This window comes from Notothenia rossii (genome assembly GCF_949606895.1).
Source record: "Notothenia rossii genome assembly, chromosome: 2".
NCBI lineage: Eukaryota > Metazoa > Chordata > Actinopteri > Perciformes > Nototheniidae > Notothenia > Notothenia rossii.
Window position 1 is genome coordinate 36,819,488 of NC_136904.1, and position 265,331 is coordinate 37,084,818.

General features: G+C 41.9%; 1 protein-coding gene and 1 long non-coding RNA gene across 5 annotated transcripts; one reads left to right on the forward strand and one right to left on the reverse strand.

The window, feature by feature from the left end:
* Positions 1-5,356: 5,356 nt before the first annotated feature.
* adamts18 (ADAM metallopeptidase with thrombospondin type 1 motif, 18) lies at positions 5,357-175,721 on the forward strand. 4 transcript variants are annotated; one of them, XM_079664757.1, is made up of 24 exons: positions 5,357-6,325; positions 73,566-73,647; positions 74,696-75,009; positions 90,978-91,260; positions 92,072-92,286; positions 96,210-96,293; positions 96,400-96,559; positions 98,319-98,424; positions 112,234-112,371; positions 112,480-112,633; positions 113,971-114,066; positions 115,686-115,834; positions 129,305-129,477; positions 130,797-130,927; positions 132,082-132,205; positions 133,143-133,387; positions 149,102-149,222; positions 150,152-150,278; positions 158,897-159,101; positions 166,916-167,110; positions 167,954-168,024; positions 170,266-170,425; positions 173,138-173,333; positions 174,769-175,721. In XM_079664757.1, the coding sequence occupies exons 1-24, from the start codon at positions 5,414-5,416 to the stop codon at positions 174,882-174,884; spliced, it is 4,557 nt and encodes a 1,518-aa protein (XP_079520883.1). In that variant the 5' UTR covers positions 5,357-5,413; the 3' UTR covers positions 174,885-175,721. The 4 variants fall into 4 exon arrangements, with proteins under 4 accessions (XP_079520883.1, XP_079520886.1, XP_079520885.1 ...); XM_079664759.1 differs by lacking the exon at positions 5,357-6,325 and adding an exon at positions 44,468-44,746; XM_079664758.1 differs by lacking the exon at positions 5,357-6,325 and adding an exon at positions 72,906-73,312.
* A 23,846-nt stretch (positions 175,722-199,567) lies between these two features.
* Positions 199,568-202,361, reverse strand: LOC307029254. Its single transcript, XR_013805276.1, has 3 exons — positions 201,837-202,361; positions 201,088-201,135; positions 199,568-200,896 (listed from the first exon to the last, which is right to left on the reverse strand). It is a non-coding gene; the product is annotated as an uncharacterized lncRNA (long non-coding RNA).
* Between the last annotated feature and the right edge of the window lie 62,970 nt (positions 202,362-265,331).

Below are 265,331 nucleotides of genomic sequence, written 5' to 3' on the forward strand. Positions count from 1 at the left end.
AAATATAAGTTATTATATATACAAAAGTATGTGAGGGATGGGATATTAAATTGAATATAAATGTAAAATGTACATGTGATTTTACGTCCAAGAGAAGCTATGGAGCAGAGAATTCTCTGCCAGCCAGAGGTGATTTGTTATTAGTTCAATATGTCAAACAGATTTCCCTGACTACAATCTTTAGTTACATGGTGAAACGTTATGCTGCTTGTACTAATAAGACTTATCATATAAGCCACACAGGTTTTAATAGGATGTATTCATTATCTTTACTTATGTTGCGATCTTTTCAGCAGCGCCATCTCTAAAACGGCGATACAGTCACTACCCATTATTTACATTTCACCGTGACATGGACAAAAATGTAACGTCAGCTTACCTCATGGCACGAATCCAGACTCTCCTTTGGAAAACATTGGCCGGGAAACGATAGAACAAGCACGTTTCATGCGAAGACCTGTGGCTGCAACCCGGAACAAAGCAATAAACCATTGCGTAGCTAACTAGAAGCGCTAGCTTTAGCTAACGTTAGCCAACGAAACGAACTGCCAAGTAAAATTGGAAAACACTGGTAATTAATTATTCTATAATTTGTAAAACTACGGTGTTAAAAACTGAAATTTCAAAAATACAGATTCTAATGGTCAGATATAGATATACAGATACTAAAGATAGGCAGGTACTTGCTTTCAAGCACAACACAGGGGAAAACAAACTTAGCGGGAGTGTTTACGTGTTCGGCGTAATGACGTACAACGGCCTCGACAATTTCTGTAGTCCTATTCAGCCATTCGGTAACAACCATCGTTTTTCAGACACGTAAACTCTTCAAAAATCCCCAGTGAGGTCACTGCTGATGTATTTAATGTCGTAGAACAAAACGTCAATAACCTCTTAAATTTGTGTCAACCACAGACCTTATTTCGAGCTATTTTCCAAAACCCTATGGAAAAAATGCATTGCTTTTTGAGGTAGGAACCGGAAGTGCTAAAAATGCTAACTTACTTCCGGGTTTTAAGACGCGTCACTGCGGTTCTCTATGAGCAGCTATCATAGGAAATAATGAGACCCCGCCTCCAACGCTGTATCCAGTTCTTATTATACATCAATGGATCTACCCCGGTAAGAAGTGAACCAGCATCGTAGGACCGGAAACCCATAGTTAACCCTTAAATTACCTCGCTAACCGCAAATCCTGCTTCGTAGTACAGGCCACGGGACATACTGTAGAAGACGCCAAACAAAAATGGATGGAATGCTTACACTTACATATAAAATGACTACAAAGGAAAATATATGTTTAATTCAATACAAACTAATGAGAATAATGTATAGGGATAAAATACATACATTAGATAGTAGCTCTTCCGATAAATGTCTAAAATGTTTTACTGAGTGTGACTCCCTCATACATGCCTTTTGGAATTGTTCTAACAATAACAAATTGGCTGTCTTAAACGTGCAATAGTCTATCTTTTCCAAAATACCCAGAAAATATGGTCAATGTTTGTTTGTTTTGAAAAAAATAGTTAGAGTGAAGTATTATTTGGTATCTCATTTCATTAAAATGTTGTTGCCAATTAATTTCTTGGTGTTATGAAATCTTGAATTTAATGTAATTCTACCCTCACTCATCCCGTAAAAAAAACAAACATTGTAAATAAATAAATAAAGAGAATACCCCTAGAAATAAATGTTCTAAATACAGCAAGCCAACGTGCCTTCCCCCCGTCGCGCCCTGGTGAGCCTGCTGGTTTTTATTCTCCTGGCCACTTGTATGTGTATTTTTACAAGAAATGTTTATCCTCAAAATATCGGTTGAGCTGTAATTTTGGGTCATCCATCCGCCTCTGCGTCTGTCTGCTGCTCTCTTGGGGAGGAAAGAGGTTGTGGCTGTTGACCACTGGCACAGACAGAGGCCCAGCAGCAAACTCACACAGCTTCCCCTTTGTCCCATACAGCAACACTCATGCATCATGCATCACCTCTGACGTGGTTAAGACATGACTTTTGTTCGAATAGTACTCCTGCTTGGAACTGTTCCATTTTATTGTGCACTTTGAAGGATGCAATTTAAAAAATATGTATTTTAGTCCAATATAATACAGTTTTCCTATGACGAACATGACTCTCCTGCAGTTCAAGTCAAGCAGGATACATCCATTGACAACTAAAGTTGTTACAGTCACCACATACAAAATAATTACACTTTTAAATTAATTTCCAGATAAATGTATCCTTTGAAGTGCTAAATATGAAAGTTTTTTAACTATTATCCATGCAAGTAAAATGGCAAATCAATTCTCAAAGTAAAGATGGAGCCAAATTAATTGTCAACATCTGCTGTTACCGTAACTGGATGCAAGCTTTTTACATAACTAAAAGTCAATGCTTCCACCAAGGCCATATCCATAAATGAAAAATATTCCGCTTCAAATTTGAGAAGTGTCCACGTTGGCCAATGCTAAAACCTTTCACCAATTTTCATGAAAACCAGGCCTATAGTATTTCCATAATGCTGCTGAGAAACTAACCAGAAAACAGTAGAAAGTATAACCTCCTTGGTGGCAGTAATAAAGCATACTGAGATAAAGATGGTGCAATGTTCCAGTGTATGTCTCCATCGCTCCTTTTTGACAATCCCTTTCTTTTGGAGGCAACTGTTTTGTGTTGTCACGGTTTTGCCGTTATATAGAGATTTTAGTTTCTGATAGTAAATATACAGTGAACGGATGAACAGCAAAAAACACGCGGGTTTGCTATCCTGGCTCCAAAATGGTGGAATGAGCTCCCCATTGACATCAGTACAACAGAAAGCTTACACATCTTCCGGCGCAGACTGAAAACTCATCTTCTTCGACTCCACTTTGAGTGATATAACTATTAACAAAGCACTTATATACTAATAAAGGACTGGCTTATCTAAAGCCAGTTGAATAGCACTTGAAATGTTTTAGCTCTATGAAACCTGATGTACTTATATGATTCTATTTTCTTCAAGTTTGTATTTTGTTGGTTGAACGCACTTATTGTAAGTCGCTTTGGATAAAAGCGTCAGCTAAATGCAATGTAATGTAATGTCTGATTGATCTCCTTCAGAATTGACAGAAAGATGGCTTACATGGGATTTCCAATTGAGTTCATTAGTATCAGTGTCGATCCATCAAGTCATTTTCTAAACCACTTATCTATTTATCCCAGTTTGGGCTTGGCCTAAGGTGGAGTTCACCCTGAATACCATGTACCAAACCAGATATGTCTATAATGGTGCTAACACACACTGCAGTACAGATAAACACATTGACACTCATTTACAATTTCAGAGATTCTCATTCATCCAAAATCCTTTGGGTGACCCATTAGTCGGCGCTATTGCGTGGAGTTTGCATGTTATATCTTACACAGGCTCCGCCCTCTACTGGTCTATGGGTACTACTCTCAATGATGCTATGCGAGCAATCACCTACTGAAATACATAAACGTAGCAGGCCATTCGGGGCGAGCCTACCTGAATGCGGGCCCACGCCCACAGTATATAAGGCGGCCACGCCTCCTGACTGTCATCCTTTTCTCTTCAGCGAGCAGGACAACACCTGACAGAGAAAGTAGAACGTTTGAAAGAAGAAGAAAGAAGTTATCATACCTTCATGAAGTCGCCACTTCTAGAGACCCGGGCCTGTCCTTCGTGCCCTGGCTTAATAGCGGGCGCCGATCCCCACCACCTCTACTTCGAGTGTTTGGGGGACCAGGATATGGCCGAGGCGGTGCCATTCACGTTCGCCATTCCAGCGGGGCGGATGGCTCCGTTTGCCAGGGAGGAGGATGACGAGGACTTCTCGTTGTCAGGCACTTCCGGGTCCGGCGTCCATGGAAGTCCACCGCCCAGCTCTGTATTTCCCCCCGCTGCAGCACCCCCTAGCAGCGGGCAGGGGGTGCGAAGCTCCCCTGTCTGAATTATTATTTGACGGTTATTGCTGCTCCCGCTGTGCATAATCTGTGTAATATGTAGCCAATAAATTCCACATTGTTGGTAAAATAATATTTAATATATTAACCGTGCTTTACGTGAACCTCATCATGACACTAGAGAGGACGGCAGGACCATAATTTCCCGTGTTCAGTGAATGCAACAGAGGCAAGACACCAGACCAATCAGAGAGTTGCATGGAAATAAAAGTGTGCTTGTGTCATTGAAGCTCGGCTCTGTGTGTGTGGAAATAGAGCATTTAGTGTGTGTGTGTGTGTGTGTGTGTGTGTGTGTGTGTGTGTGTGTGTGTGTGTGTGTGTGTGTGTGTGTGTGTGTGTGTGTGTGTGTGTGTGTGTGTGTGTGTGTGTGTGTGTGTGAGTGAGTGTGAGAGAGAGAGAGAGAGCGAGAGATTTGATTTTTGAAACCACCTTTATTCACAATTTTCCACAAAAAACAAAACAAAAAAAACACAAAAAACAAACAGACACAGTATCACCAAATAATAAACGTTTTGTTTGACATGGTGCTAAACTTAAAATCAAAATCAGTAACATTGTTTAACTTTCACTCAAAAAAACCCTCACAACTGAGATCAGGAAAAACATCTCTGGAAAAGAGTCATTGTCATTTGGAGACTTTAGTCCGTTGCAGTGAGCAGCGATCAGTGCCTCTGCAGCAGGAGGCTGCTCAGACGTGAGGCCAGGCCTGCAGCGTTGTCCAGGCGGGGGCCACACACCTCCACCACCTGGACCAGCGTGAGGATCCTCTCCTCACAGACTCTCTGTTGCAGAGAAGGCCCAGCACCTTGAAGAAACCTTCATAGAAACCCGAGAGATTGTTCAATTGTAATCCTTTCAGGTCCATTAGGAACAGCGACTCAGCCAGACCCAGCCCACCAAAGCACTCCAATAAGGCCCGAGCTACAGGTCTCTGGACCAGGTCAGCAGGTCCAGTCAGGAAACTCTGGAGGAACCGGAGCCTAAAGGCAGCCCCTCTGCCTGCCAGGTGAACCAGGCCATGTCCCCCCTCCTCCTTTGGCAGGAACAGGACGCTCTGAGGGACCCAGTGCATGCAGTCCCAGAAGAAAAGCACCACAAACAAAGATGCTCTCTTAGCATCCCATCGGGAAACGTCAATCTTTAAAAAGCCCAGCTTTATGACACTCATAATGACATTATAATTGCATAAAACAAAACCCTGGTTAAAGAAAAATAAAAAGAGAATAAAATAAAATAAAAAAAATATGTACTTATTCATCATTCTTTGCAGTTTCCTCTCTAATCCTCTGAAGTATCTTCTTTAAGCGAGCCTTCTCTGGGCCGCTGAAGAAAGGTTCCCCTAAGGCAGGGGTGTCCAAAGTACGGCCCGCAGGCCAACTGCGGCCCGGGATCCATTTTTTATTGGCCCGCAGCAAATTATAAAAATAGAATAGAATGTGGCCCACACATGAAACTTGCACTTGACTGTATTGTAGTTCTTAGTTTGACCAGTAGGTGGAGCTACTCACTAGCTGCAGTCCTAATGCAGCTTCTTCACAAAAAAAAGTTTCAAATAAAAAAAATCTGCGACGACAAAATGGCAGAACCAAAGAAACGCAAGATAGCAAGTGAATGCAGAAAATTTCAAACACAGTGGGAAAATGAATATTTCTTCAAAGAAGTCAGGGGGAAATTTGTCTGTTTGATTTGCAATGAAACGGTTGCAGTGATGAAAGAGTACAATGTACGACGACACTACGAAACCAAGCATCCGACCTTCACGTCCTACACTGCTGCTGAGCAAGAGGAGAAAGTCAAGCAAATGGTAGCTAACCTGCAGGCTCAACAACAGTACTTTTACCGTGCTAACAAAACACAAGAAAATGCTACAATAGCTAGCTATGAGGTAGCTCAACTCATAGCGCGCCACGGGAAAGCTTTCTCAGACGGTGACTTCGTTAAACAGTGCCTCATTAAAGTCGCTGGAATAATGTGCCCGGAAAAGATGCAGGAATTCAACAACGTGAGCATGTCCAGAAACACAATTGTGCGGCGAATCGAAGACTTGTCAGCTAACATACAAAATCAAGTGTCACATAAAGCTTGTGCTTTTGATTTTTACTCGATTGCATGTGCTGAAAGCACAGATGCCACAGACACCGCACAACTGTTATTTTTTTTGCGGGGAGTTGACGATAACTTTTGCATTACGGAGGAGCTGCTTGATCTTCGGAGTCTAAAGGGCACAACAACGGGTAAGGACATTTTTGAAGCCGTGTCAGGTGCAATTAACAAGATGCAACTTAAATGGGACAAGCTGTGTGGAGTTGCAACGGACGGGGCTCCCGCTATGACAGGCGAGCGCAAAGGAATTGTCACGGTGCGTGAAACAAGCAGGACCCAAATGCAGATATAAACTGAACTTCCTTTATTTCAAGGCTATGATATATATGTACTATGACAAACAGAACACTCACCGCAGAACTAGTCAGGGAACAAGACGAACCGACCAAGACAGACAGACAACCCAGAACTTAAATACACACAAGACTAAATCACACAACAAGACACAGGTGAGGAGGGAGGAGAAAACACAGGGGCCCAGGTGAACATAATCAGACAATTAGACACACCAGGGAAACTAATGACAAGAGGAAAACAGAGGGAAAAGGACCAGACAATAACCCAAAGGAAAACATGACATGGAAAACAGCAAAAACACCCAAACCTACAAAACTATAAACGTGACATAACATGAGAATCGTGACATAACCCCCCCCTCAAGGGACGGATTCTAGACGTCCCAAAAAAACAAAAATCCAGCAGGGTGGTTGGAGGGGGTCTGGAGGACGGGTCTCGGGCGAACGGCCCGGGGGCAAGGCAGAGTTAAAAAAAGGGGAATTCGGGCGGACGGCCCGGGGGCAAGGCAGAGTTCAAAAAGGGGAATTCGGGCGGACGGCCCGGGGGCAAGGCAGAGTCCATGGAGGGAATCTCGGGCGGATGGCCCGGGGGCAAGGCAGAGTCCGAGGAGGGGTGAAGACCAGACAGCTCCGGAGGCCGGTCAGGAGCCGGTGTCGGCAAGATCCCCCATGGAAGAGGACACAGGACCGGCAGGACCCCCGGCAGGAGAGCAGTCGGCGGAATCCCCAACGCGACAGGACATGGAGTTGGCAGGATCCCCAGCGGAAGAGTAGTCGGCGGGACCTCCAACGTGGCAAGACATGGAGTTGGCAGGACCCCCGGCAGAAGAGCAGTCTGCGGGACCTCCAACGGCTCAGGACATGGGGTTGGCAGGACCCCCGGCAGAAGAGTAGTCTGCGGGACCTCCAACGGGACACGACATGGAGTTGGCAGGCCCCCCGGCAGAAGAGTAGTCTGCGGGACCTCCAACAGCACAGGACCTGGGGTTGGCAGGACCCCCGGCAGAAGAGCAGTCTGCGGGACCTCCAACGGCTCAGGACATGGGGTTGGCAGGACCCCCGGCAGAAGAGTAGTCTGCGGGACCTCCAACGGGACCAGACATGGAGTTGGCAGGACCCCCGGCAGAAGAGTAGTCTGCGGGATCCCCAACGCGACAGGACATGGAGTTGGCAGGACCCCCAGCGGAAGAGCAGTCGGCGGGACCTCCAACGTGACAAGACATGGAGTTGACAGGACCCCCGGCAAAAAAGCAGTCTGCGGGACCTCCAACGGGACACGACATGGAGTTGGCAGGCCCCCCGGCAGAAGAGTAGTCTGCGGGACCTCCAACGGCTCAGGACATGGGGTTGGCAGGACCCCCGGCAGAAGAGTAGTCTGCGGGACCTCCAACGTGACAAGACATGGAGTTGGCAGGACCCCCGGCAGAAGAGTAGTCTGCGGGACCTCCAATGGCACAGGACATCGGGTTGGCAGGACCCCTGGCAGAAAGGCAGTCTGCGGGACCTCCAACGACACTTCAGTGGGTTGGTTCGCCAACAGAACACGGGGAGCTGGCGTCGGACGGACAGCCAACCGGAGACGAGGTGCTGGAGTCGGCCGGTACGCCGACAGGACTCGGGGAGCTGGCGTCGGACGGACAGCCAACCGGAGACGAGGTGCTGGAGTCGGCCGGTACGCCGACAGGACTCGGGGAGCTGGCGTCGGACAGACAGCCAACCGGAGACGAGGTGCTGGAGTCGGCCGGTACGCCGACAGGACTCGAGGAGCTGGTGTCGGCCGATGAGTCAGCAGGTGACGAGGAGCCGGAGTCGGGGCCATGGTTACTGGAGCCGGCACTGAAGCCGGGACCTTGGCTGTAAGGTCCGGTTCTGGAGCCGGAAACATGGCTGTAAGGTTCGGTTCTGGAGCCGGAAACATGGCTGTAAGGTCCGGTTCTGGAGCCGGAAACATGGCTCTTGGGGCTTGAGCTGCTAGCTTGGCCTTGCGACTCCTCCTCTTAGCAGCCGCCTGAATACTCCGTGGACCTCCATAAGCCAGACGAGTTCCAGAATATGACTCCTGGACAGGAGCAGGAACTGGGGCAGAAGCACGGGTTGACTTCAGACGGAACCCACCAAGGCGTATGGTGCCAGGTTGGGAATTGGGAGACATGGAGCTAGCATGCCTGGGGCTAGCAGGCCGGGAATCACACACAGGGAGGATCTTTGAAATCCAGCCAGGTAAGAACTTCACCATACCTGGTTTCTCTCTAGCCATCTGGCGCGCCTCCGACAACACAGCCTCCCGCTGCTGAACTCCGGGTGCTCTCTTCCATCGATCCGAGCAGTTAGCCAAAAAAAAGGAAACATTTAATAATTCCGACTCGAACGGATCTGCTGGGCCCATTTTTCAGGTCGGTTCGTACTGTCACGATTTGTGAAACAAGAAGGACCCAAATGCAGATATAAACTGAACTTCCTTTATTTCAAGGCTATGAGATATATGTACAATGACAAAAACAGAACACTCACCGCAGAACTAGTCAGGGAACAAGACGAACCGACCAAGACAGACAGACAACCCAGAACTTAAATACACACAAGACTCAATCACACAACAAGACACAGGTGAGGAGGGAGGAGAAAACACAGGGGCCCAGGTGAACATAATCAGACAATTAGACACACCAGGGAAACTAATGACAAGAGGAAAACACAGGGAAAAGGACCAGACAATAACCCAAAGGAAAACATGACATGGAAAACAGCAAAAACACCCAAACCTACAAAACTATAAACGTGACATAACATGAGAATCGTGACAGGAATGGCATCTATGGTGTGCGCCAAGGTGCGAGAGAGTGGAGGCGAGGCTGTAAAATTGCACTGTATCATCCACCAAGAAGCTCTCTGTGCCAAGACAGTCCAGCTTGGCGATGTGATGACCACAGTTGTGAAAACTGTCAACATAATTCGAGCACGAGGGCTCTACCACAGAGAATTTCAAGCTTTCCTATCTGATGTCGATGCTGAATACGGGGACGTACTCTATCATTGTGATGTGCGCTGGCTTAGTCGCGGCTCCGTGCTGAAGCGGTTTTATTCCCTGAGATCAGAAATTGACCAGTTTTTGAAAGAGAAGGACCGACCTCTTCATGAACTGAGTGATCCTCTATGGTTGGCAGACCTGGCCTTTCTAGTTGATCTTACTGGTCATCTTAACTCACTGAACAAGAGCCTCACAACTACGCAACTTCAACCTTGCGCACTTCCCTACGCTGTCCGAAATCAAATGTGCTCATCCAAAGGCCGACCTCTCTGCTAAAAAGGGGAAATATGTGTCTGTGATCACAACTCTTATGACAGAATTCAATCAGCGCTTCCAAGATTTTTCTTTCATTGAGAAAGAAATCAAGCTGTTCTCAACTCCCTTCCTGATGGATGCAGAAGAAGTGGAAGAGAGTCTGCAATTAGAACTCATCGAAATGTAGTGTGATGATTCTCTGAAGAATCAACATCAGCTCCTCTCCCTACCCGACTTCTACCAGAGCTTGGAAAAGGCCAAGTTTCCTCTGATGCAACGCCACGCAAAAAGAATGACGAGTCTGTTTGGCACAACATACATATGCGAGCAAACATTTTCTCTGTTAACTCTGAACAAAAGCAGATTGAGAACCAAAATGACCGACAGCCATCTCTGTGATGTCCTTCGCATCTCAACCACCAAACTTACTCCTGACCTGCCAGCCATCCTTCAGTCCAGAGCGCAGCATCACTGCTCCTATTAAGTGCAACGCTGTTCCCATTGTAGGTGAGTTAAAATATATTACACAGTATTCATGTGTTCAAAAGCCCAATTACTTAATAAATTCAGTCAATTAAAGTTGATAACATTTTTCTAAAAAACGTTAGCTGATGTGTTAACAACCGCAATAAATTGTTTGCATAACTAGGTTAAATAAAGCCTACCCTTTCCCTTGTCCTGTTATTTTTCCCTCTTTATACAGGGCTGTGAAGGGGGTCCCCATCCTGACAAAGAAGCAATCTGAGGCTGCAGTTTTGAGAATGAGCTGCCAACCCTTTTTGTAAAAAAAATTAAAACCCATACATAGAAAGATGTGATGTATAAAGTTTTTTCTTTAAGTATAATAAATTATCAAGAATAATTTACCTACATTTGATTGATTTTATTTGAAAATAGATAAATGAATACCCATACATAGAAAGATGTGATGTATAAAGTTTTTTCTTTAAGTATAATAAATTATCAAGAATGATTTACCTACATTTGATTGATTGATTTTTATTACTGTTAATACACTAGAGGTGAGGCGATATACTTTAACTTTAGTGAGTGGCCCAACCTTTCGCATATTTTTCTGTATGTGGCCCTCAGTGAAAAAAGTTTGGACACCCCTGCCCTAAGGCTTCTTTGCGCCGCATGAGAACCATGGCAGTATTGTGAAAAATCTGCAAATCAGCAAAAAAGTTCTCTAACTTCACCCCTCTCCACCCCTTAGTTTCCGCCAGAAAGGATCTGATCCTCTGGAAAGAGTACTCCTCTCCCTTTGCTACCTCAACCATATCAAAGAATGACTCACTGTCACTGTCATCTGAGTCCTCTGAGTCCTCTGAGACTCCCTCTGGCTGAGAGGAGGAACACAGCGACTCCTTCTTTGATACCTTCCCTTTTTGTGCCACACTTCCTTTGCTCACTTGTTCGTTTTTCCTTTTAACAGGTAACCTTAATAAATCGTCATCCATTACCACATCCCCCAGAACAGACTCAGCCACTCTGGCTGCAGTGTGCTCAGTATCTGCTTCCTGCGTGACCTGAGTGTCCGTATGTGTGATACTGTGTGTACCGGCTGCCTGTGTGCTTTCTACGCGTGAAACCGTTGGCTCTGCCACGGACCGACTGACCGGCGGTTCCACCACCGGCGTTTCCCGGCGCGGGCCCGGCCTCGGACAAGGCAACCGGCAGCGGCTCCGCCGCGGACACCGTCGGTCCCGCTGCAAGCACGGACACAGCGGGCGCGTCACCCGCCCTCTCCGGCACGCGCGGATCAGGTGTCCTGCCACTCCACAACCAAAACATTTGAAGATGTCAGACGTAACTATACAGTATACACAAAATCATCAATTTTGAACGTGAGAACCAGATTCAGATCCTCTTCATCATTCTTCAGCACCATAAGCACCTGTCTCCTAAAAGACACAACGTGCTTGAGGTGCGGGGATTTACAGCCCAGGGGGATCAACTTAATGGGAGACGCAAGCTGCCCGTGTCGAGCCAGCTCTCTCTCCAACAACTCGTTTCTCAGAAACGGGGGCACATTAGAGATGATGACTTTTTTAGCTGGAGTGACAAGGGGTAGAACGGGTAACAGCATCCCTTTAATCACTAGCCCACTCTCCACCAGCTGGTTAGCTTTCTCACTGCAGTCTAAAAATATGACCACTGCACTATTCATGCGGGAGGCAGATTTGACTCTGCCATATCCCACCACAGCCCCCGGAACCAGACCACACTCCTCCACCGACACACCGACAGGTGGAGAGAGCTTGGTGGCGTGTTGGCGAGTCAGCTTCTCTAACCCAGCGCAGCTACCACGGAACGCCATGCCGGGCGGGCGGCGTGACTGCAGCTACAGCCGCTAGACAAACAATTAGGCAAACAATTCACCAGTGCAACTAAACAAAACCACCAACAAAACACAAATTCGGTGAAGTGATGCACAAAGACATCAACTATAACCCACAGAAAAGTGAATTGTTAACAATGGTTTGAAAAGTTGCAAACTTTAAACAAAAGCTCTCCGCTACACCAGTCCACTCACAACGAGAGAGAGAGAGAGAGAGAGAGAGAGAGAGAGAGAGAGAGAGAGAGAGAGAGAGAGAGAGAGAGAGAGAGAGAGAGACCGTGTTGTAAGCATCTGGTTAGCTAGCTGCACTAACGGACATAAGGAGCTGTTTGTTCCACAACAAGTTGGAGGAGAGTCCTCTCCTGACCGACTGAGAGACTCTCTGAGGGTTTAGATAGTTATCTCAGTGGGTCTTAAACGGTTTGGTCACAAATTATTCAAAAGATTATTTCCGCGGCACACCTTCATATGATCATTATCGTTATAAAAAAAACAAGAGAATAAAGGAAAAACAGTTACGAAATACTATACAGATGTAGCGATTCATTTCAGACAGTTTGAAACGCGAGGGCCGTGATTGGTACGTGATCTGCACTCGCTCAAGGGAAAACCTCCAGCTTGACTTGAGACCGCCCCCGTGATAGATAAATGTAATTATAATGAAGCCAGCTGCAATGGATCATTGATCCACCAGGAGGTGCAGTGGGGTTCCACACTGGAGCTCATGTGAAATAAAGTCAGATACAGTACGCTGGATGTACAGCGGAACTTTGTTAAGATCCATATGTCACGGATTTCATACTACTGTGCTAAATAAGAGACATGTAATCATTTACAAAACATCACCATGTTGTTATTTAACAAAATAATGTTGTTTAGTCGAAAAAAACGAACAGGAGGAAATGCAGCCCGGCTCTCGATTTTTAATCCTAATTTAATCATCATCTTCACCACGATCATTTATGTTTATGTTCACCGAATTGACATGAAATCACTGACACATATGAATATACTGTATTCAACTTCATTAAAACGTTATTAACGTGCCTAAACTCAGTAATTCACTAAAAATATGTATATTTTAAAGGAGCCTCGTCGGCAGATCAGGATCCCAAAGTGTAGCGGAGGGATCCTCATCTGCATGACGGGTGCTATTTTCCCCATAAGGAACAAGTCGCTGCAAATTATCCCGCTTATTACATGGCCACATTCTCAACAAAGTAAAACATGACTCCCAGTATTAATTTAAATGCTTTTATGGATTTAGAAAATGTTTTTATTGATTTAAAAAATAGTTGTATGTATTGATTTAAATTGACATGCATCCGCTAAGAAAAACAGTCCGTTGTCACAGTTTTTTAAACAGTCTGAATGAAACGGCAGCTCTCAGCTGTGTATTTACACAACTAATGGCCCATCAACCAAAGCTCTCTCCCCCCCCTTCCCCCCTGATCTTTCTTCTCCAGCAGCTAAATTAACTGTAGGTTACTCTGAGTGACCATAGACTGTATGTGACAAGCTTACAGTTAGTGACGTAACAACACCATAAAAGCTGGTGGGTTGAAAGCAATACGGGAGGTAAAAATAACTAGAATAATTATGATTTATTTATTGGGGACTTTTATGTTTTTAGGTATAAAATCTTATGTAATTCAGGCTTATAGTTCACCCTTCTCTAAAAGCCTTCAACAATGACAATATTCATAGTAATTTAATAAATCCTTCCAACACACATTGTAAAAAATAGCCTACTGTAAGTTAAAAAATCATTCCAATATGTACATCTTCTGATGTAACAACAATAACATTATAAATAGTAACATAGCTGAACATGGTATTGCACATTTAGCTTTGAGTGTTACTGACCTGAGATGTTTTTATTACATGAATTAAGGTGACTGAGGGTTTTTAACTTACAGGGATGCAAACTCATCAGGTATGAAAAAGGTGACAAGGATCCGAGCCCCCGGCTCCCCCACCCCACGGAATATCGGCTTTAAAATGAGGAATAACAGAGGATTTTAGCAGAACAACTAAAGCAGCAGTGTTAATAATAACAGAAACGCCAAAGAGTCACATCTAATAGAAATATATAAAAGCATTTATTTTAAATTGTGTAGCAGTCAGTTTATAATTTTGGCAGCACTGTTGAGCATTTTGAAAATGTATTTTCATGCCTCTGTGCAAGGCTTAAGTCTTTTTATCTTTATAGCCACATGGTGTAAAGTAACTAAGTTCATAAACTCAACAAGTACTATACTTGGACACAATTTTGAGATACTTGTACTTTATTTAAGTATTTCAATGTTTTGCTACTTTGTTCTTCTACCCCACTACAGTTCAGAGGTAGCCTACATGGTGTACTTCTACTCCCCTACATGTATTTCATACCTTTAGTTACTTTACAGATGTGGATGAATGATGTGAAATATAATCAAGTGTTAAATCAGACTTTAGTTCCACCTGGAGTAAATCCACAAGCTACCCTTTAGTATACAAAGTAATTCAAACTAGCTGCACCTTTACCAGCTTTGAGAACACTTTCATGATCAATCATTATAAAACATATCATATATATTATTCTTTAAAGGACCAATCTGCACAATGACTACTTTTATTGTCGCTACTTTCACTATATTTTGATGAGAATACTTTTCTACTTTTACTTGAGGAATATTTTGAATGGAGGACTTTTACTGTAACAGAGTATTCCTACACTCTGGTACTTCTACTTTTACTCAAGTACAAGATCTGAGTACTTTTACCTTTACTCAAGTACAAGACCTGAGTACTTCTACTTTTACTCTTGTACAAGATCTGTGTGCTTCTACTTTTACTCAAGTACAAGATCTGTGTGCTTCTACTTTTACTCTAGTACAAGATCTGAGTACTTCTACTTTTACTCAAGTACAAGATCTGAGTACTTCTACTTTTACTCTAGTACAAGATCTGAGTACTTCTACTTTTACTCAAGTACAAGATCTGAGTACTTCTACTTTTATTCTAGTACAAGATCTGAGTACTTCTACTTTTACTCAAGTACAATATATATATACTTATACCACCTCTGTTTATAGCCTATGAAAAAAACTATTAGAAATAGATGCTAGCTAGCTAGCTCAACGATTCCTTAAATAATATTGCCACAGAAAAACTTTTCAGTTCACATCACGCTCTGCCGCTCCGACAGGGAGCTCTGCTGCTCCGATAGGGAGCTCTGCTCTGAACACCTGAACAGCCCGTTCTAACAGCTGTTCACCAGCGGTCCAGTCTGTGCCACAGTGACTCCGGACGCACAGTTAATATTAAAGAAACGCACCCGTAGGTAATGTAGCTGCTGAATGTAGACCATCATCTGGGAGCAGCAGAGCCTTATTATACATCCATGAGTAGAGCCGACAGGCAGGAAGACTCGAGCACACAGCTCGCACTTCATTATAATATATAAAAAAAGAGCACCATGCGTGTCATGATGGCACATAACAGCTCACGGCCGCAGATTACTCCGGGTCCCAGACCCCCCCATACCCCAAAAATATTTTTATTGCAGATCTACATGAATCACACAAACTACTTATTTTGGATTCAAAACGGCGAATTTCGCCGAAAGGTGATAAGTTTGCATCACTGAACATAGACAGAGCACAACTGAAACATAACATCTGAGATGTAACAACATAATACACTTTTTGGGGATGCTTGGGATGTGAGGAGTGAGGGACACGGCTTAGAACGGGCGTGTCGCCTGGCAGGACAGGAGAGTGTGTGCACCAGTCTGCCTTGATCTATGAATTCATGTCCATGACACTCACTGCCGCCCACAGCTGTTTTATAGAAGGAAAACCTCCTTCACTTCATGAAAGTGTTTTAACCACACACACCTCTACACACACATGACGGGTGTTACTTTCCCCATAAGGAACAAGTCGCTGCAAATTATCCCGCTTATTACATGGCCACATTCTCAAAAAAGTAACGACATGACTCCCAATATTAATTTAAATGCTTTTATGGATTTAGAAAATGTTTTTATTGATTTAAAAAATAGTTGTATGTATTGATTTAAATTGACATGCATCCGCTAAGAAAAATAGTCCGTTGTAACAGTTTTTTAAACAGTCTGAATGAAACGGCAGCTCTCAGCTGTGTATTTACACAACTAATGGCCCATCAACCACAGCTCTCTCCCCCCCTCCCCCCCGGATCTTTTTTCTCCAGCAGCTAAATTAACGGTAGGTTACTCTGAGTGACAAGCTTACAATTAGACACAACACTGTCATTGCAAGTGACCCTCAGTTAGTTGACTTTTATGTTCAACTGCTAAATTCGTTACTGATAAAAAAGGGCTTCTTCTGTACCTAATTACCTTAACACTAGAACCGCCAGAGGTTTTTGTATAGGCCTACCTAAACCCGTCAAATCCCGCTATTAGAATGCAATTTTTAACAACATAGGGTGCTACATAACACACTTTCAGGAAAAGTCACGGACTGGGAGACTTTCATATTTTATTGAAAAAAAGTTACATTGCACACACACAACACACATCACACAAATTGACCCGATTGGCGGTTCTAGTGTTAAATAAACTCACTAATTAATTAAACCAGTTCAATACGCATTATTCTTATCATTCTTTATGAGCGCAGAAATAGTCTTAAAATCAGATCTGTTTTTTAAATGAAATCTGACGGCAGGCAGTTAGCTCTGATCACCTATGATAAATGCGCCGCACCTAATCGCTAGCCATTCAGCCACAGACACTGTTCGAAATGGGGGGGAGCTAGGAGGAGTTTGGCTCCCCCGAAGAGGGAGGGAGCTCCCCTGAAGGCTGACTTTGAGATAAATAGGGGGAGCCCAAAACAATCGTGCATATTTGTGTCACACAGATTAGAAATGTTGAGTTTCTGTAAATAATAGTTCTTGAAATAAATAATAGTTATTGTTCATTACAGTTTCTGAATATTTGTTTTATATTTGTGAATATGTCTGGATGTTGCCATCTGTAAGTGGCGGCGCTGCATTCTTACTTACGTTGCTATGGTTACGGCGGTGATGCCGGCGTGGTATTTGAAATGTTCATATTGATATTTTGTTAACTCTGGCTTTGTAATAAAAAATATGGCAAAACGAAAACAGCCAAGCGTCACAGCTTTTGGATTCACAAGCAAAGAAGCGAAGGAGTCTAAAAATTACAACGTGAACGGAAAACAACTTTTAGTTGGCCGGCTGTAAGCGGCGTTAGGGTCGAGCTTGACAGCTCCACACCGAGGGAGAGGCCTGCCGATGCGGAGCCTGAAGACGCTTCAACAACGGCCACAGCCGCCGGCGTAGTGACACCGTCTGTAGTAGTAGCAGAGTGATTTTATAGCAATTGATCGAATCCGCGCTGCTGTGAGTTGAGTAAAGTTATAACGATATTGGCAGATTCGGATTTCACGGATCAATAACTGATGAACAAAACGTTATTCAGACACAAATGACGTCTCCTAAGTACCGTGGTAAGGTTGACAACTACAATCACATGTTGATAAAAAAAAAGGCAATATGCGCCGTCCTCCGAGCTGGACGCCTTAAATTGGTCTCTTTCCGCAGCCGGAGAAGAAACGAGTGCTCAGGGACCGTCTGCAAAGTGCAACACCGAAAAAAGAGAATACAATCATCTTCAATCACTTCACTATTATACAGTATATTTCTACCAAACTCACTACACACATCAATAGTCTCCTGTTGGTCAGACTACAGCAGAGAGTTTGAAAGAATGTGCTTTTGAATAATTTTGGGGAAGATTTATAATGTAAAATCTTCAATAAATATGGCATCATCTTCAATAATGTTACTATTATACAGTATATTTCTACCTAACTCACTACACACATCAATAGTCTTTTGGTGGTCAGACTACAGCAGAGAGTTTGGAAGAATATGGTTTGGTTTTGATTTCTTATATTGACAAATCCAATGGCTCCATCATAGAGATCAAATGTGATCTGAAAAACCTAGGAAATATGTAAACATAAGTGTTATTTTCTATAATATACAGGTGCAAAACAATAATTTCATTTACACAGTATTCATTTTTTATTTTTCTCAACAGGAACAAGAAAAAAAGGGAAGCTTATATTCTAAATCTATTTGTTAAAAACAACACAAATGTCTCCAAAAACTGCATGATTATAATAACGCTGGAAGTTGCCTGTAGACACAGTTCAGTCTCCTTTCTCAAGCCTACAGTACTAAAGGGATGCAAATACTTTGAATAATCAGTTTCACTCACCTTTTTTAGCTCTTGCCTGGCCATCTGCTCTTGTGTGCCGTCTAGGATTACACCCATGATCCAGGAGGTATAGACGGTTATTGAAAATGATGCCATGATTTTACATTATAAATATTCACCAAAATTATTCAAAACCATATTCTTCCAAACTCTCTGCTGTAGTCTGACCACCAGGAGACTATTGATGTGTGTAGTGAGTTTTGTATAAATATACTGTAAAATAGTAACGTTATTGAAGATGATGCCATATTTATTGAAGATTTTACATTATAAATATTCACCAAAATTATTCAAAAGCACATTCTTCCAAACTCTCTGCTGTAGTCTGACCAAAAGGAGACTATTGATGTGTGTGGTGAGTTTGGTAGTAATAAGCTTTATAATAGTGATTGAATATTATTGTATTATCTTTTTTCGGAGTTGCACTTTGCAGACGGTCCCTGAGCACTCATTTCTTCTCCGGCTGCGGATAGAGACCAAACGACGTAATGTTTCCAGTTTGGAGGACAGCACGTATTGGCTTTTTTTGATAAAAATGTAGTTCGTTGTCAACCTTACCACGGTACTGAGGAGACGTCATTTGTGTCTGAATAACGTTTTGTTCATGAGTTATTGATCCGTGAAATCTGAATCTGCCAATATCGTTCCAACTTTACTCAACTGCTGCTGCGCCAGTCAACAGAGCGTGCGTGTGATATATTTAGTAGCAGGATGTGCACTGAATAATAGGGCTCCCCGAAAGCAAATGGGTAATTCGAACACTGGCCACAGAGCTCCCTCTATACAAATCAAACTGTAGACGGTGTGAAAGCACCTATTGTTTTAAATAATGGTCGGAATGTGACCTGTGAGCCTTCTGAATTACTGTGGGACAGCACATTCTAAACTAAAATGTTCAATCAATAAAGTAACATCTTATCTTATCTTAATAATATCTTCATATTAATAATAATAATAAATCATACAGTATGTGTCCGAAAGGGAGCAGGAGGAAGCAAACACAAAAATATACAAAAAATATACTGCATATTAAAGCAAACGATTGTAAAGGTAAAAGTATGAGCATAACAAATAAAGAAGTGTAATGTAAACATTTACATTATTATGATTATTTAATATATAAAGACTATATATTATTGAATTACAAGATTATATATACTTTAGTTGATCTAAAATATTGATGTGTTCAAATGCTCTTCAAAACACAACCGAAAGTCCATGAAACTTGTCTTTCTGTATTTGTGAATGAAGCGCCATCTCCTGGTTAAAACCTGAAATTGAAAATCTGGCAACGCCCTCTTGGAAAATAGTGGGAGGGCTAAACATTCCTCTATACTGGTGTTAGGCAGGTCGTAGGCAGGAAGCTGTAAGATGGAGTCTGAAATGAAGTGCTAAATCTGTATGGCGGTAAAACAAGAATACAGTTTGAAAGGGGAGTGATTTGTAAAATAATAAGAAAAAGAACATCTGATTACAGTTGTGTTTCATATAGGTGTTGAGAGATGTATCCATAGATCTCTTAATGTTGCTCTCAAAGTGCACCAGATTGATGCTTTTAACTTCAATATTTAAAAAAGATCTTCCCAGGGGAGCATCCCCCCGGACCCCCCTAGGGGAGGTGAGGTCCGCTCCCCACTCGTAAAAAATAGCTGATTATCGAGCCTTCATTGTAACAGTCGCGGGTGTACTGTGTGTTTGCGTGTGGGGAGTGTTGCAGTAGAAAATTCCACTGTAGCGCCCCTGGTGCTCGCGCTTTTGTGCATGCTCTATAGTGCCCGTAATAGTGTTCACTGGAGTCTAGCACCTCACTCAAAATACCTTCCCGCACCTCTGATTGCCGGCGTGCTGTGGTCCATTGAATGTGAAACAGAGCGTTGAATGTGAAACACAGCGTTAATACTTACGCGCACGGCCCCCGTGAGAGTGGCCGCGGTGCGTTCAAGGACCCCCGCAGAGGAACGGTGGGTTACATTGTAACCCTAGTTCTACCTAGAGTGATGTGTGTGTGAAAAATGCATTCACTAAAAACGATTGCATTTATCCCAGAGTAAGAGTCATTTCTCTCCACAATTCCACATTTCCCCATAATGTCTCGTTGAAATCGGCAAGATCCGTTTCATAAAATGTTAACTGGGCACCCATTATGAGACACAATTCCCCACTCGCCGCCCCAGTTGTAACTCCGGTAAAGGAGGCAGCCAGCGGGCGCGCGTATGTGAGTGTGATTAACCGCAGAAAGTGCTGTCAAAGCGCTAGGCGGGTGCAGGGGCATTATGGCCGGCGTGTTGTTGTCAGAAAACACACCTCGCGTAGTGTAATTGCTCTGATTGATGCATTTCACCGTCTATGTGAAGACGGCATTATGACGGGGAGAGCGTGCTACGGTGCGTTCAGGGACCTCAGTAGAAAATCGGCCCTTTCTGTGTCAGCCCCCAATGAGCCAATCTTCCTTTTATGGAAGGTTTGGCGGCGGAGTGGGCCACCAGAGAGTGCTACAGCTTCTTAGCTGCGAGTGCGACTCCACAGCTGCTTGCAGGTCCCCTAACACAGTTTATGGGGAATGGAAGCTCAGCTGTGTAATGACAGAAGGGATGGACAGGACACTAAAACTGGGGTACTCACTCAAGTTTTGAAGCCTCCCTCCTCCATTCAGGGGCATGAGAACGCATCATGTATGTTGAAAAATGAATTTGAACTTTTCGATCCGTTACGATTATAAACTGAATCAATATAAAAATGAGCCCCATTAACTGAGTTTTAAACATCACTTTAAATGGAAGATCCTACGCCGGTACGCAGTCCTAAGCCGGTACGCAGTCCTAAGCCGGTACGCAGTCCTACACCGGTACGCAGTGTTTTATGAATCGGAAAATGTCTGTGCGTATTTATTTGCTTTGTCCTACATAAGCAACCTTCCCACGTGAATCCTACGCAAGGCTTTATAAATTAGGTCCCATGTCCTCGAGGCAAAAAAAGAGTCAAGACAAAGAGAATACGTCGCTAAAGCCTAACTACAGTTATGACGCATTTCCACTAAAGTGCGGAGTGCGGTTTAAGCGTGCCATGCCGTGCCATGCCGTGCCCGGCCCTTTTTTGGTTGCGTTTCCACTAGGCGTAGTTCCGGATAGCGGGTACTTTTTCAAAGTTTTCTGGCTCTCCAAAATCGAGGTTCTTTCCGGGCCAACAACCGGGCTGAGTATGCTAAACTAGTGGGAGAATCGCTGGCAACTACAACAAAATGAACATATTTGACCGTGATTTAATTGTAATACACGTTTCAAAATGATGCCGAAGTTACAACATACTGACACCGGTTAGTAAAAACCACAAATTAATGCTTTGAAAAGTCTGCAGACAAGACTGCAGGCAAAAAACCTTTTAAAATGTGTGTTTTCTGAATGGAGATCGGCTAAGCTAACGCAGTATATGCTCCGACCGTCCACACTCACAACACCGGCATAAAGACATAAATAAACCAGCGACTGTATTCGCCATGACACAGACAGTCTGTGGTTTGTACTTGTTTAACTTTTGTCTAGTTTCTGAACAGATATGAGGAGCTGTGAGCTCTGAGGGCTAACAGCTAACGGCTGATGTTGGTTTTGTGTTTCGCAATGAAGATGACGTCACGGTTCCGCCTACACTGCGTTACTATAGTTACTACCCCCTGGAAACGCAGCATAAATGGAGTATACCGTACTAAGCCGAGCGAGGCCCTGCAGTGGAAATGCGTCATTAGAGGGCTTCAGGAGAGAGTGTCGGCCAGCGTCAGCCAGGGAGGGAATCTTTATCCTCCAGCCTTCCTTTTATACCCCTGATTAGCTGGAGTTGGGAACACCTGGGCATAGGCGGAGCCAGGGGCAGATGCGCCTGTGCAATAAGGAGAGAGAACACAAAAGCACGTAACAATGGGGAACCAATGACACATGTTGCCTTTGTTGGATATGAAATAAAAAAGGATTTAGAAATTGACACACATCAATGTCTACAGCCCCATTGTATAATTAAGCAATCATACACGACAGGCGTACGGACCTTGGCGCAAGCTCCTCGGTCCTGCCGCAGTACTGTCGTACCAATAATGACGTTCAAGAACGGCCTCAAGTGTATGATTGCGATTCTATTACACAAACTATCATTGTAATCAACAATATCGTAAAATAATTTCATAATGTGGGCTAATTTGCTCCCAAACCTACGCTTTCTGCTTGAGTTAATCTCCGTCAGAAAGTAGTTCCTAGAAAGTAGTTCCCATGGTAACGATAGCCGATCAATCACTCCTGCTACCCCGCTTACAGTTATTGATATAATTATAGTAAATAATATATTATCAACCAATTTATTGAAAACAATTTATTGAAAACAATACTTGAATTAGGCTATTTAAATATCTGAGTAATCACTGTGTGGGATTAGCGGAACAAATCAAATCAGGCTGTCCATGGTGCTGAAACCTTTTGGGTTCAGAATGAAGGTGGATGTTCATGCTGCCATTAAAAGTGCAATTCTTGAAACAGCTCTCCATGAACTCCATGCCAGACTTTTTTGCAGGTGGTGCTGTGGTGTTCACGGATAGGACCGTTTGAGACCCACTGAGATAACTTAGACTAAAGTTAACTATCTAAACACTCAGAGAGTCCTTTAGCTCACCTGAGCCTCTCAGTCTGAGAGGAGAGCTCTCCTCCAGCTTGTTGTGGAACAAACAGCTCCGTATGTCCGTTAGTGCAGCTAGCTAACCAGATGCTAACAACACGGTCCCTGCTGCTGGCACCGGTCCCTCTCTCTCTCCCTCTGTCAAACTGTCACACACACTAAATGCGCTATTTCCGCACACACACAGAGCCGAGCTTTGAATAACACAAGCACACTTTTATTTCCATGCAACTCTCTGATTGGTCTGGTGTCTTGCCTCTGTTGCATTCACTGAACACGGGAAATTACAGTCCTGCCGTCCTTTCTAGTGTCTTGATGAGGTTCACGTAAAGCACGGTTAATGTATTATATTATTGAGGTAGAATTGTCCGGGGCTACAGAAAAAACATTCGGGGCAGGCCAAAATATAATTTGACCAACAATGTGGAATTTATTGGCTACATATTACACAGATTATGCACAGCGGGAGCAGCAATAACCATCAAATAATAATTCAGACAGGGGAGCTCCGCACCCCCTGCCTGCCGCTAGGGGGTGCTGCAACGCCCTCAGCACCCCCCTTCCCGCGCCCATGGCTCCACATCTTTCTGTTGTCTAGAGATGGAGCCCAGTAGCTGCGAAGTGATGACTCGTTTTTATGTCCGCTAACGGACATGATTTCTCTGGCCTCCAACCCTTCCTCCGCCAGCCGATGTATGCAGGTGCTTCTGACGCAATGGTTTGTGTAACGCGTAGCAGTGCCAGACTCTTCACTACACAAATCAAAATTAACTTTAAAATCTGACATTTCGTAGCTACCGATTTCCAACGAGAGACAATGTATAACAGTGTAACGGCTGTGTGTCGCTAAACTTCGCTATAGAAACCACACAATGTAGGCTCATGGAAATAGTTTCGGTAGGCTAGTGGCGTGTGTAGGCCACTGGATACTTTGTGATTAGGCACGTTCTATTTGATCGTTGTTTGATCGTGGAATCAAACACGCCTATTGACCAATCAGAGTTTGCTCAAACCTATGTGTTATAGAATAGATCATGAAACATTTGGACACTACTTATCAAATCCCACAGTCCAAATGAGATCTTTTTTTGAGCCAAGGTCGTGACAGCAATCATATCAATCAGTGTCTGTGGTGTAAAAAAGAAGAAGAGCCAAGCAGCAATTAGCCCATTTTACCGGCCATGACGGCTCCGCTATGGACCTGCGCTCTGTCACGTCCCCCCAGGAAGTGAGTGGGCCTGACTTGGCCTGCAGTAAGAGGGTGAGCTAAGGGGGTATTGGGGATGAGTGGACAATGGGCCTGACCATCGGAAGTCCCAGGATACAGGGCCAAGCCATTGGTCTTGCACTGATGGAGAGCCAACAAACAGTCGGCCATGTGTCATGTGAGTTTGGGGTGGAGGTTGATTTGGGGGAGAGAGGGGGGGCAGAGAGGAGTAGGGCATTGGCAGGCAGCTCATCCCAGATGGAGAGAGATGAGTGCTGCCAGTTGTCATGTTGTGTTTGTAGCATGCTGGAAAACACAGAACCGCATTAGTCTGGGGCTCCTGGCCAGACCTCATTATCCGATCAGCCCTGAAGTGACTCACTGAGGCAGACACTTTAATCTCTGTTTTAACTGTTACATCTTCATCGGTAGTTGTTTACCAAACGGGGGAGATTCACTGAAATATTTTCAAAAGACGTCCAAAAAGAATTACCCTCATAAGCTTTCAGCTGCTCTATACAGGAAGTACATGAAATCCCTTAAAAAGGAAGGGGGGAGAGACTTCGTTGCACTTGAATTACACCAGACATGAAACGATATGTTCATGATTCACGTTGCAGTTTACATTTCCCTAATCAATGCTAAACTTTTCAGCAATGATTGTCACCGTGATGGACCAACACAACAGTATCATGAATCTGACCTATCAGATGCCCATTTGATTTACATGTTTCTTGTTGAATTTTAACACTTTTACCCGTTCGAGCTGTAAACAAACAGAGTTTTGTTTCCAGACAATGTGTCTCACAAAACTACAACATACTGTGTATGTACCCTGAGGGTTTATGAAAATTATTGTTTGAATTCATCACCCCATTCAACATTTTTGCTTCTGTGGTGGATATTTTTTAAATGCAACACAATTTTACATTGGAGAATAAATTGTAACTATAACAAGAAAGCCAGCCAATGCAGGAAATTACAAATAAACAAGTCCAGTACAGACAAGGCCAGGTATACAGTATATTGGTACAAATACCTACTTGGCCTTGTATACACAGGAGGAGCCTAACTATTATTGTGGTCTTGCTTTCTTCTTCTGCCACATCTGTGAGCCGCTCTGCCACTCTAAACTCCTGTGCAACTGAACACCTCCATCCAATCAATGGAAGATTTGTGCTTCTGCTTTCTTTACTGTCAGCCAATGCATTTCACAAACAGCCAGCTGTCAGCGGCCAGGTTACTGATCCACATTTTATCACTGAGATAATACTTACAATTCTATATTTTCTATGAGGGTGTTGTGACAGGGTTACACATTATTAGTACATAATTCACCGTGTGATTAGTGTGTATTGCAGCCCGGACCCGTTAGTAAGGGTACCGGGGTTTTATGTAATTCATGCTAGCTTGTCAAACAGAGCAGGACATGTACTTGTCTTGTCTAGATTAATGGATAATAAAGTGTGGAGTTCTATACTGAACACACCGCCTCTGACTCCCTTTCACCGGTTCTACAGTGTACTGCAGGGATCACCAACTACATTTGTCTCAGGTACTGCGGACCGCATAAAGCAGACTCTTCACGCTAACGAAGGATCACTTCTAGGCAGGGTTGGGAGGATTACTTTGTAAATGTAATCAGTTACTGAATACTGAATACATGCTCTGAAAGTAATCAGAATACAGTTACGTGTCTTAAAAAAGTAACATATTCACATTACTTTTAGTATACTTTTGGAATACTTTCTTTTTCCATAACAGATGGGTATGTTTTGGTGAACAGGAGACACTTGTTTTACTGCTTTAATGGCTTATCAAGAACTCAAACACAAAATCTTGGTGTCATTCTGGACAGCTCATCTGCACCCCACATAAAAAACATCACCCGGACTGCATTCTTTGTACTATTAAAACCTTTCCTTAGAATATGTTATGAATTGTAAGATGTCCTTGGATGCTTTGAAAGGCGCCCCTAAATAGAATGAATTATCATTAGGGCCCGAGCACAGAGCGCTAGGACCCAACGGCGTCCTAGCACGAAGTGCGAGGAACCTATTGTTCTCCGTGGTATTATTATTAGGGCCTGAGCACGGAGCGCTAGGACCCAACGGCGTCCTAGCACGAAGTGCGAGGAACCTATTGTTCTCCGTGGTATTATTATTATTGTTATAAGGAATCATATTTCCTGTTTTTGAGGGCTTTAGGATGCTGAGAAAGTTGTATAATTTTGCACGGGCGCCAGGACCGGTAAAAATTGCAACATTCTGGAGTCAATGGGTTAAAATATTACAACGTGCTCGCTAGCGCCACCTATCAAAATCCCATTTCGGAATAAATGTACAAAGTTGCACCGTAACTCCGAATGACCTGACATTTTGCACACATATCCGGGTGGACCTGCTCTACAAATAATCCTCTTGGAACCCTAAGCTCCGCCTACATCTTTTAAAATTTAAATTAGCATAATGTTCAAAACAGTTAAATATTCACTTAAATTTCTATTTTCAGTTTTTCTACACCAAACTTTGTATACAGCATCGGTGGAGGGTCAGACACATTAGCGTAGAAAATGAGCATGTTGATAAATATTGTCGCCGTCAATCAAAACGTACTCGCAAAAAGGCGGGGCTTAGAAAGAAATGCTCATAACTCATCAGCCATGTTTCCAAACATCATATATTTTGGTAAATAGGTTTAGTCTGTCTTGGGAAATAGGCACACCAAAGCATTTTCATTTTGGACTATAGGGGGCGCCAAAAACACCACCAATTTTTAACTCAAGAGCGGATGGACTAATCTTTTTTTCTTTTTCTTTATACACATACTCTCGGGGTGACTATGAACTCAGATTTAAAGTGTCGCAACAAATTCAGAATGTGGGCGTGGCCTATACATTTTTTTTTATTGCGATAGCATAAAATGAGCTTCGGACGCAAAACTTGGGACACACGTCAGAGCCCACGACCTTTTCGTGAATGTAAAAAAAAAACGTAATTTTTCAAAGAAACTGCTCACTAGCGCCCCCTATTGTGTGGTAGTCACATATAGTTTCTCAGAACTTCCCGAATTGTGGCACAGACATTCCTCATAGAATTGCAGACATATTTGTAAATAGATTCCATTAGCCCCGCCCCCCAGGAAGTCGGCCATTTTGATAAATGTGCATTTTTCATGCATTTTAAGCACATTCTTGCGAACTCCTCCTAGGGGAATGATCGGAAAAATTCCAATGCAGGACAAGTTCAGCCCAGATCCAATGTGATGCTAAATTGCGAAGGAATAGTCGATCGCTTAAACGAGGACTTCGTAAGCGAACAGAGAACTTTCTATTTTTGACGATTTACATGTCACAAATGACTCCAAACGCTGTATACACATTTCTCTTATGATTGCGGACATATTTCAAATTGGCTTTTATAAGCCCCGCCCCTGACAAAGTCGGCCATTTTCCAAAATGTTCGTTTTTCATGCATTTTAAGCACATTCTTGCCAACTCCTCCTAGGGGAATGATCGGAACAATTTCAATTGAGGACACCTTCAGCCCCTATCTAATATGATGCTAAATTGAGAAGAACATTTTTGATAGCTCAATCGTGGAGGTCGTAAGCTAACAGCGAATACACCATTTTTGACGATTTACATGTCGCAAATTACTCCAAACAACTCGCATATAGTTTTTCTCAGCGCCGTATAGATAGAAGAGTTACGACAGCGGAAGTCCAAAAACAGTTATCGTCACGTGGTTCATGCAGACGAGAATCGTTCCCCGGAAGTTCATGGCGGGCAATGTGAATGCATTGATAACAGGAGATAGAACTTCGACTTTTGGTAATTATTAGTGAATAAAGGTTTTGATTTGCAATATTTATACAACAAATCGATATGTGTATGTATTTACATCAATATGTTTTAAAAAATAAAATAGAATTTGCTAATATTAAGTGATAATATTAGGATTAGTGTGAACAACTAGTTTACATGTTAGGCTAACTTGGTTAAAGAGCCTGTTGCTGTTTATTTATGGCTTTGAATTCTTTCAAACCAATATTATCTTCTTAAACTTGTATAGTAGTCAGGAGCATCACTTTCTAATGTTTATTGATATATTTAGAGGGAAGGGATCTAAAGGAATGCTTCAAAATTCAGATTAGATTAATTTCTACCATTTTCTTAAATTCATGGTAGTTTCAGTAATCCCATGGTAATTGAGGACACAAGTTATCTAAATGACTAATGTCATCTTTATGGCTTTCAGAAAGGACAGGAGACCGACAGGTGACTATCAAAGGACTAGCAGCAGCAGCAGCAGCAGCAGCAGCAGCATGATGATGATGTTAAATGTGTTGTTTTAGGAACATCCATTGCAAATACATGGAATTCAATAAACATTGAATAGCATATCATGCAGTTTGTCTGTGCCTTTTCCTCCGTGTTGTCCTGGTTTGCTGTGCTGCCTCCTAGTCGCCACCATGGTTTGCTGTGCTGCCTGGGGATGCTCAAATCGCTCTGAGAAAGGAGTACGAATGTACGGCTTCCCCACTGACACAGAGCGGAGGAAAAAATGGCTGGCACAAGTCAGCAGGAACAATTTCATGACCAACAGCAAAAAAATATGTGAAGTTATTATATACAAACACTGCATTTGCACTTTTTCACAAAACGAAAACCACACCATTGGGAAAGCTTAATGTTTTGTTTAATACAAAAAAACAGGGAAAGGCTTGAAAAACACTGAGAGTTGAGACTCAGGGTGCAGGGTGAGGGTCTCAGTGCAGGTATTCAGGCTCCATTGAATCCCCCTCTGGTTCTTGTGCTGAAAGAGGGAGTAACAGACAGGAGACAGGGTTATACACACCTATATAGCACACCTATTGGATGGGAAATTGCCTTGGGGAGATAAGGTGTGGTCTTTGTTCCCAACTGAAGTTATGGAACTTTATTATTTGTGAGTTTAACAAAGTATGACAAATGGCATCAGTAACAGATGTGATATGAATTTCTATAAAGTTTTCTCACTTTCTTGGTCATATTTTATATACAGTATATAATGAGTATAACATGTCCAGTAAGTATAAAGTGTTTCCTAATACTGTGTATTCAACCACTATGGTATAGTGTATGGTACTATGGTATGGTATCCTAGCTTAATCTGTTATCTGTAAACGTTCCCTAAATCTACTAATTTAGGGATAATCCACTGACATCCTTTAATACACATGTTAATTTGAATCAGATGTACTGATAATATCCGCAATATAAATCTTTAAGCTTCTTCTTACCTTTAAAAGTCCGTCACGAACGGTCTATTATGCTGCAACTCTACAGCTCTGCTAGCCTTGGCGCTAACTTCCGGGGAACGATTGAAAGGCTCCACGATCCGCCATTGCTGTAAAAAAGTGGTCCATTGGAGTGAACGGAGATGACATAACTCTCAGTCTATACGGCGCTGGTTTTTCTGATATTCACGAAACGCTGTATACACATTGTTCTTATGATTGCGGACATATTTCAAATTGCTTTCCATTAGCCCCGCCCCCGAAAAAGTCAGCCATTTTGAAAAATGTGCGTTTTTCATGCATTTTAAGGACATTTCTGCGGACTCCTCCTAGGGGAATGATCGGAAAAATTCCAATCCAGGACAAATTCAACCCCTATCCGATATGATGCTAAATTGCGAAGAAAATAGTTGCTAGCTCAAACGATGAGCTCGTAAGCTAACGGAGAATGTACAATTTTTGACAATTTATATGTCAGATAACCTACTGACACCTGCAACATCAACTCACACACACACACACACACACACACACACACACACACACACACACACACACACACACACACACACACACACACACACACACACACACACACACACACACACACACACACACACACACACACACACACTTTACAGTATTTTATTCTGTTTATTTTTACAGGGACAATGCACACCAATCAACAATACAACTGTATGCTTGAATGAACAATTGATCATTCAAGCAAATGAGCCATCATTGTAAATGTGCCATGTTACAACCGTCCCGTTACAACCGTCCCAGGACCACCAGTCTTGCTTTCACCCCCTGTGAACCTGCCGGATTGCTAGCTCGACTCATATTTAGCTATTTATATTTGTAGCTTACAAAAAAATGATTCTAATAATGCTAGTTTAGATTCCTAGACATTTGACCTCAAGACAGTATCCAAAAAATACATCATGTCATTTTAGTTGATCTTTTACCTCAGAAACACACTTTTGCTGATATCTTATGCGAGAAATTCAAACGTGGCTCCTTTTTTTCTCAGCGATCTTACCATCTAACTGTGCATGTGCAGACTGAGCTTCATCACTCTAGCTCAGTGGTCGGCAACCTTTTTGATATGAAGTGCCATTTAAAAAAAAAATTGTTATCAGCGTGCCAAAACGATCGAGAATTATCAACGGGGGGGGGGGGGGGGGGGGGGGGTTGAGGAGCTTGACGCTCGTCAACTATCAGCAGGAGGGCGCGGGAACCTCGCTGCGGGGAAGAAGTGTGTGGACCTGTCAGCGCAACTTACATGATGCCGAATTAAACAAACACATTTAAATAATTGGTTTAAACGGCATAATAATAAGGACGATCGTCCGTTCTGTGATTCTCCAGAGCACACATGTTATGATATTAGGGTCATGCAGAGTGAGATGAGATCGCTGTCCCTTTAAGAGAGAGAGAGAGAGAGAGAGGGGTGTGGCTTGTGTATGTGTGTGTGTGGATGGTAGAGCGACAGTGAGGGAGTGTGTGTATGTTTCTGGAAGTGAAACGAGGCAGCAGAAAAACAGAGGTCTGTGATGTATTTTCTGAAACAGAAGAACAGCTAAATAAATGCAACGGCCTCCCAAGAAGAGCTCGCCTCTCTTCAGTCATTTAAGCTAAAGTGGGTTATTGAACCTGAAGCTTGTTGCTTCTGCCCTCCTCGACTACGGTCTGGGAGCCGACAGGAAAGTTCAACACACAAGATGGCCAGAACGCCCCTTTGTAGCATATTATTTCGATAACAGATGAACAGATCGCCACTGGGCTTTCAACTAAATACACAGCCACGCAAAAACTGCAGCATTTGTACAGCTCCTTATGGGTACTGCAATTAGTGAAGTGCTTTCCTCCGTGGTGAAACAATCAGCACTGCACCACGGAGGAAAGCGGGGCAGAAAGTCACCTGGAGATAAAGAGAGCGGGGCTGCATTGCGTGCATGGCTTCCTTCTGCAGGTAACGAGGAGACGCTCTGGCGGCGGTCTCGGTCAGGATCCAAAAATACAATTTAAATATTTTGCACACTTATTCCACTTATTCCTAGTGTGCCACTGGTTACGGTGCCGCGTGCCAGGGGTTGCCGACCCCTGCTCTAGCTTGTTTGTGATTGGAGATATTGAAGGTGTTACAACCGACCCATGTTACAACTGTCCCTGGTCTCCCCCTACACAAGGGAACTAACATAGCTAATTTAACTAACGTTAGCTAATGTAGCTGTTGTAGTGCCGATCTACGGATTAAGCAACTAGACTGCTTGTAGTGTACATGCAGAATTATTTCAATTTAAAATAGTTTTAAATGCTCACACACATACCTGACTCGTGCTGTATTTTCCTCTCGTTTCTTTTACATTTTCCGTTTCGAAGCACCTGATGAATGCTTTCTCTTTGACAGCGTCATCATCAACAGACAGAGGCGGCAGCGCGCATTTGAATCAACCAATCAGATCAATCTATTGCTGGAGAGGGGGGGGCCTCCCCAAAATCTGTGAGATTGATTGGTGATGATCACTGGCACGTAATGTGTCCAATGAGAACGTTAACACGTTTTAGCGAAGACGGAGGTCCGCCACTGTCAGCCGGAAGTGGCGCATTCGATTACTGTTTGGGTTTACTGCCGTGGATGGGCTGCATTCCACTCCAAATAGCCGGTCGGCCGTAACCAGAATCCAAACGCAAACTGTTTTATGGATTCTAATTTAATTTCCAAGAATATCTCAGTACTGGGTTATTTCCAATTTCAAAAGAAACATATATAAGAGACAAAGAGAAATAATAAGTAAGTATATTATAGTATATTCAAGGATGAAAAAATAATAATATGTACAGTGGGGCAAAAAAGTATTTAGTCAGCCACCAATTGTGCAAGTTCTCCCACTTAAAAAGATGAGAGAGGCCTGTAATTTTCATCCTAGGTAGACCTCAACTATGAGAGGCAAAATTTAGAACAGAATTTATTTGCAAATGATGGTGGAAAATAAGTATTTGGTCAATCACAAAAGTTCATCTCAATACTTTGTTATATACCCTTCTTGGCAATGACAGAGGTCAAACGTTTTCTGTAAGTCTTCACAAGGTTTTCACACACTGTTGCTGCTATTTTGGCCCATTCCTCCATGCAGATCTCCTCTAGAGCAGTGATGTTTTGGGGCTGTCGCTGGGCAACACGGACTTTCAACTCCCTCCAAAGATTTTCTATGGGGTTGAGATCTGGAGACTGGCTAGGCCACTCCAGGACCTTGAAATGCTTCTTACGAAGCTACTCCTTCGTTGCCCGGGCGGTGTGTTTGGGATAATTTTCATGCTAAAAGACCCAGCCACGTTTCATCTTCAATGCCTTTGCTGATGGAAGGAGGTTGTCACTCCAAAATCTCACGATACATGGCCCCATTCATTCTTTCCTTTACAGAGATCAGTCGTCCTGGTCCCTTTGCAGAAAAACAGCCCCAAAGCATGATTTTTCCACCCCCAGGTTTCACAGTAGGTATGGTGTTCTTTGGATGCAACTCAGCATTCTTTCTCCTCCAAACAAGTCTAGTTGAGTTTTTACCAAAAAGTTCTATTTTGGTTTCATCTGACCATATGACATTCTCCCAATCCTCTTCTGGATCATCTAAATGCTCTCTAGCAAACTTCAGACGGGCCTGGACATGTACTGGCTTAAGCAGGGGGACACGTCTGGCACTGCAGGATTTGAGTCCCTGGCGGCGTAGTGTGTTACTGATGGTAGCCTTTGTTACTTTGGTCCCAGCTCTATGGAGGTCATTTACTAGGTCCCCCGTGTGGTTCTGGGATTTTTGCTCACCGTTCTTGTGATCATTTTGACCCCACGGGCTGAGATCTTGCGTGGAGCCCCAGATCGAGGGAGATTATCAGTGGTCTTGTATGTCTTCCATTTTCTAATAATTGCTCCCACGGTTGATTTCTTCACACCAAGCTGCTTACCTATTGCAGATTCAGTCTTCCCAGCCTGGTGCAGGTCTACAATTTTGTTTCTGGTGTCTTTTGACAGCTCTTTGGTCTCGGCCATAGTGGAGTTTGGAGTGTGACTGTTTGAGGTTGTGGACAGGTGTCTTTTATACTGATAACGAGTTCAAACAGGTGCCATTAATACAGTTAACAAGTGGAGGACCGAGCAGGCTCTTAAAGAAGAAGTTAAAGGTCTGTGAGAGACAGAAATCTGGTTTGTTTGTAGGTGACCAAATACTTATTTTACCGAGGAATTTATCAACTAATTTATTACAAATCCTACAATGTGATTTCCTGGATTCTTTCCTCCCATTCTGTCTCTCATAGTTGAAGTGTACCTAGGATGAAAATTACAGGCCTCTCTCCTCTTTTTAAGTGGCGGAACTTGCACAATTGGTGGCTGACTAAATACTTTTTTGCCCCACTGTATATGCGTATATGCATATATATATATATCTATATATATATATATATATATATATATCTATATATATATATATATATGCGTGAATATATGCATATATATATATATATATATAAATATGCATATATGCACGCATATATATATGCATATATGCACGGATATATAGATATATATATATCCATATATGCATATATATATGCGTGCATGCATGTGTGTGTCTGTATATATTTATAAACTGTATATTATTTTCAATGGAGTATTTGTTCTTTTTTAATATATACCATCAAACATATGTTCATATATAAAGTGGGTAACTATACAAAACGAAGTGAGATAACTGTTTATGAATATCTGTGTTCAACTTTATGTAAACTTGTGTAACTCATGAAAGATAGATGAGTGTTTCAATAAAACTTACATATAAAAATGTATAGTGCAGTTTTTGTTTTCATTGCAATATATGTTTTTATATGTATCAATATATAGCCATGCATGGTCCATGCATATATTGCAATATATAAAAAAATATAAGGACTACTTTCCCATATATGGAAATGTATGATCCAGTATATTGTAGTATATTTACCAATATATTACAATATATTTTTGTTTCATAAGGACATGTATTTACTGTACCAGTGCTAACACACTTGCAGTGAAGATGCTAACATACCGACGTTTAGCTGGGATAAAGCATCCCGTGTTTCTCATCTTAGTTCAGTGTGTAAGCATACTAACGTTAGCCACACTAAATATAACATACATCTCTTCCAATTGTTGGCTGGTTGACTCCCCCATTATAAATGTTTCTATTATTTCCCCTTTCAAAACGTAGTGGAAACCTGAGAAATTAAGTTATTTTTAGCATACATTAGTTGTCTGTTAGAGTTTGGATGATTCCTCCTCCACAGATATCATTGACAGCATGAGACTAGAAACTGTGCAAACCTCCGACTGTTCATTTCCAGGCCCCACCACACTCCAAACCCTCTATTGGGAGAGAATATCAATGCTATGAGCCCTCACTTTTCAAAAGACACCTCATAAAGATGATTGACAAGTGTTAGAGTGAAAACGTTCCAGTTGAAATATTAATAACAAGCTTTCCTGACCTAAGGCAAAAGGTTCTATTTTCTTTCCTCTTTGGTGAATGTCAGTTTCTGTGTGCTTCACACAAGCTGAGCAATTGTTGCTCGGGCATGTATACTGCGTTGACCTGAAGGCTTCTACTGTCAGCTATACCAGTGCCATTAACAACAGGCAGATAAAAAAAAGGAAAGCAGTCTCCTGAAAAGAACTAGATATGAATGGAATAATGCTGACTGGGAGGTTTTGCCAAACATTAGCTATTTTTCCCACCTGACGCCTGCAACCCTGCCTGTGTAAAGCCATTAAGCAGGGGGCGCCAGGGCGCCGTGTGACACAAAACAAACGCCCTCTGTTATTCTTTACCTGCAACTCCTGGGGGAAATGGACGGAGGCAATGCTGCTCCGCTTACATGATACGTGCACAATCTGATAACACTGCTTTCTGTCTTTCTCCACACACACACACACACACACACACACACACACACACACACACACACACACACACACACACACACACACACACACACACACACACACACACACACACACACACACACACACACACACACACACACACACACACAGCACAGGCATCCATTACAAGACTTTAGAAAGCAAAAATCTATTTACACATGCACTGCTTTCCGGAACATCTTCGTATTGCGCCTTTTCACGAACGGATTCTGATAAATGTGCTAAGAACAGGGAAGTTCATGGTGGAAGTGCAAAACTTTTGGATGCCAACAGCCATACAAATCAACAGAAGTTTGAATTTTCATGTTTATAACCAAACCATTTCATGAAAATCACTTCAGAATTTGGTCCGCACATCCATTTTCACGAGAAAGAGTGCAATTGTGAAGGCGACTGGATGAAAAGCAAGCAAACACAGGTCATCATCCTTTATTGTCCGCTGGATAAACAGACTGGATAATGCCAACGTTTTCTTTTTAGGACAAAGTCTGTTTGCCACTGCAGCTGCTGCTTCCTCCACCAAATCTGCCTCCTCTTACCTCCAGCTCAGGCTTGCCCTCTTCTTGAGGAGCATTAAGATATCAAAAGATTACCCCTTGTAAATATTTGTTCTGGTCCAAAAAGGGTTTATTAAGGGCTTCAGATTTTCATTGGAGAGCGGATGAGGGGTGGGGTTAACAGCGGCTTGTATTTTTTTAATTGACACAGTCCGATACGTGTTTGTGTGGATTTTTAAAACTTGCACAGTAGTGTTTTGATTTCAGTGAGCCAACGGTGCCAAAACTTGTGCGTTTAACCATGGATCCTGAAAGCCTTCTGCCGAACCTTTATATATACTCTGTTCTTTTTTGACTGTTCTATCATGCATGTAGTTGTTTTGTTGCATGTTGTTAAATTGAACATTTTTTGCATGAACAAACGTTTCAGCCTTACCATCATCCTATTCATCACTGACATACTTGGCCCAATTCTCTATTGAGTCATCTATTGACAGAGTATCTACCTTTGCCAGCATTCTGTTTGAGATATTTCTGTGTTTGTGTCCCTGTGCAGTCTAGCTCAGGCAAAGCTAAAAAACATTATTTGATCTGAAAATCAGAACTTGGATTCATAGAAAAAACATGCTTTTTTAATTAAATGAATAAAGATATTGCAATATTCTTTCTGTCAGCCAAACATAGCTAACTGCAAAAATGTGACCTTGTAGAAACTGTTCATCAAATACAACCAAACTTTAAATATCAATACACATATCAATATCTTTCAAGGAAAACATTGAGTCACTCAGTGGTTTTGGGGCTGAGCAGAATATCACAAACCTTTTAAGTTTGATTTATACTTTGTGTACTGTATACTGTATTAATGACAGCAGGGTGTAACTGGAGTACAGATTAAAAACATGGAATTTCTTAAACAACAGATGTGTTTTAATCCTGGGTGGGTGGGTGCGCCTGAAACAGTTTAGCAAGAAAACCGGAGCTCAAGGAAGTGAATTGCACATGATAATTCCCACAGGGCTGTGAGCACTTACGGCCCGTCCACACTACAGCTTCGACAGCTTCAAAAACGGTTTCCAACGCGTCTGCCCATTCACTTTGTCAGCCGTTACGGCCCGTCCACACTACAGCTTCAAAAAAGCTTGCCGGTGGGCTTGTCTGAAGCTCGACCAACAACCAATCACATGAATCTCCCGCCCCTGACACACAAGCAGCTGTTTGATTGGCTAGAGCGTGTACTGGCATATGATTTGATTGGCTGACGCTTCCACCGAAAGCTTCAGAAGCTTCAAATGTTGAACATTGCTCAACTTTTGCAGCCTGAAACGCCAGGAAAGCTCCGCTCTGCTACCCACAATTCAGTTCGGCGAAAAGCGAGGCAACGTGACGTCACCCCATTCAAAGTGAATGGGCAGACGCGTTGGAAACCGTTTTTGAAGCTGTCGAAGCTGTAGTGTGGACGGGCCGTTATACATTTATGTGACGCTTTTCCACTCTTCTTCCAGTTGTGGGGTTTCCTCTGTTGAAATCCACCAGCTGTCAAGGTGGGGGCGGGGCTTTTATACGCGAGTAGTGAAAACACTTCCGCGTAGTCTGCTCGCGTGTATCCTCCCTTTCGTCTCCTCCCGCACCCCTCCTCCCTCACCCCTCCTCAACTCCTCAAAGTGCATTTCAGGTATTGGGACATCCTTGAAAATAGCGTGTCTTGATCGATTTCCGGGTCAAGTCCCGGAGGAGGGGAAGAGAGGAGTCAAGGAGGGGTATTGGGATGAGGCTACTGATGTGGAGACGGAGCTGCCGTTGGCTTGCCATTCTGGTAAGACCCGCCAAAGGAGCAGCTAAGAATTTGGTTGTTCATAATTTCTCCTATTTTGCAGGTCAGTTTTGTGTACATATTGTCACAAGTGTTATAAATAATTACGGTAATGTTGTGTCACGATGTCCGGGGCCCTTTCTCATTTCATCAAATCCCCCTCCTCGACTCCTCGGTCCTCCGGTAGTGACCCGGAAATTAATTTCATCGCGCCATGTTGAAGGACATCTCATTTCTCTAAATGCACTTCGAGGACCGAGGATCGAGCGTGGAGGAGGCTCTCTAGAGGAGCTATAACCGAGCATACACTGGGTCCTCCACGTGGTCCTCCACGGCTCCTTCGTGGATGCATTTCCGGGAACAGAGATGTTTCAAAGAGTCGGTCGTGACGCACGGCTGGACTTATCTCAGCCAATGACAGCTCTGCATGCATCCCCTGGATATTATTTTATTAACTGCTTTCATTGTGTGTGTGTTTTGTATTATCTGTGGGCTATGTGTTCTATGGTCAGAGTTAATACATAAATGCTTGTTGGATGCTAATGCTAGCACATATTAGATTATGATGCTTTACCTGGGAAGGTATTTAAAAGGGTTTGATTACAAAATCAATATCTGAATAGAGAAATTCTTATTTTACAGGACTGTCTCAGAAAATTAGAATATTGTGATAAAGTTCTTTATTTTCTGTAATGCAATTAAAAAAACAAAAATGTCATACATTCTGGATTCATTACAAATCAACTGAAATATTGCAAGCCTTTTATTATTTTAATATTGCTGATTATGGCATACAGCTTAAGAAAACTCAAATATCCTATCTCTAAATATTAGAATATCATGAAAAAGTATACTAGTAGGGTGTTCAACGAATCACTTGAATCGTCTAATTAACTCGAAACACCTGCAAGGGTTTCCTGAGCCTTGAAAAACACTCAGCTTGGTTCAGTAAACTAAATCACAAGTATGGGGAAGACTGCTGATCTGACTGCTGTCCAGAGGACCGTCATTGACACCCTCCATCAGGAGGGTAAGACACAAAAAGAAATTTCTCAAAGAGCAAGCTGTTCACAGAGTGCAGTTTCAAAGCACATCCACAAAAAGTCTGTTGGAAGGGGGAAATGTGGCAGGAAACGCTGCACAACCAAGAGAGATGACCGCAGCCTTAACAGCATTGTGAAGAAGAGTCGCTTCCAGAATTTGGGGGAGCTTCAAAGACAGTGGACTGAAGCTGGAGTCCAGGTATCAAAAGTCACTGTTCACAGACGTGTCCGGGAAATGGGCTACAATAGCCGTATTCCCATGGTCAAGCCACTTCTGAACTCAAGACAACGGAAGAGGCGTCTGACTTGGGCTAAGGAAAAGAAGCACTGGACAGTTGCACAGTGGTCCAAAGTCCTCTTTTCAGACGAAAGCAAGTTTTGTATTTCATTTGGAAGTCAAGGCGCCAGAGTCTGGAGAAAGGCTGGAGAGGAGCAAAATCCAAGTTGCTTGAAATCCAGTGTGAAGTTCCCACAGTCAGCGATGGTTTGGGGAGCCATGTCAGCTGCTGGTGTTGGTCCACTGTGTTTCATCAAGCCCAGAGTAAATGCAGCTGTGTACCAAGAGATTTTAGAGCACTACATGCTTCCGTCTGCTGAAAAGCTCTATGGAGATGAGGAATTCATTTTCCAGCATGATCTGGCACCTGCCCACAGTGCCAAAACCACCAGTAACTGGTGTACTGACCATGGCATTACTGTCCTCGATTGGCCTGCAAATTCCCCTGACCTGAACCCCATAGAGAATATGTGGGGTATTGTGAAGAAGAAGCTGAAAGACACCAGACCCAACAATGCTAATGAGCTAAAGGCCGCTATTGAAGCATCCTGGGCATCCATAACACCTCAGCAATGCCACAGGCTGATTGCCTCCATGCCACGCCGCATTGATGCAGTAATCCGTGCAAAAGGATTCCCAACCAAGTACTGAGTGCATTAATGGACATTTTCAAATGTTTGATTGTGTTTTGCTGTTATAAATCTTTTTTTTTTACTTGGTCTGAGGAACTATTCTAATTTTTTGAGATAGGATTTTTGAGTTTTCTTAAGCTGTATGCCATAATCAGCAATATTAAAATAATAAAAGGCTTGCAATATTTCAGTTGATTTGTAATGAATCCAGAATGTATGACATTTTTGTTTTTTTAATTGCATTACAGAAAATAAAGAACTTTATCACAATATTCTAATTTTCTGAGACAGTCCTGTAAGTCATGGTGTTTATTTCAAATATATTGAAGACATGAATATATATAGACAAGTGTTTCTATTGAAGACAGAAATGGGGATTAACAATTGTGTGTGTGTTGTGTCAAATGGTTAAGGGCATTAACAATTTTGTGTGTGCCAAATGAATAATAAATTATGGCAAGACCCACCAAACGAGCAGCTAAAAATGTGGTTGTTCATAATTTCTCCTGTTTTGCAGGAATATCATCTGTCATCGCGCCCTGCATAGCGGGGCCTGTTACACATTGCATCGTAGGATTAAAGTGTCCAATAACACTGACAACTTTAGTAACTTTAGAGAGCTGTGATGGTATACAGTAAAGGATGTCTTACACTGTGAATGAAACAAGTCTTTTATCTTTGTTGTGGTGTGTTAGCTGAACTGATTTACAACTGTTTCTTCACAACAACTCTTTAAGAAGGAACCCTTTGATGCAGATCAGGGAGATTCTTCACAATAACATCAGATCTGTAGAATAAGGCAATACACAGAGTGTGTGTGTGTGCGTGTGTGTGTGTGTGTGTGTGTGTGTGTGTGTGTGTGTGTGTGTGTGTGTGTGTGTGTGTGTGTGTGTGCACGCATGTGTGTGCATGTGTGTGTGTGCATGTGTGGGAAGCCTGCCACATGCAGTGAAACCCCAGGCAGCACCAGACCGTATCTAATGGGAATTAAACAGAGTATTAAAGCATCCTCCAGTCATCTTTCTGCAAAGCCTCGTCACAACAGTTGGAAACTTCCTATGTTTGAATACTGGAGAAGCAGTACATCTAATCCAGGACTGTACATTTAGAGTGAGAAACCCCGTCTGGAGTCATATTTGGGAATTTCAGACTATTTACATGCAAAAACCCTATACAACGAACTACAGGAAATGGAAAACCCCAAAAAGCACAACAGGGCTCTTTAAAAAAGTGTAACCTCCACGTCTAATTTCAAAGGGTTTGTATATTTTTGTGGACTGATAAAAAGAGCAAATAAAAAAAAACCTGTTATGCTCAGGCTTAAATATAATAAATGCATCTACCCGATTTCAATGATAAAAAATAGTTCTGCACAACAACTTGGTCACTGATTCACTCTTCACACATGTATTACATTAACCTTTGTTTATTGAGCTTGTGTCAAACCATAGTAACAAATTGCTTTACGAGACAAATACATTGACAAAGCCAGGAGGGAGTGTCAGAAATATGGGCGCCAATTTTCCTCATTAGCTGGTTAATAAACACTGCCTGGATCAATACTTAAGCAGCAGAGCTGGAAGAGAAAATCCAGACTTTAAAGGAACATCTTTACACTTTAATCTTAGAAACCAGCAGTCAATCAAACAGAGGCTTATTTGATGAAGTTGGAGTTTGTGTAGGCGGCGTTAGTCTTTTTTCCTTTTATGTCCTTTAATTTTATTTCCTTTCTTGCTGGAGTGGTTAATTTTTTCTAACTATCCTGCTCTTTCTATGTTTGTTTCAAACAAACCACAAATATTAAATAAATCTTGTGCTTTGTGCAACCTTAGTTTTTCCTGAAAATACATCCAAGACAAAAAAAAGAAACTTGATGTAGTTTGAATCCCTCGTGTTGGTAGCATTGTTTGCTAACGGGCAGTCTCGGAACGGTATACTTAAAATTAAAATCGCTTCATTCAAATGTATTTCTTTTGAAAGAGTGGATGTTATGTTTTAAATCAAACATTGTTCAATGGCATGTATTGACATGGCTGTAAACTATTTAGTTAATTTAAAAAGACAGTTTGCAAAGGAAGTGCAACAGGTTTTTAATCCACCCAGCAACAAACGCAGGCCATTTCCTCGCTCCTCGGTCTCGGTCTCTCCGGAAGTTGATTTGTCTGCGCCATCATGAGTACCGTCCCATGGCTCTTATTTCTGCCGGAGGACCGAGGATCGAGGAGCAAGGAGCGATAATTGAGGAGCGATAACCGAGGAACAACCAGACCATCCTCCGATGAAATCCTCAGATACTCGCCCCGCCCCCTTACTGTGTATCGCTCACTGATTGGACGATGCAGCGCATGCACTGATCTGATGCTTCTTGACATGAGAGCCGTTTCCCAGCGGAGTGAAGAAAATAAATGAAACTCACGAGAGTCACTCCTCAGTTTATACTGTGTTTTGTTTCAATTCATGTATCATTTAGTTACAAATATCCATGTGATATATCTGAACAACAAAGTGGTCAAAAATAATTTTATTCATTTATTGGAAACATTTTCATGATCGCTTTTTTCGTTTTACATTTTCATTTATTGTCATTTCCATTCAGTCAGTCATTAAGTGCTATTAAAATGTTAATTTACTACATATCCACACAAACAAACAAAGTGTGCAATCCAATGAATGTTAATCTAACTGGGTTTTGATAGATAATATACTGTATCTCTTTTTCTTCTCTCAATTATTTTATTTCTATTGTGCACTCTAATCAATATTAATCCAACTAGTGTTCGTTTATACATTTTAAGAATGGCGTTTATCTTTTTTGAGAATGAGTTCTTATTTTATTTATTGGGGTCTACAACAGATGATACAAATGTTTGTGTCAGTAAATGTGTACTAACAGAGGCGGGGGTGTTTGTGAAAACAATGGGGACAGAGCTGCTGTCAGACGAACAGCTGTGCGGCGTCATCACAAACGGACGTCGTTTCAAGTGGCTCCGGAGGAAAGGACGTCCCATTGCTCTTAAAACTCATTTCCCTGCTTCTCGTGGTTTCCTTAGAGGTTTCTCAATACTCAAATTTCCCCTCCTCGACTCCTCGGTCCTCCTGTGGTGACCCGGAAATGAATTTCAGCGCGCCATTTTGAAGGACATCTCATTTCCCTAAATGCACTTCGAAGACCGAGCATCGAGCGTCGAGGAGGCTCTCTGGAGGAGCTCTAACCGAGGAGACATTGATGGGTCCTCCACGGCTCCTCCACGGATGCATTTCCGGGAACGGTGGAGGCGTGACGGACGGTTATGGCTAGAAAGGATCCGTCTTATGTAAAACTCTCGCGAGAGTTTGGCTGAATGTCACGTGGCTGAATGTTTACGTTTGGCAGGCAGCCTTTCAGTTACGATCGTTAACATCAGTGGGCCCCAGCAAATGATAATGAGAAGCTAAACTATCTATTAATTATGTCAATTACAGGGATTGTGATTGTTGAAATAGGGTGTTAGCGGTCTTGCTGGTGTTCAAAGAAGAATGACAACACTGTAGATCACCAACACTATGGTTTATTTTTTATTCATAGGCAAATCAACGTTGTCACAGTAAAAGTCCCAAGATAGTTCCTGGTGCAATAAAATGTTCCCTTGCAATGTTTTACTATTATTTCTGATTTTTCTCTATTAATATTGCTGCTGCATTAATGTGTATGTTGCATCATGTTACATCTGTAGATGTGTTTCCGAGCCGCTCCGATTACAACGAGAGTTACAACGAGAACGTGACGTCAAATTTACACTAGACGGATCCTTTCTAGCCATAACCGTGACGGACGGCCGGAATTCTCTCAGCCAATCACAGCTCTGCATGCCTCCCCTGGAAATTATTTTATTAACTGCTTTCATCGCGACGCGATGTTTACAGAGAGAACAGCTGTGAGGTCTGTGCAGAAAGCAGAGCAGTGTGTATAATATATATCACTCAGTATAACAGGCCTACTCTCTTTATTTGCTTTAGTTTAGTAGATATCTACAAACAAAGAGTCAATATTTTTCTAAGACCATTTAGTGCTTCACATAATAAAATACACAACGGCTGCAGCCTGATTATGCTTTAGGAGCTGTAGGTGTGTGTTGTACAGTGTGTAGGTGTGTGTGTGGTACAGTGTGTAGGTGTGTGTGTGGTACAGTGTGTAGGTGTGTGTGGTAGCCTACAGTGTGTAGGCTTGCAGTGTGTAGGTGTGTGTGTGGTACAGTGTGTAGGTGTGTGTGGTACAGTGTGTAGGCGTGTGTGTGGTACAGTGTGTAGGTGTGTGTTGTACAGTGCGTAGATGCGGCGGACAGACGGGTCTCAGTAAGTTTGGTGTCCTCTGCTTACTTTTAATACTTGTACAACTTTTGGCCCGTAATATCCGGTCTCTGATTGTGTTACGTTATTATGAGAGTGCTCTCATACTTGTTTGATTCTGAAATTGTATATATTTATATAAATATATGTGTGTGTGTATATGTCCGCATCTGTAGCCTGTTATTGTCTCATTATACCGCACTGTGAAGGAATTAAAAGTAAATATATAAGTGGTCATGAACACATCTGTCCATCAGACAGAGGGCTGCTGTGCCTCCTGTCATCATTAATGGACGTCTCTTTAAAATGACCGCTCAGAGGAGAGGAGTTCTAATTTCTCTAACCGCCTGCTGCTTCCACTCCTCCCTCCTCGGTTCCCCTCCTCAGTCCTCCGCTCGCATCTCCTGTGGGCGGCACCAAGTCTTGAGGAGAGGAGTCGGGGATAGGAGTCGAGGAGGGGAAATTTGAGTATTGAGAAACCTCTCTTGCGTCTCTCTATGCTTCCCTGTGGGAGGGACTAGACGCAGGGAAACGACGTAAGTGAGGGAAGCAAGGATTTAATCTAACCGACCTGAGACGGGGCCATTGAGACACATCAGAGATTCACACCGGTTAGCACCTTCACTGGCATGGGCCCATGTGATGTCATCAAAGACAGAAATCCCAGGTGCTGATGGGATAGGAAATGGTCTCTCTGGCTCTCCCCCGACTCTTGGCACCTGGCTGACAATTGATGACATCTCCCTTTTCATGGAATCATCCCCTTGACTTCAAGGTGAAAGTTGGGGACTCCCACCCATCACACACACACACACACACACACACACACACACACACACACACACACACACACACACACACACACACACACACACACACACACACACACACACACACACACACACACACACACACACACACACACACACACACACACACACACACACACACACACACACACAAACACACTTCCCAGTAATAAGATGGGAGATGATTAGGCTGTCATTTCTATTTTGTAAATATTATGTAGTTGTCAACCTCTGTTAAATATGCACTTTCTTGTCTGTCTTTTGTCATTATGATCAAATTATGGGAAACACGAGACAATAACAGCTAATTAGGGTGTAAACAAATAAATGAATGTACTCACGCAAAACTAATCTTTTAACAGTTTTAAATACGCATATGTATTTCTTACATACATTGATAGATACCGTTAAAAACATAGGCTTGAACTGCAAGTCCCAGGCAAAAGTCAGCAGCCCTTAAGCCCCAAGCCTGTTTTTCAGGTTTCAGGCTCGAAAATGACATTCCCAGAACAAATGACCATATTATTCCCTTCTAAAAGAGTTAAATTAATAATCTTTTTTCTCAAAGTAATGATAAACCTGTGAGTTGGATGTAGAAAAGTCAGAATCAAAATAGATGTTTTTTATTTAAAGAAAATTCAGAGTGAACATGGTAAAAAACTGTAAATTATAGTGTCCGTCCAAAAATATTTTGTACTTATAGTGAAAACTAACCTTGGATGATGGGTTAGTAGACTAAAAACTTTAGGAATCCAAAGTACAACATATAATAAGTACCCTGTATGAAGATTGATGCAAAACAAGTGATATTTGACCTTTTTAGACAGATTTAGCAAAAAAACCCTCTCCTGGGGCCATTTGGGTGGATTTTCCAGATCTCTGGCCCCCCTTCTTCGATTTTGACATGTGACATCTCTTTCTGAACGTTAGAGCCAATAGAATCGAAGGGAAATTGTAGTGCACACACTCATGTTAAAAAAAAAAGATGGCGTCTTTGCGCTTTCAATGAAGCTACAGAGCGTAGGAATGGCCTGCTCTACTATTTTAAAACGGAATTGCAGTTTTATTGCTTATAGATTATCAGAACATTTCAAAGGGGACACAGCCACATTGGATATTAACCTATGAATTAACTACATCATCGTTGTTATCGTTTTAATGCCATTGAAGACCAGTTTAGACCAGACAAAGACGAAGGTAAGCCATGTTAGCGTTGTGGGCTACCTAGCGCCATTTGTTTTGATGTACGTTTTTGTTGATAACGTCGCGAGTTTGTATCTTTCAGTGTTGAGGTAGGCACCATTAGATTCTGTGTCTTTACGATCATAAACGATGTGTTGGATGTGCAGCTAGGATAAGTAATAAGGGAGCTAGGAGTGATTTTCGGTGCAGTAACAGGTTAGCATTTTTCGCTCGGGGCTAATTCAGAGGCTCACTGTTAGCATTGCAGAGCTGCCAAGTCTCAACCTTTGAGAGTGAGAGTCACACAATTTAACCTCTTCACACGCCTCATGCCACACTTGCCATTTCACACGCTTTTTCCCCCCTCTCACTACTTTATAATTTTTTTTTTTATTTAATGATATATTTCCATAACTTGTTGCTTGAGGCCTGCCGTAGTACGAGTCAGGGACAGGGTGAGCCCGCCCTATTCTGCCCCCGATTGGCTGACCGAGATATGTGATAACCAATCATCAGCCCTCGAGGCTAAATCTAACCAACCCAACGAAAGGCACCACGCAGTGGCGTAGTCTACTTTTTTGTAGTGGGTATACTGTAATAATTGTATTCATCCTGTCTCGAAGCAACACCTCATGAACACCATCACACTTACTAATGCATAGACTAGTCTTGAGACTGGTTATGTGTTATCAACATGTCAATGTATTATAAGCATTTTTATGTGACTTTTAACTGCCAGAGACATTAACAATACAAAAATAAAAGAATGAACAATGATGGAAAAAGCCCACTTATCTTCTAGGGTTGAACAATTAATCGACACTTTTATCAAAATCTCAATATGGGCTACTGCAAACACTGTCTCTGACACAACTCTCACCAAATTTCCAACTAAATCCTGTCCACCCTTCTCCGTGAGCTCCTGGGCTATTTTGTGTGCTCTGGACGTCTCATGTCGTCTAATCTTGTTTCTCAAAGAGGCCAGAGATGTTGATCTGCTTGAATCTGAGGACTGGATCTTAAAGTGCACCCAATCCTCAGACATAGACACTCGTTGTTCTGTGAGGACACCTGTTGATTTTGTAGCGCTGCAAAGAGCACAACCTGGAAATAAACAAAACCATGACTAATTAGCATAATACAAGTTTTTACCAATAATATCTGCAGAAAAGAGCCAAGATTTACTCAAAAGTATTTAATAAACTGCTTACAATATTTACATCATGGCTAACAAATGCATGAAAAGCAGATAAAAGGAGAAAAATCTTCCACTTTTTCAATAGCTAATTATTTGACAACTACTGATAACTAACATATAGTAATATAATGGTGCAAATGTTTTAAATGCACTTTTAACATGACCATGAATTAACTCTCATTTGCATAGTCATTGACTTTATGAATTTCTGTTGTTTAGATCAGCTTTCCTTTGCATGTGTGCTGACATTTACCTAACTTTCTGTCCCGGTGTTACAGTATAAGTTGAGTCATGACAACTGGCGACATTCTATTATTTTCGTCATAGGAATCCGGGGCGTGTACATTGAGGACCCATTGTTGACTTACCAGGAAAGAAACATCGTTTGTTGTTTACGTTCATCTTTTGCTATATCTGCCTTCCTAAGATCACTTTGCTGCACATTCAGTACTCGTATGTGAGGTTGTGGGTGAGAGTCCGATATCGTGACGCTTACAGGGAGGTATCGAACATTACAAAGTAGGTGACTGTGTGGATGCCTGTTCAAAACATTGCAAACTTCAATAAATCATTTAAATTATATATTTGTGTCCGACTTTCATTTGTTCATCGTTCTTAATGTGATGTATAGTAGCTTTGATAGCTGTCCATACCTTCAGACAGCCTAAAAGTAAAACACAAGTTGTTTATTCACAGCCCGAACGCTCATCGAGATGACTGGATCAGTCATGAAACTTGTGATCAGCTCCGATTAAATTGTGATATAAATTCTGTAGCTAACCTCCAGGGAGCACGTTTATTTTATGAAATACCTGTATCCCTCTCATCACAACAAGACTCTACACTGTGCAGGAAAAACAATTACATACATGAAAATAACCTTGATGCATGGGAATTAAACACACAAACTATCTTCCGTGGCTATACTGATATGTCACAGTAACGGTAAACCACAGAAAAGTAAGTCCAGCGGGGCACAAGTTGAATACATATAATACGGTAGTTCTATTATGCCTTTAAGCCTATACGTTTAACGTTTATTTCATAAAATAAACGTGCTCCCTGGAGGTTAGCTACAGAATTGATATCACAATTTAATCGGAGCTGATCACAAGTTTCATGACTGATCCAGTCATCTCGATGAGCGTTCGGGCTGTGAATAAACAACTTGTGTTTTACTTTTAGGCTGTCTGAAGGTATGGACAGCTATCAAAGCTACTATACATCACATTAAGAACGATGAACAAATGAAAGTCGGACACAAATATATAATTTAAATGATTTATTGAAGTTTGCAATGTTTTGAACAGGCATCCACACAGTCACCTACTTTGTAATGTTCGATACCTCCCTGTAAGCTTCACGATATCGGACTCTCACCCACAACCTCACATACGAGTACTGAATGTGCAGCAAAGTGATCTTAGGAAGGCAGATATAGCAAAAGATGAACGTAAACGACAAACGATGTTTCTTTCCTGGTAAGTCAACAATGGGTCCTCAATGTACACGCCCCGGATTCCTATGACGAAAATAATAGAATGTCGCCAGTTGTCATGACTCAACTTATACTGTAACACCTCCACTCTAACCAAGGATGCCTGTTCTTACATTCCAGCTACTGTTACGTTAATGATAACCATGCTAATTCCACTTACCGGGTACATTTGCGGTAGCGCCGAGCTCGTTCTCTGTCACCTTTAGGACAGCCGCCTGACCTGGCTCTTCTTCTGTAGTGGTAATAGGGGAAAACTTCTGAAAACATTAAAATATTTTCGTCTGTTTTCGTTTCATGTTTGCTTCCTGTTTAGCGCTCCGCGAACTTGAATGATGGAAGGATCAAATTCTGATAACGTTAGAGGAACGTGGGGTTTGTCAGAGCCGAACAAAGTGTGTTGCTGTTGCTTAGCAACAGGCCAAAGGCAACGGAAGCCCCAGACGTCCAAAAGTATTAACACAGAAGGGGGCGAAAGCGTGAAAGCGAAGTCACAAAATGATGTTGTTACGTATCATCGCTCATTTTTAAGAGGGCATACGGAAATCACTGGCATTTTCTAGTGGGTATACGGCGTATACCAGCGTATCACGTAGACTACACCACTGGCACCACGTATACAAACCAATCAGAGGCAGCTTAGGGCGGGTCATTGCGTCTCTATCCTATGAAGACAACTCTATGAGAACAACACTTATGGCGGAGAAATCGAAAAGTAAACGTGAGATGTCTGTCAGCGCCTCAATAATGGCCCGACTGACATTTTCATCTGAAGCGGGAGATCAAGCGGTAGGTAACCACTTCATTTTTAAAAATACATTATTTTTACAAATATCTTTATTTTGATGAAGTCAACGGTGGGTCTGACTACGTGAGACATAACGTCACACAGGCTGCTGGTGAGCAGTGTGGCAGGTTGCTGCGGTGGGTTTAACAACAAACAACCGTGACTAATAGCAGTGTTAGTTAAATCATCACGTATTTGCGTGTGTGAGCTAATGGATATTTACTATGAGCTAAGGGAATTTACAGTACTGTACCTGTGCTGTTTGCATTTCTGTCTAATAAAATATTCAATCAATCAAACAGTAACATGTAGCTATCTTTTGAGACTGGATCATTCATTCCTTAACTGTATATTTCGATTTCTGTCTGATGTTTGTCTGTTAGTTTGAAAGTCTGAAAGATATCAGGTAGACTCTTGGCTCTTGTCACATTTTCTTAATAGAAAAGTAAAGTTTAATGACCACATCTGAAAAACAACCCGTTTCAGCTACATTACTTTACCAGATCAGTGCACATTGTGTTCTTTTTAGGTTTCCTAAACTTCTCCCATACAACGGACCTGACGAGCATGACAAACTGTAGTGATGGCAGTTTGACACTGAAGCTTCGAACGGAGCTTCAACCCTGGACTTCCTATTCCATAGAAGCAGTGCTTCGAAGCTTGCTTCAAATCACGTGACATATGACGTCCAAAGCAGCAACTGCTTCAAATCACGTGACATGTGACGTCCGAACCAGCAACTGCTTCATTTCCTGAATGAATCAACTCACTGGTTCGCTGTCCAATCAGGTGATTCAATGCACTGCCTCGTCTCTATTCTGACAGGTTGAAACAGTTTCAAATTTGAGCGCTTCAACACTTTATAACCGCTCTAAACAATGCGCAATGTGTGGGTTGTTGTCGTAGTTTGCGTTGTTGCTGTTGAGTTGTTGTTGGTATTGCATTTTAATTGGATCATTATAGAGCAAGCCAGGAAGAAAGATAGGTCGTTCTGGCTCGTGAAACACTTCGAAATGTGGAGAAGTTGTTAACAAAAAGACTATGAGTAATATAAAAACACTTCAATAGTTTAAGGAATAGATAGCCCAGTGGATAGAGCCGGCGGCCAGCATGAAGCAATATCTTCCGTGCAGCTGGTTCAAAGCCCGGAAGAGTTACAATTGTAATCATTGCTTTTCAACTTTAATACTTTAATAACTGATAAAAGGCCCTCTCCGCCCAAAAAAATGTCCAGCACTCTCTAGTCTCTTCTCAGTAATCCAATACACACAACTATCAATCTTTAATTGCAAACAGAACATGATATTCAGTCTTAGTGTGTGTGTGTGTGCATCGAATATTTTTCATGGCAAACATACGTTAAAACCACTGCAGCCTTGCACTTCGCCAGGAGAGGTCGCAGTAACTGAAGCTTCGAGAAATTAACCTATTTCCGACACAATTTTCCAAGTGGTTCGATGCTTCATTCAAAGCTTCATTTTGCCATCACTAACAAACTGAGTGAGGAGTTTCTGGACTACCAGTCCATGGACATTGCCATGCCCGAAGACCCAAACTCGTTCGACATTGAGAGCTTTTGGGGGAACATGGCATCAATGAAGAATAAGGTAAGAATTATTCTGCCCCCTTTGAAATACCCATTGACGTAATCAACTTAATTCTATACAAAAATACTTGAGAGTAATTAGGCTTCCTATGTACATTTTTCAAAGGTGACCGGTATGAGCAGATTTGGGAGGCTCTCTCGTATCGCCAAGTTGGTGTTGGTACTTCCACATTCAAATGCTGATGCTGAACGAGTGTTCTCTGTGTTGGGACTGAACAAAACCTAAACAGTTTGGCTCTTGATGGAACTGTATCCATCATGACTGTGAAGATGGCAAACCTTGAGCCACAGTGTTTCAAATAGGAGCCCCCTCCCTCTGTCATCAAGGCATCAAATCTGCCACAAACACCTACAACATGAGACATGTCATGTAAACCAAAACACACAAACAAAGACATGCACTTTTTTTATAATATATATTATTCTGGTTCTAATTTTGTTACACTTAAAAAAAAAATGCACTAAAGGAAAAGGTTGCTATTGCGTCTTAAAAGGCTGCTATGTTTTCTTTATATTGACATTTTATAAATAAATGTATTTTATTTGTCAAACTTTTTCTTGTTACAATTGCTTTCATTTCTACATGTGCTGGTCAATTATTAACACTATATAAGCATGAGGAGGACGACAGTGCAGGGAGAGCAGCTGGCATGGGGGTGAAGAGACATCACAACAGTCTTAATGTTAATTTAAATTGAGATATTCCTCTAAATCGACGTTAAAAAAGGCCAAAAAAGATTCGCCGCCGACCCTTGGTCGGTGGCCGAACGCATCTTCCCCCGAAAGTCTCACTCCTACTTTTTACTGAAACTTGGCAGCCCTGGCATTGTGTGTTTTTTTTAAAAAATAAAATGAAAAAGATCAGTTAAATTATTTTTTTCCCGTTATATGGATATAAAATATTCATAGTTTATTAAATATTAAGGTTCCTTAGACGTTGTTTCCTGCAAATGACGCGATTTCGGCCCCGGAACCGGGTCCGTGGGGCCTAAGAGGTTTTAATGGCTGATCACATGAAACTAAATAAAACAACAGTATTATTTTATTCTGGTTTAGATATAGTTTTTCATATTACAAGAAATGGCTTTTAGGATGACTACATCACGTGTTGTGCAAACATCCCGCTATTTTGGGTAAAGTTGTCTGGGGCAGAGTCCTGCATCGGGTCGGGTACCCGCGCGTACCCGACGGGTGACCCGCAAAAAAAGTAATTTGCGGGTGGTATTTTTATACTTTTTTCCGTGTTCGGTTTGAGTAAAACAAAGATGATGCGGGTCGGGTCGTGGGTGTTGCATAATAAATATATTAAAATAATAATAATTTAATGTTTAAATCCTCAGACCTCTCCCCCGCTGGACTGCGCATAATCCTAACCTCTGCAGCGCATCAATCTGCTGCTGAGCACGCCACATTCGAAATGGCTGAGGTGAAGCTCTCTAGCGGAGGATACAGCATTGTCAATAACTCTTCCTCAAGAGCGAAATCCAACGTCTGGGAGGCTTTTGGTTTCATCCTAGATGGAGCAAATAACCAACATCCCATGCTTTTTGAACCAAATATGCAACTGCGTGTGTTAATAATTGCACGTTTTCACTGCTCATAGGATATGCGGGTTCGGGTCGGTCTACGGATCTTGTGCCGACGGGTCGGGTCGGTTTGCGGAATTTATTGGCAATATGTGAGGGTGGCGGGGAAGGGTTCGGTATTGCACGTCGCGGGAGCGGGTCTTGAAAATCAGTCCCGTGCAGGACTCTGGTCTGGGGCTGCTTCCTTAAATACAAAGAGGAGCAAAACAGAATCATGATAGCAGTACCTGATAGAAGCCAGAATAAAAATGTTGAACTATTTTTTGCATTAAGGGACAGTTTGTTACATTTGGTGGCATCTAGTGTTCTGCTTGCAGATTGCAACCAACTGAACACCCATCTACCCAACCCTTCTTTCCTCAAATTACAATAACAAACAAAAACAAAGGTGCAGAATTGTGGTAATGCTGTTTTTTCTTATAACCTTTACCCCGCTCCAAGGCCATTCTTACGGCAAAACTACTTTCGGACAAAATTCAGGCTGCGGCTGGTGTTATTTCAGTTTTGCAGAACTATGGTTATGTAAAAATGCGCAAAGGTACAATCTAGAACCAGTATTGTCAATTTTAAACTACTGTAAAACATGGCAGTGCAACATGGTGGACTCCGATATAGGCAGGGGCATAGATATATATGCTAAACACTAGATGGCTCAAGGGGGAGTCACCAGCGTAGCTCACCGGTGGCCATATTGCCACAGTCAACAACTACTGCTACAGCTGTTGTAAGGTGAGTGATCTGCACAAAAATACTCTTAACTCGCTGAAACCTTGACTGATTTACAAACGGTTTATTATAAACGTTATTAGCATGGCTATGATACAGGAGACAACAAGACATGTTGAAAAAAAGTTCATGATTATAATGATGCAGTATCATACAGGGTTCCTGCGGGGTCTTAAAAAGTCTTACATTTGATAATCTGAATTTAAGGCCTTAAAAAGGTCTTAAATATGACCAACAAAATAAGAAAGGTCTTAAATATGATTTAGAAGGTCTTAAAAATGATCGGATTTGAAAGGTAATTCTGTGTTGCGATCGCGTCTAAATGTGTTTTGGGGGTCCGTGCTGCAAAGTAACCAGTACGGTAAGAGCCTTTCAGTTCCCCCCAACAATTTGTATTGAATTAAATCAACATGGAACCAGTAATCACTAACTTTGTTTCCCCCGGCCCCTTATTGGAGAACACCCAGCTAGTAACCTAGCAACCAAGCTTCAGCTAGAGGCAGTCAGAAATCTACTTACAAAAGTATATGGGGAAGTGTAAGTTCAACCGTATTTGGTTGGAAAACATCTGATTTAGTGCTTGGTTGAAACCAGTAGAGGGGAACGTGTTTGAAGCTCTCTGCAACTTTTGCAAAAGAAATTAGCGTTTGTTTAGCTAAAGTCGCTTAGCTAGTGGAGCGTTAGCTAGTGCAGCAGCTCCCGCAACAACACCGGGGGACCTCCGGGCGACGTTTGGGTCTACGTCAACCCTAAAAGCGGAGGTGCTGTCGACGGTAGCCATGGCAGCAGAGCTCTGAATATAGCTCTTGTGTCTCTCTCTCTGAATATAGCTCTTGTGTCTCTCTCTCTGAATATAGCTCTTGTGTCTCACTCACTCACTCACTCACTCACTCACTCACTCACTCACTCACTCACTCACTCACTCACTCACTCACTCACTCACTCACTCACTCACTCACTCACTCACTCACTCACTCACTCACACACACACACACACACACACACACACACACACACACACACACACACACACACACACACACACACACACACACACAGTATTGTATTATTGTATGAGAGAGGTTCCTGATTTAATTGAGGCGAATATTTGTAATGTTCAGAGGTTGTTGTGTTTAATATTCATGAGAATATTTGTCATTGTTCAAATGATGATAAACATTTCCATAAAGCATATTTGTCCACTCATATGTTGATAAGAGTATTAAAAACTTGAAAAATATTCCTCTAAGGTACATTTAGAACAGATAAAAAATGTGCGATTAATTTGCGATTAATCGCGATTAAATATTTTAATCGACTGACATCCCTACAAAAAACCCAAAGACATTAAGCAGCTACGTTGCCGTTTCGCTCCCTGCAAAAAATCTACGGACTTTCTGTGACTGACTGAACTGGGTGCTGGCCGAGCCGAGCAGGGCATAACCGACGGACCTATGAAGCTTTACAGGAGGCAGAGGCTCCGGACAACAGAGTTGGTCGCCGTGTGCACAGACAGGGTTAACGTCGGTATGAACAACAGAATTGTGCCAAAACTCCGCCAACTGGCTGCAGTGGGAGACTCCCCTGTGCCCCGCGCACACACTGGAGAACTGCGCAAAATCAGCTGATCACAACATTCACGCTCTGTGGTCAAGCTGCTGCAGTTGTATTTACAACAAAGTGGAGAAAAACACACAGTTGCAAACTTACTCAGGCTGTTATGGAAGAGTTTGAAATCAGACAGAGGTGGAAGAAGTACTCAGATCTTGCGCTTGATATAAGTAGAACCATGGACGTAGGAAGCATCCTCAATGTGGGTTGGACAATTTGACAGGGGGTGTGGGCAGGTGGCAAACCTCACCTCCTCCAGGGGGTTCTGGGGGCATGCTCCCCCGGGAAGACTTTTTTTTTAAATGTTGGAGTTAAATGCATCAGTCTGCTCCACTTTGAGAGCAAAATTAGGGACTAAATCTATGGATACATCTCTCAACAACACCCATGTGAAACAGAACTGTAAACAGATTTACTTTTTCTTTATGCATATTTTACAAATCATTCCCCTTTTAAACTGTATTTTTGTGTTACTGTCCTATAGTATGAGTTGGAATTATTTCATACCTGTTATTCTCTTATTTTTTATAACTATAATGATCATATAAAGGTGTGCCTTGGAAATACTTATTTACATAAATGATCACCAAACCGTTTGAGACCCACTACTTAGACTAAAGTGAACTATCTAAACCCTCAGAGAGTCCTTTACCTCACTACGCTGTAGTTATCAGCCTCTCAGTCTGACAGGAGAGGACTCTCCATCCACCTCTTTAATAACAGCGCCTTATATCTGGGTGCTAGTGGAGCACGCTCGTGAACTGTTAGCGCTGGAGCCTCGCAGCGTGGAAACTGTGGCGTGCATAATTTTACAACTAAAGACACAGCTATACAAAAATGTACGGCTCCGAGAATCTGCCTTGGTACAAAGTAGCAGTAAAAACATGGTACGGAGTTTCATTGATTTTGGTATTCTCACAATAAGCAAGTGGAATGGATTTGATAATGAACCACTGAGACAGCGCTCTACAAAGAGTGGCGAGTGCATAGACCGATTCACGGACTTTCCGCATAGTAAAAGTGGGGGGGTCTAAACTAATCATTTTAAAAGGTGGGGGGGACTTGTCCCACCCTCATATAATGGCTGCAATGCCCATGAATAGAAGTACCAGTGTTACTCTGTTACAGTAAAAGTCCTGCATTCAAAACGTTACTCAAGTAAAATTAGAAAAGTATTATCATCAAAATATAGTTAAAGTACCAAAAGTAAAAGTAGTCATTGTGCAGATTGGTCAATTTCAGAATAATATATATGATATGTTTTGTAATGATTGATCATTAAAGTGTTATCAAAGGTAAAGGTGCAGCTCATTTTACAAATTACACTGAACAAAAATATAAATGCAACACTTTTGTTTTTGCTCCCATTTTTCATGAGATGAACTCAAAGATCTAAAACATTTTCTAAATACACATACAGTAATAACCATTTCTCTCAAATATTGTTCACAAATCTGAAAAAATCTGTGATCGTGAGCACTTCTCCTTTGCCGAGATAATACATCCCACCTGATTAGACAGCATGATTATTGCACAGGTGTGCCTTAGGCTGGCAACAATAAAAGGCCACTCTGAAACGTGCAGTTTTGCTTTATTTGGGGGGTCTGAAAACCCTAGGGTTAAACCCTAACCCTAACATGTCACCCATTGAGCATGTTTGGGATGCTCTGGATTGGCGTATACGACAGCGTGTTCCAGTTCCTGCCAATATCCAGCAACTTCGCACAGCCATTGAAGAGGAGTGGACCAACATTCCACAGGCCACAATCAACAACCTGATCAAGTCTATGCGAAGGACACATTCGAAATCAGATATGACTTCAAGTCATGTGATAATTTCTTAGTATTTGATCCTTCAACTTGGCATCAGGAAATGCAAGGACTTCACAGTTTTGGCAACGAGTTTTGGAGAAAGCAAATCGTAGGCTTAAAAAGAGACAGGGAGGTGAGTCTTCATCATCTTCATCATCTATCATGCAAGAAGTGTAAATAGAGGACAGTGAAGGAGACACTGAGGAGGACCACACTTCGTGTGGGGTGAGTACCAAACGCTGTCTCCTGGTACTCATCTGAGTAACTCACTCAAAAAGTTATGTGCACCCCTGGATATAGGGACACTCACTGCCCATATATACAGTATAAAGACAGTTAATACTATGGTAAAAAAAACATTCTTAATTTCAGGTCCTTACAACCAAAGCATAGTTACGAGTATGACATTGCATTTCTGATTGTGGATCCCCATCAATACTACCCAGTGGCCATTTCATAATTTTATAGCTCAACAAATAGTTTAAATTGCAAATCTTTGGAACATAACTACAGTTGTTACCTCAATGTATATGTGAAATGTAAATAATGTGTCCCTTTTTGAGTTCATTTTGATTTACTTTAGCAGGGCATTGCAGTTTACGATAGAGCAGGTAATCACATTGTAAAATCCATTCCTTTCATGTTCGCTCTTGTGTTTTAAGTTTTAGAAATGGCTAGGTAAAAACTATACAGAACTCTTCTTAGAACTCTTAAAAACATGAAGTGTTGCTCCTATTACTGTTGCACTGCTTTAGCATTATGGAGAAATCCAAAACCAGACAGGCCCGCTGTGCATTGTTGAGCGATGATTTGTCATTATCAGATGGGGAAAGGGGGGTTAACTGACTGTCAGTTGGCATAATTTACTTATAAGAGATAATACTGTAGGGGCATTTTCATGTTCTCCTTGACAAGAGACATTGTCTTGAGCCTTTTAAGCTATAGTCAGAAACTCATTTTATAGTCACAATAGTGCAGTGTTCTCTTAAACTCTGAAGACTGATATCACAGATGCTGTTTCAGAATTATTATTGGACCATTTGTGAGCTAAACTATAGCATTTAGCCTCTTTGATGCTGGTGGGGGGTATAGAGAGATGCCAGAAGGCCTGAGTACAGAAGCGATACTAAGAAGAAGATCAGACTATCAGTGACACTGAGTCACTTCTGTTAACACACTCCCAAAGACACACAGTACCTGCATGCATACACATTAACAGTAGTGGAAATTATACAAAGTACATTAACTTAGGTTCAATTTGGAGGTGCAGTTTACTTAAGTATTTCAATTTAAGCTTTATTTATGTACTTCTACTGCATGTACATAATTTCAAAAGGTAATATTGCATTGATAATTTTACTGAAAGTAGAAGTTCTGAATCCGTTTTCACTTTCAAAATTGTGAACTAATCCTTTAATTCCATGCTATCACCTTCTTAAACATACATATATTTAGGGTTGGGTTGTAACCATAGACGGTGTATATAAACCGTTAGGCTTTACAACCGTCCCCGGTCACGGTTGTAACGGAATACAAGTAACGGCGTTACGTAATCTGAATACAGTAACTGTATTCAGCTCGCGTTACATTTGAAAAATAAAAGTAATCTGATTATAGTTACGTTCATAAACCTGAAAAATGAATACATTTGAGAGCGAGAGAGGCCCCGTCCCCACACGCAGATGAGAGAGATCTTTTTTTAAATATAATGAAAGTTAGAAACGGAGATAGTTCGATAAAATGTGCAAGATAACGTTTATGTAACATTTCTTTATTGTCAAAATGATGACATTTCATAACGGGATAAAATCAAAGTGAATAGCCTGCTGCTGCTGAATGCATGGGGCAAGTGACTGGAAACAGTTAAAAAAAGTCATTACATCGTTTCAGATTGTAATAATGATAATTCATTCTATTTAGGGGTGCCTTTCAAAGCACCCAAGGACACCTTACAATTCATAACATATTCTAAGGAAAGGTTTAAGACAGTACAAAGAATGCAGTCCAGGGGATGTTTTTGTCCAGAATGACACCAAGATGTCGTGTTTGAGTTGTGCTCTTGATAAGCCATTAAACCAGTAAAATACATGTCTTGAAATAAATAACAGTCATTGTTCATTACAGTTTCTGAATATTTGTTTTATATTTGTGAATATTTCTGGGTGTTGTCATCTGTACGTGGCGGCGCTGTACTGACATGCACCCCTTGACACGGGAACGCACATTTGAACGTATAGTCCGCTAATCTATGATGTCTTTTCATTAGTCACTTATTTTTCAGTACCTTTTTTTATTTAATATATGTTTGTATTTAATTGTGACGTCCTTTCTGTATACTTGTGCTTGTGCTTTACAATGTATCGTTTATTTTTACATCAAGTGCTTGAGGGTGGGATTAATAGAATTTTTTTTATTTTGGGGGTGTTTTTTATGAACAGCCTGGTTGCCACGATATGCATCTCTTGCTATCTCTGACAATAAACGCGTCACATGAAACTTGCTCCATTTATTGGTACTAGTAGTCCTACAACTATACCCTCCAAAGTGCTCGAGGGTGGGATTAATAGAAGCATATTTTTTCGGGGGGTGCTTTTACGGCAGACCAGGGGCTGCATTTCACGACAGGGGTGCATAATTTGACACAACACCGGCGCGGTATTTGAAATGTTCATATTGATATTCTTTTAACTCTGGCTTTGTAATAAAAAAATATGGCGAAACGAAAACAGCCAAGCCTCGCAGCTTTTGGATTCACAAGCAAAGACGCGAAGGAGTCTAAAAATGACAACGTGAACGGAACAACTTTTAGTTGGCCGGCTGTAAGCGGCGTTAGGGTCGAGTTTGACAGCTCCACACCGAGAGAGAGGCCTGCCGATGCGGAGCCTGAAGAGGCTTCAACAACGGCCACAGCCGCTGTCATCATTTCGACAATCAAGAAATGCTACATAAATGTTATCTTGCACATTTTATCGAACCATCTCCTGTTCATCGAAACATACCCATCTGTTAAGGAAAAATTAAGTGTTCTAAAAGTAATCTGAATACGTTATTTCAGAGCCATGTATTCAGTATTCAGTAACTAATTACATTTACTAAGTAACCCTCCCAACCCTGCATATACTAAATGTGGATGGTTCACACTGGATCTATTTCTATCCGCATGCAGGAAGAGATCAAGCAGAGCCGCAAAGGACGGGACGTGACTGACAGGCAAACAGATGCCTGCCGCTGTGGCAACCGCTGACCGAGCCAAAAATAATCTTGGAAGAACTCTCCGAAATTCACCCCAAAAAGTTCCACAGATAGAGCAGCAGGGAAATTATAAGGTCTAAAATGAGGACCAGATACAGGAGGAGACCGTAGCACATGAGAGAGGAGGAACGTCTGGTGCTTGAGTTTTACATTCTGGAGCCCAGGCTGGAAAAAGCAGTACAGCATGACAGGCAAAACAAACAAACAAAGAAAGAAAAAGAAGGGTGGAAGAGGGAGAAATGAAGGGAGAGAGCGGTCATATTCCTGAGGTCACAGCTTAAGGATTCAGTAAAGTATTTGACTGTTCAGTAAATTAGCTCTACGTCTGATTACAAAGATTGAATCCCCTTTTAATCCAACAGAACACCCAACCTTAAAGGAAAAGGGTCTCCCATGGATGACTCTTTGGCACAGTACTTTAGGAAAAGTGATGATGAGTCTACGAACATGTGTGGCCCAGCCCGTGCCCGAAAAAAAAGGAGTCTCGCATAGCGTTGATGGTGCCAAGCTGGAGCTCTTTGAGAGGGCTTCTTGGGTCCACATTTTTTTTGCACAGGATGAGGAATAGAGATTTTATCTTCCACATCTTACATAGAGACACTTTAAAAGTATAATTTCACAGACAGCATCGACGATCGCATAGAGTACAGTGACTCTCGTTCAACATACAAGACCTATGCATGTGAGTATTGTCTTACGATAGACAACATAACGAGGAGTTGGCAGCTTCTCTAGCATATAATGCTACACACGTTATGCTATACAGTATGTGCTTTATATATGCTATATATAGCAATGTCGGAACCTTCCGCCTATGAGGATTTGGACATAGCCAGCATGTAGTATCTGAGCCAAGACCTCTTACTGACAAAGGTCAAATGTTTATAGTCCGATTAGCTTGAGTCGCAAGACTGAAGTTGAAGTTGAGAGAGGATATCTATGACGCAATTGTTATACAACTAGCCAGTTTACAAGCAAAACAAATCATCATCACCAAAGCCCGCTCAAACATAACTGGTCAATACAACTCAGACTACAAAACTTTTTTACAAAAGGATTTTTGTATTATAACTAAACTTTCTAATACAAAAATGTTGTCCTGCTACCTCCAGAACTTAAAATTAAGTATCTGTTTGCATATATTCCATTTAAAGTAGCTCAGAATTGAACATTTTTCATAGTAGTTCAGACTTAGCTCCTGCTTTTACAGTTATATAGCATCAGGCGTGAACATGTTTACCATCATGACAAAGAACTTAAATATGTTTTTGCGCTATGTTACTTTGTGAGTTACAATATGACTGCAGGTATATTCTTGCAGTCTACCTTTTCGATATTATAAACTTGTCAACGGGTTTGCTCTGGTTCCTCTCACATCGTGTTCCCGAGACAGAAGGCTCGGGGGATTGACCTCGTCTTAGTGTGGTCTCTAAATCTTACAATCTATTTCCATCCCTGGCCAGAAAACCAAACTGCTTATACTTCCAACTGCAACCAGATATGTTGTATTGCTTTTGGGAAACAAACAACAGACTGGCCTGACAGGCCCCTGTAACTCAACAACCCATCTGGGGGTGAGACATTATGAGAAAGGGAAAGACCGCTAAGTGCTTCAGACAGTTGGGTTAGCATGCCGTAAATAAGCACATCGTCTGTCAACAGTGGCAATGTACTACGAGCTGTGGTGTGTACCGTGGTGTAAGACCTTTCAGATTTAAAAACATCTTTAGCCACCACCAACTATACAAACTACATTCAGGGGTAGAAAGAGAATTATCTATTTAGAGGGAAACATATCAACAGAGGAGAAGACATCGCAATAAAGAGAAAGTGCAGGAACCACATTACAAATAGCTTCTCAGCCCACAACTCTTTCCACTTTCTAGTCTTAAAGTCCGGTGTTTAGGTGTGGTTCTGATCTATACATGGAAACAAAAGGTGGAGCAATCAGGTATTCAGCCGCGAGTGTCAAATATGAGCAACTTATACAACAACTCAGGGACCTTCACTGAGACCGTGCGGAAACATTGTGTTTGTGTTTCCTCGCTCTGACTCCACATCACACTGTGCAGATGACAGTGCAATTACCCTCCAAAGTATAGTGCCGGAAATTTCCCAGCAACCTCAAATCACTGACACTCACACTTAGGCCAAGTACAGGGCCACCAAATTGCTTCTTACAACTTAACGACAAGTAGACGCTGTAATGAGCCAATGAGGTATAAAATCATCAAAGTACGTCTATTCCTTTGAAAAGATAACAACAGACAATAACGTGACATCTTATGTAAGATAAGGGTTAAAATATTTTGAAGTTACGGAAAGAACAATTTGAAGTTACTCAATATATACTGTATATATATCAACCCACTCTCTTTAGTCTGCGTACAAATGACACGACTTTGCACATTGGAAATGTGTGCCATAGGTACGCAGAAGTCCGATTTTGCGTGCCTATGATACGCCAACCATTCCCATTGAGTTCTGAGTCCGAGTTTTGCGTGCTTATGATACGCCACGTTTCGCCGGTCGGGTCTTGGAAGATCAGAAGCTGTGTGGTTCATAAAAACATTTTCTTACTCAATATCAAGCCACAATTATTGTTTTTATTTTCCATCCATCCATCTTCTCCCGCTTATCCGTGGTCGGGTCGCGGAGGTAGCAGTTCCAGCAGAGAGCCCCAAACTTTCTTTTCCCTGGCCACATCAACCAGCTCTGACTGGGGGATCCCAAGGCGCTCCCAGGCCAGAGAAGAGATATAATCCCTCCATCTGGTTCTAGGTCTACCCCTTGGTCTCTTCCCAGCTGGACGTGCCTGGAACACCTCCCTAGGGAGGCGCCCAGGTGGCATCCTAACTAGGTGCCCGAACCACCTCAACTGGCTCCTTTCGACGCGAAGGAGGAGCGGTTCAACTCCGAGTCCCTCCCGGATGACCGAACTTCTCACCTTATCCCTAAGGGAGACACCAGCCACCCTGCGGAGAAAACCCATCTCGGCCGCTTGTACCCGCGATCTCGTTCTTTCGGTCATGACCCATCCTTCATGACCATAGGTGAGGGTAGGAACGAAAATGGCCCGGTAGACAGAGAGCTTTGCCTTCTGGCTCAGCTCCCTTTTCGTCACAACGGTGCGGTAAAGAGACTGCAGTACCGCTCCCGCTGCTCCGATTCTCCGACCCATCTCACGCTCCATTGTTCCCTCACTCGAGAACAAGACCCCGAGATACTTGAACTCCTTCACTTGGGGTAAGGACTCATTCCCTACTTGGAGTGGACAGTCCATCGGTTTCCTGCTGAGAACCATGGCCTCAGATTTGGAGGTGCTGATCCTCATCCCAGCCGCTTCACACTCGGTTGCGAACCGATCCAGTGAGTGCTGAAGGTCGCAGACCGATGAAGCCATCAGAACCACATCATCTGCAAAAAGCAGTGGTGCAATCCTTAGTCCACCGAACTGCAGACCCCCTCCCCCACGGCTACGCCTCGAAATCCGATCCATGTATATTACAAACAGGATTGGTGACAAAGCGCAGCCCTGGCGGAGGCCAACCCTCACCTGAAATGGGTCCGACTTACTGCCGAGGACACGGACACAGCTCTCGCTTTGGGAGTACAGAGATTGGATGGCCCTGAGTAGAGACCCCCTCACCCCATACTCCCGCAGCACCTCCCACAGTGACTCCCTGGGAACCCGGTCATACGCCTTCTCCAAGTCTACAAAACACATGTAGACTGGATAAGCATACTCCCAGGCCCCCTCCAGGATCCTTGCGAGAGTAAAAAGCTGATCCGTCGTTCCACGACCAGGACGGAATCCGCATTGTTCCTCCTCAATCTGAGGTTCGACAATCGGCCTGACCCTCCTTTCGAGTACCTTAGAGTAAACTTTCCCGGGGAGGCTGAGTAGTGTGATGCCTCGGTAATTGGCACACACCCTCTGATCCCCCTTTTTGAAAAGGGGAACCACCACTCCGGTCTGCCACTCCTTCGGTACTGTTTCCGACTTCCACGCAACGTTGATGAGACGTGTCAACCATGACAGTCCCTCAACACCCAGAGCCTTCAGCATTTCTGGGCGGATCTCATCCACCCCCGGGGCTTTGCCACTGTGAAGTTGTTTGACGACCTCAGTGACCTCCCCCCGGGAGATTGGTGTCGATCCCCCGTCATACTCCAGCTCTGCCTCTAACATAGAGGGCGGAGTTGTCGGGTTCAGGAGTTCCTCAAAGTGCTCCTTCCAACGCCCTAACACTCCATCAGTTGAGGTCAACAACGTCCCATCCTTACTGTACACAGCTTGGATGGTTCCCTGCTTCCCCCTCCTGAGGTGTCGGACAGTTTTCCAGAACAACTTTGGTGCCGCCCGAAAGTCTTTTTCCATGTCTTCTCCGAACTTCTCCCACACCCGCTGCTTTGCCTCGGCCACGGCTGAGGCTGCTGCCCTTCGGGCCTGTCGGTACCTTGCAACTGCCTCGGGAGTCCCCCGAGATAACAAATCCCTGAAGGCCTCCTTCTTCAGTCGGACGGCTTCCCTGACCACCGGTGTCCACCAGGAGGTTCGAGGGTTACCGCCCCTTGAGGCACCTAGGACCTTGAGACCACAGCTCCCCGCCGCGGCTTCGGCAATAGAGGCTTTGAACACCGACCACTCTGGTTCAATGTCCCCAACCTCCACAGGAATGCCCGAAAAGCTCCGCCGGAGGTGTGAGTTGAAGGCCTCCTGAACTTGGGCCTCCTCCAGACGTTCCCAGTTCACCCGAACTACACGTTTGGGCTTACCAGGTCTATCCAGAGGCTTCCCCCGCCACTCGACCCAACTCACCACCAGATGGTGATCAGTTGACAACTCCGCCCCTCTCTTTACCCGAGTGTCCAAAACATACGGCCTCAGGTCCGATGATACGATAACCAAATCGATCATGGACCTTCTGCCTAGGGTGCTCTGGTACCACGTACACTTATGAGCATCCTTATGTTCGAACATGGTGTTTGTTATGGCCAATCCATGACTAGCACAGAAGTCCAGTAACAAACCACCACTCCGGTTCAGATCAGGGGGGCCGTTCCTCCCAATCACTCCCCTCCAAGTGTCTCCATCATTGCCCACATGTGCGTTGAAGTCTCCCAGCAAGATTAAAGAGTCCCCTTCAGGAGCCCCATACAGGACTCTTTCCAGGGTCTCCAAGAAGGCCGTATACTCTGAACTGCTGTTGGGTGCATAAGCACACACAACAGTCAGAGTTTTCCCCCCCATAACCCGCAGGCGTAGGGAGGCAACCCTCTCGTCCACTGGGGTAGACTCCAACAACGAAGCACCCAACCGGGGACTTGTGAGTATCCCCACACCCGCCCGGCGCCTCACACCTTGAGCAACTCCGGAGAAGAATAGAGTCCAACCCCTATCCAGAAGTAAGGTTCCAGAGCCGACGCTGTGCGTAGAGGTGAGCCCAACCAGATCCAACTGGTAACGCTCCACCTCCCGCACAAGCTCCGACTCCTTCCCCCCCAGAGAGGTGACGTTCCACGTCCCCAAAGCCAGCTTCTGTCGCCCGGGTCTGGTCCGTCGAGACCCTCTGCCTTCACTGCCACCCTTCTGGCAGCGCACCCGACCCCATCGCTGTTTCCCGTAGGTGGTGGGCCCGCGGGACGGAGAAGCGGAGGTGTTGCCCACGTCGCCTTTTCGGGCTGTGCCCGGCCGGGCTCCGTGGCAAGCCCGGCCACCAGACGCTCGCCGACGAGTCCTCCTTCTGGGCCTGGCTCCAGAAGGGGACCCCGGGCTTCCTCCGGGCCGGGTATCCTCACTTCGTGTGTCGTCTTTCATGAGGTCTTTTGTTTTTATTTTAAATCATATAATGTCTGACTTTTTTTGCCGTCCGCGAGGAAAAGAAATAGGCCTCAGAATACTGAAATCTGTATTTTTAAAATATTTTTTTCCTTCTAATTTGTTATTCTTTTCTAAATAACACACTGTTATTTACTCAACAATAACACACAATTATCCTTGTTTTTATTTATTTGTTTAATTCTATAATATCGGGCTTTGCTGCCATCCGCCAGGAACTGAATTTCAATATAAAGTCACCGGAAACAGACATAGGCGCAGTGGCGGCCGGCCCATAGGGGCGCTAGGGGCGCCGCCCCACCTCTTCCCACATACAAAAAAAAAAATTAAATAAAAAAAAAAAAAAAATTAAATATATATTTCAAAGATATATATATTTTATATTTTTTATTTTTAATCAACAAGGTAAATATCATACAATTGGTATCAGTAAAATGTATAATCTACAATAAAATCTTGTTTAAAATTGTGTTACGATATCTAAAGTTACTGATAAGTCACATGTTTCCTGCCTGGCCTTGCCCTTGGCATTAGTTTATCATTACGGGGCGCTGCCCCCGAGCCAAACAGCAGCAACCAGCACGTTGCAAAAGTCTCAATAGTAAACTGTACCGCTGAAACATAATTTCAGCCAATCAGCGCCGTCAAATATTTTGGTCACGAGGGCGCTCACGTTGGCGTCCACGTTGCTTACGTGCGTTGACGTAAGTTGTTTTTTAGACTTGTGAGGAACTGGGGTAGTATCTATAGTAACGCAGTGTAGGCGGAGCCGTGACGTTCAATGAGCTCCCCAGAAAAACAACACAGCTGTTAGCTCTTAGCACTCAGAGCTCACAGCTCTTCATATCTGTTCAGAAACTAGACGAAAGTTAAACAAGTACAAACCACATACTGTCTGTGTCATGGCGAATACAGTCGCTGGTTTATTTATGTCTGTATAGGCCGTTGTTGTGAGTGTGGACGGTCGGAGCATTTACAACGTTAGCTTAGCCAAATCTCCATTAGAAAACACGCATTTTAAAAGGTTTTTCTCCTGCCGTCTGTCTGCAGACATGTCAAAGCCTTAATTCATGGTTTTTACTATCCGGTATCAGTATGTTGTTACTTCGGCATCATTTTGAAACGTGTATTACAATAAAATCACGGTCAAATATGTTCATCTTGTTGTAGTTGTAGCCCCCTTGACAGCGATTCTCTCTCTAGTTTAGCATACTCAGCCCGACTCAGCCTGGTTGTTCCTGGCCCTAGAACCACGATTTTATGGGGCCATTACATCACCAGAAGTCCCAATTTAAGGGGTCATTTCTCCCCCCAAAATGTTTACTCACTATATCAACAGCCCCACCAAAAATATTTTCCACCAGCCGCCACTGCGTAGGCGATACACACCCACTGAACTGATTACCCAAGATCCTCAGCTATGCTTGAAGCTCGGTGATTGGATGTTTTAGCCGCAATGCACGTTGGGATATGGTGTTAATGCGATATGAAATAACTATCAACAGAATTGCGTTGCCAGGCAACAGCTTTGCGTGAAAACAGTATTTCCGGTCTCGAAGTTTGCATAGTAATCCGCAGTACTCATCATCTAAAAACATCAGTTTATCCTTGTTAATTACACAACCTTGATTGGTTTGAATTGTGCACAATGCTTTTGTGTTTTCTCCCTTTGATTCGGAGAAACAGTTTTTTCTGAGTTTAGGATGGCCGAAGACACTACACTACCCATAATCCTCAGCTATCGTTTGGGACTACAGTCCCTTTTCTTGACAAACCCTGTGATTAATCTTCAAGCTCTGTGATTGGATGTTGGAGTCGCAGTGTGCCAAGGTTACGCCAAGCGTCAAACAGCTCTATGAAATGGAATGAAGCCACGGCAGACTATCCAAAACTGGACTCGAACGGGACACAACATGTTCTATGGCACGTCTCTACTGGGAATTGTAGTTTTAAAAGACGTTTTCGTTTTTCCCATAAATAGAAGTTGCCAGTATTAAACTGTGTACACCCCTGGAGGTTTAGGGGATACGAAACACATTGGTGTTATCAAATTTAAAACCTATAATTAATAAATGGGTGAAAATCGCTTGTGTCCATAATGGGCAGCATTAATATACCCACATGACAGCTCATGTACTTTGTAATTATACTCCACTACAATTCAGAGGTTAACCTGGTATTTTTACTCCAATACATTTATTTTAGTTACTTTGCAGATTCTGATTAATGATGTGAAATATAAACAACCCTTAAATCAGACTTTAGTTATACCTGAGTAAAATTCAGGGAAAGGTGATTGTCAAGTGCCAACAATCAGGAGAGATATTTGATAGTTGGTGCTTGAGAAGACTAAACATTTATCTGCAGATCCCTAAAAAGCATATTCATCACTCGTTATTCTCTACTAATAGTTAATTAAAGACTGTAAAAAATAGCTATTTTGCACATCCCTTTCAAGATTTCAAGATGTTCTAAGGTGTATTGACATATCATATACACAACTACGGTCGCAGGTTCCTCAACAGTGCATTACAAGACATCTATCAATATGCGTGTATACCTCAACCATTAAACTATCATATTCTGCACATTTCTTATGCTATCTTATAAGATATCTCCCATCACCCAAAACCCCTGACTATTCTTTCAACTCAGTATTTACACTCTTTCATTCAAAGAAAATCAGTAATATCTTTACAAACTACAAGTCCCTGTCTATCATCTGTGCACCTCTACCTATCTACCAATTGGATCAAATATAAAAGTCAGCCAAATTAGTATTCATACTGCAAAGAGATGTATTGTGTGAAGAGAAATTGAAGATGTTGTTTAATTGCTGATATATTTATGATCCACGTCACGTATTCAGTATTCAGTTCTTCCAGTTTGTCCAGAAGTCTTCTATTCAGGGCTCTATAAATAGAGAACTACGGCAGATGTGTAATATTTAATGCAGCCGGACTGTGTATTATAATGCATTTATGTGATAACTTTCAAAGAGAAAAAAGCAAGCACACTCGGAATAAAGTATTATTTTCTTTTTTAAATGTTTTCTGATTTCATATTGCATACTGTAAACACCATATCCCAACGTGCATTGCGGCTAAAACATCCAAACACCGAGCTTAAACCATAGATGAGAATCTTGGTTAATCAGTTCAGTGGGTGTGTATCGCCTACGTCTGTTTCCGGTTATTTTGAAATTCAGTTCCTGACGGACGGCAAAAAAGCCCAATATTATAGAATTAAACAAATAAATAGCTGCTTTTATTTTTTTTTCATTTTTCTTGTCATTACACAGTACAGGTACTATGCAACAAAATTGTTTCTCTGCATTTGACCCATCCTAGTGTTAGGAGCAGTGGGCTGCCATTATGAACGGCGCCCGGTGAGCAGTGTAGTTAATGCAACATTTCCATTTTCTCAGCATGATTGGCAAGTATCGTTCATGCTTAAAAGTGGACTAGAGAGCCGTTTTTAAAGTGTCACTTTGCTCAGCTTTCATTCGTTTATTGTGATGTAGGAACATTGCCCATCTCTTTTGGAGCAGAATAAATTATTACAATGAAACAGTTTGAGGTTGTTGGGAGGTACCTTTGACTTCAAGTATTTGAAGTCACTAGCAATTAATAATTCATGTAATTTCCAATTAACTTGCGATTAACACTGCTGCCAAAAATGTTTTCTTTAATTATGTATATTGCATGCTTTGGCATGCTGGGAGGAATTTAAATGCTTACAGCAACTCCTAGCCTTTTACTACAATGAGCAGCATGTCCATTCAGGGGAGGAGTGGGTCTTTTTAGGGGTCTTTTTAGCTGGTAGCCAAGCATTACAAAGTGGCCCACCTCAATTTGGAAACGGTTGCTGTTTAATTGCCTTGAATGTGGTTACAGCTTAATTATGCTACCAAACTTGCTTGTTAGCTCAGGATAAAACAAGACTCCATGTTGTTAGGCAACCCTGTTTTCATTACCAGATCTTTGCATATGTTTGGTCAGGACCCCTTGGCGTCACATTTTAGCACAAACGGTACCCCTTGACAACACTTAGGTTTGGGATTAAAATGACTTGGTTAGGTAAAGGAAAAGATCAAAGTTTGGATCAAATGGAACTGTTGTTTCAGGTAGGTATGTTAGATCATTCAACTATGTTACAAAAGCTAACTTGTGAATCTAACCATTTAAGCATACGGACGCCAAATAGTGCCTGCTGTGTTGATATGTGACCAAGAAGGGTGTGAAAAATATGACTTGGTAGGTTTGTTAGCCGGTATAGGTCTGAAATTGTAGCATTTAGATTTTGCCGGTTGCTGGATTGAGATTCTAAAGTCTGGCATCCCAATGAGGCATATGTTGGGTTCTCAACTCTGTTTAATTAAGCATGCAATGGGGATACAAATCCTTCCAGGTTTAACCCTGCACTACCATGGAATTTAGCAAAGTACGAAATAATTGTCACTACCTGTTCTAATTGAAGTTCTAATATCAATATGATGTCAAAAGGCCATGTAGTATGATTTCGAAAGTATACTCTGAACACATGTTTGAGGAGCTCAGACATGCATGACTCCCATGAGTATATTACTTGTTATAAAACGTGATGTTTTAATCGGGTAGCGCTCAGTACCCTGTCAGAAAAGAGCTTTGAGAAGCCTTATTTTGCTAATGAAAATAAAAAAATGTAATATACTCGGTGGAGTGTGAATATCGGCAAAGTGAGCTGGCTTGTACTCTTCAGCTGTGTGTCTGTCGGTGCATTCCTTCCATCTGTCAAGTTGTTAGCCGGCCACCGGAATGGAAAAGGTTTCTCAAGGACCACCTTTTCACAACTATAAGATAACACACCTGTTTAACAATACGAGCCATTTAAGTGTGTGAAACCTATAACTTCAACATGACATTTTTCAACAAACACCTAACCAGTGTGCCTCCACTTGGATGTACAATTGACAAGTTGTTAATAGTGACACAGGTGGTAAGAACCACAACGCTACCTTCGAATGCTGTCAGAAAAAATAGATTTTGAGGTAATAAGGTCACACATACAGAAAACATGTCAGAATTTATTTTTGGCACTGTAGAAAACTATTTTATGTGTAGTCAATTTTAACATTTAGAACAACTTTAGTCGACTACATTTTCAACAAGCCCCAAATAAAATGTCTTTCCTTTTTTAAATTAAATCAAGGTCTGTATTTGTTTATATCCTGCACATTTGTTCAAGTTTTGGCAGATCATAGTGTTTTGGTGAATTGATACAATGGGATGAAAACACAATGGTATTTGTCACCATAAATAACAAATGTTGCTGACAGTTCCACATTTGCAGATGAAACGTCATCTAATGTGGGCTGACATCCTTCATCCTGCAAATGATCATGCTATGATAAAACAATATTGAGCCTCAAGCAGCATTTCAAAAATCTGCATCCTTTGTTGTTTGTGCATCTGAGCTGAAAGTTGTTTGTGTGCAGCCTAACCACAACAAGAAAGTCTCTGCAATACAAAGAAAAAGTAAAAGTAAAATTGTGTGGAGACCATAAAAAAGAAAGTTGCACATAGACTGAGAAATAATGTGTAGATGTGACATGCCCTGATGAAGATTTGTCTTGGAAGTGGAAATATGTTGGTATCCATCCAGGATTCAGTAAAGGCATTGATATTTTTTTGAGCCTTTGAAGTTCGTCAGACTCTTTTTTCTTTCCTTCTGTTTAGTTCTGATCAGTGATTAATCTGAAGAGCACCTCAACTTGCTTCCTGTTTTTTACACTTCTGGACTTTCGTGACCAGGTGCTAAATCTCCATGTTTGATGATAGTGATGCAATTAGTTTTTAGAGACTGATAAGTCTGATGGTGAGAGCAATTTGCATACGTATAATCTTTCTTTTGATCAGTCTGTATTTGCTCTAAGTAGCAAGAAAATAGCTCTAATATGTTTTTTTTTTAAATTCCATAAAAAGTGTCCTTTTACACCAACATCTGCATTTCACATTACACATATCAATATAATGTGTAAACTGGGTAGCTAGGTGCCAGGTAGCTACTGTTGCACCAACCTTGCCATCTCTTATACCAGTATTAAATCTTGTTTTAAAGTGCTGTTTTATTTTTCTACAAAGTTCAAAATCAAATAAACTTTGCATGTGAGAAAGGTCCCTGCTGACAACAATGTGTCTATTGTATTTGTGTTGAGCTAATGAATGTGAACTTCATAAGTTAAGATCGAAGAGGTTGTGCTGCTAAACCTCTTGGCAACAAATATTGCCTTGTTATAGCACCACCATCTGGGGAATCTGTATGTTTTTTGTGAGCCAAACATATTTGTCTAATATCAAACTTAAAGTATTTGTGGAGGAACTTAATGAACTTAAGTAAAACTACTCAAAACAACAATGAACAAATGTGGCCTTGGTGGTCCCCACTGATTTAATGTGTTGCTTATTTATTTGAAATAGGTTACAAGACAAAACACAGGAAACTCTTCCATTTAAAACGTGTTTCTTAAGCTGACATATGCTTATTTTTGTGTAAAATGCTGAAACCACAATAACATTTGTCAGATAACTGTAGTGTAGTAGGCCTATACAATTTTCCCTTTGAAATGTAGTGAAAAGTAGAAGTATCATGTAGCCTAACATAACATTTCAATATTCAAGTAAAGAGAAAGTACCGGAGACATGTCCAAAGGTTCTATTACTGCACGTTTTCACCATAAATCAAATGCAATTAAAACTAATAAAGTCTTTGATGTTTCATTATTGTTTGGATCAGGTGTAATACCGTTTTATATTTTACTGAGGTAGTCACATGCCAAATGTAAATAAAGCATCATAAAACCACAAGGAAGTTACATGTCAGCTCACAAAGTTGTCAGATAAACGAGCGGCATGTGAAGGCATCACCAGTCGTTCCGCTGCCAAGAGGAGAATCTCTTTTCTTCTTCTCTTTTATCTACGCGTGGTAAATGATGCTACGCGCTGATTGGCTGCTGGCCGCTGACTTGTGGTCCATCCTGCCGGCTGCCTCTCAGACAGAGTCGGGGCTGACTGACTACTCAGTCAGCGGCTCACTCCTCCCGGTGTTCCCCGGCCGACAACGCTGCTCCTCACACATACACACATTTGCAAACACACACGCACATACACTCATGAGTGCGCCTTGCTTCAGTGCGCACCCCCGGCTGCTGCATCCTGCCGACTTCACCTGAACGAGCAAAGAAAAACCTCTAAAACAATGCGTGCTTATTGCATTATGCGACACCGCAGGTTATTACAACTTTTGGGCTCTTTTAGGAGGTAACGGGGGAGGTGTAAGCGTGCATGTCATCACCATGGATTGCCTTTTTCTTCTGATATGGACTTTACCCATCCCGCTGGTCGGCTGCACCCCAGTCAAGCTCCTGTCCACCCTCTTGTCCTGGAATATTATCAAGGCATGTGGCATTTCAGTCAACACGAATTCACTCTTAAATAAATCAATCTAGTTTTGTAGCCAAACAAACACACATTTGTCTCTTTCAGCATGATTTATGTCTGTACAATTGATTGTGGTGAAAAGTAAGACAAGTGATTGTCATCCCAAAGAGTGCAACTCATGTTTCAACATCGTTTGGCTTTCTTTTTTTCTTCTCCCAGATCTTGCAACCTGTTGCTACCTGCTCCTTTATGATTATAATTTGTTTGCAGACGCTGCACATTTACTGCTCCCACACCTCCCATACCGTTACGGCCAGCTATTCTTCCAGCGACAACCACGGATTAAATCACGGTGAGTGTTTTTTCTTCTGACATCTCTGGATGTTTCTTCCATAAATAATCCGCATGAAGTGAAATATAAAGCAGTGACAGGCTTAGTTATTGGGCCAGTAACATATCTTTGGATTAACCTGTTAGGAATATCAATTTTTCCTTGTTACATTTGGGGCTTATTTGGTTATAAGTTTTTTGGGAACCCCTCTTAAGTCTGAAGAATGTGCTGACACTGCTGCAATAGCTGGAGTGCAGGGATTCCCCCATTGGCTGCTTTGACCCATATGATCTAAGGAAGCAAGTTGACATGACTTACTTTTTTTACTTTGATTTATCGGCAAAATAAGTAAGTTATTTCTTTGGTTGTAAATAAAGCATCCGTTTACTCTGAGCAGTACACTAGTGAAGGTTTCAGATGAAGAAAAATGCAGAAAGTCCAACCTTTTGTCAAAATTACAACAATGAAAGGACAGTGAAAAAGCCTAAGCCTTTAAAATGACTGGCACCCCATGACATCAGAAAATTACAAATTCATAACCCCTGGTTCTGAACTGTTGACCTATATGCGACATGCATGGAAGTATGATGTTGTTGGAGTTATAGCTTCTGTCAAAAGCCATCTGTGATCCATAAGTGCTCTGAGCAACAGCTGAGCGTTGAACCCTTTCACTCCACACAAGCGCTGTAATTTCAACGCCTGGCTTTGATTTCTATATTGACAGTTCTGTATAGATGTTGGTCATGCTGTCATGTTTCTGCATTTCTTGATAAAAGTGACTAAATGTGACCCCATGTGTTTAGATCGCATATTTGATGTGCTTTAAAACCACATTTATCAACTGTCAAAAGTAATTGGAAGCAACTTTCACTTTTTCCCCTGACACGTATAAGCATGCATGGCTTAATGCAAATGGTCTCTTGGCCTAATATATTCTAGGCAGAAGATTTATAAGGAGATGAATCAGGATATATGCCATTAAACACAAATGACTCCCAATTGAACCCCTGGAGCAGAATCTTATTTTACTGCTATCATGTGACTTCCTCTCCATCCCTCTTTTCCTCAGACTACGTGTTTGTAACCCCCGTTGAGGTGGACTCTGATGGAGGATACCTGACCCACGATCTGACCAGGCGAAGCCATCGCAGCAAGCGGTCCCTCTCTTCTTCTCTGCACTATCGGCTCTCAGCCTTTGGGCAGGACATGTACCTGGACCTGCAACCTTCTACTGTTGTCGGCCCGGGGTTCACAGTGCAGACCCTGGGCTCGAACGGCATTGCCACGGTGATGGATGATGTAGGGTTTCACAACTGCTTCTATCAGGGATTCATCCGTAACCTGTCGGCCTCCTCGGCAGCCATATCTACGTGCTCTGGACTGGTAAGTGACACACTATACTGATCACATTGAAACACTATCTGTCTCAAATGGGGTATGCTGAAGTTGTGGTTTTCACATAACTTGAGAGATCAGTAGCAGAATCCCAAACATTATTATCCCCAAGAGAAATTGCACTCAAGTTGTCTGCTCACCAAACTATGTTAAGTCAACCAACAAAGGAATTTACAACTTCCGTGTCCGCCACTTCATGCCATTGGGCCCAAAAAAACATTTTCCTATTGACATACTTTGGGAATGAAAAGCCAGTAAATCAGTGTTTGATTTGTTTTTTTATGTTAAAAACCTGAAAAGCCTTCTTTTGCGTCAATAGTTCCCAACAATTTATATTTTTCACATTTTTCAACATCGGCATATAGGGTATCTGTGCTGCATTCCGGTGGTATTGGAATCTTCATAAATTCATGTGAAAAACCTTTCAAGTTGGAAAAACTATATATATATAACAAATTCCCAGCTCGGGAAACAGGACCATGCAAGGAGCATGCAAATGTATTATTAGCTGTGGCGGAGGTCTGTTGCCTCTGAATGTCATTCTTTTTTTTCCTGATATTTTGAGCTCGTATTGGCTTTGTGTCATTGTTTTATCATAGCCAGTCAAACCTTTTTTTCACCCAACAGAAAGTGTCTCCTGTTCCAGATATTTAATTGACCACATATCCCTTGGGCATTTGTGAGGCAGGGGCACATCTCTCATAACAAGTCTTTTAAATTCAGACATTGCTATCAGTCAGGGATCAAATTGTGTAGTGTGAACCTGACATAACTACTTTGTCCTTGAAGCATTGTAATCATTTGTTTGGAATTGATGATATGGTTATATTCTTAACCGGATTTCATGGTTTCTACGTGGTCTGAGAAACATTTCCAAACCAGTATTTCAAACATGCATAGAGGAATGTTTTTCATTTTCTGATAGTTAAGAGAACATTTGAAAAAAATGATTTTGTGCTGCACTCCTACCTCAAGCTTCATGACTGCCATACAATACTTCTGTCCTTCAATGACCTGACTGTTTTGACATGTCAGTGTCTGCACAATGCAGACCTTGGCAATATGGATGAACTGTAACATGAAATCATTACCCATGAGTTTAAGCATCAGTTTCTTCTTGTGCTATGTGAACCACTTCTCTGAATGTTGGGAGGAGTGGAATAAAGAGAATGGAAGCATGAAGGGATGAGAGCTGGCAAGGAGAAAAATCATACACGACAGCCCAGCACATAAAAAAGGGCCATTATTCAGTTGCAGGGTTTTTTGCAGTGCCAGCACGCAATATAAATAAACCCGTAGATCACTGAGGGCAGTCTTAGGCAGACAAGAACAACTGATTCTCTCACCATATGTAATTCCTGCGGGAGCTCACTTGTCACCATGCGTTTATTGGAGGTGACAGGACAAGTGTCTTCATCCCATTTTCCATGTCAGAGCTTTTGTTTATGTATCTATACTAAGTTTTGGTCACTACTATTTCCAGTTTTCTTACTCATACATAGTGGACCAGTGGGTTTGGTGACTATTGGAAAAATAACTCAACATTTACTACAACAAAAGACCAAGCGGCAACCTGTGTGTCTGAAAGGTGAAGCCAATGTGGAATTGCCTTAAGCCTGAATTATTTCTAATAGCCAACAGGGTGTGACTAGTGGTTGCAAAGTAAGTCGAATTGTATAGAAGTCTATGAGAAAAGGATTCTACTTCTTACTTGATTATCTCACCAGACATTTTCCTAATGAGTTGATGATCACAAATGCTCGTTTAATCTCTTCTTCAATATAGTATGGTGTTCATTTAGTAAATTATGTCCCCATTCATGTGAACATCGATGGTAAACCAAGGTATGCAGTAGGGCGTGGCTACCGTATGGTTTATTGGTCACAACCACATGATGTTGTCCAGTCTGGACATATTTTTATCTTAAAACTTGCACCTAATGTTGTAGTTCGGGAAAGTTGAATGTAAAATTTGGTCGCCAAAAAAATGACTTTGTCTTCGTTTGGTTCTCTTTTGCTTCACTGTTTTGTGTCACTTCTGGTTCCTAAAAATCAGGCCGAACTCGAAACTTGAAAACAGTAGTCATTTAACCAATGGGTGAAGACATGGTGACTACTTCCACTCCTTATAGTCTATGGCACAAACACAAGATTGATGTTAGGGCTCTTTTTCTTGGACTTGAATTAATTAAAATATCCCAAAAAGTTTTACGAAGTTGACTTAAATACTCCATGTCGGCTCTATCATCATCCGACATGGAGTATCGTTCCATTGTTACGCTGATGACACCCAACTGTACCCCAGGATCAACCCTACCTCCGTTGCAGCCCTGCCTTCACCCACACTCACTGCCTGCCTGAAGGAGATACAGGAGTGGATGAAGCAAAACTTCCTGAAACTCAACAGCTCCAAGACCGAAGCCATTCTAGTCAGCACCCCACACCAGGTTCGGTCATCCACCATCACCACCATCACCTTCTCCGGCCAGGACATTACCCTCTCCTCAACAGTCACCAACCTGGGTGTGATGATGGACGCCTATCTGACCTTTGAGGCTCACATTAAACAGCTGTGCAAGAACTCCTTTTATCACCTCAGGAACATCGCCAAACTCCGCCCCACACTCACTCTGTCCAACGCCGAAAAGCTAGTACACGCCTTTGTCTCCTCCAGGCTGGACTACTGCAATGCACTCCTCATCGGGATCCCTAACAAAAGCATCCAGAGGCTCCAATACATTCAGAACAGCGCTGCTAGGATCCTGATGAAGGTGCGCAAATACGATCACATCACCCCCATCCTTAAAGCACTACACTGGCTCCCCGTGGAACTGAGGATGGAATTCGAAGTGTGTCCATGGAACTGCCCTTCCCTACCTCAAGGAACTCCTCACCCCGCATACCTCCTTGCGGACCACCCGCTCCAGCAGCTCCAACCTCCTCAAACCCCCCAGGACTAAGCTCCGTACTATGGGAGACCGGGCCTTCTGCTCGGCTGCCCCCAGTCTGTGGAACGCTCTCCCCGAGCACATGAGAGCACCATAGACAGTGGAGGCTTTTAAAAAAGGCCTCAAAACTCATCTGTTCAATAGAGCCTTTCCCTAGACCTCTTATTTATTTACTACCCCCCTTTTATTTTTATTTTATTTGTATTGTTTGTTTTTATGGCTTTTTATTAATTTTACCGTGTTGTGTAATGTTGTTATACTGTTCATGCTCACTGCTTGTAGAACTTCGGGATTTGAAGTCAAATATGAAGTGCTTTATAAATTAAAACCATTATTATTATTATTATTATTATTATTATTATTATTATTAAATTCTGAACAAATCCAAAACAGAGAATTAATGATATCACTGATGCTGCTACTGTTATGAACTTTGGTTGATTTGTGTCTTTCCACCATAAGGACTTAGTAATTACAGGATCTTCTTCTTTCATTTGTGGTTTATGAGGTGCCCGGCCCACCAGCACACATGCATTCCTTGACACATCCACCAGCCTGGACCAGATGGACACACTACGGCTCCATAAAAGCCATACCTCCATTCATCATCCAGCCTTCATCGCTCCTCTTGCCTCCTTCTGCGCTTGCCCTGCCCATTTGTCCCCTGTTTGCCCTGCCTCAACATCTCCTCTTGTTTGCAGCAATTAAAGCCAGGGTGAAGTTTGAGCCGCCTGCCTGGCACTGCTAATCTTCACATTGTCCCTTTCATTATGCTAGCTCCCATTCACAATAAAACACCATTGACCCATCCTCTTAAAAGCTCTGCAAGAACACAATGATTGGGTCGTGATTGCATTTGAATGGGCTGCAACACACACTTTGATCTGATTTTCACTCCTCGCAAGCCTTTGACTACTTTTTTTTCCTTCTCTTCCCAAGTGCAACTTTGGGGCCATCGTTGTTAGGATGTCCGCTCGGCCCGTTGTTGGGATGTCCTCTCAGCCTGTTGAATAGACTCATGCTGTTATATCTCTCTCTAGGGAACACTGTTAGAAAAATAAAACGCTTAAAGTGAGCCAACATGACAAGTGCATCGAAAGGGAACTCTAGGCCTTTCTCGCTTCTCTCTTTTGGGCATCACTGTGTCCGTTTGTTCGACTGGTGTAAGGCTTAGAACATTGAAAGCAGTTGACCCTTGCTTTTCATCTAGGCCTTCACCAAGAATATTTGGATTAAGTACACATGGCCTTCCCGATGCAACGACAGGCTCAAGAAAAAGATTAAGGTGGGATTAAAAGCAATGGTAAAGAAGAAGACGTCAGAAGAAAAAAAGGAAGATGACGGGGAAATCCAGGGAAACAAGAGAAAGACAGTGTTGTGGAAGAATAATGTGAATTCATTGTCTGGGGTTAAAGCTCCCAGGGAGGATGGATGGTCTCTTTATAGAGAGTTGGAAAGATGGACTGTTTTTATATCAAAGGGATTTGGAGGGGAAACGAAGTCCTCGTACTTCATGTCATTGTCTCCTTTCAACAGAGGAAAGAGGAGAAAGGGGAAAAGAAAGTTTTTGGAATACGATTTTTGGACTTGACCCTGCTTAATAATACCAGCAGAGGTGTCAGCACCAGCTTCACAACTTAATTTAAAATGCACCCTGGCCCAGGCCAAGCAGATGGAAGCCGGATTCATCTGTTTATATGAAGACCAGGGCGAGATGGTATTAAGAGCAGGGTCGAATGGATCACTGGTCAAAGACGGATTTATACTGTAAATCCCCATTAATTAAACGTGGTGTTATTTGTTGCTTTTTAATTACTCTCTCTGTGTCCTTATCGAGCATCACGCTCCAGTGAAATGAAGTTGTCCGACTCTTTTGCACGAGAGATGAAAGGATGTTGTTCAGATGTAATGCTCTCTGATTTGAAAGGGAAGTGGAGAGGGGGGAGGCTCCTCTCTCTTTCTTCTTTCAAGGGTTTCTCATCTGACGTCGCTTTTCTGGTTGACCCCAATCCTCTCTGCTCGTGTATATGTGGGTGGTTAAGGTGGGGGTGTCAGCCTGGACTCTAACAGGTTCTTAGTATGTAGTGAAGGCTCACCACTCGTGTGAATTCAGAGAAGAGAAGTGATTTACTGCTCCCCTCTGTCCTTCCGACCCCTTCCCAGCATAGGTTTCTTCTCTCTGGGGTGACCTGGGCATGTCCGGGTCTGGGCTGGTGCCCGTGAGAAAAAAGTCACACCATATAGCCTCAGAATAATCAGAACTTTGACACTTGTTTGTAGCTTGTGAATTAATGACTGAAAAATAAATGAAAATAAACCTTAGGATTTGCACAACTCTGAGAAATTAGTTTTTTGAATATGTCAATTATTTTTGATGAATTATATTATGATTGGGCCGCACAATATCAGCAACTAGGGACAATATTCCCATCACAAATGATTGAAATTGGATTTTTGGTATGCCCTATAGTTTTAATCGCAGATATGTTCAATTGTTAATCATTACAGCCCTGGATATACTATTGTAGGATATATTGCATGCAACATATTGAGGGAATATTGAAACCTTTGCACTTTAAACATAATCATAAATACCATAGTATTGTCTGCATTCGAATGTGTCCTTTTTATTGTGTTACAGGTTAGCTATGATGCTACTTCTAAGACTAATGGTTTATGTTAGGGTCTGTGCACTGCAGTCAAAACTGTATGCAAACTCTAAGAAATAGACTTGCTGCAGCATTTTTGAACTTGCCCTGTCTGACTCCTTTAAAAGACATCCTGACATGCCTTCATTACTGAAACATTTGAGCGTTGGATACACCCTACACCAGGGTGGATTTTCACATTGTGGCCTAGCCGACCATCACCTTCACTGTGACCTTTCCCAAGCCCCTGCAGGCCAGGTCAGATCCAGGTTAGACTTTTAGAAAACTGAGCTCCTAGTTCAAGAGTGACCATTAGCTGCAATTAAAGGGATCCCTTTTCCTCTTCCTATAGAACTTCATAAGTCCTAAGTTTGGTGCACCCTCCACGCTGTCTTTTAATTTCTTTTAAGAGTTTTCAGTGTGCTTTATCCAGTTGTGAGAAGATTAAGTAATTATTTCACTTTTAATAAACCTTATAGGCCTAGGTTACATTGATGTAACTCATAAATAAGGCTCTTATTAAAACACAATCATTCGTAAAGTACCAAAACTAATACAATAGGGTATTTAATGTTTTAACAGCAGTGTATTGCAAAAGCTTTCTTGAAGCTGTATACCGTGCAGTTTAGATTTTGTCTCTAAAGTTCTAATGCTACTGTTCATTTCCCTCTATTAACATTTCAATTGAATCCTATATTTACATTATTAGGAGCTCAGATAATTATTTTATACTCTTCGTAAATGTTGTGAAGTCATAACACTTGGTGGTGAGGATTCCTACAATGGTATGTTTTCGGATGGGCTCGGGAGACTCATAGGTTGTCGGTTTTGAGTTGGCCTAATGACCCAGCAACCCCCAGGTATTACAGTTTACAGCTTAAATGTGTGTTTGCACACCCATGTGTGAAAGAAAAAAACCCGGAGAAAGTGTCAATATACTCCTCCTCCTCCTCCTCCCCCTCCTCCTCCCCTTCCTCCTCCTCCTCCTCCTCCTCCTCCTCCTCCTCCTCCTCCTCCTCCTCCTCCTCCTCCTCCTCCTCCCCTTCATCTTTTCAGGCCGCTCAGATCAAACCTGTCTGATGGCCGTCGTTGACACGGTGCCGCATGTTGTGGCAACCACAAATTAATATTGTGAGAGTGGAGCTCAACCTACGACCTACGACTGTCTGTCTGTACCAGCCATTGGGCTCCCCGGAGTGTGAAGAATGTTGTTGCTCTTTTCCCGGGCCTTGTTATTGATGCTGCATGTACTGTAGAAGGCTTTTGGTCGTAGAACACATCACCCTGTGAATATATGAGAGGTCGAGCTCCATTACTTGTTGGGAAAATGTGACATCCAAAGCCTTCAAAGCCACAAAGTTATTTGTAACATTGAATATGTAGATTTGTCAGTAACACTCCAAAACTACAGCATGGGATTTTGAAATTTCATTCTGACAAAGTGTCGGTGCACTACATCTGGAAAATAAAACAAGTTGGCCAAAAAGGCGTATATTTATACACACACTGGTTCTGTTTGAATATTTAACATGTGTAGATGTTGTAATCCCATTAGACTCCTTGTGGAACCGAGACAATATATGATTACTCAACCTCAGGGCTGGGAACATGGACATCATATGATGTGTGTGCATTTGTCAGTGTACTCCAAATCCCTTAGGCTTTTGCAGGGTTAAAATGACACTTGAATGACCGATTTCCAGCCAGCACTTGGGCCATTTGTACCTGTCTGTTTTCTGTAAAGGCAAACAAATTGGAACGTCTCCCTGCTACAATATGCCTCTATGACTTGGCCATAACTCAGCCACTGGGCTGTTCCACGGAGGAGCTCAGAGCTTGGCGCTACAAGAGGAGAGTGGCCCGGAGCTGTTCCCTGGTGGTTTGGATGCTGACAGTGATGTAGTGCCCACTGTTAGATGCCAGCAGGAGAGATGGGGGGGGGGGGGGGGGGGGGGTCAGACTCAGCATGGGTGTGGGATATTGTGTGTGTGTGAAAGGGAGAGAAAAAACAGAAAGTCTTGGTGTATGTGTGGGTGCTTGTACGTCCTTTCTAGTCTGTGCAAGGTCTTTCTCACACAAGACTAATGGCTGGTGTTGAAGTCCTCAAGTGGATGCTGCAAGTTCAACAAACAGAGCCCATACATCAAATCTGGCCCACTATTGTCATCACTATATTACATTCGCTGGTGCTGTGGTAAACAGTCCAGACTTGCAGTAAAGCGCTGCCAGGTTGATAAGGAGTATCATATATGTTACTTGGCTTATTTTTAGTCTGTGTTGCCTTGGATGAAACATCAGCTCAGTAGGTGTTTTAAATCAAATGCAGAGCAGTTGATAGTGAAATACCAAGTCCTCAGCTGGCGTTTCACAGCCTTTAATACTGAATCACATTATAGTGAAATCCCTGTTGTCTTTATCTCAGTTTCTGGTATAGCATAAACTGGAAAATACGGAGAGGTGTTAACATGTGTCTTCTTTTTAGAAAGAGTGAAAGTATCCTCAGCCAGTTGTATAGCTAGAGGGGCAGTTGCCGTTGTCACTGGTGGTGTTGGTGTCTCAAGTCAATAATGAGTTGTTAACGTGGATGTGTCGAAAGGAGGTTGTCATTACAATTGTCTACATGGGCTACATTGTCTTTCAGAATCCCCTAACTGTTAGTGTTGCGTATATGACAAGTTAGTAAAGATAGCAGGACCTTGGGTAAATTAACACAACCGTAGTGGCTTCTGTGTGGCAGAGGGTAAACAAATGGTTGCTGTAGAAAGATGGATGTCTAGTCTTCACGAAATAGTGTTATAATGTGTCCAAAAAAGTAGTGACTAACTGTGAAGGTTCAATTTGATTTCAATCGTCCTAAACATTAGAAGTCATTGGTACACAAGGCCAATAAGCAGTAAATGTTTAATTGTGTGCAGTTCATTTCATTAAGTTGTGAGAATTTTATTTGGAAACATGGGATGGATGTGGAGGAAGAGATCGTCTATCAGCATGTTGCAACCACTGTCGAGCAATTGATCCAGATTTTTTAAATAACCTCAATCAGTGCAGACACTAAGGTAATGGGTGCGGTGAGGAAAATAACAATTAATTTGGAAAAAACTGTTTACAGAGAATGTCGGGCCTTTTATGAGATGCCTATTTTACCCAGCAGCTTAATGGGTTTTCAATCTGGGTCTGATACTCATAATTGGCTATTCTGAAAATGGGCGATGCTAATTTGGAAATTGCCACCTCTGTTGTCAAGAGTTTGTCATGTTTGAAAACAAGCAATATGGGGGCAAGCTGAACTTTTCTAACTTAACTTTTTTCAAAATGTACATTGCAAATATTTGTTCTACTGAAACACATAAATAAGCCCTCCGAAATTAAACCAAGGGTGAAGTAAAACTATGTTTCTCGTGAACCTTCGGCTGCCTTCCTGTCTTGAAGCTGCTGTATTGTGTTGGAGGCTGACTAGAAGCCCATTAACAGAATGTTCAGCCTTATAGTTGTTCTTTGTAATGGACGTTTGTAGTTAACACCTTTTTATAGAAAAGACGATCAATATCAGACCTTTGTTTTACCGAGAACCTTTTCAACTTTCAGTGCATTCTGCTCATCTGGGTATTTAGGTGTGATTCAAACAAATGACAGCCTTACTCTAAGTTCATTTAAATTACATCATTTGCATCAACAGCAGCGATGTATTTCCAATTCAATAAATGTGTTAGGGCTGCACTCTTACGTAGTTAAAGAGCAATTAAGAGCACTTTAAATGAGGACATTTCCATTTTTATGGGCTGGTGTGGGAGTAGTCCTCCAGTTCCCTGTGGTGTCTACACGGGATAGCAAGTGGGGCCGTGCCCAATGGTTCCAAATGACAAAAGACTCACGCAACACCATCAATTTCTCTCTTTGTGTGTGCCCACCTTCGCTCTGTTCCCTAGACATGCTTAGAGGGTGTCAGTAGGTTGTTCAAAGACAATTAGTGAGCCTAAACAGGGACTGCAATACTCCGGGCTATTGACACATTGTGAGACTAATCAGTCGTACAGGACGAGGGTTATCTAGACATAATACCACTAATGGGGTGGTTGTAAACGGCCTAGCTGCAGTTCACGAATCCTGATTGGCTTTCCCAGTTGCCCTTTCAGACATGAAGCAGAAAAAAAAGAATGACAGTAAAGGACGCGTTCTGAGTTTATGGTAGAACTCACAGAAGGCAGGACATAACACGAAAAACACTGCGGTCATGTTTGCGCTTTGTGAAATGGTCATGAAAACCCAATCTCCAGCTATTCCTTACATTTGACTGGCGGTTGGCACCATTAAACGACAAGTCCCCAAATCTTGTCCCCTCGCCAGATATTTTGTTTCTTTCTTCGTGTAAATGACCCTTCTTCTTCAATCTTGAATGTTGTTTTCTTTCAGTTATACAAGTAAACATCATGAACATGCTCACTCACTCACTGTGCATTCTACAGTTTAGACAATAGGGAGCTGTATTTACATATGGGTTCAATTGAATATTATACACACTTAAGTTCTAAGGCCGATGGCAGGGTAAAGTCTGTTTAATACCCGCTTCGAATCATTTGCACATTTGCTGTCTCACCTACAGCTCCTTCTGGTAATGTCAAGATACAATTCAGGGATATAGTGCATTTGTGAAAAAGGCTGTGTTGTTTTTCAATCCCAGCATGTCTGAGCTGTGAAAGGCAATTATTTGAAGTCAAAGAAGGAAAAATTAAATGGATGCAAGGAGAGGGCATTACCCTGTCATTGCTGCTTGGCGCTTCTCTACTGTACCATCTTCCTCTGATCCAAGATCCAAAATTACCATTTCTCCTCTACCCAGTCCTTAGCCCTTTTTAAAGACACATCATTCACTCAAGCAAACTGTAATTACTCAGATTGTGATTCTATTGAATAAGTTTGATGCCTGAGGGGCCTCTCTGTGTGGTGAGGGGGAAAAAAATCATACAGGAGCACCGTTCACGTGATTTTCCGCTGAACTGGAGTGCAGATGTGCTTTAGAGCTCGGTAATCACCAGCTTGGGGCTTCTCGCGGCTCAGCACTAGTCTTTAACAGCATGTAAGCACTTACTCATTTGCCTTATAATATCACGGTAAGAAACCTTAAAAGAGACTAGAGTTTATAAAGAGAGAAGCTAAAGACTCTCTTCCATGACACAAACCATTATGTTGCCAAAGAGAGAAAGCTGTTTGTTGGAGTGGCTTGGATTGACTTTTAGACGAGGAAAGAGAAACGTTCTGAAGGCGTTTTTCGCATGTATAAAAAAGTACTATTGCTGATTGAAAGTGGCCTGGTTTAACATGTAATCTGACCGTATTAATCTGTGTGTGAGAGTCAGAGAAACGAGTGAGTCTGCAAGTAAACGTGAGAGCAAAGTAAAGTGGTGTTTAGCAGAGAGCGTGCATCCCTTTAATCTAGCCAAGTCTTACAAGTGTTAATGTGGGGAGATAACTAGAGGTATCAGCGCTACAGCTGGCCTTTCTCTGGTGTCTGCGGAGGGACGCCTGTGAAACTTTATACGACTCATCATCTATCTATTTCATCTCACGTCATTACATTTATAGGCCAAAGGCACCAATTGACAGATGGAAAAATGTTGTATATGCATTATCTGCATGGAGCTTAATAGTCATAGAAGCATTGAAGCTCCATCTCAGGTAAACATATAATTGTCTAGTTGTATGTTTTTTTTTGTCTTCTGGGTTCACTAAAACGTGAAGTACACAACGCAGATGGAATACATTTTCATCAATATCGTCACAGAACTGCGAACTGCTACAAAAGAAAGGGACAATCTGGCAGATATGGTGAAGAAGCAAAATAGATAAATGAAGAGAGGTGGGGAGAGATTATGGATGTAAGCTTAAAGTTAATGAAGTAGCTTCAGACGTTTGGAGCTTTCCAAGTGTAATTGATGGAATGCAGCGGTGGATAGGCAGGTTGCCACTAATTACACCATCTTAGTATGATATATGCTGCGCACAGTCAGTAAAATGTAATATATTGAATTGGCCTCATCATGAAATACTCACTTTGTCAGCTTGTGAACATAAATGTGTCTGAATTAGCACTAAGCGAAAGAGTGCTAATGCACTTAGCAGATAACTCACGGTAGCAATCTTTTATACTTCATCAGATCTGCACAAACTAGATATCATATGAAAGCTGATATTACACAGATGCCAATGGTATACGTATCATCACTGTGTGACCAAAACTCACGGCAGGAAAGGCAAGCAAAGACAACACACAACTTTACTTCACTGGCCCAAAACGGCAAATACGTCTTATCTTTGCTGTTTTCTGATCAAAAGTTGTGTTCAAAGGCATTAAAACGCATATAAACGCTGCTGAAGGTTAATCCAATGTCTCTGTGTCACTTTGAAATGATTACTGACAATCCATCATAGCATTTATGGCATTAAACAGAGTTTTCATATAGAGTGTATGAGAGCTTCCGGTTTTGGGCATGCTGGCTGCGTATCACTCTCAATCCTCAATGGCAATGTTTAGGTGGAGTTAGGAATGCCCTCTCGATTCTATTTCGCTCTAACGGTTCAAAAGTGGTGTCAATCATCAACATCGACCGATGGGTTCCAGACATATGGCAAATACACCCAAATGACCCCAGAGGTGTTTTTGTTCTTCTAAACCTCTCTAAAAAGGTCAAATTGCACTTGTTTTGCATCAATCTTGATACAGGGTGCTTATTATATGTTATGTTTTGGATTCCTAAAGCTTTTAGTCTACTATCCCATCATTCAAGGGTGGTTTTCACTATAATTAAGGGGGTTTTTCTGGACGGAAACTATAATTTAAATTGTTTTACTATGTTCAATCTGAATTTACTTTAATATATATATATTGATTCTGACTGTTCTACATCCAACTCACAGATGTATCATGGCTTTGAGAAAAAATATTATTAATTTACCCCTTTTAGAAGTGAAGATGTCATTTTCGAGCCTGAGACCTGGAAAACAGGCTTGGGGCTTAACTGGTTAATACGCTGAGTGTATTCTTCTAAAATACGTTGTTGCCTGAATATCACACTGATATTGTTTAACAGAAGAAGCTGTTGAAAAAAAAAATGTAACTCGTGACATCCTCAAAAGAAGAATATGTGATGATGAGGTGTATGTTTTTACAGGTCAGGTCTGATGCAAAGGCCAGACAGAACGACAGATGAAAAGATGGGCAAATAAGAGGCGACAGCAGTGTGTGCTGATGGGAGACACCTCCTTTGACCTCCTTAAGCTCTGTTTTGAATTCCGATGTATTTTGGGAATCTGCAGTCACTTTTGCCAAGGACCTTTTCTTTCTTAAAATTGAGTCTTTGATTTGATATGTTTTATTCATGGCCCACAGGGACGTTTTCTTTCCAATACTTGCAGGTTGAGACTTTCAGTGGGAGCAGGTAGCTGTGAAGTATCTAGCTCAAGGCTGTTTTGGCAGGTATTGATGTGCTGGGGTTCAAACCATTGATGCTGCAGAACAAAACTGCCAAGCACTAGACCATGTGGACCTTACATGTATTCAAAATAATGACGTTTGACAGTTAACTTCCTGTAAAACTTGCCATCGCAACATGGAAGATTGATGGAAGGAGATAGGGAAGATGATTTATGAAGAGACGAAAGATGTGTTGGCAGCTGGAAGGGATGGATATAAGGATGGATGGATGGATGGATGGATGGATGGGGCAACCTGCCATGTAACCAGGCAATGTTTTGACAACAGGAGCCTCGCCATGACTTCTCTTTTGTCTTCTCTCTGTTTATTTTGCCACCTGCTACTCTGGGGTGAATGGGGTCAGCTTAACAGGAGCAAGGGGTCCTAACACACGCACGCACGCACGCACGCACACACGCACACACACACACACCAGTAATTTGCTGGTGAAGTAGATGACACATTCGCAAAAAGGTCAGAGGGCACTGGGCCAATGGGTGTATGTGTATGTTTTTGATAAAGTCAGTGAGCGTGTGACCTCAGTGAAGTTTGTGTGTGATATTTTGTGTGCATTCAGGTGCGTCACAGAGTGAATTAACTTGAATTCCGTGGTCAGACAGAATGTTTAAGGTTCAGTAGCTCAGTATCTCAGTTCAGAGGGCAGCTAAGGCAACTCGAGTTAAAGTGAGACACAAAACACCAGTCAGCTGATATGACAAAAGAAGAAGAACAGCCATTACTAGGATTGAAACCATTCTAGTTGCACACACATTTTAGATAAAAATCAATTAATGCCAATCTCTGCTCTCCAGGAAAATACTGATTTCACGCTATACTGTCTTCCAACTAAATGAGACATATCCTCCCCTTAACAGCTGTATGCTCTTGCATGTGCACATCTGCCTGATGGTAGGAGAGATAATTGATAAGCTTAGGTGGGGCTGATCTGGAAATGAAATGTGTGTGAGCTCTTGTGAGAGGAGGAATCATTGCTTCATTTAACAGCTACCTCAGCTGCACTGTAGCTCCGTCAAGGCCAGGCAGTGGAGACTTGATAGTTCCGTCCAAGCAAGTGCCATGGTGGAGGTGCTTTTTTGTACAATTTGTGAAATTGTTTATGTAGGCTGGTATGTCAATAACCAAAGATGGAATGATGTACAGCAGGTGCAATACATATTTTGAGGCACATTTCCAAATGCAGTAGGCCTGTTGGCATATGAGGACAGTCTTGCAGCTCCAAGGGTCAGAATCAAAGAAGAATCATAGATCATTGTCTTGCTTGGTGCCTGTGATATTGTACATTTACCTGTCAAATAACTATGTTATTTCTAAGGCAAGGTACAAGAGGACCAACAACCTTTGATAATTAGATACACAAGGAAGAATCCTTCGTACCAAAACTTACAAAGAAACAAATACAAGGCACAAACATTTAGCACAACCTCCAAATAGTTGGCATATTTGCACTTTGTTTGGGCTCTAAATACATTTTAAACTTGAAGAGCACTCAAGGAACCTTCAGTCCTCTGCCAAGGCCAATGTTTTATTCACATGCCCCTCGGTTGGTCCTCTTACTGCAAGTTGTGGAGTAGTACTTCTGATTTCGGTGTGTTTATGAGCTTTAATGTGGAAACAACATATACGCTAACATTTATTTATTTATTGCTCAACATGTTGATCGCTTTTTCAGAGTTGTTGTTGCTACTCTAGGGGGCCTTCACTTCATTTTTCTGCTTGTAATTAGAGATGTCCCGATCCAATCACGTGATCGGGGATCGGAAGAAAAAAATCGGGGATCGGGAATTTTCTTTTTTTTATAAAATATTTGTATTTTATTTAATGTTACAAAACAAAAATGATCATTTTCACGTCTTAAAGTCATCCTGAGGCCTTAGTTTTGGTTTAAAAATACACAACATCATGTATGTGTTGCTTGTTTTGGGCTTGTTTTCATAGACCTGGTTGCTTATTTCTCTCAAATCTGGCAACAGAGTGGGCAGGGTGCAGTGTCTAATAGTAGCAGCAAGCTAACAAGAGGCTACGTTCAACTGGTGACTCGGGAGTCGGGACAGAGAAAATGTATTATAAAATTGAAAGCGAAGGCAGTGTAACAGCCAGATGCAATGTTTACAAGGCGGAGGTTCCGCTTGGTGGAAAGAAAAGAGCTACGTTCAACACGACCAATCTAATACGCCACCTGAGAAACAAACACCAACAACAACACGACGAATACACAGCGGCCACTCAGGTAACGGCACTGAAACAACCAACACTTTCAGAGACTTTTAAAAGGAAAGAGAAACTGCCCCAGAACAGTGAAAAGGCAAAAAAGATAACAGCCAAGATAGCTGAATTCACCGCGTTGGATGACCAGCCGTTATCTGTTACCTTTTTTTTCTCTCAATGCACTGCATAAAGATCGGATCGGGAAAAATCGGTATCGGCAGATTGTCAAAATTAAATGATCGGAATCGGATCTGGAGCAACAAAAGGTGATCGGGACATCCCTATTTGTAATACATTTTTGTATATATTTCGTTGTCATTTTTGCAGCTCAAGCTCCATATATTGCCAAGTAAAATAAGTTAAACATGGTTAATATCTTCGCCAAAATGTGATTGGTTCTTCCTTCGCCCATGCTACTTCCATTGACCAAGTTGTGTGTGAAAAGGCCCAGTAATTGTTCCATAAATGTTCCAGTCAAACCAAGCAGAAAACATTTCCTCCTTGGCCGAGGTAACTATGGACTATTTGAAATAATTATGCCATAGTCAGTAGTCAAATAATGTCAAAGATAAAATCTAACAATACCTTCTTCTGGAAAATATGTGTTTTTTGTAAATATTTCCATTTTTCACTAAATGTCAACATCTCTTGTTTGTGTTTCTTCCAGTCAGGTTTGATCCGTGTGTCTCAGGAGGAGTTCTTGATCGCCCCCCTGCCCCAACATCTGGCTCAACAACACAACTACAGCACCCCCGATGGTCACCATCCGCATGTGGTCTACAAACGCTCAGCGGAACACATAGTTCACAGAAGATCAAGCGGGCCATACAACACCAGTTCTACAAAACCTGACAACCCGTATCTTAACCATCATCATCAGCAGCATGATCACCACGACTATCAGCATGGAAAGCTGCAGAGGCAACACTTCTGTGGACGCCGCAAGCAATGTATGTAAGGGCACCTAATATTCATTTTCTCCAGTTTTTTACCAGCACCATTCATGAAACCATGTGTCATAAAACTATACGATGTAATATAAATTAGAAATACTAATATAATGAATATTAAAAGTAAATCCTAAAGCTTTTTATAACATTATATTCATATTTAAAAGCCTTTAATGATTATAAAATATTCAATAAAAAAAAGGATGCTTCTGAAACCAAAAGGTTTTTGACTGGTCATTGATTTCTACTTTTGTCTCGAATCTATCCATCTTCAATTTAAAACATTTTGGCCATTCTTTTACACAAATTACAATTCAAAAAATTATATTATGAAAGGGCATAGACCATTACACGAAAAATGTGAGCCTGACCTAAAAACAGTTCTGAAACATAAAGCATTTTCGCAGCATTATCACATTATCATTACATGAAAGGGGACATTTTGTATTTTTAATAAAGCAGTGAACCCTATAACTCTGAGGTTGCTGGATATGTCCACATACATTATGAAGATTAATGTCTATATTAAATGTTTTTATGTGCGTTTTGTCCAGTGTAATACAGCTACATCAGCCTGAGGCTACTTGGCCCACAGGCCAGTTTAAAGTTGTATCTTCCATTCTTGTGGTGAGAGGTACAAAGCATCGTGAGGAGTGCATTTCCTGTCCTTTCAACACCAGAGCTTGTACTCCTATCACCCGGCACGAGCCAGGAAAAAGACAGTTCATTCATTTGACCCTCACAGCCATTTCTTTCTCTCCCACTCTCTCCATCTCTCCTCCCTTCCGTCCTTCCCTTTCTGCCCTCCTAGATGCTCCCAAGCCTCCCGCTGAGGACAGTTTCATAATGCCTGACGAGTTTGCGATACCCGAGGCGGAAGGGCCGGGAAGGGCAAAGAGATCACCCATTAACACCAACAGGGTGGGGGGTCTGAATGTGGAGACCCTGGTGGTGGCAGACAGGAAGATGCTGGAAAAACATGGGAGGGACAACGTCACCACCTACGTCCTCACTGTCATGAATATGGTGAGGGCGAGAGAAGGGAGGAGAAGGAATGAAGGAAGTGTAACATATGAGATAATGATGGCTCAAACACATGTGGGAAAAAGAAAAAACTATGCCAGATCTTTTCCATTTGTTCTAACATGGGAGAGTGAACAGACAATAACAAACTTCAAGGCTAGGGTCACCTAACCCTTGGCCATCGGTTGCAGAGCTAGTTCTAACGATAGCTAGCTTATCTGCTAGCATTTTTCGTTGGTCTGGTATGGAAATTAGCTAGTTATGGCTAATATTAGCAAATGTAAGCATGCTTTTATATATTTTGATTGTATCACACCAACCCAGTCTAACGGCGTTTTGTGTTATAGTCACAACATTTAATCTATTGATTCGTGTTCACCAATACGATTTTCCCCTTTTTTTCATGTCACAGAACGATTTTAAAAGCAATGTATTTCTATTGGTAGTATGTTTCGTGCCTGCATCACGTCTTTTTGTCCGGTCGGGTCTTGGAAGACCGGAAGCTGCGAGGTTCATAAAAACATGTTCTTACAAAATATCAATATCAACTGAATTTAAAAATAAAATAACCGGAAACAGATACACACCCACTGAACTGATTACCCAAGATCCTCAGCTATGGTTTAAGCTCGGTGATTGGATTGTTTAGCCGCAATGCACGTTGGGATATGGTGTTTATGCGATATGAAATCCGAAAAACATTAAAAGAAATTAAATAATAATACTTTAATCCGAGTGTACTTGCTTTTCTCTTTGGAAGTCATCACATAATGGCATTGTAATACACGCCTGCATTAAATATTACACATCTGCCGTAGTTCTTTATTTATAGAGCCCTGATTAGAAGACTTTTAGACAAACTGGAAGAACTGCCACCGAAACTCAATATGTGACGTGGATCATAAATATGTCAACAATTAAAAAAACATCTTCAATTTCTCTTCACACAATACGTCTCTTTGCAGTATCAACACTAATTCGGCTGACTTTTATATTTGATCCAATTGGTAGATAGGTTATATTTACCCCATAATGGTGCACAGGTGATATAAAAGGACTTTTAGGACTTACCCCTAACCCTTTTCTTTGTACATAAGAATGTAAATACTGAGTTAAGAGAATAGTCAGGGATTTTGGGTGATGGGAGACACATCTATGGAATCAGAATTTCAATAGCTTACCATTAAATGACGGATATACCTTTCTGTCTGTGATGTTTTACAAATCAGATATTAATGCGTAGAGGTAAAACATGTGAAATAATATATCTTGTACAATTATGTGAAAACATGAATAAAACTACACATCTTCAGATGTTATACATACGTGTCCTACACTAATAAAAAAAAGTTATTATGGTATTTTATACTGTGTGTACCTTGTGTGCACCGCCTAGTGGTTAAAGCATGTTATTGAATACTTTTTTAAATTATTATGTTATATTTGATGAAAAAAATATTAAGAGTACATACTTTCATAGGAGGAAAGTAGAAGGTCAATGATAGAAATATAGAATATAAAAAATCAAGAAGATACTATAAGTGATCTCTACAATAAAACAGTTTAGTGTCGGATGTACAAAGATTTTAATATGAGGATGTGCAAAACAGACTAATTAACCTTTATTAAGACATTAAAGAATACTTTAGGTTAAGGTCTTCTTTTAAATAAGAAAAAAGCTTTGGGGGTATCTACACTGAACAAAAATATAAACGCAACACTTTTGTTTTTGCTCCCATTTTTCATGAGATGAACTCAAAGATCTAAAATATTTTCTATATACACAAAAAATAACCATTTCTCTCAAATATTGTTCACAAATCTGAAAAAATCTGTGATAGTGAGCACTTCTCCTTTGCTGAGATAATCCATCCCGCCTCACAGGTGTGGCATATCAAGATGCTGATTAGACAGCATGATGATTGCACAGGTGTGCCAGGCTGGCCACAATAAAAGGCCACTCTGAAACATGCATTTTTGCTTTATTGGGGGGATCTGGGGGGTTCCGAAAACCAGTCAGTATCTGGTGTGAGGGTTAGGGTAATGTTGTGAATCGAGTGGCCTGTGTTCATCGTCCATAACATACGCCTGCCCATACCATAACCCCACCACCACGGGCCACTCGATTCACAACATTACCCTAACCCTAACCCTCACACCAGATACTGACTGGTTTTTGGACCCCCCCAGACCCCCCCAATAAAGCAAAAATGCACGTTTCAGAGTGGCCTTTTATTGTGGCCAGCCTAAGGCACACCTGTGCAATAATCATGCTGTCTAATCAGCATCTTGATATGCCACACCTGTGAGGTGGGATGGATTATCTCGGCAAAGGAGAAGTGCTCACTATCACAGATTTTTTCTGATTTGTGAACAATATTTGAGAGAAATTGTTATTTTGTGTATGTAGAAAATGTTTTAGATCTTTGAGTTCATCTCATGAAAAATGGGAGCAAAAACAAAAGTGTTGCATTTATATTTTTGTTCAGTGTATCTACAGATAAATATTAAGCCTGACAAAGTACTTAACGTCTAAGATATTGCTTTGCTGCTATGTTAACTATGTTGAAGCACTTATTTTAACTGATATTATACATATGAATTATGATTCAAATCCAGTTTTGGATAGTCTGCCGTGGTTTATTCCATTTCAAAGAGCTGTTCGACACTCGGCGTAATCTTGGCGCACTGCCACTCCAACATCCAAATCCTAGAGCTTGAAGATTAATCACAGGGTTTTTCAAGCAAAGGGACTGTAGTCCCAAACGATAGCTGAGGGTTATGTGTAGTGTAGTGTCTTCGGCCATCATAAACTCCGAAATGTTTTTCGGATTTCATATCGCATCAACACCATATCCCAACGTGCATTGCGGCTAAAACATCCAAATCACCGAGCTTAAACCATAGCTGAGGATCTTGGGCAATCAGTTCAGTGGGTGTGCATCATGGTGTGTATCGTCTGTTTCCGGTTAATTTATTTTGGAATTCAGTTTCTGACGGAAGCCTAAAAAGCCAGAGATTATAGAACTAAACAAATAAATAAAACAAGGATAATTATTTTTTCTTGTTGAGTAAATAACAGTGTGTTATTTAGAAAAGAATAACAAATGAGAAGGAAACAAATATTTAAAAAAATACAGATTTCAGTATTCTGAGGCCCATTTATTTTCCATTTAAAAAAAAAAAAAAAAAAAAAATTGTGGCTTGATATTGAGTAAGAACATGTTTTTATGAACCACACAGCTTCTGGTCTTCCAAGACCCGACCGGACAAAAAGACGTGTTGCAGGCACGAAACATACTACAAATAGAAATACATTGCTTTTAAAATCGTTCTGTGTGACACGAAAAAAAAGGGAAAATCGTGTTGGTGAACACGAATAAATAGATTAAATGTCGTGACTATAACACGAAATGCCGTGAGACTGGGTTGATCACACACATTATTGAGTCAGCTAGCTGGCTTTGTAACCCCTCTCTTCTGCTGTGCTACATTTTAGCCTGTCATATTGTAATGGCTAACTTTGCCATGTGACTGCTGGTTAGCAAAAGTTAGGCTAGCAAGCTATGCTTGGATAACATGTCACATTGAGGAGAATGTTAGCCCTTTTGTTTAAAGTTTTTTTTCATTTTAAAAATGGCATGGTTGTTATCAAAACGTTTAACTATTTTCTACCAAAGATACAAGTAAAACACCTAGCTAGGCTACTGAATTGTCTTAAAATCGATGTAGGCACATACAGAGTTTAACTCCCATTTTTTTTAGTTCAAAACATGTCTATGATCTAGGAAGGGGAACCTCTTCTGCTGTTCTACATGTAAGCTAACCCAGATAAAAGTAATATGCGTCCTACTTAAGGCTAAATAGGGGAGCGTAGAATAATTAGAAAACCAGAAATATCTGATTATTTTCCAATCTTTTTGCAGGTTTCCAGTCTTTTCAAAGATGGCACGATTGGGTCAGACATCAACATTGTGGTGGTTAGCTTGTTGCTACTTGAACAGGACCCGGTGAGTGGATCAAGACTACAATTAGTCAGAAAATGTGTTGTTTAGCACTTGGCAACTGGTGATTGACTCTTGCTCTGTGTCTCTATGTCTTTACTTTCATTTTCAGCTGGGCTTGACCATCAATCACCATGCTGACCAGTCCCTTAACAGTTTCTGTCAGTGGCAGTCAGGTCTAGTGGGGAAAGGTGGAAAACGACATGATCATGCTGTTCTCCTCACCGGACTGGACATCTGTTCCTGGAAGAATGAGCCCTGTGATACCTTGGGTAAGTATGCTAATGAACTGCTTATTTTGTTGGCAAATGGGAAGACAGTGTGGAACACTGGGAGTTATTGTCCGTGATAACTAAGAATCCCTTCGTTAACAATGAATATTGTAGTTTTGGGCATCTAATCAGGCGTTAAATTGAGACACTCTGTGGACATTACAACAAGCAATGAAGGAAGTATGACAGAGAAGACTGACACTCATTTGTCAATGTGACCGAATGCTACCTTTTATTGTAGTATTTAAACATTTTTTTTAAGATTCTAGATTGAAATGTGTCATATGCAACATAGTTACATTGTAGTTGTTCGTAATAATACATCTTAAGTCCCAGAGCATCACACAAAAAAAGAATTGAAAATATTTCTGCCATTGTACAAAAAAAGTATAGAAAAGCAAAATCAATATATGGCAAAGAATAACGCTTCACTGCATCTAACCAGCCTTGCACTTTAAGATAAGGATATTATGTACAGTTTAAATCTTAATGCTTGTATGAACAACAGGCAGCTTGAACAACATATACGAAGTCAGCTAAGCTCGACTAATACCATAATCATATTGCTTTCACACCACTAATTGTTAGTAATCTCAGGGCAGCACATTATCTCATTAGTCACATGAGGTAAAAAAGGTGAAAGGTGACCCACAATCATAACTATATAGAACTACTGTATTTCTACTTGTGTTGTTAAAGTGTAACATCTGGATTTTCATGTGCATTCATCAACTATATTGATGTTTCTACTGTGCATGTCTTAAGTTTTTGGGTCCATTGAGAGAATATACGGCCAGAAAAGACAGTGAGAAAAAACAGGGATCACAGAATATTTTAATTTGTCAGTTATAGAAAAACCCACATCAGTTATCTTTTTCCTAATGCTTTCAAGGTCCACCATCAACATAATCCCCCTTTAAAGTCATTGTCAACCAAAGTCTAGGAACAAGCTTAAACATCAAATCGAATCTACATTGTGACTGATAGCATTAGCATTTTGGAAGTTTTGACAGTAAAACATGGAATGTGTAGAGTGTAAACCAGGCCTGTGTGCATCCTTTCACAATCTCCCAAAAAAAAAAAAAATCCCACTAGACGTTGATAAAGTAGCTTGAAACTGGCAGGAGCTGACAGTAGTGTATGAAACATACAGACAATGCTAACTCCACTCACATTATTCCTATAGACTCCTCATCTGAATCACATGTGTAGGGCGAATCTCCTTATGTTTTTTTTTCCTATAGAAGAAACATCCAAGTGTTGAAAATCAATGCTCCGGATCTCCGCCATTTTGATACAATCTTTTTAACGTAGTGCGAGCAATGTTGATTGGCGTGGCACTAGGCCTGTGATATTTGCAAATTGCACAATTCATAGATCAAGAATTTCTCAAGGTAAAAATAATTGATCTGCTTCCAGCACCTTTAATACAAGGAGTTATTTGTTCTGGGAAAAACCATGTCAAGCTAAATATTAATTACAACAAGTATTTGCCTTCGTCTGTAGGGAACTTTAAGTTAAGTTGGCAAGGGCTTGTGAGTTTGCACCTGGTGTGAAATCCCCCTCTGTGCATTTACGTATGCAATATGATAGACATTTGTTGCATGCCAAAACTGTCAAAGGTTTTGACAGAAAGAATGTTCTCCGTTGCAACACAAAGAAAAAGATAATGCATTTTTATGTGACAGATTTGAGTGTAGATTTTGTAATCTTCTACTTCTATGACATTATCTCTCTTTGTCTTTGTTTTTCTATGAAGGTTTTGCACCCATCAGTGGTATGTGCAGCAAGTACAGGAGTTGTACCATCAATGAGGATACAGGACTGGGCTTGGCCTTCACCATCGCTCACGAGTCCGGACACAAGTATGTTCAACATAAATGTGCATCGAATCAATCTTAAAAACACAGCATCAGGCCACACAGACTTGAACAGAGGACCTTATGCCAGACTCTAGTGTCATTTCTGAGCAAAACAGTATACCAGTCACTATATTGGCTCTGTGCTGTGAGAATGAATCTATATTAAATGAAATAAATGTGGTCTGATTTACACACATATACGCTGAAATCAGAGCATTACGTTAGAACACTACCTCATCCATCTCTGTCACTTCATGATGGAATAATGGTAACTGCCTCAGGCCTCATGTGTCTGTGTTTGTATTTACATGTTTCCATTGAGATAGGAAACCTGTTTATTTTTTTATATTTGGGGGATTTTCATGTTGATTTTCATTTCTCTGGCATGTTTTTGACACATACTTGGAACAATAGCTTTTACTCAAACGAGTTGGTAATATGTAAGAATATCCATAACATGCAAATAACAAAAATTCCTCAAATTCAAGGACCCGACATGGCATAGTCGAGGCAAGTTATTGCTGATAACTATGGTAATGAAAAAAAAGCTGCAGCATTCTTAACAAAAGTACAAAAAAACAACTTGCATTTCTATTATTTGTCATCAACTCGAGCATTTTCAACAACACATATATTATTATTATTATTGCAGTCAAATAACTTTTACGGAGCCCCTAAAGGTTCATGGAGAAAAAAAAAAGTATCTTGTGCGCACGATATACTTTCGCGTTCGCAAAAAATACTTTCTCGTACGCACGATATACTTTCTCGTGCGCAGTCTGCGCACAATATACTTTTTTGTGCGCACAAGATAGTTTCTCGTTCGCACGAAAAAGTTACCGGTGCGTCAAGTAGGAAGTGGAGCACACAGGAGACAACCGTTTCATTGCAGACTGTTATGTTTATGTGGAGAAATGGCAGTGCATACATTATTTGAGATATATTTCAAACTCAGACTTCATTTAGGGACATTTTGCCAGGGGTGTAGAGCTATTTGTTTAAGCACCGGATTTGCAAAACAGAAGAGTAACACGTTACTGCCTCCAGTGCCCTGTACGACGAAGCCAGTTCAACAGACCCTGGATATTTTTGAGTTACACGGCTTACCTAACCCTAACAAACGCGATCTCGCTGAACGGTCCTACGAAGCTGGTTATCAGCTCAGTAAATCAACCAGGGTCCGGCTGAGAGCGCGTTCACGTGAAAGGGGCGGGGTTAGCAACATTTGACCAATCACAAACATGGCGAAACGTGCTGAAAGCGCAGAATCATACTTCATGAATAGTAAATAGCTAATCCTGCTTCGAAGTACAGGCCACTGGTGCCGCAGAGATTTCATGAAGTGAAGGAGGTTTTCATTCTATAAAAGAGCTGTGGGCAGCAGATACTGTGAGAGTCACGGACATGAATTCATAGATCAAAGCAGACTCGTTTACAGACTCTTCAATCAATCAATCGATGTTTATTTATATAGCCCAATATCACAAATGTTACATTTGTCTCAGTTGACTTCACAGTTTGTACAGAATATCAGTATGACAATACGACACCCTCTGTCCTTAGACCCTCACATCGTACAAGGAAAAACTTCCGGAGAAAACCCACAGTTTAAAAGGGAAAAATGCAAAACTAGGGGCTGCATCTAATCAGCTCTAACTATAAGCTTTATCAAAAAGGAAGGTCTTAAGCGCCCTCTTAAAAACGGATAGGGTGTCTGCCGCTCAAAAACAAACTGGAAGCTGATTCCACAAATGTGGTGCTTGATAAGAAAAGGCTCTGGCTCCCATTGTACTTTTATGGCACATTTCCACTACCCCCCCTCGCTCGGCCTCGCTCGGTATGGCTAGGCCTCGTTAGGACTGGCTCACTTTATGGCGCATTTCCATTACAGTTTAGGAACTGGGGTAGTATCTATAGTAACGCAGAGTAGGCGGAGCCGTGACGTCATCTTCAATGAGAGCCCCAGAAAAGCAACAGAGCCGTTAGCCCTCAGAGCTCACAGCTCCTCATATCTGTTCAGAAACTGGACAAAACTTAAACAAGTACAAACCACAGACTGTCTGTGTCATGGCGAATACATTCGCTGGTTTATTTATGTCTGTATAGGCCGTTGTTGTGAGTGTGGACGGTCGGAGCATTTACAACGTTAGCTTAGCCAATCTCCATTTAGACGACACGCATTTTAAAATGTTTTTCGCCCGCCGTCTGTCTGCAGACTTGTCAAAGCATTAATTCATGGTTTTTACTAACCGGTATCAGTATGTTGTTACTTCGGCATCATTTTGAAACGTGTATTACAATTAAATCACGGTCAAATATGTTCATTTTGTTGTAGCCCCCTTGCCAGCGATTCTCTCTCTAGTTTAGCATACTCAGCCCGACTCAGCCTGGTTGTTCCTGGCCCTAGAACCACGATTTTATGGGGCCAGAAAAACTTTGAATTAGGACCCGCTAGCCGGTACTAGGCCAAGTGGAAACGCAACCAAAAACGGGGCCCGCACGGCTCGGCATGCTTAAAGCGATCTCCGCGCTGCAGTGGAAACGCGCCATTAGAGACTCTAGGAACAACCCTGCATTCTTGGAACGCAATGCCCTAGTAGGACAGTAGGGTATAATGAGTTCTTTAAGGTAAAATGGCGCCTGCCCATTAAGGGCTTTTTAGGCGAGAAGAATAATTTTAAATTCTATCCTGTGTTCTATAGGGAGCCAGTGTAAGGCAGCCAGAACAGGAGTAATGTGTTCCCTTTTCCTAACTCTGGTTAGTACACAAGCTGCAGCATTTTGAATCAGCTGAAGCGACTTAACTGACTTCTTGGTACACCCTGATAATAAGGAGTTACAATAATCCAGCCTTGAAGTAACAAATGCATGGACTAGTTTCTCTGCATCGTTTTGAGGCAAGATATGCCTGATTTTCTCAATGTCACGTAGATGGAAGTAGGCAGTCCTTGAAATTGATTTTATGTGGGCGTTAAAGGATACATCCTGATCAAATATAACACCAAGATTCCTTACAGTCTCACTGGAGGCCAAATTAATGCCATCCATAGTTAGTATATCTTTAGATAGTTTGTTTCGTAGATTCTTTGGGCCGAGTACAATAACTTCAGTTTTGGTCATGTTTAATATCAAAAAGTTTAAGGTCATCCACGTTTTTAAGTCCTTGAGGCAGTCTTGAATTTTATTTAGATGATTAATTTCATCAGGCTTGATTGATAAATATAGTTGAGTATCATCCGCATAACAATGAAAATGTACAGAATGATTCCTTATAATATTGCCTAACGGAAGCATACTGTATATAATGTCAACAAAATAGGTCCGAGCACTGAGCCCTGTGGCACTACATGGCAAACTTTGGTTTGTGTGGAAGATTCATCGTTGACACGTACAAACTGAGAGCGTTCAGATAGATATGACCTAAACCAATCTAAAGCAGTTCCCTGTATACCAACTAAGTGCTCTAGTCTTTGCAATAAGATATCATGGTCGATAGTATCAAATGCAGCACTGAGATCGAGCAAAACAAGAATAGAGACAAGTCCCTTGTCTGAGGCTATTATAATGTCATTTGTGACTTTAACCAGAGCTGTCTCTGTGAGAAATAGGTCTATAGTTGGCTAAAACCTCTGGATCGAGGTTGTGCTTTTTAAGAAGCGGTTTTATCACTGCTACTTTGAATGATTGTGGAACATAGTCTGATAATAAAGACATATTCATAATATTTAATAAAGAAGTGCTAATTAATGGAAAAACTTCCTTCAACAGCTTAGTTGGAATTGGGTCTAAGATACAAGTTGATGGTTTAGAAGAGAGAATCATTGAATTTAATTGTTCAAGGTTTATGGCTGAAAAGCATTTTAGTTTACTATCTAGTGTAATATTAGAACTTACGTTTCCGGGAGCTGTTGATAAAAATATACTGGTCAAAGGCAAGATGTCATTAATTTTGTTTCCAAGAGTAACAATTTTATCGTTAAAAAAGCACATTAAATCATTACTACTGAGTGCTATGGGAATAGAAGGCTCAGTCGAGCTGTGGCTCTCTGTCAGCCTGGCTACAGTGCTGAAAAGAAATCTTGCATTATTCTTATTCTCATTTATTAATGAAGAGTAGTAGGCTGCTCTCGCTTCACGCAGTGCTTTCTTATATTCATTGAGAGTAATATGCCAAGTTAAACGAGATTCTTCAAGATTAGTGGAGCGCCATATCCTTTCAAGTTGTCTCGACTTTTGCTTTATTTTGCGGGTTTCGGCATTATGCCATGGAGCTAATCTGTTGTTTTATTTTCTTCTTCTTCAAAGGAGCAACATAGTCTAATTTTATTCGCAGCGCATCTGTAGCACTATCAACAACATGATCAATTTGGGGTGGTGTACATTTTGTATAAGTTTCCTCCCTTACATGCAGACATGCTATCGAGTTAAGTATTGGTGGAATCTCTTCTTTAAATTTGGCTATAGTTCTAACAGTAGTCTAGTAACAGTACTTCAAAAGTTACTAAGAAATGGTCGGATAAAGCAGGATTATGCGGTTCGACTAATAGTTGCTAAATTTCAATACCATAAGTCAGAACAAGGTCGAGAGTGTGATTATAGCAGTGGGTTGGTTTATTTACACTCTGACGGAAACCAATATAATCTAATATAGAGTTAAAAACCTGTTAAACCCCGAGCCTGTTTTTCAGGTTTCAGGCTCGAAAATGACATCCCCAGAACAAATGACCATATCTTCCCTTCTAAAAGGGTTAAATTAATAATCTTTTTTCTCAAAATAATTATAAACCTGTCAGTTGGATGTTGAAAAGTCAGATTCAATATAGATGTTTTTTATTTTAAAGAAAATTCAGATTGAACATGGTAAAAAACTGTAAATTATAGTGTCCGTCCAAAAGATATTTTGTACTTATAGTGAAAACTAACCTTGGATGATGGGTTAGTAGACTAAAAGTTTTAGGAATCCAAAGTACAACATATAACAAGTACCCTGTATTAAGATTGATGCAAAACAAGTGATATTTGACATTTTCAGACAGATTTAGCAAAAAAAACATCTTCTGGGGCCATTTGGGTGGATTTTTCATATCTCTGGCTCCCCCTACTGGATTTTGACATGTGACATCTCTTTCTAACCGTCAGAGCCAATGGAATCGAGGGGAACTCCCACATAGTCCTTATTTGGTCATGTGTGTGTATTATTACACTCCATAGCCAAGACCAGAAGCAGCAGCCACTCTGGTGGCTACCATTAGCAGCTAACTTTTGCTCTGCGATTTTTACATAAAAATGGAATTATGGATTATAAATAATTCCAATTATTGCCCAGAAACTTTATCAACCTATGGATTAACCGATTCAGCCGCGTTTTTTTCTCGTTTTAATGCCATTGAACACGTCTTTTGATCAGATTAACAGCTACGGTGAGACGATGTCCCTAGAAGCTACGTAAAGGTACGTGTTGTGATGTCTGTCTTTGCTTCCCCTGTCGCAAGTTCGGATCACTCAGTGAGGATACTATATACCTAAATAATCTGTGGAATCTCAGCTTTAATCGGATATGTGCAGCTACGATAAGTAATAAGGGTACTTTTATCTTGAGTTATGTGCCAATGTCAGTTAGCATTTTTCGCTAAGGGGTCATTTAGATGCTTCTTATGAGACTTGTGTTTTGTTTTGGTAAAAATGGTTTATATTGTCAGTTAGCTGAGATTATTTCCGTTAATCTGGTATAAACCCAAGCCCCAAGGTCCCCGCCGGCGGGGACCTTGGGGCTTAACAGGTTAAATGCAACAGTAAGGCTATTTTTATCATCGTCAACATGAATATTAAAATCACCTACGATAATTACTTTACCTGTTTTAAGTACCAAAGTTGATAAAAACTGATAAGAATTCTGAATAAGGACCTGGTGCACGGTACACTGTAACAAATAAGATTGGCTGCAGAGTTTTCCAGGTCGGATGCGTAAGACTAAAAACGAGACTTTCAAAGGAGGTATAATTTAATTTTCGTTTAGTATTGATAAGTAAACTTGATATTGCTGCAACCCCACCTCCTCGGCCCGTGCCTCAGGCAATATGAGTATTGATATGGCTGGGTGGAGTGGCCTCATTTATGCTGACATATTCTTCACTTCTCAACCAAGTTTCAGTGAGACAGCATATATCAACATTATAATCTGATATTAAATCATTTACCAATATTGCTTTAGATGCTAGAGATCTTATGTTTAAGAGACCACATTTAATCTTCCTGTTTTGTTGCACTGTAATAGTTGTTACATTTACTTTTATTAGGTTATTATGTATGACACCTCTATTAGGTTTTACCTTAAATTGTCCTTGGGCAGACACACACCGTTAATATTGGGTATTTTATTGGGTTCGGGATTCCTATGGATGAGAGCGCAGAGAAGCGTGTAAGACTGCGACTCCGCCTCCTGTGGGCTATACTACGAAGCAGGATTTTCGCTTAGCCGGCTAACTTCAGGGAAAACTCTGGGTTTCCGGTCCTACGAAGCTGGTTCTCTTTTTAGCAGGCTAGATCTCCATGGTAACTCATGCTGTGCGGCTAACCTGGTCGGGACCAGGGAGGTATACTACGAATCTAGTTCAAACTATCCTGGATATATTTTGAGTTATCGGGTTGATTTAATCCAAAACAAAGCCGCTCTCGCAAAACTGTCCTACAATGCTGGCTATCAACTCGTTCGCTCAAGCCAGCCGTGTCTTATCTAGTTAGGTGCGTGTTCACATAAAAGGGGTGGTATCTGGAGCATTCGACCAATCACAAACATGGAGAAGCATACTGACAGCGCAGCGTCATACTTCCTGAAAGAAAAGTCAACTATAATATTAGTCAAATATGAAGAAGTTAAACTTTAAACATCCATGACTTAAACACTTTATCCAGGATAAAAGGTGAATACAGCTGGTAAAAGAAAAAGTGTTTGAATTCGTACATTAACAGGTCTATGATATTACTGCCCCGTCTAAGACACGAGTGGATCTGACTTTAATTACATTTGACTTGAGTGTTTCGTAAACTTAATGTGTTGCTTAAAATAATACTTCTGCATACAGTACGTGACACTGTAAGCGTTGCACGGCCAGATACGGATCAATAAGCTGACTCAGATAAGGAAATATATGATAGGCTACATTATGATGTGATATGAATGATAATGGGACACATTGACGTCTGCACTCACAGTGCTGCGGACTGTAGGCTACGTAATGTTACTTTGATCCGGTTACTTATGTTGTGGCAGATATTTAAGTAAGCTTTCTTAACGCTAATGTTATAATAGTCAGATTGCTCTGAAGATGGGAGGTGATATTCTATTCATTTTCACGTTCACAGAGTTGGTGATTTGAACTGCAACGGCAGTTTAAACTGTATTTCCTTTATCCTGTAATATGACTTGTTCGCTTTAAACTCTGCACACTGTTGTTATCAGCTGTTCCACCATGGTTACTTGCTACCTCAACCTGTAATAGATTTATCCTTATTGAAACGGTCTGAGGACAAGGACTTAACATGGACATTAAATAAATCAACAGTAGGTGGCGATATATGCTGCAAGTGGAAGCGATTCGCCATTAAAGCAAAGAAGAAGAACTCAGCACAGTTACTAGGCTTGTTTGAGACAAGCGAGACCTGCGCAGACCTGCGCAATTTCGATCAACGTCTTGCTCGTGCGTTGCATGATGGTTAGTCATTTTGTCCGACTTGCTCTGGAGGCTCGCTCACATGAGACGTTGAAATATCGTGGGACAAAGACTCCCGCAGCCTTGAGAGTGAGGCGCGGCGAGGCGCCGCAGTTCCTCTCCACGGGCTGCGGAGGCGAAATGCTTGATGGGAAACGACTCGCTGGTATCTCGAGCTTAGCGCTCATTGGTGGTTTTTACCCCGTGCTGCTGATGAAGCTCTCCATTGGCTCGGCAAAAGTTTGTTGTTGTTTTGTGTCAGTTTTACGTCGCCACTTCCATTAAATTTGTCATCATTGTTCCACAATGTTTATCATCATGAAATTAATATCTATATATGTTATACTATACTTGCACTGCTTACCGTTTTCATACTTTATATATCTTTGCATATTCATACACACTGTTCATACTGCTCACAGGCTGCTGTGTATATCTAGTGTATTCATACCCCTCACTGTTTATTCCTCATTCAATTCATTCTATATTTTATTCTGTAGATTGTGTACATTACTTTTCACTTTACTGCTTGTTGCACTCCTGGTTGGAAGCTAAACTGCATTTTGTTGTCTCAGTACCTGTAATATGTGCAATAACAATAAAAGTTGAATCTAATCTTGAGCAGGAACAAATGTATTTACTTAGTACATATCTGACATTAACGATTAAACACGTTTGCATTCTTTATAATGCAAACCGAGTCAACCCGACTCCGAGAGAAGAAGAAGGCGAAGAAGTAGAAGAAGAAGAAGAAGCCGACTCGGAGCTGTCCGACTTCAGGCGAGCTTTTTGAGACCTCCCCCGGCTGCGATCGGCTATTCTCGTCTACTTTCGGGGCGAGCCGCAACGCGTCTCAAACAAGCCTGTTCTCTTATCCTGGAACCTATCCTGCTCCGGTGTCAGTACACGATCGGCTCGGGTACACGATCGGCTCGGGTGCATATCCGTCGCATCCGTCATCCGTCATATGACGTGACGTCATATCCGGCGTCATTTTCGCGGGCTTCTCTGCGTCAACCGTCACAGTATCATCATTACGTTGTATGACATTGCATGTAACGGACGCTTTTATCCAAAAAGCGACTTACAATAAGTGCATTCGACTTTTATCCAAAAGCGACTTACAATATATATTGTCTTTAACTCATTCCCCAACAATATAAATCAAATATATGATTAGTTTTTGAAAATACCCTTTGCTAGATCAAATTTAACAATGGAAGTGTCCATCGTTTTTTGTGATACAAATGTAATTTATGTTCACAAAAATACACTGTAATAAAAACTAGGTTTACATATTGCTCATGCTTTTCTAGGACAAATGTAAATGACATTTTTTTTCGTTAATGTTTATTATTTTTAATCAGTCATCTAATAATCAAAGCCCTGAATGAAATAAAGCAATTTAGCAGCAATTGAAACACAAGAACCACACATCCAAAAGTATTTCACTGTGAAATATAGAGAGAATGAAACATCCATATAAATGACATCGAACAGATATAAACACAAAGCAAATACAAATAATTACCAGTCACTATTCATGAAATACAGTATATCCGAAAAATATATTGATGAAGTAACGCTGCAGAACATCATGTGAGTCAAAGGGCAAGTCTGTTTAGGAAACACATGATATAGACAACTTCTTCGTGTGTATAGCACAGAAGTACTTGTTGCAGTTGCTACATGTAGTCTGTGTCTTGGAGTCCTTTTGAGGGTCCACAGACCTCACAGCTGGCTGTGGGGGTCTTCCAGAAGCTGACTGTGGGGGTCTTCTTGCGGCTGGCTGTGGGGGTCTTCCAGCAGCTGGCTCTGAGTCAAGTTCATCTTCCAATTTGCTGTCAAATTCTGACTTTACCTCCACATTATCCTCATCTTCAGAAATGTCTTCCTGTTCCACTTCACTGTGTTCTTCTAATGCATTCCACTCACTCTCATCCATTATTAGCTCCAAGGCTCTCTGAGCAGAATATCTTTTGGCCATTTTGTTGGTGTGTGTGTGTGTGTGTGTGTGTGTGTGTGTGTGTGTGTGTGTGTGTGTGTGTGTGTGTGTGTGTGTGTGTGTGTGTGTGTGTGTGTGTGTGTGTGTGTGTGTGTGTGTGTGTGTGTGTGTGTGTGTGTGTGTGTGTGTGTGTGTGTGTGTGTGTGTGTGTGTGTGTGTGTGTGACAAACATCCAGTATTAACCTTACTGTTTTTTACTAACAGTAACCAACTAACAATTTTCATATTGCAGAGATCAAACAAAAACAACATTTTCAGTGTGTGACTTTGAAGATAAGTTCTGATCAATAATAAAACCTAGATTTGTGTATGTAGTGACCCTTTCAATGTCATTCCTTTGAACAGTGCAAATGTTGGGGAGAAAAGAAGTTAACTTTTTGCCATTTGAGAATATCATGACTTTGGAGTTGTCTGCATTTAATACTAACTTGAGTTGAGATAAATGGGATGGAAGAACATCAAAGGCAGACTTGGCACCCTTTCAAATCAAATCAATCAACTCAAGTGTTATTTCTATAGCACATTTATAAACGATTTTTGGTTGAGCCAAAGTGCTGTACAAATAATAAAAATACCCTACAGTAAAGACATTTTACAGCTAATACAACAGCAGTTTGTTCAGAATATCAGTATGAGAAAAACGACACCCTCTATCCTTAGACCCTCACATCGTACAAGGAAAAACTTCCATAGAAAACCCACAGTTTAAAGGGAAAAACTAACCGCTAGCCGCAAAGCTAGAGCATCACAGCCACTGCTCCGTTTTCGGAGACTTTGCACCGTTACATGCAATGTCATACAACGTAATGATGATACTGTGACGGTTGACGCAGAGAAACCCGCGAAAATGACGCCGGATATGACGTCATATGACGGATGACGGATGCGACGGATATGCACCAGAGCCGATCGTGTACCCGAGCCGATCGTGTACTGACACTGGCGCAGGCTAGCCGTTCAGAATAAGTTATCTAGCCCGCTAAAAAGTGAACCAGCTTCGTAGTACCGGAAATTCCAGAAGTTATCTTGCTAAAAGAAAATCCTGCTTCGTAGTATACCCCCCTGGTTAGGTTGCAGGCTATGAGCTCAACTCAGTGAAAGCACTGCCTGCTGACCAATCAGAGCTCAGTGTGCGGAGTTTAAAGCAATCAAGTCATATTACAGGAGAAAGGAAATACAGAAAAGCTGTCGTTGCAGGAAAGACGGCCGGCAAAAATCACCGACTGTGTGAACGTGAACATTAATAGAATATCACCTCCCATCTTCAGAGCAATCTGACTATTATAACATTAGCTTTAAGAAAGCTTACTTAAATATCTGCCACAACATAACGGATCAGAGTAACATTAAGTAGGCCTACAGTCCTCGGCATATCACATCATAATGTATCATATATATCCTTATCTGAGTCAGCTGAGCCGTATCTGGCCGTGCAACACTCACAGTGTCACAGACTGTATGCAGAAGTATTATTTTAAGCAACACATTAAGTTGACGAAACACTCGAGACAAATGTAACTAAAGTCTGATCCACTCGTGTCTTAGACGGGGCAGTGATATCATAAACCTGTTAATGTACGCATTCAAACACTTTTTCTTTTACCAGCTGTATTCACCTTGCAGGTGCAGCTATGTGGCTTTTATCCTGGATAAAGTGTTTAAGTCATGGATGTTTAAAGTTTAACTTCTTCATATGTCTAATATTATAGTTGACTTTTCATTAGTAGCCTACGACGCTGCGCTGTCCGTATGCTCCTCCATGTTTGTGATTGGTCGAATGCTCCAAATAGCACCCCTTTCATGTGAACGCGCACCTAACTAGATAGGACACGGCGGGCTTGAGCGATCAACTTGATAACCCGCGTCGTAGTACAGTTTAGCGAGAGTGCGTATGTTTTGGATTAGGCCAACCGGCTAACTCAAACATATCCAGGTTAGGTTGAACCAGCTTCGTAGTACAGGCCTCTGGTCTCAACTCCAGTTTGTCATGGATTAAGTCCAAAAAGCCCTGAAATGTTTGCCGAAATGAGATTTGCACCTTCCAAAGTAGGATGAATGCCGTCTCTCTTAATCAGACCAGGTTTTCCCCAGAAGGCTGTCCAATTATTAACGAAGCCAACATTGTTTGCTGGGCACCACCAAGACAACCAGCGCTGAAATGATGACATGCGGCTATACATGTCATCATTGATCAGATTGGGGACGGGACCAGAGAAGATTACGGTGTCCGACATTGTTTTAGCATAACTACACACCGACTCCACATTAAGTTTGGTGCATTCTGATTGGCGTAAACGAACATCATTACCACCGACGTGAATAACAATCCTACTGTATTTACGTTTATTTTTAACCAGCAGTTTAAGATGCGCCTCGACGTCGCCCGCTCTGGCCCCCGGAATGCATGTGACTGTGGACGCTTCGGTCTCTAAATTCACGTGTCTCATAATAGAGCTACCAATAACCAGAGTTGGCTTCTCAGCGGGTGTCTCGTTGAGTGGGGAATATCTGTTAGATACGTGAAAGGGTTGGTGGGGACCTGCGGGTTTCGCGTTATGCCCCTTCTGAACAGTCACCCAGTATCCCTGCTGCTCGGGAGTTGCGGCTAATAGGAGCTACCTTTTGCCGGTCCGCACCGGCTAACATGGGCTTTACTGTAGCTGAGTTATTTTCTAAGATGCGGAGACGGGCTTCTATGGCTATGATTCCCGCCTCCAACCTAACAACTATACTACATTTAACACATGTATCGGTACCAGTAAAGGAGGTAGGGAAGTAACCAAACATGAGACAGGTAGAGCATGACAGGTAGAGCAGGAAATAGCACCCGAGGGTGGGGAAAGAGCCATGGCTAGCTATCAAGCTAAAGTAGCTACCGTTAGCAAACCCAAAAAGAGTGTAGGCAACTGTGGAGTTAGTCGCTAAGAGAAGGAGAGTTGTGAGTGCTTAAACTGTAGTAACGTGTGATTACAACGTCAGGCAGTTGCCGTGATCAAGAGTTTTAAAACGATCGATTAAGTTAAGATAATAAGCTATCAGCAACAGAACAGGCACACAAGATACCCGGAGGTGACAACAACAACAACAACCGGAAGTTACAACATGCTTACCGCAGTAGTGGTCCGAGTAACTCAGCAGAATCTGAGAAGAGCAGCACCAGCTGCAAAGAGCTGTGCCTTTTACTGTTTACTTCACTGTGTTTCCCTTCATTACAACAGCTAAATAGAGATCAAGGCTGCTACGTTTTAACCACACACACCTCTACACACATCGAACTGCCCGATTATTCCCCCTATTACTCGTTTTATGCAGGAGATGTCCGGTCACCAGGGCACATGATGTGTGTGTGTGTGTGTGTGTTTGCAATTTATTATTTATTTATTTTGCGTTTGTTAATTATGGGGAATGATTGTGTTAAGAGGTAGTTGAGCTGTTTATATTTGGGTCGGATTTTTATGTTCACAATGTGGTTTGGAGTTTAATTGTGTCAACTGTTGACGGTAAGCCTGGTCAGAGGGGCTATGTATTCAAAAGGGACAGGGTTTGGCCCTGGAGGTGTTCACTCGGGAGAATGTTGCAGTGAAGGCAACAGCTGGGACGTGTTCGGGAGATTGTTGCAGAGAAGGCAACAGCAGAACACGTTTACTCTCCATGAGTGATGGACGGCCTGATTTGGACTTTTATTTTGTTTGTTTAAGTTGTGCAGTTTCGCAATTTTTTTGTTGCTGTAATAATTCAGTTTTGGAGCTTAAACAACTGACTAAGCCAATGTTTCGAATGGACAAATAGAACCCCGTCACACACACACACAGGCGACCGGACATCTTCTTCAAAAACTAGTAATATGGCGTAATAATCGAGCAGTTCGATGTGTCTAACCATAAGAAAGTATCTTGTGCGAACAAGAAAGTATATCTTGTGCACGAGAAAGTATATCGTTCGCAAAAGATACTATTTATTTTCCATGAACCTTTAGGGGCTCCATAACATTTAAATAAATTCTGAATTATATTTTTGTTTAACCTTCATTTCAGCATCTAAGCCAAAGAGCAAAACATGAAAATTAAAATGACATGACATTTACATTATTTTCTCTAGTTTTGGGATGATCCATGATGGGGAGGGGAACCCTTGTCGCAAGACAGAAGGCAACATCATGTCTCCCACTCTGGCGGGAAACAACGGGGTCTTCTTCTGGTCCACCTGCAGTCGACAGTACCTCAGCCGCTTTCTTGGGTAGGCCTTTACTGCCTTGCGCCAGTGCACAAACAAATAATAAAATGTTTTAGTCGGCTGTCGTTGCTCTCTTCCTGACTGACACGGGTGATTTGTTGTTTTCACCAGAACAGCCCAGGCATCCTGTCTGGTGGACGAACCGAGGCAGATTGGTCAGTACAAATACCCAGAACAACTTCCTGGGCAGCTGTACAACGCAGACACGCAGTGCAAGTGGCAGTTTGGCTCCAAGGCCAAACTGTGTAGCCTTGATTTTGTCAAGGTAAGATATTCAGTTAATGCATTATTAGCATAATTTAAAGTTGCTATTGTCATACATTTCTACATTAACAATGGAAAAGGGTTCATTATTGACAAATCATTATATGACTCTGTACTGCCATGAAGCTATGCAGAGCTTTTCTAAAACCTTAAACCAAAACAATGCAATTAAATATGGTTAGCTGCCTACAGCTCTGTTTCGGTTCAATGTCACTGTTCTTATTGATAATATTTTGGCTGCAGCAGCTTGCAGTCCCGGTTTAACATGAACCCCAACATTCCTAAGTCAAGCATTGTTCACATGTCCCTTTACCTAAACCAAGACGCACTAGATGAGCCTGCACTAATGAGACGGAGCACCCTTTACAGCGCTAACGATGCAGTGCTAAATTGGCACTTTATTAATTAGCATGATCTTTGCACAACCACCTCCAACCCCCCTCACATTTGACCCACCATTGAAATGCATTCCATGAATTGAATGGGAATCCCAAGCCTTCTGGGTCCCCCCCCCCCCCAACAGAAGCCTTCTGGGTCTTGGTATAACCCTTTATGTTGGGTGCATTGAATGATGTTGATTCACATGTAAATGCTCTTTAAAATACTAGGGGTATACCATTCAGGGATATAATTGCTGGGAAATCGACTTTACCGAATCGTATATATTACGTATTAGCACACATGACATCACCCTGGCTATTGACGACGTCCCTAACTCCCAGCTATGTTTCCCTTAAAAGAAGATCAAATACTACATCTGCATTTCTTAGGACTGTGGGTGGTAAATTAACCTACACGCTAGTTAACAGTGGATTTAGGCTGCTTTTCACAATTGTTTTTATTGTCCACGATAGGCTCATGTAGAATGATTTTTAAAGCATGCTGGTATGGCTGTCAACCACCTGCTTTGGATCAGAGAATGGGGACAAAGACTCAAACACACACCAGAGCGGTCTCTCCTGCCTTTCCCCCTCCCTCCTTTCTAGTTTCTCTCCCGTTGCCAGTTGCTGTTGGGCGGGTTGCCAGACTATGCCGCCTGTCTTTCGACCCTGGCTCTCCCTCTGTGCTCACTCGCTCACTCTGTCTCTGTATTGTTGGGTCAGATGACACATACAATTATAGGCCATTTCATTAAAGAAGTACAGTGATTAGATTTGACACCGGGGCTTTGTGGAGAAGCTTACCAGCGTGATGGTGGTCCTGGCAGGAAGCAGGTGCTCGCGGGTCAAGGAAGGGGAGTTACACGGTGCCAAGAGGCTGTCCGACTACAGTAATAAGATACAAAATACCATATCTGATAAGACATCTCATACTGTGTGTGTTTGACTTGTTTGACAGGACATCTGCAAGTCGCTGTGGTGCCATCGCACAGGGCACCGGTGCGAGACCAAGTTCATGCCTGCTGCAGAAGGCACCAGCTGTGGCCCTGACATGGTGAGGAATTGTCTTCTTGCTCCACAGCAGCCACTCATTCTACTTCCTGCACTTTTAATCACTGTCTCATTGATTAGAGAATACAAAAGAGAATGGGGCAAAAACCTTTCAATATTTAAGAGATGCAGATGGTAGAAACAGCTGATCAGTCATGTGAGTTTATTTGCTTGGTCGTTACTCAATCGGTGAAGGAGTTTCAAGATCACATTGAGCACCTCAACCTTTTTTTGACCAAAAACAGCACCTAACAACATTTTGAAAAATACACTTAGCTATGCTTACTTTCAGAAAGTTTGAAAGAAGGTTGATGCCACCTATGACTCCTACTGTCATTCAAGGAATTAGAAATACTCAGGCCACCCATCACATTGTCTAGTTATTATACTTTTGATTGGTTGGCTTGATTCATGAACTTTAGAGGTGTTCATTAACATAAAGTTAGACAGAGCCATGATAACTGTTTACACATAGATTTGAATATTTCTGATACGCTAAGCTAGCAGACTACATATGGTAGCTTTATATTTACTGTACAGATATGAGAGTGGAATCAAAGTTATCATATACATTTTAGCAAAAAATATAATTTTCCCCTAAATTTCGTAACTTCCAGAGAAACTTGAACTTCTTCAAACTACTGCTCCATCTTAGTTCCTACATGGTCATGACCAAATACAAGGGGCCAAAATGGGTTTTCTCTGGAACGTGGCTGGCATTACCCTTAAGGTTAAGATTAGTTCAGTCATCCAGGAGGGATTCTGATTAGCGCCGCAGCTTCTTCGCGTAGAAAGCAGCCAGTTGCGGTGATTCACGGACCTGGTAAGGATGCCAGCTGGCAACCCTAGGAACGTCTTCAAGGCACGTCCAGCTGGGAGGAGACCGAGGGGCAGACCCAGGAACGGGTGGAGGAGATACACAGTATGTCCATGCTGGCCTGGGAGTACCTTGGAATCCCCCAGTCAGAGCTGGTTGTTGTGGCCAGGGAAAGGGAAGTTTGGGGCCCTCTGCTGGAGCTGTTTCCCCCCGCGGCTTGACTCGGGATAAGCAGTTGACGACGGATGGATGGACCAAACTTCCCCCTTCAGAAAAATTGAAGAGGAAATGAGGACAAAACATAAATGTACCCCTAAACTATCAGATGGAAACAATCATCACAGTTTAAAGACAGACTTCCTGATTCAACCATGATCTGATCGGTGATCGCACACACATTTCAGGTGGTTTATATAAGTCGTGCTTTGGTGTTGTGTTGACATGGTGTTCCCAGATCCCAGTGTTTAATTCAGTGACTAAAGTGTGTGTGTGTGTGTGTGTGTGTGTGTGTGTGTGTGTGTGTGTGTGTGTGTGTGTGTGTGTGTGTGTGTGTGTGTGTGTGTGTGTGTGTGTGTGTGTGTGTGTGTGTGTGTGTGTGTGTGTGTGTGTGTGTGTGTGTGTGTGTGTGTGTGTGTGTGTGTGTTGGCTGTAGCTGGAGAGTATGGGTGTCCACTTGTCCACTGTCCAGGTGTGGGGCTGGGCATTTGTCCAAACCAAGAAACTCCAATGCCTCTGATAAGAAAACTATTCCTGCACGTCTTTTCTTTCCTCTTCATTCATTTAATTCTCTCTCCGTTTCCCTCCAGTGGTGTCAGCGAGGGCAGTGTGTTAAACACGGGGAGCACGGCCCTAGGGCGGTCCACGGCCAGTGGTCGACCTGGTCTCAGTGGTCCGACTGCTCCAGGACCTGTGGGCGGGGGATCATGTACAGGGAGCGCTCCTGCAACAACCCGAGGTATACACACTCACAAAAACTCACAGAGTGGGGCAGGAATGAGTCCTAAAACACGGGAATGAGTAGGTATGTTCCCACATCCATTTATCTTGTCTCAAATTCAATGGTTGTTTAAAGCATTTTTGGTTGGATGCCTAAAATAAGGTCTTTAACGGTTTATACAAGCTTAAAATATTTTTGACAGAATACTTCAGTAAATGGAGTACTGGTGAATGTACAAAGCCGTTATGTCTCTTAAAAATGTGGATGCTAACAAATGACTCACTCACACCAAACATTGGCCACCTTTAGCTTAGCGTTGTTGACGTGAAAGCTAACATCACGTGTCATTCAACGGTGATTTTAGCCTAACGTTAGCATTTTAGTTCTGGCGATTGCTCTTAGGCTTCAGAAATCATAAAAGTGGTTTTAGTATGTGGAGATTATCCTGCTGAACAACAACATGCAAGTATCATAAACTTGTTTTTGCCACAGATTTGATTTTCTGCAACATGCCGAAATCCAATGGTAAAATCCCATTAGCTTTTTGCTCAGGGATCCCTTCGATGCTAACTTCTGGGTCTGCCTACAAAAATATGTTATCAAGACACCACTCCATTATCTCATTGTTCAACATCTCCTTTTTAAAATGCTATTCAGGGGATAATACATCCCTAAAATGACCATTTGAATGTTGGTTTCCCTGTGTCTTTCATTTGTAAATAAAATGTTATTCCTCATATAGTCTTTTTCAAATCCTATTTCTCCAGTATAATACATTTTTAAAACACTTCCTTATTAACTGTTTCACACTTTTGAAAATACTAAATGAGACTTGGACGATATTGCATTATTTGTGTGAGAACCGGATGTCTGTAGTTATACGAGTCCTCCATTTACTTGAAATTGTCAACAATTTTCTCAGTTTTTGTAATCGTTACTGGTCGTGGAGGCATGCAATAAAACAAAGTCTTCTTAAAGAATTCAAGGTAACACAAGACGAGTAATTTATATACAAATGATGAGTTTGTGAGTATATTATTCTTGGACTTGCCAAACAGATGACAAAGTGATTCATTTTGTCATGTGTCTGCTTCCACTGTGAAAACCTGAGTAGTGCTTTTGGGTCAGAAAGCATTTCCTTGAGGTCCGTTCCTTAGTGAACACACACACACACACACACACACACACACACACACACACACACACACACACACACACACACACACACACACACACACACACACACACACACACACACACACACACACACACACACACACACACACACACACACACACACACACACACACACACACACACACACACACAATAACGGCTCTCATCAGTCAGACTGACAGCCCAGACAGACAGACTATCTCTCCCCGTGCTCCAGACGAGGAAACCCTCCTAATAGCATGCTCTTTTCTCTGAAAGCTGCCAAGACGGTCAGCAAACGTCCCCTATCGCGGCTCACTCACATAAACATAACTGCATAATTCTGCAGAAGCAGATCCCACAGTGAATATCCATTTGTTGGTGAAGGGCTCTGTGCATGTCATTACAGGCGTCTGATACAGCATTAGTTTTAATGTGTCCTAGCATACGTACAACCCCTACTGTTGTTCCCTAGAACACTTCGGCTGATTTATTAGATGTTTTTAGGACTTTATTTTACTTTCTTTCAATTAGTAACTAGATTTGTTGTTATGTCACAAATCTACAATCAACCGATGTATTGTCCCGGTAAGTTAGTGTGCCCCAACACTGGCCCTTTAAATTTAATACAGGAAAAGCAGGACTTTTGCAATTGGATATTTAGAGAAAAGATTAATTTTCGGATCAATTTCAGTCCCTTCTGCATTAAATAGGTCCTATGTGTAAACCAGACGCCAACATTTTTATACAGAGATTCTTGGACAGACTGACATTAAATGGAATGCATTGTTTGAACAAGTTTTGTCGTCATTAAGGGTTTAAAGTCCTTGAGGAATGATTTTACGCTAACCATTCGCTCCATACTGTAACTCAAACAGTCCTGAAGTGGATGGTGGAACCAATTAGCTGTGCCATGGCCAATCAAAAAGAAGAAATGTCCACAGAAATTCCTAAATACTACCGCTAGAGTATTACTAATTTGTGTTTCTAGCCAGTTGTCAAGAGGATTTTAGCACTCTTGATATTTCATATTTAAAAGTGAGGTTGAATTGATGTTTTAATTAGCAAGGTGTCTATTGTAATGCATATTTCATGAAAAATGTGTCAATGGCTCGACAGCAGTATGAGGACAGCAATAGGCGCTTTCACACCAAGTACGTTGCCGTACTTAGTTCCCAGTACTTAGTTCATCTGAACTCCTTAGTTCTGATTAACTATTGCCACTTACGCAGAGCTGATATTCAAAAGAGACCTATTATGCTTTTTGGGGATTTCCCTTTTCCTGTAATGTGTTATTAAGGTTTTATTGAATCCATAAGCACACAAACAATAGGCGCGTGAAATCCTATAATTTAATCTTTTTAGTTATTTAAAAAAAAAAAGGTGCTTGGATTTTGAAGGCAGTGCTTCAAACTGCTTAAAATTGTCAAGTCCACCCATCTGAAGAAAGCAGTACGAAACATAATGTTGGTTGTTTAGCACAATAATTATTCTTCGATGGGATGAAATAATCATTATACCATATATACTGTATTAACATGTTGCAGTTTACCACAGTTGTAAATTGCTGGGTGGGAAACCTTGAGAATTCCTCATGGAATGCTTAAAAAGTGCTTTAAATGGAAAAGTTGTTAGAATATAAGCAGACTCTTATACCACACTAAAAAGGATCATGACTAATGGCTTACATCCAAGGCCACTGCACCACCTGAGGCCTGTACTATGAAGCAGGATTTTCGCTTAGCCGGCTAACTTCAGGGATAACTCGGGGTTTCCGGTCCTACGAAGCTGGTTCTCTTTTTAGCAGGCTAGATCTCCATGGTAACTTATGCTGTGCGGCTAACCTGATCGGGACCAGGTTAGGTTGCAGGCTAAGAGGCTCAACTCAGTGAAAGCACTGCCTGCTGACCAATCAGAGCTCAGTGTGCGGAGTTTAAAGCGATCAAGTCATATTACAGGAGAAAGGAAATACAGAAAAACTGCCGTTGCAGGAAAGACAGCCGGCAAAAATCACCGACTGTGTGAACGTGAACATTAATAGAATATCACCTCCCATCTTCAGAGCAATCTGACTATTATAACATTAGCATTAAGAAAGCTTACTTAAATATCTGCCACAACATAAGTAACCGGATCAGAGTAACATTAAGTACAGTCCGCGGCATATCACATCATAATGTATCATATATCTCCTTATCTGAGTCAGCTGAGCCGTATCTGGCCGTGCAACACTCAGTATGCAGAAGTATTATTTTAAGCAACATGTAATTAAAGTCAGATCGTGTCTTAGACGGGGCAGTGATATCATAAATCTGTTAATGTACGCATTCAAAAACGTTTTCTTTTACCAGCTGTATTCACCGTGCAGACGCAACTATGTGGCTTTTTATCCTGGATAAAGTGTTTAAGTCATGGATGTTGAAAGTCTAATATCTTCATATTTGTCTAATTATATAGTTGACTTTTCATTCAGGAAGTATGACGCTGCACTGTCAGTACGCTTGTCCATGTTTGAGATTGGTCGAATGCTCCAAATACCACCCCTTTCATGTGAACACGCACCTAACTAGATAGGACACGGCTGGCTTGAGCGATCCACTTGATAACCCGCGTCGTAGTACCGTTTAGCGAGAGCGCGTACGTTTTGGATTAGGCCAACCGGCTAACTCAAACATATCCATGTTAGGTTGAACCAGCTTCGTAGTACAGGCCTCTGATTGGTGGAGTGACTTCATCACAACCAATCTGCTGTTTGGGTTGTACTGTTAATGACGCTTTAATTGAGAAATTAGTCATAGTAGGTTAGATCATGGAGGCATGCCACATTTAATCCTACATTTGTGTTGTGTAAGTGCAGGTGAGATTACAAGGATACTAGAGACACATTTGCTCTCTTAATAACTGCTGCCCTTGAGTACTGTCTTCTAGCAAATTAGAGTTGACATGTAGGACTTGAATATTAGAATGACTTCATACCATCCTGTTGTCATTAACAAAACAGAAATGGTTGTTAATCAAACACAAAGGAGCCTGCACAGAGTCAACGTAGGACAAAATAAAAGGTGTAGCTGAATAATCTTTGACTGATCATATTTGGAAAAGCATGTGTTATTAATAGCACTACTGATGCCGTTGTTTTATTCAAATGTTCCAGCGAATGACGAAAAAGCAAAGCATGAAGAAATTAACCTGAAGCAGCTAAATGGAATTCAGCCCATGATTCATTCCAATATGTACACCTGTGCTCTTCCTGTTGCGACATGTCAAAATGTCTATTTGATACACAGCCTCAAGAAATTATAGTTTAATTAAAACAGTCAGTGCTCATTAACCAACTGACATTTCAACTCCTTACTGAGGTTCAAGCTAGGTTTCTTTTTCAGAAACAAGTCCTGTTTCTCACTTGAGGCCAGAAAAAGGCTAGTCTCTGTGACCTTTTTACCTGTGCTGGACTGATTTATATGAGTGCACCTGCCTATTACCTGCACAAGTTAGATGCCGCCTATCACAGTGCACTGAGATTTGCTACTAATTGTAAAGCACTTACTCATCACTGTACCCTGTCTGCCAGGGCAGGTTTGCCTTCACTTACTGTACGGAGGCTCAGTCATTGGTACATGTTCATCTATAAAGCCATGTTGGGTAAACTACCACCTAACATCTTCTCACTGATCTCACAGAGCCTCGCAGGTAGCTATTGCCTAAGATCACATGATGTGGTTTTGTTACTTGTGCCAAGTGCAAGGACTGACTTAGGTACGAAAGCTTTTATGTGCTTGGAACAGTCTTAAAGAAGTTTTGAAACTGAGCAATTTGGTTCCACAGCATGTTTTAAAGCTCGGATAGGTGCAATGCTATTTGATACTGTTGGTACTTGTCAATGTCGATAGGCATGTAAATGTAGCCCTGTAAATATGATGTATGATGTCCTTTATTGTTTTCTGTTGTTTTCTCTTTCATGTCGTAACCTACGTGGTGCAGGTTGTTTTGTGTTTCATGTCGGAACCTACTTGGTGCAGGTTGTTTTATGTTTCATGTCGTAACCTACTTGATGCAGGTCTCCCTTGAAAAAGAGATTGATGATCTCAGTAGGACCACCTGGTTAAATAAAGGTTTGAAATGAAATGAGACTTATGGGCTATCTTTAGTGTTTTACCTTGAATTGCATTCATAGCCAATGGTACCAACAGTGTCCAAAAGGTCTGTTATGTCCACGCTCCCAACTCATTGCTTCTATAAGCCAATGGGTAATGCAGTCTGGTTGCAGTGATGCATTTAAGAAAAGTGGGTTCCTGTTGGTTCATCATATGCCTAAAGTTGAGGTCTATTCCTCTAAAACTAACCTTAATGGATTGTAACGTTTCCCAAACGCTAGCTGAGAAGGGCAGTAGCAAAAGATTACATACCCCGGGGAGTCAGTGGTTAAAAAAAAACTCTCCTCATCTGGATTTAGAGAAATTAACCTTTGCAATAAAGAAAGCCTACTTAGTATGCAGGATATGATTTTATCGTATATAAAGCTTCTTGCTTTGTAAATCACTGTTAACATGTCCATTTACATACATTTTTTTTGTTATGTTATTCTCCCTTCATTCTTTTGAATACTAGAAAAATGTGTAACGTTGTTTGCTCGAAAACTAAATTTAAACAAAAATATTGGTAAATAAATAACCCAGGGCAAAAGAACAGGAGCTAACTGAATTGTAAAACCAAAATACTTTTTTTAAAACCTCTGAAATAAAAAAAATTCTCCAGCCAATACAAAAGTTAAGATAAGGAACACTTTCTTGAAATTAAAACAGAGGGTGGAAATGGGTCAACCAGATAAATTAAATAAGGAAAGTTACAAGCCAGCAACTGGTTGAATGTTGTTCATTAGTGATGTTATGTATTGCGCCGAGGCTTCGGAGCGTGTGTCGAGTAATCCCCAAAGCTTTTTGTGAAGCTTGCATCGAGGCTTGTATCGTTTTGGGCCAGTGACGTCACCGATGACAAACAAAGCCTCGCTGCCCCTCAATACCACGTGACTGCTTTAGTTAGTGCCTTAGATCGGTTGAAACACAACGCTCTGATAACGCTCATCAATACTGATGGTCAGGATCAGGATGTATTTATTATACATCGAACGATATTACCCCTCCTGTACCCGGGCCCGGTGACACAATGGAATTAACAGAAAAAAAGGCCTTTGCCCACCTAACCATTGTTTTTATGGGTGAACCTCCCATTGATTGCTGTCGGACATCTCATTTAGTTCTTCTACACCTCAAACTCTCCAAAACCACACACCCCTTCAAAAGAGATGTAATGCTACTTGAACTTATACTACTACGTACATCTGATATGTAACTCCTTCAGCCTACTTTCAGCTGCACAAACTATTCAACTATGAACTTATTCAGCTATTTCAGGACAATGAGGCTATACTTGTTGTTGTTTATACCTTTTTTAAACCTTTTCTTTTAAATATTAAGCTGTTTCTGCATTTTTGTAGCTAAAAGCTACCAAGTTGGAATTTTTTATTTTCTTTTGGCGGTAAAAAATTCAAACTTTTATTTTGAAGGCCCGATTTTCTAACTCTGTGAATGCAGTCGGCGTTGGACTGAGATTACAGGAGACCATAAACGGTTTTGAAAACTTTTGTCACATAGTGATCATCTTCTCAATAAAATATCTTTGTTGATGTTTTTCCGAGTCTTCTGGCCAATCAGAATCAAGATAGTTGCTGGAAGTCCCCACGGAGAATAACTTTGCGGTAGAACTCTTCTTTATACATCCATGGGTGCAACTTCAGATAAAAATGAACACATAATGAAATATGACCCCCGGTTTGATGATTGACAGGTCACCGAACAATGGGAGCTATCTACCCTTACCCACAATTTAAAGTACTTCACACAGACTATCTCCTCTTTACTCTTCTCGCAGCAAGATGTCAGAACAAAGTGAAAAACAAACAATGGCATAAAACATTATTAATATGTCGGGTAGTAATAGATTTATTTATTTTCTTCTCAGTGTACCAGAATGATCCCAGACCCCCCTGCTGGGGTTGGGTTTACAGCATGTGTGCCTTTTTATATAGTTCAGCTTTGATTCCATCATCTCATTAAACCTTTTTTAAAAGCATACTTTAGTTCTGTGAAGGGATATAAGGGATATATGCACTGTACTTCACTTTTATTAATATTGTATGCTGAAAAGCGTATATATTACAGCACAATTTTTTGTTGAATAGATTTGAGTGCTTCAAAATGTTGGGTCGCGATGTATTGACCAAGTAAAAAGTGGGTCCCGAGGCCTGACCAGTTGAGAACCACTGAGATAGAGCACACTGTTGAGATGTCCAATCTGCCTGTTTTACACACTTTGACCAACAGGGGGTTTATGTTCAAATGAAGCCCATGATGAAGCGAACCCTTTTGCGAACCAATTGGCTGGAAAGCTTCAAAGCTTCATAACGCTTCATCTCGCCATCACTATTGTTCATCCCCCTAACCAACACAATTGAGAGATGTTGCAACACAGCACACCCTATTCAAACAGAAAAAAAGAGGTGCCACAGGTTTCCTCAGTCTTTTAAGCAGGCCCTGATCAGGGATTGGTCTCACCTGGGAGAGGCAAAGAGGCAGCACCTGGAGGGAGGAAATCAGCGGAGAGGGGAGAAACACACAAAGACAAACATTTTAGTCTTTAATTTGTAATACATTATAACTTTTCCTAATACCCGCAAAGCTGAATAAATGCGCAACCCCTCATGTTCAAAGACGACCCTGTGCACAAGTATTATAACCTTACAACACCCTTTTTCCCTAATGTCCAACTGACAATTACAATTACATGTTCAGCAGTTGTCAACTGACAGTGTCACTGTTTTGATTTCTAATTCTTTATCTGAGTTCTTTCCGAGAATACATTTTAACTGATATATACAAATCAAACTAAACAAAAGTCTTGAGCTCTTTTTACACCCTACAACGTTGTCTGTTAATACACAATTTAACTTATTTCAGCTGACAGTTTGACTAGTATTATCTTAGAATGCCAACTGAGACTTTCCAGTACATTTATGATCAACTTTTAACTCTTTTCATTGCTATATTTTCATTTAAATCCTCAACTCCAGTTAGCACCTTCACCCCAACTGATTAAACTCAAAGGCTCAAGGCGTAAATTAATAGTAAGTATTTTCAACTTGAATCAGTACTAACACTTAAACTGAATGTTAAAATGATTTCAGTTATTGTTTATTGTCTGCCACAACAACTATGACTTCAACTGTTTTTGTATTCCACCCTTTTCAAAAGTTAAAACGCCCTTTTTATTGCTAAAGGCGTGGAGAAAATGTAGCCTTTTTGTAGTTTTACATGGGAAACATAATACCTCGACTAAAAGATAATGTTAGATACCAGAAACTTCTACTATTGTATATGGTGCTCTTTAATCCACTGGCTTCCTCAATGCTTACTTAACAGACGGACAGACACTGATGTGACTACTCCGTCTGTCATAGTCGAGTCGTCTCTTAATCCCCACAAGGGATCAAAGACCAAAAGGTTTCAAAAGCAGAACGGCCCTCATATGATACACATTATACACCAGAACTGGCAGGCCAAAAAGGGCCACAGAGCCCTTTTAAACCAGGTTAACTGTCACATCCGTTTATCATTCCTGTGGCACTTAAGAGTGCTTTGTAGGAGCAGCCGCTGTAAAATGGGGTTGGTGCAGCTAAACAGTGAGTTAGGGGGTCAGTGGGAGAGAAAGGGGTTGGAAAGATGGGGAGGGTTAAACATTAATCCAACAAATGTCATGATACCATTTCCAAAAGTGGCCAGATTCCTTAGAACTCTCATGTTAAGGCAATACAATGAGTCTAGTGTATCTCATAGTGTCTATTTTACCTTTGAACATTTCTCAACTATTCTTAACAGATACCTTCACCAAAATAATTTGATAAACGTTGTATCCCACAGTGTACTCCTGAGTCACGATCTAGTCCCTGACTCAGAGTGTGTTTTTTCCCATGTAATCTCTAAAATTATTTAAAAAGGGCCCTTCTGCTCCTAATCTGAGCAGAATATGGATTAGCCTGAATCTGACTGCTTGTCTCTAATGTCCTCTTCACCCTTAAACTGACCTGTCTGGGCACTCCTCCTAAAAAGCCAGACACTATGAGCAAAATTGCCATTAGCTGGTAAATTTCAAATTATTTGTGCTACATCCAAAATCCATATCTAGGTGTTTATTTTACAGACTTTTTCCATTTGTGACAGTAAATTTCTCCAAAATTCACAAACAGTTTCCATTAGATAATGCCTCAATTGCTTATTTAACAGTATAATTTCATAAAACATGTATTACAATAAAGAATTGTGTTAATTTAGGTTATCAACTTGGGTTTTCTTGCGTATCTATGTAAAATAATATTTTTCCCCATACTCTTCACCAGAAATCTCCATGTACTGTAAGAAGTAATAATAATAATAATAAATGGGATTTATATAGCGCTTTTCTAGACCCAAAGACGCTTTACATTACGAGTCAGGTCGACAAACAAAACAAGAACAAAAACACAAACAAAAACAAAAAACAAAACAAAAACAGTACTTCATTAAAGTACTTCATTACAAGACACTGCATTTTCGTTAATCAGAAATAGATTTTAACGTGGGGTTTGTTCATATACTGTATAATTTCTAGCCGGATTTATACATTTCATTTATAAAAACATGCTGACATTTTTTTTTACTTAATAAGCAGTATTTTCTGATGTGAAATGTAAAAAAAATATATTTAAAATTGCTTTTTATCAAAACGTTTTTATCAAATATGTCAAAAAAAATGAATTAGAATTTGTAATGTTCACATTTCCATAACATTTCAGAAAACTTAATACAACAAATAACTGTTAACTGGGGTTTCATGGTGATATAGTTCAAATGTTACCCAGAAGTGTATGCCCTTTAAATATATATACATATGCATTAAATGTAAACGCATCCATATGTTAATCAAGATCTTAAACTCTGCAAAAATCGAATCCTCCAGACGTTGTTTAAAATGTGACCATACAACTATATCAGCGTTTGTAGATTGTCAACTCTACCCTCCTAAACAATTTTCACACAGCGAGGAAGAGTCTTAAAATGTAATTCATTTGATTCTGCACATCCACTTTATGAGGCCATAGTGTATCTTTTGAGTCTTGTAAAATCGCCCGATTAAAGCCATCCCATCAAATAGTTACTCTAGACAGAAATGAATCTTCTCCCCGCCCCTCCCGCCTCACCCCTCCGTTCCCCGTAGACCACCTGCCAGATCAAACACAGTCAACTTAATCCTCACCAACAAGCCTAGAAGATTAGGTTCACGATCTTGACCTGGTTTTGTAGGGAGCACATTTTGTCACACACTCGATTTAAAGGGAGTTGGGGGCATAGTACGAGGAGGGGGGGGGGCACGGTGCTTAGAATGAACCTTGTTTGGTCAGTCCGCTAGACTTTGCTTGTCTTGCGGACATCTCTCAGTGGATGTCTGCTCACCACCTCAAGCTCAACCTTGACAAGACTGAACTGCTTTTCCTTCCGGGAAAAGATTGTCCCACTCTTGACCTAACAATCAACATCGGCCCCTCTGTTGTTTCCCCGACTCAGACTGCAAGGAATCTTGGTGTGACCCTAGATAACAAACTGTCCTTCACTGCAAACATCGCTGCTACAACCCGCTGCTGCAGATACGTCCCCTCCTGACCCAGAAAGCGATGCAGGTTCTGGTCCAGGCTCTCGTCATCTCACGCCTAGACTACTGCAACTCCCTCCTGGCCGGTCTACCTGCAGCTCGCTGCACCCGCACTGCGAGGGGGACCCAAGTTCCCATCAGCAAAAACACGTGGGTTTGCTATCCTGGCTCCAAAATGGTGGAATGAGCTCCCCATTGACATCAGGACAGCAGAAAGCTTACACATCTTCAGGCGCAGACTGAAAACTCATCTCTTTCGACTCCACTTCGAGCGATAGAACTATTAACAAAGCACTTATATACTAATAAAGGACTGGCTTATCTAAAGCCAGTTGAGTAGCACTTGAAATGTTTTAGCTCTATGAAACCTGATGTACTTATATGATTCTTCTATTGTAAGTCGCTTTGGATGAAAGCGTCAGCTAAATGCAATGTACAGTAATGTAATGTAATGTCAGTAGAGGGTTTTTCTCTGGGTTTATGTCTTAAGCAGAGCCTCATATTGTAGATCTATGTTAGAAGTTGTTTGAGAGGCAGAAGGAGAGGAAGCAGGTGACTCAAGAAGACAAGACTAAACAAGATGACCTCTGACCTATAGTTTCTGTCACTAGGCAGATTTACCAGGCTCCCGGGACTTTAAAGCTCCCTTAACGTTCCTGAGGGTTGCGTTGGAGTCAGGGTGTAGAGACAGAAGAGGAATGACTGAAACAAAAAATGAAAACGTTGTCAGATCTGGTTTCTATCCTGTTATTGGAAGTCGATTTACAGTTCCAATGATACTGGAGGATCTAGGGACAGAAGAAGAAGAAGAAGAAGAAGAAGAAGAAGAAGAAGAAGAAGAAGAAGAAGAAGAAGAAGAAGAAGAAGAAACCAGAAGGGTTGTGAAATTCAGGGCCAGATGGTCCATAATCCGCAAACTGCTTTCAACTTTCCCAAGAAAATTGTCCCGTTTTCTACACTTGCCTCTGATCAGAAGGCCTTGACTATACGACACAGTATGCGGTACAGTTCCCCACTGGCCTGCCGTAAGCACATTACCATATGGGCTGCATTTGTCTGCCGCTAAGTCCTAATAGGATCAGGCCTACGAAAACCTGGGCCAATTCCCCCCCTCGCCAAGGGAAGCGAGATCGGCACTGAACAGATTTACACACACACACACACACACACACACACACACACACACACACACACACACACACACACACACACACACACACACACACACACACACACACACACACACACACACACACACACACACACACACACACACACACACACACACACACACACACACACACACACACACACACACACACCTTGAGGAGCTCCATCACTCTTGGCAGCTGAGTCGCAGATTGATTGAGTCCAGGTCTGAATGGAGGGGAACATTTAAAAGAGTTAAATAAAAAAACAGTGAAGCAATTTTTCTGATTGTTGCAGACAGTTGCATTGGCAATTGGCAATTCCCAAATAAATAGTTGCAGTCTCATGGTGTTTACTTCTCTTTTTTTGTTCCTTTTCCAAAGTTTCATTACGTTGCAACACTAAGGGATATGCTTTTATTGGACATAAAAGGCCCAATTTTCTCTGCTGGTGGTAGCGTTGGAATGCCTGGCATGAGTTTAGAAAACATGAGACTTCAGACATTTCAAGACTCTGTTTGTCTTCATCTAACAAGTGGTGATGGCTTTTATTATTTTAATGGCATATTAAAGATTCATTACCTGTTTATATTTTTTGTCAGCTCTTCCTGTGTGGTTATATGAGTGTTGATTTGGTGTGGTGTGTAAATATCATGGCATGCAAACTTCTCTTTGACATTCCTGTTTTAAATCAATGTGACATTTAGTCCACTCAGTTTTGCTTTCATCAGGGATAACACTACACTGACAGATAAGATGGTGCCATTTTAGAGAACACATTTGCTGTAATATACTCTGAGAATATATTTTTGTTTGCATTTCTGTCACTCATTCAGAGATGGGCCAAGTTGCCTTGTGAAGGATTAAAGCTGCCCTGTTTAGTTTTCTTATGGGAAGACAAAAGTAACATACATTCAGGCAAGAAAAACAGGCAAAAACATGTTGTTCTATGCACCGGGTGGTATTGAGTCAGGGCTTTTTTGCTTCTTGGAAGGAAAAACAATTTTGGAAAGTCTCATGGTGTTGTCTGTGTTTCTCAATTAAACCAATTGTGTGTTTCTTTCAGGTCTTAAAAACCTGTAAAAACACTTATTTTTAGGATATTAATATGGCAAGTGTTTGCATACTTTATGCATACTTTCCATACATCTGCAAAACTGCAATGACCATTGAATTGCACAACAGTAAAGGAAAATTACCTAGAGGGGAACATGATATTAAATCTGCTCAAATAATTAATGAACACAGGTTAGTTACCACCACTATATAAGTGTACTTGTCTTGTGATGCAGTCTCAATACACAGTCCACATTTTAGCTAATGAGTTTTGATTGTCGTGTTAATGCATTGGTTAAAGTGTGATCATAAAACAAGCAGAATATCTCCATGACTAAACCCTTTTTTTTCATCGTCTCTTTTTCTGGGTCTTGTCTTGTCTTCCACCCAGGCCACAGAACAACGGTAAATTTTGCTCAGGCTCCAGCCGCCTCAACCAGCTGTGTAACACTCGGACGTGCCCACTCAGCGCTGTGGACTTTCGTGCCCAGCAGTGTGCCGAGTACAACAGCAAGCCATTCAGGGGCTGGTACTACAAGTGGAAGCCCTACACCAAAGTGGACGGTAAGGTTATCAATTGTTATAAGACCCAATAAGTATTTTATATTTAATGCATCCGTTGTAGAGTGTTGCAGTAATTACATATGTTTGTAGGCTGATCCAGAAGTTAGCATCACAAGGGCTCCCTCGACTCCAATAAATGGGATTGTTCCATTGGATTTTGGGATACTGCAGGAAATAAGCTCTGTGGCAAACACACGTTTATGATATTTACACTTTTTGTTTAGTAAGATAATCTCCACCATTTTAAAGTGCACCAGGTGTAAAAATCTAATGTCAGCCGAAACACATACATATATAACTGACTACATGACTGTCACAAAACTGCTAAGCTAAAAGGTGGCTAATGGCTAAATGATGTTGACGTCATTGGCTAATGATGTTTAGTGGTCTCATTTAGCCACTTGTTAGCAACTTGTTGGCCGCTTGTTAGAAACCAACGTAAGCTTGTATTTACCACAAACCATTCAAATAACATTGATGTGAAGGAACCAGGAAGTGCTAAACGGGTAACTAATTTCAATATTTAGGACTCATGCAGCACCCTTTAGGGATATTCAAATCTCATTGTTCAGAGCAGCTCTGTTAAACACACAGAGGATTGCACAGTGCTCATGACAAGCCTTTTCTCGTCTTAATTCCGTAGATCTTTTTATTCTGTACGCCTGCTAGTCCTAATCTTTTTTTCATAAAGTGTTTCTGTAATGCCAAACTCTATTTACTGCTGCAGTGATTAGAGCCAAAAAGCTGGAGGAAACTATCACTGTGTAATGTGCACGGGAGACATGTAGCCACCTGCACCCCTCGGTGGGGATGGATTTAAAAAGGAAGCCTACGGGCCAGCTTCGTTACACACAGAGAGAGAGAGAGAGAGAGAGAGAGAGAGAGAGTGCACTGAAGGAGAGCGGTGCATTTGGCCGTCGTCCCAGGCCTATTTAAGCTGTTGATGAATGGGAGGCGGTGTACAGAGAAACAGACTCTGAACTGCCTTCTGGGACCTTGGGCCAAGTCACCTTCACCGTCATTTATTTTAATCAAAGGCGGTAGAGACTTGTCTGTAATAACTGATCTGAACCGCAAAATAAAACTGCAACCCCAAATGAATACCCCTAGGTGCCTTCATATTCAAATTCCTGTCCTTTCCAATTCAGCCTCACCAGGACATTTACCGTACATTATGTGCGTAAGAGATTGCAGAACATCAGCTATGGCAACTTTATATTTACCAGGTTATAAAATAACTTTGGTGAATCAGTCACATTAAGTGACATTCCCTTAAAGTTGACCTTTTTCAATGCTACTAATGTTTGCTCTATGTGCAGATGAAGACATCTGTAAGCTGTACTGCATCGCTGAAGACTTTGACTTCTTCTTCGCCATGGCCAGCAAGGTCAAAGATGGCACCTCCTGCTCCGACCACAAAGGAGATTTATGCATTGATGGAGTGTGTGAGGTACATTGTCTGTTTGGATTCACTGTGCTGACCAACTCTTTCATGAACAAAAATTGAAAAAAAATGACAGTTCATGGAAGAATATGCTTTTCAGACTTGTTTCGGTATTGATCTCATAATCAAGTGTTGTGTGGGTGTCCAAGATTGTAGTTTCAACCAAGCGGCAACCTCCATTGGTGAAAGTTGAACTGGAATGGTCAGAAAGTGCAGTTCCTCTAACGGTCACTTAGGGCTGGTTATTCTCTATAAACCCTCCGGTTAAGAAGCCCCAGTCTGCAGCAGAAATAAACATGTCAGCAGCCTGGTACCAAAAAAAACAGTTTTGGACTTCAGTTAACTTCCCCCTTCGACAACTATACGGGGGGTTCATTTTCTATATAACGCAACTTAACTTTAAAGGTATTAAGAGGCATCAACGCTTTGATTGACAGTAGGGTACTGAGACAGGTTGCTAGCCAATATGTGTTGCTTCTGCTAGAGAAACTACACCTGCCTTGAACTGTTTTAAAATCTTCCTTTACCTGCAAAAAATGATTGAAATGAACATGTAAAGGATTTTGATTATTGGGTTAAACTGGACCTTTGTCTAGAACGTTGTCGAAAGCAGTCACGTTGCTTGCCATACATGCAGCCCTTAAAGGAGATATTCTTGCCAATATATAATCCAATTGCTTATACAACGCATGAGAGCTTATAATAAAGAAAACATTTAGTTTTTGTTGTGGGTCCAAGAATTACTTTCGCTGTTACCTTTTTTTTTTTTCGCAGTTAAATGCTTTGGACCTACATAACTACATCTAATACATACTGATGTTGTTCCTACACTTCATCTCATCTTAAAAGTAATGCTGCATCACCCAACAATGGTTATATTCTTCTGTTGTCAAGGGCATTAGTTACTTGAAACACCCAATGTCAACACAGTTGGAGTTAACGTTAGACTTGGATTGTCTAAACACATACGTTTATTCCTCTTAATTCTATTCAGCATTGATGAGGTGTGTGTGTGTGTGTGTGTGTGTGTGTGTGTGTGTGTGTGTGTGTGTGTGTGTGTGTGTGTGTGTGTGTGTGTGTGTGTGTGTGTGTGTGTGTGTGTGTGTGTGTGTGTGTGTGTGTGTGTGTGTGTGTGTGTGTGTGTGTGTGTGTGTACACAGGCAGTAGGCTGTGACCAGATTCTGGGCTCAAAGGCCTCTCTGGATGCCTGCGGGGCCTGTAAGGGAGACAACTCCACTTGCAAGTTCTTCAAGGGCCAATACACCCTTCAACACAGGGCCAACGGTAAGCCTGTCTTTGTTTGTAGTGTGTCTGTGCATGTGGGCTAGCATAAACTTAGTCCTCCTACAAGACAAAGGGAGACTTAAGCCCACTAACAAGGACAGAGGAAATGCACAGACAAATGCATCTAATCCCACTTCATAATGGACTGATTCACTTCATCCACTGATTCAGTTCATCCACTAACACACATGACACAAATAAAGTTGAGTGCATGGTGGGCTACAGTGAGGAATGCCATAGTGAGAAAAGTTTACCATCACTTTCCTAACTTGCTTTTAATAACAGAAATATATAGTCAATGACGTTCATGTTATGTACAGTGCTTACTCTGATCTTTACCTTTGGATAGCTCTGTCTGACCTCTTCGGTCAAACCTATGCTTTGGGGTTAGGATTAGTTCTGACACAGTGGATCGGTTTGCTTCAAAGAAAGTTTGAAAATACCCTCAGTAATGTTATTATGTTCCTGATTAGCATTGGGTTTAATTATAAAAACGATATACTAAAAAAGTACTTTTGCTAATTGCGTTGACACCAAATCCTGCAAAATCTCTCTTCGGACCACTGTACTTTACTTCACGTGATAAGTTACTCTTGTTGATCTAGTGTCCAATTTACTTGTAGAACTCTTAGTATTTTATCATTTAGAGGTTTTGTTTTATGAACATGGGCGCTCATAGGTCTCCGCAAAATAAACCACATTTTTATTTTTATTAAAATAAGAAAATAAATCGACAAAACGATGTTGGGCTGAGTTCTACATTCAGTTTCTGTGCAAACAGCGAATAACACAATTTTCTGCGTGAAGCCTATGGTATGCGAGCATGGGTAGCAGGTGTTTATGATGAAACACAAAATAAGAGTCAGGGAACGGCAATAAACAAAGATGTAGGAATGATTCAGCCTTGACTTTCTTCCTTCTCCTCAATTTCCCTTAGAGTACTACTCCATGGTAACAGTCCCTTCAGGGGCCCGAAGCATCCGCGTTCAGGAAATGGAGGTGTCCACCAGCTACCTGGCCGCCCGCTCCCTGAAAAGGAAGTACTACCTGACCGGGGACTGGACGGTGGACTGGCCGGGGAAGTTCCACTTTGGTGGGACCGTGTTCGACTACCAGCGCTCGTTCAACAAGCCTGAGAGCCTGTATGCCGCTGGACCTACTAATGAGACGCTGGTGTTTGAAGTAAGCCGCCGCTGCTGGGTGATGTCCGTTTGGGGCAATTGACAGTGACAGGGGCCCTGGCAGAGCTGCCGCGCCTCTCTCCTATTTTACGTCTGGATATGAATAGGCTTAGATGAAAAAGTTGGTTGGTAGGGAGAATGGGGGTGGTTGTAACTGTATGTGATGCTTCTGTGGGGGATTAATTGGTGATTGGTTACGTCAGGGATGATCTGGGGATGGGTGGGTGGCGTGGAAGGCTCTAATCTAGAGGGAGGTTCAAACAGCCTGGCCTGTGCAGAGATATGCTCTTTGTGAGGGAAAGAAAATAGAAATGAACAGTTAAAGGTAGTAGACACAAATAGGTTGAAGGGATACCTAGAATTAGTTCAAATCAAAGCCAGTTTAAAGGGTTGGTTCTCCGGGCACAAACTGTAAAAGTGAGTTTAAGACAGAAAGCTCAATAATCACCTCTTCCCCTCAATCCATGTCACCATGGGCCAATCTCCTGATATGCAATCCCGCTGCTTTTAAAATCCACTTTCCATTCTGTCTGAACACAGTTTAAATATTTCAGTGCTATTCTCCATTGTGCGTGGCAGCAGACATTTTAGAGACACATATTTTAATTTATTATAAGGTTAGCCCATTGAGATGTAGCATCTAATTTTACCATAGGTCTTATTGAGACAAATACAACATTATAAAACAGCATTACATACACTGACAAAACATAGATACAGCCCTCATCTGGTTGAGTTATCTCCCACACACTCCTCCCTCCCTGCCTGAAAATGAGCATAATAGGGCCCCTTTAAGATGAGAAAATTAAAGGTCCCATTTCATGGCCATTTCCACTGATCATAATTCCATTGTTGAGGTCTAATAGAATAGATTTATATTTTGCAATTTTCCAAAATCACTTTGGTTTCTCATACAGCATCTCTGTAAACTACGTGTATTCACTGAATTTCACTCTCTGCCTTTAACGGCTCGTTGTAGCTCCAATAGCTCCAGCCCCCACCCTCCCTGTGACGTTGTGAATCGCGCTAAGCTCCGTGGAGGTGTTGTTTCCTTGTTTAGCGACAGCGAAACACAGCCAAACTCACCCTGAGCACACACAAAGTCACAGCCGAAGTAAAAACAATAAGTGTGGCTTGATATTGAGTAAGAAAAAGGTTGATAAACGCTGTGAGAATGGGTCTGCAGAGAGAATTTCGCTGCGATCCCAACTGTCTGTTATCAGCCTGCAGCCAGGGAGGAGAGATCAGCAGAGCTGCATGCACTGAGTGTGTGTGTGAGGAAGTCCGTGGATTGGTCAATTTGGACCAATCAGCGGGGGCTTAACGTAACGGCTCCGCGGACGTAACCTAACGGCTCCATGGATTGGTCCATTTGGTTCCGGGAAACGCATGACATCATGAGTTACCCGGAAGAATCAATGGACAGTGACATATCTCCAACGAGGCGTTTTGGGGAGGTATTTTCTGTGTTACAGTTTTACTCGCTATAGGGTGTACTTTGAGGGTTTTGACTCTGCAGACCGTTTACATACAAGGGGACGGGTAATAACCAGAAAAGCATGACATGGGACCTTTAAGATGCCCAGAAGCAGTGGAAAGATATAGATCTTAGAAACTAGGAAAATCATTCCATTCGGAAAGTAGTTTGATAATTTGAAGAGTAATGGTAAGAGATTTGATATGGGTTATAAGCAATAATTCAGACATAAAAGAAAGGTCCATGTGGCTTAATTAGTCTAAATCAGCCTTTGTGCCACTTTCACCATTCAGCAGTCTCACATGGCAGAAGCCTGCCCCGTGTTTATATGCCGTACAGTGTATTGGTACTGCTGGCTCCAGTGTAACTCAGTCACGTGTTGGTCCATGTACACACACTCAAAGCCATGATGTGGCCCCCACGGCCACTGATCTCAAAAGTGCTTTGTTGCAGCCATGGGATTCGTGGCTAATAGAGCGAATAAGTCAACTGCCCTTCAGAGGCACGGATGAAACGTACAAAATCAGCTTTCTGGAGTGAGATGTTCTGTAAAGTATGGGAGGTGATTTATTACTTTTTTTTATTGTGGGACCCAAGTTTGTAATCAATGGTGTGTCAGAAACCTAAGAGGGGAGGGTGAGTCTTTACCCGTCCTGAAGCAGCAGAATGTGATGCTGGACAGGCGTATCCTCCCGAGAGCAAGATTAATATTGGACAAGTGGCTGAGTCATTATCCGTACGAGTCTGTAGGCTTAAGTGAACGGTGGTGGGACGTGTGGGATGTTCTCCTCACATAACTTTGTTAGCGAAAGCATTTATTTCCCCTGAACTCTGAACCCTAGGCATGGAAACAGAAGTGGGAACCAGGTGATGAGTAGACTTCCCCCCCCCCCTGCTCCCTGTTAGTCATGTAAAAGCTGCTCTACCCTCAGTCCCTTAGGCTACTGAAGTCCTGAGGTTAAAGCAGGAATGAGTATCCTGTGAATCCAGAAGGAATACCAGTGTGCTACTTCCAAAGTGCTTGGCTGGTTACTTGTTTGGCCATCAGGAAATGTCTGAGTGTTTCAGTAGCTATTTTAGTAAAGAGGCTGTACTGTTTGTGGGCAGTATAGAGGAGTAGCTGCTGTAGTTGTTGGAAAGCCATTGTTGTTTCCTTCTGCAAGAGGAATTATTGCGGGAATACAGACCAGCAACTTAAAATACATCTTAGTTGCAAGATAGATTTTAGGATTATTTCTGACCAACTTTGCAAACAATTCTGCAATACCACAATCTTGCTTTCACTTAGCATGGTCATACATAGGGATGTTTCATTTTTCTCAAACAACAGAACTCTAATTTTAAAGGTCCCATGTCATGGCCATTTCCACTGATCATAATTCCATTGTTGAGGTATACTAAAATAGATTTATACTGTGCAATTTTCAAACTCACATTCGCTTCGCATACAGCATCTCTGTAAAGTATGTGTATTCAGCTGTATTCACTCTCTCCACTCAACGGCTCGTTGCAGCTCTTGCCCCCCCCCCCCCTGTGAGCCCAGTGTGCTCCGATTGGTCGGGATGTTGTGAATCGCGCTGAGCACCGTGGAGGTGTGATTTCCTTGTTTAGCGATACACAGCAAAACACAGCCAAACTCAACCTGAACACACACAAAGTCACAGCCGAAATAAAAACAATAAGTGTGGCTTGATATTGAGTAAGAAAAAGGTTTATAGGTTGGTAAACGCTGTGAGAATGGGTCTGCAGAGAGAATTTTGCCGCGATCCCAACTGTCTGTTATCAGCCTGCAGCCATGGAGGAGAGATCAGCAGAGCTGCCTGCACTGAGTGTGTGTGTGGATTGGTCAATTTGGACCAATCAGCGGGGCCTTAACGTAACGGCTCCGCGGACGTAACGTAACTGCTCCACGGATTGGCCCAATTGCGGCCAATCCGGCTAGTGGGTGCTTCTACGACACAGCAACCAGGAAGTAAACAATGGACAATGACATTTCACCAACGAGGCGTTTTGGGGAGGTATTTTCTGTTTTAGAGTTTTACTCGCTACAGGGTGTACTTTGAGGGTTTTGACTCTGCAGACCATTTACATGCATAAAAACCTTCATAACACACAAGGGGACGGGTAATAACCGGAAAAGCATGACATGTGTCCTTTAAATATTCTCCAGCTTTACAAGTGTAAATGCCAGTAGGCTGGAAGGAAACAGCATGTAAGCCACATCCTTTTGTAGAGACGATGAACACTAATGACTTTGGAGATCCAATGACTTTATATATATGTTGATAAATATATTTAAAGTATATGGATTAGCTATCTGCAAACAATTATGCTTCTCAGATCTTTTAGGTTCATGATGAAACAAGTAACAGCACTTGGCTGGGTAATACTGATTGGCGAATAGTAGCATGCTAACATGCTCAAGACAGAATCGTAATGTGGTGAGTAGTATCTCAAAGAAACACTTTGTCTAAGCACAGCACATACAGTAGCTGTACATACTTTTCGAATAAAGTGGTTTGAATAATAAGGCAAGTTTTCTTAAAATCAATTTGACCTTCAGTCCATTTCTTGCATTTTAAACGTATGGGAGGATTAGCATTGCATCCCCACCACTGAGTCTAGTGTCATCAGAAGAATGGAGGCATGTGGTGCAGTGGGTTGTGCGTTGGTGCTCGGATCAGGGGGTCACAGGTTCAAACCCCACTGCAGTCAGCATGTTGTTGTGTCCCTGGGCAAGACACTTCACCACAAATTGCTCCTGTGGGGATTGTCCACAGTATTGAGTATGTAAGTCGCTTTGGATAAAAGCGTCTAACAAGTAACATGTAATGTAATGTAACAATAAGCCAGAACCTAGGTTGTATTAACGCCAAATATTCCTTAAAGCAGAGTCTTTGCTAAGTCTGACAGGCTCCACATGCCTGTCTGTGTCTCGGTCATACATCTGCTGCGGATGCACATATGACACAGGCATAATCTCTATAAGTATGTCCTGTAATTACAAAAAGGAGAGAGAGAAGGATAGAGAGATTAAAAGATTAAGAATTCTGCAATTGAACTCTTTGGATGTGAGAAGTTAAGGTCAGGGCACGGGGACTTTAACTGCAAATGAAAAGAGCCAAATGAAGGAAAGCGTGTTTTGTTTTTTTCCACTACTGATCATCTGTTTCACACATTCTACTTAACTTTCCGCTGTCACGGAAAAAAACATGGAGAAAGTAAATGGGGGAGGGTCTGCACACCGATCACTTACAGACCCTTACTCAGCTTGAAACGCTCAAAGAAAATAAATGTTGAGGAGTGTGAGCGCAAACTGTGACACGGTGTTCTTATCTCTACAGCTGCTCAACTGGTAGGGGGGAGGAAGGAAAGAGGAAAGAAGTAACTAACAAGAGCAGGAGGAACATATGGCTGAGGTCTCCACGGACACCAAGTGGTATTATTCCCCCTGAATTTACATTCTTGTGGCATGGCGAGGCGAGGTCATGCCAGTCCAGGGCAAATCATTTTGGATCCACAAGTGAGATAGATATCTGAGTCTGCCACATTCTAATTCATCATCGTCTCATCTGACGTGATGAGTGGCATGGCGGTTAGGTTGTGAAAGCCAAGACATTCTGTGGTACGATGTTGTACTGTAGGAAGATGGACTAGCATCAATCACGCAACGTGAACTCTTTCAATATATGTGTTTTTTTTATCGACTAACAGAACAGTAAAAAGAAGTAGCCAAATGAAATAAAACAGAGGGAGCCAAAAGATGCCATTGTTGAACATTTCTCATATTTAGACCCCAAAAACAAAATCACTCGGTCAAATGAGTAATTGATTATCTTTATCGGCATTTTTTAAGGGTATTTTATGCTTCTTATAATGCATCTTTGTTATATTAACTGACAGACAGTGAGTCTTGGAATATTCATTGTTTTAACTTCGTTCACTTTTTTGCAACTCTGGGCCTGGACAAGTAATACTAATTGTCTAGCCAAAATCAGGTTGTGCAAACTAGTTTATTGTTTGCTTTGTTTTGCACAGGCACCTTCCCTCACCATATCACTGGTGCATTTGTAGATGGGCACCAACAATGTTCTGATTCTGTTAAAATTCAGTTTTTATATTGCATAAAACGTATTGACTGAGTGATGACTGTTGCACTCGTTCTCTAAATGCAATTAATTTTAGTTTGTGCTGTCAATCCAGATAAGGCTCATGGATTTATTGGCTGTAGAGCTTTGGTAGATTTATATGTGTTGTGACAAATATCAGTCAGTATTATACTGCCGTGGTTGGTTTGCTTTGACTACCGGAGAGTTCACAAGGGTTCTGTTCATTCTGTTGACGAAGTGGGAGCAAGCATGCATTCATTGTTGCTATTCGGACTGATTTGTAGGAGGTTGGGGGATTTTGGTTTTATTTATTTATATTTCTCTTTGGAAGCTAAACACCCAAATAAATAATAACAGCCAGGGGATGAGCTTTGGCGGCAGTGATCCCAGACTGGAGATGATTCAGGTTTGGATAAGTCTTAAAATATCTTTGACAACCCTAACTCTGTGGTTGGTTGGGCGTGTTCAACATTGTGGATGGTTTAGGGAAGATATATCAGCTATTTAGAAAGCTTCAAGGCTTCAGATATGTTGAGGTTATCTACTAAAGACATTTAAAAAGAAATCCTGCAAAATGTTTTTTATAGCAGCTGGTTTACATGAGTGGATGTTGTTTGGGAAGGGTTTTTGGTTAGTGTTGGTTTACTTGGATAGGCACAACATCCTGGTGTGGTTAGTGGTGGTAGTTGTTTCACGGCAATGGATTTGGGTGGGTAGCATTAGCAGAGGAGGCTTGGGTGTTAAAGTGAAGCCAGATCTTATGCAGTTTAAAAGCCGCCAGTGCCATCGTTTCAACATTTTAGATAAGACGTCCTTGAGACAGCAAGTGTTAAACTCAAACACTCCGATAACAATCTGAAAGGTCTAAATAAATGCACAAACCACAAACAGAACCTTTGTGAATTTTAGGACTAATTACAATTGTAGTTTACCTGGTTAACACTTATATTTGTTTATAAGAGAGTCGGTAAAAGTAATAATCTCTGAAAATATCAGAATCTGGTTGCTAGTAGTAACTGATGATAATATATAATGGTTCTTCATTGGAAAATAATCAACTATTAACAATGCTTTGTATTGTGATCAAAATCCAAGCATAATATCTCTGCACTTGGATAAAGAGCCAGATATACTTCTCTCATAAGTGCAGAACAATATCCAGTGTTTAAACTGAAGCTTTGGCTGAGCTTTGTCTGACAACCAAAAATGGTCTAGTAAGTCTGTTTTTATGACATTTGGACAAATTGGAAACATACAAAAATTGGCCAACAGAAGTTCCAAACTGTCTTTCACTGAGTTACTTTGACACTGACAAATAAGTATAAGATAGTGTATTGGTCTATCTATATTAGCAATCTAGTATTTGCTCATTTATAATAAGCACATTGATAAGCCAAAAATATATTAGCGTTTATCGAGATAATGATACCGACTGCAAGTTAAGTCACACTGAACCTAAAAACATGTCTTTGTGTTCAAATTTGACCGGGTAATAACAGAAAAGGGGATACAATTTTGACATTCCTTCCCATTATTTTGTGGGATATAGTATTCACCTGAATGTGCCTGTCTGTTCTTCTAGCTGATCATAAGTCAGTATACAGAGTACCAACCTTTGTAGATTTGTTTGTCTGACAACAGACAGCTCCTTGCTCCTCTCCACATATACTCATACCTCCCTTTGCCTCCTGTCTGGATTTGGGCCGAGTGTACACATGGAACAGTTAGCATGCTCAGAAGGTGATTGGTCCAGTCAGTGGATGCACCCCGGGACTGTTGAACATGGATCTAATCCAGGAGGTGCTTGGCTGTCTAAACTGGATAGTTGATGGTAGATTCCTCATACTTAAAGTTATACCCCAAAGAAAATACACTTGTCAAAGCTCATTATTAGATAGACTTGACACGTTTTTCAGGCATTGGCTGCTGAGGGTTGGATTTAAAACAATTTGCCAAATGGATTAAGGATTAATACCCACCCAACCTAAACTAAACCAAGTTGGCCTGTAAAAGAGAAACATTGAACACAGTCCAAGGCAGTGTCTTGAAATGGTTTAAAATGACGCACTATGAGCTGACTATGTATGTAAATGTGCCTCAAACTAAATTATTCACCATGGCAGTGAATCCTCACCAGTTAGCTTTAATAATAGCCTGATGCTTCTCTTGTAATGGGTATGTCTGCTTTCATTCATCCGTCAGTCTCTGCTTGACTTCCATGTACAAATAAATCTCCCTTACAGAAAAAGGTAACTTAGAATCACCAGCCAGTAAAAAAGAATGTGGTATTAAAAAAAGCGCTTACTCACGACGGAAAATGGAAATTGTTACTAATATGTGCACTGTCCTGTCCAAACAAAATGACCTTATAATACTGTGGTCAGCCAGTTTGGACAAGAGTCTCAAATGTTTTTGGAGCCTTCTGATTAGTGGGTAACAGCTCAGTTGGACATAAATGGTGGAATTATTCTGCCACGTTGTCTTACCTTTAAACTTTTTGCAGAGGGATCCACAACAGATGGAACATTCATATCTGCTCTCCTTACACTGCACAATATAGGACTACTTTATAGATTCTTGAAGTTCCATAAATACTGGGATTTATTTATTACGTATTGGCTCAGAGCAATAGAAGAAGATATACATTATACTGTGTGAGGGGGAAGATATTTCATGTTTGTCAGTCAGTAAATATATGCTGTTTCCAGCCTCTCAAATGTAAAGATTTACATTTTAACTGTCAAATATCTTGGACTGTTCTTACGGCATCTTCGAAGATTTCACCTTGAGGTCCAAACAAGGCAGGTATATACTGTACAACTGAAGGCAAGGCTAAAGTTAAGCTGGAAAGCTCCAAAAACTGGAAAAATACAAGCAACAAACAGGAAGCAAATCAACTGGGGAACACTAGGAATTATCCATGGAACAACCACAGACAGGAAACAAGGCATGACCACACTAAGGAACATTGATGACTGACTAAAAGGGAACATTTGCAGAGACAGGCATACTGGGCATTTCTCAATGTCGAGGACGCTTCCTTTGTAGGACGTGTCTTCCGAGTCAGGTACTTCAGAGGCTAGGCAAGAATCCTTCCTAGCATTCGGAGAACGAAGAATGGAACAGGCTAGCAAGTGTGCAGGTGTGCGTCATATGAGAGGCCCCGCCTTAAATTGAGCGCGATTTGTTTGAAGACTCATATCTGATTTGCGAAGATCAAAGATGTACTTGAGTAACTGTATTCTGTAAAATGATCATCTCTCCAGGACAGAACCACTAAACTAACATAAAACATCCTCCTTCTGTTTGCAGCCTTGAAAAAGTCCTGGAGGATAAGCAGCCATAAGAAAATCATAAAATCACAATCACCAATCAATAATAACATTTATATTCATATATCATACTTGATGTCTGCAAACTGTTTTACACATATTGGTGCATATTGGTAGCATAAACCACAACTATCAACAAAAGCGGCAAAGTCAAAACAAGGTTCATTTTAATTATTTATTTAGGTGCAAAACGCTCTTAGGCCTCATTCACACCTAACCCTAGATTACGGCCGCGTTACGGCTGCGCCGCAGCGTTACCGCCGGAACACACCGTTACACACCGTTACACACCGTTACACACCGCAACGTTCACATTTCTCGAGGCCACTCTAGTGAATGGGTGCTATTCCACCAGACGTGCCGCGTTACGGCTCAGAAGCGTCCCAGAAGCGTCTCTGCGCTGGGCTCCGCTCGAAATAGGATTTAAGTCTATTTTTCGACGCGACGTAAGGTGTTGCAGAGGCACCGTACAGGAAGTGGAACGGTCAGAGCATCCGGCTCATTCCCAAAATATACAAATTTTGCAGACCCTATCCATCCGTAGTCTTTCAAGTAGGAGGGTTAGGGTTAGGGTTAGAAATGCCAGCGTTCTCCTCCGGTTTACAGGCGCTGTGTAAATTATATATATATAGAATAATTATGATGATGAATGCATTTACCACTAAAATACAGCAACACATCTTTGATTCATGTCGTTTATGACTGGAATATCACAATTATTATGAACTTTGTCTGTACAAAGTAGCCTGTCGAGGAAATATGCCCAAATCAACAAAAACTGCGAGCCGGCAGGCAAGACGCTCCACTTCTGAAATACTTCTGAAACGCGCCCGGTAGGGTATGACACCGGAGGAGGCCGGACCAAAACTGCGACGCAGCCGTGACGCGACGCAGACAGACCCGGTGGAATTGAGGGGTAATAGTCCGCTTCTCTGGTGCTTCTCCGGGCGGCAGACATAAATCTGTGGGCGGGCATTTGATTTACCAGGGCGGGCCCACCCCGACACTGGAATGGAAAGAGAGGGGTTTTAGGTTGCCATAAGGCTGTGTTGACGGTCTTATTATACATCCATTGGTTGGTTTTGTGGCACATTTGTAACGCTTGGCCAACATGGGCAAGCTTGCAGTCAAACTTGAGCGCACACAGGGTGGAGAGGTGGAGTGAGCGAGTGCAGCGGTCTGCTTGCGCACGGAGCAGGAGTGTGTGAGAGAGGGCTTGAGAGTCCATTTCTCTTCAAAATATAATTGATTACCAGCCTCCCTTGTCCCTGGCTGGCTTGCTAGCTCGTTGGTAACGTAACTGATGTCTTCTAATGTGCCTGCATCTGGCGCTGAGTCGCCATATTCCTTTTGTGAACTATTTTTGTTCGTTAACCACTTCCTGATATCCATTGTTGCAGATAAATATAAATGATAATAGCCAAACTAACCTAGCAAGAGTAAACTGACAGGCTGCTGTACCGCATCTCACCAAAAAAAAAACACACGACTCAACCCAGCGAAAAACCAATCTCGCGCGCAGAATTTCATTCAGAATTTCCTAGCAAAATAACAAAATGATATTAAATTAATCTTTCAACATAGTCTAATACAAAAATAAATATTAGGACAAAGCCTAACAAATAACAACAATAAACATAATAATGTAAAATGTTTTATTCAGCCCTGATTAAAACAGCGGCCCAAATCCTGGATGGGGGGCCGCCCATGACGCCGAGTCTGAGTCCTCGGTAGAATTCCAAGGATCCTGTACATTGGCACAGTCCTTTGACGGGAATCGATGACGTAGCATCCTTGAAATAGTGGCTCTGAAGGATCCTTCCTTGACCTTGAGAAACACCCACTGTATATGCAAACATAACAAATCTCATTGACAAGACACAGCTGGAGATGGCAGGTAAAAACACAAGGGCAGCAAGGTAATTATACATAGGTGGATAGAATCAGGGCGGGGCAGACAATCACAAATGGCGGGGAAACACAGGAAGTCAATACACAAGGAGTTCTATTTCATCCTTACAGCCCGTCCACACGGCGGCACGCGTTGAAGCTTCAACGCTTCTGCCCCTTCACTTTGAATGGGGTGACGTCACGCTTTGCCGAACTGCATTGTGGTTGCGTTGCTCGCTTCAAAAGTTGAGCAATATTCAACTTTTGAAGCTTCTACGGAAGTGTCAGCCAATCAAATCATATGCCAGTACAAGCTCTAACCAATCAAACCGCATGCTTGTGTGTCCAGGGCGGGAGATTAATGTGATTGGTTGTTGATCACGCTCCAGACACGCCCACCGGCAAGCTTCAACGCACGCCGCCGTGTGGACGCTGCATTACTGACCGCCAGAGGCAGTTCTTAGCACTGAATATCTTCTGTCTCGCGCATGCGCAGGTCGAATATTTATATCAACAAAGTAACGTTTGACCTCGTATGACCCCGGAAGGCATAAGTTCCAGTGTTGTCAACAAGTTCAGTCCTTTTTCATCTTCTCGCTGCACAGGTTACTACTTTATGAGTAGAAGCCAAGCTAGCTTATTGAAAACGTTGATTCTAGCTCATCGCTACATGTAGCCTTGTGATCGTCTCGATCGGAGCTGCGTGCTAGAACGCTCGCCCTCCAAAGGCTGCGACGAGCTGTCGCCCTCCCAATGGAGGGGACCGCGGTGTTTACGCTCGGACTCCCAGGTGCTCCGGACCGGTAAAGAGCGGACGCTCCTGCACGTCAGTCGGTGAGATCGCTGCCATTTATTGTTGATTGTGCTATCTATTCTCAAGCTAATAGATAATTGTGTCCAAGTTAGCCGAGTACTCTCGCTCAAGCTAAACTTGTTACTGCACTAGTGAAGAGAGCTTCTTCGCTCCCATCTCACTACACACATTTGGTTCCTTACCTGTTCCATCCTCCAGTTAGCTGAGTGCTCTCGCTCAAAGCTAAACTTGTTACGACGCTAGTGAAGAGAGTGTCTTCGCTCCCCTCTCAAGGCACACAATTGGTTCCTGTTCCATTCTCCAGTTAGCTGAGTGCTCTCGCTCAAAGCTAACTCGTTACGGCGCTTGTGAAGAGAGTGTCTTCTTTCCCCTTTCATGGCGCACAATTGGTTCCTGTTCCATCCTCCAGTTAGCTGAGTGCTCTCGCTCAAAGCTAACTTGATACAGCACTAGTGGAGAGAGTATCCCCGCTCTCCTATCACGGCATACAGTATATACCGTTAACTGACTTAATTTTTCTCACCCCAGTTAGCAGAGCGCTCACACTCACGCTAACTACTATTGTGCTCACTCCCCTCCACTGCATATATTGTTTCCTGGCCCGGTTATTTAAAGTCAGCTGAGTGCTCTCGCCGGCTCACCATTGTGCCCACCATGGGCCTCAGCGTCCCACGAGGGGGCCGGCCCGCTAACCGTTTTCCTGTTAACTCGCCCCCAAGGCAGCCTCGGCGTCCGGTGCCTAACCGTCGCCCCCCCAGAGCCTCCAGGCCGGGGGGCAAGTTACTGAGGGTCTGGGGCCGGCTGTCGGTTATTTCTCCCAGCAGCAGCTCAACTACTGGGTAGCTCAAGCTTCAGACCCCTGGGTGGTTTTCACCTTAACCCAAGGGTACAAGCTTCAGTTCCGACACCGGCCCCCAGCCTTCAGCCGGGTCAAAATGACAACCATAAGCGACTCGGCAAAAGAAGTCGCCCTAAACCAGGAGCTGTCAGTACTCCTTGCCAAGGGTGCAATCAAGCCTGTGGACCCCATCTCACAGCCCGGGGGCTCCTACTCGACTTACTTCCTGGTAAGGAAGAAAGGCGGTGGACTTCGCCCTATCCTCGATTTGAGGGGACTCAACAAGTTCCTACAGATTTTACCTTTCCATATGCTGAGTACAGCGGAAGTTCTTCGTACCGTTGCCAGGGGGGAATGGTTCACGTCCGTAGACTTGAAGGACGCTTATTTTCATGTGCCTATTGTGCCTCATCACAGGCAGTTTCTTCACTTTGGCTTCAGAGGCTGTCATTTCCAGTTCAGGGTGCGCCCATTCGGAATCTCCCTCTCCCCAAGGGTGTTCACCAGGTGTTTCGCGGCAGCCCTCTCGCCCCTGCAGTCTCAGAGTATGAAGATTCTGCCATAGTTAGACGACTGGTTGATTGTTGCACCATCCCGGTTGCAGTCGACCCAGGACACGGCTCTCCTTCTCTCTCATGTCGGCCGGCTAGGCCTCAAGGTGAACATGGAGAAGAGTTGTCTGAACCCCTCTCAGAGCCTAACCTTCATTGGTGTGGCTCTGGACACAGTCACTATGCGGGCCTGGACGACATCCTCCAGCTTCTTCCCCTCTTCAAAAGGGGCAGTTCTCTGGCATATATTATTTTTCTCTGCCCCTGCAGAGATGGCTGAACGGCCTCCACTTAGACCCCAAGTTGCATAGGCACAGAAAAATCAGGGTGTCACATGGAGGGAGAGGTCGTATATGTCAAGGGGCGTGGCCATGGGCTCCGTCCCTTTCCGCAGAGAGACCGTTACGACGGATGCCAGCCACTCGCAGCGGGGTGCGGTGTGGCAAAACAGGACAGCTTGTGGGCAGTGGTCTGTTCAGGACTGCACAGAACACATCAACGTGCTAGAGCTACGAGCTGTGCACCTAGCATACTTGAGGGGGGAGGCATGTGCTTGTCCGCTCGGACAACACTACAACAGTGTATCACATAAAGCACCAGGGGGGCACCAAATCTGCACCCTTGCTAGAGGTGTCCCAGACTCTGACCTTGGCAGCTCCTTGCCTGGCCAGCCTACAGTCAATGTATCTGCCCGGAGAGCAGAACCAAGTCGCCGACTTCCTCTCCCGTCACAAGCCTCCACCGGGGGAGTAGCGGCTTCATCCAGAGGTGGTGACCGGCATCTGGGGTCTCTTCGGCAGGGCAGAGGTAGATCTCTTTGCTTCGAAGATGTCGATCCACTGCCCCCTTGACCAGCCAAAGGAGAAGACCAGCCCTTTGGGTCAGGACGCCCTGGCTCATTCATGGCCATGGTGTCTTCTCTATGCCTTTCCACCCCTTCCTCTGATCCTACCAACACTCCTTAGTGTGATTCATCAGGGCCACAGGCTTCTTCTGGTGGCCCCCTTTTGGCCAGCCAGGACTTGGTTCTCCATGCTGCACAGACTCTGCTGCGGGAGGCCTTGGCGTCTCCCCAACAGGAAGGACCTCTTTTTTCAGCTGGAGGATCTGATGTGGCACCCCGACTCCTGCTGCCTCCAGCTGTGGGTCTGGCCACTGGAGGGCCCGACCCGCTGCTGAGCGACTGCATAGAGCCTGTCTCAATGCAGGGGCACCATTTACTCGTAGGCAGTACGAAAACAGGTGTAAACTGTTTTCTGACTGGTGCCAAGGGCGAAATGAGGGCCCAGTACATTGCTCGGTGCATACAATCCTTGAGTCCCTGCAGTCCCTCCTGGACAACGGCCGGTGTCCCGCTACCGTCAGGGTGTATGTGGCTGCTACATCAGCTCAACACGCAAGGGTTGACAACAACAAAGTGGGGAGCCATAGGCTGGTAGGGGAGCTCTGAGGCTTCGCCCCCCGAACATCCCAAGGGCTCCTACATGGTACCTGCCTTTGGTGCTGGATGCCCTATGCTCGCCTCCCTTTGAACCCTTGTCACAGGCAGAACTGAGGTGGCTCTCAGCTAAGACTGCTTTCCTTCTTGCCATCACCTCAGCAAAGCGTGTAAGCCAGCTTCAGGCCTTGTCCGTGAACAGCTCATGCCTGAGGTGGAACTCAGATGGCTCAGGTGTCACGAATGGCCGAATACAGCGTTCCTCCCTAAGGTGCTGGCACGCTCTCATTTTAATTGGCCTATCCAGCTGGCAAGGTTTGACCCCCCATCAGGAGAAGGGGGAGAGAGGTCAAGACTCCTATGCCCGGTGCGGGCCCTTAGAGCTTATGTCCAGATTACCGCAGGCATATGTCAGTCTGCCTACCGTCCCTTGCCACCCAGAGTAAAGTGCCACTCTACCAGGAGTGTCTCCACGTCATGGGCGACCTTGAGAGGTGTGACCCTGGAGGACATATATGCCGCGGCCACATGGGCATCCCCGAGCACATTCGCCAGATACTACAGAGTGAATGTTGCCGCCCCTCACCCGCTGGGTGTGGTCCTCCTGCAGAGTCCGCCTAGGCCATCCCTATAGGGTAAGTATTCAGACTTCCTTGTGACTCTGTTGATATAAGTCATCCAGTGCTAAGCACCGCCTCTGGCGGTCAGTAAGGATGAAATAGAACAATAGTCATGTATGTAACTACGGTTCTATGAATCCTGGATGACCGCCAGAGTTCTTGGTCACTCGGAATCTCGTGTTCCCGCTAGAAGATTCCATAGGACTGAACTCGTTGACAACACCGGAACTTATGCCTTCCGGGGTCATACGAGGTCTAATAAATATTCGACCTGCGCATGCGCGAGACAGAAGATATTCAGTGCTATGCATCGCCTCTGGCGGTCATCCAGGATTCGTAGAACCGTAGTTACATACGTAACTATCAATTGTTTTACAAAATAAAAAATGAAATAAAAAAACTAAATATAGTTATAAATTAACTATATTTATTTCACTTGATGTACATATTGCGATTTCCTACTTTATATTCTGCTAGTACCCCCGTTTCATGTTGTACAAAGGTTGCTAGTTTGAACCCCTTGAACAATGGGAAGGAAACGTGTTTAATATAAAGATTTGAACTGGGTGTTGATGCTCAGTGTGCTTTCTATATAACTATATTTACACGTGTGACACCTTTCTGACTGACTGCTCTTGCCTGACAGATCCTCCTGCAGGGAAAGAACCCGGGTGTGGTGTGGGAGTACACCCTGCCGCGCACTGAGAGGAAACCCGACTACAACTGGGGCCTGGTGCGCTCCGACTGCTCTGCTCCCTGTGCTGGAGGTGAGACTGTGTGTGTTTGTTTGTACACTAGACCTGTACATGTGTGTTTTAAGGATGAATCTAGAAGTGTGTGACATTGTTTCGGGTTCATGAATAGAGAGTTTTCCCCTTTTAACACCAGTTTTCCTTTAATTGCTTAGCAACCGTAACTTGATTGAAATTATAAGGTGTACGGTTTCAAAATTGTTGCTGACTCTTTGCCGGAGACTACAGCTCAAAGGCTGTTACAAACCTTGGCCGTTAGAAAGTGGCATCACTTTTTTTATCTTTATATTGTACTATAAAGTATATACAAGCACAATTGTCTTCATTTAGCTGAATACGTAATAATGTAAAACAAGGATTATTATTTTATCTAAATTAAGAAAACTGTCAAACATTTTTAGAATCTCTACATTTAATTTAACATTGTAGACTCCTTATGGTCTGTGTGACAAATGTAACAGTTAACAGCAAATGAAGGGGGCGTCGCCTAGCAAATAGTCAATCGACATTAAAAAAGCATTAGAAATACCTGCTTATTCAAGGGTGTACTTGAGTAAGAATGTGTTCGTATGTTTGTATATGTTGTGTTTGTGTAAATGAGATATTGTTTTGTTTATAGGATGATGAAAAGCACCTTTGTCAACCGAGAAGTTTAAACTTTGTCAGTCCCAGAAGACTTAAGACAAGGCCCTGCTCAATGTGTGTGTCTGTGTGCATGTGCATGTGTGTGCGTGCATGTGTGTCTGTGCATTTTCTGACTGTGTTTCCTGTAGCTTTACTCTCTCAAGAGGCTGCACACAGACACACTGACTTAACAGACTTTTGATCCATGACAGAGTCAAAACTGAACTTTTAAGTTTTCTATATTTTAGGCTCAAATCCCAAAGTTGTCAGATTTTATGCAAGATTTACAACTCTCTACTCTCCGTGTTTTTTTCCGTCAGGTCGTATCTCGAACAAGGCCATCTGTCTGCAGGACCAGAAGGTTCAGGTCAACTCCACCATGTGCAATCCCCACACCAGACCAACACTGGGCTCCCATCTCTGCAACACACAGCCCTGCCCTGCATAGTAAGCGTGCGTGCGCGTGCGTGTGCGTGTGCGTGTGCGTGTGTGTGTGTGTGTTTGTGTTTGTGTGTTTAAGGGCATTTCTTGGTATACAGTTGGCCGTGGTAAATGTGGCTAGTGTCGTTATGTTGCCAAATTTTCAGCAACCTTAGGCGCTGTTTTCATTACAGACTCTCACATATACACACGGTGGTTGAGCAGTCTAGAGCTTGCCTGTGGTCCCTTTGCTGCGGTCCGCCACTACTCTGCTCAACCTGTGTTCTTCTCCTCTGCCCCTCCTCCTCCCGACTCTCCTGCTGTCTAATTTTCCCCTTTTTTCGGTTTTCTTATTTAAAAAAAAGTCCATGGCCCTTTCTCATTTCTCTAACTCCCCTCCTCGACTCCTATCCTCGACTCCTATCCTCGAGACTTAGTCCCGCCCACAGGAGATGCGAGCGGAGGAGCCGAGGAGGGGAGCCGAGGAGAGAGGAGGGGAAGCAGCAGGCGGTTAGAGAAATGAGAACTCCTCTCCTCTGAGCGGTCATTTTAAAGAGACGTCCATCAATGATGACAGGAGGCACAGCAGCCCTCTGTCTGATGGACAGATGTGTTCATGACGACTTATATATTTACTTTTAATTCCTTCACAGTGCGGTATAATGAGACAATAACAGGCTACAGATGCGGACACACACACACACTTAGACACACACATATACATGTATATATTTATATAAATATATACAATTTCAGAATCAAACAGAGCACTCTCATAATAACGTAACACTATCAGAGACTGGATATATTCCCCCCCCTCTCCTCTCTCTGGTCGCTACAATGGGGAATTGAAATTACGGGCCAAAAGTTTTATTTACAAGTATTAAAAGTAAGCAGAGGACACCAAACCAACTGAGACCCGTCTGTCCGCCGCATCTACGCACTGTACAACACGCACATACAGCTCCTAAAGCATATAATCAGGCTACAGCCGTTGTGTATTTTATTATGTGAAGCACTAAATGGTTTTAGAAAAATATCGACTCTTTGTTTGTAGATATCTACTAAACTATAGCAAATAAAGAGAGTGGGCCTGTTATACTGAGTGATATATATATTATACACACTGCTCTGCTTTCTGCACGGACCTTACAGCTGCTCTCACTGTAAACATCGTGTCGCGATGAAAGCAGTTAATAAAATAATATCCAGGGGATGCATGCAGAGCTGTGATTGGCTGAGATAAGTCCGGCCGTGCGTCACGACTCTTTGAAACATCTCTGTTCCCGGAAATGCATCCGCGAAGGAGCCGTGGAGGACCGTCGAGGACCCATCAGTGTATCCTCGGTTATAGCTCCTCCAGAGAGCCTCCTCGACGCTCGATCCTCGGTCCTCGAAGTGCATTTAGAGAAATTATATGTCCTTCAACATGGCGTGCTGAAATTCATTTCCGGGTCACTACCGGAGGGTCGAGGAGTCGAGGAGGGGGATTTGATGAAATGAGAAAGGGCCCATGAATGCCTTTTTTGATATTCGGTCATTTTGCATCACTCTTTAATACTTGTTCCATTGCAGCGTGTTCCTCGGCTGTATGTCCACCTGCATATCAATACTTGACAGAATCATGTAATGTTTCCTTCTTATGTTGAGCTTACCCCCACAATTTGGTGACAAAAGGCTCCTGCTGGATGACAAGCAGAACATTAGGTTAAATCTGAATGGTCTTATCCTGCCAAGTCCACTACCCTGACACGCCAGATGCCTTGTTACACAGAGAAATCTAAAAAGTCATAATTGGAAACTGTTTGGGGAGGCACGTTCCACAAATTATTGGCATGTGATTGGATTAACTATCTATCACCGTCCATCTTTTCCATTTTTACGTCCCCACTAAGGTCTAGGGGACCTGGAGACAATAACACACAACAACCAATAAAAATGAGGGAGTCAACATAAAGGTTGCCAAAAGGTTAATTACTTGTAAACCTAACTGAACAGAAATTAAACAGAAATACTCTTTGTGTGAAGAGAGGAGACAAAGGAGATTGTGCCAAACAAAAGAAATAAGCATAACAAAACCAGGCCTATCTCTACATCTATCCTTTGAAATCAAAACTCAAACAAAAACCCTCACTAACTAAACTACTCAGAACTGGACAACACATAATACAGGGGTGGCAACAATCCGCTATCCTAGTGTGTCTTAACATTAGTTATCCACGTGATGAGAAATGCACAGGGTACCCCAGACTTACCTAACTCCCCCACCTCTCAACACACACACACACATTTACAAAGGTCAGAACAAAGTAGAATGAGCTTCTAAACAAGGCAGTCAATTGCAGGCTCCTCAATCAGCAACAGGCCCAGGATGAGAGGGAGTGAGATGACTTCCTGGGTGCCTCCTTTATGGTCGGCCCTGGTTGCTGATAGGCCAGCTGAGGGTGAGAGGATCCAATCAGCCATCAGACTCGGGTGCACCGGCAGATACCGATCAGCTGCTGACTAGCTGTGCAGAAGACAGGGAAAAGAGAGAAACACAGGAGGGAAGGAAAACCACACAAGTACAGCCTGCCTGGCACGTAACATCCATAACAAAATACTATCATTTTTGTTCTTTCAATTAAGAATTCTCCAATTCTAAAATGCGATTTCTGCATCAATGGTAACATTAATAGGTGCCACCATTGGTGGTTTTGACCTCCTAACCAGCTACCAGTAGCTACACACAGGACTTTAATTGGTCCATCAGACTTTGGTTCTGAAATAAACACATTACTTAAGGACTGACAAGAGGGATTATCGTATGATCATTTGACCTTGTAATTTAACCAATAGAGGACTAAAACGTCAATACATATTCCTAACAAGAACACTGCATTTAAGAGTAGATTATTTAAGCACACTTTACTGTGTGTTCCCAGCTCTGTCGTCTGCTGAGAAAACAAGGTTGTAGCTAATAAGCAGGTCAACAATATCCTCAGTAAGTAGGGCCGGGAGTCGATTCAAAAAATTAATCTAATTAATTACAGGCTTTGTAATTAATTAATCGCAATTAATCGCATTTTTAATCACATATAAATATTTGACCTAAGAACAGTGAGAAGCAATTTTTTTCACATGGATTTTTGTATACCATTAAATAATGACTGAATACATAAGCTTAAGCAACAAAACATTGTTTATTTTTTTCAAGGTGGTACTTAACAAAGACCAACAGAAAAGTGCAATTTTTGCCATAAAGTGTAGCAATAGCATATTTAGGAATATAGTACATTTCAGAGATTCAGGTAGCCTATAGGTAGGTAGACCTTCTGTAAACTATAACACTTTGTTTTTTAAGTAAAACACAATACTTTCAAGTACATTCAGAACATTGGAAACCCTGACTATTAGAAAACATCTCTCTGTTGCTTCAGAGGCCATAACAGACTTTGTTGATTTACCAACAGTTGATTTAAAATTTCAGTCCAACTCTCTCAATAACCTTGGCCAAAACAATAAACAGTTCAACATAAAGTGCCAGTTGCACCAACAACGTAATAAATAGTTCAACATAAAGTGTACCATTTAAAATAAAATAAAAAAGTGCCAGTGATTGACCTCAATCCCTCCTTTTCTTCCAATATCCTGATGAAAAATAAAATCTCTCTTTTGCATAGGCCACTGTTTGATCAACACGAATTGGGTGTGGGTCCTTGTACTCCGAGTCGGGCTAACGTCCACGCTAGCTTCCACGCTAGCTGCTATATGTTTTGCATTGAGGTGATACTTGAGGCTTGATGTGCTGCGGTGATATGCAAATTCCTTTTTGCATAATTTGCAAACAACCGTGCTCTTATCGATGCTTCCATCCGTCCGTTTTTTAAAACAAAATGTCCCATCCACGGGGCCAACCAAAGCGGTCTCATCAGCTTCTTCGTTCACGTTTGACTATTGTTCACTGTGGTTTGTTGTTGTTTGAAGTCATGAACGTTAGTTGGTGCTCCAGTATAATCGGTACCCCTGAAACTCATCCAGTGAGAAACGTTCCGCGGTGCAAAAATAAGTGCGATTAAAATGCGTAAAATTTTTTAACGCGTTAATTTTTGTGGAATTAATTAATCTTAATTAACGCGTTAAAGTCCCGGCCCTAATTTATAGGAATATCATACTCTGTGAATATAGTTTTTGTAATCAAGGTATGTTGGATTTCTAAGGCAGACTCTGGTATTTTACTGAAATTAGGCAAAAAAGGAAATACAATTAACCAGTTACACTAATACAAACAATTTTATGGAAATTTGTGTCTCCAGACATATCAAACCGTATCAGTTTGACTTTGTGTTTAGCGCAAACTAGCTAACGTCAGCATGCTAATGGGAAAACAAACAATATGTGAACATAGTAAACATTTTACGTGCTAATTATCTGCTTGTTTGTCACAGCATGTTAGCATTGCAAGATTAACATGCTGTTTAAAGCATACCTAAGGGTACCTAGGTTCAGCCTGACGAAATGATGGGGTTAGGGGAAGGCTAGCCTCTAGCATCGCCTTTTGTCATTTAAATGCCTTAAACTTTACAGTTAGTTTTTTGGAACTACAAACATTTATTCTGTGAGTGTTCTGGCTACATCACTGTCACCCAAACTTTTCACAGGCCCTGAAACGATATTAAACCAAATTGTGTTTTTTTTCATGAACTAAAACCTAATGATGTTTCTAAGTTTTGAAATTGTCCTTTTTCTTCAAGGAACACTTGAGAATAAGAAAGAGAGAAACAAATAAAGAAATACGAGGCTGGGGAAAGGGAGGGAGACATAAAAGCCAACTCAGAGTGATTGTTGCTTTCAGTGCATATCATCACTCTCTAAAAAATTCACTGCCCAGAGCGACTGTCTTTCTCAGTAGCAAGATCCTGCCCATGTTTTATCTCCGTTGTCTAGACATTGTGCTTAATGGAATGAATTTTTAAAGCAGGCTGTGCTTTTGGGGACGCAAGAAAAGGAGGGAACCAGGCTAAAGTGCAGTGGAGAAACATGTTGAAACAGCGCTGAATAAATGGTCTCTCTCTTACAGTATGTAGGTCTTTGGCTGGGGGAACTGGAGCTAGCTTGATTTACAGCGCTGCTCCAAAGAACAGGCAGGGAACCGTGTCCTGGGTTCAAAGAGAGTACACACACACACACACCGCATGCATAATTACAGTTGCGCACACATTTTCCGAATACATGACGCTGAAATCATGTATTTCGGAACCAGGCCCTGGGATAAAAATAGAAGCTGCTTCTGTTTGATGTTAAGGATGTTGTCATTTTATCCACCAATTCCCCGTGCCACAACAAATCCGGACTGAACTTTCTCCCGTGTCAGGGATTGAACAAGCCAGACAGCTATCGGTTACACCTCCAACATACAGCCTCTGTTTCTCACTAAGTTTCCCACCACCCGAGAGGGCATTTCCTGCCACTAATCTTGGGCATACAATTTCTCTTATCTTGGCGAAAGGTATTAAACAGCCTCGATGCGTGTCCCAACCTTCCCCCTTGCTTTGTATGAGTGAAAAAAAGGTATAGCCCAGATAAATAACCTTGGTATGGTTGTCCATTCTTGAAAATAAAAGCAGTGTTTGACTACAGTGGATCGTATTATACAGTAGCTGACACCATTTCTCAGCTGGTTGTGTGTTTAGGCCAATTTATGGGCGCTGCACAGGAAGAAAAGTTGAGTTGAGTGAGCAGCATGAAAGCTTTAATGACTGCATTAAGAACTCCAGGATGTATGGGAGCGCATTGAAGAACCCAGCAGAGAAAAGAAAAATTGACAATTAGGTGGGATGTATGTGCGCGGTGTGTGTGTTTCACAGGAGGGGGAATGTAAAAATGCCTGCTTATCTCTGCGGCGTGTATCTCGGGTGCTGACAGGCCTATCCATGTTTTATTGTGCAGAGACGGCAGGATTCCCACGGGGCCCGGCCAGTCTAGCCATGCAGGGCCAGTCAAACTCCCCCCCATCCCTCCACTCCCATCTACCCCCTTTTTGCTACAAACCTTCACTCCCAGAATTACAGTTAGACTGTCAGGAAAAACTTCAGAATTTCAATTGGTAGCAGTAGTTCCTGAACATAAATAAGGAACACTTAGATAATAAGGAAGACTGTTCAATCTCAAAACCCATTGTACAGTTAGGAAAATATATGCTCATTTTATTTTCTGCTTTCTCCACCGCACAGCTGTCAATTCTTACCTCTTTCTAGCTTCCACTCTTCTGTTCCTCTATAGTTGTATCTGTGCTGCTTGAAGGCCATCTGTGGAGTCACTTACCACAGGTTGGGGATTCCTCTGTGCATCACACAGCAGCATATATATACAGATCAAAGTAAGACATGTTGTGCCTGTTCCAGGAAAGATGTACAGAAAAATATGTGCATGATACTGACCTGGGCCTGGAGGATGACTTTTTGGAAGTTTGCTTTATTTTAATCCATTTATAAAAAAGGTAGAAGCTGTACAATAAATGAATAAAATTATATGAAATTGGCTAAAACTTAACATAATAAAGACCAAAGATTCTACTCTAAGTAGATAGGGTTAGAGAAAGAGGGATTATATTGTTAACCAGATATATAGAAGTTAGTTAAAAAAGAATCAAGGTATCAAACATATCGTTATACTCTATCAAATGTATCTTTTGAGCTTAAGAGAACATTTCATTAATATAACTATTTTAAAGTGTTACATTTAGTATTAGTAAATGTTAGTGTAAGCAAATGCAGGGTGCCAGTGAGCCAGTCAATAACAGGGCCTTGAAACTGAAGCAGCTAAATGGTATTTCAGCCATCCTTAATTGTATTAGTTACACCGGTTTTTCTCACTGTGTTCTCAACATGGCTCAGTGTAAAAGACCGATTGGAGTGCACTTATATCCAGTAAAAAGTTTGGATAAGAACTTTAGTACAAGTACCATCATTTTAAGAAACTAAAAGAAAGGAATCCAAATGTTGGAACCATTGGATGACCATATTGGATTGAAATGCTGACAAAAATGATTGTTTATACAAGCAAAATAAGTCTTGAAATGTCCATGTACGCCAAGCCACACAAATGTAAAAGGGTATAAACCTATGTTTTAAAAAAAAACATGTTAAGAGTTTTAATCGGAGTATAGCCACCTGTTTGGCAGATATGGTCATATATTTCGGCAGAACGACTTCGCTCTTACTTAAGAATAGGTATTTATTCATGGGTGAGGAACCACCATACCAATGCATGGGTGAGCTTCTCAGAACCTCCTCAACAGTATTGCTTACTTCTACCCCAAAATATGTCAGTAATTGAAATATTTCAGAGATACAAATTACAGCTAGGTCAGTGGTGGTTTGCAGCGAAGCACTAAAAATTGCAGTTTAGTCCTTCTGCTTCGTTTTCCTGTGGCGTTTGAAAGGGAATGAAAGCATTTTTCTTCCCCAGAAGCAGGTCGGCGGCGTGGAGGAATGGTCTTTGCGGTTAGCGTGTTGTCTCAGAACCGGACTGAGCCATCTGCCCATCTCTCCATCTCCCTCTTCTAAGCCCTGTGGTTGTCAGACCACTCATTTGCTGTAATCTCTCCCCTTCAGCCCCAATGCCAAGACAGAAGCTATTTTAGAAGCAGCAGTAGGCTTTCATCAGGGTTGAAGCAGGATTTCAAAGACGCTTAAATTTAAAGAGAGGACAGGAGAGAGTAGATTCGGAAAATACCGGGACAGGTGAAAAAAATAGATACATAGTGAAAAAAATCAAGAAAAAGACAAAAGAAAGAAAAGGATTGTCCGTAGACTTTTTGTACATTGTGGTTGACCTGGCAAACCTGGGATAACAGTTATTGAGGGTCATATATACAAAATGGTGGTTGTGTTTAGTTTCAGATCCAAATAGTACGGAGAGATTTGGATGGATATGGATATTTATTTCAGTCTGTGTAATATCTTTGTTTGCTCTTAACTAGCAATTTGTGCAATGATAAAGATCAATGTGTTAAAGTATAAGTAATTCATAAACAGAAGGTCTAGGTTTTCATGAATCGTAACTCTTAAGAAAAGCCCGGTTCTCCACCTGACAATTTTAAACTCCTAATAATCAGTAGCCCCAAAATAAGTGCTGCAGACTAGGAGTTAGGAGTTGCCTCATGTTGTTGGTATTCTGATGATAGAGACTGAATTTAGTGTGAGTATATGCAAAAGGCTATAGATTCTAGCATATCCAATCACAAAAGGGTTTTCATCAGTACTAGAGTTAGAAAGATATATCCATCCCAAATGTTCCAAAGTGCCCATCCCCAATTTCCCAAAGTCTAATATGACAAAAATAGTCTCCAGTATTTTTTTTTAATGTTTTCATTAAACTTACTGTAAAGATTGATAGAACAGCTGTGGCTCAGGGTTAAATTGGCGCCTACCAATCAAAGGGTCAGTGGTTCGATCCCCAACAACTATAGTCAACATTTGGAACTGTCCTTACGCAAGAAACATAACCCCAAATTCCTCCGTAGGCAGGACTATTATAGAACTGTTTGTAAGTCACCTTGGTTTTAACCGCAGATAAATGACATGTATTGTAATGTTTTAGACAAATAACTGTTGTAATGCCCCCCCTCCTAACCATGTCTCTCTTGGCGTTTCCCCCCACAGTTGGGCGACTGGAGACTGGGATGCCTGCAGTCGCTCATGTGGAGGAGGTCAGCAGACCAGGGCGCTGCGCTGCCTGAGGAAAGTGACCTATCAGAGGGAGGAGGGGGTGGTGCACTCCCTCTGCCCCGTCATCTCCCCTGCCCAGGTCCAGCCCTGCCACACCCAGGCCTGCCCCCCCGAGTGGAGCACCGGATCCTGGTCACAGGTGGGTTTTTGGCAGCATGTGAAATATATTCAGTAAAATGTCTTGTCTTGAAGTGCCTTCTTGGGAATTTGGCACTGTCTAGTTGTGAAAACTTGAATGACCCCTCAAGCATGTCAGGTCACATTTTGTATTCCATTTTATTTACCAAAAAGCTGAACAACTAATGACATAAACCTTAGTTGTACTGTTAAATGTTAAAATGATAACACTCTAAATAAAGATGGCAAACAAGGTAAACATTAGCACGTTAGCTTGCTGATTTTAGCATTTAGCTAATTATTCGCGAGCATGACAGTAGACTCCTTGGCTTGTTATAATTCTCCTTCTGGTTTCTTCTTAGATGATGGGTATATTACTAATGTAAATACACACTAATTATACAATTATCAATATGTTGTTTTGGTTAGTGAAGCTACAGTAACTCATGGCTCTGGGCTATATCTATTTAGCTATAGGCTAAGCACAATGTCCTGTCTGGAATTGCATTCTAACTCGAGTGCAGCTGATTTTGTGTACTTCTTGTAGATTTCAACTTTAATATTTAAACTAAAATCGATTTACTTGTATCAGGACACTTTAACAGTGGCTTTGTACCATTTGAGTGTTCAGGTAAATGTCTAACAGCATTAAGGTACAATATCAGGACCCTGAAACTGACAGCTAAATGTAATTCAACCATATTTATTGGATTTTTACACTTGTGCTTTTGTGACACAGGAATAAAGCACTATAGTTATGTTTAGTGCCTTTGAAGCATAGAGAATAAGAGAACTGCTTACGGTCAATTTAAAAGTAAAATGTGTTTTTATCCACCTTTAACTCTGCTTTATACAATGTAAAATATAGTTATTTTTTGCTGTACACTTTTATAGGTTACGTGCATGCACTGTAAAGTCATAATTCATGGGTTTGCTTAAAACAATGAAGAGCATCTCCAATTGCTGTCATGTTTCACTCATGCTAAAACAAACACTCTGCTGCCCTCTGTTGGAAATTTGAAGAACATGAAGGGCTATTCAACTCTTATCCTCAAGCATCTTTATTTTGCTTCTAAGTGCTACTTACTCCTAAATTAAACAATTGAATAAGAATGAACTCTACTTGCATGTAGTCACCAAGTATTCACATGAATCACAGTTATTCTCATAACAATTATATTATAGGCAAGGGTGAAAGAAGTCTTCAGATAATTTGTTTTAAGTCAAATTGCAAAATGCTTAAAGATAAAATCAGCAAATTTCAGAAAAAAGAACCATGAAATGCTTTTGTATGAACAAAAACTCAATTATAAAATGTATATTTGGAAATACTTAAATACTAATGAACCCATACAGACATTAAACGTTTCAACTTAAATAAAAACAAAAAAAAGTTGCTTTTGTAGAAAACCTATCCATAAGTTGTCTGTGCAAAAGTTCCTAAATCAAGGTCACTAGTTACACTGTCGGATACATTTAAAGGACTAAAGAGTACAATATTTCAGTGTAATGCAGTTCACCAAAAGAAAGTGCAGCAACAGAAAGCCACAGAAAATACTCCAACGAAGACCAGTATTTTAAAAGTGTACTGAAGTGAACTTAGTTAAATTCCACCTTTATAATATGTGATGTATGTCAAGTTTGCAATCAATCCCTCTTGGAAGATGTTCGAAAATGTATTAAATGTTTTTGCAAAGCCAACATTCGATTAGGCTATTAAATCAAAGGTCTTTTAATAATTTTCCAGCACGACTATCTCTGCAACCACAGTGCATCACACACCAGACAGGCTTTTATTTGCTAATTTTCCTTTATAAAATATGAATATCCTGGCAGCAGATCTGATCATTAGCCCCTGGGACCTGCAGTCTGGATGCTCGGCTGTCATTCAGCCATCTTTCTTAGGATGTTGGGTTGTGGGCTAGGTCTGTATTTTACCCAGCGGTCCGAGTTCAGTCAGCGGTCACACAAAGGCGACGCAAGTCTCCACTGAAAAGATCAATCGGACCTTTCAGTGACAAAAGGACAACTGGGATGTGTGTTACTGCATGGTTGTATGCAGATTCATCTTTTGTCTCGTTTATTGATGCTATATTGTCACATTAAGTGTCCTGACGTCTGGGCATGTCAGTCCCAGCGGAGCACTTTAACTCTGGTGTCCACCTCTGCATTCAGCTGGAGTTTACAGCGGCTCTGGTGGATACTGGGACGGGTTGGGGTCACATTCATCTGCGAGTTATTGGTGTATTGTATTTAATGTTCGGCCATAATGGGCTGTCGTCAAAGCAGCGACCTTCTGTTTGCTTGTGCACCATGTGGTGAATCACAAATGTATTTATAGTGTCCCCGTGCCAAGGATTTAACCTCTGCTAAACGTGAAGGTTAAAGCAATAATAACAAAGTCAGAGGCTAAGTTACAGTGTATGTGCATGCATGTATGAATCAATGAGACAATGGTTATGTGGTGTATACAAGACCCATTTTATATATTTTGTTCATTTCTGAATGTAAATGTATCCTAAATGTTTTCCAACAATTGTAAAAACCCTGAGAAATACGTCATATATTACATTTGTATTTAGTTTTAAGCCTCATTCTATGATACTTTTTAGATCTAGATTTTTTTTACAACTATATTTCAACCTGAGGATTTTAATCATCAGACATTTGGACCTTAAATTATGAGAGAAACCAGTTAGGCAATTGTTAGCATTTAGCTCGCAGCGCCCTCAATTCAGTGTTCGCCAAACAGTCGGAGAAACACAAATTTTAAACGCAAAACTACCTTGTTTATTTGTATATCCTGTTTAAATGTCTGCGTCCCTTATTGGCTCCAGGTAAAAACCTCCTGAACGCCCAGATCATACGTTTTTAGAGAAACAAGTTAGCATGTATTAGTGATTAGCTCGCAGCTCCCTCAATTAACCTGTGTACACCTGTGCCGGAGAAACACCCATTCTTAACATGAAACCGCGTTATTCATTTTTGTTTCTTAATTTAAGTTAATGACTGCAATGCAAATGTTAGTAAAGTCAACATCTCATTACATTACATTTCATTTAGCTTACGCTTTTATCCAAAGCGACTTACAATAAGTGCATTCGACCAAGAAGGTACAAACTTGAAGAAAACAGAATCATATAAGTACATTAGGTTTCATAGAGCCAAACAATTTCAAGTGATACTCAACAGGCTTTAGAAAAGCCAGTCCTTTGTTAGTATATAAGTGCTTTGTTAGTATGTAAGTGCTTAGTTAGTATCTAAGTGCTTAGTTAGTATCTCTTGTCCCTTTCACACCAACGCGGTTTTGTACAGGCACATTTTACCGGCGTATTTTTCATTATGATTCTACTTGTGATAGTCAGACATGACAACCTGTGCAGCCCATGTATTGATTCCATCCGATAGCTGCTATAATACAAAACAAAACGTCTGCCTGCTCTCCACAAAAAGCTGAGGGTTAGACTAGGTTTCTTTTTCAGAAACAATTCCTGTTTCTCTTTTGAAGCCAGGAAAAGGCTAGTCACTGTGACCTTTTTACCTGTGCTGGACTATGGAGATCTGGTCTATATGAATGCACCTGCCCATTGCCTGAACAAGTTAGATGAGATTAGTGAGATTTTTCACTAATTGTAAAGCACTTACTCATCACTGTACACTGTATACCAAGGCAGGTTTGCCATCACTTACTGTACGGAGGCTCAGTCATTGGTACACGTTTATTTATAAAGCCATGTTGGGTAAACTCCCGTATTACATCTGTTTACTGATAACACAGAGAGTTGCAAGCAACTATTGTCTGAAATCGCATGATGTAGTATTGTTAGATGTGCCAAGAGCAAGGACTGTCTTAGGTAAGACAGCTTTTATGTGCCACTTGCTTGGAACAGTCTACAGCTAAAATTGAAACTGAGCAATTTTATTCCTCTGAATGTTTGTAAAGCAAGTCTAAGGCAAGGCAAGGCAAGGCAAGTTTATTTATATAGCACTTTTCAACACAAGGCAATTCAAAGTGCTTTACAAAAAATGAAAGACATTAAGAAAATTATTTAATGTCATTAAAAAGAAAAGCTAATAAAAGAAACATTAAAAGAAAAAATACATGGATAAAAGTTACAGTGCAGTCTAAGATATGAATAGTTCAATTAAAAGCAGCGACAAAAAGAAAAGTCTTCAGCCTGGATTTAAAAGTAGTAAGAGTTGCAGCGGACCTGCAGGTTTCTGGGAGTTTGTTCCAGATATTTGGAGCATAATAACTGAACGCTGCTTTACCATCTTTAGTTCTGACTCTGGGGACAGAAAGCTGACCAGTCCTTGAAGACCTGAGAGATCTGGATGGTTCATAATTTAGCAGTAGGTCAGAAATGTATTTTGGCCCTGAACCATTCAAAGCTGTATAAACCAGCAGCAGTATTTTGAAATATATTCTTTGACACAAAGGAAGCCAGTGTAAAGACTTCAGAACAGGAGTGATGTGATCCACTTTCTTAGTGTTAGTGAGGACTCGAGCAGCGGGGCTCTGAATCAGCTGCAGCTTTCTAATAGATTTTTTAGTGAGACCTGTGAAGGCACCATTGCAATAGTCCAGTCTACTGAAGATAAAAGCATGGACAAGTTTTTCCAAATCCTGCTGTGACATTAGTCTTTTAATCCTAGATATGTTCTTTAGGTGATAGTAGGCTGATTTAGTAACTGTTTTAATGTGACTGTTGAAACTCAGGTCAGATTCCATGACTACACCTAGATTTGTGGCTTTATCTGTTGTTTTGAACATTGCAGACTGAAGCTCAGCGCTAACTTTTAAACGTTCTGCCTTGGCTCCAAAAACATTAGCTCCGCTTGATCTTTGTTTGATTGGAGAAAGTTCTGACACATCCAGTCATTGATTTGTTCAATGCTCCTACTCAGTGTTTGAATTGGAGTATAGTCTCCTGGTGAAATTGTTACGTAAATTTGTGTGTCATCTGCATAGCTATGGTAACTTATTTTGTTGTTCTTCATTATCTGAGCCAGTGGTAGCATGTAGACGTTAAAGAGAAGAGGCCCCAAGATGGAGCCTTGAGGTACCCCACATGTCATATTTGTCAACTCAGATTTGTATTTACCTATAGAAACAAATTTGTTTCTGTCCTTTAAGTAGGATTCAAACCAATTTAGAACTGTTTCCGAAAGTCCCACCCAGTTTTCCAGTCGGTCTAGTAATATGTTGTGGTCAACAGGGTCAAACGCAGCACTGAGATCTAATAACACTAACGCTGAAATTCTGCCACTGTCTGTGTTTAAGTGGATGTCATTGAAGACCTTTACAAGAGCAGTCTCAGTGCTGTGGTTTGGACGAAAGCCTGACTGGAACACATTGAAACAGTTATTTAAATGCAAGAAGTTACTCAACTGTTGAAAAACAACTTTTTCAATGATTTTACCTAGAAATGGGAGGTTTGATATGGGCCTGTAATTATTCATTACCTGAGTAAAGAGACTTGTTTACTATGTGAAGTAGATCTGAGGCCATGCAAGGCAAAACATCTTTGAAAAATCCTGTTGGAATAATATCAAGGCAGCAGGAGGAGGATTTCAGAAGTTGAATAATGTCCTCCAGGTTTATATCATTAATCTGATGGAATTGTGTCATGATGTCTGAATTCATATTAGGTGGACATACATTTGCTGTACCTGATGCAGAGGCACTGACTGCTTGTCTGATTTTCTGAATTTTGTCAGTGAAGAAGGAGGCAAAATCGTTGCACGCCCTGGTGGATAGAAATTCAGAGGCTACTGACACTGGGGGGTTAGTTAGTCTGTCGACGGTAGCAAACAAGGCACGTGCGTTGTTTTTGTTTTTGGTAATGATGTCGGAGAAGAAAGACTGTTGTGCATTTTTCAATTCCAAATTATAAAGGCCAAGTCTCTCTTTATAGATTTCAAAGTGAACCTGGAGATTTGTTTTTCGCCACCTGCGTTCAGCTTTTCGACATGTCTAAGTGAAATGCTCTTTGAAACTATGGGTATTTGTAAATGTTGATAAGTATGTAAATGTAGTTTGTAAATATGTTGTATGATATCCTCTATTGTTTTATGTTGTTTTATGTTTCATGTGGAACCTAATTGCTGCAGGTCTCCCTTGAAAAAGAGATCTATGATCTCAAGGGACAATCTGGATAAATAAAGGTTTGAAATGAAATGAGTGCGGGTGCAGCGAGCCGTTTGGCCAATGCAGAGCGGAGTGCACGTGCTGGGGTGTATGGTTCAACCATGTCCTGGATGTAGGAAGGGCCAGAACCATTCACAGCATGGTATGCAAGTACCAGTGTCTTGACGTGGATTCTAGCAGTTACTGGAAGCCAGTGAAGGGAGCGGAGGAGCGGTGTGGTGTGGTGTGGGAGAATTTAGGAAGGTTGAAGACCAGGCGAGCCGCTGCATTCTGGATGAGCTGCAGAGGTCGGATGGCACATGCAGGTAGACCAGCCAGGAGGGAGTTGCAGTAGTCTAGGCGTGAGATGGCGAGAGCCTGCGCCAGAACCTGCGTCGCTTTCTGGGTCAGGAGGGGACGTATCCTCCTGATGTTGTAAAGTGTGTATCTGTAGCAGCGGGTTGTTGCAGCGATGTTTGCAGTGAAGGACAGTTTGTTATCTAGGATCACACCCAGATTCTTTGCAGTCTGAGTCGGGGAAACAACAGAGGGGCCGATGTTGATTGTTAGGTCAAGAGTGGGACAATCTTTTCCCGGAAGAAAAAGCAGTTCAGTCTTGTCAAGGTTGAGCTTGAGGTGGCGAGCAGACATCCACTGAGAGATGTCAGCTAGACAAGCAGAGATGTGTGCAACAACCTGGGTCTCTGAGCGGGGAAAAGACAGAATTAATTGGGTGTCTTCACCGTAGCAATGGTATGAAAAACCGTGCGGGCTAATGACCAATCCGAGCGAGTTTGTGTACAGAGAGAAGAGGAGGGGAACAAGAACAGAGCCCTGAGGGACCCCTGTAGATAATTGACAAGGGTCAGACTCGGACCCTCTCCAAGTTACCCTGTAGGTACGGTCTTTGAGGTATGAGGTGAGGAGGGAAAGTGCAGAGCCTGAAACTCCAAGTTCTTGGAGAGTGCGAAGGAGGATCTGATGATTCACCGTGTTGAATGCAGCAGACAGGTCCAAAAGGCTGATGACAGAGGAGAGGGATGCTGCTTTAGCCGTGTGCAGTTCCTCAGAGACAGTAAGGAGAGCAGTTTATGTGGAGTGACCTGCCTTGAAACCAGACTGGTGCGGATCCAGAAGGTTGTTCTGATGGAGATAACAGGAGAGTTGTTGAAAGCACGTTCAAGTGTTTTAGACAGGAATGGGAGGAGAGAGACTGGCCTGTGGTTTATAACATCAGACGGGTTGAGAGTGGGTTTCTTTAGGAGAGGGTTTACTCTTGCCTCCTTGAGACTGTTTGGAAAGTGACCAGAAGTTAGAGAAGTATTGATGAGATGGGTTTGAGGGGATAGGGTCCAGAGGACAGGTGGTAGGACGGGCAGAGGTAATAAGGGCAAGAACCTCACTTGGAGAGAGAGGGGAAAAGAAGGTTAGTGTGTGGGTGAACGGTGGGACTGGTGACCCAGTGATGACTAATGGTGAGTCGGAAAATGAAGAACGAATAGGATCAACCTTTGATCCCATGATCCCAAGCTACTTCACGAAATGGCAACATCTTATTTTATGGTTATGTTTGAGAGACCCCTAGTGGCAGAAAATACTTTATTTATTTAAACATTTGCCCATTGAATAACTTATCTTCTGCTGATGCTCCTATGTATGTGGAAGACTTCTGTACCATATTTTACTTTCTTCTTGTCCACTCACAGTGCTCAAAGACCTGTGGCCGGGGCCTGAGGAAGCGGACCGTGTTCTGCCGCAGCACTGATCCCGGGGCGAAAGCGGTGGTGGTGCCTGACAGCATGTGCAGACAGCACCACAGACCCAAACCCCAGGAGACCTGCGTCCTGCGCCGCTGCCCCAAGAACGAGAGGCTGCAGTGGCTCCCGACTCAATGGGGAGAGGTAGGAAGAAAGAGATATGAAGCCTTAGCAGGAGTAGTGATGGAAGGTGTTTAACTGCCACCACGACAAATAAATGATCCATATCATTACCATTATTTAACGTAACGTGAAAACATCATTTTCTTAACAAGATATGACAAGGGTTTGGGGTTATATCTTATAGTAGAGAGGATTCAGATAAGTCTGCTGAAATGTTTACTCTTTGTACCATGCTTTGCTCAGCCATCTTGCCAGTTTACTCCTGGGATTATAAATGCTTCCATGCCATCAAATAAAATTGAGAGAATAAACTCCATAAATGATTTGCTTACAATTTTCAAGACATGTTCGCTCTCTCCAAATCTTATCAACATCCTTGAAAAAAACTGGGACGTGTGTCACAAGTCTTTTTTTAAATGATTACGACCCGCTACACGTATTTGACGGTCTCATCATATATTCTCTTTGTGTTTGCGGCAAAGAGTTTTGAACTTGCCTCTGTGCTGTATATTCATATTCCTTTCTGTTAAGTACAGCAGTTTGAGTGAGATAGAGGGCAATCGGTTACAGGCTGAAGGTTGCTGAATATGGAATGAATGAAGGTTAGTGTAAGGGTGAGGTTGCAGTACAAGTACAAGTGCAAGATAAGAAGACACTAAGCTCCCAGATCAGTGGTTATGGATTTATAAAAAAAGAGCCAGACACGGACAAGATGCTCACACATATAATATGTCTGCTCATCACATAAAATGACTGGTTAATAAACAGTAGAGCACTTTTAGTAGTGTCTCTTGTAGTGTCTCCTGCTATGGTATCTCGTAGTATTGCACTAAAATGTTCCCTTTCGCCCGACCTCTGTTTCAGTGCTCCAGGTCTTGTGGCTCAGGCACCCAGAAGAGAGAGCTTCGCTGCGGGGAAAGAGACTCACAGGGAGGGTATGTTCCGCTAACTGCACATTAAGACACTTTAATGGATCTGCACGTACAGGACTGTCTCAGAAAATTAGAATATTGTGATAAAGTTCTTTATTTTCTGTAATGCAATTAAAAAAACTAAAATGTCATACATTCTGGATTCATTACAAATCAACTGAAATATTGCAAGCCTTTTATTATTTTAATATTGCTGATTATGGCATACAGCTTAAGAAAACTCAAATATCCTATCTCTAAATATTAGAATATCATGAAAAAGTATACTAGTAGGGTGTTCAACGAATCACTTGAATCGTCTAATTAACTCGAAACACCTGCAAGGGTTTCCTGAGCCTTGAAAAACACTCAGCTTGGTTCAGTAAACTAAATCACAAGTATGGGGAAGACTGCTGATCTGACTGCTGTCCAGAGGACCGTCATTGACACCCTCCATCAGGAGGGTAAGACACAAAAAGAAATTTCTCAAAGAGCAAGCTGTTCACAGAGTGCAGTTTCAAAGCACATCCACAAAAAGTCTGTTGGAAGGGGGAAATGTGGCAGGAAACGCTGCACAACCAAGAGAGATGACCGCAGCCTTAACAGCATTGTGAAGAAGAGTCGCTTCCAGAATTTGGGGGAGCTTCAAAGACAGTGGACTGAAGCTGGAGTCCAGGTATCAAAAGTCACTGTTCACAGACGTGTCCGGGAAATGGGCTACAATAGCCGTATTCCCATGGTCAAGCCACTTCTGAACTCAAGACAACGGAAGAGGCATCTGACTTGGGCTAAGGAAAAGAAGCACTGGACAGTTGCACAGTGGTCCAAAGTCCTCTTTTCAGACGAAAGCAAGTTTTGTATTTCATTTGGAAGTCAAGGCGCCAGAGTCTGGAGAAAGGCTGGAGAGGAGCAAAATCCAAGTTGCTTGAAATCCAGTGTGAAGTTCCCACAGTCAGCGATGGTTTGGGGAGCCATGTCAGCTGCTGGTGTTGGTCCACTGTGTTTCATCAAGCCCAGAGTAAATGCAGCTGTGTACCAAGAGATTTTAGAGCACTACATGCTTCCGTCTGCTGAAAAGCTCTATGGAGATGAGGAATTCATTTTCCAGCATGATCTGGCACCTGCCCACAGTGCCAAAACCACCAGTAACTGGTGTACTGACCATGGCATTACTGTCCTCGATTGGCCTGCAAATTCCCCTGACCTGAACCCCATAGAGAATATGTGGGGTATTGTGAAGAAGAAGCTGAAAGACACCAGACCCAACAATGCTAATGAGCTAAAGGCCGCTATTGAAGCATCCTGGGCATCCATAACACCTCAGCAATGCCACAGGCTGATTGCCTCCATGCCACGCCGCATTGATGCAGTAATCCGTGCAAAAGGATTCCCAACCAAGTACTGAGTGCATTAATGGACATTTTCAAATGTTTGATTGTGTTTTGCTGTTATAAATCTTTTTTTTTTACTTGGTCTGAGGAACTATTCTAATTTTTTGAGATAGGATTTTTGAGTTTTCTTAAGCTGTATGCCATAATCAGCAATATTAAAATAATAAAAGGCTTGCAATATTTCAGTTGATTTGTAATGAATCCAGAATGTATGACATTTTTGTTTTTTTAATTGCATTACAGAAAATAAAGAACTTTATCACAATATTCTAATTTTCTGAGACAGTCCTGTATAGCTGTGTCTCAATTTGAATACTTCCCAAAGTACACTGCCATGTTGTACTCTATAAACATTTGTGTCTGAATTTCCAGTGGTCTTGGTTTTGAATCCCACAATCGCTGCTGTGACTTCACCAGAAGCGACGATGCTGCTAGCTTCTGTTGGCTAGTTAGCTAGCTAGCAACATTTTTGTTTGGATTTTTACAAATCATTAGGCTACAGACTGCTTAACCCAATAAAAATAGCGACGACTTCTTTTTGACACCAGTATCCAGTACGTGTATTACATTGCGAAAATAAAACCCACATGTATAACTTTTATTTGTATATTGTTGTGTTCACTGGAGCAATTGTGGCTGGAAGCCAACCACTGGACTCCCTTTTTAGAGCAACACATGCCTTCCTGCTGACACTTCCAAATTGTAACTTTTATTTACACAACTTCCTTTACATAGCCAATATTTTTGCTATCCTTCACATTGGGGCACACTTATACTTTTAAGACAGCCAATATAAGTACAGCATTACGCGATTTGAGACACAGCAGTAGTTAACTGTTTTTCAGACTGCTTTAAACTCTCCTCTGCCATTCAGGTATGTGGAGTTCCCCATACGGAGGTGCAGAAACATGGCAAAACCCCTAGTGGATCTCCAGCAGGGCTGCAACCGAGGCCCCTGCCCGGAGGTCCCTCGGGTGATCGCCGGCAGGAGTGGCCCTGTGGTCCTCGGTTGGTACTCCTCTCCCTGGCAACAGGTATGTTTTTGCTCAGGCTTTGATCTTAACCTGTTTACCTGAGAGACTTTTAGTACTACACATGCTTTCCAGCTGACACTCTTCCAATATGTAGATTTCCTCCCACACATACTGTAGCGCTGTAGTATTACTACACAGATGATAGTTAGAAAATTCAACAAGCGGAGAACTTGAAATTGTCCTCAACAGCCATGAAGACAGTTAGCTGAGGAAAAATGTACGTGTAAATAGAATGTGGCTGAAGTTATTAAAAACGTTGTATGTCTACAAGTCTCACTACAGACTCCTAGTGAGAGAGATACTCTGCATTTACTGTGGAGGGTCTTTCTTGCAATTCTTCCTATAACCCCAAACAAAGCAACAATTCAAACAGTGTTTGCCTTGCTTATAACAAAAGACATTGTGCAGTTTTTCCTTAAAAATATATATTTTGCCAGACAGCAAACTATTTATTTTCTTTCTTCCAATTTAATTGCAAAGTGGAAAATAATAGCCGTTGTCGCATTGGACCACATAACTTTGGTGTTTGCAAAAATACTAGATTAAAGTGTGAGTTGAGAAAGATCTTTCCCCCTCAATGAGTAAGAAACCATTGCACCCCTGATATAATAAAAGATGTAACAGTAAAAGTTGGATAATTTAAAAAAACGGTGTTTTGAACAGTCTTTGAATGTTATACATGTTTTGAATTCATTAGAAAAACAAGTCTTGCTTGCTTATACATAATACATTTATAGTAGTTTATACAAAAAGTAGACTTTTCCGATCTACATAATTAACATATATATGTTTTTTTTAGTATATCAAATCAGATTATTTTTTGTTTTATCACTATTGTACAGATACTGATGGTTGCTTTAAAAGTCAAGCAGCATATCATCAATGTACTGCATTCGTTTTCTGGTTAGCGGCCATGTATTTATTGGATTTTGGAGGTGAGGTTTGATTTTCTTTTAGCAATATATTGCTACATATTCAGTATCCCATTGAACAACTATCTCATTTAGATGGAGGTATTCAGCTAGGGAAGGAATGTTCAACCAATGAAACTAATATATCAACTAATAATTGTCAACTAGCTAGCAACGGCCAACAAACTCTGTCACAAAGAGCTGTGTTTGAAAGTAGAAATAGCAAACGAGAAGGCTTTCTGACTAACTCTGTTTGAAATTAAAGACACAGTAGCATTAATGGTATTAATTTTAAGAGGGACTGGTGTTAACTTGAACAAACATGTTGACCTAAAGGTGACCTATCATGCAAAATGCACTTTTGTACGTCTTTTATACATGAATATGTGTCCCCGGTGTTCCAGGGAACTCACCAAGTGTCAGAAAACACAACCCTCTCTCTTTTCCCCCATACCCAAATCTCTTAAAAAGGGGCTGCAACGGATCTGATACAGACTGATCCAGATTTGAAAACTTCTCTGACGTCACAGAAGTGGCTCTACGGCTATTGGGCCAACTCCACCAATCAGGAGGAGACAGCCACAGACATTGCCGTTCGAAAGCGCTCGAGACGCTGTAGTACATATGCCAGGCCTGTAGATGGTGCTGTTCTCACAGAATCAGCCCATGCAAAGACAGTGTTAAATTGAGCGAAATGAGGAATGGCTAAAATGCATGATGTTTGGTATTTTGAAAAATAAAAAGTATAAAAATGCCTTATATAGTCCTATATAGGTCCTACACTATATTATTTAAATATAGCATGATAGGTCCACTTTAAGGGATGGCACAGAAGTCTTTTGGTTTTGTTAACCAAGAATGAAAATGATAACAGAGAAAATTAAGAAACATCCAAAGAGCAGAAAATACAAGCTGCTTCCAACAAACATCCTCCTACAGTCCCCGCCCTTATTGGACTAAACCAATAGTAGGGGTACCACATTGGACTGAACCACATGGGGTTTACATAAACCAGCTAGGGAAATGCCCACTTAAACCTGTTCCTTACACTAACAGAGCATTGGACTCCTATTCATTTTATACTCCCGACTCTTTACCTGTAAAGAGGAAGAAACTGCTATAAAATCCTCCTATTGTGCCAACAGTTGCCTCTAAACTATCACATCTACTAAATAAAGAGTTTCATTTATTTTCCACCTCACACCATCACTTGCTTCATTGATTTGAGTTTTCCAGGCCCCCTCTCTCTGGGAGGCCCCGGCATCATGAGCGAGGCAACACAACTTCTTAAAACAATCAATCAATACAAAATATGTAACTATGGTTGGGTCTTCTCATGTCCCAACATACCTCAGAGGCAGAATGAACAGTGTAGAGGGTGTTAGTTCACAGGCATAGCATCGTTCTTGTGTGTGGAATGGGACTCAGATGCAGTCCAAAAGCTCCATTCTGTCAATCGGGGCAGGTTGTGTGGCTATGGGTTATATTATCTATTTTGCAAAAAAGTATTGAGGGCAACCTCTTATAGCACAGTGATCTATTCTGCTTGATATGGGGCTTGTGATCTGTGTATGTTTCCACCAGAAAAGATATCTCCTGACAGCTCGATGGAGGGCATGTACATGCTGGATGGGATGTTTGTTTTCTTCATCTCTTCTTTGTCCACCCCTCGACTTTTCCTCCATCCCTCGACTGTTCCTTTTCATGAAAATTCCTCTTCCTACAAGCTTTTCAAAGCTTGTTTTCCAACTCTATATCTCTGTGCGTCATTCTCATGTTGTATTATTTGTTTCTGTCTCAGTGTTCTGTTTCCTGTGGCGGGGGGGTCCAGACCCGGTCCATCCAGTGTCTCCGGCAGGGCCGTCCCGCAGCCGGCTGCCTGCCCCACCAGAGGCCTGTCACTTCCAGGGTGTGCAACACACACTTCTGCCCCGCTGCTCTCCCCGCTACGGCACAGCGCCCAAGCCGGGTGGCAGCTGCTGGACCAGCACTGAAAGGTAAATGCCTCTGAGGGGATATTAAAACAATCATTCCAGTGTAATTTCTTTATGACTGTGAAACTAGAGTTCTGCTGGGAGTTTGAATTCCTGATTGTTTGGTGGATTTTCTGCTCTTTTTTTAATACATTTTTCCTGTAGTACAATCAGAAGAAGGTCAAGTTGATCTTTAAGAGTACATTTGTACAGTATTTGTTTGCATATATTGGTTGACTTGGCCAGCTGCACTCATCAGCCACCATTTTCTAGTTTGAGCTTGGCATTACCAAGATGATGAACTTGCTAAACCTTATGTCTAAATGTCTGCCTGTTAGCATTGGCACTGTGAGCTTGATAGCCTGCTAAGATTAGCATTTAGCACAAATAACAGCCTCAGATTGTGTAACACCAGTAGTTCTCAAACCTTTCAACTCCAAGTTCCACTTTTTCAAACTTATATAATGCCAGGGCCCCTTAAATGTAATATAAGTGTATTAATTAATTACAACAAATCAACTGCCTGTCATACCGATGGGATCCCTGAAATTAAATACATACAATTACAACAAACAGGTTCTTTTAAAACCAAATAAAGGTGCTAGATGCAAAAATACTAGTGCTACCATTATTGTTGTCGCTTCACTTCCATTTCGAGCCACACCATAATAAACTGAGCAAAGATTTGTCTTTTTTATACTTCCTTATACTTCCTTAAACTAGTTTTGAAATGATTAGTTCATTAAATTATGATTCAAAGACACTAAAAATCAATCCTCAAGTTAATTATTCAAGTAAAAAAAAGGCTGAAAGAATTCAGGTTATGTATGTTTAATATGTACCACTGGTTTGTATATCCAGGGTGTACGCGGGGTCTTAAAAATTATTAAAAGTTGATAAATCAATTTAGTGAAATTAAGGCTATTAAAAAGTATTAAACAGCATTTTCCAAGGTATTACATTTTGTAGCTTGTTTTCAATAAGTATATCAATTGTCCAAAGACGTTGTATTCTACAGTGTGCCTGAATGTAATCATTGCGTAGGTGTGTAGTGTGATTCTGTGTAGTTTATTTATGGCATCCCGTTGGATTTGACGTCATCTGAACAGGACATCGCACGCTCACTGCTTGATAGCGCGCGAAGCTCCGTTTACGCCGGTTGTTAAACAACATCGTTATGGGGAAATGCAAATCTGCGTCCAAATGGTTGGAAGATAAGGAGGAAGGACAATCAATACTGTATATAGTCAATGTGAGGTTAAGTGTGTCGCCAATTGTGCATAAAGTATGCTTTGGTATTAGACTAAAGGTTGGATGAAATAACCAATTTAAATATTTACCTCTGGTTTCTGGGACATTATTTCTTGGCAGAACTATTTATCAATCAATTACGTAATTAATCAAATTTTGGTTTAAACTGCTTCTTAAATGTGCCTTATCTATTTTGTTTTCTCAACAGACGAACACTGCGTGGACCACTTCAGCTGGTGTCACCTGGTTCCCCAGCACGGCGTGTGTAACCACAAGTTCTACGGACAGCAGTGCTGCAAGTCCTGTGCCAGCAAGAGCCAGTAAAGCTCCGTTACCTCTGTGGCTTCAGGCCTCGGAGGAATACACCACCACAGAGGCCATTGGGGGCGATTACTCACAACAACACACAGAACTGTGCTCCACACTTGTGTGTTTTCTTCCTGGAGTACTTGACTAATACATTTCAAAAAAGAAGAGAAAGAGAGAAATCATGGACCATGAGTCCATGGCATGAACTGTCAAAGTCATCATTTCAATGACCACATTGTAACTGGAAAGACAACGCAAAAAAAATACTTGTTGTAATATATATATATATATATATATATATATATATATATATATATATATATATATATATATATATGTTGTTGTTTTGTTGAGTGTTCTCCTTTTGAAACCTCTAAAGCTACAAGCCATCAAGAGAACAGGAAAGGACAATAGCGTTTTAGCCTGCTTACATGTTGTATTTTTAAAGGCATCTGGTTTCAAAAGCCTTTATTTAAGTTATTATGGTCCGTAATATTATGATTTTGCATTTTTGTCAGGTGTACAGTGGATCTGTGACATGTTATTTCGATGTTTGGATATACTATAGGATTGTGCCAGTCACCCTTGGATCCACGTTTTTATGAGATTTTATTTGAGGCATTAGTAATCAATGGTCATATGCCTTCTGCACTTCCTTCTCCCCTCACATACTCTCTGCTTGTTAAGTTTACTGCTGCTGAATCATTTGGAACAAGCTGGAGAACACTTTTTCCTGTACATTCCATTCATGTTAACGCTATGAAAATATCTGTGTACGTCAAACATTTTATCCAGTCACGTTGTAAGTGGTCGCTCTGCTGTTCGGTTATGGTAATACAACTTGATAATCTACTTTGTCTTTCCTTTCTTTTCGATGGATCACAGCAGCATTGGAGGGGAATTTGACATCACAAAGAAACTTACAATAAGCACAATCAAACATAAAGTGCTACTGCAATGGTTTCTATCTGCTTTTTAATTATCAGCCAATGTATAGGGTTTAGGGTCAGGGCGGGGTTTTTTCAATTAACGAGGAGCCATTCCACTATTTTTTAGCCATGATGGCAAACAAGCCATACGATAGGATAGGATAATATTTTATTGTCAGACCAAGGTTGACATTTTTCTTGCATCTCAGCAGCTCTGCTTGCCAATAGAACACAGACAAACAGCAAGACGAGATTCACTGAAGAGAAGATGATCAAGACCCTCTAACATACATTTCATCTGGGATTTATCCCCTGAAATAATATATGGAGGATTGAGTGACGCACAAAGGAGTACTTCAGTCCAACCTATTAAATTGAGAGATCTCTGATATGATGGTAAGAATACATATTCCCTGCTGAACATGGTTGGGGTCAGAGATCATGTTGTTGACGGATACATGGGCCCAACTCGCAGTGAAGGAATAACAACCAAATTGACCAATTCATACCGAAATGCACATGTTGGAGTGTATGGTTTAACAATGTCCTGGGTGTGAATGACTAGATCAAATCACAGCATGGGAGGCCAGTGCCAGTTTCTTAAAGGAATGATGTGGAAAAGGGTAAAGAGGGAGAGGAGAGGATGATGCAGAGCTTGCGTGGGTGCAGTCTAGATAGTGCGAGGTTCCGCTTTGTTGAGAGAGAACAGTGTAGGTTTGCTCTTCACAGTGTGAAGCAGTTTGGCTGGAGGACTTCAGAAGAGCAATGACAATGCCACTTTTAAAACCAGACTCGCAGAACAATGGCTTAAAGGCTTTACTTGAGTCATCCACACCAACAACCTGGTCATACAAATATTAAATCAGAAGAAAATCTTAGAATATTCTTCATGTTCCAACAAACAATGTTGTCGGTACCAAAATGTGTCACAGCAAGTGGATCAGGGTGGACCCAAATGCAGGGAACAGGAACTTTTAGCCTTCATTTCAGCCTTTTCCCAGCGGCAGAACACAGCACTTTCAGATAACCAATAAACAAGAACCTAACAAAAACCAGGACTTAAACACAAGCAGAACTGAGGAAGAGATGAAGTGCAGGTGTTCAAGAGGTCAGGTCATTGCAGGGCTGATGGGGAACAGGTGAAACTAAAAAGGCCAGGACTGACAATCACAAAAGGCAGGAAAACAGACAAAGACAGGAAGTAAAAACAGATATGACAAAAATGTAACCAAAAGCCACTCATAATTGGGCTTTTTGTCAATGTTAGACGTTCGATAACTTTTTTCCCCCCTCATAAACTTTCATAACATAAAGCTTGTGCTCCCAGACAGTGTTTTAGTACGGTGATTATGCCACCCTTTCTCGCGCCGCGGGGGCAGCGATTGCTCTTTAATCAACCCGTCTGCATGAATCATGGCGCCCGGAGTCCCCCCATCGTCTCGGGTGCATGCTGTTTACCGGCACACTGTGAGCCAGACACCACAAACTGGGAACCACGCAAACACAACAATCATGTCGGCTAGGCTAACATACACAAATATAACGTGTTCACTGAGCATCAGGATGGCTGTGAAGGAAGGTATGTGTGTGGGTGAGAGCATGCTTAGAGCAATTTGAGCATGCATGCATCTTTTCCCAATGCAATGGATGAATAAATGCTGTGTGTGTGTGTGTGTGTGTGTGTGTGTGTGTGTGTGTGTGTGTGTGTGTGTGTGTGTGTGTGTGTGTGTGTGTGTGTGTGTGTGTGTGTGTGTGTGTGTGTGTGTGTGTGTGTGTGTGTGTGTGTGTGTGTGTGTGTGTGTGTGTGTGCAATACATATGGTATGTTCCTTATGCTGCTTATCTCTCAGTGGGGCAGCAATTTTACTGCTGAGCTTTACAACTATTGCTTTGATTTCCAGATGGGACTCGATATCCCCCAACCATATTGGTTCATAATGACATATTTTGATTATTCAAGCACAGGCAGCCACATCAACACCAAGCATTACTGCAGCAGAGAGACCAAGACTGGAATAAAGAGACAGGAGGTTATATCTTACACAGGCTCCACCCTCTACTGGACTCTATGGGTACTACCTCTCAACCATACTATGCAAGCATTCACCTACTGAGATATCTATAAACGTAGCCACCCCCTTGGGGCGGGCCTACCTGCATGCGCGCGCAAGCTCACCGTATAAAAGGCGGCCTCGCCTCCTGACTGTCATCCTTTTCTCTTCAGCGAGCAGGATAAAACAACTGAGACGTAAACGAGAAAAGAAAGAGAAATAATTTAATCATGGACTCACCACTAGTGATGGCAAAATGAAGCTTTGAATGAAGCGTCGAACCACTTGGACAATTGTGTCGGAAATAGGTTCATTTCTCGAAGCTTCAGTAACAGCGACCTCTCCTGGCGAAGTGCAAGGCTGCAGTGGGTTTAACGTATCTTTGCCTTGAAAAATATTCTATGCAAACACACACTAACGGCCCGTCCACACACAGGCATGAAAAAAATCTTTCAAAGCTTCGCCCATTCACTTGAATGGGGTGACGTAGAAGATTTTTAATCTTCGCCGAACTGCATTGTGGGGAGCGGAGCATGGCTTTCCAAGCATCGTGAGCATCAAAAGTTGAGCAATGTTCAACTTTTGATGTTCCCTATGCTTGCGAAGCTGACATCAGCCAATCAAATCCCGTTTATGCAAATCCCGCCAGTGCAAGCGCTAGCCAATCAAACCGCGTGTACTGTATGCAGATACCGCTGCGGTCTTTTCCATATGTCATAAAATGGAGCGGTTATAAAGTGTTGAAGCGCTCAAATTTGAAACAGTTTCAACCTGTCACCTGTCAGAATCAAGACGAGGCAGTGCATTGAATCACCTGATTGGACGGCGAACCAGTGAGTTGATTCATTCAGGAAATGAAGCAGTTGCTGGTTCGGACGTCACATGTCACGTGATTTGAAGCAGTTGCTGCTTCGGACGTCATATGTCACGTGATTTGAAGCAAGCTTCGAAGCACTGCTTCTATGGAATAGGAAGTCCAGGGTTGAAGCTCCGTTCGAAGCTTCAGTGTCAAACTGCCATCACTACTCACCACTCCTTGAGCCCTGGCCCTGTCCTACATGCCCTGGCTCAATCGCAGGTGCCGATCCCCACCGCCTCTGTTTTGAATGTCTGGGGCCTGACCAATCCTTGGACGGCCTGACCCAGTCTCCGTCCTGCAATGCCTGCCGTATGCTCCCACGACTTAGCCGCCGGCGCGAGCACTTTTATGTCTCGCAGGAGGAAACGGAGGACCAGGACCTCGAGGTGGTGGAAATGGAGGAACAGTATGTCGCCGGGGAGGTGCCATTAGTTTTCCCCATTCCAGCGGGCTGGGCGGCCCCGTTCGTCAAGGAGGAAGACGACGAGGACGCCTTGATGTCTGGTGCTTCCGGGTCCGGCATCCAGGAGGGTCCACGGCACAGGTGTGCTGATCAGGACTTCCCTGCGGTGTAGGCCTACCGCTGCTACCGAAGCCAGTAAGCCGCCTCCATCAGGGGTTCTACGGCCCGGTTCGTCCGGCGCAGCCGGCCTTCGTTTCGCACCCGTTGCCAGATATCTGGCAGTGTGTGGAGGCGACGTGGCGGCAGCCACTCCAAACGAAGGTTCCAGTGGCAGCTATGTCGGGAATCCTTAGGGTGCAGGGCCGCTCGGACACAGTGTGTCCCGGCGTGCCCCCCCTTGATGAGAGCCTGGCGGCCCATCTGCTTCCACAGGCAGCTGGATGGGCGGAGGGGAGGAAACCTCTGCCCCCGCAGCCTTGGGACGGAGATATCCTGGAATATTTGGACAAAATATTCCCTCAGCAGGAAACCCCCGCCCCCCCGCCTTAGGATGGGAGCGATTATTCGGACCGCTGCATTGGTCAGATGAACAATCTGATCCACGTGTAGCCGCCGCAGCTGGACATGTGATGTCCCTGGCCACAGTGGCGTCACGTCACGTGTGGTTGGGACTCACTGCGCTGTCCAGGTAGGATCGAGATGATCTCCTTGGGGCCCCCGTATCCAGGGAGGGGCTCTTTGGATCGATCACCTCGGTCACACAATGCTTCAGTCGTGGAGGAAGGAAGGGTGCAGTTCAGCCGCATGCTGCCGCTGACTCTTCCTCTGGCTCCTCCTCAGGGGAGAGAGCGCGGCGCTACGGTGTGAAGGACAGAAAGGCTCAATACTGGCATTCGCGGGCTGCCCGACCCCGGCAGACTCCACCTCAGCAGAGGGCTTCTGGGTTGGGTGCGCCGTCCTCCCGTAGCTGACTGGCGGTGGGAAGAAGCGTCCCGGCGGAGAGAGTGGCTTTCTCCACCCAGGACGCGAGGGCGAATCCCGCCTCCTCCCTCTTCCATGCAAACATTGTGAAACATTCAAATGTCAATAAAAATGATTGCATGTATCCCAGTCTAAGTGTAATTTCTCTCCACAATTCCACACTTCGACATAACGTTAACCGTACAGATTCCCCACTCGCTGCCCCAGTTGTAACTCCAGTAAAGGAAGCAGATAGTGGGCATGGGCATGTGAGAGTGATAAACCGCAGGAAATGCTATCAAAGCGCTATGCAGGTACAGGGGCATTGTGGCCGGTGTGTTAGTGTTAGGAGGCTCACCACGCCTAGCGTAAATACTCCAATTAATGCATTTTACTGTCTGGGTGAGCACGTGCTCCCAAGAAAGCTTGCTGCGGTGCGTTCAGGGACCTCAGTAAAAAATCTGACCTTTCTGTGTCGACCCTCGATGGGCAAAATTTCCCTTCACGGGAGGTTTTGCGGTGGGACGGGTCACAGCTTCATAGCTGGGGCCCCACAGCTGATGGCTTGTCCCCTAACACAATGTTATTGGGAATGGAAAGTCAGCTGTGTGTTAAGTGGATGGACAGGACGCTGAGACGGGGTTATTTACTCCAGTTTTGCAGCATCCCACCTCCATTCAAAGGCATGCGAGACGTAAATCTGTCATCCCAGGAGGAGATGGGTTTCCTCTCAGCAGAGATTCAGGCTCTGGTGCAGAAACAGGCGGTGTCTGTTTGTGCACCCTCAGCACAGAGAAAAGGGTCTGTAAAAATGTACTTCCTGTTTCTCAAGAAGACAGGGGAATTCAGACCTATTCTAGATCTCTGCAGCCTGAATCGGCACATTGCCTGCAGAAAATTCTGCATGTTAACTATAAAACAGTTAATGGGGCTAGTGCAACCGGGCGATTGGTTCACCACCATCGACCTGAAAGACGCATACTTTCATGTGGAAATTGTTACGGAGCACAGAAACTGCTTTTTGCCTTCCAGGGGATAGCCTACGAGTACAACAGATTACCGTTCGGCTACTCCCAGGGTGGAGTCCGCTCCGCCGCCTTGTTGACCACAGCGGAAAAATTGTGGTTAGGGGCCCGAGACTGGAGAACAGGGGGGCCGACCTCATGTCGAGGGGCGGCCCCCTGCCAGGCGAGTGGGTGCTTCACCCGGAGGTGGTGAAGCAGATCTGGGCCCAGTTCGGGAGAGCGGAAGTGGACCTGTTCGCCAGCCGGCGCAACAGCCACTATGCCCTGTGGTTCTCCACGGCTCTGAGCGACGACCCGCCCTTAGGGGTGGACGCGTTTGTACACGAGCCATGGCCAAGGAAGCTGCTCTACGCCTTTCCACCGCTGCGTCTCATTCTCCCCCTCCTGGGGAGAGTGAGGCTCATTCCACAGTGAAAGTGTATGCAGCAGCCATCTCGTCCTGCCATGAGGGATTTGAAGGCAGGTCAGCCTTTTCTCAGCCACTGATGTCGCTGTTTTTACAGGGGGTGAAGAGGCTGTGCCCAGTAGTGCATGCCTCTGCCCCGCAGTGGGACCTGCCGTTGGTGCTCGAGGCTCTGGTAACAAAACCATTTGAGCCTCTGGAGCTCTCCTCCCTGAAAGCACTGTCACGGAAGACAGCATTGCTACTTACCTTGACTTGGACCAAGAGAGTGTCCGAGCTGACCGCTCTGTCGGTGCACCCAAGTTGCTTGTTGATTCGGGGTGACCGGAGCGGGGCGACACTCAGACCGAACCCCTCCTTTGAGCCCAAGAGCCTAAGGCAGCTGTCGGCAACAGGCGGACCGCGGTCCGGATCCGGACCCAGACACCGACCTATAATCAATACATTAATAGGGGATTTCAATTTTGACGGGGCGATTTTTTTATTTTATTTAACCGCTGCTGACAGGGGGCGAAAGAGACGAGTGAGCGATACAGGGAGAGAAACACAGAAGAAGAGACGAGAGGGCGGCAGATAGAAGCGGAGAGGAAAGTGAGTGAAGAGAATAATTAGCGATACAGGGAGAGAAGCGGAGAGGAGAATAAACAGGCGTGTTAGAGGCAGACGGGGAGAAACAAATAATTACACATGGCGCTCTCCAAGAAGAGGAAAGTGAGAACAGAGAATTGAACCCTGAGTGGAAGAACTCATTCATGTTCATCCAGCCCACTGGGAGCACAGAACCAGTGTGTCTCATTTGTTCAGAGACCGTGGCGCTCATTAAAAGGGCCAAAACGCCACAATGAGACAAAACACAAAGTGTTTGACCAAACATTCCCTCTCAAGTCAGAACTGAGGTTACAAAAAATAAATATCATTCCAGGGCAGGCTAAGCGAGACCAATGAGCACCTGCATGCGTGTATGAGAATGGCCCTGACACCATTTCAGCCCAGATTTCAACTCCTGGCAGGACAAGCTCGAGCTCAATTCTCGCACTGAATAAAGATAATAATAAAATAATAAAAGTGAGTGGGGGACTGCAATATAAGAGAGAAAGAAAGAGAAACTTTAAAACTGTTCAATTGTTATGATGTGTAAAGACTGATATTGTTCTATAATCGTCTGAAACTGTTAAGTCATGATGTGAAACGGTTGACAAAGAAGAAGAGAAACTCAAGCTGCTGCTACACTTTATTTTATTTATCTAAAATTAAGCACTTTTAAGATGCACACATTTTCAAAAGCCATTTTATTTATTTTCTCTATTTTATTTTTAAATGCAGCCCGAGAGGAACATTAAACATATCCACATAAACACATATTGATTGGCAGTCAGTTGTTGATTACATGCAGACGTTGATAAAGCTACAGGCTACTTCAATATATATCACATTAATTCATAAAGCAACTAAGACATTTTGATCCTGGCAACACAGGACTGGTGAGGAGGGGGGGGGGGGGGGGGCACTTGCGCTCTCTCCGTGCTCCATAGGGACGCGGGAGAGGTGGTGCAGTGAACCCACACAGGGCTCGGGACTTTCTCTGTTTGCCTATAGGCTGACGGACGGGGAGTGCTCAGCACTGTTTCTGAGCACACTTTTCGCAAGGTAAGCGCGTCAGGGTGTGCTCTGTCAGCCGCAGCCCGGACTTCTCCACGGTTACAACCGAGGGAGAGGTGAGTGAGGCGCAGCGGCTGCTAAAGCTGGTCAGGGGCAGTGAGGCGGAACGATGTACGTGAGAGATATAACGAGGGGTTACGTATGGTAACCCTTGTTATATAAGCACAGGCGGAGCCCTCTACTCGGGGCACTGTCTGTCCTATACCGCTCGCTGAAGAGAGGTGTAAGATGACGGTCAGGAGGCGAGGCCTCCTTTTATACGGTGAGATGCACGCTTATTCAGGTAGGCCCATCCCGGGGCCGGCTACGTCTATAGAAGTCTCAGTTGGTGAATGCTTGCATGATAAGGTAGTACCCATAGAGTCCAGTAGAGGGCTCCGCCTGTGTGTAACAAGGGTTACCATACGTAACGCCTCGTTTTGGCATTTTTCTGTACAGAATTATCTCAAGATCAAAAACACTATCACAAAAAAAAGTTTTTCCTTCTTATTACTTATACATTTTTTTACCAGAGATCATGGCAAAGATGAAGATGTTGTTTGACAGCCCAAGCAACAGATTTGAGCAGAAAATGTCAGGCCAGTGAGTACCCAATATTGATCAGACTGTAATTGACTCGAGGTGCAAAATAAATTGCATTGTGCCCTTTCTGTTAGAGGTGGCTTTCATGTCCTTTTCATTCAAGGAGAATGCCTTTTTCTACCTACTGCGTGTATCCCTGCCCGGTAATGTACATGGGTTGTACTTACATGTTTGACACTGTAGAAGTAATAGTATTGCCCTGGTTAGGTCATTCCAGCAGCTTGTATTTCTTTCGTCCACTTCTAACTGCGATGACTACTATTTTATATTATTACCTCGAGAAATCTTCCTTTTCTCATGATAATGGATTTTTCATCTCCAGATAACAAAAATAAATACTATAAAAAAGCTACATAAACTATACAACAACAATGCATTTTTGGCCAATCTCTCAACTGCCCTTCTCAACAAGATATACTATCAAGATAAAGAAAATATAAGCATGCTAACACACTTAAAATCAGTGGTGGCCGGCTCATAGGGGCGCTAGGGCGCCGCCCCACCTCTTCCCACATTCTAAATTGAGATTAGAACATATTTAATTTTTTTAATTAAATTCTTTAAAAAAAATAAAAATAAACGAGGTACATATTATATAGTTGGTGTCAGTTAAATGTATAATCTACGATGAAATATTGATACAAATTGTTTTACGATGTCTAAAGTTACTGATAAGTCGGGGCGCAGAAATCTTTGGCCATTGAATCTTGTTATAAGTGGCGCACGCGCAGTCCCCACCTCTTCAATGCAACAGATAGGAGCAGCTCGGGGCCCACCAAACTGCGCCCAAAGCAGCTATTTGCACCGCCAACAATTAGGGGGCAGCAGGAGCGCCAGAGTGAGTGATTGACGTTTGAACGAGAAAGAGTTAGACGGAGACGGAGTGTAAACAAAACTAGATAGCGAATATGGAGAAGGAAAATGATGACACATTTACTCAACAATAACACACAATTATCCTTGTTTTTATTTATTTGTTTAATTCTATAATCTCTGGCTTTTTTTGCTGTTCCTCTGTAACTGAATTTCAAAATAAAGTCACCAGAAACAGACGTAGGCCTACAGATGTAGCACTGAATTTCGGACTCCAGTTTACAGCTTCCTGCCTACGGCCTGCCAAAAACCAGTATAGAGGAATGTTAAGCCCTCCCACTATTTTCCAAGAGAGCGTTGCCAGATTTCCAATTTCAGGTTTTAACCAGGAGATGGCGCTTCATTCACAAATACAGAAAGACAAGTTTCATGGACTTTCAGTTGTGTTTTGAAGAGCATTTGAATACATCAATATTTTAGATCAACTAAAGTATATCTAATCTTGTAATTCAATAATATATAGTCTTTATATATTAAATAATCATAATTACAATGTAAATGTTTACATTACACTTCTTTATTTGTTATGCTCATACTTTAACCTTTACAATCGTTTGCTTTAATATGCAGTATATTTTTGTGTTTGCTTCCTCCTGCTCCCTTTCGGACACATACTGTATGATTTATTATTATTATTAATATGAAGATATTATTAAGATAAGATAAGATGTTACTTTATTGATTGAACATTTTAGTTTAGAATGTGCTGTCCCACGGTAATTCAGAAGGCTCACAGGTCACATTCCGACCATTATTTAAAACAATAGGTGTTTTCACACCGTCAACAGTTTGATTTGTATAGAGGGAGCTCTGTCAGTTTTCGAATTACCCATTTGCTTTCGGGGAAACCTATTTTTCAGAGCACATCCTGCTACTAAATATGTCACACGCATGCTCTGTTGACTGGCGCAGCAGCGCGGATGCGATCAATTGCTATAAAAACACTCTTCTACTAATACAGACGGTGTCACTATGCCGGCGGATGTGGCCGTTGTTGAAGCCTCTTCAGGCTCTGCATCGGCAGGCCTCTCCCTCGGTGTGGAGCTGTCAAACTCGACCCTAACGCCGCTTACAGCCGGCCAACTAAAAGTTGTTCTCATTCATAACACTCCGTTCGATGTCTCACTATGGGATGCGCCTCATCGCGGAGCAAACAGAAGCATTAATCTCATTACGCCAATCCTGATTGGCTGGTGATCTTGACGTCAGCGTCAGGGAATCCACCCCCTATAAGTAGCTTGCGCTACGCCGCATGCGTCATTCAAACACCTCTTCTCGCTTCAGAGCACATCTCGAGAAAGATCAGTAGCTAGCTAGCTTAACGGTCCACAGACTGATTTACGAAGCTAACCTTCGGTCGACGGGCGCTCGCCGGCTACTTCTATATATACTTCTGCAAGAAGACTGTTAATACCAACACACCAGTTAGTATTGCAAATCGACCTCGCCGTTTTCTCCTCGGGAATAAAGGTAAGGTTTTGATTTTTTCAAGCTAGCAACACACGTGTTGCTAGCTTGTCTTCCCTCACTACCGACACCACGGTAGCGAGGACGTTTTTTCTTTTTCTCTCTCACACCAGAGGAGGGGAAGATAAAAAGGGTATTAACACACCAGTTAATATTCTTTGAGAATAAAATTCTACACCGTCGTTTTTTCTCCGGATTAACGACAGTTGGGGAAGTATTTTTTCTCAGCAACGTACCTGTTACGAGCGGGTCCTCTCCACGCCGTCACCACGGCGACCGAGATGGACGCTTCTCTCCCTCACACCAGAGGAGTCAGGGACTCGGAGGCTCGGCTCTGTGGCTGCGGGTTGAAGATATCAGGCACAGACTCACACCAGGTCTGCTCGTCCTGTCTCGGGCTGGAACACGCCCAGGAGGCTATCGACAACCCCGGCTCGTGCGGACATTGTGCCCGCTTCACCATCAAGAGCCTCCGCCGACGGCTAGCACGCCAAGCTAGCTTGTCGGGTCAGGACTCCCTCATGTCCTCTGATTTACCGGACGGAAATCAGGACACGGGGGCGTCCACCACAGAGATGGAGCCCCGCACTGTGTCGGTCTGGGGCTCATCAGTAGTGGCAGCTGCAGAACCGGAGTCCCGCGCCGTGTCAGGCTGGGACTCGGTGGCAGCGAGGGACGTGCGAGCGGAGCCCCGCGCTGTGTCAAGCTGGGGCTCCCAACTGGACCTCACCATGGTCTCGCCCGCGGATGATGTCCCGGAGTTGGACTACATGGAGGACGAAGAGGATGAAACCTCTGGATTCCTCCTGTCCGACTCTGATGAGCAAGACGATGATGTCTTCGTGTCATCAGCTCAGGCTGCAAAGCCGGGAGCGATGGCTGCTCTCCCGGGCGATAGCACACCAGCTTTGCCCTGTCTGAGTATAGACCTGCAGGCCGTGTGTCAGCGTGCCGCAGCCAGCCTAGACATCCCATGGCCCGAAATGGCCAAGGAGACCTACAGGTCCCGTTACGAGGGGAAAAATTTGCCCCAAGCAACGAGGACAAAGAGGCAACTCCTGCCGGTCTTCCCGGAGATGTTGGATGAGGTGTCGATCTCGTGGAGAGACCGGCCCTTCAGCAACAAGGCCCCAATCCAGGGTGCCTCCTCCCCTAGACTGCGACGGTATGGAGAGGCTCGGCCTGCTCCGCATACCGCCGATGGAACCGCTGGTGGCAGCTCACCTCCTCCCGAGGATGGCGACTACACCGAGCAGGAACCCCACGCTACCGGCAAAGGCGGACCGGTTCCAGTCAACCATGACTGAACGGTCCTACAGAGCCGCAGCATTGTCTGCCAGGGCTTTGAACATTTCCTCGCTGCTAACCGCTTACCAAGCGGAGCTCTGCGAGGATCTATCGAGTAATCCTGGACCGGCAGTACTGGACGAGATAGCCGCGATCACGGACATCTGTCTCCGCGTTCAACGCTGCGCCGTCCAGGCCACGGGAAAGGCAATGGGAATTATGGTGGTGCAGGAAAGAGCTAGATGGCTCAACCTCACCAACCTCCCAAAACCGGGAAAGAGAGGATGTGCTGGACATGCCCATCGTTCCCGAGGGGATTTTTGGATCTGCGCTCGCTTCTATGCAGAAGAGATGCGAGTCCAAGAAGAAGGAAGACGAGGCCCTCCACCTCTGTCTTCCTCGATGGGTCGAGCCGCTGCCTTCACAGCGGCAGTCCCTCGCCCAAGCTACCTCAGCTGCTCGGTTTAAAGTACCGAAACAGCAGAGGTCACGGCCCGCCCCGAGTCCCCAGCCCAGGCAGGAGACGAGGGCGAATTGGCCCAGAAAGTCTCCGGTTCCGGCTGCAGCCCAGGCGCAGCCAACCCGGAATTTCGGCCAGCAGGCGAGGAAGAAGAAGCTGGCGGCCTGACAGCCTCCTCTTCTTCCCTCGGTGACGGAGCTGGAAGGTTCCCCAGCTCCAGATGTGTTCCCGCTGCCTCGAGAGATGCCTCAAAGCCATCCTCAAGTGCACCAAAACACATGTCACAATATTGCTCTGTTTTCTCGGATAAAGCATTTTCCGCTGACGCATCCAGGCCTCAGGCTGAGGGCGCAGCTCAGAAAAATGAAAGAGAAAACAATAAAACCAATAAACAGCCCCACATTTGTTCCCCTTTTGAGAGCAGCTACGGCCTCTCTCAAAAGGCGGATGATGAACGGGTCTGTGAAGGCACCGCCGCCACGCGCATGCGCAGTAACGACTGGGGCTGTGAGGCTACCACCGTCACGTGCAGGCACAGTGCCGGCTGGGGTTGTGAAGGCACCTCCGTCACGCGCATGCGCAGTGTCGGTGGGGACTGTCAAATCGGGGTACCACCGTGTTCAGACACTAGAGGGCCCCATAACACAACAAATAGAGACTCAGAGGGCAAAAGACGTGACATCTCCGCTGGCTCTAAGGAGCGAACAGTGGAAGATGCTCACAACGTCTGCTTGGGTGTTCAAGACAGTTACACGGGGTTACAGACTCCAATTCGCTGTCACCCCCCCTTGCTTCTCGGGCGTTCTGTATTCACAGGCCCGAGGGGAGTCAGCCCACATTATAGAAAGAGAGATTCTCTCACTTCTAGAAAAGGAGGCTATATCTATAATACCCGCCGAGCAGAGTCAGAGCGGCTTTTATTCCAAGTATTTCCTCGTTCCCAAACGGGGAGGGAACGGAATTCGGCCAATACTAGATTTGAGGGCTCTGAACAGTATCTAAGAAGATACAAATTCAGAATGCTCACTCACACATCTCTGCTGCGTCTCGTGCGACAAAACGACTGGTTTACATCAGTCAACCTGAAAGATGCGTATTTCCACATCCCAGTATATTACCCACACAGGAAATATCTGAGGTTCGCATTTCAGGGGATCTGTTACGAATACAGAGTACTTCCCTTCGGTCTGTCTCTCAGTCCAAGAGTGTTTGTACGATGTACGGAAGCCGCGATAGCCCGTTAAGACAACAGGGTATTCGCCTGGCAACCTACCTAGACGACTGGCTGCTTCTCGCACAGTCGGAACAGGAGACTATTACGCAGACAAATGTCCTCGTAAAGCACCTGCTCAACCTGGGTTTCATAATAAACACAGAAAAGAGCATGTTGTGCCCGGCACAGACTGTACTCTTCCTGGGTTTACACCTGAACTCGGTGCCCAGCCCGCCTGTCAGCGGAAAGAGTGAAAGCTTTCAGAGCTTGCCTCGCTCATTTCCAGCTGCGCAAACATGTTCTTTTCAGATCATGCCTGCGGTTACTGGGGCTCATGGCGTCAGCCATCCTGGTTGTACGGCTGGGACGGTTACACATGAGGGAGTTTCAGCGCTGGGTAGCCGCTCTAAAACTAAACCCCGCGCGTCATGGAGCACGGAGAGTGATGGTTACTGTGAAATGCGTAATGGCACTGCGCCACTGGCTGCACCCGACTTTTCTGGTACGGGGCGTGCCTATGGGTGCTGTCCTTTCACGGAAGGTGGTCACCACAGACGCATGTCTGACAGGCTGGGGAGGTATTTACGAAGGTCGTCCGGTGAGGGGTCTCTGGAGCAGAGACCTCCAGCGGTCGCACATAAATTACCTGGAGCTTTTAGCGGTGTTCCTCACCCTAAAACGCTTTCTGCCTTTTCTCAGAGGACACCATGTCCTTGTGAGGACGGACAATACGACCACAATATCGTATATAAACCGACAAGGGGGTTTGCGCTCTCTCCAGTTACACATGCTGGCACGCAAACTGATCTTGTGGAGCTGCGGCCGTCTCCTCTCTCTGAGAGCGACGCACGTACCGGGTGTGATGAACCTCGGTGCAGACCTGCTGTCCAGAGGTGTACCACTATATGCAGACTGGACTCTACATCCAATGATTGTGAGCCAGCTGTGGGTGCGTTACGGCCGAGCCGCGGTAGATCTGTTCGCATCAAAAGAAAATGCTCACTGTCAGCTTTTCTTTTCAATGCGCGAGCAAAACGCACCATTAGGCGTGGACGCGCTCGCGCACATTTGGCCTCCGGTCCTCCTGCTTCCTCCACTAGGTCTCTTTATGACTGTAAGTGGAGGGTGTTTGAGGACTAGTGCCTTCAAAAAGGGCACACCTCTTTTCAATGCCCTGTGGGAGTGATTTTATCATTTCTACAGGACCTAATTGATCAACACAGAGCTTTCTCCACGATCGAAGTCTACCTGGCTGCTATTGCTGCATGCCATGTGGGTTTTGAGGGTAAGACGGCTGGCCAGCATCCTCTGGTCTGCCGTTTTATGAAGGGAGCTTGCAGGCTCCTTCCTGTTTCCAGGTCACTGGTGCCCTTATGGGACTTGACAGTGGTTTTAGATGGGCTCACTCGAGCCCCATTTGAACCCCTGGAAGAAGCTGACATGAAGCACCTGTCACTCAAGACAGTGCTGTTACTGACCCTGGCATCCGCCAAGCGAGTCAGTGACATTCATGCGCTATCTGTACATCCTTCATGCACTCAGTTCGCCCGAGGGTTAACGAGAGTGTTGCTGAAGCCCAACCCTGCCTTTATACCTAAGGTGGTTGGTTCATGTACCCCCTTTGACATTGAGGTATTTCCTCCGCCGCTGTGTCCCTCCGGGGAACAGCAGCCGAATTTGCTATGTCCAGTCCGTGCTTTACGCACTTATATGGACAGATCAAAAGAGTTTCGTCATAATGACCAACTCTTTGTGTCCTGGGCTAACCCTCAGAAGGGCAAGCCTGTTACTAAGCAACGGCTCTCTCACTGGATTGTGGAGGCAATTGCTTTGGCTTACACGAGTCAGGGTCTGCAGGCACCTTCGGGTTTGCGTGCTCATTCGACTCGTGGTCTGGCTACATCCTGGGCTTTGTTCAAGGGTGTTTCCATCCAAGACATTTGTGCAGCAGCGAGCTGGTCCTCGCCGCTCACTTTTGTCCGCTTTTACAGATTAGACGTCTTTGCTCCCAGTGTGGCCCATGCAGTGCTGGGCCCCCTGCTGAGTTAGAGCTCTAACTGTTAAGTTCTGGTTGGTCTTGGTGACTTTTGAGATAAGCTCGTCTGGCAATTCGGGAGCTACAATATCCCATAGTGAGACATCGAACGGAGTGTTATGAATGAGAACTATAGGTTACTTACGTAACCCCAGTTCTCAGAGTAACATGAAGTGAGATGTCTCACCAGACGGCCCTCCTTGCTATGGTGAAGCGAGAAGAGGTGCTTATTTTGAATGACGCATGCGGCGTAGCGCAAGCTACTTATAGGGGGTGGATTCCCTGACGCTGACGTCAAGATCACCAGCCAATCAGGATTGGCGTAATGAGATTAATGCTTCTGTTTGCTCCGCGATGAGGCGCATCCCATAGTGAGACATCTCACTTCATGTTACTCTGAGAACTGGGGTTACGTAAGTAACCTATAGTTTTCCGTTCACGTTGTAATTTTTAGACTCCTTCGCTTCTTTGCTTGTGAATCCAAAAGCTGTGACGCTTGGCTGTTTTCGTTTTGCCATATTTTTTTATTACACAGCCAGAGTTAAAAAAATATCAATATGAACATTTCAAATACCGCGCCGGCATCACCGCCATAACCATAGCAACGTAAGTAAGAATGCAGCGCCGCCACGTACAGATGGCAACACCCAGACATATTCACAAATATAAAACAAATATTCAGAAACTGTAATGAACCATAACTATTATTTATTTCAAGAACTGTTATTTACAGAAACTCAACATTTCTAATCTGTGTGACACAAATATGCACGATTGTTTTGGGCTCCCCCTATTTATCTCAAAGTCAGCCATCAAGGGAGCTCGCTCCCTCTTCGGGGGAGCCAAGCTCCCCCTAGCTCCCCCCCATTTCGAACAGTGTCTGTGGCTGAATGGCCAGCAATTAGTTGCGGCGCATTTATCATAGGTGATCAGAGCTAACTGCCTGCCGTCAGATTTCATTTAAAAAACAGATCTGATTTTAAGACTATTTCTACGCTCATAAAGAATGATAAGAATAATAATAATGCGTATTGAACTGGTTTCATTAATTAGTGAGTTTATTTAACACTAGAACCGCCAATTGGGTCAATTTGTGTGATGTGTGTTGTGTGTGTGCAATGTAACTTTTTTTCAATAAAATATTAAATTCTCCCAGTCCGTGACTTTTCCTGAAAGTGTGTTATGTAGCACCCTATGTTGTTAAAAATGGCATTCTAATAGCGGGATTTGACGGGTTTAGGTAGGCCTATACAAAAACCTCTGGCGGTTCTAGTGTTAAGGTAATTAGGTACAGTAGAAGCCCTTTTTGATCAGTAACGAATTTAGCAGTTGAACATAAAAGTCAACTAACTGAGGGTCACTTGCAATGACAGTGTTGTGTCCAACTGTAAGCTTGTCACTCAAAGTAACCTACCGTTAATTTAGCTGCTGGAGAAGAAAGATCAAGGGGGGAGGGGGGGAGAGAGCTGTGGTTGATGGGCCATTAGTTGTGTAAATACACAGCTGAGAGCTGCCGTTTCATTCAGACTGTTTAAAAAACTGTAATAACGGACAATTTTTCTTAGCGGATGCATGTCAATTTAAATCAATACAATAAATACATACAACTATTTTTTAAATCAATAAAAACATTTTCTAAATCCATAAAAGCATTTCAATTAATATTGGGAGTCATGTCGTTACTTTGTTGAGAATGTGGCCGTGTAATAAGCGGGATAATTTGCAGCGACTTGTAACACCCGTCATGTGTGTGTAGAGGTGTGTGTGGTGAAAACACTTTCATGAACTGAAGGAATTTCCTTCTATAAAACAGCTGTGGGCAGCAGTGAGTGTCACGGACATGAATTCATAGATCAAGGCAGACTGGTGCACGCACTCTCCTGTCCTGCCAGGCGACACGCCCGTTCTAAGCCGTGTCCCTCACTCCTCACATCCCAAGCATCCCCACAAGTGTATTATGTTGTTACATCGTTTCAGATGTTGTTTCAGTTGTGCTCTGTCTATGTTCAGTGATGCAAACTTGTCACCTTTCGGCGAAATTCGCCGTTTTGAATCCAAAATAAGTCGTTTGTGTGATTCATGTAGATCTGCAATACAAATATTTTTGGGGTATGGGGGGGGGCTGGGACCCGGAGTAATCTGCGGCCGTGAGCTGTTATGTGCCATCATGACACGCATGGTGTTCTTTTTTTATATATATTATAATGAAGTAAGAGCTGTGTGCTCGAGTCTTCCTGCCTGTCGGCTCTGCTCATGGATGTATAATAAGGCTCTGCTGCTCCGAGATGATGGTCTAGCTTCAGCAGCTACATTACCTACGGGTGCGTTCGTTAATATTAACTGTGCGTCCGGAGTCACTGTGGCACAGACTGGACCGCTGGTGAACAGCTGTTAGAACGGGCTGTTCAGGTGTTCAGAGCAGAGCTCCCTGTCGGAGCGGCAGAGCGTGATGTGAACTGAAAAGTTTTTCTGTGGCAATATTATTTAAGAAATCGTTGAGCTAGCTAGCTAGCATACATTGTCACTATCTCCCAACGTTAGCTTTAGCTTTCTATTTCTAATAGTTTTTTTCATAGGCTATAAACAGAGGTGGTATAAGTATATATATATTGTACTTGAGTAAAAGTAGAAGTACTCAGATCTTGTACTTGAGTAAAAATAGAAGTACTCAGGTCTTGTACTTGAGTAAAAGTAGAAGTACTCAGATCTTGTACTAGAATAAAAGTAGAAGTACTCAAATCTTGTACTTGAGTAAAAGTAGAAGCACACAGATCTTGTACTAGAGTAAAAGTAGAAGTACTCAAATCTTGTACTTGAGTAAAAGTAGAAGCACTCAGGTCTTGTACTTGAGTAAAAGTAGAAGCACACAGATCTTGTACTAGAGTAAAAGTAGAAGTACTCAGGTCTTGTACTTGATTAAAAGTAGAAGTACTCAGATCTTGTCCTTGAGAAAAAGTAATAGTCCCAGAGTTTAGGAATACTCTGTTACAGTAAAAGTCCTGCATTCAAAATGTTCCTCAAGTAAAAGTAGAAAAGTATTATCATCCAAATATAGTGAAAGTAGCGACAGTAAAAGTAGTCATTGTGCAGATTGGTCCATTTCAGAATAATAGATATGATATGTTTTATAATGATTGATCATGAAAGTGTTCTCAAAGCTGGTAAAGGTGCAGCTAGTTTGAATGACTTTGTATACTGCAGGGTAGCTTGTGGATTTACTCCAGGTGGAACTAAAGTCTGATTTAACACTTGATTATATTTCACTTAATTAATCCAGATCTGTGAAGTAACTAAAGGTATTAAATACATGTAGTGGAGTCAAAGTACACCATGTACCTCTGAACTGTAGTGGAGTAGAAGAACAAAGTAGCAAAACATTGAAATACTTAAATAAAGTACAAGTATCTCAAAATTGTGCCCAAGTAGGCCTATAGTACTTGTTGAGTTTATGAACTTAGTTACTTTATACCATGTGGCTATAAAGATAAAAAATACTTAAGCCTTGCACAGAGGCATGAAAATACATTTTCAAAATGCTCAACAGTGCTGCCAAAATTATAAACTGACTGCTCCACAATTTAAAATAAATGCTTTTATATATTTCTATTAGATGTGACTCTTTGTCGTTTCTGTTATTATTAACACTGCTGCTTTAGTTGTTCTGACTGCTAAAATCCTCTGTCATTCCGTGGGGTGGGGGAGCCGGGGGCTCGGATCCTTGTCACCTTTTTCCTACCCGATGAGTTTGCATCCCTGCATGTTAAAAAGCCTCAGTCACCTTAATTCATGTAATAAAAACATCTCAGGTCAGTAACACTCAAAGCTAAATGTGCAATACCATGTTCAGCTATGTTACTATTTATAATGTTATTGTTGTTACATCAGAAGATGTACATATTGAAATGATTTCTTAACTTACAGTAGGCTATCTTTTACAATGTGTGTTGGAAGGATTTATTAAATTACAATGAATATTGTCATTGTTGAAGGCTTTTAGAGAAGGGTGAACTATAAGCCTGAATTACATAACATTTTATACCTAAAAACATAAAAGCCACAATAAATAAATCACAATTATTCTAGTTATTTTTACCTCCCGTATTGCTTTCAACCCACCAGCTTTTATGGTGTTGTTACGTCACTAACTGTAAGCTTGTCACATACAGTCTATGGTCACTCAGAGTAACCTACTGTTAATTTAGCTGCTGGAGAAGAAAGATCAGGGGGGGGGGGGCCATTAGTTGTGTAAATACACAGCTGAGAGCTGCCGTTTCATTCAGACTCTTTAAAAAACGGTAACAACGGACTATTTTTCTTAGCGGATGCATGTCAATTTAAATCAATACATACAACTATTTTTTAAATCAATAAAAACATTTTCTAAATCCATAAAAGCATTTCAATTAATATTGGGAGTCATGTCGTTACTTTGTTGAGAATGTGGCCATGTAATAAGCGGGATAATTTGCAGCGACTTGTTCCTTATGGGGAAAATAACACCCTTCATCCAGATGAGGATCCCTCCGCTACACTTTGGGATCCTGATCGACCGACGAAGCTCCATTAAAATATACATATTTTTGGTGAATTACTGAGTTTAGGCACGTTAATAACGTTTTAATGAAGTTGAATACAGTATATTCATATGTGTCAGTGATTTCATGTCAATTCGGTGAACATAAACATAAATGATCGTGGTGAAGATGATGATTAAATTAGGATTAAAAATCGAGAGCCGGGCTGCATTTCCTCCCGTTCGTTTTTTTCGAATAACAAAATTATTTTGTTAAATAACAACATGGTGATGTTTTGTAAATGATTACATGTCTCTTATTTAGCACAGTAGTATGATATCCGTGACATATGGATCTTAACAAAGTTCCGCTGTACATCCAGCATACTGTATTTCACTTTATTTCACATGAGCTCCAGTGTGGAACCCCACTGCACCCCCTGGTGGATCAATGATCCATTGCAGCTGGCTTCATTATAATTACATTTATCTATCACGGGGGCGGTCTCAAGTCAAGCTGGAGGTTTTCCCTTGAGCGAGGGCAGATCACGTACCAATCACGGCCCTCGCGTTTCAAACTGTCTGAAATAAATCGCTACATCTGTATAAGGGACATTTCGAGCATCATTGCGATACACACCCACTGAACTGATTACCCAAGATCCTCAGCTATGGTTGAAGCTCGGCGATTGGATGTTTTAGCGGCAATGCACGTTGGGATATGGTGTTTATGCGATATGAAATCCGAAAAACATTTACAAAAAAGAAAATAATACTTTAATCTGAGTGTGCTTGCTTTTCTCTTTGAAAGTCATCACATAACGGCATTGTAATACACGGTTCAGCTGCATTAAATATTACACATCTGCCATAGTTTTTTATTTATAGAGCCCTGATTAGAAGACTTCTAGGCAAACTGGAAGAACTGCCACTGAAACTGAATATGTGACATGGATCATAAATATATCAGCAATCAAACAACATCTTCAATTTCTCTTCACACAATACGTCTCCTAGCAGTATCGATACTAATTCGGCTGACTTTTATATTTGATCCAATTGGTAGATTATTATTTACACCATTTCAATAGACGGACGGACCTTTCTGTCTATGATGTTTTACAAATCTGATATTAATGTGTAGAAGTAAAACATGTGAAATAATATAGCAATATCCTGTAAAATTATGTGAAAATATGAATAAAACTACACATCTTCAGATGTTATAAATAAGTGTCCTACACTAATAATACAAAGTTATTATGGCATTGTATGCTGTGTGTAGCTGTAGACTGTTGCAGGTCTAGGTTCAAATATCAAACAAATATATGTGTGGATACTGGATAACAAAATACATCCGTCATGAACGAAGATGGAAACTTATACTGGAAAGTATAATTTATTGTGTTAACACTGTAAACTTGACAGTTTTTTAACCCGCACCGCCTAGTTGTTAAAGCACGTTATTGAATGTTTTTGTTGAATATGTTATATTTGATGAAAAAAATATTAAGAGTACATACACAATTGGGGGAAAGTAGAAGATCAATAATAGAAATATAGAACATAAAAAATCAAGAAGAAACTGTAATTGATCTTTACAATAAAGCAGTTTAGTGCCGGATGTACAAAGATATTAATAGGAGGATGTGCAAAACAGAAAAACGAATGAACCTTTATTCAAACATTAAAGAATATTTTAGGTTAAGGTCTTCTTTTACATAAGAAAAAAGCTTTGGGGGTATCTTCAGATAAATATTAAGCCTGATAAAGTACTTAACCTGTTGAACCCCATCCCTGTTTTTCATGTCTCAGGCTCGAAAATGACATTTCCAGAACAAATGACCATACTTCTAAAAGGGGAACATTTATAATCTTTTTTTCTCAAAGTAATGATAAACCTGTGAGTTGGATGTAGAAGAGTCAGAATCAATATAGATGTTTTTTATTTTAAAGAAAATTCAGATTGAATGTAGATAGATAGTATAAGAAATGTGCAGAATATGACAGTTTAATGGTGGAGGTATACACACATATTGATAGATGTCTTGTAATGCACTGATGAGGAACCTGCGACCCAAGTTTTTCATTCATTGCATAACTACACCGTAGTTGTCTATATGATATGTCAATGAACCTTAGAAAATCTTGAAATCTTGAAAGGGATGTGCAAAATAGCAATTATATAAAGTTTTTAATTAACGGGTAATGAATATGCTTTATAGGGATCTGCAGATAAATGTTTAGTCTTCTCAAGCACGAACTATCAAAAAAGGGGGCGGGTCCGAGTCCAGTTTTGGATAGTCTGCCGTGGGTTTCATTCAATTTCAAAGAGCTGTCTGACACTTGGCGTAACCTTGGCACACTGCCACTCCAACATCAAAATCCCAGAGCTTGAAGATTAATCATAGGTTTTTTAAAGAACGGGACTGTAGTCCCAAACGATGGGTCTTCGGCCATCCTAAACTCCGAAATGTTTTTGGGATTTCATATCGCATTAACACCATATCCCAAAGTGCATTGCTGCTAAAACATCCAATCACTGAGCTTCAACCATAGCTGAGGATCTTGGGTAATCAGTTCAGTGGGTGTGTATCGCAATGACGCTGATGGACGGATCAAAAGCCAGAGATTATAGAATCAAATGAATAAATAAATACAAGGATAATTGTGTGTTATTGGTGAGTAAATAACAGTGTGTTATTTATACAAGAATAACACATTAGGAGGAAAAAAAGATTAAAAAAAATACAGATTTCAGTATTCTGAGGCTCTGTGCCCCATTTCTTTTCCTCGCGGACGTTAAAAAAAATCCGACATTATACGATTTAAAATAAAAACAATAATCGTGGCTTGATATTGAGTAAGAACATGTTTTTATGAACCACACAGCTTCCGGTCTTCCAAGACCGACCGGACAAAACGACGTGGTGCAGGCACGAAACATACTACCAATAGAAAAACATTGCCTTTAAAATCGTTCTGTCACGAAAAAAAAGGGGAAAATCGTATTGGTGAACACGAATCAATAGATTAAATATCGTGACTATAACACGAAATGTCGTGAGACTGGGTTAGCATTCCAACGTTAGCATTTAGCGGAAACCACTGCTGCGCCTCTATAGAGAACCGCAGTGACGCGTCGTAAAACCCGGAAGCAAACTTCTTCCGGTTCCTTTGCGAAAAACCAATGCAAATTCTCCATAGGATTTTGGAAAATAACTCGAAATAAGGTCTGTGGTTGACACACATTTAAGAGAGGGATCACGTTTTGTTCAGCCGGATAATCTCCACATGTCAACCCTACTTTTATAATTTTTGAATCGTAAATCTAGTCGCCAAAAGCGAAAGGCTAACGTTATGCTATCGACGAACTACAAGCCAGTACAGCAGCAGGGTCGCACGACTTCAACGTCACGCCAATTTAAGATTGTTTCAACTGACTTGCACTGAAACTGCACTTTGAACACTTTAAATATATTAACATTTTAAACTGTATACCCCGGTTATCTAGGCCCGTTTTGTTTAATGTATACCACGTTTATCTAGGCCCTTTTTGTTTTATGTATACATGTCACACTGTGGGAAACGATATTTCGATATTTCAGGATGTATAACATATGTAGAATTTTTGACAATAAAGCTGAATTTGACTTTCGCGTTCTTGCATATTTTAACAAAGCTTTTCATTTTAGCCACACTGAATTTAACTAGAAGTCATGGCTGTGTCAATTACCAGTCTGATATCGTTTTACAAAGATGACAAGAAGAGTGTAGATAGAGGAGAGAACCACTACAAGTCAGGACACGTTACAGTGCAGCCTAGATGAAGGTGTTGTCAGGGCTAGCATGATGGACAAGGTTTATATTTTCGGTGAGTAGTGATAGCAAGAGTACCGTTAACCTAGAGTTAATTTATTTACATTAATTCCCATCAACAAATCAATTGTATGTGTCACATGAAATCTTTATTAGGCAAGGCAAGGCAAGTTTATTTATATAGCACTTTTCAACACAAGGCAATTCAAAGTGCTTTACAAAAAATGAAAGACATTAAGAAAATGGCATTTAAAATCAGTCATTAAAAAGAAAAGTAAAAAAAAAAAAAAAACATTAAAAGAAAAAATACATGGATAAAAGTTACAGTGCAGTCTAAGATATGAACAGTTCAATTAAAAGCAGCGACAAAAAGAAAAGTCTTCAGCCTGGATTTAAAAGTAGTAAGAGTTGCAGCGGACCTGCAGGTTTCTGGGAGTTTGTTCCAGATATTTGGAGCATAATAACTGAACGCTGCTTTACCATGTTTAGTTCTGACTCTGGGAACAGAAAGCTGACCAGTCCCTGAAGACCTGAGAGATCTGGATGGTTAATCATTTAGCAGGAGGTTAGAAATGCATTTTGGTCCTAAACCATTCAGTGCTTTATAAACAGCGGCAGTATTTTGAAATCTATTCTTTGACACACAGGAAGCCAGTGTAAAGACTTCAGAACTGGAGCGATGTGATCCACTTTCTTAGTGTTGGTAAGGACTCGAGCAGCGGTGTTCTGAATCAGCTGCAGCTTTCTAATAGATTTTTTAGTGAGACCTGTGAAGACACCATTGCAGTAGTCCAGTCTACTGAAGATAAAAGCATGGACACGTTTTTCCAAATCCTGCTGTGACATTAGTCTTTGCATCCTAGATATGTCCTTTAGTTGATAGTAAGCTGATTTAGTAACTGTTTTAATGTGACTGTTGAAACCAATAACTAATTTAACCCGCTGACAAGAGAGCCCACCTCCGAAGATCGTGACTGGCTGAGGGACAGACTCGGGGGCAGGTTCTCAGGAATTTCTTGGCTTCTCTCCCCCGAGCCAGAAGAGGAACACTACAGCTTGGAAACACTTACTGTTGCTGAAATTATCAAATCTGTTGGGCATCAGGGACCTGAGGCAATTGTGGCAAGCATGGCATTGTCTGAAGAGCAACAGAGGGCAATTCAGGTGGCTACCACTGGTCAGCGAACCAACCCAAACTGGCATTTGTTCAGGAAAGGAAGGTTGACTGCCAGCAACTTTGGAGCTGTCATGAGGTCAAAGCGTGTGACTGCTTCCTTTATTGCCAGGGTGCTAGGGCAACAACAGGCCCTTGATGGTGTTTTGTCTGTACAGTGGGGGACTATGAATGAATGTGAGGGCTTCAGGGCATTCACCACTGCAACTCAGATGCAGGTCCATGAGTCAGATTTGTTGCTCTCCCTATCAGGATTGTTGGGGGCATCTCCAGATGGTCTGGTAGGGTCTTCCGCTGTGCTGGAGGTAAAGTGTCCCTACGGAGCCAGGGAAATGACAATTAGTGAAGCATTGCAAATCAAGGGCTTCTTTGTCAGTAAGGAAGGAGAAACATTCAGCCTGCATGAGGAACATCCTTACTGGCACCAAGTGCAAGGTCAGCTTCACCTCACTGCAAGGAAGAAGAAATGAAAAAATGGTGAATTGTTTTTAATTTACATTTACTCGCCTTTGCAATGTTGTGGTTGTTAGAGTGTTAGGTTTCCTGTCAGCTCGTCTGTTGGGAAGATATAAAATATTGGTTTCATGGAAGTCACACCGTCACATATACTGTAAGAGCATTAAGACATACAGTATATAGGCTAAAACAAAACATCTAAAGATATAACCTTGCACTTTGATAAGTCTCGTTAACATTTTCACTATTTTGACATTTTTATAGATGAAAATTGAACTAAAGAAATAAATGGTAGATTAATCCATATTGAAAATAGGTGTCAGCTGCTACACTAATTATAATAGTTATATTTCTTAATTAATTAAGATAAGATATTACTGTATTGATCCCATTTTGGGAAAAGTTTGTGTTGCAGCAGCATAACAAGAAAAACAAAACATAAGTTATTATATATACAAAAGTATGTGAGGGATGGAATATTAAATTGAATATAAATGTAAAATGTACATGTGATTTTACGTCCAAGAGAAGCTATCTCTGCCAGCCAGAGGTGATTTGTTATTAGTTCAATATGTCAAACTGATTTCCCTGACTACAATCTTTAGTTACATGGTGAAACGTTATGCTGCTTGTACTAATAAGACTTATCATATAAGCCACACAGGTTTTAATAGGATGTATTCATTATCTTTACTTATGTTGCGGTCTTTTCAGCAGCGCCATCTCTATAACGGCGATACAGTCACTACCCATTATTTACATTTCACCGTGACATGGACAAAAATGTAACGTCAGCTTACCTAATGGCACGAATCCAGACTCTCCTTTAGAAAACATTGGCCGGGAAACGATAGAACGAGCACGTTTCATGCAAAGACCTGTGGCTGCAACCCGGAGCAAAGCAACAAACCATTGCGTAGCTAACTAGTAGTGCTAGCTTTAGCTAACGTTAGCCAACGAAACGAACTGCCGAGTAAAATTGGAAAACACTGGTAATTAATTATTCTATAATTTGTAAAACTACGGTGTTAAAAACGACAATTTCAAAAATACAGATTCTAATGGTCAGATATAGATATACAGATACTAAAGATAGGCAGGTACTTGCTTTCAAGAAGAACACAGGGGAAAACAAACTTAGCGGGAGTGTTTAGGTGTTCGGCATAATGACGTACAACGGCCTCGACAATTTCTGTAGTCCTATTCAGCCATTCGGTAACAACCATCGTTTTTTAGACACGTAAACTCCTCAAAGATCCCCAGTGGGGTCACTGCTGATGTATTTAATGTCGTAGAACAAAACGTGATTTACCTCTTAAATTTGTGTCAACCACAGACCTTATTTCGAGCTATTTTCCAAAACGCTATGGAAAAAATGCATTGCTTTTTGAGGAAGGAACCGGAAGTGCTAAAAATGCTAACTTACTTCCGGGTTTTACGACGCGTCACTGCGGTTCTCTATACCCCTTAAAGAGCTGATATTAAGCTTCAAAATACCCTTTCCCTTACATATTTTTCATCTTTCAACAACTTCCTTCTATAAAAAAAGCTTGTCTTAAACACAAGTGCCCCAATTTACCCTTTTCAGAAACAGGGTACACAACGTGCAGACTGAGCCAAACTAGATGCCCTGGTCTGTCAACTTCAAAATAGTCCTGTCTCTTTTAATACCCTCCCCACCACGGCTGATCGATGCAGGTATTTCTATCCTGTTGTCAACATGCTCTAAAGGACCATCTTTTTTATTTTCGACTTGGCAAAGCACCCATGGTTGTCGGTCCAAGTGTAAGTCAGGGCCGGCAGTTATTTCCAGCTCCAACATCCCTCTACTAGCCGAATGTCAGGCAGCTAAGACGGCCGTTTGTGTGCGTTCAGTGAACCCTGATAGGGCCCTTCACGACTGACAGTCAGCCTAATCACGTCTTAACTGAGCTTTATCTAAGTGTGTGTGTTAGAGGACTGAGGGAATGTGTGTGTGAGTGTGTTATAGAGGACTGAGAGAAAGTGAGACTGATCTCTCTATTTCTTGCCGGGCTTATTCTGAGGGCAGGCTTCAGAACAAGTAAGAGCTGTCATATTTCAACGGCACCTCACCCGACTCATCCCTCCAGACTTCAGCAAGCGTGCCCACACATAAAAAAGAAGATAACACACACACTCTAACCCTTTACTCTGACTTTTTCCTCACACAGAGAATACATGTCTCCCTGGGATTTGCTACAGGGTGATTGCAGGTGGATCCGGGCCTCGGCGGGGCTTTAGAGGTGTTCAGGTAGTGTGGGAGTCACAGTGTCACTTATTTGTTGCTGCCGGGCTTCTCCTCTCCAAACGTCAAGAGATCTGGCCTGCGCAGATCTCGGCGATTAAAAGCTCAAAAGATGACTGACAGCTCGCCGTCAAACCAAGCCTTTGTGTCTCTGTCACGCTGGGTGATTTAAGAGTCGGGGTAAAGATCCGTGGATATCTGGTTTTCGCCTTACTGAACCTCTTCTACTCTTCTGAACCCTCGCCCTCAATCCTTGCCTATCACATTCACCCGACTTTCCTTTCAATCCCTTCCTTCTTTATCATCTCCGTCTGTTTTTCACCTTTCCTTTTCTAAGTACCACGGTCCTCCTACTCCACTTTGATATCTGCAACCCTCATCACCTTTTCCGCACTCCTTTCATCTCAATACCTCTTGTTTTGGTAAACTCTGAAAGGTTTGTCGGGTTTTAGAGCTTCAATATCACCTTATAACCCCACCTGTGTTTGTTCTTCTGTCTGCAGTCGATGTTATGTGGAAGGCAGCTACAGTTTTTAAATCCAGTTTCAAGGAAAAGTGTCATCTTATTGGAAGCTAAAATAGTTTATAATTTACCTTTTGACCTCACCAATTTGACTCTTGATGGAGAATCTTTTTTTTGTATTGATTACTTTTTGCACTAAGAACTCTGCATCAACCCTGTGTGCGATGCTGCACATGAAGCAACACTATTCCTTTTGGTTGCTCTTATGAACGACACACCACCTGCTCATTTTCTATCGACCACACAAATAAAGAAACCAGCATTACAGAGCCTTTTTCCCTCATATCCCTCGGCACATATCCATGTTCTCCACCTTGACAGTTAAATAATTCTCTCTTTTGCTCATACAATCTCATTCTCATTCTCTAGAGCTTAAAGGTGGACACACCAGCTGCGTCATTGAGCATCCCCGCTCAGATAAAAAAAAAAAGCTTTTGCTTAACGTATTTTCTCCTTGAGGCTATGAAGATTATTGATCTGTGTGTTTTCAGAGACACTCTCTCATCCATCTTGCTTTGAGCGGCCGGTTTCTCATAATTTCCCCCCTGAATTGTAAGAATTGATTAGGATTTGAGGCCCCCGTCAACACCAGCTGCAGCCGTGCCCCCCTGCTGGTTAACCCTCCGACCTTGAGGAAACCGCACCCGCTGCCAAAGGGCCCTGCTTGTCACTCTCTCCGTCTGCCCTTTGTGTCTTTTCAGATTTTAGTGTGTAGCCTATGTGGTTTGATCAATGTAAGGCAGAGAGCTCTTTTTTCTCAGGGGAGTGTGTTTGTCCCTCGTCCTTGGAGATAAATTGCTTTACTTGACACAATTTATTCATAGCGTCACATACAGTACAGATATATAAGCATGTATATGAGTGTGCACGGAGGCTTTGAAATGGCATCCTGCTGTGTTTGACAATGAAACAGGCTTTTTAGCTCCAGGAGCTGCTTCAGAAATGAGATTCAGCCCTCCTCAGTTCCTTTCCTGTCCACCAGAGGGCACTGCTCACTCATAATTCCACCATGATGCTGCTTTCATCTTCCTCCTGCACATTTTAAACCACATTTTAAATGCAAACGACAACATAAACAAAGACAAGCAAGATAAATCACAGTCTGAAACACCAATGCAAATATATTCCCCTTGATTTCCTCGCTGCCACCAAACAAAAAAGATTGACTTCTCTGACCTCTGTCGTCTGGTTTAACTTCCCCGCACCACCACTGTGTGCACATTCCCCAAACTTCAGTTTTGACAGGCACATTTCCAGTATTTGTTTCTCAGACAGTCATATTTTATTGATGAACTCCCAACGCACATTTAAATTCCAAACCTATCAATTTTTCAGACTTTTTTTTGGCCCGGGAATGCCAGCCAAAATCTCTGAGGTGATCCTTCATTTTACACCCCTTGCGGGTAAAAAGATGAATGGGCGAAAACAAGCCAGGGTTGATTTTTTTTCGACCACCAGTGATTTCCTAAAGTGCTCTCCGGTGCGTTGAGGGCAAAGCTGAATTAAAAATAATCCATGGGAAACATCATCAGACGGAAATAAACAAGGTCGGAACTACTACCAAATAAATACTACTTTTCTTTTAGTGCAAGGCAAGCAACAAAAGTGTAGAAAAAGGGGGAGCAGGTGAATTGTTCTCCTTCACAGTGCAAAAAACAGCGTGTTTTTAGGTAATTGGCCAAGGTTACAAACCTCGATAAATCAAAGCATGGCTGGTGCTTCAAACAAGGACACAGTAGTGGTCACATTAGAGAAGATACATTATTTTCAGACATACTTTATTTGCCGATGTCTTCATACATAACCACCGCCCGGCTAGCACTCCCCGTTACTTGACCTCCCACAGTATGTTCTGTTGTATAGAGTGGCACACATAGTAGATGAACAGCCTCCGCATCAGGCAGCCTTCAACGAGACTTTCATCTAATTGAGGTCTTTACGAGACTGAACAGATTGCATTTTGAAAGTGAAAGGCCCTGCGCTTGAACAAAATGCCTCTGAAGTCATTTCACAGAGAGATTCACTTTTACTCGCTGCGGCTATTTCAACTCAATGGAAAAGGATGTTCCGAATCATTGTTAAAGGACAAAAATGATCCTTCGCAGAGTTGATCCTCGCACATGAGTTTAATGGATCAGAATAAGTTGATAAAAATCATCCTTCAAGCCGAGAAGAGTTTAGACTAAGTCTGCCTTAACAACTAGTGATGTGTCGGTCGCGAACGAGCCGATTCTTTTGAACGGCTCTTTGGTATGAACGAGGGGAACCGAGTCGTACTTGGTGAGAGCCGTTCTTGTTATCGTTCAATTGTTAGTCCGCACTCACTGCCTGCCAAAATCCACTCGCCTGTTAAAAAGCTTGATTTTGTTCCCCAAACGTATTCTGTGAAGACCCGCCCCTACTCTGATTAGTAGGTTTCAGCAGGAGGAGTGAGATGGGGTGGGTCTTAACGGAATACGCGAGAGAGAGAAGTCATAACAAGTGGTAGGCTACAGGACAGCTAGACGACGTGTTTTTCGGATGGAAAATGAGCCAAACGCGAAAACGCAGCAGCATTTTGATGAACTTCAACCAAAAAAGCGCACTATTTGTAAAGGCAAAATATCCTTTAAAGCAGGGTCAACAAATGATCTCCATCGCCACTTAAAAACACAGTATCTAATATTAAGAGTTGCGTGAATTTCATTCAAGGCAAGGCAACTTTATTTACTTAACACATACGGAGGGTAAATTCAAAGTAGTACATTCACGGACATGAATGACATGGATATGGCGCCACCTTGTGTCGTGTTTACAAAGCAGATTATTGACATTAGGTCTGGCAATACAGTCAATCATTATCCTGGTGATTATTTCACAGACAAACCAAGTAACCCCGCCAAAAAAACGGCTCTTTTGAACGGCTCTTTTGAACGGCTCTTTGAAAGGAACGGAGCCATAAGATCCGGCTCCCTTCAAAGAGCCATAAATCCCATCACTATTAACAACTCAGCTCTCATAAGCAAATTGTTTATAGTGAGCTTCAGAAAATTGGTCTAAAAAGGCACCAAAGCAGTCCATCTGTTTTCTGTCTGCTGATTTAAAGATGCAAGCTTTACTGTCCATGAAACTGTCATTGAAGGTGGTGTTTTGTGACGTCTCAAACGGCACGAGCAGAAGCAATTTACCACGGTTAACATTGTGCACGTGCAGCGGACACGTGAGTTAACATGCACACGAAGTTGTGTATGAATACATTATATACCATAACTTTTCTTAAGTCAATACTGACAATTGCAGGTAAATCTCAACCCTGCTGAGGAGTCTGTGGCTGTCAGAAGTAGAAAGATTTATATTCAATACCGACAGAGACGGAGTGGGAAAAAGGAGTCTGACAGATTTCAGTGACAATGTGCCTTTCAGCCAACTTCTCAGTGCTTTTTTACCCAGCGCCTCTGGTGAAGTACACACATGAAGGTGAAGGAGGCATCGCGGGTGAAAGGTACCATTACGGGTACAAAAAAACTGTCACCCAAATCCGGAGTCAGCGGATATGACGGCTTCCCCCACCTCACTTTAAGTGTGTTTACAGTGAAGTTAAACGGATAGAATAAAATAAGTTCTCTGACATACAACGCAATAATGAAATCCCCTTTTTTCTCACAAATTACTCCTTTCATTAGGCGCCTGGAGTATTCGCTAAATATATCCCCACCTTTCTTCTGTACTCTGGAGTTATATGATCCTCCTTTGACAAATCCAAATGAAGCAAATCAATCAAAGCATCTCTTCCCCCTCCCACCCACGTGCCTCCCACCGGCAGGGTAGACAGCTGCCGTTAGAGTGGAGCTAAAAATGGGAAAGTTTACTTCCATTTGGGGTCGGGTATCCTTCGGAGAGCAGTGGGGTGTGAGTGTGGGGGGGAGGGGGTAGAGGTGGGCAGGTGTGCCTCGCTGTGCTGCAGAGGTTCAGTTTCCTAGTTACCTTTGCTACACCTCGGCTAATCATCTAACTCAGTGGTCGGTCCGCCCGGCAGGAGCCTCAAATGCCTGCCCCCCCCCCCCCCCCCCCGCGTTGGCCACAATTAGCAGGGAATTAAAGTCCTGCTTCACGGATGAGATTCTTGGGGGACGCTGCTCCTTAATTACAGCAGCTCTCCACGTGCTGCTGGGGACTGATTGCAAGGTAAGACATCCCCAAAAACCCAGTACCCCCCTCCCCCCGCCCCCAGCCCTGTTTGGGGGTGTCTGAAATATAAGACTGTTGAAACAGCAGGCAGATGCAGATTAGTTATTCAGCTGTTATAATGGCGCAGAGCTACAAGTGTCACTTTCTTTTTCATTTACTCCTCCGACTGCCTACAACAAGTCAAGAGGGAGAATAATGTTTTTTTCTTTTTTTTCCTAATGCAGAAACAACAGCACAGCTGTGAAATACGTTTTCTTTAGAGGCCTTGTTTTTGTAACAGTTTGTACACAAAAACTTGTGAAAAATTGTTAACAGACTTTTGGAGAGTACCGTTTTTTTTCCACCTACATTTGGGCTTAGTGTCTGTGGTTGCTTTCTCAGAAATTCACTTCATATTGCTTACCATATTTCAATTGAAGCTATGGCTTTTTTTCTAACCCTTTTGAGCCAATTGTTCTAAATCCTGTCAATGTACGTATACTATGATACTTCATAGTGCTCATCTACCCCTGACTCAATGCATCCACCCCTGACTGATGCAGTGAGTTGAAGACATCCTCAAAAAATGATCTGGTTGGCATTTTTTTTTGTCACAAAATGAAAAAAAAATACCTCATAATTCACATTGATTTGGTTGCCACACCTGTTGAGTTGTAATGGATTATATGTAAACAGGATTATGTATCACATCACAAAAGATAAATAGCCTGATACATTTGATAGAAATGTGACAAGATGATAGTAAGCAAAAGGCACATCACATCAATGTTCTTTTACTGAAATCAAACTGAGGGCATTATGAACAGAAACAAATGAGATTTTTCAGTTTTGCCAAGTTAAGTTAGATTTATCAGTATTTTTAAAACTAAATACTAGAGACAATCTTGATTAATAATTTTGATTAACTTAATTAATCACATGTTTGATTAGAAATGGTGACCTGAAAAACATAATTTTTGTTCTCTTGGTTTATGGAAACTAGAGCTTTTATTCTCGTTTTGTTTAGATTGAAAATGGAAGATATTATGAGAACGTCATGCTCTTGGATTACAGGTCCTCTAGGTATCCTTTGATTTAAAAAACAGAAGCAATGCTAAAAAAACACATTGCACATTTGGCAGAACACACACAGGACACAAGTGTATTGTGCAATTAATGTTCTTGTAAGGGTAATTTATTTGACCAACAGTGAATGCCAAAAATGTTAAATGCCATTGGATATGTTTTTTCCGAATGACAAGGTTTTATCTTTGTCATCCAGAACCAAACCATTGGGTTCAGTTGAGGGTGCACAGCTCCTCTTACATCTGGCCTGGAAAGGTACTTTGATTTCGGAGCCACCTTTGAGTAATTGCCTCTTGCTCTAAACTAAAACTCCTTTTATCGTTAGATCGGGTTAATCAAGTGTTCGACACAACAAGGAGGTTTGCTTTGCAGTTCGGTGGGTCAGCTACTCAAACTTACTTGCATACAACTCCAAACGCCAAGTGTATCATATTTGATACATGAGTTTCTGAGAACTACGTCATTCAAATGACTAGTACGTTCCTAAAAGACCTGTTGTATGCAATGTGATACATGTCTTCTGCCCTCTGGTGGATCATTTGGGCACTGCCGGCTGTAGATCGCTTTTAATGACCAAATCCAAAATGGCTACCGTCATGTAATGGTTCAGACGCTTTTGGAAGCGTCATCTTTGCCAATATTGAATAAATTAAGGTAAGAATTACTTTTCAATCAATCAATCAATCAATGTTTATTTATATAGCCCAATATCACAAATGTTACATTTTTCTCAGTGGACTTCACAGTTTGTACAGAATATCAGTATGACAATACGACACCCTCTGTCCTTAGACCCTCACATCGTACAAGGAAAAACTTCCAGAGAAAACCCCACAGTTTAAAGGGAAAAATGGGAAAAATGGGAGAAACCTCAGGGAGAGCAACAGAGGTTGGAGGTTTTATATTGTTACTGATATTTCACTATGAATATTTACTAAATTGAAGCAACTTATAATCAGTTTATATTTTGTAGCTTATTTCATAGAGAAATTGTGTTGAAAATGTATGTATCGAATAGTATACAGCAGGTCTTTGAGTAAATTTCTCCGGAAAATATGTGACGTTGGAAAATATGTGTTGTTGTAGTACATTTCATGATGCAATCTGCATTATACTTACCACAATGCCAAAAACACTGTTTAGATTATTTAATTAACCTGTTAAACTGAGAGCCCCCTCAGTCGGGGGCTGCGGGGTGTTTTTTCAAACACAGACATCACAACACGTAGCATTACGGAGCAAAAACGGAACATTGTCTCACCTTAGCTGTTATTCTGATCAAAAGTTGATAAAAACGATTAAAAACGCGGTTGAAAGTTAATCCATAGGTTAATCCAATGTGTCTGTCACTTTGACAATGATAATCCATAATTCAATTTTTATGTAAAAATCGGAGAATAAAAGTTAGCTGCTAATGCAATTCCTATGCATACCTCCTGAAGAATGTCATGCAGTTGATGAAATGATGGTGCCGTTCAAGGGAAAAGTCTCATCTTCGTCTTTATATGCCAGCAAAGCCTCACAAATGGGGGTTCAAGATGGACAAAGTGGCTACCTTTATGACTTTGATGTTTTTCAAGGTCCAGAAAATCCAGACAAGGAGAGATCTGATGTTGGTGTTACTGGAGATGTTGTCCTGAAAATGACATCAACAGGAGGAGAAAAAATCACAGCAGGAAGAAATCTCAACGTCTTTGCAGACAACTATTTCACATCAGTTCTACTGGTCGACCACCTGAAAGAGAGAGGAATCCACTACATAGGCACTGTCCGAATGAACAGGGTCAAAGACTGCAACATGATAGATGAAAAAGAGTTCAAGAAAAAGGGAAGAGGGTCAATGGACTTCAGAGTAAACCAGGAAAACATCATCACCGTTAGATTGTTTGACAACAAAGCTGTGAACCTACTCTCCTCTTATGTTGGCATCGAACCAACTGGAAGTGTGAAAAGGTGGGATCGAAAAACCAAGACACACATTATGGTTCCCAGACCAGCCATTGTTGAAGCATACAACAAGTTCATGGGAGGTGTTGACCTCCTTGATATGCTGTCTGCACTCTACAAATTCAGCTTCAAATCCCGAAGATGGTACATGTACATTTGGTGGCACACTGTCACACACAGTGGCAGTTATCAATGCATGGAACCTCTACAGAAGAGACCAGAAGACACTTGAGCCCAGGATAAAACCCATGGCCTTGCGAAGGTTTCAGGCTTCTGTTGGCACTTCCCTTACAAGTGCAGGAAAGGGCAAAATCAAGCGTGGAAGACCACTATCCTCTCCAGAACCGGACTCAACACCCCCCCTAAAAGGCAACACTCCAGTGTGCCTGCTGATGTGAGAAAGGATGGCATTGATCATTCCCCAACATGGGAAACCCGACAGAGATGCAAGCACTGCACAGGCAATCATTTCACACATGTATACGGTAGGGGTTTCACAACTACCAATATTTACTAGTCGACACGTTTTTCAAAATAGCATTCGACTAGTCGATACGTCATAATAAAGACACACAAACAGAGGTGTACAACTGTATTTTATATTGGAACTCATACAGTAACATTAAACACTGCATTTTAATTTGTGTTACATGGCTGAGTAAATAACAAACAGTAACTGGACTCACCAAAATCGACAGCAAAAAACTCTTGTTTACATACATGCCACGTAAATCCAGTGCGCAACACTTTATTCGCTGTCCTCCACGATAACGTCCACCTTTCCATATTTTTGGTTTGGTTTGAAAACCAACGCATCGACATGTGAGGGAAGGAGGCTTGACCGCTTTCGTGTGACAGTGTTGCCTGCCAGGGAAAAAACCCTCTCACTCGGGGTGCTTGTGGCTGGAATATCCAGGTAGCTCCTCGAAAGCGGGGGAAGCACGTTTTCTGTCCACCACTCCAGTGGATTATCCATTGTGGGGATATGCGGTGTCCGCTGGCAGTAATCCCGTAGCTCATCATCCGCATCACTGTTGACCCGTGTTTTCTTGCTTTTCGTTTGCCTCTGTTCAGTGCTGACGCCGGTCCGTTGCTCACTGGTGCTAGCATTACTGCTAGTGCTAGCTGTCGGCAGCGGGTGTCTCATCTTCAGATGGTTGCGCATAGCAGATGCATTTGTATTGTACTTCAGTACAGCTGTACACAACTGACACTTCACTGTGGAGTTGGTTACATCTTCGTTGAAGTACTGCCATATATAAGAATGTCGGACGTGTTTTGGAGCATTTTGCAGCACCTCATTTACCTCAATTTGTTCACGACTAGTTGACTAGGGCCTACAGCGCCGACTAGTGGTAAAGGTAGTCGACTAGTCGACTAGTCGATTAGTTTGTGAAACCCCTAGTATATGGTTGGAAATGTAAAGTCCATCTGTGCCTCAACAAGGACAGAAACTGCTTTTTGTCCTACCACAAGGCAAAATAGAGCTTGTAAAAGGGCTCCTATTAAAAAAAAAACGGAACAAAATCAGTTGAAATGTTTGACGGCCCCGCCCACTCCAGGGTGCCTGCTTGTGTTTGTCTTAGCAGGTTCCTGGAGGTGGGCGGGGTTGTCGTCTAATCAGCCACACGGCTGGCACCTGGGTCAGTGTAGATGGAACCCCCAAAAGATCAAGGAGCGCAGTTCCCCTGCAATACCCCTTACGTTGTGGCACGCTTCTCCCTTCTTTGTCGCAGCCTGTTGGTTCGGGTTATGCTCAAAATCTTCCAAATCTAATAATCAATATTTGTTTTTGTTTCAAAAGGAGACGTTGTTTTGTTCAATAAATTGCCATAAAGGCCTGACATATCAAATATGATACAAAAAAATAATCATATATGTAAATAATTAACCAAATAATTTGTTGTTGTATTTTGTTAAAAGGTTCAATAAACACCTCAATTTTTTTTTTTTAGAATTTTCTGACTATTATTTGATGTGTTAGGCTTCACAGGGTTGGATATGTTGCATAATGACACATCATTTTTACTTTTTCAAATTGTAACTAAACTTGTGGATTTATAAACTAAATTGGTAAAACTAAATTGGTAAAACTACGATATTCCAAATGAAGAGTTTCTAGGCTCGTATAACAACATTGACGTAATATTGATATATTGCACAGCCGTAACTTAAGTTTGACTTAATATTAAGTTAATTAATTATGAATAATTGTATGGTCTTAATATTGAAACAAAATCTATTTTAAGCAACTTTCTTGCAACCTCATTAAATATTAAGGTGACCCCATTCTAGGATTAGTCCATATTAATCAGAAGTAATTATTAACAAGCATTCTCCTAAAATAGATTAAAGATTAAACATGCATTTCTTGAATAATAGACATACTGAGTCAAACAATTGTCTTTTTTGTTCATTTTTCTGTGTATGAATTAGAAAATATCAACAGTTGAAGCCGCGTTTTGTGTGTCATGTTGTCATGACTCTTTAAACACAAAGTAAAGAGAAAAGAAAGGGCAACAAATTGAGTACTTAAAACCGTGTGATTAAATTTGACTCTTTTCATCTCATATCTGCAATGGGAAATAAATGCATGAATCCAAAATGTAATTTATTCCAGCAATAGCTTTCCGCCTTTATATTCCATTGACTTTGCTGCTTCAAATGGATACTCGAGAGTATTGTATCCTAAAATAAGGCATCTACTGAACCTTAACTCGTGTCCTCAAAGGGCCTCTGAGGGTTTGATATGCATCCTTTATTTTGGAGGGCAGAAAATTACACAGCCTGTTTCCACAACCCACGTCCCAACATGGCTTTTTGTGAAAAGGTTGGAATAATTGCTCTTTGTCTCTGCACCTGTGTGATACCGAAAAGCCAGAAAACCCTCCTTGAATTTCCATGAAAAAGGCCTGTAAGAGCCACTTGTGGCATGGGGAGCAGCGTCGGGCTGAAGTGGCTGCAATATTCTGGAATTAGCAATGATAGCTGAATACTCAGGGAGGCAAGTGGGTACACATCTCCTTATGTTATTTTTACCTTTATTTGGAAAGAAGTCAAAGGGAGAAGAGCGAGACAGAGGCATCTATAAAATGTACCATTTGAATTAAGCTAGCATTGTAAGTGTCCACCTTGCATTCAATCTGAATGTCCAAAATAAGCTATAATAGTTGCCTTAATGCAAGAAACGCCAACCTCCAGCATCACACATTTGTATTCCGAGGGAGTATTTCCCGTCACAGCACATATCCCCTTTGAATGGAATAGCCTTTGGTGAATTAACTAAACTATTTCAAAGGAAAGGCTCAGCTCGAGCCTCGCAAACAACAAAGATGGCCTATTTCTCTTTTCATTGGGAAACCACATGCAGACTGTACCCACTGCCTGGCTCTCTGACAAATGTCACGGGCTACCTTTCACATTGGATTTTCTCCACTTGTATCAATAGGCAGGTTTCATAAATCAGCTGAGACAAGTTTTTTCCCAATCATCTCAGAGCTTAGATTTACAGTGGTGTCAATGATGGTATGACAAATGAGGACCATTGTCACTTTGAAGGAAGAAAGAAAAAGGGAACTCAAAAGATGGATGGATACATTTTGGAAGAAGGGTGGGAGGAGGAAGTGGTGGCGTGTTGATACAGTAGCGGGTTAATTGGAGCATTCTTTGCTTTCCATAACCTACCAACCCCTGCTTAAACATGTATTGGCATGTATTGATTCATATCAGAGAGATAATGTAGGGTAGATGTGCGTTCACATGTGGAGTGTGTGACCGTGCCTTTAGGAGCATGTAGTATGACTGAATACTTGTGAGAATTATCACCACTGTGACAGGTGGTGAATAGTGTGCAGCATATTGTCACAGATAATAACTGTGTTTAGTTCTGTTTTCAACACTGATGAAGGGATTGAGGAAAAGATAAGGGAACGAAGTCTGAGAATGCTATCTGAAAATGTGAAAAAAAAAATGATTTTTTTTTTAATTATTCAAAAAGTAAATTTAATTTTAATTATCAAGCTCTTGACATGTAGGTTTGAGCTAGATTAATTTTAAATAAAAAATAAATCCAGTTTATTAAAAAATGTTTTGGCACTGACAATCAATAGGGACGCCCTTATTAGATGCAATACCAAACATTCACCCAATTAAAGCTTGAACCCCGATTTAAGTGCACAAATTGTTTGTATTTAATACAAAAAAAGCTTGTAGTAAACAGGAATTGTCCTGTTTTTGGAACAAAGCATGATTTAACAGAAACCAATACTGCAACAGTAGACAGTCCAAGGACATAATATAGAGGTGGCAGTATTGGCCAACGACTATTTGATTGACAAGTGATGTCTGGGTAGAGCACAACAATCACACCACAGAGAGTGAGTGCTACACATAGTGACAGCAAAGGCTTAAGGGCCATCCATGCCAATAACCAAAACTATGATGAGAATTATATATACAGTATATATAGATACATATATTTTTGTATCCAACTGAAGTGGTTGGCGTAGTTGATACCACAACACAACTACAATCACAACAGCAGGTAACTATATCGTTGGGAACACAGTCAGAGCAATTTAATAGAATAGAATAACTCACGACCTAAGAAAATCCATTGGGATATAAACAGGGAATCATGTTCACCATGGCAGATTATATCGCAAAGAATATCGGACCTTTTAATGACCAGAAATGTAATCATTATTCGTGCAGGATTATCCATATATTGCCTATACTTGAGGGGCACCAATGTGAATAAAATGTCAATAGTCGTGGTTGTTGAGAATGCCAGATACAACATTTAATGAGTATTTAAGTTAGATTTGAATCATCTTATTAATTAGAACATGAACAATACCAATAAGAAAACAGTTGGGATGTCGCTGCTGTTGTGCATCTTTCAGCACCAGAGAGGGGGGATCAGGTGATCTTTCAATCACCCGAAAGACCCTAAACGTCCTGTAGAGCCGAGGCATAACCTGACACACCATGACAGGTTGTTTTACAGAACCATCAGAATCTGTTAGGAAAAGAGTAGTTATTTTAAAAGATATATTTCATTGGATGATGGTTGTCTTTACCCATTGCAGACATGTTTGTCAATTATTATCTATCCAGGAGAACAGCAACATCAATTGTTTTCTTTGAGAAAAAACAGGTTTTGCTCTTTTTTCATTGCCCTATGATCCTGACATATCTGAAGTTATTGCAGCATACGCTAACTTCTTTAGTAGCCGCCATTTTTGGTGCAGTGTAATGAAAGAAAACTGCACAGTCAGTTGGTAATTTAACAGATTTTGTCACTAGGAACGATGCATTTCACATTACATGTGATCATTTCATTCAATATTGAATTATTGATTATAGCAGCTTGAAAGACCAGAATTACTAGACATAAAAGCCAGTGAAATACATTCATCTCGTAGTAAGGCCACACCCACTGAGTGTAGGTTTAGCTTGCTATGGTTTTGAGATATCCAATTCTTAAAGTTCTGCCAACACCCTGATTGAGGTGAATTGGATTTAGTTTGAGCTGTTCAGAGCTTTAAAAACAATCTTTTTGATTCAATTTCACCTCCATTGTGTTCGAAGGGCAGTCGAAAAACTCAAAAAAACTAATATATCCAAACCACTGCAGATACAACCAGAACTACGTGCAAGGCTGTAGATGGCCAAGTCACCCTTAGGGGACAGAATGCAGTTGAATACTTCAAATTGTCAGAAAAGTCAGAATGATCAGAATCATCGAGGCTTCTGCTGGCTTCAATCACAAAGAGACACACCAATAGACCACCATCCACCATTATTTAGTTGGAGCAGAGTCTTTTTGAGCATTAGCCAGAAAACAATCACATTTTAGTCCAAGAATGTAATGTTACTCTCACAATCTGCTGTTTGACACCCTCTGTTTAACTCTGGAAGCATCAATGTTGAAGCTTCGGTAGTTCACACAAAAATCGGGGGGAAGGGAAGCAGCGGGTTTGTTAGCAGCACAAAATTAAAATGTCATTATGTATTATCTATTCTTAGCCGAGACTGCTGCAGGGATCTCCCACATGTCGAGCTTTGTTCAGAGAAGTGGTATGTGTTATTTCACAAAAGCTCACAATTTTGTGTAAATCCCAAAAAGGAAATAATGTGACACTGTAACATTACATCAAATTCAACAAGGTTTTAATACTGGCTTTGCGAGTTTAATATGCATGAATGCACAGGCATCTCCCTCTAATAATAGGAAGAGGTGTGAAAGGATCTCCTGTGAGGTTTAATAATACAAAAGTTATATTTTTGTTGAACTTGGAATGTTTTGAAAAGAATACCAGGAACTGGCTTGTAGTTGATTTCCATCTTTTTTTTAATAATTCTTTCCTCAGATGGCCAGCGGTGTTGATTTAGTGCTTATCCATTCAAATCATCATGGTGTCCACAAATAATGAAATAAAACATGTGTTTTCATATTTGAAAAATCGTGTTTCTATGGCACTTAGTAACGACTTTGCAGGTCAATCACTTTTGAAAACATTTCTTAAAAATGTCATGCAATTATAATTCTCTTCAAAATTATGTTGAGAGCAGTTCATCGGCAGTTCTTTGACACAAATCGCTTGTTTCTCCAACTTCTGACAAAAACCTCTTCATTGGAATTGTCCTTTTATTTTAATGGACAGGAACATTGATGAGTATCGAGGATCCATTTGAATAGGAACTAGTTTCTGATGATTGTGAAGCAGAGGTGGACACTTCTGCTCCGGCTCTTGCCTTTTGGTGTAAAAGAACCGTGGTACCTTGCATCTCTCATCATCAGAAGGGCCAACATTATCCTACTCATTAGCAATTGTGAAACTGGGACAACGTTTCTGGCACGACCAACTCTTTTCACTTTGACATAGGCCTTCAGCAATGTATGACTTGAATGAATACCTCTTGATTTTCTTACCATTTGCTCATGCCTGTGCCTTCAGAATCTCTTCAGAACAGCAGCCAGGTGGTAACGGTAATCATATCTGGGAATTGGAACACCAGCTGGTGGTACCACTTCTTGATCTGATTTTGTTCCAGCACAGTGCAATCAGTGAGCCAAGCAGATCAACCCCACCCATATTCTTGTAGTATTCCTTTACCACAGCAGGGCAGGGGGATGTACTTCTTCTTGTGTCCCACCCAGGCACAGAGTAAGGCGGAGTCGGAACCGCCAAGATGGTTTCGACCAGAGACAACCACATCGGGCTTCACAGTGGCTCAGAATACTGTCTATATTGAATACAGTCTATGGTCAATACCAAAAGAGCATTGGAAAAAAACTGGTTTCAAGTTTTCGGGGCGCTTCACGACGGCTCTTGAGAAACCAATCGTTAATGTTACAGAGACTACAGCCATGTTTAATACAGTCTATTATCTAATACACCACCATGGAATCGGGCTGTCAGTTTAGGCCTTGTACTTTCAGCTCTAGTTGAATTCTCCTCTTCCTCCCTCTGTCCCCTAGGCAGTGTCACGGGCGTAAAAAGCCGCCTGTTGAGCAGCCATCAGTCTGCTGGCATTTGATCAATGCCCAGGTCCCTTTGTGCTGCTAAGCGACAGATAAAAGAGACTGTTATCAGCTCCACAGCATCAGCTGCAGATAACTACGTTGCAGTGGCAGAGCGGGCAACCGGAGCTGAGAAGGAGGGGAAGGGGGGGCGGTTGCACTTCAGGAAAGTGTCGAAGGGGCGAAACGTAGAGGGAGGGATGAGGGGGCTAGGGGGCAGAACGCTGTAGGTCAACGCCTTGATACAAGATTTTACAGCTGTCACAAGCCCTCTGGAGAGAAACAGGGAGGGGGGAGGTGGTGATGGGAGCGATGGAGAATAAAAGGGAGGCAAAGATTACGGGATAAATGTCGCAACAAACACCTTGAACCTGCAGCAGGAGGAATTGGACGCTGTTGTTAGGTTGAACTAAGCCTTTGACTGTGGCTGCCAAGAGAGGTCGGTAAAAGCAAGAGGTTGGAAGCATTAAAATCAAGCAAGGACACACAAGTTTAAACAATTTGCAAAGCATTTATCCAACCACGTTATGTGCCTGCCTTGTTATTACTAAATAAATACGACCCAAGTCACGTTCATCCCATCAAATCTCACTTTCTGCAAACCTTCCCACATCAACTGCTGCACCCTCCTCTTTGAAGAGTCAATAAGGAGCATTGATCGCTATGTTTATCAGATCTCTGCTCAGACTGATTTTGTTGATAATTTTGTCAACACCTTGCTCTGTTTGAAGGAGTCCAATATATTACATTTATGGCACCACTTCGACAAAAGCAAACAGGAAAACGTTCTCCTCGTAAACAGACTAATGGATTGAAGTGTCCAATTCTGCACAACGGTGCATGGTACAAATGAGCGACACTGAAGAATAAAACGGATTTTGAAGCAGCGCGTGACAAGCAGAGTAATGACACGATGCTTGGAGGGCTTTCTTTTTTGATGTGGATTAGTGAGAGCGACAAAAGAAAACAATAGTATGACAAAAGGCTGACAAGACGGCAGATATCAGCTGCTATTAAAGACCCTAGAGCGCAGACAGAAATAGTTTCTCATTCTTCTAATTTACTCAAGATGGGAGGCGAGGAGAACGTTTTTTAGAAATTGTTTCATGAGATATCTTCTTGTTTAAACAACCATAGGATCAAGTTGGGAAATATGTAGTCAGAAAAACACAATAAATGCAAATTTACCTCAAATGCTTGCCTTACCATCAGGCAAGGTAGGCAACTGCCTGGGGCTCAGGCACACTTTGGATGAGTGATGGTGTTACTGGTAACATTGGTTTCATGTGATTGCTTCACAATGAGAGATACCTTGTTTTTCTCCAAGTTGAACACTGGAAAATTATTGTGCAGTACAATATCTCTGGTTTTCACTACAGTAAATAATTAGAAATGCTACTTAAAAAACAAACAAATGGCTATACTATACTCATTTAAAAAAGTTAAAAGTTAATCTTCTTAATTTTTGGCGTTCACGGCATTTTCTTTCTGTATGTTTTCTCTAGGAAGTATTTCTTATCATTTCTGGTGCTGGCCTGAAGATTGAATTCACAGGAAATTATTAATTCAAATTATACGCTAATGCTTATCTCATTGAAATCAGCCTTGTTGCTTGGTTTTTTGTTTTTAATAATCCAAACTGCTACTGCTGCACATTAAATGTGTTTGGCTAGCAAAAGACTGGCTACCATTGTGGACCAGCCACAGGAAATGCTAGGTGTTTTGTTATGTCGGTTAGCATTTACCGCCATCGTTCAACAAAAATGTAACCAACAAATGGTACTTGGATTACAAAAGTAAAAGTACTCATCGGGCAAATTGACTACTTTAAAAGTGTTGAATTTACAGAATGTTCATTTTTAACTTTAATTAATAAAAAAGTTCAGGGTTAGCGAAAAGCAAAGCGTAAAACACAACCACTTCGCACACTCGCCTAATGATATGTCTTCATCATTTTATTATTTCAGTTTTAGCAATCTGCTATGAGTGTAATCTTACACAATTCTTCATATTTTATAAATGTGTATTTTGTAAATGAATATAATTTCAGTGCTGTTATCATACTTGTCAACCCTCCCGATTTTCGCGGGAGACTCCCGATTTCATTGCCCTCTCCCGGTTTCCTCCCGGGATCATATTTCTCCCGCATTTCTCCCGATTTCTGACAAAATCAGATTTACTCAGGACTGTTTCCACTCAGACTTTAATACAGCTACACCATTGTTTGGTTTCCATGGTAACACGTCTCTTTAGTAGCGCGCAACTGAAAGTCTGAGAGGGTGAGGCAGATAGTCACAGAAAACAGAACAAGAATCGACCACTACTCTACTCTCTGACTGCGGTCAAGCCAGCCTCCACTCGGGAAAACCTAGTCAAGCCAGCCCGCACGTGATATTGCGGTGCGCGAATATCCTATGCATTACGGTAGAGTCAAAACAAATCATCCCTCTGTGTTTAGATGAGAATAAAACAAAAATCGTCCAGTATCAAAGACTCATTTCACTTCAGGGTGATAGCAGGACATCCCATCTAGTCACTCAGAAAAAATCAGGACATTCTGATGTAGAGTTTCAAAATAAAAGACCTTTGAAGTCTCATATGAGCTATCATCCCTGTTTTTAGATGCCACACGCTCCATCAAGGATGGTGCTACAGGCCGCAAGGCATTGCACTTAGAACTACAATAAGCATGTTAATGTTAATCTAACAGCTCCGGCGATCCACTAGCACCCCCCCCCCCCCCCCCATTTTGCATTTTGAAATGCTCCCGATTTCTGTGGTCCCAAGGTTGGCAAGTATGGCTGTTATGTATATATTTACTGTGTATTTTGTATTAGTCATGCTGCCGATGTAACACAAGTCTGTTCAAATTAATTGAATGATTCTAAGTTGTTGGTCCAGTGAGGTAAGAAGCAGGTAAAAACCAAGGTTACATGCGTGTTTCCATAATGATCAGCAATTAAATAGTGTGGTGTTCAGTTACATAAAAACAATCTGATGAAGTTAATATTATTCCTCCCACAAACAACAACATTTACTGAGGAAAAATACAAATAATATCCTTTACAAAATGTAAAGATGGCTAATCCTTTCCACCAGTTCAGGCAGTTCTTCTCATTTGTTGGGGTGCAATTTCACAGTTTGGTAGAATGTTTTCATAAAGGTCTGGGGGTAGAAATAGGATGAGGAAGGAGGTACGGTAAGGACAGAGGGTTCCTATGCGTTTGTTTATGTGAATTGCGAGGTAGGAGAGTCTCTAATTGGTGGAGGTATTTTTGCTCCAGGGCAGTAATGGCCTTTTTGGAGCTTTTGTTTCTGTTTTTGCCTCCCTCTTGTCTTAGTCTCCCACTTTCCTTCTGTCTCTCTCGCCTCTCATTGTCTCTATCTGTCACCCTTGTTATCTGTTTTCTTCTCAGAATATTAAATGCCTTGTCAGCAGGGAACGCACACTTGCGTGACTCCGTGTGTGCGTGTGTGTGTGTGTGGTTCAAGATTCAGGGTTGCTTTATTTGTCCCAATTACAGAAACAATTATAGTGCAGTGACCGACGTTCACAGCGCATTCACAGATTTAATGAATTAACACTAAGTGTAGACATAAAATGCGCTCTCACTTCACACTCTCCTTATTTCCTCAGTTGTTAAGATCCACTGAATGGAAGCAGTTTGAAAGCAGGATAGGGAGGCAGAGATAATTTTACAAGCCTGTTTAATAGGACTCTTGTCAAAACTGTGTGTTTTTAAAGTGTGTTTGTGCTCTTCTTACTGTGTGTTGCATCGCAGATCAGTCGTTAGATGATGTGCCCATGAAACAAGCAGAGGGATTAAACTTACAGGAGGACGGCATCATTAACTGTGTATAGTTAAATGTTAATGGGCGTGCTGCTGCCTTTGAGCACAAAAGGAGGAAGGTATAATAGAGCAGGAGAGGGATGAGGAGAGGGGAAGGCTCACCGTTTTTACCTTATTTATGCAAAGGAAGCCCGGCTGATGGAGGACTTTTTCAGCAACCTTCGACTTCAAACTCATTCACGTGTTTAGAACTGGGAGCTGCCCCAAGTCTGCTGCTGCAGGCAGCCCCCACTGCCTAGAGGCATGTTAGTGGTGGTGAGAGGGAAGGCATTGCAGTACTTTATTCACTTGTCCCAACTTTTAATTTTCTCTCCTTGACAGGATATTCCCACAAACTCACTTTCAGGTCACGGGCTTCCTCTAAAATGTCTGCTATCAAGCCAAGTCCAAGTGGTCACGCTGGTAGCTTTCTCACCTTCAACGCCACATTCAACAGTATTAAACAACATTCATTTTCACCTCTGTAACATTTACTGGACTTTCGGCTAACTTTACAGGATAATGGTGTAGAGAAAGCCTGTAAGCAAACTTAATCAGACATTTCAGTGCAGAATCTAGTATCCTTAAAATGATGTTCCTAGGTCAATAAGGAATTATTTGGACTCAGGTTGATAAAAAATAGGAGAAGAGTATTGCAGTTACATTTCTAATCATGTTATGGATACATTTTAAGATCTGGATCTCAGACCCAAATATGGCATATTTAGCCCAATGAGAATTGCTTTCCTGGTGCAAATGCCAAAAGTTACTATCTTCCCACTCAGCTAGCTGGTTATCTGGCCCACTCATTATGCACAGTAGTGTTTCTCCTGCTGGCCTCGCCCCCAATTTCACACAATCAATACATTGCACTGACATCACATATTTTTGAAATCACTCAAAGAAAGATCTGCAAATATCAAACCTCAATGGATCATCCGAAAACTATAATAGATAAGAGTCATATTTGACCATGTCGATATATTTAATTTGACAGACCTCAAAATTGCACTAAGCACACAGTACAGCTGAGGCTGAATATGTTTTGTGGATAGACATCCTGGTTATAAACTAAAGTAGTGGATCTTTAAAAGGTGGTACTTCACCAAAGTCATTATAGCTCATCCTTTGGGGATTACATTTCCTCGCACCATATCCTATGCATTTTCATATTGTGGGCATCCCAGACAATTTGCTATCTACGGGGACCATTTTGTAGCTTGTTGGAGGTTAGAATGTGTGTGTACGTGGAGGAAGATGGTCTGAAGAAGGATATGTTGCAGTCAAAGTGTCAGCTGTGTGTGTTTGGGGAGAGAACTTTCTCTAACCGACAAGTCTGGCGTGAGGAGGCCTCCAGGCTAAGAAAAACAACTGAGGGTGATGTGGGGTTAAGACAGGTATTTTCTTGTCTGTGTGTTTGCTGCCGGGTGTGTGTGTGTGTGTGTGTGTGTGTGTGTGTGTGTGTGTGTGTGTGTGTGTGTGTGTGTGTGTGTGTGTGTGTGTGTGTGTGTGTGTGTGTGTGTGTGTGTTAAAAGGCCACACATCAGGCAGCATGGCTAGTAACGTTGCCTTGGAGATTGACAGGCTTTATCGTGTGTTGGTGAGCTCCCATCCACCACTTGTCCACCATGTGACATGGCCTGTCACACCACTTTGTCACAGTGGGAGAGTGTTCGTAACGCACGTGCACGCACCAACACACACATACACACACTCCATTTCAAGGTTTTAGATCAGGGTGTGAGAGAGGGGGGATAAAGACGCAGAAAGACAGATAAAGAGAGAAATAGATTTCTCATTCACTGGGGAGAAAACTGAAGTGTTGTTCACGGATTCGAGGGCCATTTATAAGAAATAGCCACATCAAAAATGAGCTGTTTTCTATTCATGAACTGAGCTCCCAATGTGAAGGGCAGACAAAAAAGTGCACAGCTGCTTACTGACATGCAGGGATTCTTAACACAAACACACACACACACACACCAAAAATAATAATAATCAGCGAGCCCTGCCTCTCCCTCCATGCTCTCTGTTCTGTGTTCTTGCCAAAAGTCAATCATGACTGCCGCTGGAGAAGCTTGTTGTATGTGTACATCTTAATGCTTCTGACAGCATAGCATTTTCATCCAAAAGAGCAACCCACCAAAAGTAAAGTGTTAACAACACCGTTGTGCTTTCTGTTTTAATGCCAAATAAATGCAGCACATCTCAAAAGAGTACTTATTTCAAAAGACTCACTTCTTAAAATGGGCTTTATGCTAAAGGGAAACAAAGTCACTATTTGAAATGGGTAGAATCGTTTTCTGGCAGTAGACTACTGGGAGATTAAATGCAAAGTCATGATTTTCAATGGAGGAAAAATAAAGAGTTTTCTAACACAACAAACTGACTGCTTCAGAGGCCTGTACTACGAAGCAGGATTTTCACTTAGCGGGCTAACTTCAGGGAAAACTGGCTTTCCGGTCCTACGACGCTGGTTCTCTTTTTAGAAGGCTAGATCTCCATGTTAACTTATGGTGAGCGGCTAACCTGCCCCGGAGCAGGTTAGGTTGCAGGCTAAGAGCTCAATTCAGTGAAAGCACTGCCTGCTGACCAATCAGAACCCCGTGTGCGGAATTTAAAGCTATCAAGTCATATTACAGGAGAAAGGAAATACAGAAAAACTGCCGTTGCAGGAAAGACGGCCGGCAAAAATCACCGACTGTGTGAACGTGAAAATTAATAGAATATCACCTCCCATCTTCAGTGCAATCTGACTATTATAACATTAGCGTTAAGAAAGCTTACTTAAATATCTGCCACAACATAAGTACACTGAGTGCAGACGTCGATGTGTCCCATTAGCATTCATATCAAATCCTAATGTATCATATATTTCCTTATCTGAGTCAGCTTCTTGAGCCGTATCTGGCCGTGCAACACTCACAGTGTCACATACTGTATGCAGAAGTATTATTTTAAGCAACACATGAAGTTAACGAAACACTCGAGTCACATGTAATTAAAGTCAGATCCACTCGTGTCTTAGACGGGGCATATCAAGGCGGCAAACTCTGGGGAACAGCCGGGACGCCAATACGGAAGTGCAACCCACTGCAGTTCATACATGGGCCGCTAGGGACTGACTGCAGAAAGGAGCAATTTCCATAGACCCCCATGTCAAAATGCCCAACTTTACAGCAGAAAAAAACATGTTTCTACCCATGGATGCAATAAATATTATTATTGATATACAGTAGTTAGATTCCTCCTTCATGATTATGAATCTGTGAGTGAATTGTTTTCTAACACGACCCTTTTATTTATATTAGGTCTTAAAGTTTTTGCATAAATTAGGGCGTGGTCACTTTGATGGACATGTACATGCCTCACTGTCAGCTAACAGCAACTTGTCCACTCTGCTAGGCTACAACCATAGAGGCTACAACGTTAGTTAGTTGTAGTTACTGTACTTGACCTTTTAGCTTTAGCCATGTTCGTGGTGATTGTGCCTTTTAGGGAATATTGTTACAAATACCAGACAATTAAAATGTCGTGCTGTGCACTTGAATGTACTAACAGAACTTCCAAGAAGTCTAAAATGATAACATTATACATGTTAATCCCGTTCGCAGGTGTTTGTGTGCTTGGTAGCTTAGCGTGTTACTTATTAGCCAGCTAAGGACGTAACCCTTTATACATACATATACATTTTAGTTTATGATTCAGCCTTGGGTAAGACTTTTATAGTCTATGGCTATGACGCCCATAATGCTAAACGGGATCAAATGGTAATAGGGGACCCAATTATCCCAGTGGTGGCCACTGGAGCTAACAGAGCCGCAGGGGGCTAGCTCCAGCCGGCGTCCCGGAGCTAGCCCACTGCGGCTCCGTTAGGTCCGGGCGGTGGAGTCCGTCTTTTCTTAACGTGTGAATGACAAGCATTAAGAATAACAAAACATAGCTAATTCTCTTGCAGATTGTCTCATTTGATTATGAATGTAACGTTTATATAGGGGAACTACACTGTTAGCAGTAACTTGGTATGCATGTATTTCATGTTAGCTTAGCTTCTTAGCCTGAGCTAGCTCTGTTTACTTCCAGCAGGTCCCGCCTCGGCTCCGTCTCTTTGCCCTTATTTGGAGCAGGCGGGATTAGACTCTGACGTCGCTGTCAAGCAGTTAGTGGCCGACTTCGCCTACTAAGGGCTTCTCGGCAACTCTGCAGAATCCTATGGGTGACGTCACGGACACTACGTCCATTTATATATACAGTCTATGGGCATACCATAAACCTGTTAATGTATGCATTCAAACACTTTTTCTTTTACCGGCTGTGTGGTTTTTATCCTGGATAAAGTCTTTAAGTCATGAATGTTTAAAGTTTAACTTCTTCATATTTGTCGAATATTATAGTTGACTTTTCATTCAGGAAGTATGACGCTGCGCTGTCAGTACGCTTCTCCATGTTTGTGATTGGTCGAATGCTCCAAATACCACCCCTTTCATGTGAACGCGCACCTATCTAGATAGGGCATGGCTGGCTTGAGCGATCCACTTGATAACCAGCGTCGTAGGACTGCTTAGCGAGAGCGCGTATGTTTTGGGTTAGGCCAACTGACTAACTCAAACATATCCAGGTTATGTTGAACCGGCTTCGTACAGGCCTCAGGTCGAAAGCCTTGATAAACAAATAAAGCGCCACTGAAGTTGGAGGGCTGATGTTCGCAGGAGGCGAAGAATAGCAACAAACAAGGTCAAAGATAAAATGGTGGTTTTCACTTTGATGTATGCATTGGTAAAAAAAAGAAAGAAAGAAAGTTCACTTTGTTCCCACAATGGGATTTAACGATATCCCAACAAACTGGAAGTGAATAGGAATAAATAAGGGTAAGGGTCATTATAATGTGGTCATAACTGAGTATTCAATATTATCTGGATGTTTTTTCTCAGCAAGCCATGAAATCCAGTAATGGAAACAACAATGTCTGCAATTGTTTCATATGGTTTACTTTTAAGCTTGTGGTCAATGCTCATTCTGTTATTCAAATTACAGTAGATATTCTAGAAACATCCACCATCAATGTAATTATTAAATGGTGTTTCATTACCTTTTTATTAGAAAGCTCAAATATAATTCACTCAAAGCTGAAACTACAGGCTCTTCTTTCAGCCAAGAACCTTTTAGTGGTATAATGATTTACTGATTCAAATCAATACGGTGATCTTAATGTCTGAAATGCAGCTGCATTGATTTAAACTGCTGAGCTAAGACAGAACTGCAGGCAAGTCTTCTCTATTGTCATATACTGGTGGCACGATATGTATCTGGCGTTTCATGTGGACTAATGAGAGTTCTGTATAATTTGTCAGATGTTTGAAATATAAAATCTTATGCTTGGGATTTGATGGACTACACATTGTAGACCAATGAGATGTTGCCTGTGTGACAGACCAGGTTTAAATTGGTGCTATCATGGTTGTTAAGATGCGACAAAGTTCTGTATTAACCATTACAAAAAAAGGCAATTCCATCAAGCAAAGTCATTCACTTCTTACAGTCTAATAACAGCATAGACTTGTCTTGTCTGGATTAATGGGTGTGGAGTTCCATACTAAACACACCGCCTCTGACTCCCTTTCATCGGTTCTACAGTGTACTGCAGGGATCACCAACTACATTTGTCTCAGGTACTGTGGACCGCATAAAGCAGACTCTTCACGCTAACAAAGGATCACTTCTAGGCAGGGTTGGGAGGATTACATTGTAAATGTAATCAGTTACTGAATACTGAATACATGCTCTGAAAATAATCAGAATACAGTTACGTGTCTTAAAAAAGTAAGATATTCACATTACTTTTAGTATACTTTTGGAATACTTTCTTTTTCCATAACAGATGGGTATGTTTTGGCGAACAGGAGACACTTGTTTTACTGCTTTAATGGCTTATCAAGAACTCAAACACAACATCTTGGTGTCATTCTGGACAGCTCCCTCTCATCTGCACCCCACATAAAAAACATCACCCGGACTGCATTCTTTGTACTGTTAAAACCTTTTCTTAGAATATGTTATGAATTGTAAGGTGTCCCTGGGTGCTTTGAAAGGCGCCCCTAAATATAATGAATTATCAATATTATTATTATTATTATTATTATTATTATTATTATTATTATTATTATTATTATCTGAAACTATGTAATAACTTTTAAAACTTGTTCCAGTCACTCAGGGGCGGACTGGGGGGAAAAAGTGGCCCAGGGAATCATTGACAGACAGGCCCACTTAATGCGCGGCATGTATCGGCCGGCCGGCGACGAAAGTATGTTACTTAACAAAAAACCCTATGCATTTAATGTTATTTTGGACAATTATTCATATAGTAATCACATTACCTGAGCCCTTGAGTTGCCTAGAGCAAAAATAGTTACAGCATATATTTAGTGATTTTAATGTTAACAGATCATTGATGCAATAACATTTTGACCCAATTTGCCTGACTTGACACATGGAATAAAACATGGGCGTAGGAAGCATCCTCAATGTGGGTGGGACAATTTAACAGGGGGTGTGGGCATGTGGTGGACCTCACCTCCTCTAGGGGGGTCCGGGGGCAAGCTCCCCCGGGAATATTTTTAAATGTTGAAGTTAAATGCATCAATCTGGTGCACTTTGAGGGGGCACACCCCACTGGGCTGGGCTGGGCCGGAACACTTACAAATGTGGGCCGGTAGGATTTAGGTAAGCAAAAAAAAAAAAAGGGAGTGGCCGGAACACTTACAAATGTGGGCCGATAGGATTTAGGCAAAACAATGTTTTTTTTTTTTTTTTGGCCCTCCGGCCCACACGCAGCACCAGCCCACCGGGGAAACTCCCGGTATTCCCAATGGCCAGTCCGCCCCTGCAGTCACTTGCCCCATGCATTCAGCAGCAGCAGGCCATTCACTTTGATTTGACCCCGTTATGAAATAATAATAATAATAAATGGGATTTATATAGCGCTTTTCTAGACCCAAAGACGCTTTACATTATGAGTCAGGTCGACAAACAAAACAAGAACAAAAACACAAACAAAAACAAAAAACAAAACAAAAACAGAAAAGCAGTCAGGAGGATGTTGGTTCAGAGGGGGGAGGGGCGGGTTTAAGGATAAGCAGAGTTGAAGAGGTGGGTTTTGAGACGGGACTGGAACAGGGTGAGGGAATCAGACTCACGGAGGTCTTGGGGGAGGGAGTTCCAGAGCTTCGGGGCTGCCACAGAGAAGGCTCTGTCCCCGAAGCTCCGGAGTTTGGCCTTGGGGATTGAGAGCAAACCGGCTGAGGTGGATCTGAGGGACTGGGGTGGTTGGTAGAGGATGAGGAGGTCAGTGAGGTAGGGGGTGGCCAGATGGTGGAGGGCTTTATAGGTGAGGACCAGGAGTTTGTAGTGAATGCGGTGTGAGACGGGAAGCCAGTGGAGTTCTTTGAGGACCGGGGTGATGTGATGCCATGATTTGGTGTGGGTGAGGAGTCTGGCGGCTGCGTTCTGGACACGCTGGAGTCTGTTGAGGGATGTTGTGCTGATGCCGAAGAGGAGTGAGTTGCAATAGTCAAGGCGGGAGGAGATGAAGGCGTGAGTGAGTCGCTCAGCTGCGGGGCGGGTGAGAGAGGGACGGAGTTTGGCGATATTGCGGAGGTGGAAAAATGAGGTTTTTACAACTTGGCGGATGTGGGGGTCGAGGGAGAGGGTGGGGTCGAATATCATGCCAAGGTTGCGTGCCTGGGTGGAGGGGGAAACAGGGGTGCCATCGATGGTGAGTGTCAGGTTGGGTTTTTTGCTGAGGGTGGATTTGGAGCCGATGAGGAGGAGTTCAGTTTTATTGCTGTTGAGTTTGAGGAAGTTGTGTTGCATCCAGGATTTTATTGCAGTCAGACAGGATTCGATGTGTGTGAGAGGGGGGTTGTGGGGGGAGTTGGTGCTGAGGTAGATCTGTGTGTCGTCAGCATAGCAGTGAAAGTCCAGGTTGTGATGGCGGAGAATCTGACCAAGGGGGAGGATGTAGATGATGAAGAGGAGGAGGCCGAGAACTGAACCTTGGGGAACACCTTGGGTGACTGAAGCTGTGGTAGAGGAGTGATTGTTGAGGGAGATGAAGTGGGATCTGTCGGAGAGGTAGGACTGGAGCCACCTGAGTGCAGTACCTTCGATACCGATATCCCGGAGTCGGGTAAGCAGGATGGTGTGGCTCACGGTATCGAAGGCTGCACTCAGGTCAAGGAGGATGAGGATGTTGAGGGAACCGGTGTCAGCAGAGGTGAGGAGGGAATTGAGGACTTTGATGACTGCCGTTTCTGTGCTGTGGTGAGGACGAAAACCAGACTGAAGGGGTTCAAAAAGGTCATTTTTTTGGAGATGGCGGTGGAGTTGTTTGGAGATGATGCGTTCTATTGTTTTAGAGAGAAAGGGGAGGTTGGAGATGGGGCGGTAATTACTAAGGGAGGAGGGATCCAGACCGGGTTTCTTGAGGATGGGAGTGACAGCAGCAGTTTTGAAGGCAGAGGGAACGGTTCCTTGGGACAGGGAGGAGTTGAAAAGGTTGACAATGTAGGGGCAAAGGACGGGGAGGCAGGACTTCAGAAGAGGGGTGGGTAGAGGGTCAAGCGAGCAGGTTGTGGGTTTGGAGGAGCTGATCAGTTGGAGTATTTCAGGGGGGGTAACCAGAGTGAACTGGGAGAGAATGCCGTGGGGAGGAGGGCTCGGGAGGTCAAGGGAGATGGAGGGAGGAATTGTGGCGGTGGATGTTGGGGGAGATGTTTGTGTGTCAGATGCGGCGGATAGGGAGTGATTAATGGCAGTGATTTTGTCAGAGAAAAAACTGGAGGAATTAACTGCATGTGGAAGTGAAGGAAGAGAGGGTGTCAGCACGGGGTTTGAGGAGCTTGTTGACGGTGGAGAAAAGGGTCCTGGGGTTACGGGAGGGGTCGATGAAGATGGTGGAGAGGTAAGCAGATTTTGCGGCATTGAGGGCGTCTCTGTAGGTAGTGAGATGGAGTTTGTAGGAATCATGGTGAACTGTGAGGGAGGATTTCATGGTTAGGCGTTCAAGCTGACGGCCGGTTTGCTTCAGTTTACGGAGTGCAGGGGTGAACCAGGGTGAGGAGGTTTTAAAAGTGACATTTTTCCTTTTGAAGGGGGCCAAGCTATTGAGGGAGGCGAGTAGGGTTGAATTAAGGTGGTTGAGTTGATCATCGGGTGAGCTGAGGTTCGAGTCCAGGGGGAGAGTAGAGGATAGCAGGTCGGAGAGGTGCTGGGGATCAACAGAGCGTAAATTACGGAAAGTGATGTTCCTGGATGGGGGGGGGGGGGGGGCGGCGGACGGGGGAGGCGGTGGTGAACTGTATGAGTTTGTGGTCAGAGAGGGGAAAGGGGCAGGGGTGGAGGTCGAGTACTGTGAGGTTGGTGGAGCAGACAAGGTCAAGGATGTGTCCTTTATCGTGGGTGGGGAAGGTGACATGTTGTGTAAATGAGAAATTGTCCAGAAGGGAGGAAAATTCAGAAGCGTGTTTGCAGGTGGTGGAGTCCATGTGGATGTTAAGGTCGCCGAGGAGTAACAGACGTGGGGAGAGGGATGAAGCAATGGTTAGGAGTTCAGTGAGATCAGAGAGGAAGGAGGGGTGTGGTTTAGGGGGGCGGTAAATGAGGATAACTGTCAGTGAGGGAGGGGTTTTGAAGGCGAGAAATTCGAAGGATGGTACTGAGGGGAGGGTGAGTTCTGTAGTCCGGATGTTCTGGTTGTAGATGACAGCCAGCCCACCACCACGGCGTGAGGGGCGGGGTTTAGTGATGTAATTAAAACCAGGGGGGGATGTTTGATTAAGCGAGAAGAAGTCATTGGGTGAAAATGTCATCATTTCGACAATAAAGAAATGCTACATAAACGTTATAATGCACATTTTATCTAACCATCTCCGTTTCTAACTTTCAATATATTTTAAGAGATCTCTCTCTCATCTTGTGCGGGGGTGGGGCCTCACAGACACGCTGCATCTCTCTCGCTCAGACATGTTGCAGCGCCGTCATAGACTGTATATAAATGGACGTAGGGTCCGTGACGTCACCCATAGGATTCTGCAGAGTTGCCGAGAAGCCCTTAGTAGGCGGAGTCGGCCACTAACGGCTCGACAGTGACGTCAGAGTTCAACTCCCGCCTTCTCCAGCCTGCTCCAGATAAGGGCAAAGAGGCGGAGCCGAGGCGGGACCTCCTGCCACCGAGCTGGAAGTTCCAGAGCTAGCTGAAGCTACCAAGCTAAGCTAACATGCTCCCCATCTGCACACTGCCGTGGCATTTTACGTTTCTAAGGTAAGCTGACATGAAACTATTCAGCAAAACTATAAATAATAATCTAAGTTATTGAGTTTTTAGCATAATACTTCAGGATCTTAAAATCCCTTAACGTTTGTTTGCAATTGTGCTAAATTCAACACTGGAATCAAGCAAATATTAATATGTTTGCATGACATTAGTTATTTATATTTTGATATAACTTAATTATACGTTTAATACATTTAAGTCAAGCTAAGCAGTGTTTCCCCTACCATTGTCTTGGCGGGGCGCTGCGCCCTGCCAACGGAGCCCCGCGCCCTGCCTGAAATTCAAGGTGCTTTTTTTCTTTAAAAAAAAAATATATATAGCACCAAATTTCAACTGAAGTAATCTATCTACGGTCACTTTTCACAATGAACATGTGCTCTTTCATTAAATAAACTAAACGCCATGTTATTTATCCAATGTGTGCATGTTTCAGTGTCCACTGCTTTGCGTATTCACATTCTCCCTCTGCTCTGTTTCTGAAGGGCGGGGCTCCGCTCCCCCCCCCCCCCCCCACACACACACGAATGCACACACTCACAATCAGAGACAAGAGCGGAGGAATGGAGGAGTACAACAAAGTGTAAAAAAGTCAAACAAATCTGCATTATTGCCCCGAGCTCTGCTGTCTGCACGTTTGTGCCCCCCCCCCCCCCCCCCCCAGTTTTAAATTCATTTATCATTATTTTTTTAACCACAAGCCGTTATCGTCACGGGAGAAGGACACACACAGCCTGCCCAGGTGGACGCGCGCGAACGCGACAACGAACGTAGCGTCCGCATTCTAAAAATAGCTCACAGATGGAGCAGGTACCGCGGTTTTGAACTACAGTATTGAGATGTGAGTTGGTTTATTCAGTAAATTAGCTCAGGATAATTGGATGCTCTGTCTACACCTGTTGATGTGAGGCTAATGTAGGACATGCTAGCTTGATGCTACCGGCATTTAGCGGCAGTGACTCAACAAATTACCTTTAAAAATGTATCGTCAGCAATGTATGACAAGCAGAGTGCTTGTTTAATGTTAGACTCACACCAATAGCTCAATATGATCATAACACAATTGCTTTCATATCAGAGATCAGATGAGGTGGAGCTGCCTCCAGCAATAGAGGATGAGGCAGAGAGAAGCAGCAGCAGCAGCAGCACAGGGGTTGCAGCAGGTATGTTATATGCTGTAGTCAGGTGATTTAAATGTATCAATGAAAGGAAGAAGTGTAGGCTACATGATAAGAAGGGAATACAGTTTGAATAAAAGTGTAACACTGTACTGTATTACTTTTTAATGTACAAATACTTTGTTACTGTTCAATATCAATAACAATAATCCACAGCTCCTCTCTGCTCCAGAGGATAAAAAAAATTCTAGCAGCACCCTGCCAAGGCAGTAAACCTAGGGGAAACACTGCTCAGGTACATGTGATGGTAGCTAGTTAGTGCTCTTACCTGTGAGGACTCCTCCAAACAGCATAATAACCAGACTGTATCATTAAAACTAAGTACCAGTTCTAGATCCTTGACTTTAGACAAACAATTCAAAAGACAACATGTATTTAAAGACCAATCTTTATTTGAATGTGCCTCTTAACCTGAGATATTTGTTATACAGTAATAGTATTGACAATCTAAAAAAACTGAGCAACTCAACAGTCAACTTTATGTTTCTTATTGTCTAAAGCATTTGTTATTTTCATTTTCCCCCTCATATTCAGTGTGGACAGATTGAGACAGCGTGGTGTCCAGAGAGCTGCAGAGACTTCAGGGAGAAACCTCCGTGTGATGGACGTCCTGTCTGTTGGTTTGGAGAGGACTGAGGGTCTTTCCTCTGCGAGGAGGACCAGGCCTGATGGAGGAGCCCATGCTGGGCAAAGCTGATACCAACTGCACAGGCCTAGTCTGTCACTTTATTTGACTAAATGTGTTTACTTATACATTTAATAGGTTTACAACTTCTGTCCATATGTGCGTTTTATTTAAAACATGTTTGATTAACTTTTGGTTCACATTTCAATAAATTGTATTTGTACTCCTTTTGTCCATTATTCTTACTGAAAATAGATTACACATTCACATCTGACTGAAGATTGGCCCCATTTATTTGTGACGTTGCAAACTGCGGTACAAGGCACAAGTGATGTGAAGCTCATAAAGTGAGGCAAATACAAATAATCAGCTGATGGAGTGTAGATGTGGAAATAGGTGCATTCGATCAGACTGTTTTTACAATAAAAGTACTGTACTGGTCTTAAAATCTCATAGCATCAGCTTTTAATGTTCCTCTTGGATGTTCTTCTTGACCCTCAGAGAAGGAGAAAATGTTGTGTCTTTCAGGCATGTCCTTTCCTAACAAAAATTACAGGAAACATAAAACATATTATTGCAGAACAAGTGTGTTATTTATGAAAGTGGTGTGTGTGTGTGTTTATGGGCTGTAGATATAATTATTTTGTAATTGTAATGTTTTTTTTTTTATTTCAACAGTGAGCTACAAAGACAATCAGATTATGAATGAACAGTATGAAGTTCATCAACATTGAAATATGTTATCAAAATAATATTGAACTGTTATCAAAACGTAGTGCAACTCTAGAAGCTTGCTCTGTTGTCTCACTGAAAGAATAACTTTTACCACGTTTTTTACAGACAATATTGAGAAATAAAGAGTAGCAGTTCTCACTATGTGTTATCTTTGCCTTTAATTCATTAAATTAGAAAGCTGACAAAATGATATTGCTTGTTAACATCTAAATGTAACTTTTTGCATGGAAAAAACCCTCAACTTCACTGGTGTGTAGGTGATCTAGTATTGTTTAATGGAATGTATATCAGTGTATTAAAGTCAATACTTCATTCATTTAAACCAATATCTTTCTTGATTCTTTGTACAGTAAGAAAAGAGAGTCTTTGTACATGTGCTGAAGTTCACTGCTGTGAGGAATCCAGTTCTGTCTCTCACTCTCTGGTCCAGCCTGTCTGCATCACCTGGACACCTTAAACAAACAGATATATGTAAAGTACCATGTGTACAAACAATATAACTGATTCTCTTCTGTTGAACATGTTGGATTGTGTATTGTCCGAGTCAGGGTCCTTTTTATTCCACTGTAACTTTGGAAGTTGTGTTACCAATGCTTACTGTTTATTGATACCAATTTGGTAATGCAATTCATAAAAATAACACGGTTTGGGTTTGTTCTTCAGATGTTAACGTGTAAACTCAATAATGAACTCCAGCTCAACCAACATATTGTAATATCTAAGTAATCATCTTGAAATATGACATTAATAATTGTAATATACACACATCTTATTGTGAGGTTGATTTCAAATACACAACTTCGACATTAGCTTGTCTACATACTTGAGCATAGCCAATTTAAACAGGGTTCCTGCAGGTTTCGCCATCTCAAATTTAAGACTTTTTAAGACCTTTTTAAGACCACTTTGAATAGAATTTAAGACCTATTTCAACGGCAAGAAAGTATGAAGGAAAATTGCTATGAAAGAAGAAATATGTCCCATAATTACTTACAAAGTAAATTAATTAATGTTCAACATAAGAAAATAATAGTACACAGAACTGTGTTAGCGTGTTAGACAAAAAGTGTGTATGTGTGTGTGTCTGTGTTCGGGAAGTGCAATTAATCGTATTTTAATCGCAATTACGATTTTGGCCTGCCACAAATACGAAAACAACAACATAATCGAAAAACGATAATTTATCTTTGCTAGGTTGTGACAGTGCACTGCAACATATTTGATCTAATTAATTTTAGTCTAATTTATTTTTATTTATCATATTTATATAGCTTGTGGAAGTGCGCTCCAAAATATGTATTGATCTTGTTTATTGGTATTTATTATTTTGATATTATCATTTATTTTTGTTTTTCCGTTGAATTATACGTTCAGGGTAACCACCAGTTAAAAAGATACTGTTTAAATTATTATTTGTTTTAAAGTTCAATAAATGGATGGTTTCAAAGCCAATGAATAATCATATTTAATAATCGTGATATCAATTATTGACCAAAATAATCGTGATTTCTAACATGATTTTTGCCATCATCGAGCAGCCCTAGTGTGTGTGTGTGTGTGTGTGTGTGCGTGCGTGCGTGCGTGCGTGTGTGTGTGTGTGTGTGTGTGTGTGTGTGTGTGTGTGTGTGTGTGTGTGTGACAAGAACTATAATCAGGAGCTCTGCTGCCTGTGGTAAAATCTTTCATCGTTGCTGTTTTATGATTGGTGTTTAACTACGGTATTTAACGTCGCCATATAGGTCCACAGCACCTCCGCTTTTAGGGTTGACGTCGCCCGGAGGTCCCCCGGTGTTGTTGCGGGAGCTGCTGCACTAGATAACGCTGCACTTGCTAATGCTACATTAGCAAAACAAACGCTAATTAATTTGCAAAAGGTGCAGCGGGCTTCAAACAAGTTCCCCTCCACGGTTTCGACTAAGCACTAAATTCGATGTTTTCCAACCAAATACGTTTGAACTTACACTTCCCCATATTCAGGGTTCTTACACCTTTTCCAAAGTCAAATTCAAGCACTTTTCAAGCATTTTCAAGGTGCATTCTCAAGCTTTTCAAGCATCTTACAGCTGTTGTAAATTACATATTTATATACACATACTCAAATGATTATTTCCCTACCTCACATTAAATCAGATTATCTTTATGCTATAAACAACCAAATGTGTGTTTCGTGATAGCATTCTATATGAGGATGAAAAATTAAAGAAAAGAAAACTAAGTTTAATATTTCAAAATGAGTGACCCATCTGTACGTAGACTGGGCCTCCCATATAACCTGGCTGAGCCAATATAAAACAATCAGCCAAATAACTTTTCAATACATTATTGATTACTATTTTTTAGGTACTTTTAGGTTGGCAGTAAACACAAGTCAGAGGTAAATGGTGTACTTTTCCTCCTCTACATGTATTTAATACCTTCAGTTACTCCACAGATGTGGATGAATGATGTGAAATATAATCAAGTGTTAAATCAGACTTTAGTTCCACCTGGAGTAAATCCACAAGCTACCCTGCAGTATACAAAGTCATTCAAACTAACTGCACCTTTACCAGCTTTGAGAACACTTTCATGATCAATCATTATAAAACATATCATATCTATTATTCTGAAATGGACCAATCTGCACAATGACTACTTTTACTGTCGCTACTTTCACTAGATTTTGATGAGAATACTTTTCTACTTTCACTTGAGGAACATTTTGAATGCAGGGCTTTTACTGTAACAGAGTATTCCTACACTCTGGGACTATTACTTTTACTCAAGTACAAGATCTGAGTACTTCTACTTTTACTCAAGTACCAGATCTGAGTACTTCTACTTTCACTACAAGATCTGAGTACTTGTACTTTTACTCAAGTACAATATATGAGTACTTATTCCACCTCTGGTAGCGTATTAACCTGAATTGTAGCCACAAAATCACGCAGAGCTGCATAAAAATAGACTTACAATGGTAACAAGTGGAAAATAATATTTACAAATGTGTACAATGATTTGTAGGTAATTTTGACTACTCCAGACACCTGACTTATACATATTCAAAAGAAGACTGTGTTCATTCTACAATTAGATGGGATTAACACTAGCACCGCCATCGGGTCAATTTCACCCACAGCTGTTTTTTTTTATTGTATGTAACTTTTTTTCAATAAAATATTAAAGTCTCCCAGTCCGCGACTTTTCCTGAAAGTGTGTTATGTAGCACCCTCTGTTGTTAAAACATTTCAATATGAAGTCAGATTGGAGAAATCGCCCAAAAAATTGCCATTTATACCTATTTCCGCCAGCGGGTCATATCGACCCCACCCCTTTTCACGCTATTGATTTCGCGTGTAAACCATAGGTGTAAACCATAGGTGTAAAGATAAACATGACGTGTTGCTATAGCAACACCCTTTGTCTCCTGGTTCCTTATAGATTGAGAGATAGATTGAGAGAGAGATATATAAAGATAGATAGATAGATAGATAGATAGATAGATAGATAGATAGATAGATAGATAGATAGATAGATAGATAGATAGATAGATAGATAGATAGATATTGATAGTGACAGTCTGTAGTGAAGGAGCGCGCTGCGCAGCAAACAGCTGTTTGCTTTTCACCCAACAACGACAACCGCCTCACGAAACGCTATGTTGTAGTGTTAATAAACGAAACAATTTAACAAAATTGCTTGTCAAAATACCAATACCACACATACAGCAGCTAGCAGAGAGACAAGAAGCTAACAGCAGCAGTCACTTCACAGAGCCGGTGTTACAGTATAAGTTGTGTCATGACAACTGGCGACATTCTATTATTTTCGTCATAGGAATCCGGGGCGTGTACATTGAGGACCCATTGTTGACTTACCAGGAAAGAAACATCGTTTGTCGTTTACGTTCATCTTTTGCTATATCTGCCTTCCTAAGATCACTTTGCTGCACATTCAGTACTCGTATGTGAGGTTGTGGGTGAGAGTCCGATATCGTGACGCTTACAGGGAGGTATCGAACATTACAAAGTAGGTGACTGTGTGGATGCCTGTTCAAAACATTGCCAACTTCAATAAATCATTTAAATTATATATTTGTGTCCGACTTTCATTTGTTCATCGTTCTTAATGTGATGTATAGTAGCTTTGATAGCTGTCCATACCTTCAGACAGCCTAAAAGTAAAACACAAGTTGTTTATTCACAGCCCGAACGCTCATCGAGATGACTGGATCAGTCATGACAACTTGTGATCAGCTCCGATTAAATTGTGATATCAATTCTGTAGCTAACCTCCAGGGAGCACGTTTATTTTATGAAATACCTGTATCCCTCTCATCACAACAAGACTCTACTACACTGTGCAGGAAAAACAATTACATACATGAAAATAACCTTGATGCATGGGAATTAAACACACAAACTAACAGATAAATCATCAGAAGAAGGCAGAGAGGAAGTAAATAACAACAGGAACACGGAAGGCAGACAGAATTGCTTAGACACGGGTGTCACATGAAATTTAAATGTTCTGGAAAGTTCCTTATACAGCTTTAGCCTTTTTTATCTCATGAAGTCCCAAAGTGACACACACTGAACAGTCTGGGGTCATGGTCCTTGTCATTTGCTTTTGTCTTCCCATAACAACATGTCCAAGATGTCCATGTGTCAGGCTAAAACATGTGACAGAACTAGCTAGATTTGGAAAGGTTTTTTGTTGCTAAAGTTAATATTCAAGCCATTTAAGAATAAAAATGCTTACATGACATGTCATTTGTTAAACATTAAGCTGTCTTCGGCTCTTTTCTGCTGTAACAAATGTAAATGTCCCCTCTGTGGGATGAATAAAGGTATTCTGATTCTGATTACATTTAACCTGTTGTGGAAACATTTCTTGATGAAATTGATAATAAACAAATGCCATAAATATTGCTGTGACACATGGTGTCACATCGGGACTTTAACCCTAAACATTCACAGTAAACCCGGAGTGACATATATGCACAATTAGAAATATGATTATGGTCTGGTCAGTTAATTTAGCTGATTCAATTATATTTAGTTAACATATTTTTTATTCTTCAATTCATAGTATGTTCAAACAAATGCAAACCAAAACATCATCCTTGTTAATTAAGTTATAAATAAGAGTTACTTTACCATTAAAGCCCAGATATTTGACACTAGGGAGGTTACTTGTCAGAAATGTGTATATTTAGTCTAAATGACGTTCCCCTTAATTTCCCCAAAAGTAGAAATGGGTCCGGGTTCTTATGGGTTAAACGTATAGGCTTAAAGGCATAATAGAACTACCGTATTATATGTATTCAACTTGTGCCCCGCTGGACTTACTTTTCTGTGGTTTACCGTTACTGTGGCATATCAGTATAGCCACGGAAGATAGTTTTTGTGTTTAATTCCCATGCATCAAGGTTATTTTCATGTATGTAATTGTTTTTCCTGCACAGTGTAGAGTCTTGTTGTGATGAGAGGGATACAGGTATTTCATAAAATAAACGTGCTCCCTAGAGGTTAGCTACAGAATTGATATCACAATTTAATCGGAGCTGATCACAAGTTGTCATGACTGATCCAGTCATCTCGATGAGCGTTCGGGCTGTGAATAAACAACTTGTGTTTTACTTTTAGGCTGTCTGAAGGTATGGACAGCTATCAAAGCTACTATACAACACATTAAGAACGATGAACAAATGAAAGTCGGACACAAATATATAATTTAAATGATTTATTGAAGTTTGCAATATTTTGAACAGGCATCCACACAGTCACCTACTTTGTAATGTTCGATACCTCCCTGTAAGCGTCACGATATCGGACTCTCACCCACAACCTCACATACGAGTACTGAATGTGCAGCAAAGTGATCTTAGGAAGGCAGATATAGCAAAAGATGAACGTAAACGACAAACGATGTTTCTTTCCTGGTAAGTCAACAATGGGTCCTCAATGTACACGCCCCGGATTCCTATGACGAAAATAATAGAATGTCGCCAGTTGTCATGACTCAACTTATACTGTAACACCGGCACTCAATGTGACCACAACCTAATTTATGCAAAAACTTTAAGACCTAATATAAATAAAAGGGTCCTGTTAGAAAACAATTCACTCACAGATCCATAATCATGAAGGTAGAATCTAACTATATTCATAATAATATTTATTGCATCCATGGGTAGAAACATGTTTTTTTCAGCTGTAAAGTTGGGCATTTTAACATGGGGGTCTATGGAAATTGCTCCTTTCTGCAGTCAGTCTCTATCGGCCAAAACTGAACTGCAGTGTGTGCCACTTCCGTATTGGCGTCCCGGCTCTTCCACAGAGTTTGCCGCTTGGGTAAGAGTCATCTTAGAACAAAAAAATGACATTCAGGTACTGAAAAAAAACAGTAATTATATTTAAGTTAATGCTGTCAAGATTATCGCGTTAACGGCGGAAATTAATTTTTTGAATTAATTGCGTTAACATAAATGTAACGCATTTAACGCATGTGCAGAATGGCCCGCCCCATACATCCCACCAGTGGCAGCGCCAGGGTATGGCTGGAGTAGGCTACACCCATACCAAGAAATGACTTAGCCCCACCATGAAAAATTATGTTAAAGTAAGCAAAATAAAGTCTGCCAACTCGCGCCGAGAATTGCACAGACAGCAGTTAATAAGATTGATTTCGGTAGCCACTTGTCTGGAAATACCAAAGACCAGAAACGGTTTTGAAAACTTTTGTCACGTAGTGATGGTCTTCTCAATAGAACATCTTTGATAATGTCTTCTGGCCAATCAGAATCAAGATAACGGCGCGGTGTTGTTGTTGCAGGAAGTCCCGATGGAGAATACTTTTGCTGTAGTACAGGGGTGAACATAACTGGTACGCAGGTTATGTGCGTAATCTGAAATACGTACCGTCACTTGTGTCACAAAGTGCATTTGCATACCGATGTACTTGTGAAGCTTTTCCAGAAGGCGGTTAGATCACCGGACGACAGAGTCGGGTCGCGTTCCAATAGTCCATTTAGCTTATGTTAAATATGTTCTTTATTCTCGCGTCCAGGAGAAAAGCTTTAAAATGAGACTAAATGGAGTCTCTGAAAAGATTCAAATGGGATACTTTAATAAAAAAAAAGCGCGGTAGTGTTACAGACAGAATATTGTTCCGGCAGAAAACAGCTGTGATCTGGCTCTCCTGAGCAAGAAGAGAAGGCCCATCCCCCGTTCGGTGCCGTTATATATCCTCTGCTGGCTCCTCCCCGCCAGCCGGCTCGCCTCGCCTCTAATGTCCGTTGTTGCATTTAAACAGAGGATTGGTACTTTTCACCTTCAACATATGCTTAACACGCCTTTACTCCTCATATTCTCTTTCATCACTTTTCATGTAACACATTCTAAACGCTGTAATCAATACTCTAAAACATACAGAAAATACTTCACGGCTGGTTTGGTTTCCGGATGTTGTCACATGCTACTCTCGTTGGGTGTAACGCGTTACAAAAGTAACGGAGTTACAGTAATATATTACTTTTTGCTGTAACGAAGTAATGTAACGCATTACTAATGAAATGTGGGTAATATATTACCCGTTACAATGCTCAGTAACGCAGTTACAACACATTTTAACCCGAAATTAAATGGTGTTTTGTTTTTTAAGAATGTACTAACATAGCGAGACATTCCGACACCGGACAAATTGTGCGGGTAGATTAGTAAACCTGGTGTTTACCCTTCAAGCTTCGCGTCGAGATCTTCGGGGAAGTTGAACGTTATGCAACCATTCAAAAAGAGAAAGTAGCGAAAAATACAAACAACAAATTGTGTCAGGTGCGCGTGACCTGCTCCGCTGCGCGTGCATCATTTCCAAAGTGCTTTCACAGCAGTGACACACATCTGATCTGTGGATAATCATTTATACGAAAATGGTTAAAGCAACCATCACTAAACGCCAGCAACACTGCATCTACTGCAGACAATAGCAACAGGTCAGATGCGGACATCACGTTACCCTCCGTTGTGGACACTAGCTTACTCCCGCCTGACTCGCCGGCCCCGGAGCAGCCGTATTCGTTGCCCGAAACTACGCCGCCCCTCTGCGGCCCGCAGGTGCCAGGTATATCTAAACAACTACCCGCCTGTACAGTGGGGTAAGGCGGTCATTTTGCAGCTTGTGGTATAAAAATAGACAATGGCTTGAATATTCATGTGAAAATAGTACCATATTCTGACATGCCTGTAGAAATGTTGGGTCAAAAATAATGCATACAATAGCACAGATGCCTTCACCACGAATGGCTACAAAAATATCTCATATCCCAAGCTTATTATCAACGAGCTGATGTTGCAGCTGAAATGTTCTCCAGGTCACAAAGTCAACCTCACATGATGATGTGATACCAGTTTTCAAGCATAGTAAATATTCTCTTCCCAGCGTATATGATGGGACCAAGGTGAGCATAGTTTAAATAATATTTGCCTTTATTTACAATATGTTAACCCTTAATTATAGTCCTTGACAGCGGTCTGTACTGCTGTATTAACAACGTGTCACATGTTAAGAATTTACAATCAGAATCGAGTATTCAACTAAGTCCTGTAATACAAGTTGTTAGTAGCCTTAAGGGCCTACACAGTTGTTATGCTATACCACATTGCCCTTCACTGGATGCATAATGAGCTGCACTAAACTACATTTTAGCATTTAAAATACCTAGCTTTTGCGGTTATTTTGGGGAAAGTAACTAAAAAGTAACTAAAGTAGTGTAACTCATTACATTTCAGAGACAGTAATATTGTAATGTAACTTATTACTTTCAAAAGAGAGTAATAAGTAATATGTAATATATTACATTTTGGAAGTAACTTGCCCAACACTGCTCTCGTCTGTAAACAATAATGTATTCAAATAAACTGTACTTTCATTTAATATTCAGCATGGTAGTATCTCGACATCTATAGTTGTAGTGTTAAATCAGTAGGTTTCGGTTTGCACCACTCCTTGTCATTTCGCTACTCAATTCACCTCTTTAGGAAATCGTATATTAGCCACATGCTAAATGCTAACCGTAGATGAAGGATTTTCAGAATAAAAGCTTAACTGCTTGTGCACACGAATTTCTGTTTTTTCAGTATAAAATAGCGTTTAAACTGACGGTATGTTTAAGCTACATTATACCATCAAAACATTGATTTTAATTTCTAACACTTAGGAACCTTCCTAACCAAGTGAAATGACCCGGAAGTCCCTCAGTGGCAGCCATGTTAAGTGCCGTTCCAATTCTCTAAATGAAAGGAAAGGAGGTTTCAAACTTCCTTTATAACCTCCTTTAGCTTAGGAACCACTGGACCTCCCTTACCGAAAGTAGAGGAGAAAATGCTGCCCCACAATGCCTTGCAGCCGCAGCATTTGACGTCACAAAACAGTCGGCCGTTCACGGAAACAAACGATTATGACGGAGAAATTATATCATGAAAGTTACTGTGCTTATTAAGCATTTTAAAACGTATGTGGTAAGTTGCCAAAGTGCTTTGTTTTGAACGTTCATCAGTATTATAATCAAAAAGAGAAATATGAACGTTAGTTTTAACTGAAATTATCAAATAAAGTCAACATTTCACTGAGCTGTGTGGGGTTTGTTCAACTTTTAAAAGATGTTTGAATGGTGATATACACAGTGATAGGTGTTAAGGACTAACGTTTATAATAAATACATTTGTATTGCTTTTAAGATATTTTCATAGTTCATACAATCATACGTATTGGGATCATTTGTTTTAATGTGGACCGGAGGGAGAGGGTGACGAGCATAAGTTTCACTTTCATTTTTTATTTCAATTCCAACTTTGGTGGTCATGAAGAATATGTTTCTCTGTTGTCCACGTTCATAAAGCATAGCAACAGCATCAGAGCACGGTGCAGAGTCTCTAGATGAGTCCGTCGTTCTTATTAAACATCCATGTTGTAGTCCGCTGTATAGAAAACTGTACTTTCCATAGTTTCCCCACAGCAGCAGACGCACAAAATGACGTCCGCTGGCGCATCATAAACACGTCGGATAGTGAAAGTGCATTCGGATTCTCTAAAGCACCGCAGTCTCTTCTCCTAAATCCTTTTGAATTCTCCTATCCACTATCCCTTAACCCTGTGACGTTTCACTCAGAGGTCAAGGAATAGGAGATAGGGTTAGAATTTAGGAGCTGATTTTTGGATTATTGTAACGCAACCCAGTCGGTCTCTGTGTGCACAAACAGGGCTGCTGTTAACGTCGGTCTGTACAACGGAATTGTGCCAAAACTACGCCAACTGGCTGCGGAGGGAGACTCCCCCCCTTCACTGGAGAACTGCGCTAAAACAGCTGATCACAACGTTCACACTATGTGGTCACGAAGTACTCCACTAGCACCCCCCCGTCGACTTTCTTGAAGTACTCCCCCGTTGATAGAAATCAACACGTAATGAATTAAGACCCCACGGTTTGATGATTGATAGGTGTGTGGGCTGTCTTTCATTTTGACACAGAGATGTTATAATAAACATATGTATACTGTATGTTAAATGGATATATCCGCCTTCTTTCATTTATCTTTCTATTCCCACAACAATATACATAAAGAAATGGCATATTTTGGACATAGTTCGAATGGTGATGAATCATGATTAATTAATTTTTAAGCTGTGATTAATCTGATTAAACATTTTAATCGTTTGAAAGCCCTAATTTCAATACATTTGTGTGATTTTGTTTATTTTGCATGTGTGTCTTTATTTCCCCATTAGAACTTTTAATCATTGTTAAATTAACCGACCCATATATTTGGAAAAAATACATGGACAAAAATGTATCATGGAAAATGATAACCTGAGCTGTTTTGCTTTTTCTTTTTTTTAATATGGTAATGAATACAATGTAATATTCCAGAATTTAGAAACTAATCTTTACCAGCCTCAAATCTACATTTTCTCACGTGTTTCTTAGTGTGAGACAGTCCTACAAAAAATATGTTGATAATAGACAATATCAATCAATCAATCAATCAATCAATCAATCAATCAATCAATCAATCAATCAATCAATCAATGTTTATTTATATAGCCCAATATCACAAATGTTACATTTGTCTCAGTGGACTTCACAGTTTGTACAGAATATCAGTATGACAATACGACACCCTCTGTCCTTAGACCAGGGGTGGGGAACCTCCGGCCTCCGGGCCGTATACGGCCCGCGAGAACATTTGCTACGGCCCTCGAGGTAATTTATAAACACACCCAAAAAAGAAAAAAATTCAAGAAATTTAGACCGCAAAATAACAAGCGAGTGCCTGTTTTTCCTGGCCAAGGTCAGGGTCTTTGAACACAACACGAGCCTAACGTGTCATCACGTGGTAGTCTCGTCTGACAGGGGTGTAGTTCTAATGGAGAGCACCAGAACGCGGTTCCGGGCCGGGACGCGTCTATCGTTTATTCCAAGAATATCCATAAAGAAAAAAAATCTGCTTACAGTTTTGTTTCATATGGGTGTTGAGAGATGTATCCATAGATCTATTAATTTTACTCTCAAAGTGCACGAGATTGATGCTTTTAACTTCAACATAAAAAAAAAATCTTCCTGGTTATTTGCAAATTATAGTGGAAAATAAGTATTTGGTCAATAACAAAAGTTCATATCAATACTTTGTTATATACCCTTTGTTGGCATTGACAGAGGTCAAACGTTCCCCCCCACTTAAATCATATCCACATGGATATGAAACTAAATACATTTGCACACATCTTGTGTCCATATATTTCTGTTCTGGTGGTCATGCCACGGTGCATGAATGCGCGGGTCATGGTCAAATATCTGGATTAAGAGGTTGCTTTTTCTTTGCACAGCATGAAAGAAAGGCGAAATGAATGGGCTGTGATTTTAGTTTTTTAAGCAGACGTTGAGTTCCATCATTTGTACGGCCCTCGGAGGATGTTGTAAAAATTGAAATGGCCCTTGAGAGGAAAAAGGTTCCCCACCCCTGCCTTAGACCCTCACATCGTACAAGGAAAAACTTCCAGAGAAAACCCACAGTTTAAAGGGAAAAATGGGAGAAACCTCAGGGAGAGCATCAGAGGAGGGATCCCTCTCCCAGGACGGACAGACGTGCAATAGATGCCGTGTGTAAATTGAAAAGATAATACATTTGCAACATAGGTAGTCCAAATGTTTGGAAATGCATGTGTGTATAATAAGAAGATGAATCCACGAGTATATCCATCCAGGACTTATGATCCAGGACCACAGCCACAACTCAAGATCCAGGACTCGCAATCCATGACACAGGACCGCAGGATCATCGTGACTCCGGATCCCGGCGTATATAGACACCAAAAAGAAAGAAATTTGGGGAAACTGGGTTAATCGGAACATGAGAGTACACAGGTATAGACAGAGAGAAGGAAGAAGTAAGATGTCCCCCGACAAACTAAGCCTATATCAGCAAAACTAGGGGCTGAATCTAATCAGCCCTAACTATAAGCTTTATCAAAAAGGAAGGTCTTAAGCGCTCTCTTAAAAACGGATAGGGTGTCTGCCGTCCGAACACAAACTGGAAGCTGATTCCACAAAAGTGGAGATTGATAAGAAAAGGCTCTGGCTCCCATTGTACTTTTAGAGACTCTAGGAACAATAAACCACACCTTGCTTTTAAAAACAAAACACAACCACGATCATGTCATATAACATAATGATGCATGAGGGACCATCATTCATCATCACAGGTGTTCTTTTTGGACAGGCCATGACAGCTTAAGTGTCTTCCTCCCTGGTCAACATCTGCTACTGTACAGTGTACTGTATTATTCCTCATGGCCTGGAGCAGCGTGCTCCGCTTCTATGAGCTTTTCATCACCAGGATGAAAACAAATCCTTGACAAAATTCCAAAATAGAGGCCACGTTATAAAACACCAACATAAACCTCATAGGGAAAATTAGACAATATATTTGGGATTTTGCCTATAACTTAAAGGTGACCTATCATGCAAAATGCACTTTTGTACGTCTTTTATACATGAATATGTGTCCCCGGTGTTCCAGGGAACTCACCAACTGTCAGAAAACACAACCCTCTCTATTTTCCTCCATACCCAAATCTCTTAAAAAGGGGCTGCAACGGATCTGATACAGACTGATCCAGATTTGAACACTTCTGTGACGTCACAGAAGTGGCGGACATTGCCGTTCGAAAGCGCTAGAGATGCTGTAGTACATATGCCAGGCCTGTAGATGGTGCTGTTCTCTCAGAATCAGCCCATGCAAAGACAGTGTTAAAACTGAGCGAAATGAGGAATGGCTAAAATGCATGATCTGTTTGGTATTTTGAAAAATAAAAAGTATAAATATGCCTTATATTGTCTAAATATATAAATATGCCTTGTATGGTCCTACACTATATTATTTAAATATAGCATGATAGGTCCACTTTAAGAAATCTTTCAACTGCTTACTAACAGGAACACTATGGCAATGCTAACATTTACTATCATGTTTAATATGCTAAACATCTTAATTTAGCGTGTTAGCATACTTTTTTTGCTCAGATTTTTACAATTGGCAGTTGAATAATGATAATATCTAGACACACAATGATGAGTAATGATAATAATTGGGCACATCATATAAATCCAAAGGCCAAACCCGGTTGATTGTTTATAAATAAAAAATGTGTTTAATCATTTAAATGGAGCCATGTAAGTCTGAAGGATCAGCCAAAAATAACAAAAAGATGGGGGACACCTAGGCCAGCCACACAATGGGCCGTTGGATCCAGAACTTCCCCCCTAAACTAAAACGCATTAACTAAACTAAGAAACAAAACTACGAGAACTGAGGCCTGTACTACGAATCCAGTTCAACATACCCTGGATATGTTTGAGTTATCTGGCTTAACTAACCCAAAACAAACGCGATCTCGCTAAGCGGTCCTACGACACTGGTTATCAACTCGGTAACTCAAGCCAGGGTTTCTCTGTCCGGTTGAGTGCGCGTTCACATGAAAGGGGTGGGGTTAGCAACATTTGACCAATCACAAACATGGACAAGCGTACTGACAACGCAGCGTCATACTTCCTGGATGAAAATTAAACTATAATGTTAAACAACTATGAAGAAGTTAAACTTTAAACATCCATGACTTAAACACTTTATCCAGGATAAAAGCCACTTATGCGGCTTTCCCACCAGCGCTTTTACCTTTTCTAGCTCCGAGCGGGAGCTTTTCTGGTTGAGCTCCGGTTTCCCTTTTCTGCTCCCGCTCTGTTCACACCGCCCAGAGCTGCCGCTGTTGCATCATGATGTCACCGTTTACGTGCCTGCTTCATAAAATCCAAACTGCGCGGAAATCCCTCACATCGAACGGTTTTCCATCGTTGTGTACAAACTGGATAAAACGCAGGCATTTTGTTGTTGTTCAGGAGGTTGATCCCGCCCATGCCCCTGCCCCTGCCCCTGCCTCGACGTAAGAGAGACGTAAGCGACGCCGCCTCTTAGCTCCGAAGCCCTTGCCTCTAGACCGACAATTTTTTTCCGCTGGAAGTGAACCGGATTCCGGAGCTAAGAGGCGGCGCCTCTGCGGTGTGAACAGGAAAAAACGGTACTTTTCAGGCTCCAGCTCCGAGCCGGAGCTGACAACGCGTTGGTGTGAAAGGGGCAATAGTTGCACCTGCAAGGTGAATACAGCTGGTAAAATAAAAAGTGTTTGAATGCGTACATTAACAGGTTTATGATATCACTGCCCCGTCTAAGACTCGAGTGGATCTGACTTTAATTACATTTGACTCAAGTGTTTTGTCAACTTAATGTGTTACTTAAAATAATACTTCTGCATGCAGTATGTGACACTGTAAGTGTTGCACGGCCAGATACGGCTCAGCTGACTCAGATAAGGAAATGTATGATACATTATGATGTGATATGATGTGATATGAATGATAATGGGACACATCGACGTCTGCACTCACAGTGCCGCGGACTGTAGGCTACGTAATGTTACTTTGATCCGGTTACTTATGTTGTGGCAGATATTTAAGTAAGCTTTCTTAACGCTAATGTTATATTAGTCAGATTGCTCTGAAGATGGGAGGTGATATTCTATTAATTTTCACGATCACACAGTCTGCCGGCCGTCTTTCCTGCAACGGCAGTTTTTCTGTATTTCCTTGATCCTGTAATGTGACTTGATAGCTTTAAACTCCGCTCACTGAGATCTGATTGGTCAGCAGGTGGTGCTTTCACTGAGTTGATCTCTTATCCTGGAACCAAACCTGCTCCGGAGCAGATTTGCCGTTCAGCATAAGTTACCATGGAGATCTAGCCCGGTAAGAAGTGAACTAGTGCTGTAGGACCGGAAACCCAGTTAACCCTGAAGTTACCTCGCTAAGCAAAAATCCGGCTTCGTAGTACAGGCCTCTGGACTGTCAGGTCCTCCATACTCAAGAAGAAAGAAAATGCAAACAATTTTGAACCAAAGTTCACTGAGGACTGATCAGTCAGGCAGCAAAACAATCGTGTGACGTATAGTCATTTATAAACTATAACCATATGTTAGACCCTCCAGAAAAACGCGATTCTGCGATCGCAGAATTTACCGCATAATCAGCAAAATGGCGCAGATTTCTAAAAGGCCGCATATTTATCAAAAGGCCGCATAATCCCCGCATTTTTCCACACAAAGTTGAGAAAAAAAAAAGTTAACTCGTCTTGACATGACGTCATCAGCTCGCGCATCACAGAATGTAAACAACACTGTATAGAGTGAACGTGTGGAGCTCACACGATAGAGAAAACACCAAGATGAAAATATCTAATCCATCTCATTTACCGACGAACATTTCTACTAAAGAGCGGGCAAAAAGTGGGGGGAAACTATTCTGCACCCCGTGCAACTGTGTGTTGGAGCATAAGAGAACATTTCTGCTGCTGCGGACAAGAAAGCAAAACAACTCACGTTCACGAGGCATCAACCTCCAAAACCCTTTCGAGGGCTACAAGAAACGAAGTGAGTAGCGTACAAGATTGAAGCTGCAGATAACGAACGAGTAAATGAAAACAGAATGAGGCGGAGAAGTGTGTGTGTGTGTGTGTGCGTGAGATTAAAATAGCCCAATTGCTTTTACAATAAATAAACATTGAATGTGTTTAATTGAATAGTAAAGGGGTTTAACGTTAGTGGCAGGTTGTGTGTGAGAGAGAATAAATAAGACAGCCCAATATTTTAAAAAAAATCGATAATTTGTTCCCGCATATTTAGCATATTTCGCAACTTTCCGCATATTTCGCAGCTTCCCGCAGTTTCACCGCATAAAATAACATAAAACTCCGCATGTTTAATCGCATAATCAAGGATTTTTGCCCGCGTTTTTCTGGAGGGTCTAATATGTAATTGCACTAAGGCTATTGACAAACTGCCGAATGACCTTCAACTCAAAGCCATTTATGAAAAAGTAATGACAGCTCTTTTTATTGGGTTTAGAACAAATTAGTTCTGTACCAAAACGTTTTCATCTAATCATTTTGCACATGCTTTATGTCTCTTTGGTGTTTGATTTCATATAAAAAAAATATTTAAAATGTCTCTTCCTACCACAGATAATGTCTTCAGAACTACATCCCAGAACTCTAGAAGACTGAATTAAAAGTTAAAAGGCACTATGTGCTACTTTGCTTCTCAATTTTCAAAGGGTGGCAGAGATTAAATCAAATCTTCTCTGTGATGTTTCAAGCGACACTTGATCATGGAAGGCTACACTAATCCACAAAAGTAAAGTGGTGATCTCCAGGTTGATATAACGAGGCAATTTCTCCGCACCCCATGCACACAATCTCTACACCGACACACACACACAGTAACTTTTAACTTTTCATGAGCAGCAATTCCATCCCACTTTGAGACCCTTGCAGTTTGTGTGTTGCTTAAAACGGGGAGTTACGTATTGTAACCCTAGTTTTATAAGCACAGGCGGAGCCCTCTACTGGACTCTATAGGTACTACTCTCATCAATGATAAGCGAGCATTCACACACTGAAGTTGTATAAACGTAGCCGGCTAATCAGGGCAAGCCTACCTGAATGCGTGTGCAGGTTCACAGTATATAAGGTAGCTAGACCTCCTGACTGTCATCCTACACCGTCTTCAGCGAGCGGCATAGGGAAGACAGGGCCCCTAGGTAGAGAGCTCCGCCTGTGCTTATAAAACTAGGGTTAAAATACGTAACCCCCCGTTCTATCTCACACAGGCTCCGCCCGCTACTGGGCTCTATGGGTACAGTGGGTGGAGCCCCAATTAATAAACGCCTAGACGCCCCACACATCGACCCACCACACTGCCCCTGACCAGCCTTTGGTTAACAGCCATTGCACCCCAACTTCCTATCACCCGGTTGTAACCGTGGAGAAGTCGGGGCCACAGCTTACTTGGCTGGGTAGAGCCTAATTGGTCTGAATAAGCCCATAGTTCCACCCTGCAGGTGCCAGCGCAAGTGACTACACACTGCGCACCACGTTTCCCAGGTCCCTAAGGAGCATGGGAAAACGTAAGTGTACTACGTCTTCCACACTCACACGCTTACCTAGTGTAGAGTGTGCACGGACCTCAGTTGGGAAGGCTCTCCCCGCCCATAGGCAGGCGGGGAGAGTCTTCCAGCCCTGTAAGGGGCTTACTGCGCACCACGTTTCCCAGGTCCCTAAGGAGCATGGAAAAACGTAAGTTTATTATGTCCCAGGGGGTCAGATACAGCTTACCCACCCACAACCCCCACTCTTTTCACCAGTCCTGTGTTGCCCCAGCAAACATCATACGGAATCATACCTCAATGTTTCACAACTAAATAAAGTGATCTCATTGTTTTTGTTTGATGATGCTCCCCTGGAGATGATATAAAAGTGGCAGGATCTTAGGGTCTTCTATAGTCTTAAAACTTTGGTTGAGGAAAAGCCTGTCAAAGCCATTGTTTGATTGCATTGCTTGTCACTTTTTTTTTAAAGTAAGGGTAAGACTGCTGCATAAGAGTAAAAGCTGAATTCCAATCAGTGCTGAACAAAGCAATTTTCTGTGATATTGCTCACTTGCACTGACTCAACCCAACCTGTTAATAATGCATAATGATTGCAGGGAAAATCCCCAGAGATGAATGTTAACAGCATTTGGCTTTGCGGCTCATCTGCAATAATTATATTAATGGCTAGGCTGGGAGATGCGAGAGCAAATTCTTAAATCAATATTCTGTTCATTACCTATCTCGTGTTCAAACCCATGCGTCCCCATCTACATGCGAGTGTAAACACATGAATCTGGAAAGAACCCTGTCTCAACGTTATCTTCATTTCCATCCCTGTGCCTCATCAGCAGCACATATATTCATCATGCTGGAAAAAAAAGGGCATGACGTAAGGGCCATTTTCCAAATCATGTCGCACCCCCATCACCCTACGACACACTTCAGGGTGTGAAAAATTCCTTCCCTACCTCCCACACACACGTCCGTCGTCCCTTTCCACTTCCAACCTCGAGCATCAATTTTTGCGTGGCGGTTAACACTCAGACTATAAAGACCCTCATTCCTTTTAACAATTACAGATAACAAGATGAACATTGGAAATGAAAAGTCATCAGGGTTCCCTTTCATCCGAGCGTGAGTGACCGTATCGGCCCCCTCCATCTTTGTGTTAACCTTGGCTTTGTGTGTGCCCAAGCCCGCCATGCCTTTATTGGCATTGAAATCAAGGTGGCGGCGGGAGGGCAGTATTGGGAACACCCCCCTCTTCACCCATTCACACACACACAGTGGTAATGCTTTCCCAGCCATCTCTCATTTTTTCCCCAGCTCCATCTGCTGGGGTTGAAAGGGTTTTAATTTCCGATCCAATCGCCGCTCTTTGGCTCGTAACGTGGCAGCATATTGTAGCCATAAAGAGCAGGGATGTAGTGTTTGTGTGGACTGGGTGTTAAATGCTACCTGTTCCTGTTAAGCCTGTCTGGCCATGCAGATAGCCTCCACTCACAGGCATTAGGCACAACTGAAATGGTTCTCATCTGCTGCAGGGAGCATGGCGGCGTCAGATAATAAGGTGTTGATAGAGGGCATTAACTTGATGGCTTCTGCAGCCCGATATACCAACAGACAAGGGTATAGGCTCAGGGAGAGTCAGACAGACAGCAGACAGGAGTAAACCGTCAATTCACATATCAATCACCAGATGAACGCGTTGAATTGATTTACTTGTAGATCTGGATCGGATTTTTAAAGGAGCCTCTGTCAGGTCGGGCTATGTTCTGTAAGGTGTGATTAAAACTGACATGCATGCTAAATCAAAATGACATTGTTTGTTGGCTCCAGTTAAAAGAAAAGTAGAGCACAAAGCAGAGAAGTACATCTGACATTCGCTCCCAAAAAGAAAGTTAACGCCATAACTTGGCAAAGACTTTAGGGTGGATTATTGGACACCAATTTAAGCACTTAAAGGTCACATGTCATGGCCATTTCCACTGATCATAATTCCATTGTTGAGGTCTACTAGAATATATTTATATTGTGCAATTTTCCAAACTCACATTGGTTTCTCATACAGCATCTCTGTAAACTACGTGTGTTTACGGAATTTTGGTTTCTCATACAGCATCTCTGTAAACTACGTGTGTTTACGGAATTTCACTCTCTGCCTTTAACGGCTCGTTGTAGCTCCAGTAGCTCCAGCCCCCACCCTCCCTGTGAGCACAGTGTGCTCTGATTGGTCGGTACGTTGTGAATCGCGCTAAGCTTCGTGGAGGTGTTGTTTCCTTGTTTAGCGATACACAGCGAAACACAGCCAAACTCATCCTGAGCACACACAAAGTCACAGCCGAAGTAAAAAAAATAAGTGTGGCTTGATATTGAGTAAGAAAAAGGTTGATTAACGCTGTGAGAATGGGTCTGCAGAGAGAATTTCGCCGCGATCCCAACTGTCTGTTATCAGCCTGCAGCCAGGGAGGAGAGATCAGCAGAGCTGCTTGCACTGAGTGTGTATGTGAGGAAGTCCGTGGATTGGTCAATTTGGACCAATCAGCGGGGGCTTAACGTAACGGCTCCGCGGACGTAACGTAACGGCTCCACGGATTGGTCCATTTCGTTCCGGGTACGGTTGACATCATGCGTACCCGGAAAAATCAAATGGACAATGACGTATCTCCAACGAGGCGTTTTGGGGAGGTCTTTTCTGTGTTAGAGTTTTACTCGCTACAGGGTGTACTTTGAGGGTTTGTGACTATGCTGACCGTTTACATGCATAAAAACCTTCATAACACAGAAGGAGACGGGTAATAACCAGAAAAGCATGACATGGGACCTTTAATACTGTTGGGTGATAAAGAATTGCTATTTCGTTATTAAAAAGTAATATTATTTGATTTGTTCAGGAAACTGAAAATTAGAAATAAACTAATTTCTGTTTTCATTTATGAAGTCTCCAAGGTTTATGATGACAGTTATCTTCTCATAATAAAACATGAATACACAATCTGGAGGGATACAATCTGAATCACATGTGTATCTTGAATTGCTTTTCAATAGGGTGCTTTACATTATTATAATTATTTTAAAGAGGACATCTTATGCTCTTTTTCAGGTTCATATTTTTAAAATCAGTTCACAATGCTTTTAGGAATAACATATGATATAACACTACGTATGATAAATTAACAAAGCCCCTTTTAAAACCCTCAGATCATTGGCTGTAAGTGCAACAGAAGTGGAGATGGCTCAGAGTATGAGAACATTTTGTTTGAAAATATCCTACATTTTGCAAGACATTACAGGTAATAGGCTTTTCCCTTGGATGACTAACATACATTTTGTTTTAATGTTGTGTTTGAATATGTAAATGAAGCAATCTTTATTGCTAACTTAGATGGCAGTAGACAAAGATGGCAAAAGTAATACCTAAATGTGCATTTTTTCACACTCCTCCAAGTAAGACATAATATTGAAGCAAAATATCCCGAACAAAAAAAATAGACCAGTGCATGAAAAAACCTGTATTGCTACTCGTATCTTGCATTAAAAGTTATTTCCCCAGATCTTGTCTCAGTTTTCCAGAATTTTGAGGCTCAGTCGCCTCATGGTATTCCCACACATATTTATTGGGTGATCGGCCATTTTGATATCTAAAATGAGTGACTAGAGAGCAGAAAGTTGTCTTCAGTCTAAACTGTAGACCAACTATATCTATACTGCTGCTGGATATCGTAACCTATAATTATGTCAATTTGTATTAATTTATATTTTGTACCTAATAATCTGAATCTGTAAAGTAGCTAAAGCTGTCAGATACATGTAGTAGAATAAACATAATTGTAGTCTTCCAAAATGCAGTGAATAGAAAAATAAGGTAGCATCAAATGGAAAAAGTACAGCATTTGAGTAATTTTACTTCATTATATTGCTCCATTGAGAAAGACCTGTATGTTCCAGCCAAAGCTCTGAGGTAATGCAAAGTGAGGCACAAACACCCCAAACATACAGAGACCGTATTTAATAAAATGTGTTCCTGCTTCTACCATTTCCTTTATGGAAGTTTAATTGACTAACTCAAGAAACTAAACTAAAGTCAGCTTCTTTAAACGTTTTATTTAGTAATACATCTAAACTATGTTAATAACATAAACAAAAACAGACTGGTTACAGTGTGCGAGATCTGTTGTGTTTATGTGGAGATTTACCTGGGATTGATATATTAGGCTGGAATTGTTATTCTATTCTAATTATATATACAGCCCATGGGTATTTAAGGTGGCTTGCAGTAGGTCATTATTTTTTCTGTAATGCTCGATCTACCTTGTTTACACTAGAAAGAGGATGGAAGGAAAAAGTTATTGGATTACTGTTGATGTAGTCTATATTGTATTTTTGCAGTCATTATGCTTCAGTATTGGTTATTTTCAGACATAATTTACCATTACCTTTATTTTTGATTCATTTATGTTCATGAGTGTCCTTTTATCCCAATATGTTATCCCTTTCCCCCCTATTTACCCCTTGTATATATTACGTTGGTGCCACACATCTTGAAAAAGAAAGTTAGAAAAAAATAAAGAGACGTGTTCATTAATTCCGTGAGTTTGCATTATTTCTGGTGTTTTATCTTCTGCATGTGTAACCAGATCAAATCAAATTTCTTAGGGTCATTTCAGGACTTTAAGGTAATTAAAACCTGCAGGGATGAATTGGCACTATCTTCCAAACCGAAAAAAGACAACAGAGAAGGAAAAGAGCCAAGAGACAAAGAAGTCAAATGAGACAAAGATGGGGAAAGAGATGTGAATCTTGGGGAGGACATAGTGAGAATGATAAAGCAGATGGCATAAACACCGGAGAGCCATGGAGCGTGGACAGTACAGAGAAAAATAAATCAGAATATAAGACAAACAGAGGGAGAAAAAAAATGAATCCACAAAAGGGCTTGGTGAAAAATGCTCCTCTCTCTTTTTAGTGTCTAGGCCATTCGGAAATCTGATAAGCACATATCCTCCAAAGCACTCCCGCCTTCCACTGCCATCGCGGCAGACTTAAGGGAGAACACGGCGCGCAGTGTTTATCACCCCATTGCCGTCATTAGGAATCACACAGATTAGCCTTGACATTCTCGCAGATGATATGGGTAACAAAGGGAGCGAGCTATTAGCATGCTAATGCACATCAAAAGAGTTCAGAGTGGTCCTTTCATCCAGGCTTAAGCCCTTTATTCTGCTGAAAAACGCAGAGATAATACATGTCTTACTCACCTGTGAGCACAAGTGTATAGATCTTTGCAAGTGTGCATATTTTTAGCGCATGTTAAAGGTGGGGTAGGTAAGAATGGAGAAACCAGCTCGAGTGCGCTAGAATTTGAAAGTACGCAACCGAAAAAAATCTGCCTCTTCCTTCAGACTTCCTTACAGAGCCCCTCCTCCAACACACACGAACGCGCACATGACCAATGAGGGCACGAGATAAGTTTGTGCACAGATGGAAGGCTGACAGGCAGGTAGGCCATCTAGTTATTTTAGCCGGGCCGGCTCAGATGATTGGTCTTGCTTTTTACAGTACTACGGCTTCCACAGATGACATTTTTTTAATGTATTTATTGTCAAAGTATTTAATGTATGCATTGCTATCGGGATGTTAAGAGCATTCCATGGAATATAACAAGTGTCTCTGAAATAAATTACATACCCCACCTTTAATATCAGATTCTTACAGTGCTAATCAATGAGGCTACATTTGAGCTACTTAGCCTAGCAGAGACAATGCTTAAAGACTAAAAGGCAAAAATGCTCACAACCAGCTATATGCAATATTAGGCAGGCCTGTCTTTGATTATTTCCGTGTTACTGCTCAGCCTTCCTTTCCCTCACCAGATGGCAGTGTACCGCCTTGGTTTGTTTCGCTCTAAAAGGAAGAGACACGGCTCCTGGACACTTTTAAGACTCTTTTCTCTAGGAGTTTGAAGGGAAAAGAGGTATCAGTTGAAAGCATACAAAAGCTGAAAGTAGCCTCTTTCAATCCTAATAATGTGCTGCAAAGAGTTGTGCGTGGTCTTATTGATTGGACAAGTTAGGCTGAATGAGAAACAATGGCTTTGGTAAGTGTGTGTGTGTCGACTGGAAGAGTGTGGATCTCATTGAGTGCCTACGTGTGCATGCACAGGCACGGACATAGTATTTAGCCTATATGTGGGTGCCCATGTGCTTCAATTGTCTTTTGAGTGATACACAAGTACCATTGTCTCGTGTTACTTTGCATTGATAATTTCAGCCTCATCCTTTGTTCATGCAGCTGCATGGTTTGTTGGAAATGAGGACAACATGCCTCAAATCCCTTGAAACCCTCATACGGCTGTAAAAAGAAGACACAAAAGAAAGAAAGAGGATGGCATATTAATAAGAAAGCCCCAACATGCAATTATTTAAGTCGCAGTCTAATCCTCAGCCTATTTCTCATTTTATGAGGATAAATGGGCATTAAAAGCCTTTAGTCAAATGAGTGCATTATTTAGTCCTCTTGACGACAATCCTGGCCTTTGAACATGTATTCCGCGGCTCTCCACTGAGAGCATGTGATCCATATTGCTGCTGCTGAATGACACTGATATAGAATGGGAATGCAAGTGTAGGGATGTACATCAAACCAGGGAGATAAGGCACTCTTGGGACAGATCAAATAAGAGTCTGGAAGAGCCAGCAGCTAAACGATAGCCTGTCGAAACAGGATCCGTACACTATCTGCCACTCACAATGAAGCCTAGCGTTTGCCTACTTTAGAACAAAGGTCCAAGCAACGAGGTGTGTTTTCTACCGTGAATTTTGCCTGTATTTTATTGTTGATAAAGATTGATATACAACAAACTGTGTCAGAAACTGTAGTGCATTTACCTCAGCAAATAGGGATGGGAAATCATAAGCGACAAGCAAACCCACTCTGCCTATTGATAGGGAACAAAGAAAGCACATGTATCCTTGGCGTTTGTTTTGACTTGTTGATTGAATTGGTCAAAATTTTGACTGTGAACAACACAACATGCCCATTTTTCTGTCTCGTGATTAGCGTTCATACTGTGAATGTTTGTGGTACTGGCAATTTGATTGGTGCAAATGCTGAGTGGGTGGCCCTGTAAACAGTAGTATCACTTTAATCCCTCCGGCCAGATAGACTGTTTACCAGCTGGAGGGCTAACATCGTTAGCCGTTGTTAGGACTCCCTACATTACATTGTGACTCCATGAATCTGTTGGGATTTAAATCATGGAGTAACATCCAGTACAAAGATCTGATGCTACAGTTTATGGGACTTTCACATTGGCTTCACTAAAGGTTGCCCCTTGGTACGAATGCAAGCCTCCGTCCAACCAATCCTCTGAAGTTGTCATCACATACAGTGCCCAGTGTTCCATCCACAGACCTTTTTAAAAGTCTTGCTTTAAATTCCATCATTCTAAATCCCATAATTTAGATCTCAAGCCAACTCTCCCCACCACAACATCTAGTGTCTAGACTCTGGGGGAATATTTCATACATTTATTTACTCTAATAAGTCTCTACGGATTTGATGTACTGTGAACTATACATATACTTTGCTATGCAGGCTTTTGTTGTAATTCTCTTGTGTGTATGTGTGTGCTATGCAAGGTTATGACATGCTCCAATCAGTAGCATACCAAGGAAGTTAGCAGGGGTCTGCAAGTAATGCTATCTCTTTATGTCAGCTAACCTCTGCCATGGGAAACACCCACTCAGAGACCTGGACCTTAGACTCTGTTTATTCAAACACATCGAAGATAGTTTGATGTATCACTGTTTTAAAATGTGCACATTATCTATATTACCATTATACAGTAGCTTCAATGACTGAACACAAAAAAGTATGATGGTATTTTTAAACCTATAAGGAACAATACATTGCAAACGGCAACTTTCTCTTTACAAGTTGCTCCACTGTGGATAAGCAGGTGACCTCCATTAGAGGATCTGAAGCCCTATACAGGTGAATATAGAACGGTGAGAGATAAAAAGGATAAACCTTCAGTATTATAGGACAAATACAGCAGAGGAAGCAAGAACCAGAGCTAAAGGAGGGATTGTAAAGGGTTGACTGTTATCTATCTCCCACATATCATGCTCCAGATGTTGGGATCTTTCATGAGGCAGGCTAATCATCTTATCATCTCTCTCTGCCCTGGTATTTATGTCCTTTTCTTTCCCTTCTGCCACTTTCTGTTGACCCCAAAAAGCCCACCACCTCACTGCTGGTTAGCCGCCATCAATCTGGATCCCAAGTACAAAAGTATCGACTTTTCCTTGTCAGCTTCTGCAGATAGATGCTGGCCTATTATTTTGGTTCAGCCCCCAAATATCGAGACACATAGTCCAGGGACTCTTGCCTCTATTGATTAACCGATAAAAAGGCTGGCCTTTGGCTGTGTGTCCTGTAGAGTGTAAAGACGCAGAACACACACAGAGGTGTCAATGGTGAAAGCCGCTTCCGCCCTGCATCCGCTTTGGAGCTTGACCTTTCATCTGGACAGGGTTTAGCTCTTCATGTCCTGGAGGAGCTCTCGAGGAGCGTCTTCTGCTTCCCGGGGAAGTACTCAGAGTGTTTTCAGTATATACACCAGCTATTTTAATCAAGACTCAATGCCTGTAGTCCCATGTGACGATGCTGCAAAAATCACAGGTTAAATAACATACTTACCTCTACCTAAGTGTCACTTCTAAATCAATGTTTAGGGGAGTTCAAATACAGATGGATCCCTATATTCTTCCAGAATTCATCACTAAAGCAATCCTGTATCCTATATAGTGAGTACTCTGAATAATATTACCGGTCTTAGTATCAATATCTTTTTGGCTTTATTTAATGGCAGTTCACAGTTAGGGCTAAGGGTTGGGTAAGGCAACTGCAATTTACTGACCAGCTTGCTGATATCTTGTCTCACAGTAGCTACAAGGATTTGTTGGGTCAACAATTAAGACCAATAGTGAGTTTTTTAAGACAAAAAGTCCACCTATTAAATCCAGTTCATATACTTATGAGCCAACTAAAGTTACAAGAAAGGAACATGGAATTAAATGAATAACCTTTTCCTCTCTTTTCAAGTGACTGAAACACTTTTACACTTTTAGTGTTGCTTAAATTACCTAAAACCCAGAAGAAAAAATCATCCGCCTCTTGCTACAACCTGAAATGCCTTTTATTTAAATTAACCAATCTTAAAAATGCAGTAATGTGGGTTTTATTGACCTGTCCAATGCTAAGTCTACACCATGAAAACACTCTGGGATCGTAGCCAACAAAACTGCTTTCTTAACTATGTATGTATAAATAAAATCATAGTTGGCCTTTACATCACCCACATAAGGCACAAGCTTTCTTTCACTTTATATGGGTACAAATGAAATAGCCTATGTAAAATAACCATCCAACTATTATAAACATATACTTTAAAAAATGTTTCCACTAGTGTGGTCAACAGTATCTGCAGAGCCTTTGGAGCCATTTTGAGGTTGTTTGGGATAGTTATTACATCTAGTACTTCTGTCCATCTTTTTAGTATTTAGTATAAACCTTTACCTGTACATCTACAGTATATTATATGTATATAAACATTGAACACAAGTTAAGGAAGTAAAATGTTACTAGGAGTTAAGATAACCAAAGCAAATCACTATTACAGTTTTAAGGTTTTACATTTACTAATGTTATTGATTTACAACATAAGTATGAAAATATATTTAGATAAAGTTAACACAGACATTCCTGTGCAGTAGAATACACAATTAACATAGAAATAATATAACTGCTATTACAGTGTTACAGGAATGACCAAGTAGCAACCAAGGGGAAACGAAGTCATATAAATGTGTTTAAACCAAATTGCAGTATTGCATTTGTATGAAACGCATAAGAAACAAAAGATTTTCTTGTATGGAATTTTTTTTAGCTCTCACATTCTCTGTTCCAAATAAAAACAAATGATGTATGCTACATGCAGACGACATTGGATTAATCGTTAAACACTGAGTCTGTGGTAACAAAAGCTGAAATAAACACAGAAATGCTGTACTGATGAAGCTTGCCAATTCCCCGGATAAACTGTTAATGAGTTGACACGGGCAGAAAAAGTAGTTACGCCCCGGCTGACAGAGACATCACATCGGAGTTCGGCCAAAGCCAGCGGACGATCATTTCACACAGCACCTCCGACCGATGGGGCCGGGGGGGAATATAGAAGCCATCACATCCCATCTATTCCCTTCAGCCACACTCCTGCCTGCGACTTGGCAGACATGCAAATGATCCTGTCAATACCGCCCTGGCCCCACGCTCCACAGCCCCCAAACCTGCAAATAAGTCATGCCCATTTGCTGAAATGGGGGGCTAAGACCCAGGCTGGCTGTCACACCAAATACTGCTTCTCCTCCGTCACTTTGGAGACAGCACTGACATCTCAACTAAGGGATTGAGAGAGAGGGCTAGAGATTTATCGTTGCATTAATTCATGGGATAATAGGAACTACTTTGGCAGCATTTAGGGGAAACCATTACAAATTCCATGTCTATACAAATGCATACGTAGAGGAAAACAATGGCGTTCACATGTCTGTTCCAGTTTTAACTAAGCCGGGATGAAAATCGATATAGATTTATGAATTGTATCATCTTTTTCAACGGAGAATTTACTGTTCGTATGTCACTTTTTATATCCTTTATCACTTTTATAATGACCTGTAAACTTGCCAAATGTTTAGTTAAGTTTCCTGAATTCCTCCAAAAATGACATCGTTTGTTCTACTTATTGAAAATAAAGTACAGAAATACTTTTAATATGGTGTACTAGCCCTAAGTCAATATTTTTTTGGAATACCGTTGGCAGTGATTTCCACCACCTACTCCTTGTGGGTATCAGCATTTACAAAAGTTCTGCACATAAGATTTTTGTGATTTTCTCCCATCTTGAGATGCAGATGTGCTCAAGCTTACTCAGCCTGGATAAGGAGCATATGTGATGATGTGTCTAAATTATTCTGGAGATTTTCATAGGGATTTAACTCTGAGTTCTGGCTGGGTAACTCAAAGACTTTTCATATTCGTTGTCAAAAGCCATTAGAGTGTAGATTTAGTTGTATGATTAAAGGGAATTGTTCCCTCAAATCATGTTTTTCGGCAGATTCTTTTCGAGGCATGGTCTTCCATTCTTTGTTCCCACTTTCTGTTACCAATCTCCCTGATCAATACGCCAGATCTTTGTGTGTAAGTGAAGAAAGCATCCAATCACTGAATGTAAATTTGCACTCTCCCTACGATAGGAGTCATATAGGCTGTGGACATATTTTGACCCCGCCACTTAACAGTACAATTAAAAAAAACTGAAAAACAGTGTGCTCAAAGAAATGTCATAAATGAGAACACACAAGTACAATCTCGAAAACAGTTCCTTCGTTCACACTTGGTGAATGCATATTTTAGGGAAACGCTGCAATTTGGACATGTGACATGTTAAATATTTGTAACTTTGTTTAGATAAAAATAAAGCAAAACACTGTTCTGCTGCAATGGGGCGGGCTGAACAGAAGGTGACACCATAATCCAAACTTACTCTTGTTATTTTTGAGTGCATATGTAAGGCAAACTGCAATGCACTATGGGTAACTGATAGTGTACTCAGGATAATCACAGATTTTACTCTCAATGGTCACCATCTTGTCTATCTAGCGGACGGGGAGGGAGATAAATTGTTTTTACTTTGGAATATGTTTCATATTGTCTAAAAACAGGCATATAAGCAAGTGAAAGATAATACACTGACATACTGTATATCCAGTTTTTGTACGATTGTCACGTGAGCAGACGAATCGGTAGATATATAGTATATATATATACTTTTTCCCGGGTCCCCAAGGGTGCTGGTGTTGTTTGTTCGCCGCTCCCCCGCCCCAAATCTTGTTCTTTAGTCCAGATCAGAACCTCTCCTGTCTGGCTCTCTACTTTTTAAACTCACCGGTCCCTAGCCCGCTAGCTAGCTAGCATTATCGGACCTTGCAGGCTGCTACCTAGATGCTCCTCGGCTCCCCGAAGTCTGGTGAGCTAACATTTCTGTCTCCACCCCAACTCCGCGGCTCGTGTGGGTCTTCCCATCCCGCTGCGATCAGCCGGCTTCCCAGCTGACATCGTCTCTCCCTGCCGCCTACACATACTTGCCAACCCTCCCGATTTTCGCGGGAGACTCCCGATTTCATTGCCCTCTCCCGGTTTCCTCCCGGGGTCATATTTCTCCCGCATTTCTCCAGATTTCTGACAAAATCATATTTACTCACGACTGTTTCCACTCTGACTTTAATACAGCTACACATTTGTTTGGTTTCCATGGTAGCAGGTCTCTTTAGTAGTGCGCGCTACTGAAAGTCTGAGGGTGAGGAAGATAGTCACAGAAAACTGAACAAGAATCGACAACTCCAACCTCTGCTCACTCCTTTCCTGTAGGTCCTGCCCACACAGATGCTCCATCAAGGATGGTGCTACAGGCTGCAAGGCATTGCCTCATGCAACTAGAATAAGCATGTTAATGTTCATCTACAGC

Excerpts from the sequence above, each read along its gene's own strand:
- adamts18 (XM_079664757.1), top strand. The coding sequence starts at position 5,414 with ATGAAACTTGCACTTGACTGTATTGTAGTTCTTAGTTTGACCAGTAGG. Across the intron at positions 91,261-92,071 it reads CTGTGGACGCCGCAAGCAAT|ATGCTCCCAAGCCTCCCGCT; the intron begins GTATGTAAGGGC and ends CTGCCCTCCTAG. Across the intron at positions 92,287-96,209 it reads TCCTCACTGTCATGAATATG|GTTTCCAGTCTTTTCAAAGA; the intron begins GTGAGGGCGAGA and ends ATCTTTTTGCAG.